Source organism: Pholcus phalangioides, unplaced genomic scaffold, assembly GCF_987345545.1.
Source record: "Pholcus phalangioides strain wild (caught in Gottingen) unplaced genomic scaffold, Ppha-v1.0 ptg000024l_1, whole genome shotgun sequence".
Taxonomy (NCBI): domain Eukaryota; kingdom Metazoa; phylum Arthropoda; class Arachnida; order Araneae; family Pholcidae; genus Pholcus; species Pholcus phalangioides.
Window position 1 is genome coordinate 24845200 of NW_028301616.1, and position 259178 is coordinate 25104377.

The 259178-nt window shown below is 36.1% G+C and overlaps 5 protein-coding genes across 7 annotated transcripts; 2 read left to right on the forward strand and 3 right to left on the reverse strand.

The window, feature by feature from the left end:
• Positions 1-1864: 1864 nt before the first annotated feature.
• Positions 1865-18625, reverse strand: LOC149069071 (uncharacterized). 2 transcript variants are annotated; one of them, XM_089250655.1, is made up of 8 exons: positions 18576-18625; positions 14319-14951; positions 9163-12322; positions 8725-8947; positions 8448-8616; positions 5339-5432; positions 4505-4598; positions 1865-2791 (listed from the first exon to the last, which is right to left on the reverse strand). In XM_089250655.1, exons 2-8 carry the CDS (start codon positions 14947-14949, stop codon positions 2690-2692), a joined length of 4473 nt encoding a protein of 1490 aa, XP_089106781.1. In that variant the 5' UTR covers positions 14950-14951; positions 18576-18625; the 3' UTR covers positions 1865-2689. The 2 variants fall into 2 exon arrangements, with proteins under 2 accessions (XP_089106781.1, XP_089106780.1); XM_089250654.1 differs by having other exon boundaries at positions 18502-18604.
• Positions 18626-18811: 186 nt separating this feature from the next.
• Positions 18812-34251, forward strand: LOC149069072 (YEATS domain-containing protein 4-like). Its single transcript, XM_089250717.1, has 8 exons — positions 18812-18910; positions 21526-21587; positions 22907-23023; positions 26326-26392; positions 27383-27477; positions 27984-28073; positions 30697-30784; positions 33012-34251. Exons 2-8 carry the CDS (start codon positions 21540-21542, stop codon positions 33167-33169), a joined length of 663 nt encoding a protein of 220 aa, XP_089106843.1. The 5' UTR covers positions 18812-18910; positions 21526-21539; the 3' UTR covers positions 33170-34251.
• Positions 34252-37399: 3148 nt separating this feature from the next.
• LOC149069073 (HORMA domain-containing protein 1-like) lies at positions 37400-102005 on the reverse strand. Of its 2 annotated transcripts, XM_089250638.1 has the most exons (19): positions 101925-102005; positions 101649-101837; positions 93821-93855; positions 87053-87185; positions 82354-82469; positions 82144-82164; positions 81971-81997; positions 73574-73623; positions 70206-70339; positions 64372-64483; positions 61989-62070; positions 58539-58610; positions 57614-57682; positions 52843-52896; positions 52076-52156; positions 47647-47697; positions 37913-37963; positions 37742-37783; positions 37400-37610 (listed from the first exon to the last, which is right to left on the reverse strand). In XM_089250638.1, the coding sequence occupies exons 3-19, from the start codon at positions 93851-93853 to the stop codon at positions 37542-37544; spliced, it is 1197 nt and encodes a 398-aa protein (XP_089106764.1). In that variant the 5' UTR covers positions 93854-93855; positions 101649-101837; positions 101925-102005; the 3' UTR covers positions 37400-37541. The 2 variants fall into 2 exon arrangements, with proteins under 2 accessions (XP_089106764.1, XP_089106765.1); XM_089250639.1 differs by lacking the exons at positions 37742-37783; positions 37913-37963; positions 47647-47697.
• Positions 102006-102272: 267 nt separating this feature from the next.
• spn-E (tudor domain containing 9 protein spindle E) lies at positions 102273-181376 on the forward strand. Its single transcript, XM_089251349.1, has 37 exons — positions 102273-102349; positions 108350-108524; positions 113857-113920; positions 115066-115278; positions 119000-119221; positions 124142-124264; positions 124820-124900; positions 125407-125562; positions 125848-125951; positions 129460-129518; positions 129969-130111; positions 130329-130386; positions 132293-132397; positions 136070-136167; positions 136278-136409; positions 136506-136668; positions 136802-136865; positions 137555-137618; positions 137725-137826; positions 146860-146973; positions 148268-148375; positions 149405-149508; positions 154840-154959; positions 156994-157116; positions 159665-159752; positions 161565-161672; positions 162156-162290; positions 162477-162578; positions 163177-163296; positions 163521-163661; positions 171114-171245; positions 171335-171405; positions 174970-175176; positions 175362-175500; positions 175623-175738; positions 177721-177945; positions 181011-181376. The coding sequence occupies exons 2-37, from the start codon at positions 108376-108378 to the stop codon at positions 181132-181134; spliced, it is 4377 nt and encodes a 1458-aa protein (XP_089107475.1). The 5' UTR covers positions 102273-102349; positions 108350-108375; the 3' UTR covers positions 181135-181376.
• A 10113-nt stretch (positions 181377-191489) lies between these two features.
• On the reverse strand, positions 191490-221263 carry LOC149069075 (adhesion G protein-coupled receptor E2-like). Its single transcript, XM_089250765.1, has 18 exons — positions 221148-221263; positions 219607-219658; positions 218761-219107; positions 217963-218069; positions 217602-217862; positions 213651-213780; positions 213324-213522; positions 212048-212218; positions 211834-211960; positions 211288-211391; positions 206471-206573; positions 205663-205813; positions 200521-200587; positions 197085-197151; positions 195211-195314; positions 194989-195112; positions 191898-191996; positions 191490-191755 (listed from the first exon to the last, which is right to left on the reverse strand). Exons 1-18 carry the CDS (start codon positions 221236-221238, stop codon positions 191492-191494), a joined length of 2568 nt encoding a protein of 855 aa, XP_089106891.1. The 5' UTR covers positions 221239-221263; the 3' UTR covers positions 191490-191491.
• Positions 221264-259178: the final 37915 nt, after the last annotated feature.

The following is a 259178-nucleotide window of genomic DNA, read 5'->3' on the forward strand; positions in this document are numbered from 1 at the left end:
ACCCGGTGAGTAACGGTAAAGCTTCCTATGAGGCTCCTAGACAGTATCTCTGGTAAGGTGTGACCACAATGGGACTTTAAAAGGACATCTTTTTGCTTTCAAGAAACAAATGAGGAACGTATGTTAAAAGTTCAATTTGATTTTTTTAAACAGCTTTGTAAACCAGATTCTACAATCATGGACCCCCCCCCCCCCACCCCCATTCTGTTTTTTAAAATAAAAAAAAGTGAGGAGCAAAATATATATTGATTTATTCCATTGGGATCGTTGTCCCTAAAATATGCTTCACGGCATTGTTTTACACCTCGGTAAGGTACTAGGTGGAAGAGAATTGCGCGTTATCGTTGAGATTAAAGCCGAAGTCCCTGAGGTTAAAAAAAAAAATCTAGAGAGAAAAATAACCCCTTCTCACACAGTGCCGTTTTAACGCACTGCGTTAAAACGTTTTTCCATGCGTTAAAGTAGAGGGGCCTCACGAAAATGAGATCTATTTAAAATTATCTAGAACTTACTAGGCAGGGCCTCAGAAAAACCACTTGGCTAGGGGGCCCATGATGCTCTTAAGATGGTAGATTTCTTAGTACTGGGTTTGAAAGGGATAATTTTAAATGAAGTTCACGTGAGTTTTATAAATATGAAAGTAATCATACGAAAATATCACTTTCATTTAACCACTTTTATTATCAGTTTAACCCTTACGCGTGAAACTATACTTATTTTACCATAAAATTCAATTAAAATAACTATGAAGAAGATAGATCCTTTATGGTGAGTACCCTGCATAAATGTGTGACGTTTTTTTAATGTTCTTAAATCAAACAAGTTGGGTTTTTATGCTTGTTTACAAGTTAAATGGTGGTAACCCCACTTTAGGAAGAAAGTTTTTCCGACTTCTTCGTCCCTTAATATCCAACCAAGAGGGGGGGGGGGGGAGGGGCGATCACCACACACCGAGTCTGATATGGTAGAATGAATCTGTCCCGTAAAATACGGGACAGTAATGACTAGCAAAAATTGCCTCCTCCGACACATCACTCTGGATCCGCACCTGGGGGGGCGGGGGCGCTGACTACTGTTTTTGCACCGGGCACAACTAGGTCTAAGACCGGCCCTGGTTATATATCACTAAAAACAATGGTTTTCCTATTTTTCCACGATGAGCCCGCAAGGGATTTTTTAAAGGCGTCTTGCACTACCGTATTATATAGGGTGAGCAAAAAGTCCGTAAAAATTTTAAAAATTCATAAAACCGGAAAAACTGAAATAAAAAAACGGTTTGCAGGGTTAGCATCGCTAGGGCACGGGAATTTTTTTAAGACAGGAAAAACAGCCGATAGGTGGCACTGACGTACATAAACCAAAGAAAGGATACGCAAATAATGAACAGAATGCTTCCAAATCGTTTATCAAAGCAGTGTGTGTTCCACATGACCACCGCCACAGGGGATAATACATTGCAGGAGAGTCACAAATCTAGCAACGGCAGAATGCAGTAGGTCCACATACACGGTTTACAACGGTGAACTGGTGGATTAGAGCTCAAGTTCTTATAACCGTCTCATTTCCATATTTCCACCGAAGTCGCTCGTACCAGTGCCACCTATCGGCTTTTTTTATTTTTTTCCTGTCAAAAAAATTAAAAGTGTCCTAGCAATGCTAACCCTGAAAACCGTTTCTTATTTCGGTTATTTTTCCAGTTTTTAAAATTTTTAAGGTTTCTACGGAATTTTGCCCACCCTGTATTAGGGAGCATCACAATATGCATCACCTATTGCGGCAGGCAACAGGTTTAGCAGAAATTTAGAACCTCTTAATGAAATCCCCCTTATTAAAAGAAAATAACTAGAATTTACACAAAATAATTGACTTATAAAAATTTTATTGTTCATATACTCTTAGGAAAAAAAACATGTAAAAAAGTTCTCATTATTATAATAACACATTTAAAATACGAAAAACATGAATATTAAAAACAAAACTACTTGTATTCTACAGCATTTATATAAAAATAAATTCAAAAATTACTCTCAACAAAAATATAAGTAAAGCATAATTAAATCTATTTCAATTTATAAGCAAATCTTCAACAAAAAAAAAAATTCTCAAAATTCTTAAACATATAAACATACTACAAAAATAACAAATATAAAGGCACTTTCTTTTCAGTTAAAAAAAATAGGCCTATATGCCATATTAACTCAAATCTAATGCAAACATTTGCCCCACCAAATTGTATCTGTTGATATAAATGCAAAGAAACAATGCAAATTTTTGCAGCTGAGGCAAAAAGGTGTGTTTTATTTCGAGTGAATACGGTGGATAATTTGATTGTATGGAAACAGTGATGGTAACTCATGGGGAAATTTTCCATATTTCTAGGGAAAATCATCAAAAATCGGTCAGTTTGTGGGAAATTCAAAAGAATGTGAAATATTTTTTTATAAATTTAGTGTAGCGCTTTTTTTTTAATTAAATAATTGATTGTGTATTTTTACTAATAGATAGCAGACAGCACATTCGTTTTGGATGTGTCTGGAGAATTTTGAGGCAAATTTTGCTGTGATTGAGGTCACCATCACTGTATGGAAATGCACATATAAATTTTACTCATCAATATCTTGTTGTTTTTTTTATGAAAATCACAGAAACATCTTCAATCACCGGGAGTGATAATTTGGTCAAACTAAATTTATGACTTTAGAGCAACGCCATATTTCATCTGTAATCTCTCTCTCACCAAGAGACCTCTTATCAATTTCTTCCAGTTATTGTATATTATCTTCTTCCTTTTCTGAAATGCATAAAAATATACATGTATTCAAAATAAATCAAGTCTATAAACAATGAAAATATATTTCAATCTCCATATAAAAACGAGGTTGTTTCATTCCTCAAAAAAAATTGATACAAGGAATTCATTTACAATACATAGGGTGGATACTATTGACCTCCCAATAATTGCACACGATTCCTTGTGAAAAGCTAATATGGGAGAGTGTTGTTGTTGTTTTTTTTACCAATAATTGTGGCATTATAAAACATTAAAAATTGATGACACCCCTTGGGAATCCTGCCAAATCCACCGAACGTGCATCAAATGTATAACTTGGCGTTTTTAAGCTGATAGCAATGTTATAACCACGAGAATAATCAAGAAAGCTAAAGCTGTGCAAGGCAGTTTTTTTCAATTGCCCTCGCCCTCAGAAAATTTAACTTAATTTAATTTAAATTTAAGTGAAGGGGAAAAAATTTCATTTTGGCAAAAAAGTGCTGATTTTGGGAAAACAATTTTTGAAAATCTGGGGATAAATTTGCTGATATTGTGAGTGCGAAAGTAACACATAATAACGAGATTAACATCCCTCTACACAGAGAAGAAAAAGCACCCAATCGTGAAAGAAAATAACTAATCTTGGCCTCTAACGGAATTGAATGTTTCAGTTCATTTTCAATTAGCAGCAACCCACTGCCTGGGGAAAAAAAATTTTTTGTTGGGTGTTAGAAGTATAACTGACCATTAAAAAACTGAAATGTCACACACACAAAATTTCAAAACATTATAACTCTCTTAATATCTGTCAGATCGTAAAATAGAAATCACTTTTCGATATTAGTTTATTTATATCAAGGACTCACATGTGTAGTTATTTGGTGGTCAATAATATCCACCCTGTATATAAAATTGATTTTCCATCTGTCTGTGTGTATTTATGATCCCAATATAAGTCTCGAATTTCCATCCTATTCCCATCAAATTTGAAAACAATGACTTTTGAAAACTTTGGAGTTGATTTCCATGGTTCCCAAAAAAATGTCTTTTACAATGTGTCTATCCCTTCATAATGGTTGTCACTTCTTTAATGCTCCAAGTGTAGATAAAACCAAGGCAATGCCAAACATTTCTGCTTGTAAAATATATTTTTGAAAAGTGAGCATTTTATTTCCATTGAATTAAATCATGAAAAGAAGCCCTACAACAAAAATTTGTTTTTCAGAAACAGCAGAAATACCTAAATTGCACCATTTGGCACCCATAGGTACCATAAAATTTGATGAAGGAAAATACTACCACTGCTGCAAAGTGGGAAGTGAAAAATGAAGGATGCTGCAAGATGGTTTGGAAGTACACCTATAATGAACTATAATGTCAGTTTCCAAAACATTTTCTTCCATCGCCCTCTTTTTCAGGAATTTTTTCCTCTCATCGCCCCCAACTCAAGCAAACCCATAGGATCCTATGTTATACCCGTAGCTTTTATCTTCTGCCCGCACCATTCCATCACCCAAGGGGGGGGGGGGTGATATTGTCTACTTTGGGAAAAGTTGTAATAAGGCTTCAGTCCTAATAAGTGCATAACAGTAGTTTGGGATGCTACTGAAGAGCCTCCAGATCAGGAAGGGTTGCAACAAGGTATTTGGAATTTCAAAAGCGCAGTGAAAGTAAAAAGTTTTCAAATTGTCCATTCTAGTGTAACTTATGTGGAAATTGGAACATTTAATTCACCTCCATTCGCCTTGCCTTGATTTTCTTTTGCTCTTCCAGCCATGCTTTTTTTAAGATGTCCACATTCTCCTTGCAGACAACATAACCATCATATCTTATAAGAAAATACAACAAAACCATTGAGGGTCAAAGCAATTTACTAAGTACAAGCAATAAAATATCTTCCTTTTTTTTGGAAAAAAAAAATGTCATTAAACAGCTAGAAAAAAAAAGAATCACATAATTTCTTTTGCAAATTGTGAATATAAGAACATTTTCAATTTATGAAATGTGAACCCACAGCACGGTTTGTGGAAAGAAAATTGGGCCTAATAATTTAATTTTTTTAAATTTTCACTACTGCTATAGTGGAACCTAGATAACTCGACATCACAAGGGGGATTGAAAAAAAAAAAGATGTAAGTTGAGACAGACTTAAAAAAGATGTCAAGTTAGCAAAGTTATATTTCATTCCACCTTTAGCAATTTTTAAAATCATTTGTGTCTGTTATGTATGCCTGTATATTTTTGAGCAAAATTCAATACTCCAAGGTACCAACTTGTAACATTGCTCCATTAACTTACTAATGTTGAGGGAACTATTTTGACAAGACACAGCTGATAAGTTGAATAAATTATTTTTCACAAGCCAAATTCAGGAGTTTTTCTGGCAAAAGTTAATAATTAATGATTAACTTATAGTTAACAATGTTGTACTTGGTATTTTGGCAATTGAAATTCTTGTCAATTCACAGTTTGCATGAATAATAACAAAGCAGAACTAATTATTTTGGATTGAGTGGTATTTAATAACATTAACAATTATGTTGAAAAGTGACCAGAGATGACACATACTTAGCATGGCATTTGGTCGTATAACCTCCGAACCCAACCACAGCATTACAACAATCAATGCCCAGCTTATTTGCAATGCGATTAAGTCCTGGCACTACAAACAAAAATGTACAGAAAATTACTCATTTTAAATATTTTGAGAACATAGATGGGTGAATGAAATCACATTCAAAAGAAATCAAAGAAATTAATGCAGCTTAATTAGATGAAGGACTTCTCTTCATTCATTGTTATTCAATTCCAACGAATAATGTAACCCATACTTGCTTACCATAATTTCTCAGTACAACCCACAGGCTATTTAAGATAATTCGTTCTGCAGGAAATACATTTATGAGGGTAACAATGAAATATATTCATTATTATAAGTTGTTTAAAATGTTTACTCATCCTTTGTAACTTTGCCCCAGGAAATAGGTTTGGAAACAATTCCAGTAAGTCAGGGGTGAGCAATCTCCAGCCCATGAAAGGTGCTCCGGTAGAAAAACAACACACAAATCATGATTAATGCTTAGGCTAACTATATTTCCTTCATAAATATGTGGGAAATCAAAATCCATACGGATAACATCAATTATAGCAAAACAATTGGGAACAGCAGGTAAAGTTGCCAATTGCAGCTAAAAAAAATTTAGAAGGCATTAACTTATTCTTGATTTCAAAAATCCAAGTAAGCCTAGTTGAAAATAAAGAAAATGGGGTAATTTATGAAAAGTTGGGACAACCAATGTTACTGAAATGTCCTGTAATATACAACTCATATGGTCACCCTATATATATATACAGGGTGATTATAAAAAAACTATCCCGACATATGGGCCCCTAACTATCATACCATTCACAGAAACTGAATGAAATTTTGGCATAAGGTATTTTGAGGTATGCGCTCAAGAATGATATGGAAAACAACAGTGTCACTCTAACAGTTACGGTTACAGTGAGAAAATTTCGAAAATATCAAATGGCAACACCAAGTTTTTTGTATTGGAATGCGATCCCCATACTGAAAAACACTAAATAGCGTTGGAATGGCACCTGTAGCACGAAAATCCCCGGAGCTAGGCAAGAAAAAAGTAAAAAGGACTTTGCCGTGCACCAGAGCATTAATGTTCGTTCCATTCGTCACACTGTTTCTTCAACTGAGATCCCAGCCTGATTAGTCCTCCACAAGGTCATGTGGAAAATTTGTGAAACACAATAAAATGCTTTATTTTATGCTGCTTCTCTGTCCTTATTGGTTGTCCTCACTTTTAGATTATCTACCGCCTGTGATTTTCATGCTACAGTTGCCGTTCGAACGCTATTTAGGGTTTTTCACAATGGAGATCACATTCCAATACAAAAAACTTTGTGTTGCCATTTGATATTTTCGAAATTTTCTCATTGTAACCGTAACTGTTAGAGTGACACTGTTGTTTTCCATATCATTCTTGAGCGCATACATCAAAATACCTTATGCCAAAATTTCATTCAGTTTCTGTGAATGGTATGATAGTTAGGGGCCCATATGTCGGGATAGTTTTTTTATAATCACCCTGTGTATATATATATATATATATATATATATATACAAGTTTCTGACTGCTAGTGAAGGAATTACCGCATATCTGACCCACTGACTGGTAAGGTTGTGCACCCTTGCCATAGGTCATACCGATACTTCATCCTATTTTCCCCTGTCCCCATCCTCAACTCCATCCAAAAGAATTGTGAAAAAAAGGGAAAAATGTGAAAAATGCAGGTTATAGATTTTTTTTATATATATTTTAACAAGTGTTTTCTTTACTAGGGCTATGAATATATACATGAAATTACAACCAATTTTTCCCATGCACTGTGCATATAAATACAAGGTATTCAGTTAAACGGGAAAAACTCAGTACTCAGAGTCATCTGTAGCTTAATCTAACACCCGTAATGACACCAAACTTGCTAGCAGGGACTAATGACCACATGAGAAAAAGGATTCCATGAAAAAATTTTGTAGCTCCAAACATTGCCAATCGGAAAATGCAGTATATTTTAGTCTACATAACTGAAAAGTTTTATAAAGACTGGGTAAAAATTCAAAATGCAAATTCACACCTACATAGGCAGCAAAATCACAGCAATTCAAGTTATAAAGACATGGGTAAAGGTCAAAAAGCCATTCCGTGGACAAGCTCAGCTCAACATGCATCTTATTGTGTACGTTATCACAGAACATTACTTTATGTAATTGTTTTGTCTTCAATGGTACAATGCAGGATCATCAAGTTTGGTGTCATTCCAGTTATTGGATCAAGCTACAGATAACTCTGAGTAGTCTCAGTTCAATTACAAATTACAAAGACCCTGTGAATTACATCCTCTAAACCAGTGGTTCTCTACCTGTGTAAGCCTGCGACCTGGCAAATCTCTTTTGTGTAAGTGAAAGCCTGGTTATGTACACAGCTCACGAGAAATTAATGGGAAAAATTAAACTGTGAATCACTCACGGCCCAGCAGTTGAGAAACACTGCTCTAAACCAGTGGCTCTTAACTGGGAGAAGTATGAGATGGGAAAAAACATATAACAGTTGACTGATTATCCAAAAAATTTGGAATGAGAAAATTTGAATTTTCAATTCCTTAAAAAGAATATTAAGGTTGCTCCTATTGTTTTTCTGCTTGAAATAAAATTCAATCAATCTTTTTTTCTCTTAAATTTTGAAAAATGTTAAATAATTTTGTGTAATCAATCACCAAAAAATAAATTCTCTAAAAAATAGAAAACACATCATCTAAGGGGTGCAGGAAGTTAAATCGTATTGCACTGGGGGAAGTGGGAATCAAAAAAAGTTAAGAGGACCACTGCTCTAAACTATTCTTATAAATAATATTTTTATGAATTCCATGAATACATAAAGTCAGTCAGGATGAAAAAAAAATTGATCGCAGAAAATATATTCAATTACGGATGTGAATATATTGCAAACTCTTGTCACTGCAGGTGGTGCTGTGGTACGAAGAAATGTAATGAATTATAATTTTAAAAACTTAAGCAGCAATGTGACACATTTAGAGAGATTAGCTGTCATAGGATGAACAAATATATTTCAAATTTATTTAATTTTTTATAAAAACTTACACTTCAAATGTACTGTGCCACGAGGCAACATACAAGACTTGTACACCTCAACATTTCCATACTCATTTCTGGGAATTTTACCATCACTCGCAGCCAATGGAACAAATGGATCTGTTTGCCATATGCCGTAAAATTCATAGGAATAGTCAGGAGCGAATGAAGATGTCCTCTGAAAAATAAAAAAATGTATGACTCAAAACATGCAATGAATTCAAAATGCATTCATATAGTTTAACAAAGATAAATATAAAAGTATATTATCAAACACATTACTGACTCTGTCCCATTTTGGTGCTTTGAGGATCTTGTAAGGTTTTTCACCAGCACGAATTACACGAGCTTGCTTAGACCAAGTGGTTCGAGCTCGTAGTTTGTATACGCATTCCCTAGGATATATTGGATCACCTTTGAGATATCCAATGGGAGGAACATCTGCAGGATAAAGTGCTTCAAAAAGTTTGATCTTTGATTTCAGGGCATACAATGGATGATCTATGAACCTACACAAATAAAAATTAGAGTATTCTGGATAAAGTCTGGAATGATCACAAAGTTTTCTTTCAGTTAAATATTTTAAAAAAACAACTATTAATTAAGTTTCATGTAAGAAGCATAAAAGCATGACGGAGGGGGTTTTAATTTTGAAAGACATTGAATACATATATTTGTGTCAAAAAAGTTGAATCTTTTTTTTTTGCCTCAGTACAAAACTTACTGGTTTATATTTGTAGGCATCGGTTTATCCCTGAGCAAAGTATAAACTTGATCATCTTCTTGTTTATCAATGATAACATCTAAGGGTTTGAATGGTTTCAGCGTTTCTTCCCACCATTCTGCATCAGTCTGTAACTTTCTACCCTTTGTAAGCCAATCGCAAGAATATTTTTTCGTCACGTCCTTAACACAGGATGAACTATCGACTGCAATGACATAGCTGATGGGATCAGTTGCAGCTTTTTCTATTCTGTATGGATCGTCAATGATTTTGTTAAAACACTGCACAGATATCCATCTTTTTTCCACTGAACTGTAAACTTCAATCCACTGATCAACTCCTTTTCTTGGAGGTTTTTTGTTGCGAGGGGAAAGACGCCCTTTATTTGTCCTGAAATTATTACTACTGGTTTGTACCTCAGAAGATTGTTCTTCCACCATTTCGATACTTTCATCAGGTAAGTGGTTCTCTTCTCTTGTATTTTCATTCATACTTTCTTCACCAGAAAACGTTTCCTTTTCATCAAAGATGGAATCCATGTCTCTTTCTTCATTGCTATCTATCTCATCCTCTTCATCACTATCCACCTCTTTCTCATTGACACGATAATCTTTGTCCATCTCATCATCATCAAAATCACTTTCGCCACTGCTCAGCTTATAACTCTTTGTTGAAGTACATTTTCTCAAGCTCTTTCTTCTGGAGGAGCTTATGTTTGGATTTGCTGAACTTTTTGTAGTTTCTTTTGATTTTTTTTGTAAGAGGACACTAGTCCGTTTTTTACTGGTTGCATTCCTTCTACCAGAGTCTGCTTGTTTGCGGCTATGATATGATGGAGCTGTAATGATGTTATCAGGATTCTCAGTTTTGTTATCACTGATCTCAGAGGTAGACAGAGGCAGATGTTTCCTGGCTGCAATCTTTTCCTTCTCCTGGTCTATTTTTTCCAGTCTAGTATCACAATCACAGCTTGCAATTGGTAGATTTTTGGAAAATATTTTGGGATCAAATATATTTTCTGCATTGCGAGAAAATATGCTGGGAAAACTATTTTCTTCTTGTTTGCATCTTCTCACAACTGCTCTTCGTTTTGCTTTCAAAATTCTCAACCTGACTCTATAATTATCAGCACTTACCCATTTTTTAGGTTTTTTTAAAAGCTCCAAGTCTTTGAATGACACAGGATGAAGAGAGAGACACATGCGTGATTTGATGCCTAAAGAACGGAAAACCGCCAAGAACATCAGGTTGAATTCTTCAATGCTTGGCGAATGTTTTTCCTCAAATGCCCTGCATAATTGCTCAGCAGATGTAGTGGATAAAATTTGCCTATGTTCAACTGATATTGTTTTGTTGAACCATATCATTATCTCCCCGATAGATTTGACACTGATATTTGCGATTTTGATTTCATGAAATTCTGTAGGTATAAGTGAAAAGGCTGATGCTATGACATCTTCTATCAACACTGTTTTATTTATATGTAAAGCATGAGAAACCAAGCACAGTAAGTGAACTTTATGGACAGTAATTTGAATTTCTTTCCTTTTTCTATTGACTTTCAAACGGGCTGTATTTAATTTGTGAGCTATGGTCTTCCTCCTCCGTCCATTCTTTTTACCCGACCAGTTGAATGTAATTATTCCTCCAGCTGGTACATGTTCTTGAGACTCATTTTGACCACCATTCCGGGGTTCTTCATAACTTGGTTTGAATCTTCTTCTATTTCTCCTAATTTTTGGTGGTCTCAGTGTTATGGTGACACCTTCTTTAGGAATATCTGGCTGGTAGTTATCCAAACTGTCATCAACATCTTCAACTTCTTCTAAATCAGATTCTCCAGATTCATTACTTGAAAATCCCTCTGTATTTTCGAATCGCTCAATCTTCTTGTGGTTATCAATTTTAGCTTGCATATTACTTTTCATTTTCCTTCTCTTAGGTTTTGGTGACAAGGCAGAGTCCTCTTTCATTGGCAGACACGGTCCTTCTCTTTTGACACTTTTTTCATTGAATTCTGTAGAATTATTCTTCTTATCAGAAGTTTTTGCTTTGATTTCTTCCAAGCGCTTGCGCAAAAGAATTTTATTCCTATCATCTTCAACAATATCTATTCCCAGATCCTTCAAAATATTACTTTGTAAGCTAAGACTATTGGATTTCATTTTTTTATCTTCAAATGATTCATCATCAAGACTCCCAAACTCATTAATTGATGTTGAAGTTATCTTAGGATGATTTTTAATACCTCGAGCACTATTTTTGTTCATTACTGCAGAACGTTGCTTACGTTTGCCTGATTGTGATCCACAAAAAGAATTTAATCCATCTTTTCCAATAAAATCATTTATGATAAGATCAGCTCTACAATTTTTTTTCCCACCAATATTTACTTTTTCTCCTCTTCTAAGCTCATTAGACGATTTTGTTCCTTGGTCATCAAAAATTATATCCGCGCATGATTTTGTAGCATCTTTCTCCTCCATTTCATTCTTCTTGGATCTAGTCTTTACTTTACTGACAGCTCTCCCAACCTTATTCTTTCTAGATCTGCCTTTTCTCCTTCTGTTCTGGGTGAATTCATATGTAATATCTTGTTCTTGCTCAAGTCCATCTTTCATTGCATGCTGAGAAGACTCTGATTCCTTAGATGCTGGTGGAAAGATTCTAGCATGGTGGCTTTTGGCATAGCACATATTATTTTTGTACATGGCTACAAAACATGGCTTGCATGGTTTTCTTAGCAGTTCCTGATTTGGATTTGATTCATCATCTTTCAAAATATACATTCCAGTGCCCTGAATCAGTTTTCTAGTTGAAATTTGTGATTGCCTTGAATGACACCCAGAAACGTTTTTAAAACATGAGTTTTCATTCTCAAAAACATCAGCATTTGTAGATTTTGAGGAATATATTTTTCTGATATCCTCATGAAGAATTTTATTATTCTCAGCAGAATTGTAATTATTGGTTTTTTTCACATCTGTTTCAGTCTTGTCAACTGATGCAGCAAGATTTTGATGTTCCACACTGTCAGTGACTTCTTCAGCTGAATTAGAAAGATGACAGAATTCACTAATTTTCTTGCAGCTAATGCCTTGTGGAATGTCACTACGGATGCAACTACGTAATTCTGGACTTGTTTGAACAGATTTCGGATCTGGAAAAAAATAAAAAGAATGTTCAAAACTCAGGTGAGACAATATCATACTGAATCAAATACAGAATAGGATATTACAGAGAATTTTCAGAAATGCTGTCTTTGAATTTTTAGCAAAAAATTTGTGTGACAAGTGGATTCGATTGTTTTTCTGTAATCTATCAAACAATCGAGTTTACACATCTGTTTCCTTTCTTTTATCTCTATGGTGAAAACAGTTAACCTTGAACACAAATTATCTCATGATGCTAATCCTAGAAAAGATTTAATTTGAGCGTTCATCACTGATTGGCAAGTATAAAATATGAGACAATCACAGAGAGCACAATCTTAGTTGCCTCCATGAGCACCATGTCGAAAATGCCAGAATTAGAAAAACACAATCAACAAACAAGTGAAGAGTTTATAGAATTTTAGGTTCATTATACCTGCATCTGAATCAAAGCCTAAAGTTATTTAAGATTTCTCCTCAATATCTCCTAGATATTTCAATGGTAAAGTATTTGTAATGACACAATACTCTGGTACTCTTCCATTATAACCATACCGCTTGGCTCCTTTTTGTCTTGGATAATTTTTTTCATAGAAGAAAATTCCTCATGTTTAGGGTTAAATATTTTCATCAGTGCAACACCCATAAATTACTTCTTTTTCTTCAACAAGGCGTGCCACTGTACTCTTACAAAGCATCTTAATGTCATAGGAGTTAGTAGTGACTAGGCCTGTAGAGGTTGTTTACATAAGGAAGAAACAGCTAATCACTTTCTTTGTGAATGTGAAATGTACTCTACACATAGGTGTGAGCACAAAGGTCGTCATTTGGTCGAACCTTGAGAACTTCACGACATTCCTATCAGATCTTTTGTGAACTTTGCTTCAGCTGCAGGTCTATACCAAGGATCTTTCTAGGAAGGGGGTGGGGTAGTACAATAGACCTCTGGTCACAGTGCTAGGTTCCATGGAACCACCCACCCATAAGTCCAAGTTTAACAAGGTCTGCGGAAAGAAACAAGCCAAAATATGCCAATTTGGTGTTAAAAATGGTGGAATGATGTACAGGTATGTTATACATCCCTCACATTAAGAATGAATTTTGAACACAATTTTGAAAAGTTAATTTTAGAAATTTCAACACTCAAAATTTTGTCTGAAGTTTTATTTTAATCCCTGAAATTCTCATAGGCTTGCAAATTGCAAGTATGACATAATTAAAATGACAAAATCTATTGGATTTGTTACGTAGATCAGAGAAAAATATGGGAGAAACACTCAAATCCATCACACCAGATATGACGAATGAGCATCTTTCAGTAACACACATAGATAATGGCATAAAAATTTTATTCGAAAAAAATTAACCTAATAAATCTAGAATTTTCATACTTGGGAGGGACATTCAGAATTCTGTAGCTTTGCTTCTTAAGTTTTTATAAAGAAATGAAGAATGCAGCTTGTTAGCTGAATTTGGACAGCTTTTGTTAGAAAAGCAATCAGCCTGTCATACTAGACTCTCCAGGAAAGAAAGCATCCACACTTGCACTAGAATCAATCAGAAGTATCGAACGCTGAAGTAAAAAGTATTATTAAAACATTATCTAAATTTACTCATATAGCTTAAATTTATGAGATTTATTTATATAATTCTTTTACAATTAATTCATTCAAATAATTTATTTTGCTGCTGGTTGTCGAGTTTACTTTTTCTTATCATTCTGAGAAGGAAACATCTGCTCTATCTTACCCATGTTAAATTCAACTCACTTTATGTAATTTTCTGTGGACCAAACTAATCACATAAAACAAGGGGACGCCCGTGTAATGGAAGAGCACCCATAAATTTAAAGCATTTATATGGTTTTAAGATCCTAAAGCCAGGCTAAAGGAGGTTATTGTGGTGATTTTATACCTACTTAAAAGATAAGTTTATGTCCCACATGTTGAAAACATATTTTAAAATGATTATTTTACGAAAAATTTTGAGAAAAACTCAATGTACCAGTGTTTCCTCTTGATTTGGGAGAGCAGTCATCCTCAGATTCACTTGATTCACTCAAAGACAAATCCCCTTGTTTAATCACATAAGCGAACAATTTTGATGGCTGTGATATAGAAGCACCTTTTCTATTATTTCTATTACTACCCTTAGACGCAGACGCCATTCTCTTCTTATTTTTTTGTTTGATGTTTTCAGCAAGTCCCTTATCTTTCAAAGCTGTAGCATTCTTGTATTTCTTGCAAGAAAAATCACTATCATCGTCATCGCTGCTGCTCGATTCTGAATACAAAGATGCTGTTTCCTCCATACTTTCGCTTTCTGAAGTTGGTACATAAATTTTTCTTTTCTTGACAGCTGCTTCTGAGAATTTTGATTTTGTATTCTTCTCATTTGAAATTTTGCTTTTGATACTTCCACAAGTACTTTCAGTTGATTTTTCCTTGGGCGTGGAGTTATTCTCAGTTTTAATAGTCTGCAATACATTGGATTTCGTTTTTTGTAAAAATGATTTCCTTCTGGTGTTGTATCTGCTCTGAACTCTTTCCGAAGTTACTTCTTTATGATCTGTGTCCATTTCACTCAATGTACCTTGATAGTTAGACTGACGGCTTCTTTTTGATTTGTGTGCCATTCCTGAAAAAGAAATAATTATAAAAAACCTTTATAGTGTCTAGATTGGGAGGGGGTGGGGATGTTCCATTCATACTACTTATTAGCATCTCTGTCTATTTTCTTAGCCACTGATTTTGATGATTGACTATGTCCAAAAAGCATGTTTATATGGTCAATTGGGATAAATGTGAACAGGGCTGATTGTGAGAACACACATTGCAGACCAAAATCAAATTTGATATTTTCATGATATGGGGTGAATCAGGTTACAAAAGCCATCTGATGAGTGCCCTCAAAGTTCATATTCCTAACTCAAAATTAACACAATCCTTTGTGTCAAAGTCCTCCATATGGTCAAAAGAAAAAGCAACCCGCATATTTGTGGCAACAGCGTCTGAAAGAGATAACGATATAAAAAGCGGAGAGGGAAATTAGTTACTATGAAATTATCAAATGAATGGTATACCTGAAATATTTATTAGAAAAAGTTTTACAGTATCAATATACAGTCGAACCCTGTTATATCGCCATCAATTTTGATGAACAGAGTCTTCGATACAGGGATTGATATAAAAGAAACTGTTCTAGTGCAAACTCTATTGAATGTCATACAAAGTTGGTGTCATTTTCCAAGAACTTCATCAAGCTTATATTACTGGATAGAGTATGACTTCAGCAGTCTAGAATAAATGAAAGTTGAATGATGAAAGTGATCATTACAAAATTAATGAAAGCAGTAATTCCAGAATTAAGGTAAAAAATAATTCCAAAATTAATGAAAGAAAAAAATTCTAGAATTAAGGTAAAAAATAATTCCAAAATTAATGAAAGAAAAAAATTCTAGAATTAATGAAATAAATAATTTCAGAATTGATGAAAGTGATAATTCCAAAATTAATGAAAGATTATCTCACCACTCCACTTGCATAAGTCATTTCTTGTGTGATGCCGGAGTGTTCAGATAGCAATAGCGTATCTGAAGAGCATCAGTTTTCTCGATAAGGGTTTCAAATTAGTGGTGAAACATCAGATATCTGAGATGATCATGAAGAGATTGCAAAAAATCCCACAGAGCTTACATACAATTCACTAACAACACTAAGATCTGTGGGATTTTTTTGTAAGCTGTGGTGTCGTTTGCAAGTACTGTGTTTCAGACTTTTAGAATAAGACTAATTTTGGTGCTTGTAAAAATAAAGTGAATATTACTTTAATTTGTAATTTTCTGAGTATAAAACGGGAAACAAACGGGGAAACAAAAAAAAAATGTTATACCTCAAAAATAAAAGGTGTCGCACGCTCCGTACTCCAGAATCAAGAATATGACAAGCAGAGCTTTTCGTCTGCCAACACCAATAATTCAGTCCATTGTTGAAACGATGAGTACGTCATACATCACTTGGATTAGATCACGCCCGGGTCACCAAATTAAGCAGTCACGAGTTGCTTAGAATTTATTTTTTATTCAGCACTACGGAATAAAATCCCAGCGATGCATTGACACTTAAATATTTATTTTTAGAAATACAACATGATTAAATTCTGAAATTTGTGACACGCAACTTGCGTGCGCGTAAACTAAAAATTAGAACAAGCAAAAGGGAAGAACGAGTGAGTATTACACAGCTATATATACACTCCTGGCGGCTGACGTCATAAGTCGCACAAGGTGTTGCCACAATGGCATGTAAAAAAACCCATTGCTTTTATGAAAATTTTGTTGATTTTTAAAATGCATTACTACTTGCTGGGGCCAAAATGGCACCACGACGCCAGTTACACACAGAATATTCACACCACCAGTTCATAATCAGAGATACAGGAAGGGGCATTGTCCCCCCCCCCCCCAGTGTCGAAGGTGGAGTCAACTGATCTAATGTATACATGAACTGACACCGTGCCCCTCCTGCAGAATTTTAAGACTATCACTGGCTATGCACCAGTTAAGGGTTAAAGAAACAGATTTATTGATAAGGGAAAATGTACGAGCGTACTGCACCAACTTGTTCTAGGTTTCTAACATAAGTTTTTCAACAGCATAGACAGGTACGGGAGAGGGAGGCATGTTCAACAGTGCATGTTTTCACTCGCTGGTCATTAAATTTCAAGTGGTGTCATTTCTCTCCATTTGCTTCATTCAAATCACGTTGAAAGAAGTTGTTTTATCAATGTCTGAAAAACATGAAATTTGTGAATATCAAATCAATATGGAATAGAAGCATTGTCACCATTATTTTCCTTTTTTCTTATAAAATGTGATGCTAAATTTATGCAGAGAATTAAGATAATTTCAAAAGTGTGCATGTGTTCCTTTGTTGAGTTTTATATCAAGAAATATTTAATTACACAGCGTTTATAACTTTATGAACTTTCTCAACTTAAAATTGTAAACGTATGAAATAAGTTATTATATTAATGGAGCAACAAACACTAAGACAATGAGATACAGTGGTTCGCAACAAACGTGTGAATTTATGCAATGGAAGCTCTCTGAAACGCTATTCTGACCATGATCTAACGGCAAACGTATTATATCGCTAAAATTCTTTTGGCTGATGGTGGTGTTAACACAGGGTTTGACTCAGTTATTACATGCTGACTTCTCAATCTTTAGTTTGAAAAACTACAAAGACATATCAATTCATTCCATTACATAATGAAAATACAATTATTACAGTTGGATAATATTTTTTCAAATTCAGTAGTAAATGCACCTAAAGCCGGGTTTTCCTAGCAGCAAGTTTTCACATATGACGTGAATTACCCAGCACGACATGCCATCCACTCACCAATATTAAAAGCGGCAAGGTTTCTAGAATATATAGAAACCTTGGAAAAACGATACAGCAGTTTGATTGGCCTACTGCTTCTGGGGAACTGTTGACTGTACTACTGTTGTCAAATGCGTAGTGCATTTTACAGATCTCTTCACTTTTGTTTTCTGTCTTCTTTTTATATTGCGCAAAATAGCAAAAACACATGGATATGTAGACAGCAGAGCAGACGATGAGATGGCAACACTAGAAAAACATAAACAAGCAGTGTGGTAAATTTACATGTTTATGCTGACACAAAATTGTCGTATTTGGTTCACGCCGCACAGAAAAGTCTGCTGCTATGAAAACCTGGCTTTAAGCACGGTTTGCCTAGGAATATGTTTTTTGCGTAGTGTGAACCGAATTAGACCATTTCACGCCGGCAGAAACGTGTTACATAATTACGCTACGCGTTTGTGTTTTAATAGCGTGGCGCATCAGATGAGGGCGGGTATATTATAGTAAACGGCCTTGGCATCAGCTACTCTGTCGTCTGCATGCTCCGGTTTGAAGGGAAGGGAAAGAAAACACACATCTGCAAAACTCGCGGAGCACGACGCATTTGACTCCTCCAGAAGCAGTCAGCCAATAACGCCCGACGTAAAGCGCTGTCGTGAGGCGTATTGCGCTCTGTAGGAAAACAGTCATGCTGCTTTTCTTATTGGAGAGTGGACGGTGTGTCGCGCTGGGCGAATTACGTTGCGCGTGGTACAGAAAACCTGCTAATAGGAAAACCCGGCTTTAAAAAGTCATACTTGAATAAACCCGAAGAGAGACAAATACGTGATTAAATCATTGGAAAAAAAACTCAACACAATTAAAAGGTTACCGGTGTCTTGCGCAACTTGTTTATACTATTTCCCCGCCTTTTCATCTGAGTAGAGTAGTTTACTTCAAACCTACCTACTGCTCATTTTTTATACAGGGCTCATAGAAACGCTATTCTTTGATTCGATTACGCTATTATGCATGAAAGAAAAACAATGAATCTTTTACACTATAATTTTTTTAATGTATTCTACCAGATATTATTAATATTATAATAGTGTAACAAAAAAATTCACTGACTGTCCACAGTTTGTGTTAATGTCAAGGCCGTCCGAATAAACTACTGATCCTTTTAAACGCAATTGCTTACGTGAAATTCGAAACTCGGGAAACGAGGTAAGAAGCCGCTATTAATTACATTTACCTTTTCAAAGCATTATCAGATATTTGCATCCAGATTTTTTCATTGTTCCTATGTAAACTTATCTGCGAATACAAAAGTGTTCATTCTTTCTCAAAAGGCGGCAAGATAAAAAAATGCGTAGCTAAGGGTTAAAAGGATGAGATTTTCGTTATAACGATATTATTAAAACGGGATTCGACTGTAATTATAATTTGTAATGTGAATTAAATTTCCCTTATAATTACAGGAGTATTTGATGATTTTTCCCCTCCATATTCTTAGGACGTATCGACATGCATAAGCTCCGAAGTTCTTTGAGCCTCTTCCCAATAAATTTTACGGGAAAGGGGGAGACTGAGCCCCAAATAGTTAAGGAACATATAATGTAAATCACTCCCCGTCCTGCATAAGGGCCTGAGTCCTGTATGTACGGGACAACTGGTAACTTTCTATATCCCCCCCCCCCCGAAATGTTTTCTCCATTTCGGTGCTTCTGTCAACACAGGGCAGACTGACAGGACGATTTTTGTAATTTTTTTGTTTTCACACTATAGATTCACTTTGGAGAAAGCCCGTCAAATATACGATTACAACGCCACAACAGGCAAATTGCCCAACGAGGTGGCTGACTTAAGAACATCATGGATTCCCAAGCCATTTTTTGGAGGCCCTACCTACTACTACTACACCACACGTGCACCCCGCGGAACCCCCCCCCCCCAACGAATCGGTACATGCGGGAATGTGCGTGTACGTGTAGCAAAACCTGACGTGAAGTTTTTTGTTTCTCTGTAATGCTTGTTATGTGTAGTGCTGCCATCTGCCACCAGTTTTTCTAACTATGAGTGAAGTGTTATGATTGAATGATTTATCGTTGTAGGACTGTTGCTGTCTGTGGCGAGACTTTTTAACGGGGAGATCGGCTCGCATTTGCACCTTGAAGTTGGGAACCACAGAAAACCAACTTCAGCCGACCACCACTGTGGGGTTCGAACCCGGATCCTCGCATCGCGAGTCCGTCACTATAACCACTCTGCCTCCCAACATAAGGGTCCGGCTACTTTTATTACTTACCACACATGCACTACGTACATATTCCCTTGTGGAATTTCTAATAAATTGGTACATGGCGGAATGTGTGGTGGCCCTTAACATATTTATGTTGCCAGTGGGCTGTCTTAAGAGCATCCTGGATAAAGATTTTTCTGAGGCCCCACCTGGCTAGAAAAATCCCTGCCTATCTTCCAATTTACATACTCAATTTTGAAAATTTTAACCAGATCTAATTTTCATGAAGCTCCTGGGCCGTGCCCGGGTTTGCCTACGTGTTAAGATGACACTGGTCAATGTTGGGCATAAGCCCAACATTGACCAACATTCTTGCTAGTGCAGCCATATTTGTTCCATATTTCTATAAGACAACCATAAGTATTCTTTATGGGCATTCTTTAATATTTTATCATGTGTATATATTGTTTAAAATTTTTGTTAATTACATTTTTAATTGGGTTGCTATATTTTTTAAATATATGACATCCATATTTTTATGGGCATCTTTTTCTCAGCCACCTCGTTGGGCATTTTGCCTGTTGTGGCATTGTATTTGTATTTGGAAGTGAAGAGAGTGAAAAATGAAATGCTTGAATTCTCCTATGTTATATAACTCTGCCCTATCTATCATGTTGAAGTTTTTCCTGCTCTTTGCAGAGACTCTTTCAAATGAAAGAGCAGTAGTCTTGTGTCTTGGCTGCAGTGCCCAAGTTAACCAATGAATTAAAGTGCACCCCCCCCCCCCCTTGCGAAAAGCCTTCCTAAAAAGTTATCAATCCATGTGATACAGTATCAGTGAGCCCATGCATAGGTTGGGTCTGTAAGACCCATTGGCATACACAAAGAGGGGGGTTGCGATTCAAACCCCCTCTCCCAAGCCGAGATTATAATGTTATTTTGCAAGAAAAAACTTAACCCCCCCCCCTCTTTCACTGAGAAAATTCTGCTCATGCACATGTATTTCTATCATTTCCCACCAGGTAACTGTAACTATTTTCTTAGCTTAAACACACACTGCTTTCTTGCCACACAAGCCCACAGTAACTACTACTACTTAACCATACATGCACCTGGTACACATTCCTCTATGGAATTTCTAACGAATCCGCACATGGTGCAGTGTGTGTTCTGAGTGTATGTGTGGCCATAACGTATTTATGTTGTTGAATTGTGCTTGTTTTGTTGTTGTATAACACAATAGCTACTAATAGCCTGAGTGACGCATTGTTAAAATACTCGTCTTCCACTATGAAGGTTAGTGTCAAGGTCCACGGGTTCAAATCTGGGCAATAACATCAGGATCAAGTTACTTACAGTGCCAGGGAGGGCACAGATAGATAGCGCCTTCATTTCACACCTAACTCCATTGGTTGGAAATGATCATATGGCAATATATGATGGAAGTTGCTATGCAGTAAACATGGAGCTACTATTACTTTGAACAAACGTTGTTGTTGTCTCGTAAAATGTTCACCAAATAAGGGGGGGGGAACAAAAAGGATTTTTATAGTTTGATTTTTTACATACAGTAACATGTGCTCTGACTTGGTTTTTTCAGGAGGCAGTTACAAGATGACTGAAGATCCTGTAAATGATGCTGGTGAACATATGCGTTTGAAGGTATATTTGTGTAGCTTTTAACGTAAACACCCTATATCTCCCGAGAAACATCTTCCATACATCTTAGCTCAACTCCATACAATTCAAATTGTCTTATGAATAAATTATTTGCTTGAATTCATATTACCAAAAATCATTGCATTGTATGATGCAATTCATTCAGAATAATAAAACTTTAAAAAGTGTATATATATACTGTATAAATATAGTATATATATATATATATAGTGAATTTCACCGGATCTTTCAAACGAAAGGGTGATAGAGCAGCCCACATGTGGATCATAAAACTCAGTCATAGCAACTCTGTGTTATCTCTAATTATTTTTGAGTTATGATGAGTAGATTATTGATAGATGTAAAGTCTGCGAAAAAAACCCAAATTTGTGAAAAACGTACTTGCGAACTCAGCACATATTTGAAAAAAGCCGAAGAATAAGAAGAAATAATATAAGGTGGCACCATTTCCATTAGAATGTTTTAATTTAATGACAAGCACAGGGAGATTGGCAAAGTGCAAAATCAAATTGTCTACAAAATCTACTGAAATGCCTACTTCAAAAAATGCGGATTTCATTGATAAAAGCAAAGGCTGAATTTCTCCTGAACTAGAACACTGACATGATTTACTGTAGTTGTAGGCTCTTTTGAAAGTTGGTGGAATGAACAAGGTTCTGGTAAACTTGATTGACTGTAGCTAGAAGGGTGTTTGCAGAATCTGAAGTTATAGATTTTTTCAATAATTTTATTTTACACTTTGCCAATCTCTCAGTGCTTGTAGATATCAGATATACTGATGGAAATGGTGTCGCCTTACAGGATTTTTTCTGCTCTTTCTAAATGTGTGCTGAGTTTGGGTGTAGGAAGTGCCATTTCTAAAATTATAGCCCATTCAAGCACACCCCAGGGGCCTCAAGTAGGGGGGGCTCATAAAAATGAGATTTTATTAACATTTTCAAAAGCAAGAACTTAACAAATTTCGATTTTCCAGACTTGTGACTCATTTTCCCTTCTATGTACCATAACTCAAAAATGGTTAGAGATAAGAGAGAGTTGCTATGCTGTTTTGTGTTTTACATTCACTTGGCTATCACTCCCTTTCGTTTGGCCGAGATTAGGTAAAACTCACCCTATATATTCAACTTTCTTCTTGCGTTCTATATGTATATTATACATTGGACAGTAGAACAAAGTTAAATGAATATATATATATATATTTTTTTTTTAACTTTTCTTATTATATAAAGGTAACTTATACTTTACACTAGGAAAATGATTTGTTGTACATAAAATAATTTCATATTGCTTTTAAATCTTAGGGCCTAACTGTTATGAAACCCATTGTGTATGGCAACTTAGCTCATTACTTAGAAGAGAAACAAGCAGATGGATGTACCCATAAGTGGATTGCATATTTGAAACCCTATCGCAATGAAGTGAGTGTGTGACCTTTTTCACTATGATGAATGCATATTCAGTTACCAGTCAACCTTCACATTAAAGCCTCTTATACAAAAAATCACTGAAATTGTTTTTCCAAGTGCACATGTAGTGACACGTGTGCTGAAAGATTGGTTGTGACCATACACAAGGTCACAAAAATCCTTCTAGTGTCATAAAAAATAGTTTTTGGAGATGTACTATGTTTCCCCCTGAAAATAAGTCCTAAAATACAAATACAACGCCACAACAGGCAAATTGCCCAACGAGGTGGCTGACTTAAGAACATCCTGGTTCCCCGAGCCCTACCTACTACTGCTACGCCACACATGCACCCCGCCCACATCCCCCCCCCCCGCGGAACCCCCAACGAATCGGTACATGCGGGAATGTGCGTATACGTGTAGCAAAACCTGACGTGATGTTTTTTGTTTCTCTGTAATGCTTGTTATGTGTAGTGCTGCCATCTGCCACCAGTTTTTCTAACTATGAGTGAAGTGTTATGATTGAATGATTTATCGTTGTAGGACTGTTGCTCTCTGTGGTGAGACTTTTTAACAGGGAGATCGGCTTGCATTTGCTCCTTGAAGTTGGGAACCACAGAAAACCAACTTCAGCCGACCACCACTGTGGGGTTCGAACCCGGATCCTCGCATCGCGAGTCCGTCACTATAACCACTCGACCACCACAGCGGCCAAAATATATAGGACCAAGCTGTAGGTGGATTTTTCAGGATGCTCATAAAACAACCCTACACCAAAAAATAAGTCCTCGTTAAAATAGTGAGCCAGATGGACACATTTTCCTTCACTATTAATGCATTGAAATATGAAGTAGTAATACTCATTTATGCATGGATTTTATTATTTGGCTCCATTTGTAATAGCCAGTTGTTATCATTTTATTACCTGTTTTTTGTCTCGTTGAAAGCAGTTGCATTGATATAATCATGTTAATGGTTTGATAGGTATCTGTACTTAAAATGAATGACAATATAAATTTTATTAATTGTTCGTAAATACCTCAGTGAGTTTGTCTCTAGATGACAGGTAAACACGTCCTGAGGGACGATTCCTGGAAGAATGACTGCCTATCTTTAGATTCTTGATATTGTACATCTAATTAACAAGATAAAGCAGGCAAGGCTGTCTAAAGCAGGGGGGGGGAGTATCCAGATACCTCAAATCTATCACTTCCCTTCCCCCAAACACACACAATGGCAGGGCTGCAACCTTTGGGCCAGGATGGTCCTCTTTTTTTTCACACTATAAATTCACTGTAGAGGGTCCTGTGAAAAGTCTGGTCAAAAGCCCACCAAGGATCCTAGGCCTAGAGGGGCCCTGCTGTAGGATGTGGGGGTCTATGCATAGAGGTATTGTAATAATGAGATTTGGTACTATAGTAAGTGTATTTGTATGAATTGGCTAGCAACAGGTATTTCTAACTACATAATGAGCTAGAACATCACTTTCCTTGGAAGCCCATGTTTATGTTGATATGATTCCAATTATTAGGCCATTTGAACATGTAGATCAATAACTTCATTGATAATTGAACGGAGTGAAATCAATGTAGATAGTTTACCAAGCTTACCCTGCAAATTAATGAACCTGTGAATAAATGAAAAAATTTTCATAAAAAAAAAAAAACCACCTGAAAATAAGTCCTAACGCATACTTAAGAGAAATAAAATGATGTACAGAATTTTATTTTCAGGAAGCACTGCATATCCTTTGAGCATTAAGTAGTTAGTATACCATGAGTGTATACTAATGTATACTACATACAGATGTGAATATCATGAAAATCCTCGACTTTTACAAGAGCCACCTCTTGGAAGGCAAAAGATTGTGTAGTTTACGTCTGTTGGATTATTGGTCTTTTCTTTTTCGGGGATGATGTCAGATATGCATCAACTGTGAATCTGTGTGATCAGGGTACATCCTAAAGAAAGTAGGGATCAATAATATAAACCACATGAAGAGCACGACATTCCAATAAGCTATTCACATAAAAATCTAAATTTTTCATATTTGCATCTGTTAATGAAATGTGGATATACCAGACACAAGGGCAGGGCTACAATCTTTGATCCAGGACGGTCCTCTTTTTTTTTCACACTATAAATTCACTGTAGAGAGTCTTGTGAAAAGTCTGGTCAAGAGCCCACCAAGGATCCTAGGCGGCCCTGCTGTAGGATGTGGGGGGGGGGGTCTATGCTCAAATGCATAGAGGTATTATAATAATGAGATTTGGTACTATAGTAAGTGTATATATATATTTGTAGGAATTGGCTAGCAAACAAGTATTTCTAACTACGTAATAAGCTAGAATATCACTTTGCTTGGAAGCCCATGTGTAAACATGAACTCTGGCATAGTTGAAATTTTGAATTTGTATGATACACTCCATCCTGTAGTTTTTCAAACTATTTGTTTAGATAGTTACATAGAGGCCTTCATTCAATTTAAAGTTTCTTATTTTATATTAAAGCAAGATACAGGATATTTATAATTAAAGTTCCCATACTCTAAGTAGTTTTTCTCAAAAACGACTCATCCGAATGCAGCAAAATTTTCAGGATATTTTAATGAGATTATGGGGAGAGATTTATGCAATAAAAACCACTGGGTGAAAAAGTGGCAGTTTTTTATTGCATTTTCTTTTATCCCATGGTTTATATACCAAGAGAGGCTTATATACCATTAATGAGACTATGGGGAGAGATTTATGCAATAAAAAACCACTGGGTGAAAAAGTGGCAGTTTTTTATTGCATTTTCTTTTTTCCCATGATCCACATGGCTTATATACCAAGTTTCAATGGAATACGTCCACTGGAATAGTCACTACATAGGGCAGAGTAGTGCCAGTATACTGATGGGTGCTACATAGGTTGTCTGAGCAGTATCAGTGTACCAAAGTATGAGAACTTTAATTATGAACACTCTGTATATTTACCCATGTCTAAAATTTTTCTACTGACCGTGACATCAAACTTCTGTCTGGAGGCGTACCCTAGCAAACCAAAATTTTATTTTTCAAAAATTAAAATATTGAATGAACATGCTTTTATGGGCTGTTTTAATCAGTTTCTGTTAATTCAAATGCTAAAAAAAAGAAGGTAACTCAAATTTTCTTCGCGAGAAATTCCTTATGCCCTTATCCTCCCCCTTTCGCCTTCAGTTTTTTTACGAAAAAACATATAGCTCAGAAGTAATGGTCATATGAATTTGTGAAAATTCTTGTGTATCGTTATGGAATATATTGATGAATGTGTGATCTTTTTCGTTTGTAGGATATGTCAGTTTTCATAAAGAAAGTCCAGTTCAAGCTACATGATAGCTATGAAAATCCTATCAGAGGTTTTTAGAGCATTTTCCTTTCAGAATTTGATATAGTTCAGCTCTTCTGAATTACCACGGAAATTCCACATCAGGACTCTGGGTTTCTGATAACAATAACTGATCAATAAGTATATCTTAAAGAATCTAGATATAAGGAGCAAATATAATGGTCATGCATCCTGTTTCATGTAAAAATTTCAGACAGCTTCAATTTTTTTAACACAGACTAATAGTGATAGATTGGTTGGAAAAGGTTTAATTGTGCCGCTGCATTCTAACTTATTATTATTACGTATCCTACTGCTTTAAAACTAGATTTTTTTTTCCTCTTCAAGCTTAAAGATGCCTTTTTTTTTTTTTTCTAATTCTACCATTGTGAGGAATAGAACTGTTTATTGTGAATTACGATACTTTTTTAATGTCTTTCAATCATGTGACTGTAAATCTGGTCAACTGAAAGAAAAGGACCCAGAACCAGTGCCGTCTTAGCGCATGTACCCACCCGGGCATGGCCCAAGGGCTTCAAGAGAAGGAGGCCTCAGAAAAATGAGTAGTTGAATTTTTTGATAATTTGTCATGTAAGGCCTCAGAAAAATCACTTGGCCCATGATGCTCTTTAGACGGCCCTGCCAAAAAAAAGAAGGGTCTTTTTTTTCGTAATTTCACATTTGATATCACTATAGAAAGGCCATTACAAAAGCAGCTCTACACATAACTTATAGGGAACAATAAGTCTGGTTTAGCATTAGCTCCAAAATATGCTGGGAAAAAATTGAATGTAAAATAAATTGATAAACTGAAATTCTAATATTTATAAGCAAAATTTTTCCCATGTTATATGGGACCATTCTATATGTTGCAAAAGTGATAATAATACCAAAATAATAACATTGTTCTTGATTTTCATAAGTAGTGTCTATTGCATATGATTCTGTCTTGTGATTAGAGAAAAATATATTGTCTTGTACAAGATTTTTCAGATATGTGAATTCTTTTTCTTTTTTTCAGTGTTGACAAAACCACCTTATTGTGTTACAGCGACTGCATGGGGACAGTTCGAAATTGAAATCAGGATTTTCTTCCAGGATAAGAAGGAAAAACCAGTTAGTTGTTTTAATGATCACACACAATGAGGTTTTGAACAATTTTAGAAATTAAATGTTTGACAAAAAAAAACATTTTTTAACTTCATTTATCTTGTTCAGCATTAAAATTTGATATACAGACTTACTATCAAATTTTGAAGGCTAAATAATAATCTCCAGAAAAAGCATTACCATATGTATGAAACAGGGCTGGACAAATTGCAAAAAAGTCTAGGTGGCAAAAAAATTTCCAAAATAATGCTTCTTTTGACTTTTTCAGAGCATAGTAACCCTCTTTCATGCTGGCAGATATGCTGCTATAAATTTCAAACATTTTGTTCTGCTCTCAGTATGAAATTTGGTAACCACACAAAAAAAAATTTAGGCGGCAATGCTGATTGTTTAGTCACCATGGTGACCTGGCCCCTGAGATTTCTGCAGCCCTAGTATAAAAGAAATACCTCTATTTATTTTTTGTTCTTTCTTGAATTTTTGATGTGAAGTTAATTTTAACTCGTTCCCAGGTATCAATTTTCCATATGGTGAAGCTCTTTCAAAGCGATGGAAATGTTAAGAACAGTAAAGTTTTGGCAGTTGAATCTTATGACGAGCTGGTAATTTTATCTGATGAATTAATCATATAAGTTACATACTCATACTTCAGTGCTCATGCATATTATAACTAGAATCTATATCTTAAGTATGTTGATGACTTGAAAAGTGAACTGTTTCATAAGATACCAATTGCCGTCCCTTCTGTTTAACTGCTTGCCATATACACCTTATCAGAAACCACCTTTTGTATTTTTATTTTCTGACCATTATCTTTTGAATTTTAGCTTTTTTTAAATCAAAGAATCAACTCATGATGAATGAATAATTTTTTAAAGCCGTTGAGAGTCTATGTAACAAAGTCCTATGAAACAGAATTTTACCAGAATGCTCAATTTTTGATGAAAATTGCTCTACATTGAGAATCATTGCTGCAACTGAGTGGTTCTAAAAGTGTGTCTGGCTCCTAGTAACATTGCCAACCTTTGTTAAGGACGCTGCAGTAACCTGGCTACAGTGATGTGTGCCTGTTCAGTGCTCTGGATTTGTTCTTTGTTAGGCTATTCTGGGGTGCTGCAGGCACGGGTGGGAGGTGACAAAGTCCATTTTGGAGCAGTAAAATATAGGATTTGGAGCAGATATTTATAAATTGCAGCAGCGAAATTAACTTACAAGAATATTTTCTTTAACCCCCCTTCCCTTTTCAAAATAGAGCAACTGCACTGTCTTTTATTATCAAACATTTTTTTCATCAGCTTGTTTTTGGTGTTTCAGGCTTTTGACACCTTGTTTGAAAGAGCGGCTGTCCTAAAATTTTTCACACCAGTCTATTTAAGATGACACACTTTTTGCTTACTGAGGGTACTATTTGCTATCTGTAACAGCAGCAGTTTAAATGGGCTAAAAATTTTCTGTAAGTTTTCAATTATTTTACACTTGGAAAGAATTTGTTGTGAGATGGGAGAGAATTTCGGAAGAATCAACACGATGTTTGGTGATTCAGCACTCGTTATTTTGCGAGATTGGCAATTTGACACTCATTTTCGGCAAAGTTTCTAAATAGCATTCGTAATTCAGTGGACTTGCTCTTTTAACTCCCGGAATGAAAATTTTTTTCACGAAACATTGGGATTTGACGCAATGACGATTGACTACAGTAATTTCTGCTACTTGCAGTGGCGACTTTTTTTTTCTTTTTTTTTTTGAAAACGGAAACTGACTCACATTATTTGCACTTTAAAGCTGAAAGATCATTGCAAACCATCTCCAGTTGCACGACCACGAATATTATAGGGGGTTTCGCGATGGAAAGCCTGATGAGGGGCCGATAGTTTAAATCAGGGGCGGCAGTTATCCCAATCCGATTTTGGGAACGAAGTCGAGCGCAGGAACTTGCCTGGAAAATTCAAAAATTGATTCGAAAAAGGAAAAAAAATCCACTACCTTCTTTCTAATTTCATGAACTCATTCAACAAAAGACCAGATATATTATCGGTTCGACATGCTTGTAGCACTTTAGAAGTAAATAAAAAATTGTCTTGGGAAAAGTTGCAAAGGATAAATAAAAATTAAATATTTTTTGATTGAAAATTTTCGTTCAAATGTAAAAAATATCTGTAGTGCATACTAAGCGTGAAAAGTACACATGGTTAGCCCGTGAGTTTTCCTCCCAACACTGTACTTTACAGTGTAGTCAAACTACTTTCCAACAGAGACCACTATTTTTCAAGGTAACGAGATAGCACGACTACAGAAGAGGGGAGGAGGTGCTGAAAAGTGGAGGAATAAAACACGCTTTTGGACGGAAAGGTCCAAAGGGAACAAAACTTTTTGGCATCCTTTTCGAAATTCCGGTCATACTGAGGCAAAATTCGCTATTTTGGCTATTTGGTACAGAAAAATACAAAAATATGCTAATAGAGTAGGATGGCACAAGCTGTTAATTTTCATGCATTGCAGCACAATTGACGCAGAGTTCCCACCCCTGTGCAGGACACAAAAGTTCGAGAACCATTGCTAACCAATAAAAAATTTTCTACATTTTTTCATGAATTGGGGCGACTTCTTTTTATGGAGACTTGATTGTGTGTTGTTGAAATTATGAATCAATTTGATTTCTCTTAGATGTTAAATTTATCTATATCCTTATTTTCTCTTAGAAATTAACATCTAAAATCAATTGGAATTGTTAAGAAATTGAGCTTCTCTAAGTTTTAACTTCTTCATTAGAGACAATGAATGACTCATGTTCATTATCAGATTTATAAAATATTCTGCCTGATGCGTAATACTTGAAAATAAAATTCCTTTGATTCCAACATATTGAAATCCTGAATATACATATATCACATAGCAAATGCAGGAAACAAATCACATGATAAAATTTAGGCTGCACTAATTTTTTTATTGTATCTCATTACTATGATTGATAAAAAACCTCTGTGGAAAGATTTTTTTCTCACTAGTAAAATCATATAAAGAAATCCACGCAAAGTAAGTATAGTTGTTTCTGTAATTATAAAAAATTATTTTTTTACTTTGATTATTTTTTGCATAAATTATGCAAGATTCAAATATTACTTGTTGCAAGAAATAAACACTGTTGAAAAAAACACTGAAATAAAAAACCTTTTTAACTTATTTGAAATTAATTTCCATTCCTAAATGTTTACCTTTTTTTCTCAGATATTCCAGAACCCATCGAAAATTATGTCAGAGTTATTAGCAGTTTGCAAACCTTTTTATGAAGAACCATATTTTCACATTATGGATTGTAAGTCTCGTTTTGATTCAATCTGTTACAATTATTTGTAGTTGTTTCTCTCATTTTATTAAATTTAAATAAATTGCCGGTATTTTCAAAATGGTCAATAACTGTAAACTTTTGAGCCTGTGACCCAAGTGGTCTTGACTTTAGGGTGCCTGATGAGCAATTGCGGAAACTTTCGGGCCATCTGGTGCTTTGTAATCGAGTTCAGAATGGCCATACTCCTGAGAAGCTATCCGTTCTGATGTGGACCAGGACTTTCTGCCTTGTGGCCTCCCTAGTTGCTTCAAGGATGGCAAGAAGCTCGGCTTGATAGGCAGAGTTCTCCGTACTTTTGCTTTCCAAGTGTTCTTGATTGTTTGATCCTGTGTACATAAGTAAGCAGCCCCCATGCCCCCCCCCAATTCGTCCGTATAAAATGTGCACAGTTGTGCGCAGTATTTTTTGTTCCGTTTAAGACAGGTTTTCATCTCGTACAGTGTAAGAGTTAAAACATTATATTTTGCCACCTGGGGCAGTTGCTTTCCCTGCCCCCCCCCCCTCTAGTTTTGGCCCTGACATAATGTAGGATAAAATAAAATGGCTGAAGCATTATCAAAAATTCTAATTTTAAAATTCAGTTGTCTTGCTATATTAGTGGATCACTGTGTTAAGAGCGCTATCTGTTGCTTTACCAAATATACACTTGTATAATTTGTGTCCAATATCTGGAACTTGCAAGCCAGTTATAAACACATTAATTAGCCCATCTTATTCCAAAAAAAGATAACTTTATCAACAGTTTTTATTTTGGGAATTCTCTCACAATCCCCCTCCCCGCATAGTTTATTAACTCTTTAAGTACCACATTATAAAAAAATTATCATATTAATTTTTTGGTAGGTAATTTTAGTTTCAAGCCCTAGAAATAAAAAAATAATTTTTCTCTAAAAATTAGAGTTAGCTACTTAATTAATTAGTTAGCTACTGGAGACACGACCCTGCCTTCCTTAGTAGCATGCTTGCCCGAGGTCCTGGGTTCCAGCCCTGGTGGAGACAAAGTGACTTTTCTTTCCGAGTTCACCTCTGCATAAAATCCAGAAAATACCTGTTTTCTTAAAATCATAATTTTTTTCATACATTTGTAAGGGGACACTTTGTCTGAGTGTATACAAAAGTGTAATGCAGTAAAAATACTTTTACAAGGGTGAACATAAAATTGAATTTTATCAATTAATCTATTAATTATAATTTTTTTTGGTCGCAAAATAAATACTATAACATAGGTACTAACAACTTGGATTTGGAAAATATATCAAGAACAGTATATATTTGGTGGTACACTATGATGATGGTCTGCTCCCCGATACAACAATAACCTCTATTACAGATTTTTTTTAGGAATTCCTTTTAGTCCACAGAATACCCTTACATCAAGACTTCATTTACTAGTTCAAAAAAAACAAAAAAACTGCACATTTGAATTATAATTGGCCTTGAGTTGTTTTACATCATCATTGTTTACATAAAATGCATGGTATTTAAAACATAAGTATTATTTTATAAAAATGTGGCATAAACTGAAATATGTATCAATAATGAATAAGGAAAAAAAATATGCATCCACCTCAACTATTTCCTTAGTACAGTCGACACTTGTTATAACGACCCCATGTTATAGCAACCATTCCATTACAATGGTCGCTAGAATAAGTCCCAAATGTTTTCATATAACGACTATCATATGTTTTCCTTTTGATATAATATCAATATAACGTCATTTTTGAGGGGACGAAGGCGGTCGTTATATAGAGCATCACCTGTATTACGCCTCTGCAAAGTTGCAACTGTAACTGCTTACAATGATGACTGCGAAAGTGAGTTTTCATTCATAAATCTTTGTCATGTTTAAAAAGCTAGTTGTCTCACACTTTTGCTGTGATCTGGTAATCATGAAGTAGTTATACAGCCTTCATACTTCAAAATCTCAACTCCAGCAATGTATATAAGGGGTATCATGGGGCTTAAAAGTTAGTGGTACTTAAAAGTACCGTCAGAACTAAAAAGGTTAACGCGACCTGCCTCGCATCCCTATTGCTCTATCTCAATTAAAGAATCAAAGTTTTAAACTGAAAATTATTATATCGTGTAATATCATTTTTTGTAAATAACTCTAAAGTTGTTCTTCTTAAAAAAAATTAAAGATGACATCATGCATATATATTTGTTATGGAAATACATTTGGTCATTTTAGTTGAAGATAAGAAGACAAATGATTTGACTCGCATCATGTCAGCCAAAGAGACAATCAAGTCAGAGATAACTGCAGCAAGCGTAAGATTGATGAATTCAAGAATGGCAGTTACAAAGTTCCATAAAGCAGTGTATAATTTTGATAATCAAGTCTGGTAAAGCATTTGAAAAAAAAAACAAAAACTCACCAAGTTAGTTTTTTTTATTTCAAGTTAAATGTATTTCATCAGCTGTTTTGCAGCAAAACTTTTATTTCCATTTCATACATCATTTTCAACATCTGAAGCAATATTATCAAAGTAAATCATTTTTGGGGGGGGGGAATTTTCTCAATTTGTGAGACCAGGCTAGCTAGCTTATTAAAAAAAAAACTGATGGAATAATGTATAATCTCTAGTAAATAATAAATTCGCAAAATTTCATCAAACTGGCCAAAATGGTTGGTGATTAGGAATCATCACTGGATTTATCACAATTACCATAACATATCTATATAGTAGTCCTTGTTAAGTTGTAGCACATTACATCATGCATCTAGATATTTCATGTCTTTTATTAAAATCATTATTGAAAAATTAACAAACAGAACTTGATAACAGATAACATTGGAAAGTGTAGTATACTGAAAGCATGATAATTTCTTCCTACATGAGCAATGTAATGACGGATTACTGAATAAATGTTTCATGAATAAAAATATAAAACTGTCCCTAAAACATTCAGTTAAAAACAAATTAATTTCAGCTGTGAAAAGTCAGTTATCTTTTTTGGTTTTTTTTACTTGCTGTCATGTATTTGTTTTTGATATCAGAATCATAGACGTATAGACATAAATCATATAGTCACAACATATATTTATTCAGATTTTAACTTGTAATGTTACTAAAAATGAACTAAAAATACAAATATTTTTGAGTTCCATTCATTATATAGTTGTATTGAGCAGTACCCTAATATATCTTCTCGGGGGGGGCACTTGAAAAAGTTGCAAAATAAGTGGTATAAGTTTTTTTGTGAGGGGGGGTTCCCCCTTCATTCAGCTCGGGCCCCCAGCCTAGTTATGGGCCTAATGTTGGTACTATGTTTTTATTTATCGATAGCCATGTTTGTTTTTTTCTTTTCACCATCAGAACTGTATAACATTGAAATCATGAAATGTAGCAAAAAAGTGATACGTTATAAATATTATATATGTATTTTTTTTTGTTTTTTACTTATAAAAATGAAAGTATTTTCAATGCATAGATTTTCTTTTATTTCAAAACGGTCGTACATTTCTGAAATTACTATTTATATCCAGTATATCTAGGGTTGAGTTTTTGACATGAAAACCCAAGTTTAGACTTTTAAGATGTTGTTCAAGCATTGTGTATGCAGAATTTTGGCCACAAAGCTTTGACCCTTTTGTGTCAGCAAAATTAATTAAAATGTGCAGAAGGTTCCTAGACTAGTACTGCCCCCCCCCCCACAAGAGTATGTGGGGACACACACATGGATCTGTGCCTTTCTGAAAGGTAAACATTTTCATACCAAATTGAAATGTTTAATTAAAACATCACTTGAAGACATTTTTCATTTCTACAAATTTAATTTTTTTCAAAGCTAGTGAACAACTTCGCCCATAAATTGGAAGCTCCCCAAGGCTGATAGTGTACTGAAAACTACTATTACTAAACCATACATGCACCTCATTCATATTCCTGTGTGGAATTCCAACAAATTGGTACGTACGTGTTGTGATCCTAACGTAAAGTTTTATTCCTATGTAATAATGCTTGTTATAGTCTTGCCATCTGCCATCTATTTTTCAAACTATGAGTGTACTGTTTGAATACTTGTGTATTGGGGTAAGCCCACTGGAAATTAAAATGAGTGATAACAGCTGGCATATATGCGACTTGTTACTGCTCATGGTAGCTTCTAGTGGATGACTAGCCTAAGGGAATATATCTGGCAAGTCTTGATGGAAGGAGTGTCAATACGGTTCTATTAAAAATCTATCTGAGCTTGAGTGAGCTCAATTAATAGAAAATTGTTGAAAATTCTGTCTTCGGTTCTATAAGTAAATGAAAATATTTTCTACTATGGCTATATCATAGCGGAGAGTGATATCATCCTAGGATAAGTTGCCATCTGGCAGTGTTAGCAATTGTGAGCTCTGACTGAGTTAGGTCCGACTGTCTATGAACGGTCCCATTCAGTGCACACGAGCTCTAAGAAAAGATTGAGATATTCGTTGAATTTGTAGTCTAGTGCGCTGACTCGGAAATTAAGAGAACATGGGTTTGATCCCGCAAGGGCAGGTGAATTTTCTCTTTCCTAAATTCATCTTTGTTTCAGCCAGTTGTTAAAAATCTTCATATGAGTAGCGAAGAGTGACATCACACATCCTAGTCTTTCTTCATAGCTCAAGTCCTGTGTGCCAACAAGAGCATGCGTAGCTCTTCTCTGCAACCCCCAACCAAGTCTATGTCCCCCAGTAGGTATGGTCTCCAAAACCTTGCAGCATACTCCAATGCGGGGCAAACTAAGCCTTGAAAAAGCAGAACAATGACTTTAGGTGAACAAGAGGCCTTTTTGAAAATGAAACTAATCATTCTATTCACTTCATAATTGATTTATAAAAAAAATTTAGCAATAATGTCATACAGAGGGTGTTTGCTCATATTGAGAAAAACTGTGATTTTAAATTTGAAAATCAACTAGAAGTGAACCAAGAAATAACCTGACATCATGTTATTACACGAGGAGTGATGAACTGTGCGCTACCGAAAGTTCTGTTCGAACAGTGAAATAGTATACAAAAGGAAGTTGTGACTTGAAAGCTATATATTTGATCTTTCTAAAAAGAAATGCCTACATTCAATAATCAAGTTGCAAGAGACATGGTTTACAAGTTTTGAAGCATTAAATAAGTGACACTTTACTGGTCATTATTCGATTCGCATATCTTATATCAAAAATGGTAGATGCAGCTCTATAACTAGCATTACACAGAAACAAGCTTCGTGTTAGGTTCGCAACTCGGACCTACACATCCTAACATGTACCAATTTGTTAGAAATTCCACAGAGAAATATGGACGAGGTACATGCGTGGTTTAGTAGTAGTAGTTCGGATGCGTGATGCTGTTCTATGGAGCTTTCTTTCAGAAAGTTCACCCGGAGATCGGACGGGTCTATCAAGAAGTGAACTGTTCGTTTTTGTGATAGTGACATCCTAAAGCATATAATCAATGGACCTATTGGGTGAGAATATTTTGATTCTGTGATATATTAATGTTAAAACTCCAAAGAAAATTTATTGAGGCATTTTGTGCAGTCTTAAATTGTTTTTGTTGTAAATTCTAAAGGTTAACGCTGTAATAAAAATCTTAAGTAAATGAAACAGTTGTCATATCATTGTTGTCATCTGTTTGGGAAAGATAAAAATGGAATCTGGGATGTAACGACAAACTTACGTTACATAATGATTGAATATTTGTACTGTTTGTAGGGCTGTTGCTCTCTGTGGCGAGACTTTTTAATGGGGAGATCAGCTTGCATTTGCACCTCAAAATTGGGAACTATAGAAAACCAACTTCAGTCAACCACCACTGTGGTAATGTTGTGGCTCGAACCCATTAAATTGGGTCAAAGCAATGCGAGTTTGTCATTATGACCACTCAACCACCACAGCAGCCAATGAGGAAGACTGCAGGAAAAAAAATTTACTTCCAAACTTATAAAAAGCCTTGCTATCTTGAGACTGAACAAGTAATATGACAGACAAAAGACACGGCTATCAAATGAAACACATAAGAAAATAATTTATTTGTTTTGCATATTTTATTTAAGTTGTCAAAACTGTTGTACAATACATATTGTTCCCAATATGCATAAACACACTCTATTTTATAAAACTTACTTTTATTAAAATTGTTTTACAGTTCAAAATATTAAGTAATCACAATTACCAAGTAGTACGAAATATTAATTGTAATATCTTAAATTTTTTTTGGTCTGACAGAATCTTGTATGTCTTCATATAATTAAAAGTTGTTAGTTTCTATCATGCAGTGTCACATAATATGTAAATAAATTCACAAATGTCTCCACACCCAAAGGATTTCTAAACTTATGTTGTACAAATCCAAAAAATACTCTTGGAATCAAGGCTGAGCTGAAAAAACCTGATGATAGAAGTAATTGCTAGCTAGGCATTTTGAATTAAGCCTCAGCCAAAAATAGCATCAAATTCAGAATTCCACTTCATAGGATAAGTTAATTTCTCAGTTACATTCAAAATAAGAAAGAAATGCTAAATCAAATTCTAATGAGTAGGGGAGACTAGAAGTGAAAAAATTTTTTAATAAACAATATATATATATATATATATTAAATTTGGAGATGTGGGCTGAGTAAAGCCTTAAAAAGTAAAAAAAAAAGGTTCATACAAACATCATAAATAACCTGAGATAGAATAAAAATTCATATACCATTTTAAGTAAAAAAGAAAATTAACTGACTTATCAATATAGTCAAATGTATTTTCATTCGTATCCAAATTCAGCAGGTATCAAACACCAACTTGCCTTTCTTTTTGTGAAAATAATATCCTCCTGTCAAAAAAAAAAATCTTTAAGTATTGGGAAGAATTTTGGAAATAATCGTACAATTTAAAATTAGTTAAAACTTCTGTAATACATATTTATATTCAGTAATTTTAGGCTAATAAAAATTATAATCATACTTTTTCATGTTCTTCAATTATAAGGATATCATCTGGAGAGTCCTGTAAATATTAGAGTCATAAAATAGAGGGCAGATATGTTTCAGTAATTTTTAGTAAGCACCTACTGTATGTCTAAAAATGCAGATTAATATCAAATCTATCTAGCTCCTGACTAAATGATGAACTCACATTTTTGTCACTTCCATATACTTCATTTAAATGAATATCATCTGGAATAGCCTATTAACGAATAAAATTCTTGAGTACAATTCTATAATACATTAATAAAAGATATAAAGCATTTTTTTTTTATTCACTTAAAAGTAATGCTTATGCTGAGACACCAAAAAATCTTTTGTAGAAACAATCCCATGCAATTTCATTAGTTGCTTTGGCAAGTTAGTGCAGTTAACAAATGATAGACATCTGTTTTTTAGATTATTTTAAGTGCCATAAAACTTGATTCTTGAAGCTTGTGAAATAGGTCACAGAATTTCCAAAGCATGGGCAATGTTTTTGTTTCTACATTAAACATTTTAAGGGTACACTGTGAGAGTAAAAATTCTGGCAAAGCATCAATTCATGGCAATAATATGACAATATGGATGAAAGAACCTCAAACGAATCTCATCATCATAGACTTGCTATAATAATTTCACTCCCTATACACATGCAACACTCTCTGAAATAACATATAACTTCAGTGCTAGAATATCAGCAGCCAATAGCTATTGATTATGACTGCCAATCATATGATGATTATGCAACATTCCTTCCATTAAATGGATTTTAACTGCCAATACCAAACCTGAATACCCCTTACAAACAAATCTTTGTGCTTTGCCTACGCTTAGGAACACAACCATTGGGCAAATTGTGTTGATTTTTGAAACTGTTAATAAAAGTCCAATGAGTTGTATTTGCGACTATTATGTTTCATAAGGCCATTAAAGTATTACATCAGCATAGGGGGAGGGAGTTCGTATTTATTGATTTTTGATGGGGGGGGGGGGTTGTGAATGATGATTGCATCATCAATTACCCTTTATGGAAATGTTAAATATTCTTAATATCTGTAGTTTGCATATTTATTTCCTATTCAACTGAAAATCTTGACCACACGTGGCGTGGGCCCACTTTGGGCTATAGGCAAGACCAGACACATCCGCAATAATTCATAGAATTGCATTTATAGCTAAATAGGAAGGAATTACACCAAATTACTTAAATGTTTGTTTTCAAGCAATCATCTTGACATGACAGTGATTAATATCTGTGAAATTTAGAGAAACCATGATGAAGAATGCTTACACTAGCAGTGACAATCTAAGCCAATCCATTAATGAATGCTCAAAGCTTAAAACACTAGCTAAAAATATATTGTGTTCACTATTCAGTTTATTGTCATGTGAAAAATTATCGCTGTGCATTCATAGCAAAGTTCACTACAGAATTTCAGACAGTGGTGGTCAGAGATTCACTATGCATATTCTCAAAGGGCAATCCCAATCGGGGGGAGTATGCAGGATCAACCTTTGGAGAAGGCACAAAAGGCTTACAGGATAGGTACAATAAATTTCTCAGAAATTTTGAGTCATTAGCCTTCAAATTAACATAAATTGAAAATAACAACATATAAAGGGTTTTTTTTTATCATTTTGAGGGAAGAACATGCAAGCCCCTTATACCCCCCTCTGCATACACGTTTGAACCCAATATTCGGTAGGAGGGGGAGGCAGAGTTTTGGTGACATAGAAAAAAGGGTTCAGAAATGGTTAAAAATCTGCCAACATAATACCTGAATGGCCCCCTTTGACATACAGGGTGTGCCGAATTGTTTATACAGTAGATATCTCTATAAAAATTGACTTTAGAGACATACTTTCAATAATACAAAGTTTTTAAGTGATGTGCACTTACTTAAAATCTTAAAATTTGTTTAAGGGGTTGTATGCATAAAAAGAAAAGAAATTAACTTATTAACAGTACCCATGTGCTCAAAAACCCAATTAGAAAGTTGTTGCCCTGTCTCTTCTGAGGCCAACTAAAAACTCCATGTTTCTAAGTGCAATATTTGCTTATATATTTGAATTCAAAATCAGAGCAAAGTTGGGAAAAAACAGCATAAATTAATGGACAAGCTCATTATGCTATTTTTCCTACCTTTTCTCTGATGTTGAATTCAAATATCTGAGCTTAATATTGCACTTAGAAACCATGTTTGAAAGTACAATTCTAAAGCCAATGCTTGCAGAGATATCTGTTGTGCAAGCAATTTGGGACAGTCTTTATATGCCACAGCACTTATATTTTTAAAAACATGATTGTGGAGTCTTAAAGAGTGCTTATTTTGATACCAACCCTACACCAATTTTTTGTGTCAAAAACGCAATCTTCAAGAAATCAACAATGACCCGACAATGCCATTAATCTATCAATGTCAATCAATTGATATGCCATATAAAATTTATAATTGAACTAATAACTAATTGCACCTGAACTATTCAGAAATGGTTCTGAGCATTAACCCTACAAGCCAATTCAGAAATTTAAATGCTAAAGCCTTATTCACGATACTTAAATTTAAAAAAGTCTTTGTGCAACGCTGCTGAAAATAATTTATATCTATTTTAATTTCAAAATTGTAAAAAAAGTTATGTTATAATAAAATGGCTACGTTATGCAATAAAAATGATCAGGCAGTAAAAAATTTCACCGCTTGTGACATACCACATACAGAGTGATCCGCACAGAGTATAATATTTTGCTACAAAAATGCCTGTTTATAGAACTTACAATAAATACAAAGTGTGATTCAAAATTAAAAGAGCCTATCACATATAACAATCGATTGACAATACTGATTGGTTTTGCACATGTGTAGTATCATTAACTGCTCTGTTGGAAATGTAACCTTCACATTGCCATCAGTTGATTGTTCCCTGCCTACAGTGTGTTAAAATGAGTGCACCAACAACAAAGCCTGCCAGTTGTGAAATTTGATCAGAGATTAGATTTCTAAATGCAAGAGGACAGACATAATGCTGCTGAAATTCACTGGAAACATGTGGGTCTACTCAATGAGTGAAGGAAAAGTGATGTAATTGTGTCATGAGTTTAAGGAAGGCTGTTCAAATGTTCTCAATGAGCAGAGAGGTGGCAAACCTAGTGTCCGGGCTAACAATCTTGTTAAGTGTGAATTGAAAAATGAAAGAAAATCTTCACTTTAAGACAATCTTTCTCTAGAATTTTCTAAGACAACATTGTTGAGAATCATGACTGAAATTCAAGCCAGTGGTTCCTAAACTAGGATGACCATGTCCTGGTTTTCTGGGACATCCCCGATTTGATTTTTTGTTAATAAATATGCTTTAATTTCTGCAATCAATTATGGATGAACTTCATATGTTTTCAATAACTTCATCAAAAGACCCTTCATCAAAAGAGCACTTCATATAGAATCATGCTCTTACTATAATCATGATTTTTTTCCCTCATACTTTGAATTAAACACTACATACGAATTAAAAAATTTTACATTAGATTAGAAAACTCGAGCTCGTAAAGGTCAAATTATACAAAATTTGAATTAATCAAGTTCCAATGCATATATATGTGGGTGTCAGAAGCATACATGTCATATGTTTGAAGTGTTGATGTCATCTATCTCCCAAATCAGAAGTGAAAAAGTGATGGGTATTTGCAAGTGCTACTAAACCACACATGAACCTCATAAATGTTCCTTTGATGAATTTATAACCAGTGAAGGCTGGCTTTCTTTTGAATTGTCTGTAACCCTTGTCTATTGTTATTAAGGCTATTTGCTTTTACTTGGTTTCTTCAGTTTCACCCCAGATGAGATATACAATGCTGTCGGTATGGACGCAATTCTATGTTGCATTTGTTACGTACGCAGTGGATGCTTCCATATCAATCTCTCAACTTGTGGTATGCTGATCTCATTATGCCAATATATTCCTTTATTTGGAAAGAAATCTCTTATGAACTTGTGGACCTTGGCACTGCCAAATATAGCTAGTACATTATGCCAAGTATAGTGCTAGTTAGTGGAAGTTACCACATATTAAAATTGAACTGTATTAATGCCAATATACACTCATTGCCATAAAAATTTGCGCACCAAGAAATAATTGTGGGATCGAAACGAAAGTTGGCCTGAAGGTACATGTCGGGCAGATATGCAAATGATTAGAAATGCAGCGTGATTGCGCATTGCGTAATGCCACTAGAGGGCGTTGAACTTTGTTCTCCTTGGAGTATAAAACAGGTAAGCAGAGCTTGCTGGAGTGTATTTAATCGCTTGCAAAGGAAATGCTGAGGTAGACATGCCGTTGAGCCATTTTTCAACAAGACAGTGCTAGGCCACACACAGCAAGGATGTCACAAGGCTGCCTCCGCCACATTACCACCCTTCCCTGGCCTGCTCTATCCCCAGATTTGTCACCAATCGAGCATATCTGGGATCATTTGGGACGGCAAGTTGGACACCCTACGAGGTTGGTCGAACTAGAGGCGCATTTACAGCAACTGTCGAACGAGATGTCTCAGGACATCATACGGAACTTATATGCCTCAATGCCCGCTCGTATCGCATTGTGCATTCGCGCTAGAGGGGGTCCAACAGAGTACTAAAACTTCTGTTCATCTGTACAGGGCTCGGCACGGGTCACTTTTTTCACTAAAAGTCACTTTTTTAGAAACTGGTCACTTTTATTACGTATTTTCAGGCCCAGGTCACTTTTTCCACTTTTTTAGCAAAAAAACCTCGGTCTCGCGCGCTTTTCTGCTGTCAGTGTTTTTCTTTTCTTCAAGGAGGAACTTTACCTGTTCAATATCGCTAATTTTCTCCCTCCCTTCATTGAACTACTATCGAAGGCATCTTATCTTCCCGGGAGTAAGACGCCTTCATATACCTATCGTGTATTAAGGAGTTCTACCCGGGAGCATACCGTGTGACGTCAGCATAACTTGATTTCAAGGCGCTTGGAAAAAGAAAGCTCCTTGGTTAAAGAATCGTCATTTTATGGAAAAGCCGGTCGGAAAAAAAAAACTAGCATAAAAGGCGTACTTACAACAAAAAATTTCCCCCCCCCCCCATACTACCATTCTTTCTTATTTCCCCACGTGCTCACTCGTTCTTTTATTTACATCTTATTTTAAAATTGATCCTTTATTTTATTTGTTTTAAAAAATTTTAGTCCTAAGGGCCGAATTCCTTTCTTGGAGCATCGAGCAAGTTACATTTGTTGTTTGTTCTATTGTTACTTTTTTTAAATGTTATTTGAAATGACGATTAGAGAGCCCGTGCAGAAGCTAACTTACGCGCAGCGGGAGAATACCAAAGCGCGTATTAAAGACGCGTATTATTAATACGTATTAAGCGTATTAATACGCTTTGGAGAATACTCTTGTAGCTGGCCAAGGTTAAAGAAGCTCGCATGTATTTTGAATTTACTTACAATAAAAAAAAAATCATCCGATTGAAAATCGCGATCTATCGACAAATAAAATTCGTACTATTTTTCTAACTGGATTTAAATCTGAGCAAGAAACCGTACCCCCAAATTTGATCGAAAGGAGAACTATTTATGAAAAGATCACAGAATCCTGCAATTCAACATTTAGTTTAACACAAGGGTTTCCAAATCAGATGAAAATTTGTCATCAGGCTGATAAAAACTCAGTTAACGTGCATGGGAGCCGTAACTAGAGGCGGATTTAACGATGGGCACACACCGAGCGCGCCTTTGGCCCCTACTTCACATTTTTTTCCTAATTTAAAGGGCCTAATATTAATTTTTTTTATTCCCGGGCCGTAACTTAATTTAGAGCATCTTCACGATACTGATTGTTACTTAATATTGTTGGATTGTTTTCCTTTTTTTTTCTCTCCATGCACGTGCGGGAACCGGTTGTTCCGACGCTGTATGCAAATCGGCGGCGGCGTACTCTCACGGGAGCACGGATATATAGACTGGTTTTTTCTTTATAGGTGAGATGTCTGTTTTTTCCGCATGGATGTATGTCGGGATTCGATTTGTTTCTCCCTTTTGATTGCCGGCCGTATTTTTGATGAACGAAAATGATCTTGTTTTTTGTTTTTGCAACTTTTACGGAAAAGGAGTTCAAAATGAACTTCTGATCATTGTTTTTCTTCAGCTCAGTCGGTGCGCTCTGCCCCCCAACAAATATCGACATCTTGCGCGCCATTCTTGATGTGTAAAAAAATCTTATTTTTAGACCTCGGAAGTTATTAAAACGTTTGTCTCGAGTCTGTTATGACCGCAATAGGAGAGGGCGGGGGTCTGGTTCCACGGGTGTTGAACGAGGAAAGGTGCCGAGTTTACTCATTTTCTGTTAAAAAGAGTGGATACCGGCCCCGAGCGATAGTAAATTTTCGTTCGTACTTGCGACCCGGATTGCTACATACCGTGATCAGATCCAAAAGCGGGGGGGGGGGGGGAGAAAACAATGCCTTGGACGGCGTTTTTGATGGAATGGTATATTTAAGAAAAGGCAATAAAAATTCCTTTGCAAAATTATCGAATTTCACAGTCAAGGGGCAGTAAAATTACGTTTCCCCTCCATAAAAAACAATTGTATTACGGCCATGGTAAATCGGGTGTCCCGGATGGGGACGAATTCACTATTTTTGTTCGTTGAAAGTTACGGGAGGAGTCAGCGCTAACGTGGCGACTTGTTTTCGCGCTAAAATAGGTAGCCCTGACAGCAGCATCCATAAACTCTGTATCAACCGCATTTATAAACCCCGTATGTTGTTGATTCAATTTTTGTGTTCATTTCATCCTAATTTTCCGTATTTCCCGATATATTTCTATCGATTTTCGCATATTAGGTTAATTCATATTATAAATTATATATTTTTTTGTAATTTTTTATGTGCCCTTCGTCAGCCATCTTGAATTGACTACCGCAAAACGGCGATTCCTTGGCTCGAAAAAAAGTCGCCACGTTGGTGCTTACAAGGTTCATGGGAAATTTACCGGGCAAGGCCGCTGAGTCTCTTTTTCTGTTAAAAATTACGGGGGGAAGGCCAAAATTATACTTTTTCCAGGGGTAGGAACACTGCGCCAAAATTAACATCTTGCGCCATCCTGCTCCAATAGTGGTTTCGTATTTTTCTGCGCCAAATAGCTAATTTTGCTTCGTATGCCCAGAATTTCTTAAAGGTCGCCAAAAATTTTTTGTTCCTGCTTACCGTGAAACGATTCTTTCTAAGAGCGTGTTTTATATATATTCCACTGTACGCCTTATTTAAACTATCGGCCTTTCCATCGTGAAACCGCGATAATATCCGTGATTGTGCAACTGAAGATAGTTTGCAATAGTCTTTCAGCTTTAAAGTGCGCCGCTGTGGTGGTCGAGTGGTCATAATGACGGACTCGTGTCGCGGGGACCCGGGTTCGAGCCCCATCGTCACCACAGTGGTGGTCGGCTGAAGTGGGTTTTCTGTGGTTCCCAACTTCAAGGCGCAAATGCAAGCCGATCTCTCCGTTAAAAAGTCTCGCCACAGAGAGCGACAGTCCTACAAACAGTATAAATATTCAGTCATTACACTACACTCACTTCACTTCTGAGATATAGATGGCAGCACTAAAAAATCATACACAACACTAAATACGCACTCAGACTGTTAGGTACACATACTTACACTTCCGGCACAACTCACTAGGTAGTAAATTGCCCATGGCGATAGACCTAAGTTGTGCTCGGCTTCAAAAAAAAAAAAAAAAGCTTTAAAGTGCAAATGCGAGTCAGTTGCCGTTTAAAAAAAAGTCGCCACTGGAAGCAGCAGAAATTACGAATGTTAATTTAGAAACTGCCGAATAACGAGTGTCAGATCACCAATCTCGCCAAATAATAAGTACTTAATCGCCAAAGGTCGTGTTGATTCTTCCGAAATTCTCCCCCCTTTTGCAACAATTTCTTTCCGAGTATAAAAAAGTTATAGAAAATTTTTTGCTCATTTGAAGTGCTGCTGTTCAAGACAGCAAATAGTGCCCTCAGTAAGCAAAAATCATCTTAAATAGACTGGTGTGAAAAATTTTATGACAGCCTCTCTTTCAAACGATGTGTCAAAAGCCTGAAACACCAAAAACAAGCTGATGAAAAGATTTTTGATAACAAAAGACAGTGCAGTTTTATTTTGAAAAGGGAGGAGGGTTAACGAAAATATTCTTGTTAATTTCCCTGCTCCAATAAATATCTGCTGAATTTGCTGCTCCAAAACTGCTCAGAATCCTGAATTTTGCTGCTCCGAAATGGACTTTGTCACTTCCCACCCCTGTGTTTCTGGGTAAAGGAGTAAATGTGTTTTTTTTTTGCAGGGGTGTATGCATGGCCCCCACATCCTGAAGCAGGGCCCCTAGGCTGGGATCTTTTACGGGCCCCCTGACCAGACTTTCACGGGGCCCCCCTTTATGATGAATTTATAGCGTGAAAAAACAAAAAAATTATTAAAATCCTCCCGGGCCCCAGGGCTGGAGCCTTGTCAGCCCACCCTTTGTGGGGGCCATGGGTGTATGTTGTGTGTAAAAAAAGGGAAAATATATATTTTTACAAATTTCAAAACTGGTTTATTTTTTCCCTCACCCAAGGACAGTATTATTTTGGTGCCCCCGCCTGTAAAATAGTACTCGCCCACTTTTCCTAGTCCAGCCATAGGTGGAGATAGACTTGAAGGTCTTAGGGGTGTGGCACGATGACAATTGATATACATCATATACATGTATACATCAGTAGGCTCTGCCATTGACGCTGGGGGGGGGGAGGGTGGATTGCCCCTCCCTCAACATATAATAATTAAAATAATTTAGTTAATTTAATAATTTGAATACTTTATTCAATTTAATAATTTAAATATTTTATTCAATTTAATAATTTAAATATTTTATTCAATTTAATAATTTAAATATTTTATTCAATTTAATAATTTAAATATTTTATTCAATTTAATAATTTAAATGATTTATAATTCAGTAATTTAAGTAATTTTTTAATTTAATAATTTAAAATGTTAAAAATTTAATTTTATGGTTTTTAATCATTAAGTAAATTTCTTAAAATTTGTTGGAACATATTATACAAACCTAGGTATGTAAATCAAATTTGTACTAGTTAAAAAAAGTTTGAGTACATTTTGTATACTGTCATTCATAGCATGACATGAATGAAAAATCCACTGGAATGTAGATGGGACAAATTCTCTCATCAAATTTTGTGTTATTTCATTTTTTTCCCTTCTTTGAATGTGAAAAATTTTTCCCACTTTGAAGTTTTTCCTGCTTAAATTGATTTTAAGATGGGTTGTGCAAAGCAACATGGGGGAAGGCATTGCTGCTGTTACTTAAAAGGGATGTAATGTAGTTATTCTCTCACTCATAGTTGTTGATAAATTTGATAAGTTATTCAAAACTTTTCTGGTTAGCAGAATGCGTTTGAGTTTGATTTAATTATTTCTATCTATTATGTAAAAAAAGCAATTTCAATGAGTTCTATTGAAATGCAAAGTTAAAACTAAATTCAATTTCAATTCATTCAATTTGGTAATAAAAATTCATTGTCCATTTGGTCTCTCTCTAAAAAATTTTGGTCACTATTTGGTCACTTTTAAACATTTCGGTCACTATTTGGTCACTTTTTCAAACATTTTGGTCACTATTTTCACTAATTTTGAGGCCATGATCCGTGCTGACCCCTGTCTGTACTTTTTTCTGCAATAAATGATCCTTTTTCTTGGATTTTCTAATCACTTACTTATATCAACGTAGTACTTACATGTATAAAATTTCGTTTCATTTTGACGACTTCTTCTGGGTGCGCAAATTTTTATGGCAATGAGTGTACATATTTCTAGCTAATGATTAGGAAACAAAACATACATCTTCTTTATTTTCATACTTTTCATTCAGGGAAGAATCATCTGCAACTGCCTGACAAATAAATCAAAAAATTAATAATTCCATTACTAAAAATTGATACTCCCTCTTCATTAAAAGATTCACTTCATATATACAGTAAAACCTGTCTTTAACGGAACCTGTATTAAGCTGAAACCTATATTCAATAGAAAAAATCTTGGTCCCATGATTTCAATGGCAAAATACACATTAGAAAACCTGTATTAAATGGAACCTGTCTAATGCGGAAGCGGAAAGGAAAATTGTACCCTTTGACAGAAAATTTCACGCAAACAATGTGAGTGTTTGGCAACCAAAGGATCATACAAAGCGTTAAAGTGCTCCACCAAAATTTTTACACTATCTTTGCTTGAAAATGTGAGATCTACATCATCCTTCCTTAGATTAGCAAAAACCATTTCTGTACTTAATGCTGTGGATTTGATAAGCCATGTGTAATAAAGCAGTTGCTAACAAAGTAACAAACTAACAACAGTAACAAAATTTTTCGGAAAAGCAGGCTTTTCTACAGGAGAAATCGGCAAAGTTGAATTTACAAATGATATGCAAGACTTACAAAATTGTATGCAAGCTGTGTGCATTCTGTGATATGCAAGGCTGAGTAAGGCCGGAATTAATTAGAGAGTGGCAAAGAGGGCGACTGCCCTTGCAGCAAAATTTATGGGGGTGGCAAATTTTAGGTGGGAACAAAAGCGCGTTATAAAATCAAATTTTACAGTATTAGTGGTGGCAAAATCATGTCGCTGTTTCCCTCACAAAATTCCTAATTACGGCCAGGACCGTCTTAAGAGCATCTCATGGGCCTCCAGGCCATGATTTTTCTGAGGCCCTACCAAGCAAATTCTCGAAAATTTCAACCACATTTCATTTTTGTGAGACCCCCTGCAGTACCCGGGTGGGCCCATGAGTTAAGACGGCACTCTGGTTATGGCCCTGATACTGAGGATTACATAAACATAGACTTTTTATGTACGAACTGAATCTGACAAGAACACTGACACCCTAATTAAAAAAAACATATTGTCATAATTGCAGAAGAAAAACAATGTAGATTGGAATTTTATAAAGATGCTGTCAAAACCCAAATACAGCATTTAGTAATTATGGACTAATTATTTTATTTATTTTTAAATTATTTACTTCATCTTCAACTAATTCATTTTTATTTTCTTTCAATCACACACGAGATCGTTACTAATTAACACATTATATCAATTAAACCTTTATTAAGCAGAAACCTGCATTCAACAAAAAAAGTCTTGGTCTTTTACGATTACGTTGAAGACAGGTTTTACTGTATATATATATTTGGTATAAAATACACAAAGACATGAAATAGATTTTTATTGATGTATTGCCTGTGGAAGGCCTGAGAAGAGATTTATTATTAGCCAAATGTTGACGATGGGAGATCTGAAAAAAGTGTTTCATTTCTCATTTAAATGCTCTCTGCACATCTCTAGAAAATTTCTTCACTTCCCTCATAAGATAGTTGAACATGATTTGCCATCAATATAAACTTACCACAATAAAACAGGGTGTATGAAAATGATTTTTATGTATTCGATAAAACAACAATTGCTATGAGGTGGAGAAAATCACATGGTACAGTGAAACCTGTGTAAAACGATAAACCTGCCTGTAACAATATTTTCTTTGATCTTGGTGGAATTCTTATAAAATAGGAAATAGCACAAATTCTCAAACTGTCTACAATGACAACCTGACTATAACAATATTTTTTCTAGGTCCCTAGAGTATGGTTATAGACAGGTTTTACTGTTCATCTGATTCTGTGGTATATTGAAGTTCTCTGCACAAAAATCATGTCTGGGAAATGAGAGGATAGTTTCATTTCCCGACATACCATCATATGTTGAGTGAAGTAAACTTCAAAAATTAAAATATTGCAGTTTCTGATTGTTTCATATAGTTTTCATCTTTTTTGCTGTCATGTTTCAAATTAACTATTTTAATTGTTAATCATGGGCTTAATCATAGGTGAATACGGTTTTGTATAGTTCAGTGTTCTTCAAACTCTAAACTTTCAACTTGAAACTTCTCAATGTTTTTCTCAATGTAGACCGCTGAAATTAAGTAACAGTTTTTGCAAACCGGTGAAAAAACAATGACTAAAATTTCCTAACCTTCTAATTTAATATCACAAATTTATTTACAGAACAGCAATATTTACATGTATTTACAAGTAGAGATAAACACTAACCAGATCAGAGTTCTCTTATTAAGCATCTCATCCAACGACTCTCTATTTTCTTATGATCAGTTCACTATTTATAAGTACGGTCGAAACTTCGAGGAAAAAGAATATTCCACAAAATTCTATTTTAGTTTCCAAGTTGTCGGCGCCACCATATGGAGACCTTCTAGATAAATCTAGAATTCTAAGCATATCTTGATATTTCCTGTTTGGCAACAGGAGATTATTGTCTCAAGGGGTTATTCAAAAATTATGTTACCAATATTTTTTGTAGCAATATTTTTATACTTTGCTATTATGAATGCGAGAAATCGCTTCAAGCTATAACCCCTGCTGCCACCTATTAAGTAAAATCAAAACTACCTGTTATAATTCACAAAATAAAATGATTGTTTTAAACTGATGAGAGGAATAAAAATGCAGTATGAAACTAAAATTTCTTAATATTTTTATTCTGCATACCAGTGTAAATTTTATGAGCCAAAATACCGGTTACTACAGGTTTTTTTCATGTTTACAAAGATTAATTTAGCAGCAAAAAAAACATATTAGCATTTTGGTGAATGAAATTTACATGAGTATGAAATGGAAGAAAAATAAATTTTATAGTTTCATACCATATGTTGTGTATTTTTATGCTATACATTGGTTTAAAACCAACAACCATTTTATTGTAAGAATTACAACAGATAGCTTAGTTTTTATTTCATAGGAGGTAACAAGGGTCCTATATATTTATGATGGATATTTTTTCCGGTATATTTGTGTAGAAGAGAAATTCTGCATAAATATTTTATATTTTTAAAATCAATCGCAGAATTTTTATTCCTTTCGGCACTTTATATACTGCATAATAAAGCCATATAATATATATTTTTAGAAAAATATATTTTTACTTTTTATGCAAACTAGGAAGTTTTTTTCCCTCTTCCATGAATACCAATAAGATATGCTATTTCGATGGAAGTGAGGTTTCTTTCCGTTTCTAGAACTGCCCAGTTCCAGTATATGAGAGTCTATGGATGCACCGGGTCCGTAAATATTAGGACCGTGAAAATACATTGACTACACATTTGCATCATGTGTGCCAAAGAAAGCATCTCTGTGAAATTTCACACTCGTGTGTTGAAACACTTGCATCATCGTCTGTGAAAAAATTTAAAAAACAAAATTTTTATTTTTTTTAATATGCCCACTTCGGGATGTGGTTTGAAAAAAAATGTCTGGTCAAAATTTTCACATGCCCTGGGCGTGTTGGGCACAGATTAGTTCAGCCCTGCTTTGTACACCTTTGATCAAGCCAGTGTCATACTATTGATAGGGCTTCCAAAAGTGCACTGCATATTTGTAAACTGACTATAAATTGAAGCTTCATCATAAAGATTTGCATGGGATGCAAAGGTGATGTTAGCAACAACATTGTTCTGCATCAGTTTTATTTTGGAACTTCTTTACTATACTAAGTCATATTTACATAAACGGTTTGTGATCGTCATCGGTTCTGAATCTTCACTAATCATTCGAGAGGCATCAAGGAAATCTACTTTTATTTGCATGCTAATAATTGTGCCTTAGCAACAATAAAATTGTTAAAAAGTCAGAAAACACAAAGAAACCAACCTCAACTGAGTTTCGTTACTACCTCTGTGGGGTAGCAAAACTCAGCTCACAAGCACAGGCTTTTGTCATACAAAGCCATCCTGATACTCGCACAACTTACACAGCAGTGCAAAAAAATAAAAAAATTCAAGTTCCATTTAACTAGTTGCTGATGTAGTCATTCCATTAGTTATAGGCTCTGTAACTTATTTTGGGATTTAAAATATGATAATCTCCTAGGTTATGATATAAATATAAATGTTAATAAAACAGTATGAAAAAGTTACATCAATTTCCTGCGTATAATCTGCAGATTATAAGTTGAAAACATCTGAATTTCTCAGTTTGGGTTATAGCCAGGTGTGTATTACCTTCAGCTTTTTTTTCTGACAGTTGCGAGCAGAAATTTTAAAACTATAATTTGGGGAAATAGTTTTTAAATACATATATATGCAAGCAAGAGAATCCAAATTTCTTCAAAAAAAACTAAAATTTGTAAAATTTGAATTTTATGCCCCTGCAGATTATACATAGGAAATTATGACAAATTCATGAATCATGATTTAAGCTTACATTCAATGGAGTTTTTTTCTTTTTCCTTTGAACAGATCTTCGATAATATAGACACGATTTGGAACCTCTTCTGTCTGAAATCTAAATGAACACAAATTTAACAATCAAAACTTTTTCTTGAAAAATAAAAATCTGTTAATAGAAATTGTGTAATACTGCACCAATGTGATCACACTATTTCCAAAAGAAATAAGGACAGCCAACACACACAGATCGACATAGATTATACCACACATTTAATATGCTATTTCTGCAAATCAATGAGAATCGATCACACTAGAAGTTTTTGTATTAAAGTCAATACCTGAACCAGTCCAAAGCCAATGCCTGGAGTGTATTATTCTGTCAAGCTAGAAGCAGTCTAAATTATTTATTGAAAACCAGCTTAGACATTGAAGTGCTGTGAAATCTTGATATATATAATGATACTCTCTGGACCATAAAAAAATATCATTGTACAGGAATTATCATTACATAGAGAGGAAGCAGTTTAACATTAAAGTGTAGACATTTCTAAACAAAACAAAAAATATTGTTGTGGAGGGATTTATCATTATATCAAGTATCATTGTAGCAAGGTTTCACCGTGCGTGCGTGCGTGCGTGCGTGTATATATATATATATATTACTAAACTACTGGTATTGAATCCTTGCAGTAAAAAATTATTACAAATCCAGTTGCTACAATTTGGAAATAACACAAAATAAAATAAAGATAATTGTAAAACATATAACTAAAAATTTTAATAAATAACAAGAATACTTACGAAGTAATGCTTCGTCTCTTTCACCTTCATTGTGCCTGTGGATGTTCTTGTTCTCTGTGATAGTAAAAAGAAATTATAGGATGAAATTTGATGGTTATTTGCAGTTTTAGAATCGATAGCTCATTAGTGTCGATCACAAAATTAAATAATAAAATAAAGCCTCAATTTAATTGCAACTACTTTCAACTTTTACCCAGCATGAGACATAAGTTCTTTCCTCTGCAGACAATTACTACTTAACTGTACATGCACCTCAAAAATATTCCTCTGGAAAATTTCTAAGGAATTGGTATGTGCCAGAAAACGTCGTGTGTGTATATATGTGTGGCCCTAACGTATTTATATAGTCAGAGTTGTGTTTGTTTCATGCTATATTGGAGCTCAAGTCCATATCTAGGATGTTTGTGAAGGGGGAAACAATTTTGCTGCCCCCACCACTGTAAAATTTGAGGATTTTATAACAGTATTTTTTCTTTCCTAAAATTTGCCCCTCTCTGGTGCTACCACCTGACTTCATATCTTGAAGTGAAAATGGCAAGCGCCCGAATTTTCATGTCATGTAATTATGATATTGAAGGTCTGCCTGCTCTCTACAGAGAGCCTTTTTTCAAATAGGAAACCAGCTCATATTCGCACCTTAAAGTTGCATCAATTGTAGAAATCCAACTTCAGTGACCACCATTGTGTCGTCAACAGGGTTCAGATCCTCATGATGAGAATCCAGCACAATGACCGCACAGCAACTTCTGCAGACTACAAGATACAGACTGTTCATAGCACAATAATTTCCCAAAATTTCTTGAGAAGTTATTAGATTTCTGTCAAGACACTTATACCAATTTTTCTTAAACAATTTCTCTTTGTTATCCTTGATTGTAAGATTAAACATAGTAGCACTGATTTGATAGAAGAAATAGAGAAAGTTTGAGTATAATCTTGATTTTTTTATTAATTTCTGAGGTCTAAAGTCATGTTTTTCAGCTGTCACAGGTTTGAGTTTTTTCTCTACAATATTTAATGATTCCTAAACCGTATGCCACAAGGAAGATGTAGTTATATTGAGAGGGAATAAAACTACAGTTGCCTCAATCAGACAATGCCTGCTTTGATGATAAAATAAACAGTTCAGGCAGAACTCCACAACTCCATGGCAGGGTTGGTAAAAAAACCAAAAACCAGGTTTGTTTGATTTAAACCAGTTTTTTTGGTTTAAATAGCATTTACATTAAAAATAATAAAATTTTAGAAAAATCATTCAAACTTCTAATAATTAATTAAAATAAAATGTTTATTAATGTAATTAACACTATATATTCCCATATTAATTTATAAGTATTTCTTACATTTCAACAAAACCAACTTTTTGAAATTGCCAGTGAGGGTTTCATCTCTCAACTGAGATCAACAATGGCTCCACTGTGTCCTGTCCTCAACCTTCCGTGCATCATGGCTAAAAATCTATTTTCGTGCCACAACAATTGGACAAGTGTTGCATGTGTTCGTACAGCAACCAAAGACTAACTCTCTCAGCCAGTCATACAAAGGACCATATCCTGTGCTGGAGAGATCGGCCAAAGTATTTTATAGCTAACTCAAGCAATTATTTTGTGTTTGAAAACTATTAATGTTATTATTAGTCATATAATAAAGATGTTTTCTCCAGTTACTTTCAATATGCTTAGTTAGGAAATCAACTTATCAAAAACTATAATAAATACAATGTGTTTTTAATGAAGCATAATTAATGCAAGTTAATTAGCAATGATTTATGATATATGAGGTGAATATAACTAAAGTTCCGATTTCAAAACACTGTAAAATAAGAGCTACTGGTCAAAATGAGTTGAAAATTTTCATGAATATTCCTAAAAGAATGTAATCTCGTGTGGCAAAAGAAAAAAAATTCTTAAAATGTAAAACAGACTGCACTGTACTCATCTAGCACATGGAATATTTGCTGGTAGAATGGGAACGTTAGCCACTCAAGGCAAAACGATAATGCAATTAACATGGCACGATTTCATAATTCATGGAAACATCACAAAAATGAGGTCATTTAAGCAAGCAACTACAACTTACACAAGAAATGTTAAATATGTTGTTCACTGTATTCTGGCTGTGAGGTGGAAGTGCAAAAATACTTGTTCAGCAATAGACCAGACTATGTCATGGTAATGATGTGGATGTGCTTTCAATTCACCAAAGTTTGCAATCTGACCACTGCACATAACATTTTGGGGTGTTCCCAAAGCCAAAAGTTGCAAGGATTATACTAGTAGCGTTCACCTATCAGGTGAACATGGCGCCCAGGTGTGGTGTCATGTTGTTACTGTCAAAAAATGGTTCTTCAGCAGATGCTTTGCTGGTGTTGCAATATGCGTCTTGATAAAAGTTGTGCTATCCACCAGGGCTGGACAAATAAAAAAATAAAAATAAAACATTACGCCCCAGCCTAATTTGTTAGGAATGAAGCATGTTTTTCCCCAAGAAAAACAGTCCTGAATAATGTTCTTTTTACTTTTCCAGGACTTTATGACCATGTTTTGATCCCATGTTGGAAGACAAATTATTATAAAATCAAAAAAATTTGTCATACTTACACTTCATTTTAGCAATGATGCATATAAAATTTTAGGCGCCAAAACTGATTTTCTAGTTGTCATGGTGACCTGGCACCTGGGATTTGTCCAGCCCTACTATCCACACAGTGATTTTTGCTGCTGAGGAAAACACTATTTCAGGAATGTTTCCAGTCAGCTGAGAGCCTGTTGCAGAACAATGCAAAACATTCTACTTTAGGTGTGTGTGTGTGTGGTTCTCAAGTGGGAAGGGGCTTGGCTCAAATAAAAAGAAACTAAAAAGTGCAGCAAATGAGCACATTAATTGGATGAAAGATTTTGAGATCTGTTAAATAAGCAAGATTTATGAAAGCGTCTAGCCACAGTAAACCATGACTTTGGTCTTTGATTGCATAATGATGTACAGGTGACCCCCAGCTTTCACACAATTCTCTATTTTGCAAATTTTAAAAATTAAATTTTTTTAAAGATTTTTGTCAATGATTCAAAAATTGTGCTCTTAAGGCAGCCCTGGTAATCGTGCATTCTTATCGAAGGAAGAATCAGTTACCCCTGGACATAAACCTTCTAAAAACCAATTGACATTGCTTCTTGGTGGAAACTTGATTTAAAATTGAAGTCAATGTTAGTTTATCAAGCAGAAAATCCCAGGGTATTGAAAGGAAAGATAAAGCATTGCTTCAAGTCATTTTGAAAAATAAAAAAACCTGAGTCACTGCATTAATATTCAAAGATTGGTTAACTTTTCATTTTGTGCCAGCAGTTAAGCAAAATTGTAAAGATAAAAATTTACAATTTAAAGCATTATTAATCTTAGACAATGCTCCAGAACACCCAAAAGCTCTGCAGAATTTATACCTGGAAATCAATGTTGTGTTTCTTCCTCCCAATACCACCTGCCTCATACAGCCTATGGACCAAACAGTGATAGCTACATTTAAACGATATTATATAAAGACAATAATGAACCAGGCCATCAAGGTAACTGACAGGGAAAGTGGGACTCCATTAAGAGATTTTTAGAAGAACTATAATATATGGAACACAATATTGGAGATTCATGGGCTGGAATAAAAGAGTCAACAATGAAAGGTTTCTAGAAATAATTATGCCCACAAATGATGAGTGATTTTATCAATCCTGAAGAAACTCTGGAAACTATCACAGATAAAATAGTTACCCCAATGAATAAACTAAACTTGGACATCAACAACAAAGATGTTAATGAGTTGATTGAGAGAGAATCTCACTCAGTACCTTTGTCAAATGAATACTTAATTGAGCAACAAGAGTTGAGTGAAATACACAATGAAAATGAGAAAGAAGAGACTGATAAAATAGTCTTTGACAATCAAAAATATAAATGAAGCCTTCATATATCTTGACAAATTTTTTACTATCATGGAAGAATGTGATCCCAATGCAGAACGTAGATCTCAAGTGCATAGGGTGATTGAGAAAGATACAGCATGTTATAGAACACTTAAACAAGAAAAGAAAAAAAAAAGGTGGTATTCAACTAACCCTTAAAAGTTTATAAAGAAAACACCTGAAAGCAATTAAACACATCTCATTAACTTAATTGCATATATTGTGTAATAAATATTTTAAAATACATGTAAATTTTTTTGTTTTTTTTATATCCCTCGCTTTCGAACATTCAACATTCGCACACATTTTCAGAAACCAATAATTTTCAAAAGTCTAGGACCGCCTGTACTTGTCAACCTGTGACATTGTTTTCCCTCGGCAGCTGCCACTACCATCACCAACCTTCCGCATACTTATATAGCTGTTTTGGAAGGCTGTCCAGGCAGGGGCAGCTCTGCTAGATACAATGAAAAAAAAAAGTTTTCTCTGCATATTATTCCATCCAACACATTCATAATTTGAATCTTACAGGCAAAACATTTTTATGAATTTTTTGTGTGAATTATTACCTCTCTCAACCCTGGATGTGGTGTCCTGTGAGGCTGCTCAGCCATAGAGCCACCCCTGTATCCAGGTAATGTGAAGGGCATGAAAAATGACTATTAGCAATATCAAATTCTTCAGCTATAATCTATCCATTTCTACATTTTTATTACTGTGTGTCTGTCTTCAAGTTTTACATACCAGTGCAAATGAAAAAGCTTTATAAAATATTTCCTTTCTAGAAAAGAATATTTTCAAAGAGTATTAATGAAACAAACCTTCAAAGGATCACTTAGAGTTTGCACTTTCAAGGATGATTTCTTTGGGGGTTTTTTTTCAGGCTTCAACTAAAATGAAAAAGTGTATTTAATTTTGAAAATAAAATACAATCAAATTTTAAATATAGTATCACAGATGTCTTTGGTTTGCTATTTAATTGAATAAAAAATTTCATTCTTTTTTATAAGTGCTCAAATTGGGAAGTTACATTATAAGTTTTCTGCAACTATACATTTTCTTTGTGTCCCGTTTCTAAAAAAATTATTATTGTGGTAGAGCTTATCCATTTGTGGAAACACTCTTTCTATTTAAAATTTATTCAAGAGCATTAATCAGAGAAACAGTATTTGTTGAATAAACCTTGCGGATCAAGTACCAATTAAGCATTATGTCTTTTATATACAGGGTGAATCTGACCTATTCTGCCAAATGGAAGGGGGTGATAGACAAGCCCAAGTAGATCATGAAACACCCACTTTCTGCTTTCGAAAGAGTCTATAATAAACCATGTCAGTGTTCTGGTTCAGGAGAAATTCCACTTTTTCTTTGTAATACATCACTGAAATCAACGTTTGTCTAAGTAATTTTAGTAGGTTTTTGGCGACAATTTGATTTTTCACTTCACCAATCTCTCAGAGATTGATAGAACAAGGTTAGTGGGGTGTTTCATGATCCACTTGGGCTGGTCTATTACCCCCTTTGTTTGGCAGAATAGATCAGATTCACCCTGTACATATAACGGCCCTCTTATTTTTTTTTCTCTCACAAAATTGAAAATTATGTATTGTGTAATACCAAATTGTGTTTAATTTATATCCTGTTTTAGCATATAATGAATATTTATGGGGGGAACATCTATATTATAAAGTACATAATAAATGAATATCACATCTTTTCCACTATTGGAACTTAATAATGACAAACCATTGCTGTCTTAGAATGAGGTACTGGCACCAATTTCCTCTCTTGCTTCAACAGAAAAGAGTCATGAGAAGCCTGGAAACAAATCGGTAAATTCAAAAGAGAGAAAAATTTAAAGTAATTTTCCATGTGTGAAAAGCATTTGAATGAAAGAATATATATATTTCTCCAATCCATTAGCGGAGCTAGAGTTCACTTGAACTAAAGTGCACTTGAGGCTTTTCTTTCTTCACTATTATTCAATTTTTTCAGAATTTTTCTCAATGTTTGACACTTGTCTCTGTGAGAAATTCTATACTTTTTAGTGTATTACCATTGAAAAGTAGTTAAAATTATTCTATTAAGCAGAGCTTGTTAATAATGCCTCTGTGAAGGAGAAGCTATATTCTTATGAGCAGGGTTCAGAAAACCCTTTTTTGTGGACACTCGTGGGACAAAAAAAGTTTGTCGGTAAAAGAGGGGGGTGATCGCATCAGGGGAGTTCCTGTTGAAACTGTAAGACACAGTATTAACATTAATGGAAATTTAACATTAACATTATGAAAATTTCTGATTCCTGAACCCTCCCTCTCTCCAATCTACCATGAAAATTGGTCATAATCATGAAAATTGCGTTCAAAAAATTTAATATATAATTAAATTTTTTTTCAGAGTCACGTATCCCTCTACTTTTTTCGAATGTATCTTAATAAAAGAAAATTTTTGGGAAAATAATTACAGAAATTTGAAAAATTATTTAGTGAACTAATTGACAGATGAATGAAGGCATGTAAAAAACCCATTGATTTTACGAAAACTTCTTTTGTTGATTTTAAAATGTATTAATACTTGCTAGGATCAAAATTATCCCAACGACACCAGTTATGCACAAAATTTTCACAACACCAGTTAAGGGCAGGGTTGGCTGGTTTTTGACGGTTTAAACCGCAGTCACGTCAAAAACCTCAAATATTGCTTTTCGATATAAAAATTCCCATTGGAAATGCACACATTAGTTGCATGTAATGTTTAAAGTGACTATGTTATACAAAGAATAAATATTTAATATGATTCTAAAACAATTTTCTACTCTCAACAGAATTATTTTGTACAATATATATATGGTTTTTTTTTCTTATAAAATTTGACTAACGCATAACATGAACATTGAAGGGAAAACTGTGGAACAATTTCACATTCTTTCATTCAAGATGATTCTTGACCTTCCAAAATTTCTTCCACTGCTTATATATATGTTTGCATTGATATAAACCGTCTGCTGTACTCTTTTTACAACAGTGTTTAAAAAAGTTTATTACATCATGTATGTAATGTTGATTTCTGTTATTATTAAATTATCTAGATAACCACTGATACTTAAAGCGATACTCTTATTGCGCATAACATTGAAATCTAGAGATCAAAATACTAAATTGTAGGACTAAAATGTCATTTAATTTGGCAATGCTAGCTTGTATATGTCAAACTTAGTTATTCTTACTTTTGCACTATGATATGGTGCATTTACTAGCATTTATAATGCAATGGTTTTCCAATTGAAGCTGTATTCAAACGTGCAAAACAAATGCTTTGGGTATCAAGTCTTGTCAGCTCTGCTTTGGTTGAAAATACTCTTTAAAACTCTGTGAATTTATACACCCTGATCTAAGAGTAGTTTAATAATAGAGTTTAATTAGTGCATTAACAGATGCTGCATGAGAATTTTTATATGGAACAAAATTTTGGTCGGATCAGAAAATTTAAAATATCTAAATAGATATTTTTCCTCAGTAATTATCATTCTGAATATAAAACCCTTTAATCTAAATGAAAGTAAGTGTTTTGTTATTTAACATATCTATCAAGTTAACAAAAACTATTTGACATCATTGACAGTAAGATTTTGATACCAAGTTAGTTTCTAGGGTCAAAAACCTAACCCTGATGCCCTATCATACATATTTTGAATAAGCAGCTCTATTCCACTTAGAAAATTGAACACAGGTAATGAGTAGCTTAGATAAATAAACCATAAAATTATATTTTATATGTTCTAGGCTCTTATGTTGAAGAATTCAAAATTGCAAATTATGATTAATATTTTGCTTTAATTATTGTAATAAATTAATGTTTAAAAATAAAATATTGTAATATGCAAAAAAGTAAGTTTTTCATCATATTGTATACCTATTGTGTTCAAAACATTATGAAAAGGTATTCATTTAGGTTTTTGACGGTTTTCGACAGTTTTTGATGGTTTAAAATTGTTTAATTCAGGGTTTCTCAAACTCCACAAGGTAGTGCCCTGGTTCGGCCTCAAACCTTTGTCAGAGGTGGCACAAAGAAGTGGCTTTGACAGAGGTTTTTCGAAGACATTTTTTGTTAAAATGCTCTGGGGAGTCATGGATAAGCGTTGATTAGGGAAAGGAGAACCCACAGCACCCCAGCTCTGATGCCACTGAGCTCAATACTTATCTTTTCTAGGAATATTCTTAGTTAATGAACTTGTGTAATTCATGTGCACTTTTACCTTATTGCAGGAGGATTCTATTTTCAGTTTCACGTTTCCCTTATCCTAGAAATGCACCCTGACATAACCTCTTTCACAAAAAGGGATATACACTACACAATAAATACAATCAATAAATTTGTAATTTATGGGAAAAACTCTAATATAATTTTTTAAAACTAGTTTGTGGTACTTAGATTTACACAGATATTTGGTGAAACTGAATATTTTGCAAAAAAGGCAGAATAGACCAAATACTGAATCAAAGCAGAATATTTGTCCCATCTCTAGTTTACACTAATGTATGCTATGCAGTCAGGTTTGTGAACCATTGTGAAAAAAATTGTGTGAGGTAGTGTACTATGTCATATAGTCAGCTCATTTCTTTCTAACTAATATGCATATGGAAATGGAAAAGATAAGTTGCTAGAATGTCCAGACTATTCAGTTTGGTATTAAGAGTCTTACCATATCCACTGGAAATTATTCAATTCTAATGCTTTTTTTAAATGCATTTTCTCTTAACTTAATCATTCATTTTACATGAAATGGCTTAAAATCCTTCTTAAAGAGAAGTGTATCTGGCAAGCGATTTTGAGGTGGAAATAAATTAATCTTGACAAGTAACATTTTACTACTTAACCAAGTGTAACCAGTTACTCTTGTGTTTATTTCGATTAGTATGAAAATTTAGTTTATGATGTGGCTATTTCATGTGAGAGCATGCAGCCATATCAACTAACATATTCATTAGCTGAGGCAGAAAAACAATTTTTTTTTTAAATATTTGTTAGCTAAAAAATTTGTAAGCTGAGGTGTTCATTAGCCGAGGTATCACTGTAATTTAATGTAATTTTAACAATGGGAAAAAGTGAATAGTTGTCAGAATTATGGCATATTACAATGTTTGGTCATAAGCCAATGCATTAGAATGATTAGAATGTAAAAATAAAAATTTCACTGACTGATTCACGATCTTCCAAAGCGTTTGATTTCATTGTTATCAAAGATCCAACGGAAACTGCACTTCGTATGGCTAGCTGTATGCTATTAAAAAAATGTGAGATGAAATGAACAAAAAATTCAAGTATCAGCAAAAAGGGATGTGTGAAGACCTAAGTATTTGGCTTAAAAAGACATAATATAGTTCTGTCCAATGAATAACTTGAGAAAATGTCAGGACTAGCCTGATGACTATCACACTGACTCTATATCACAGTATTACACACAGATTGACATTCAAAAATCTTGCAACTCCAGACCTGAAGCGAGCCAGATTTTGTAGTTATGCAAGCTATATACAGTAACACCTCAGTTTTCATTGACTTTGGTTATAGTCGATTTTTTCCGTAAAAAATTTGTCATGGTTTTCTTGCTGCTAATTTTCTTTTTCCTGTGGCATTGTTTTTCGCTGTGTGGCATCATCCGCAAGTCTGGCCGAACAATTCCATCGGACCAAAGAAAGTTTCCAGAGCCAGCAGCTCTTCGAAGAAGAAGGTCATGCCTCATTTTGGTCAAATCTTAGAGGAACTAGAAAAAAACCTCTTTGGACAGCCTTCTTATGCAACATAGGTCCACTGACTCTGAGGCTGGTTCTAGTGCCAAAAGACTATCTGAAGGGAAGTGACCCCAGAGAGTGCCTTGATATCTAAGGTCCTTATGGAGTGGGAGGATTCCTCTTTCAAACAATATAATGTCTGCACCTCTCTCTCTCTCTCTCTCCCTCTCCCCACCCCCTCCTGGCTGTCTTACACATGTCAAGAAGAGTATTCAAAAAGGTTTAAAATTGTGAATCCCATGTTAAATGTTCATTATTCTTTACATTTGTCTTTTATATTCTTTTTATTTTAATTGCTTGTGGTTTTTGTAATATACTATTTATTCTCTATAGAATGTGTTTTTGGTATTATTTTAGAGTGTCTAGAATGAATAACTTGGATTTACATAGATTCATATGGAAGTAATTGCCTTGATTTTCATCAATTTTGGACTTGGTCGATTGCTTTCAGAAGGATTATAGACGAAAACCAAGGTATTACTGTATATTTAACAGAAAATGACTACCTGCACAGTCCTTTGAAGAATGAAAATTAAATACTGAATGAAAAGCAAATAAAATGTTCACCAACTAAATAATTTAATTCCATAAAATTTTAGTTCAAATGAGTAAAATAGTTCTACAGAATTTTGATTAAATACATTCTGAAATCCATGTTGGAAATTTTAAGGAACCGGATTATCAATGGACAGATTTTTAAATGTGGTTAATTAATATTTTGTGGTTTAAAGTTATTCACTTGACCGGTTTATACTCTTATCTGGTATCCATTTATGGCACTTCAACTGTATATTTAAGCAAGGGTAAAATAAGATTTGGCTGTATTCAAACAATTTAGCATATTCTAAAAATTCAAGTTATTTTTTAATTTCTATATCAAAATTATTTTTATGATTAAAAAAAATCAAAATTTTTCATCAAGCCATCAATTTCCAAAAAACAAAACTATATACAAAGAAATCCCATATATAACCGTTATCCTCTATAAAGATAATCACCTATATGACTATATTACCTGCTGGCCCCATTAACTTCAATTAGTGTTAATATATTTCATTTAAACGATAAATCCTTTATAGCAATACATTTCTTCTGTTCCTTGAGTATAATTATATAGGAGTTTGACTGTATAGGATTGATGTGACTTACTGGCATATCAATATTTTAAAAAATTACTAGCAAGCGTACAACATGGGACCAAATAAAATATTAAACCTGTATGTGTATAATTGGAAGAGATTCAGAGAGTTTATAATTTGAAGAGAACAGAAAATATCTTTTTATTTCAGTAAGTTGGGCATGAAAAGAACCGTTTCTCATGCAGATCCAATAGAGAATTTATATGAAAGGGAATCATTCATTTCGTTCTCAACCAACTAAGACTTCACAGAATGAAAATGCTACATCAGTTGAGTTGCATCAGACTGATATCTGATATCAATAGAATGATAAATGCCAGAATGCATGACAATAGTCTATGCCAAGAGTTTTCAAATTGTGAGAGCCCCCCCCCCCCCCCCCCCCCCCCCGTGGAGCTGTCATGGTTTTCTGGGGGATTCACAAAATCTTTCAAATTTATAATAATAAGCGTTCACTCAATAATAAGCTTTTTTTTTTAGTTCAATGATAAGCTAAATAAAAAAATGGCATGGCGAGGCACATTAAGATTTTGGAAGCTCAAGAAAGCCTCAGCTAAAGCAAGAAGTTTGCAAATCCCTGGTCTATGATGATACTGGGAATAGCAAAAAAAAGACTAAATACATAAGCTACAAAATTTCAGAAACACTTACTTGTAAAGCAAAGACTCAAGCTGACCTACTTTGATTTTGGTATCCTCCATTTTTGGATACAAACCAAAATCATAGCGTCCAAAACCTGGAGGCTCATACATTTTTGGGGTGACTAGAACATGAGAAAACAATGAAATAAATGGGCAATATTTTCAAAGCATGTTGAAGATTTACATTTCATACATTCAAATTCTCAGTTAACTTAATAGATTAATTCATCGGGATACTAAGATCTTAGTCATATTTTATTGGTGGAGTGTATTTCAGCCCAGTCAGAATTCAATTAAGCAGAAAATATGAGGTTGATGCTGGTGAATCATATTTTTCAACTTGCCAACAATGTTATTGAACCCTCGTTTACTCGTCACTAATTTCGGTTAACTCGTCACTATGGAAAAGTTTGAGAGAAAGGAACAGATTATTTTTATGGCATTCCTTGAAAAAAGGTGTTTGCTAACAGCATTGTCATATGCTGAAAAATAACCAAAAGAGCCTATGTACTAAAACAGAACAGTTTAAGTAATGAAAGTTACGTTGGGGAAGTTCATTTGCTGACTAAGGTTTTTGAAATGTTAAGGACTATTCAAGCTGGACCTGATTTTTTCATAGGTCTCACTAATTTAGGGCTTCAAATTTAAACAAAATATCTTTGTTGAAAAATCATACATTTTTTTTAGAGTTGAGGTCTTCTAATGTGTGCTTTTTCAAGGGCCCTTTCAAGTGTAAAGTGGACTCTGTGTTCAAGATTATCTTGTAATTAGTATGTGAAATATTACCTTGATAAATTTTACCTAGATTACCTTGTTGTATCATGAATTACTGATGAAGAATCAAAACGCAAAAATTTTGAATTTCATGTACATGTAAAAAATAATGAGCTATTAATAATGTATAAGCTAAAAATAATGTTCTATTGTGAAGAAAAGCTAACAGTTGCTCTGATTAGTCTAAATTTAAAATTACCGTTATAAATCAGTGTACTAGTCTATTTTACTATAATAAGTTAAGTAATAAGAGATTAAAAAAAGTTCAAAAAATTCCATTATTTTTCTTTTGCAATCTATAAATTTTAATAATATTGTAATTTTGATTCATATTTTAATAAATGCTATATTACTTTAAATTTATACTACTTTCACAATATTGCACATTGAATCTGATGGCACTTCGCTTAAAACATTACTCTGCTTAAGCCATCATAATTTCTCGATAACATGAAGTGACGACTTATCAGGGTTTTATTGTATATATTGTTTATACACACAGCCAGTATTTTATTAAAGTTGGCCTGAAAATTTGTGACATTTTCTTGAATCAATAATGAGTGAATGTAATTAGTTTTTTGGTATCTAAAATGTTGTGGGATCTGAATCAAAACATTTTAAATGGGGAGAAAGCTCACATTAGCTTCTTAAGGTTTGGAAACCACACCACCACCTTAACATACATGCACTTTGTACACATTCCTCTTGCAGAATTTCTAACAAATTGGTACAAGTAGAAACATGTTGTGTATACGTGGCCCTAATATATTATGTTGGTGGTATGTGTTAAGCCAAATTCAATTTTGGCCTTTTCTAATGCATCAATCATTTTATTTCTTTTTTGTAACCCATATTGTTGGTTGTGTTAGAAACCCCAATTTTTTGGGCTTCTGGGAAACGATGATGGCACCTGTGTATCTCAATGAATGTGATTAGACATAAAGTCAGCTTTGATCAAAAGAACTTTTCTTTCTTCATTTAATTTCTCTGCACTGTACAGTTAACCTTAATGTTTTATAACTTATCCAGCGCTTTACTTTTTCTATGATTATCTAAGTGAATTTTAAAAAATACTGCAAACGCCAAGTGATGTGACACACACAAGCTGCAAAAGAAAACATGATGTTTCAAGAAGTGTATACATGAAAACGTTGAAATTTTGAAAAAGCTAGGATGCGGAACACCAATATAAATGTTGTTTGAAAAACATGGAATTGGAAAATCAACCATTTACGATCTTCAGAAAAAAATTATTTTTTTTTTGGATCTGAGCAATGACTAAAATTTTTTTTAAAGAATAAAGTTTTTTTCCTCTTCTATGGATAAGTAGTAATGTAATGTTAATTGGAAATACTAGTTTTAATTAAACTATCTGCTACTATATGCATATATATTGCTTTATTAATTTTTTTTGCAAAAGAAAATATGAATCAAGGTGCTGAAAGGGGTTTATTACTGCTTTAAATACGAAAACTTGGGAAATAAACAAAAGTGGATCTATAATCCGGAAGATTCCCTAATCCAGAATAACTTTGTTAGGCAGCCCCAACATCTTTCAACGGAAGATCACGTGACTCAGTGAAAACAAACACAATTCCCCGTTATTTTCTTATGACATCCACAGGCATTTAAAACAATAAGTGAAAGAAATAATTTCAGCATCGATGAGATAATTCCAAAATTAATGAGAGATAATTCCAGAATTAATGAGAGATAATTCCAGAATTAATGAAAGATAATTCCAGAATTAATGAAAGATGATTCCAGAATTAATGAAAGAGAATATTTTAGAATTAATGTAAGAGAATATTTTAGAATTAATGTAAGAGAATATTTTAGAATTAATGTAAGAGATAATTTCAGCATTGATAAAAGTGATCATTCCAAAATTAATGAAAGAGATAATAAAATTAATGAAAGAGATAATAAAATTAATGAAAGGTAATTCCAGAATGAAGGAAAGAGATAATTCCAAAATTAATGAAAGAGATAATAAAATTAATGAAAGAAATAATTTCAGAATCAATGAAGGAAATAATTTCAGCATTAATGAAAGTGATAATTCCAAAATTGATGAAAGAAACATTCTAGAATTAATTAAAGAAATAATTCCAAATTAATGAAAGAAAAGTTATAGAAATAATGGAAGAGATAATTCTAAAATCAAGAAAGAGGTAATTTCAGCATTAAATGAAGTGATAATTCCAAAATAATTAAAAGCAATAACTCCAGAATTAATGGGAGATCATTTGAGAATAAATGAAAGATGATTCTAGAATTAATGGGAGATCATTTGAGAATAAATGAAAGATGATTCTAGAATTAATGGGAGATCATTTGAGAATAAATGAAAGATGATTCTAGAATTAAGGAAAGCAATAATTCCAGCATTCAGGAAAGCAATAATTCCAGCATTCAGGAAAGCAATAATCCAGCATTCAGGAAAGCAATAATTCCAGCATTCAGGAAAGCAATAATTCCAGCATTCAGGAAAGCAATAATTCCAGCATTCAGGAAAGCAATAATTCCAGCATTAATGAAAGATAATTTCAGATTGATGAAAGTGATAATTCCAAAATTAATGAAAGCGGTGATTCCAGAATTAAAATAAGAGATAATTCTAAAATTGAAATAAGAGATAATTCCAAAATTAAAATAAGAGATAATTCCAAAATTAATGAAAGAAAAAATTCTAAAATTCTTTTTTCATCTTTAGATGTGTGAGCTCTCTATCCTTTTTTTTAAATCTTTAAACCCAATATTTAGACACAGAACTGTACATTTCTATGGGCAAATTGTTAGGCACAAACTTTGTTTTCACCGAGTTAATCAGTCAGGACATGTTATTTTATATGTATAAATATGTGTTCTCATAGTGATTTTTTTTTAATAATTATGTGAATAACTATTACATGAAGCTATTTTGTGTGTTCTTTTTAACAATGAGAAATTATTTTTACAATAAAATAAGTAAATCCAGTAACAATATTTAGTAATATTTTTTGGGCATGCATTATTGTAAGTCACCATGAATGAACAGCATGTAAATTTTTGGAGATATGTCCAGCTCTGTCTCATGAATAATGTCAAATTATAGTTGATGCAACTGTTTTTGTTCATGAAGAAATTAATTTGGTCTGTCTTAATGCAATCATAACGCTCTCTAATGCATGTGTTTTTGACCTGTTTGAAGAGCTTCAATATGATGTGATACAAGTACAATTTTTTATTAAGGAAAAATTACATAAATGAATATTTTTTTAACAGTTACGAACATTCCTCCCTTCTATTAACTGTGCTTTCACATATTGTTTCATAGTGTTTGAGTATGTAACATAAGTTTTCATATTATATTCTTTTATTTCTCTGTATCACCACTAGATGGCACTGCTACTACATTACTTTTAATACCTACGATTCTCCCCCCCCCCCCCCCCCCGCATTGGCACATTGGCATTTTCGTCAATCATATATATATATATATATATATAGTATAATAAAATTTGAGCAGCTCTTTCAATATTTTTCTTTTTTGACTAAAATCAACTTCAACCTATTTCATGAAGCAAAGAAATTTCATACAGTTGCATCAGAACACCTGTTGTATAATCTACTACTGCACCTTGAAATGTGGATGTTATTGCACTGAAATGTAGAATTTTTTCAATAAATTGTTTGCGGATTTCTCAACTATTTTTCATAGTTCCCCCTTTTACTTTATTTTCACTTGAAGTCTCATTCTAAAACGACCCAGGTTACAAACCACTGATCTACATTATGATGCTCTTCTGATTTCCAAAGTAATAAACAAAATAAAAAATTGTAACAAGTTCATAACTATGCAAAAAAATAAATGTGTATAGTCAAGTGCCTATACTTGGGTCTATTCTGAACTTTGCACTGAAAAATCAACCCCTCAAGGAAACATTAAAATTTAAAAAAAAAAACACATTCTGAAGGGTGTCTAGGCCCTTTGTACATTTAGTACCTAGAAAAAATAAAATGACGTTTGGCCCAAGTTAAGCGCGGGTACCCTAACTTGGAGCAGTATAGTTTTTGTATGTTTTTCCAAATTTAAGTGCCTTAGTTTTAACTTTGGACCAGTTAAAGCTTTTTAGAAAGAAGCCCTAAGACAATCCCAGATTGAAAATATTTCAGAAATCATTTTATTCATAAAAAATAATGTCACAACCTTTATGACAAAATCACAGAATAAATTCTCTGGTAAGAAAATATCACACATCACAGTACTTATTCAAAAAAGAAGCAATTTAACTTAGGAAATGGAAAAACTAGAAAAACTTGAACTAGAACACCTTTAAGTAAAAAAACTTGAACATGATCGTTAATGTGTGTAGTGACTTTGGCTGACACACATACCACCAAATAACAAAACACTGAAATGTTTCAAAAGCTAGAGAACAAAAGTGCAGTGATCTCGGAAGATGCTAAGAGGTTTCACAAAAATCTATTTATCTCATTTATTGAAACTTCATCAATATAATCATCAGGAAATGAGAGAACACATCTGTTTTACCCATAAAATGGATTGCGAACAGCTGTCCTTCTGAACTAGCATCTATGACCATTACTATGTAATTAATTTGTAATTCTATGTAATACGCATAACATATGGCAATGTCCCAAGTTTAAATGTCATTTTGACTTTTTTCTCTTCAAGCTGAGCTGTGTAGCTAGCAATAATGGTGATGAAAAAAAATTTAACCCGTGTTTTATAGGAAAGGCATTACCTAATATTGCCGAAAATCAGAGAAACCCTCATGCCTAAATGTAACTGCGATGCAAATCTTAGTGTGTACTTCATTAAAAGAAACTTCGATTTTCGGGAAAACACATGAAAAACTTCTGCTCAACCAAAACATGTTCTACACAACTTAAACTATCATGAAATGTTAACACAATAACAAATAAACATGATGGCCTGCTTTAAACATGGTTTGCAACAAGTGTCAGGGTTACTAACTTATTAAAACAAAAAGCCATAAATTTTTCCACGTTAGGCCACTGCCCCAAGTATGGGCACTTGACTGCAGCATGTTTTATACTTACTTTCATCATTGTAGAGTACAATGATGAATATTTTCCCTTTGTTAGGTAGTGGTTTAAGAAATGATTTCAGGATTTCAAGTCTTCTGAAATTTGATTTGATGGTGTCTATGCAGCCTTCATAGGACACTGATAAGCTAGAAAAGCAAATAATCTTGTGATGCAGAATCTAACTGTTCAAAGAAAAATTTGTAATAAAAAATAAACTGATTCTTTATATTTATACATATAACAAAGGGGCCGTTCAAGTATTACATAAGCAAATTTTTAGTCATTTTTGACTCCCCCCCCCCTGTCAGCAAAAGTCAGCAAAACGCTGACCCCCCTTCCCCCCAATTGTCAGCAAAATTTCGTCATCAGCTCTGCCCCTCTGAATCCTAACTCATATTTTCATAAAGAGTGGTTGATGATGTAAGCATTATCCAAACTCCCCCCCCCTCCCCCCTAGTCATCAAAAGTCTGCAAATCGAAACCCCCCCCCCCCCCATCAATGATGACATAATACTTGAATGGCCCCAAAGATAGAATTCTCTGATCTCTTCATATCAAAGCTTTTGAAATCTTTATTCCCTATATTAGTTTCTATCATGGAATCAAAGTTATTTGAGTAAAAAAAACTGTTTTTGCAAAAGTAGCTCAAACACATACGTAACATTATAAGCTGCTGAGAAATTCAAGCAGAATGTTCAGTTCCAAAGTGATTTAGCATTTGTTGAAGTGTTGAGTGGGGGTTTTTTTCACATTCAAAATTAAAAAATAAATAAAACATTAAAAAAAAAAAAAATCATTAAAAAATGCTCAACTAATTTTCACCACATGCATTCTCTAAGCATGTAAAACATAAAATAAAAATAAAAAAGGAAATAATAGACAAACATGAAATAGGTATCATTAAACTAGAACCATTTAGAGTCATTTGTGGCTAAATACGACAATTACTGTGCATAAATTTGACATTAATCTCAACTTTCCACAACAAACTTCTACATATAACAGAGCATGGCAAATGCCAACTTCCCACGGCATCTAAAAAATTGGAAATATACGATTACTAAATTAAAACCTGAGGGCAGGGCTAAGTTTTTGACATGACGAGTGTAAAGAAAAATGAATGCTTTTGGATAATATTTTCAGCACAATAGGTTGATAACATGATGAGAAACCTTCCTGTTTTGCATATTACACTATTTTATTTTTAAACATGAATTTATTACAATAATTAAAATAATATTAATTATAACTTGCAATTTTGAATTTTTATAATTTTATGGTCCATTTCATCGAAACAACTGATTACCTGTGTTCAATTTACTAAGCGAAATAGAACTCTTTATTCAAAATATGTGCGATAGGAGATCACAGGGCTAGGTTTTTGACCTCAGAAACTTACTCAGTATTAAAAGTCAAAAACTTATTTTGTCAGTGTTGTCATTCTTACTTTTGCACTTAAAATAAGTTACAGGAGGTTTTTTAAACATCATCATATGTAATCAGCAATGCCATATTAAAGGACATTTTAGTCTTACAATTTAGTATTTTTATTGCCAGATATATTCTAATGTTATGCACAATAAGGGTATCGTTCTAAGTATTAGTGATTATCTAGAAAATTTAATAACAGAAATCAATATAACATATATGGCATAAAATAACTTTCAAAAAGGGTACAGCATAAAGTTTATATCAATATGCATATTTAAGCAGTTGAAGAAATTTTGGGAGATCAAGAATCATCTTGAATTGAAGAATATCAAATAGTTCCATAGTTTTTTCCCCCTCAAGTGTTCATTCTATGCTCTATCCAAATTGTGGACGACTTTTATATAAAAGGAGAACCAAGTGCCATTTTTAACATTTTTGAGATATACCTAGAAACATCTGAACTATTGAAAGAGGTGGGATTTTTTATCTAAATAGAACCAAGTGGCATATAGGCTGTGATGCCGTCTGTGTGCACTTAAACCAACTACCAAACTGAAGAGATAATTGAATCGAAGATAACTTTAAATAGCTTTTTCTCCATTTTGATTTAATGGCAAATGGAACCAAGTGGCATATAGGCTGTGATGCCGTCTGTGTGCACTTAAACCAACTACCAAACTGAAGAGATAATTGAATCGAAGATAACTTTAAATAGCTTTTTCTCCATTTTGATTTAATGGCGCTTGGTTCCTTTTATATAAAAGCTGTCCATATATTGTCCAAAACAATTCTTTGTATGAACAGAAAATTATTTTACAATCATATTAAGTATTTATTCTTCACATAACAGTAACTTTAAACATTACATGCAATCAATGTGTGTATTTTCAATGGGAATTTTTATACTGAAAAGCAATATTTAAGGTTTTTGACAAAGGTTTATGATGGGCGGGGGGGGGGGGGGGGGGTGTTGACGTGGTAGTTTAAACCATAGTTTCCCAACTTTTTTTGTCCCATCGCCCCCTTCTTCAGAAATTTGTTTTTCCCAGCGCCCCCAACGCAATCTAACCCATAGAATCCTATGCTATATCCGTAGCTTCTACCGCCCCCCCCCCCCTGAACATTCCATCGCTCCCCAGGGGGCGTTAACGCCCACGTTGGGAATCACTGGTTTAAACCATGGTCAAAAACTACCATGCGTCAAAAACCTCCCACCCCTGCCTGAGGGGATAGCATCAAATTTTAAAAATTTATGTTAGCATGTCTAGCAGTAGGAGAAAAACGCCTCCAACATTCTTCTAAGCTGAGCATATATGGCTGGGCAAGGTGAAAGTACTCCCACACGACTTCATCAAATGAATCTTTGGTGCTGTGACATATTGCCATACCCTGAACAGAAAAATTAGGTTCACACATGAAAAATAATATTATAGGGAACGCTGGTCACCAAGTTCCAAAAAAGTAAAAAAAAATTGGACCAATCTTCTCATAATGACTGACGTCTAAATTTTTTCCAAGCTCTTGCATATAAATCTTTCAATTATTGGCATTTCAGTTATTAGGTTTCAACACACACAGTCATCATGTTTTATTATTAATCCAGACATTACTTCTGTATTCTCGTCACTGTTAATTCTTTCTTTACATGTCACATTGTATACATTATTTTGTTTAAAATGACCAGCAAATATAAATTTGCCCCCACACTCCTCCCTACATGGAGCCTAAGTTGCGCTTTATCCAGAATCTCCTGGTCAAGGAGCTATCAACATTTGGTATGTTAACCCAGCTACTTAAACTGTATTAGATAGAACTTTTGGTTGTGTAGAGAACAATGGTTTTTTAAATAATAAACAAAAATCAATGGAATCACACACAGGCAAACCTTTTACAACAGTTTGCAGTTACATAATTTACAATCGTTTTAAAAAAAATTAAAATTTCCTCACCTTGGTTTTCCATCTGTGTACTTGAACTTTATGATAAATTCTTCTATGGGCTAGTTCAAAATAAGCACTGATCACATAAAAAATCATGAAGAAATCAAAGGTACATTGGGGTTCTTTTATGTGTAAAAGTGAAACTTGCATACACGTATTAGGCACATAATACAAGGGTTGAGTTTTTGACATCAAAAACTAGTTTAATTACAGGTTTTTCTACCATCAAAAACTAAATTGAATGCTTTTGGATAATATTTTAAACACAATAGGTATATAACACAATGAAAAACTTTTTTTTTTTTTCATATTACAATGTTTTTTTCCATTTTTAAACATTAATATATTCAAATAATTGAAATAAAATATCAATTAAAATTGACAATTTCAAATTTTTTGACATAAAATAGTCAAGAATATATATAATTAAAATTAGCATTACATATATGATGAAAAAGATTTTTTTAACATCTACAGGGCTCCCACTCAAAATATGAGAAAAAGTAAGAAAACGTAGGACTAAAAAGTAGGATGGTGGAGGGTAACCCCCTTAGACAACATAATCATAGCATAATAGAAAAAATTCCTAAAAAAAATTTTTTTTGCAAAAAAAAAATTTTTAATTAACTTTTTTTTTCTAGCACTACTTCAGTCAAGCCAAAACAAACTGACAAATGGCTTGGTTACAAAACCAATTTTTGGCCAAAACAGTGCACTAGCAACCACAGATAATTCTTTGCTGTCTCCTCACATATATCACATTCTTTTTTGGAGTTTTCCAAAGTGAAGAGCTTGTCGACTCTCTTCGACAAGGCACAGCAAATTTCAAAGATGTAAGTTTTTTAAGAATGACGCACCTTCGAGACCACTTTCAAAAGCACAATGCAAAATGTGTAAATTACAAGATCCAACGTAAATAAGGCAAGGTGAACCAGATAGTTTTACTGTGTTGTTTGTCATTTTTTAAATTTTACTGTTTTGCTCATATTTTACTGTTCAATACCAGTGTAATCATTTTTGACAAATTGAGCACCTCTATTTCTAGCTCTTTGCTGAGCATTGTAAATATTGATTATGCTTCTTCATGCCTTAAAAATACAGAAGACAACTGAATGCTATTGGGTAGCATCAGAATCACCAAACCTAGAATAGGCCTATGTATCCAACTGCTTTGAAATGCAAACTGTTGTTTCACCTATTTGCACCATAATTTTGAATGATGAAAGTTACTGTCCAAGACCATGAAGTAATAAATACAAAATTATTTTTCCATCCAGACAGAAGTTTTTAATGACTACTATACTTGTTGAACCCTCAAACTAAGCAAATGAAAAATTAATCAATCAAATGGTCCACATACACCCCCCCCCCCCTCCAAATTACCTAAAAAATGATACAATTTCGGCTTTGGCAGAATCATTAATTGCATTCTCCAACATTTGTAATATTTGTCAATATATCAATAATTTTCTGCTCAATTAAAATCAATTACACAAATTTTGTCAATAGGATTTGGTAAAAAAGTAAGAAAAGTAGGAGAAAACTGAGAAAGTAGGACAAAAGTAGGAAAAGTAGGACGAGTGGGAGCCCTGCATCTATCTGTTATAAAAATAGTACAGCAATGTTTATATAAGGAATTGAAAAAAAATTGGAAATATTTATCTTGAATTGAAGAATATCAAATCATTTCATATTTTTCCTTCAGCTTTTATGCTATGCTCTATTGAGATTGTATATTTTGCAAGAAAAAATATGTATATTTTGTCCAAAATAATTCTATAGAGAGTAGAAAATGTTTTCACTATCATATTAAGTATTTATTCTTTGTATAACATAGTCATTTTAAACATTACATGCCCAATTAGCATGTGTATTTCCAATGGGAATTTTTGCATTGAAAAGCAATATTTAAGGTTTTTGACATGTTAAAAACTAACACACGTGAAAAACGTGCAACCCTGTACCGGGTATCCGGTAAGTCCTAATTTTACCTTTATCTGAAGTTTCTAAGCGCAATATTCACTGAAATATTTAAATCAAAAAATCGGAGGAAAGTTGGGGAAGAATTACATAAACTAGTAGATGCTTCTTTCTCACATTTATGCTGTTCTTCCCAAACTTTTCTTCGATTTTTGAATAAAAAAATATATCAACAAATATTGCACTTAGAAATGTGGATTTTTTTTTTGTTTTCGGGACAGTCAGGGCAACAATTTTTTAACTGGGTTCTTTAGAACAGGTTGTTGGTATAAAAATCTAGATTATTTTTTTTAATTTTATGATACACTGTATTTTCACTCTTGAAACTGGTACAGAGTGATTCTTGGACACATTTTGAGCTTTTTTTGAATTAGAACCATAACTCTGACAAAAAGTTGATGAGATGAAAAAGGCAGAATTAGGACTTTACAGGATACACTGTATATACAGAGAAAATTTTATATAACAATACCCTCTATACAACAATTATCTCCCATATAATGATATTAATCTCTGATCCTGATTCACTTTCCATGGTGTTAACATATGCCATCTAAATCGATAACTCTTTTATAATATGTTTTTCCGGCTCCTTTAATAACATTATATAGGCATTTCACTGTAGGTATAAAGACACAGAGAGGGTTTTAAATTATTTAAAAGTATACGTGTCCCTTCATGAATGATCCATTTCAATCTCATTCAGGTCATTTTCTTCAATTATTCTGATAGCGTTGTCACTGTGTTAAAAAGACATTTGTTTCATTAAAATTTGATTTGATGGCCTCAACAAAAGACTTTAAACTTCTATGATGTTATTTTCTGCTTCCAGAGATTCTCATTAACGAGTTCTGATGAATGAAACTTGAATAGCTCATCTACAACCTCAAAAATCAAACAGATTTCACCATTTCAAGCATATCTTGAATTCACATTGGGGAGGGGGGGGGGACAAGCATATAAAGTAAAGGTATATTGTTGGTTTTAATCTCAACTTTTCAAATACAAAATTTTTGAAAGTTCATTCTCAACAAATTAGAACTGGATATAAATAGATAGATTTTGTAAAGAAAATTGACAAAATTGAAAATTTATGAGTGGAAAGTGACAGCATTTCTCTGTATGTTACCATCTAATGGCTAGTGTCATCATGAGCATTCAGTGACAGTTCCGCATAGGGGAATTCAGTGACAGTTCTGCATAGGGGAATTCAGTGACAGTTTCGCATAGGGGAATTCAGTGAAAATTCCGCAAAATATGGGCCCTTCTCCCCTTTCTTTTTCTGTTTTTCTTCCTGTCTTTCCTACCATAAATGGGCTGGAAGTTATGAGAGAACTCATAGGCAGAGATAGACTTGGAAGTCTGGGGGCACGATGATGATGATGTCAATTAACATATACATACATATATTAGATCAGTGGACTCCACCTTTGACGCTGGGGGGTAATGCCCCACCCGTGAGGAGGCTGTATCCACATGAAATTGTGTCACTGGAATAGTCTTTCATGCATATTCGTGATTGAAATTATGGTAACATAATTTTCATAGTTTTAAACAAATGTTGTCATTCTGGAGTCACATATTCGTCTTTAAGGAAGAAAACATTTCTTTCATAGGTGAATGCATCATGTATGCTAAAATATTCAAATATTCACTTCATTTTTTACCCTAGTAGAAAAACCCCAGATCACAACACTTCCTTCTGAGGCTTGCACAGTAAATGCAGTAAAATTTGTTACATTCTTTTTCTACGCAGTGCACTACATGAAATTAGTTCTTCATTAAAACAATTGATCGTAATATTGGTTTTATTACATAATTATGTGTGTAAAGAAAATCTTTCAACACTTATTTTAATTTTATGTCAAAATGCATGTCTCTCATGGATGCATCACAAGCTAATAAACTGAATTGATTAAATGAAGAGAACAGAGGTGGTAATTTTATATTTATAAAATTTACCGACTTTAATTAGGAATTGTGGATAATCGCAGGTGAAAGTGATAAACAATTAAAATTCCCCATGAGCAGAAATGCACCAAGCAGATCTGTCTATACATCGTTACTATGCATGTAAAATATTATTTTCTGAAATTTTATATAGTAATCTTATTCTTAAAAAATTTTACTAATACAGTTGTATGATCTGAAATAAGCTATCAGTTATTGAATAAATACAGTAAAACCTGTCTTCAACAGAACTGCAAAAGACCAAGATTTTTTTTTTTCCGTTAAACACAGGTTTCCACTTAATAAAGGTTCAACTGAAATAATGAGTAAAAATATGTCACAATCTTGAAAAAATTGAAATAAAATAAAAATAAATTAATTGAAAATAAAGTAAATAATTGAAAAACAAATAAAGTAATTATTAATTGGTAAGTAATAGTTAATTATTAAATATTAATCACTTGATATGATACATTATTTATTAAAAATACATACACATACTGCATTTACTTCAGCATTACACTATATACAACAGTCCATTACATACATTAACTATTTGCATCGCCAAATAGTGAGTAAAAAATTAAAAACAGAGTACTATAAACAAACTATTTTTTATTTTTGCCAGTGGTCAATAACAGTTTTCTGCGTGCAGTTCACGCTCTTTTGCTGCCCGGCTTTCAGTCAACAGCTTCGTTCCAGAAATCATACAAAAAATGCCTGACTCATTATGCTATAAATCAAAATTTCTGCAGTCCTTTCAAGGTTTTGACAGCATCTGTGTAAAACTTCAGCCTATGCTGCTTTTTTCTGAAATGACACCTCATCTTCATCCTCTTCTTTTTGACTTTTTCTAAAATTTTCAATTAGAGTGTCGATATTTGTTGTGTCAGGTTCAGTTTGAACGTTGTTGTCTATGTTCATGTAATCTTCCACACTGCGATCACGGAAAGCTGCTTGCATGCAATTTTGTAAGTCCTGCATATATCAATTGTAAATTCAACCTTTGCACTGATTTCTCCCGTAGTAATGGCTGCTTTTCTGTAACAATTTCAGGAAGCAACTGCCTCACTGCTTATGACTTGTTAAAATCACAGCTTATATCAAGCCCATATAGCATTTCTTGCCATGTTATTCGTAACATGGGTGTTAGAAAGAATCAAAATTATTAAAATAGATGAAATTATTATGTTTTATAAGTTATCGATGTCAGGTTGTCACTATGGTCCTACAACGATGTGACTGTTAGGGCTCCAGCCTGGGGTGATTATTATTATTACTTTGTTCTTCTATGCCAGCGGTTCCCAACTGGGGGTACGCGAAAAGAAAATGGTAATGGTGGCCATCCATCTAAAAAAGAACAAAATAATTAAAAAACTTTTTAAAAGTAGGTAGAGGTTTTTACTAATATTGTCAGTTCTAATATATTGGCCTTCCCTATCAATAAAATCTTCTATAACAGAGGGGTTGTGTTCGCTGGAAGATTCTGCCTTCCCCCTCCCCCCTCCTCCTGCCCCCAACCTATGATCGGGATTCGTGAACTCCTTCTCGGCTCACTTTACTTCTGTGTTTTACATTTGATTGTTGGCACATACGGGCTGTGCATAAAAGCGAAGAATTAATTCGTGTTGTGTTATTAACTTTTTTTGTGGCGTTTGTATTGAGGCGTGTGCGTATTATTCCCACAATTTTCTGCGTCAACTTTTCTACCAAGATCTCAGTAACTTCAAGCAGATAGAGATGTTCTGGCTTGAACATGAGTAAGGACATTAATAGGAGAAGTTCCCCACTTTGCCACCCCGATCGTTGGACAGCACCACTGTACAGTCATACAACACAATTGGCTAACTTGGAGCCATCAAGAAAGCACAGCACACGGGCTTGTGTGAGTTATGTGCACCAAGCCGGTACCAACTTTTCTACCAAGCACCTACTACTCACGCGATTTGCGCTATGGATCAGTGGCTAAAAACTGGATCTGTGCGGAAGCAGACTGAAACACCGAAATGAAATACTGTTCACCTGTAAACATGAAAACATATTTTGAATCTTCCAAAAGTGATTCTACCAAAGCTACCGAGACCTCCTACTACATTAGCTATCGTATTGCGAGATGAGGAAAAAATCACACTATTGGTGAAAATATGCTGTCAGATGCATGTTTGCAGAGGAATAATGAGTTTAATATCTCTGTCAAATAATGCAATGTCTCGAAGAACACAGGACATGTCAGACGATGTTGAGAGCACAATCATAAGTCATGTCAAAGGTTGTGAATTTTTTTCTATCCAGGTTGACGAAAGTACCAACGTTTCGCACAATATTCTGTGCTACTTGTAATTGCTAAGCACTTGAAAAAGAACTCGAAGTAAAGCTTTTTATTTGTCACCCATTGAAGGGTCGTACGACTGCTAAAAACTTATTTGAAGCAATTGATCATTATTTCGTTGAAAAAGAATTCAATGGTCAAAATGCATTGGGCTCACGAGATGGAGGAAAATCCACGGAAGGTTGCTACTCAGACCGTCATGCATGCATGGCAGAAGTCTCTTCCAAAATGAAATGGACTCACTGCTATATTCATAGACAGATCCCTGCATCAAAACTGTTGCCTCCGAATTTGCAAAACGTTCTTGATGAAGCGATCAAACTTTTCAACTTTGTCAAGGTGAATCCTATCAACTACAGGTTGTTTAAATTGTTGTGGACAATGCCCGGGCCTCAAGAGAAGAGGGGACCTCACAAAAATGAGATCCGGTTGAAATTTTCTAGAATGTACCTGGTAGGGCCTCAGAAAAACCACTTGGTCCGGGGACCTCTTAAGACGGCCCTTGTTGTGAGAAGACATGGATATCCTTCACAATGCTTTGCTTTTGTACACCGAAGTTAGGTGGCTGTCCCAGGGTTAAGTCTTGACGTTGCTGTTCGAACTTCGGAACGAGGTAATCCTTTTTTTAGGAAGTGTTTAAAACACGTCACGATTTCTTGTCACAAGCCGAGCTAAATTTAACAGTCGGCCACTTGGAAGGATTAAAATCCTCGTTTGAAAAATATTTTTTAGAGCCGGGAATGGGTGATCATTGTACATCTAATCCTTTCAAAGAAGAGTTTTTTGAACCGGCTTCATTGTCGATTCCAGAAAAGGAGAAATTGCTAGAGCTTGCATCAGATACCACTCTGAAGAATATCTTCAATGGCGGAATGGTGAACCTAGTCAGTTTCTGGGCTTGCAGCGGTGGCGAATACGTTGAACTTTCTAGAAAAGCCATAATGTTTTTGTTGCCGTTTGTTAGCAATGAGCTCGTTGAACAGTGTTTTCTTCGCATACTTACATAAAAAATAGATATAGAAGCAAATTGAACACGCTCTAGATTTGAGTTTGTATTTATCCTCTTTTGAGCCTAATTTTTAAAAAAACTTTGTGATTCAATACAGTCCCAAACATCACATTAATTTTTTCCCCAAACTTTGTGTTAATTTGTTTGCTTACTTGGAAAATAAAAAAAGCTAAATAATGAAAAAATAGATTTTTTCATTATTTAGCTTTTAATTTAATTAAACATGTACCTTTTTTTTAAGTTTTCCGAAAACTGTAATGGGTGAAACAGATTGGAAGGGGCAGTCCGGAGGATTCGGGGTTGGGGGTATGTGGAAAGGAACCGAGCCAGCTGGGGGTACGCGGACTGAAAAAGGTTGGGAACCACTGTTCTACGCTATAAATACCATAAAGGACAAATGAAAAGTCTGGCCTGGAGGACCTGCCAAAGATCCCAGCCCAGTGGGGCAGTGGTAAGATTCTCGTCTTCTACTATGGAGGTTACCATCAAGGTCCACAGGTTTAAATCCAGGCAAAGAGCATCAGGAACAAGTTTACATACTGAGTCTGGAGACCACTGATAGAAGGCGCCTTCATTTGACACTCAACTCCACTGGTTGGAAATTGCAGTATGGCAATATGAGACAGGGTTGGTGTGCAGTACCATAACTCAGTGGCCCTGTTGCAGAAAATGGGTGGCCATGGCCACTGAAATGGCCGTTTCACAGGTTTTACTGTATATTAATTTTTTTTAATTTGGAATAGATAGATATATAAGGAACTATATGTCTAATTCCAACATCTCTCTTCAGATACATTTGAAATATGTAAACTTCTATAAAAATATTGTCTGGATATCTGGTTTCTCTATAACAAATTTTTTCAATGGAACAAAAGGACTTAAAAAAAATGAAGACTCGACTGTATATGATATATATTTTGAATAAGCTGTCACCTGTTTCTTCAATTTGGAGTGAGTGTCTTTCAATATTTCAAATAATAATAATAATTACAATTTTTGTTCGGAGAAAGATTTAAAAATTAATGAGATACAGCAAAAACTTTTAAAGAAAGTTACTTTTCTGTGAAAATAATCAAATTCCTCTTTTTCTAAATGAGTAGGCAGATAATTACTACATTTGCAGAATAGACTAACTTACCTCAGAGATACCATTTTTTCCAGTCAACTAAAGAAGTCAGGAAAAAAATCATCAGAAATCACAGAATAAAAAAAAAAGGTATTTTATGAAAAATATTGTGAACAATATTTTTTTTGATGAATTTCTGCTTTTAAAAAGTGCAATATGATGACATAAAAAAAATTAAACCATACCAATAGTCTCACTTGATCCAGCTAAAAAAAATAAGAAAAAAAAATCAAAAATTCCAATGAAAAAAACCATATGCATTTAACGCAGAAACATGTCAATCTATTTTTCTTCCAAATCTTCCCACCCCCCATAAAAAATTAATTTTCAATTTTTTTAACATTGAGACAAAGGTCATAAAAATTAGAATGACAAAAATTTTAGAAATTACGCACATATTGTGTTCTAAGTCCTGTTGTCAGAGAGCACAATAACAGTTTAATTAGATGAATAACATTCTTCATATCTGATTCTTTAGATAGTAGTTTCCACATCTTTGTTTCAGGTACACCTGAAATTTTATTTAACAAAAAAAAAATACAGTGTATCAAAAAATGAAAGATTTGATTGAATAAACTCTTTCAGATATATATATTAGCGTATATTTGAAAACAACACACTACCTCATTTACAGGTAATTGCTTCCAATGTTTTTATTGAGTTCACAGAGTTCATAGGATACGACACAATTATTTTTCATAAAAAAAAACCATTGTTATGAGTCCATTTATTATTGTTTCATTATTGAACATTATGTAATCCATTATTGTTTCATCTTTTTAATTTGTCAAACAACTTATGCGAGGTTTTAAGGTGTTCATCATTGTATGAATAGTTTAACTGAATAGTCCAAAATTGAGTCACAAGTCATTATTTACAGCTTTAAGGTATGGGTTGTTAAAATCTATCATAAACTTATCTAATGTCAAAGCTAAAAAATTTCTCTAATTTTTCATAAAACTTTTATTCTACTTCAGTCATATCAATAATTTTGATTCTTCCACTAATTGTAAGAAACACATCTTCTTTTAGGTTTAGAAGCCGTTTTGAGAGAAAAAAACATAATAAACATTTTTACACAAGGGTTGATTTTTTTAGTAGTGGCACTGCCATCAAGACATGTGCAATGTTGATACATACTAACATTGCCTCACACTAATGAAATTTCCCTCCTCACTTCATGCATTTATGCAATCACAATAAGAACAAAGACTAATTGTCAGCAAGCAGTTTCACTCCCAATGAAGAACAGATGGCAGGACTGCTTGAACACAGAACATGAATAACTCTGACATAAATATGTTAGGGCCATGCACATATAAATACAAATACAAAGGCAAATTGCCCATCAAGGTGGCTGAAAAAAAGATGCCCATAAAATGTACCAATTCATTACAAATTTCCCCAGAGCAACCTTTATGAGGTACATCTATAGTTTAGTAGTAGAAGTCTAATATAATATAGCCATGATATTTTCAAAGCAAAAGCAGCAAGACTGGAATAACGATTGGATGAGAAAGATGTTATACAGCATAATAGTATTACCAAGGATTCCAAGAAACTTTCACACAGGTATAATCATGAATTTGTAAAACAGTAGAATGATGCATAAAAGCCTCCAACTAAGGATGCTCCAACATTCAAGTACTTGTGCGTTTAACCCTTAGCCAGTGTTAAAAACCATCCAAGTATATATTTCAAGCTTCTAGTATGAAGGAGACACTTTGTGGTACAATGCACGCCGCTTAATGTAATCACATCAGGACTCTCAGTTTCTGATAACAATAACTGATAACTGTATCCGAAAAAATCCTTGTTATCAGTAGGATGACCATATGTCCCACGTGGTTGAATGAAGTGTATGGAAATGGGACAACTCTGTTTTTCTTTACCCCATAACAGATTTAAAAATGTTGATTTGTTGGTTTCCATATGCTAAATATTTTCAAATTGTGAATTTTTTTGCAATTGTTTTTTAAAAAAGGATTTTTTCCCCTTCAAGATAAAATCTTTTTATTTTTATTCAGAAATTGTAAGGAAATGCCTAATGTGTGTATTACGAATCACAATATTTTTATAACAGTATGCTCCAATAGATTCCCTCATGTAAGTCTTCCAGTCGAGGAAATATGGTCAGTTGAAAGAAACTGACCAAAAACTGAAGAAAGGGACTTTGTTTTTACCTTAACACATTACTTTACCAAAAAGTGAAACACTGTAGGAAAAAAATTCCAAAAGAAATGATACACATATATAGCAGCTATTACGGTCTGATTAGGAACTGAATACAGAAATTTTGATCAATAAGGGAGCCTTGTGACCACCTACAGTCTTGAGAATTGATAACAATAAGTTGTATGGGAAAAAAAGCCTGGTTCAACCATAGCTTCAAAATGTGCAAAAAGAAAAACTTTAGATGAAAAAAACTGAGAACATAAACAAATTTCTTCCCATATTATAATATTGGTCAATTCCATACTTTGCTAAAGTGATTACAATTTCTCAATGATAACATTATTCGTGATTGCCATCTACTGTGTTTGCTTCAGAACCATTGTAGACATTTTTCACCAACATATTTGGCAGTGCCATCCACATTCAAGAGCTTTGTCATAACTGGTACTGTTTTACGAAATACAGTAAAAGTCTATTATAATGACAGTTCACAATCAGAGGGAAGATTATTATAACAGACTTTCCCGTTATAAACAAATCTTAGTTCTTTGGACTTTAGAAACATATAAATTGGAAAGAAAACAAACTAGGAAAATTTATTTTTCCTTTTATTTTGAAGTACTTTTGCTGAGATATACAGCTAGAGTTAATTGCTTATTCATATTAGGTGGGGAGCGAAGTTCTTGCCAGAAATTTATTATTTGGAAAAAAGAACATGAAAAAAAGAACAAGAAATATATTTTCTGAAGAAAGTCATAGAAGATTATTCCACGGTTACCCCACCAGACAGACAAAATGACCTCCTTGTGTGTCAGTGTGCCCCTGACAACCTTTTTCCCTCTTAGCACCGGGCAATTTCCAGTAGGATTGTGGAGATACTGATTCTACTATGGGCATTCCCCTCCACAATCCTACAGGAGAAACCGTATCAGGAGAATCAGTATCCTACTGTTTTGGAACTTACAGTGGACACCCCTGAGATGAGATTCATTGCAGTTGCAGCCCTGAAAGTACTAAGTTTTGATTTTCAATAGAACATAATGATGTGACAAATTTTAGATTTTTCAACAGACATTTCACACCATCCTATATTACACCTATAAGTTGTGAACGACGAACAAAATTTTGCATACTACTAGAACACACTTTAGCATTTCCAAAACATATAAGATTATGCAAATTAGACTGTAAAAATGACTACTGCAGTTCGTCTGGCAATACCAATCATTAATGGCAAGAACTTTGTTCAACTAATACGCAATGTTGATTGTATAACAAAAAGAAACCGAAGTTGACGATAATGAAAAGCCAAATGTTTTTGTGATTTTACTTTTTGTTTCATTGTTTTTTTTCATCATTGGAATAAAATCTGAAGTTTTATTTCAATTAGTAAACTTTTCATTTTTCTTTCCATAGCAAAAAAAAAATCTAAAAATAATTGGAGACTATCTTACTCATGTAATTTCAGCGTAAAAAAAATCTGCAAGATCTGGCAGGGAAAAACAACTAATCGCAGAGAAAATTATTGACTTGTTTGCCCTGTGTCCAGTTTCATAAGATTCCAAGAAAGGAGGGAAGGGATTTTTCCAGTCAAAACCAAAGGTTGTACACTATCTGCCCAACCAACACACCTACAGGTGTGTGCTTTGTGTTTTCAACCTCCTATACATATAACAAGAAAATAAGATACAGTATGTGGTCCTCTTATCTGTTAGGAGGTACTGGCAAATGTGCAAATAAGATGGAGAGATTGTAAAAGAAAATGTCACTCTTTCTGATTCATATTATGTATAATTCTTAAAGAAAACAGAAATCATGCTTTTGAAGAATTTCTGTTGTTGTATAGCGATTGTGTTCTGGTTTTCATAAATAAATCACCAAAAGCGAATATTTTTCGTATCTTTAACATTAGCTGTTGACAATCACTTGCACATTTCTCATAATAGCAAGATTCCCGTTATAAACCATACTCATTACAATAGACTTTTACATGATACTAATACCAGGCCAGAAAAAAGCAAAAGCATGTGTATGTATATATATGCACATGATGTTTAAGTCCCCTTTCAACCCCTTTTTGACTGACGTTGCATTTGCGCAATGCTTTGTTAAAAAAAAATGCAATTAATTTTCTTACAAAATTTTGTTTGAAATAAGCATTTTTGGAAATTAAAAGTGTCTAACGAGTGCCACAGTATTTTTAAAACTTTGTTTATGAAGAAATTTTATTTTTTATGACTTTTCAAAAATGAAATTTTGGAAATTTTATCATAATTACAAATCTGGAAATTTTTTTACCATGAACAGAAATAAATTTTTTAAAAATAGAAAAAAAAAGTTTTTCCTTAATGTGGGCTTTTTGACAAAAAATGTGGCATGATAAAAAATTTTTTGTCATGTGGCACATGAGATTTCCAAAAATATTTTAATTGAGTTAAAATATTTTAAATGAAATTACTTTATATTACTTAAAAAGTAATTAATTGGAAATACATATTAATTACAAAGAAAAGCGTGCTAAATTAACATCCAATTTTTTTAAACTTCTCAAATATATTATTTAAGTAACTAGTTATCATATACAAAAAAATTGTGCACTTTGGTCATGAATTAGAGCAGCGGTTCTCAACCATTTTTGACTTACGGAGCCCGTTTTGGTATATAATTTCTAAGGCAGAGCCCCGTGGGCCCATTTTTTATTTATTCATCAAAGTTGCTGATTTATTTTTATTATTCAAAAATATTTATATTTATTATTTTTTTTAATTTACTGTTTTTTTTATTTTCCTTGAGTTACCGCTGAGCCCCAAGGGTGGGCTCCGTGGAGCGCCGGTTGAGAACCGCTGAATTAAAGGAATGGTCAAAAATGGGTTAAAAAGTTTTTTTTTTCTTTTTTCCAGTCTTTTTTGCAATACTTGCCTTCAACTTTTTTTGTCACAAATGCTTTCTGTGGAAATGCATTTCTGTGGTACAGCCATGTTGATATCATCATAAAAATATGCCTTTTGGTAAGTGCTTCTGGTTGTTTTAATCTAAGAACTTCTTCAAGACACTGAAAATTTTGCAAATAAAAATGACAGCATGACTTATAGAAAATGACAAAGTTTTTAAAAGTTTTATTCAATTTATTTTGCTAGAAATTAATTGATTAAGTTAATTTCTGACATGACAGGTGTGAAAACATGATCACACTGTGACCTCAACCAGGGTTGTTTGGTTTTAACCAAGTGGTTTTTTTTAAAAAAACCAAATAAAAGTGGCCTAAATATAATTTTTTTTCCTTGAAAAATATCATATTGGTTTATTATTAGTCAAAATTTTTCCTTTTTACCACATTTTATATTCTTGGGGTACATTCTGATGGTATATCTTTAAATGGCATAAGATGTTATAAGTGGTTTTTTTTTTCAGAAAGTCTCATAAAAGTTTCCTGAATATATGTATGAAGTATACTGGAATTTATATCGATGTTCTTGAAGCTTTACCATATCGATCACAGTTTTTCTATTTTTGATGTTAAGCCTTATTCTGCATCTAACCAGTCGATGATCACTTCATGTATTGAATTTGTTGAGAACACTGCAGTCTTGGATCATATGCTTCTTATTAGATAGGATGTAGTCGATCTCACTAGTTATTCCAGTTGGGCTTCTCCAGGTTCACTTCTTTGGGGTTTCTTCTTAAAAAATGAATTCATAATACATAACTGTTCGCTCTCTGCAAATTCGATGAGTCAGTTTCCTCTGTCATTTCGTACACCGTAACCATGACTTCCAACTGAGCTTTCACCATTTCTTCTTTCTCCAATTCTGGCATTGAAGTCACCCATTACTATCTTGATATGATGGTTTCTTTTATATACTATGCAGCTTGTCTAGTTCTTCATATAAAAGTCTTCTACTTCTTCCTCAGAATAGCTTGTTGTTGGTGCATAGATTTGTATAATCTGTATACGGTGTCTGCTTGATATTTGCATAACCAGCTTTGCAACTCTATCAAATGTACTATCTAACTCAACTATGCGATCTTTCCATTTTTTATGAATGAGAAATCCTACTCGACTGGTTCTGCCATTATTTGTTCCCCTGTAGTAAAATACATGTACACTGGCAAGTTTGATTTTCTCCTCTCGTTTTCTTCTTATTTCACAGATGCCTAAGATGTCCCAACTTATTATTTCCAGTTCTTCTTCCAACTCCAATGCAAACGATTTTCTAAAGAAAGAGATCGTCCATTATACGCGGCCAAGGTCATCATCTTATGGCAGCCTGGTCCAACCCAGAGATTCTTAGCACCCTCTGTCTTCATGTCTTGCTGGTTGCTGCCATAACCAGAGACACTCAGACTGCTGGGGACTGAAGGTCTTAGTTTATTGACAGAGTTCATATTTCTTTTTTAGAGGGTTTCTGGCAGTAATCCTCCATGCTGGCCAGTGCAGGTTAGAGGAAGCCCATCCTCGTTCATCCACCACATGTTAAACATGGATACTTACAAGCTGCACCACGAAAAGGTGCGGATTGGACTTTAAGCTTCTGCTCCTAGTCGATTCCTTTAAGTCCTCATAATGAGGCAATTAAAGGGTCTTCTCCTAGGTAACAAGTAAAGATTATTCAACAGCCCTTAAAGTTATATACAGAAGCATAAATTTCTCATTCTTACCACATTTTCTAACCTTTGGCTACATTCTGATGCTCTATATCTTAAGCGAATTCATGAATAAGGATTGCATCATACATCTAAATGTAGTGGTGTATTATCTCACAGGGTTTCTTTTTCCCTTCTCAAAGAAGCAGCAACAGTAGTGACACCATCATGCTAGGGGCAGGTGGTCCTATAATCCAATAAAGACACCAGCTGTCCTTAAAGGACAAAGACTAGTGTACTAGTAGTTACATTACCTCACAGACATTTTTATTTTCTTTCCCACAAGAAGTAGCACATCTCCTACTGTATATCTCCCAGTCTTAATATTCAATAGTTTTTTTGTTATGCTTTCATGGTAAGCCCACTTAATCAAGGTTCTACTGTATAATAATAGATTTATGAAAAATAATCAGCTATATACAGGGTGATTATAATTAAAGTTTTGATTCCAAAACTATTCAGTAAGAACTACTGGTCAGAATGACTTGAAAATTTGCACAGATATTCCTGAAGCAATGGAAGTTTCTTTTGCAAAAGGAAAAAAAAAGTGCAAGTAGTGCAAAATGTGCAAGTAGATGATGCTGTACTTGGCCGAGCAGTATGATCTATTTTGTGCAACCACATGATTTCGGCACTTCCACAGCATCAGTATGTGGATGGAACATCTATCAAGATGCACATTGCAATACCAGCACAGCAGCTGCTGAAGACCCATTTTGACAATAACAGGATGCAACTTCACCCTTGGAACTTCTGGCTGTGTGTGTGTGGGGGGGGGGAGGGGGGGGGGAAGTACCTCAAAATTTTATGAAGAGTGGCCAGATTTCAATTGCAAACTTTGGCGAATTGCAATCTCCAGCGCATCCCCTATATGTTAGAAGTTCCACAGGAATATTAACATGCGGGCACATTTGTTTAATAAAGGTGAATTGCAAGCAGGGGCGTCAGAAGTGTTTAGAACCTGTGGGTGCTTGTCTTGAGTTTCATGTGGGAAACTTTGATATCAAAATAAATTTTAGGGGTGCTCGGATCCACTCTATAAATTTCTGCAGTATCCCCCATCTCCGACACCACTGATTGCAAGCGCATCCACATCATGGCATACTCTGATCTGTTGTTGAACAAGAATTTTTGTGTTTTCACCTCATAGCCAAAATACATACAGTGTGGACAACATATTTAACATTTCTTAAGTAAGTTGTAATTATTTGTTCAATTACTTCGTTCTTTTTTTTTTTTGTGATGTGTCCATGAATTATGAAATCGTGCAATGCTATAATTAAGTTATCATTTTGCCATGACTGGCTATCGTTTCTATTCTGCAAGCAAATTTCCCACGTGTTGGATGATGTCATTAATTTTTCATTTTTAAGTATTTTTTTCCCCTTTACCAAATACAATTCCATTTCTTCAGGAATATTCATGTCAATTTTCAAGTCATTCTGACAATCGTTCTTTTTTGCAGTGTTTTGAAATCAGAACCTTAGTTATACACACCATGTATATCGTAAATCATTACTAATTAATCAGCATTATTTATTGCTTTATTAAATATACAGTAAAACCTCGCTAAGTCGCCACCCTGATAAGTCGTCACTCCGGTTAAGTCGTCATTTTTCTTCATGCCCTTCCACCTCTCATAGACAACAATGTTATTAAACCCTCGTTTACTCGTCGCTAATTTCGGTTAACTCGTCACTATGAAAAAATTTGAGAAAGTGGAACAGACTATTTTTATGGCTCCCATTAAAAAAAGAGCTTGTTAACAGCATTGCCATATGCTTAAAAGTCATCATAAAATCCTACATACCCAAACGGAGCAGGTTAAGTAACGAAAGTTACGCTGGGGAAGTTCATTTCCCGACTAAGGTTTTTGGAATGTTGGGGACTGTTCAAGCTAGATCTCATTTCTGCCTGGGCTCCATTGGAGAAACTGGACAAACCGCAAGACATAGAAGCTCTGTCGCAAGAAGCACTTCGCCCCACCCTCGGGGGCAGGTCATCGCCGGCAAAACCAAAATTTATTGATATGTCAAAGATTACATATAGTGCAAGGAAATCAAAAATTATGTAAATCAAATAAATCAAGTTAAAGTCAAAGTGCAATGCGGCTACGGATAATAAATAATCATAGAAAGCATGGACTCTACTAATTTAGGGCTTGAAATTTAAACAAAATATCTTTGTTGAAAAAAATCAGTGATTCTTTCCCAAGTTGAAGTCTTCTGTTTACTTTTCTCGGTCCAGGGCCCCTCCACAAAGTCAAAAGTGTTCGAGATTACTTTGTAGTTGCATCATGAACTACTGATGAAGAATTCAAACACTAAAATTAAATTTGATGTATATGTAAAATTAATGTGCAATAGAGAGTTTCTATTACGAAGAAAAGCTACCTATTCTAACAGCTGCTCTGTTGGTCTATAAATTAAAAATTACTAGTTTGAATCAAAGTGTACAGTACATTTCACCACAATAATTTAAATAATAGGAGATAAAAAAGATAAAAAATTGCTATTATTTTTTTCTTTCACAATCTATAAATTTTATTAATACTGTTATTTTGATTCATTTTACTTTAATAAATGTCATATTACTTCAAATTTATAAGATTTTCATAACATCGCACATTAAATCTGATGGCACTCCGCTTAATTCGTCACTTCGCTTAAGCCGTCATAATTTTTCGATAACTTGAGGTGACGACTTATCGAGATTTTACTGTATTATATTCCCCTAATTTTCAATATAGTTTTTTGCAAAATAGCTTCCTAATTAAGAATAATGAAAGTAACTGGAGAAAACATCTTTATAATATATATGATTAATAATATGAAAAGAATTTTCAAACACAAAGTTATCCATTGAGTTAAGCAAAAAATAATTAAATTGCAAAAGTTTATTTTGTTAAAATGTAAGAAATATTTACTAACTAATTAATTTGGTAGTAGTGTTAATTACATAAATAAACATTTTATTTTAATTAATTATTTAGAAGTTTGAATTATTTTTCAGAAATTTTATTGTTTTTAACGTTAATACTATTTAAAACAAGAAAACCTGTTTAAACCAAAAAACCCAGTTTTTGGTTTTTTTTTTAAAAAAAAAACATTTTTTTTACCAACTCTGACCTCAACCCTAATAAGGATCACGAAATGCATTCGAAAGACGATATCAATTCATATTGAGAACCGAATAAACAAGCCAATAAGAATAAAATAATGGCTTATTACTGTAGCACACACACACACAAATAAGTGTTTTGACCAATAATTTGTTAATAACGATGAAAATTGAGCACTTATTTATTGCCTTCAAAATAAAAATACTTTCTTTGCAAAAGACTCTTTTTTGAAGCTTATTATTAACATTTTACAGTGTTAAAATTAAATAGCTTCTGTTAATAACAAAAGATTATGACACAAAAAACGTACAGTCGACATGCATTATAATGACAACACCCCACGTTATAACCACCATTCCAATGACTGGTAGGATAAGTTCCAAATGCTTGCATACAAAAACTATCATATTTTTACTTTCGATATAATGACCCTCCCAATATAACATCTGTTTTCAATGGGACAAAGGGGGGGTCATTATATCGAGCATCGACTGTAAAATGAAACTTGAATTATGAGTGTTCCCAAGATGAGAAAAAATTCTGAACAAGTTTTTGATTTGATAAAAAAACAATGTCCCACAATACATATAACAAGTTTTCTTGGATGAGAACTAGTTTACAAGAGTCTTTGCATATTTGCATTATCAATCAAATGTTGTGTGATCACAGGTTCTTTTTCCTCTCACTGAATGAATGAACGAAAGAATCAGCTACAGGACTTATCCCGTTGCCGAGATTTCTTCCAGCCCAGCTTAGTTTAAGAGTCTGGAACAAAGTATGTATATCTAATAATCTGAGTGCGTATGTAGTGTTGTGTCTGATTTTTCAGTGCTGTCATCTCTCTATTTCAAATTGTGAGTGATGTGTAAAGTTTGAATATTTGTACCATTGTAGGCTTGTTGCTTTCTGTGGCGAGACTTTTCAATGGGGGATCATTTCTTTTCTTCTCACTGCATGCAAGGCTATTTTAACAAATTAAGAGAGCTCAGGCCAAACAGGCTCTTTCTATTACTTTAATAAAATATTATATGTATATATTAGGACTGGTCTGATTAATTGATTAATCAGGGTTGGTTAATCGATCAATTGTTAATTGCAGTTAAAAATTTAGTTGAGTTAATTGACTGGATCAATTTGATAAAAAAAAATTATTAAAATTTTGTGGATTAACATGATTTGTTTGAAAAAACTGATTAGATATGTTTTATAAATCATGTTCTATGCAGAACATTTTGGATAAGTGACCAAATTAAAAATGTTTGAATCAATATTTTGGGTCAAATTTGATTCAATGAAAGAACATTTCTATGATTCTTATATATATTCTGATATATTTCTACAATTCTATGCAGAACATTTTGGATAAGTGACCAAATTAAAAATGTTTGAATCAATATTTTGGGTCAAATTTGATTCAATGAAAATGGGTGACTTCAATTTCAAATTGAGTGCGATTAGAGTTTTAGAAGACAAGATCAAAATTTATTGTCTCCACTATGAACTGTAGTTTTTCGTATTCTTGGGAACATCAGCTCATTTCTTCACAAGTACCATTCGAGAGGAGTTTCTCAGAGAAAACAATCAACAGTATAATCAAAAGTAGTTTTGAAATCTGTGAATAACCAAAAATAGCAGTTTAAAAAAACGAAAGGATCCAAGTGATGATATTAAAAGTTTTGTGTGGCAATTATTATGTTCAGCATATCAAATTGCTTGAGGCAGGCGGCCTCAATTTCTTAACCTATTCCTATATATGTTTACATCTACTGCATAGGTGAGTGGGAATGAAGAAATAATATTTTAGAAGTAGCTTAACATTATCAAAGTTTGCAGCATGATTTTCTACCATGACAAATGATTTTAATCATGAGCATGCATGAATATTTGTAAACAATTAAATTATGAGTGAATAAAATGCTTACCTCTCTTTCTAGACATCTGACTTGAACAGCCATATCTGAAAAGAACCGAATTCAAATCAGAATTCAGACTTTTGCAAAATTTTGAAGTAGAGATGTGAGGTGAGAATATTCTCTGAGAACAAGAATATTCTGAGAATATTCTCCTGGATGTAAAAATTGGAGAATAATCGAGAATATTCATTTTTCTTTTAAATAATTTAAATTTTTTACTAATTTTGTTTGTATTGTGAAATATAAATCAGTTTTCATTGCCTGAAACATTTACAACAAAACAATTTTTCATATAATCACCACAATGACAACTTTTTAGTTCGAGAATACTCTCAGAATATTCAGGTCATGATGAGAGGTTTTAAAAGTTTGGTTATAAAGATTTTAGAAACCATTAAATTAAAACCTTACAAAATTATTTTAAAATTAGATAAATTTTCAGAAATAAGTTCACAACACAAAAGAAATTAAATCAAAGTTGATTGATAAAGGAAGCAATTATTATACAATCATATTCATTCTAAGAAGATACAGAACTGTTGTTTTTTCAATGCACAAATACACTTAAATTCTGTATCACTTCTTTTTTTTTAAAAGTTGTGTAATTCAGCCATGTTGATTTAATTTTCTTGCTTTCACACTTTAATATTGTGGTCTACAAACTTCAATATACCCATCTTCTTGACTGGAAGAGAGACAGGGACAGAGAATATTCTCTCAAAGGACTACTATTATAAATTACTAGAGAATATTCTTATCAAAAATAATTATTATACAAAAATAATCATTATATTATTTTCAAGTTATTTATCGAGATTATTTATTATAATACATGTTATTACATATATTCTTGATAATATTCTCTGGAAAGATTTTGGTAATTGAAGAATATTCTCTGGAAGGACTAATAACTTCAGAATAATTCTTATTTTCTATAAGAAAATTCCGCAGTAATTTATGAAAGTAGTCCTTCCAGAGAATATTCTCAAGGATATTATATGTAACTATATTATAAATAAGAGGAGAATATTCTCATCAAGAACTTATAAGAATATTCTGAAGTTATTTATAATAGCAGTCCTAGCAGAGAATATTCTCCGAAAGATTATTCTCCAGAATTTTACATCTCTATTTTGAAGTATAAAGGGTGTAGCAAAACTTCCTTGTTATACAGCTCCAGCAATTAGTATTAATCCCTTGACAGTGTTGACCAAGTCTAGTTCGGACAACTCAAACTTGCAGTATTTGTAAAAAAATTTCAGTTTCTATTCCGTGAAGCACAAACTGAGTTTTTCTTTTTCAAATAGGTATTTAATACCTAATTCACTATTTTCATTATGGATAGTGATACTGGTCCTACATTTTTCTATTTCAGTAGAGGATTCAGTAAGTGGTCAGCTTAGAGCCCTTTCAGATGGAGCGAGTACACCAGCATCTGCACATAGCTATGCCCCCCTCCGACACACCCGCTCTAACTCAAGAACTGCTGCTGGATTAAAATCCTTTCAGACGCAGCGAAAGAGGGGAATCGCTGCAAGCGAGAGTCTGCTAGTTAGCAATGGACCCACGTTTGCATAGTGGGCATGATCAAACATTGGTTTCTATGCATCTCTTTATGTCTTCTGTTATTTTAGTTGTTTCTAGTGTTCTTGTGGACATCGTAACAATTAATTTTGTGGGGTTTTTTTTTCATTTTGGTTGGGGTCATTTACATCAGCAGATTTTTAGCTAGTTTTGACCCCCGTCAGCAGGTTTGAGTATTTCATATCTTCAAAAAGGGTGGTTGATGACGTAAGCAACCTTCAATCCCCCCTTGCCATCAAAAGTTAGCAAATCTGAACCCCCCCCCCCCCAAATGCTGACATAATACTTGAATGAACCCTTACTATTAATCCATTCAGGTTAACTGCATTTTCATAAAAAAATGCAATTTTTTTCTTTTTGAAATTCTTTGAAATTTTTTCTAGTATAATTTTCAGATAAAATATTTTGCGGGCAGCAATTATTTCTGGGAACTTTTAAAATTTTATTTTTCAATTATGTACATAATAATATCATTAAAAATTAATTTAATGTAAATTTGATTTTATGAGTTTTTTTTAAATTAAATTTTAATTTTCGATTGATTTTTCTTTTAATTTTCGATTGATTTTTCTTTTTATTTTCTGTTTGTTCACCAACAGGTATGAATTTTTTGTATGAAATAAACAAAAAAATCTATTTAAATTGTTTTTGCCATATGGTATATTAGGTTGTATTGAATCATAATTTTTAGCATTACAATTAAATAAAATTAATTACAATGTTTTTCCCTGATGGTTTATTGAAAAACAAAAAAGCCTTATATCAATTGAAATTATATAAAAAAAATTAAATTAATGCCTATTTTTTTAAACTTGTGTAATGCATTGTTAAAGTATCAGTAATTAATTAGTAAAAGTAATTCATTTATACCTGATTTATTTTAACTTTTTAAAAATTGGTTGAAAAATTTTAAAATTGGGCATTATTTTGGCATTTTTGCTTCAATATTCGATATAAATTAATAATATTAATTACCATTAAATTAATAATTTTACTGATTAATTACCAATTTCAATAAAATTTTTAAAAATTAACAGAAAAATGAGAATTGGTTGATTTTTTTTTATTTTTCATCTATAAAAATAAATTAATTAGAAAGTAAAGAAACCATCAAATTATTATCAAATTTTTGAAAATGAAAAATTTCAACTCAATCATATTAGTAATCAAATACAGCATATAAAAATTGTGCAATGCACTCACCAATTCAAAGAGTTGTAAAAATTGGGTACATATCTCAGATTACTCAATAATTAATAACTAAAGAATTTTAAATCACTAATTAATTGTAGTTGTTGTAAATAGCTATTGCAATGGTTAGTGAAATAGAATATAAATGTAATCTAAATTGATTAAGCATAGCACGCATTGTTAGCAAAAATTTGCTGAAAAGGGGAGTTTCGAGCAACTTTTACCTGCTGCGTGCATGAGTAGAGGGACATGCCCATTCACAAGAACACTAGTCCTATCTGCTCCATCTGAGAGAGGCTTTAAAGGCACACATTGGGAATGTGTGTTTCGAATAGTCAGTTTTTTTAATTCCTCGTCATTTTTCGCAAATTTAATACAAAATACTTTAGTTTTTTTTCAATGTCTTATTGTTATATTGAATTTAGCATTTGTTAATATCATATTTAGCTTAATAATTTGGTTATTCACTGCAATTGAATAAAGTGTGACTGTAACCCATTAATTTTTTATGTCTATGTCAAAATAGTAAACATAATAGTTATTGCATTAAAAACTTTATTTTCTTACACAATAACCATTTTCTAACCTTTATACTGATACAAAGAACAAAATTAAGCAGGGAAAAAAAGTCCATTTTTGATACATTTTTCTGAAATATATGACACCGTCAAGGGGTTAGCGAGTGTTAAACATGAACTTCCTTTATTACTGCAAACATTTGGCAAGATTTTCTAACCTACCTTGCCGATATATCTTCTGCCAACACTTTGCAACAGCGGTTCTCAACCGGTGCTCCGTGTGCACTTTCCAGGGGCTCCGCTGCCACTCGAGGATATTAAAATAAATCGGTAAATTTGATAAACCAAAAAAAGAGGCCTAAAGAGTACAGACATATAAATAATATACTAAAAGTTGTTTTTCGGGTTAAACAGGGTCTCCGCCATAGAAATTATACACTGAAAAGGGCTCAGTGAGTCAGAAAAGGTTGAGAACCGCTGCTTTATAAGATAGCAATAATACATTTTCTTATTGTATCAATGGCTACTTTGTGGGCAAAAGGAATGGGTGTACAATATTTCATTATGCAGGCCGGGGCAAAGATTTTTTAAGGAGACGGGCTGAGTTTCCTTAAGCGAGATAGGGCAAAAGTCTCTATAAGTGAGATGGTTGCGGAAGAGGCAATTCAAAATCGAATTGTGCCAAAGTTTTTGGCCCCTTAGCGAGCAATAATTTTTTTTAATCATCAAACATCTTCAACATCAGAGAAATTAAATATCACCACTGAAAACTGCATATTATCCAAGTATCCTCCATACCATCAAAATAAACATATGACAGTGCTAATTGCTGTTGGACACTATTTTAGCGGCACATTTTGGAAAAAAAACTAGGCTTTTTTTGTTGGTATAAAGCTAGCTTCTGTTAAAAACTAACTTGCTAAGCGGGAAATAACCTCATATGGCAAATTTGAGAAATTAGTGGTCAAGAAAATTTCTGTAGAATGGGAGAAAAGGTGGCAAAACCATAAACCCACTTCTAAGATCAAGAACTAGGTCAGTGAGCAACAAAAAGAATGTTCAAGCATGGGAATGACTTAAAGAGTGATATATAGAGTATAGAGATCAGGTCAGAGAACAACTAAAAGAGTGCGCAAGCATGCAAATGACCAAACGAATGAGGTAGAGAATGTATGAGAATAGGAGCATCAGAAAGAGTGACCAAAAGACAAGGCTGCAACTGGGGGGGGGGGTCTATGCCCCAAGCGCTGCACCAAAGGGGACCGTCAATTTTAACCTTATCATCTCTCCTTCAACTTTACATGGGAGCGTCAAAATTTATGCTTTCCCTGCTTTAGCAAGCAACTAGTTGTGACCATCCCCAGAAGAAAGTGTACAAGCATGGGAATGACGAAAAGAGTAAGATACAGCGGGATCAGGTCAGTGAGCAACCAAAAGAATGTGTAAGAACGTGACTAAACAATGTGCATGTAAGTGGCAAAAAAAATGATGCAGTGCACTGGAAGTGATCAAAAGAATGACCTAGAGCGCAAGGAATCAGGAGGTCAGTGAGCAATAAAAAGAGTTACCTTGAGAATGTGCAAGCATGAGAGCAATCTGGAAAACGAGGAAACATAACATTGAGTGAATAAAAGAGTGACCTAGAGAGTAAGCATGGGAGTGACCTACATATAGAGTGTGTGAAAGCATGTGAGTAGAGTATTCAAAAGAATGACTTAGAGACAAAGGTATATTGAGAGGGGAGGGGGGAGTTCTAAGCAGGCTGTAACAGCAAATTTGAGGAATAAGTGGTCAGTAAAATTAGAGTAAAATGGGATAAGGGTGACAAAACCATAAATACGCCTCGGGCCTTAACTAACCACTGTGTAGCAGTTACCATCAGTTTCCCAATTTTGTAGGAAGTCCCTGAGCATTGCTTGACTCAAGAGATCCCCAAATGCCAGGATCGCAACTCCATACATTTTTCAACAGGGTCAAGCATGTATTTTGACACCACAACATAATATAGAAGGAGCAGTTGAAGGATGAATTTGACACCCCATCTAGTCCAGTGCCCGGGGTACCAGGCCCACCTGCTCCCATTGAAGGTCCATTTACATACGTTAAGTGATTAAGTACTTAACTAAATTTTAAGTTGTCAAGTACTTTAAAATGTATGCAGAAAATAAGTGCCATTTACACTGGCTTAGTTGGTAAGTGCTTAAATAATTTAATAAAATAAAGACGGTTCTATTTCCCCCCCCCCCCCCCGTTAAGTAGACCTATGCGCATGTGCCAGTAGGCATGGCCTGCCACTCTTAGAGGGGTCTTTTCGCTCTCTCTTGGGGGGGGGGGTTTATTTTGATCTTAAGCGTGAACCTTTTCATGCTCTATTGTCTCTTCCCGTATAGCTATAATTCCTCAGAAATATGGGATGGCGAAATGGCCAGAGGACACAACCTTCAAGTCTATTGAAGAATATCTATGCCATGAATATTTTTGACCAATAGAAATTAAACTACCTTAAAAAACGAGTTGAAAATCAATCGATGTTAGAAATAGTGGAAGCTATGAAGTATTCGATCAACATGCTCCCAGGAGTTTAAAAAAATTGAAGATTCAAAAATATCAGGTGCTGGTGGGAGAGGATTTATTATATATTAAAAACTGCATTGGGGACGAGTTTAGAATATTTCCCTCATCCAAAACGAAATTGATGCTATTTATTGGTAAAAATATATAATCAAGTATTTAACATCAAGAAAAGCATCTGCATTAATTTAAAAAATAAAATTTCAAATTATTTTTATGTTTAATCAATCCAGAGAATTTCCTATAAACGCCAAGAAATTTCCCCCAGACTGATTTTTCCTGCAAATGTGTGAAATTTCTCTGCTTGATAACCATGTCCTCTCCGATAACCTTACATAATTCCTAATTTAACTTCGATTAATATCATATAATGTCTGATCACAATTTTCTTAAGTTCTACTGGACTATCCACATGCATTGTTGCGGAAGCTATGAGCTGTCATAAAAAAAACCTCTCTGAATGCCAGGTATTAAAAATTATTACTATTATTTTCCCGCGCGATGCATCTCTCTCCCTCCATTGATTTGAGTAGAATGTAACGCGCATAAGCGCCAGTTGTGCTTCCCTCCGTAAAAATAATTCAATGAGCATCTACTTAATCACTTATCGCGTGGACACTTTTCTGAACAATCAGTAACTAATTTAGTTAACTACAACGCGTGTAAACAAGCCTTGAGCTGGGACTCTGCATAATGCCACAAAAGTGGTTCTAATTTTATGAGTTTGCTGACCAGAATCAGTGCGCTTATGCCAACAATCTTTATAAAACTCTGGTCTAATTTTTTTTCTTTTCAAAACTTGACCTGCATCATAGGCGGAGATTGAGGAACAGCTTTGGTATAAGGGACACGCCAAATTGGCGACTTTTTACCGGCGATAAGTTTCCATCGTTGACGTGCTCTGGTTTGTTGTTGTTCTTCTGGGTTGTCGTTGTTCCAGAATGTTCGTAGAATTCTGCCAGTCGGTGGCGCTGGCTGTTGTTTTTCCGTGTTCTTAGCGTCCTAGCGCGTCTTTCAAACGGGTTTTAATGCCATTTTCAAACTGGTTTTCTCTTTTTCTCATTCTATCCTCTCTATTTTTTTCTTCCAAATGACGTCACTTAATAGCCGCGGCATTTTGAAAAACCGTTGGGATAGTTCTTCATATTTTCTCTTCCTTCCGTATATATGATGTAGTGTGTGTGTCGGATTAATTGGAATCATTTTGGATATCTTTTCCCTCAGGTTGTACCCTTAATATTTTCCAATATTTATTCTTTTCTACATGCAGGATGCCCCTGCATCCTTTTTATTTTATTTATTTATTTTATACCGTTGATTATTTATAAGAACCTGGATTCCCGGAAAGAGAGTCCGGGTTTTAATTTATAATAAATAGAAAATTTTTATTTATACAACAGGACCGTTGTTTATTCACAACGGTCCGGGTTTCATTTAAACCCTGATTCATTTTTTTTTTATCCAGTTTTATTTTTTAAACACTCCACAGCTTATTTTTGTTTATGCCATTTGTTTTTACTGTTTTCTATGCTGGCGACTTTTTTTTTCTGGCGCACGTAGTGTCTGGCGGCTTTTTCTCGGGCCGTCTGACATATTTGGCGCCGGAAAAAAAAGCCGCCGAAGATCGCCAACCTGTCCCTTATACCAAAGCTGTTCCGAGATTGACTTGGAAGTCTGTGGGGGGGGGGGGGTGGGGGGGGGCAAGGTCATTATTGCTGGGGGGCACGATGATGATGATGTCAATTCATCTATACATATATACATTAGATCAGTCGACTCCACGTTTGACTCTGGTATCTCTGCCCATGACCTGCATATAGGCCGAATCCTCTCTTCCAATATAGGGATGAAATAACGAATTTTGGAGAACTAAATACTCAGTTTATATATGAGTGCATATTACAGTTAATTTTAATTAAGATTTCTATATCCCATAATAAAAAAGGATTTAATAATTAAAGTAGACATTTTACCTAAGAATTGAGTTAGCAGCTGGATGTTAACTTGATCTGCATCACAGCTTGATAATAACAATGAAGCACCACAGAGGGATGATTTTCTCTAAAAGTGATCTGGAGCTTATACAAGTGAGCAGCAACCACAAGATTTCTCTTCTGTACACACATATTTACTCAGGGTCGGAGAGAGACTATCGTCTGCGTCTATAAATAAATAAATACATGAATGGAAATTATAAAAATTTAATTAATTAAAATATAATCGAAAAGTTTTCTTTGTTCAAAGCCTACCGAAATTGTTACAATATATTGCTTTTGCTTTGTTTTGTTCTTAACAGGAAATTCGTATAATTGTGTATGCTTAGTTGGGACGTCTCGGACTACGAAATTGACAGTGAAGTTGAAATGTGACCGCAGAAATAAGTCATATCATTTTTGACCATATTTATACTCTAAAGGACATTTGGTTTTTTTTTTTAAGAAAATGTTATTTATATTCGTAATGCAACTAAAACACATGCTGAAGATTATTTTATAATTTACAAATAACGTTGTGATGATAATAAATGTTTGACTTGATAAAGTATGAATGAAAAAAAACCTTCTCATAGTTTATGAGGTGTTTTTTTTGGCAACAACCAAGAGGTAAGTTGCTAATTCTTAAAAAGTCAAGTCAAAAAAAATTGGCACATTAAAGTTTACATACAAATAACTAGGTTTGTATTATTTAAATTTTATTTATTTTTGCACTTAAAATTAAAAAAATATACATGAAGCTTCGAAACATAAAAATTCCATTGAAATGCTTGTTTTTCTTAATATTTTTTCTCAATGGTATTTCTTATATATATTTCATTCAATACTGATCCATGGGGAAGATTGAAAAGTCAGACTTTATACAATAGTCATGGATTAGCATCTGTCGCAACTGCGAAGGTTGTTAATATGTCTAAATAAATGTGTAGGCGTTTGAATTAAAACTGTAAAGATACCCAATTTTGGCTACATTTTATCCACAATGCAACGTGTATAGTAGTGGTTGTGTTCAGGGCCGCAACTAGGGGGGAAGCAGGCGGTTTTCGTGCCCCGGGCGCTGGACCAGAGGAGGCGCAAATTTTATTCTTAAACCTCTCCTTCAGCATTACAAGAGGGCGCCAAGATGCGCAGTTACCCCGGGTGACCAAGCATCTAGTTGCGGCACTGGTTGTGTTAACACTTTTCATAGTTGAATAACGATTTGGGTAAGGAATACAAATTTACAGGGTATCGCGATCAAATGTCCCTATTTCCAATCAGTTTCTACACTTTAAAAGAAGTTGAAAAAATTATAAAGCATAAATCAAAAGCAGCATGAAAACTTTTTGTAAATAAAAATTGGTACATGATTTTGAGATTGTTTCTTCTATACTTCAAGAATTGTGTGGGGATTTTCCTTGAGTCCCAAATACGGTGATTGTGCATGTAAACCGTATTTGATACATGGAATGTTTCTTTATTTGAAAAAACTATCCTTGAGTGCAAATAGGATTCACCCTCAATGAGAGTCAATATTTCCGGCACAAAAATTTGCGCCTTCCCTTTTGGTGACCATATGGTGTTATAGAAGAGTTGATCAACTTTGCCCAAGTATATTAAGAAGACACCAACGAATAAGGCAAATACATAAAAATAAATAAATTTATTTTCGTGTATTTGCCTTATTCGTTGGTGTCTTCTTAACATATGGTGATAATTTTTCAATTTTTCTTTGCTCCTAACAATGGTGGCATATGTAAATGACACTTTCAGAAAATTTGTCATAAAACTCACAGCAGCCAAATTTTTCTAATTTTAATTATGATAAATGATATAATCAATATTTTTGTTTTTTTCTCACTTTTTATTATCACTAAGAGTTCATTCAATTATTTTAAAATGTCTATTTAAAAGTGAAAACTACCATTTGATGAAATAACTTCTATATAATCAGATAAACTTTGTTATATAAATATATTATTAATTATATTAAACATAATAAAATTTTGAAATTCAAAACAGTATATTTACAGGGTTGTATGATTGATGTCTCTCTCTCAGGTTATCAAGCTATGGGATCGCACTTGAAAACTGAACTGTCTTGAGATTAATTAGATTTATCGAAACATATGAAAGATACAAGAATGTAATAGAAATGCTTCATGAAAATTAGAAAAGTGCAATAGATATGACTACAGAATGGAATTACACTTATGTACTAATTGAACACATAATCAAGCTTAGCTGCGCTTCTTAACATTCGATAGCACATAACTTATTTAGCTGCCCTATCTGTGCTAGGATGATTAAGATTACAAAATTTGAAAATATTCTTTCAATTGATGCATAACTTGCGGGACACGAAAATAAAAGCAATGTGTTAAGGACAGTCTTTTGATAAGCCTTATTCTTCCAGTGTTTTTTTCTGATTGCTGTCCACCATGTGATAGCATTGTATATATATTCAGTTAAATATTAGTATCTAGCTGCATAAGAGCAATAATTGAAATTTAACAAAAAATGTGTCATCATATTGCCATCATAATTGTCATCATATAGGCATAATCTGTGTTTGTCAAATTGTGTTCAGTTAGTCATGTGTAGATGCCATATAGTGGCCTCATTTTGTTCAGATATTTTCCTTCATTTAAAATCAATTTTTTTAATTTAAAATTGAGAATGTATAATAGAAAGTTCACTCTTGAAAATAAAAAAAAACGTTTGAAAGGTCAAAATAGAACAATTTGTGTTAAATAAACATAATGATGTAAATAAATATTGATAGTGTAATATTATCTAATGAAAAATATTTATGTTGAGCAATGACAATTAATGACAACTTTAGTTTGAGAATATTCTCCAGGTCATAATGAGAAGTTTTAAAAGTTTGGTTATAAAGATTTTAGAAACCATTAGATTAAAACATAAAAAAATTATTTTAAAATTAGATAAATTTTCAGAAATAAGCTCACAACAAAAGAAATTAAATCGAAGTTGATTAAGGAAGCAATTATCATACAATCACCTTCATTCTAAGAAGATACAGAACTGTTGTTTTTTCAATGCACATGCTGTTAAATATTCTGTATCACTCACATTTCTTTAAAAGTTGTGTAATTCAGCCATGTTGGTTTAATTTTCTTGCTTTCAAACTTTAATATTGTGGGTCTACAAACCACAATATACCCATCTTCTTGACAGGAAGAGAGACAGGGACAGACTATTCTCTCACTATTATAAATTACTAGAGAATTTTCTTATCAAAAATAATTATTATACAAAATAATTATTCTCAAGTTATTTGAGATTATTATAATACATATTATTACTTATATTCTTGATAATACTCTCTGGAAAGATTTCGTTAACTGAAGAATATTCTCATCGAGGACAATATTTGAAAATATTCTCTGGAAGGACTATTATTAATAACTTCAGAATAATTCTTATTATTTTCTATAAGAATATTCCCCAGTAATTTATGAAAGTAGTTCTTCCAGAGAATATTCTCAAGGATATTATATGTAACTATATTATAAATAAGAGGAGAATATTCTCATCAAGAACTTATAAGAATATTCTGAAGTTATTTATAATAGTAGTCCTAGCAGAGAATATTCTCGAGGATTATCTCGAAAGATTATTTTCGAGAATTTTACATATCTACAAATGCATATGGGTATATGATCAAGCTCGCCGTTATTCTCAAATCTATGAATCCGTAAACATTGAAGGGAAAGGATAAGACAAAGCTCCCACACAGTATTTTGGATGAACAATAAAAAGCTTGGACTAGAAAAACATTTTCCCTGGATTGGTTCAAATGGTGTTTCATTCTGAAAGTCATGAGGTATCTTGACAGTGAAGACATGCCGTTCAAAGTTCTTTTAATACTGGATAAAGCCCCTGGACACCCAGATGTCAATGAGTTAAAGCTGATGGTTTGGAAGTCCTTTATATGCCTCCTAATACAACATCTATCATTCAGCCCCTTGATCGGGGGTAATTTGATCATTCAAGACTCACTATAACATGTCACTTAATGAAGATGATGTATGCAATAAACGAAGATGCAAATGCAGAAAATTTCTTGAAGGTATGAAGGAATTACACTATTGCTAATGTCATTATTTTCATCACTAGAATTGTGGCAGCTCTTGAGAGAGAAATAGTCAACTCTGATTGGATTAACCTTTGGCTACAATGTGCGCTCCAGGACACAACAGAGGACCACAAAGCCAACTGAAGAGATTATAAAAGACATTGTCACGTTAGTGAAACAGGTGGGTGAAGAAGGGTTCAATGATATGGATATAGAAGTCTAACAACGAAGTAGAATAGCAATTCAGAGGCATTGACTGAGGAGGAATTAATGCAGCTGACTGCTCATGAAACAAGCCGTGCCATATGAAGATCAAGATAAAGAAGTGGAAGACACAAGTTCAAATCAGCAATAGATTATTTTCATGATATAGATCCCTCTATGGTATGTCCTTCACTTGTAGAAAAATTGATAGTAGTTGAAGTCTTGTCAACATACTCCAGCATACCTGATAGGAAGAAGAAACGGCAAACAGAAATCGCAATATTCTTTCAGAAAGCATCGCCAACAATCACTGCACCTTTTACATTCCCTTATACCTCTGCTACACCCTGCTCTTCTCATGATGTTCAATAAACAAGATAAACAAAAAAAAGCAGATTTCCTGCATTTGCAACGGACCACGTAATGATTCAGATTCTGCTCTGTAGAATTCAACGCAATTAGTACATAATGGGAAAGAGACAAATTGAGAGAAATCTTATGTTTAACCAATGAAATCTTATGTTTAACAATTAAACAGTCAACCATAAAAGAATTTCAAGATCTCGTACCAGTCCGCATACAAGTCGAATATGTTATCACAGCCCTAGGAGGCGGTCAAAACCTGTTGACTGTTCCAACCATACGTCACTTTGAAAGGCATGAGCGAGGTAGCAATCTGACAACAAAAATCCACATAACAGGATGGCGTGGTGAGACAGGAAGTTAGTGAGCCTGACGGGAGGAGCGTGGGTGGAGTGTGGTGATCTGTGTCAGGTGAGAGAGCGGACGAGTGATAGTGGCAACAAGCAAAGGGACAGCCGAGTAAAACCAAGACTGAGTATGACATCGGGCAGGAAAGCGGGTGACCATTAGCAACTGCATGATGATCTTGATGACACTCCAGAACAAGCCGGGGATGAACACTCACTATTGGACTTGTTTTGTTACTATGAAGTCAGCATACTGCTGGAAGAAAGTATGAACGACTCATCAAGAGCTGACCATTTAAGACTTTAGCTTAGATGGGAGATGAAAGAGTGTGACGATCATCAGGACGCCGGGTATTTATACCTATAAGGGAAGTGTGGTACGGCCTAACTCCAGGGACCGACCATCTCAGAGAAAGTTTATATCAGAACATGACCAATAGAAAAATAGTATAACAAATTTGCATAAACAATGACATTGAATTTTTAAAAAAAGCTTTACATTACCAAAGTGGCAACAGTAACAAACAAAATGGCGACGTGATCAAGATCGCTCATTTTGAAGTCTATAAACAATGAAAATATCAGATTTTTATCTAACCATGCACGGTTATGAGAGGCAAGAAGACAATTTAACAATTTCTATTATAAAATTACAGTTATATAATGTTTCAGAATTGAAGGATAGAGGTGGATCTGGCAAATTACCCCAGGGGTTTCCGGACTATTGCTACATATTTGCAGCCGCCCCCGGAATGTAACCCCTGTGAATATGGGGGGGCCTACTGTACTAGTGAATTAAACTTTTTTTTGTCAGTGCATCTTTGTATTGAATATGTCAGAAATCAATTATTTGTTTGATTCACTGTGGTTGCCTGTAAATGATATGGGGTGGGGGGGAGCAGAAAGAAATCCAAATTTATTTTGTTTTTATTTTTTGAGAGGGTTCACTCAAAAAAACCCAGATTAGTTAGCGTGGAGTGGCATCTCTGCTACATACTCTCTGTAATGGTAATCTGGCTGAATAAAGATGCCCATAAAAAAATATGGATGTCAAATATGCACCTAAATTAAAAATATAGCAGTCCAAATGAGAGCATTAAGAAAACCAATAATTGTGATAAAATGTAAATATACTTCTGCCCATAAAAAATTATGGTTATGTCTAAATATATATTTTATTTTTACATTTGAGTTGATTCCCAATTCACTATATACCTTTCTGTCCTGAGTTATAAACTATCCCGAAACAGTGATATGTCACCAATATCATCCTCTTTGAAACTATACGTGCACCTAGCAAATTATTCTTGTTATTTTGTCCATTCTATACAATATTGAAAATAAAAATGTGTTCGATTTTTTTTATGTTTTTTATGCCTGACATTCTTTGATAGTTGGTGAACATGTATTCTTTTTTTCAGCATCCAAAAGATTTGTTTTCTTACTACTTTTTATGTGTTAAATGTTTTTGTCGGTTCTTATCATCCCAGTCGTTACCCTGGCAAATGGCACCAAATTGAGTCGGGCAATGAATAGTTGTCAAACAGTTTTGTACTGGTGGTATATTGGGATTTTATCAAAATGAATCATTTTTTCAAATGAATTTATTTGAAAAATAAAAATCTTTGTAATTTTTCATCATTTGTGACTCATTTATTTTTTTAATTCATTTTTCAAATTTGTAGGTGCTGTTCACATTAAGTTCAGCAAAATGTGTTCAAGAGATATTGTGACCCTTGATCACATAAACGATTTTTTTGACTTCGAAAGAAAAGTTGAACCACTGAATATTGTTCCTACTATGACGGGTGGACTGGGTGTGATTAATGTTGACTGTAATCAGACACCTTCTTATGTCAGGTATGTAATATATTAATTTTTGATACCAGTGTCATAAATTTCGGAGAAAAATCATTAATTATATTAAGCCCATTATCAAAACATTTGAAATTAACAGTTTTTTTATACAGGTTTTACATAAATGAATATCCCAACTTTGCAGGGCTATTAAAAGAAAACTAAACAAAGTACAAACTTGTTATTTTTGATTTCCGATGAACAACATTTGAAAGTTCATGAAGATTGGGATAGATGGCGGCACAAGGCCATCAGACTGAACGCTGTGAGTTTAACGTATGTGTTTCATTTCTCGCCACAGAAGAATCAGGTGATTTCATTCTACAGCAGGATGGTGCACCACCCCATTGGCACTTAGCTATTCGTGTGTTTTTAAATGACAAATTGCCGCACCGGTGGATTTGTCACTGAGCACCTCAGAACCTTGATGTCTACACGATATATGTGTGCATTTTCCAATGGGAAGTATGCTTCTAGGATCAACAGTTTGCAAGTTCTTCCAGGATAAAGGGGACTTTTTATGCAGCCTATATATATATATATTTATTTATTTATTTATTTATTTATTGAATTTCATGTGCAAAAATCACCTGGTGAAAAGTTCCTAGTTGTCAATCCGAGAAATATTTGATGTCATCAATATTGTTCCCATTCTCGCTGTAACTGTTTTTATGTTCAAAGAAGCCTAAATGTTTGTGCAGTCAAATCTTGTCTCTTCGAGAAATCTGAACCATATTAATAACATCATGGTGCCGCTAGACAGAATAGTGTCTGAGAGCCTCTTACAAGTAATTGACATGATTGATGTTAATTGCTATGCAAGGTCATGAGGGGCTTCTCCTTCACCAAGAAGCTCCAGTTGTTTAAGAGGCTAACTGTTGAAGTTTTATATTCTACTGATTTAGAGAATGGAAGCACCATTTTATTCTTTATTTTCTATTTACTTTTCATATGCAGAACTGTTGTTCGTCGTAAAAAATTATTGACAAACTAAACTTGATTTATCAGCAAAAGTCTGCCTTCCACGAAGTGTTATTGCTGGACAAATTTCATCAGTTGAAAAGAGAAAGTAATGAATTGAGTGTAAAGCATATATATGGTGAAAGTTGAGAACCTCACTCGTCAAATCATTGATGCAGTGAAGAGGTGAGTGATGTTATGATCATAATGAAAATTCTAAATACTTTTGCAGGCAAAATACAGGAACTTTCATCAAGCATGGTTGTTCATGTATTCAAGAAGCAAACTGTCACCAATCTAATGTCATCTGTGAAGATTTTGTATAATGATTAGAATAAAACTGCATGTCTCAGTTTTTAAGCTTTAGAAGTTTAACTCGTTCAAAAACAAGAACTTTCAGAATCATGAAAAATGCGAAAAGCATCTCAACAAGTCAAAAGTGATCTGTTCTTTTAGAGAGAAGGGCACTATGCCTCTGAATGTAAACATTGAAAGCCTGACTTTAATCATCGTTTGTCTGAAAATGGTGTATCTAATTTTACCAATGTTAATAATGATTTTTTCAGTGCTGAAAGTGTCTCCAGTGCTCCTCAATCAGGTGAAAATGATTGAATTCTTGACAGTGGCGCATCTGCTCACATGATGTGTAATAAAAAGTGTCACACTGAATATCAGTAAGCAGATGGTCAAATTAAGCTCGGCTTCAATGTCGAATTAACCGTTCTTTGTAAAGGTAGCGTTTCGATTGAAAAATTACATGAATGGTATATGGAATAATGGGGAAATCCATTAAGTATTATGTCTCTGATCTAAAAAGAAATTTACTGTTAGAAGATGTATTAGCTTCCAGGAACATAAAGATAATTTTAAAAAAATATGTGAAAATTTATAATAATTGATTAGTTGCTGAATGTATCTATACTCCAAATAATTTGCACAAAATGTTCTTCAAAATTATATTTAGTGATGAGGTAAATATATGTAACAACTTGCAATTGTGGCATGAAAGAACTGCATATAAATGTAAAGACTCTTAAAGAGTTATGTGAAAGAAATGTTTTGAAAGAATATAAATTTTTCTGATGCTGATAAATTCTTTTGTGAAGCATGTCAGTATGGAAAGCATACTGCCATTTCATATGAAGAGGTGATATGTTTCCCTCAGTCACAGGAGTGGAAGAAAGCGATTAAGGAAGAAATTGGTGCTCTCAAGAAGAATGAAGTTTTTGACTTTGTCAATCTACCAGATGGAAAAAGGACTGTGGGTTCAAAATGTGTATTCATTATATAACTAAATATTTTCCAGGTGCAAAAATTAAGTTCAAAGCCAGGCTGTGTGCAAAAGGTCTTTCACAGATTAAAGGAATTGATCACTCAGAAACCTACTCGCCAACTTTAAGATATGACACCATAAAAGTCCTGTTTGCTTTTGCTGTTCAATGCAATCTTAAGGTAATGCGATTTGACATACAGATCACTTTTCTCCATGGTGAAATAGAGGAAGAAATGTATCTTGAGTCACCTCTGGGATTAACAAGTGATGACAACAAGGTGTGCTGACTAAAGAAAGCTCTGTACGGTCTGCAATATGTTTCAGGATGTTGGAATGAGAAATTCTCAAACTTTCTAAAAGCTTTTGATTTTGTACAATCAGTTGTAGATTCTTCAGTTTATTTTGGGACATTCAAAAAAAAGACTATTACTAGCCCTCTACGTTGATGATGGTTTGCTATTTTGGGAAAATAAAGACATGCTTGTCAACAATCTCAAGAACAGTTTCCAAGCTGTGATGTGCAAAAAGGGATTTTTCGTTGGTATAGAGTTCATTCAAAAGAAAACTCTGTATTCATTCATTCAAAAAGTTATATTCAAAGAATGTTGAAACAGTTCTCTTTTGATAATGCAAATCCTGTCAGTATTCCTGCAGATCCCAATGTTAAAACTTTTTCAGATTCAACACTTAAAAAGGGTTCAGTACCTTACTGAGAATTAGTCGGAACATTAATGTTTCTAGCCACCACTACTCATTTTGACATATTTGCTGTTGATGTCGTGAGCAGATATCAAGAAAATCCAGAATTGTGTCATTGGAATGCATTAAGAGAATTGAGTATATTCAACAAAACTGTGATGAATCCACCATGATTGGTTATTCTGACATTGACTTTGCAAATGATGTGGACAATTGAAAATTGACATCAGCTTACATGTTCAAGAGTACAGGCATATTATTATTTTTTTAGTTAATTTTTTTTTCCCACCTGTAAACCATAGTATTGGTGAGTATTGAAGTTTTATATTCCACTGGTTTACAGAATGGTAATGTTCCTTTATTTATTGCCTGTTACTTACTTTTCATTTGAGTAGCAATGCTGAGTCATGTCTCTGCAGTCATGCTATACGGTTGCATCTATCTATCTCTCTATATATAATCAAACTTATATTACAGGATTCTCTGTGCCTAGTCAATGTGTTTGTCTCTGAATTACTTCAATAATACTCATATTAATGTTTCTCTGATTGACACCTGTTTTGTATTTGTTACATGTGCATACTTGCCAACTACTATGGAATTTCCATAGTTTCTACGGATTTCTACCATAAAATACGGAACTTCTCCAAATCGTGAAAAACTTTGGAATTCTGTTTTTATTTTTAAAAAACTTTTGTTCAAGGATTTCTTTGAATTCCACTATCAAATAGAGTATAAAATGATGTCACGCAAAGACTACATCTCCATAGAATTAATATCCGCCAAGAGGAAATATCAAATTAATAGCAAATCAATTGACATAAAAGGATACGTTTTGCACTAAGATAACTTATGACCTAGAGAGTTTTTTTTATAAATAAAAGAGAATTCTCTAATTTCACTCTCACATGGTACTGTAAAACGAAAAACTTGACATCTATGTATGTAAAACTGATTTTCTGTGTGTGTATTCTCTACACATATATAAAATTTCAAACCAATCTGCCAAGTTTTGTATGTGTACCAAACAGGCCCTAAATTGAACGATTGGCTATTTGAAAAGTTTGTCGGAGTTCTGTCTAGCAGCAATGACTTTTGGAAGGTCTAATTTAGTTACCTTGGTTCCCAGACAATAGTTTGTCACTTTTTCAATGCTCCCAATATATGAAGAAAATCATGGCAGTGCCAGGTATTACTGTTAGTTTGATTTTGAATGTCAAATTCACAATTTTTTCCTAAAGTTGAAGGAAATTTATTTGAATTGAAAAAAAGTCAAGAGAACAAAAAATTTCTGGTTCTCCTTTTTTTTCTTTACTTTTTTTGTGTATTCTACAGAAAAAAATCACAACAGAAGAGGGGGAGGTATATCCCGTCGATGAACATTGCTATTATGGAGAGGCTTGGTTCCAAGGTTGGCATGCGAATCAATAAGTTACTAATGATAGGATTTTTTAAATTGCTTCAGTTCATATTCAAGTAAATAAAATAATGTTTACGTAGTAGCCCTAGCCACAGTGAATAATATTTTGAGAACTTTTAAACATGCTGAAAAACTTAGAGACAGACTTTTTATTGGGCTCTGTTTTTGTAAAATGTTCGTTATTATGTGAAAATGACAATTTTGTGAAAATAAGTGGTTTTATGGGAAGCAAAACAACTAAGCCAACTTTGTACAAAAGAAATGAAATTTTGAATTTCTGGTTTTGGTAATTGGCATCATTTTTTGAAGTCTGTATTTTAGATTTAAAATTTTGTATCCAGAAAACGGACCCAATTTTCAGCTACACGAACCCCTGATCATGTGTATGTGGGGGGTTCAAATGTCTTGGGGGAATTTATATAGATTTGATGTGGGGCTATTTGTAATTTATCACAGTAGTTAATGTAGTAAAATAACTGCAGTGTAGCAACATTAAACAATTTGTTTTTGAGAAAAATGTTTTTATTACTTAATTATTGGTACCGGTCAGTTATTAGAGCAACCACTATTTGGGGAAAGAAACCAGCCAACATTCTGTGAAAGTGTTTTGCTAGTTTATATAAATATAAGTTGCTGCTTGAATCACAAGCACAAATAAGAACTCTGGGTCACCATGAAAATAGGCAAATTGCCCAACGAGGTGACTGAAAAAAAATTTTCCATAAAAAATACGAATGTCAAATATAACCAAAATATAGTAACCCAATATAAAACAATTATATCACCAAAAAATATATATATCATATTAATAATTAATAATATATATTATTTGAAATAAATAATATATATGACCAACAGATATACCAAATTTTTTTCAAATAAGTAGTTTACTATTTTTGATTTTTTTTCAAATGTTCAACGATAATGGTTTTCAATCATGATTTCATTAATGTTTACATTTATATTTAACTGTCAAAATTTAGGGGCAAGAAAGGAACAGAGTATGCACAAAAATATATTGAAGAAGAAGAACGATTGATTTTGGAGGTAAAATAATCTTTTTAATAATGTATATGTGCATGTACTTCACTTGTACATATATATAGAGTGGTTATAAAATAACTTTGTCTATATATAAAGCCCTAGCGGCTGCAGAAATCAGTGAATGCAAATAAAATTTGAGATATAGGCCTACTAGGTCTTTCGGAGTATGCGTTCGAGAATGAAAAGAGAAGTCAAAATTTCTTGCAGTTAGGACTACAGGAACAAAATTAATTTCACAAATTAAAATATCTAAACTTTTATGTATTGCGAAGTGATCAATACAAGGAAAAAACCGTGATTGGTGGTGGAATGGTACATGTAGCATGCTGTGCAGAAAAAAAAACATGGGAACAACCAATGCAGATCACATTTTTGCTGCAGGAGGTCCACCCACTAAGGGGTTAGCGCATGTACACACCCATTAGTACAATCTTTCTTTGTCTGCTTCCTGACATACTATTTATGTAGCTACAGATACCATTCCAACACCGTTGATGGTTTTTCACTGTGCCAACCACTTAGCAATGCATAAGAGTGAGCGCATTTGAATTTTTTAAAATTTTGTACATGTGACTACCACTAAACCACACACGTACCTCGTCCATATTCCTCTAACGAATTGGTACATGCGGGAATGTGCGTGTACGTGTAGTGAAACCTGATGTGAAGTTTGTTTCTGTGTAACGCTTGTTATGTGCATTGCTGCCATCTGCCACCAGTTTTTCTAACTATGAGTGAAGTGTAATGATTGAATAATTTATCGTTGTAGGCCTCTTGCTCTGTGTGGCGAGACTTTTTAATGCGGAGATCGGCTTGCATTTGTGCCTCGAAGGTTGGGAACCACAGGAAACCAACTTCAGTCGACCACCACTATGGCGACTTGTTGCTGTGACTGTAAGAGCAAGAACTGGTGTTTTGTTTTTCTCTTCATTCTCGAGTGCATGTTTTGGAATACCCATAGCTCAAATTTCATTTGCATTCTCTGATTTTTTGCAGTCGCTAGTAAATGGCTTGCGTATAGTTAGTTATTTTTTGACCACCCTGTATAGGTTAGTTACCTGAAATTTCAATTTGATGTAATGTAATCTCAATAACTCTGTTGATATTCTCAGTTGTTGCTCATTGAAATTTCTATTTATTTTGGATAGGGTAATGCCAATGGCAATGAAGAAATAAGACTTGATCCATTAACTCTTCAACCAACCAGGCTTAATTGTATCGAAGACGTTAGTTCAGCAATGGGAGAAATGTGTGACATAAGTACACTCGATGAAGAACGTGCCCAAGAAATATATTCACGTTACTGCAACAAACCAGCTAGGTATTCTCCGGAACTACCAATTAATAGTTATAGAGAAGAAGTAAGTAATTTTTTTTATCAAGAAGTGGCATAACTATTTTGTAACTGCTATAGATATGGGAAATCAATTCATTTAGAAAACAGTAAAAATGTTTGTGAAAAGAATTTAAATTTTGGAACAGTAATGTCTTGTACAGTTTTCTAACAGACCTTTTGCATACATGCCAATTCACAGACTTGAAAAATCTGTAGTTTATTCGTTGGAATGTGTCATTACGTGATAAAAGGGAAAACCCGGGACATTTTTCGGAATTTCAATGGGTGACCATATGTATGTCCCGTTTTCTTGGGACGCTTTTTTGTTGTCCTGATTTTTTGGCAATAATTAGCCACTTTGCTTACTTTTGACATCATATTTGGTGACAAAAACTGATTTTTCGTACTTGAAATCCCGATTCCCCATATTTTTCTTGAGAAAACGTGGTCAGCCTGAAATTGTAAGAACTTTCTTTAGGGATTTTCCATTCAAACAAAGCACAATTTGAGGACTCTTTGGAATTTTTGTATGAAGATACAAAAATTCAGAAGAATCAGATTCCAGACTGGAAGATCTTAATGATGTTGAAAAATCAGAAGCGTTGGCACCTACGCTTTTGTCATCCCTAATGTTTTCCTTGTTGCTCACATATTTTTAGGTTAAATTCAATTATTTTAGGATCTATTTATCAGGATTGAGTTCTCCCAGTAGAAACCAGAGGAAAACCTAATAACCTGTCAAATATTTCTCCCCACAAAATGAATATTAATTGAAAATTACACTAGTCAACAAAATACTTTTTTTTCTTTATCTGCTTAGCAAATAGGTGTATTTACTTAATTTGGTGGTGTTGAAGATGTTATTAATTTATGATCATTATTGTTATAACGAGTCTCGGAATGGCAACAGTATGGCATTCGCATATCATCTCGGTTATGGTAACGGATGTCTCTGCTGGATGTTCTCGTTCGTAATCGATGTAGCATCACATCACTAAACGTGGGGGGGGGGGGATGCTGAATTAAGTAAAAACATCAGTTTTTCCTCTATCACGTCACAGTTCAGAGGTAACAATACAAAAGCACGCTATTGACTAATACAAACACAATGCCATAACAGGCAAAATGCCCAACGAGGTGACTGAGAAAAAGTTGTTCATAACAAATATGGATATCATATATTTTAAAAATACAGCAACCCAATTAAAAATGAAATTACAAACAATATATATGCATGATAAAATATTATACAATGCCCATAAAGAATACTTATGGTTGTCTTATTCTAAGTATGGATAGCTTCTCGATTTACCCCAACATGTTTATCATATTTCTTTTTAAATGTGTCAATTGTGTTAGAATTTACTACCTCCATGGATAAGCTATTCTATTTATTTACGATCTTATTAAACAAGTGACAGTTATGTGTGTCATCGTTATGGTGTCGACTCCCTGCATACCATAACGTCGCGTTGCCCCTTACCAAGCGATATTTGTGTCCCCTTGTAAAAGCAGGCGATTGACAGTGTACTAATAATTCATGGTCCATCCTATCCATCCCGTTGAAAATTTTGAACACTTCGATTATACCTCTCCAATTATATTCATCCAATGTAAATATAAAAATTAAAAATGAAGTCTCTCTTCATAACTCAAGCCCCGTGTGCTTATAATAAGGACAGACACGCATAGCTCTACTCTGCACCCGTTCAACCAAGTCTATGTCCCTCTGTGTAGGTATGGTCTCCAAAACCTTACAGCATACTCCAGTCCAGGATGAACTAAGCCTCAAATTATACTCACTGTGTAGCATGTGTGATTGCAAATAGTTTAGTATAGTTGCAGATTTAATTTTATAAATGTATTTCGTCACGAAATTTCTACACAAACAATCCAAAAACCTTAAATAATCATAATTAGCACATTTTTAATAGCAGATTCAGATTCTACACACTCAAAACTCCATAAGAATGAGTACATCACATGCCAGATACAAAATGGCTATTGACTGGTGTTATTAGTTATATTTAATCAAATATATTATAGTCCATGTCTTAAATGTAGTGTCTTTGCAAAGTGATTAACAACTGCACGCATTGCCCAGATTTCATATACTAACCACTTCACAAAGTGTTTCGCATGACAACTACTTTATCACACACCAACTTCGGCATAGGCGTCTGAATTGTTTTGGACCTTTGGGTATTGAATTTGGACAATGTATTATGATTCTGAATTCCGTGAGATGCTTAATCCGTTGATGCAGAATACAATTTATTACCAATTGAGTCAGTTTATTGGGTCAGAAATGAAGGCGCCATCTATTGGTGATCACCTCATTGTTATTTGTGTTCTTCCCCCATGATCGAACCCACAGACGTGATGGCAACCTTCATAGTGATAGAAGAGTATCTCATCACTGCACCACTTTGACGCTTGTAATACAACTGAAATGTGTTTGATGTTTGCACAATAATGATGTACAAAGTATAAATATTTTGAAAGGGAAAATGAAGAATTGATGGTATGAATTTCCCATTTCTATCATTTTCATTTTTTTTCAAAAGGTGAAAAAAAATGTTTTCTCTCAAGGCACTGAAAAACCTCACACAGTAAATACTGCCTCAACTAGAGGTGAAAATCAAGAAATCTCTATACTGGTCAGTAGAAACTAGACCTGTTAAACCCAGTGGCCTCACAAACTCAAAAAAAAATCGCTGAACCCCACAAATATTATGTACTTTCATATTAACCCTTCAAGTGGTTTTCAAAATTTTTCCGATCCACATAACTGCCACATTTGAAATCACTAAATGTTCTAAAACTTACAACCTATTTTCAAGAATTTGTTTTCTTTCGATTTTGAGCTGATAAATGCTTTCCCCTCCAACACAAAATAGTTAAAACAAGGAAAAGAGAGAAGAAAACTATCATTTTCTGTTATTTAGGCTATGCTATCCAATAATACTATACTACCTTGATGAGAAGAGAAAAACAGTCTCTCCCCTTTTATTATCAGACTTAAATCAAAGACTCCATCTAGTTGATTGATAGGATGGGGGAGGGGCAAACGTGTTATCAGGGAAAGACTGTTAAACAAATCTAGCTCGGCTTGTCAATGCCGAAATAAGAGTTTTAAGAACCTGAGGTATTTTGGGATTGCCACTGCAAAAGTTGAACAAAGTACAAACGAAAAATATTTCCACAAAAATCAAATTAAATTAAAATAAGTTACGAGTAAAACAAACGTATAAGATGTTATTAGCATTATAATGTTAGCTTTCTTCATGGTTGCCAACATTTTTAAACATAAAGTTTAAGTTATTAACTGGCAATTTATCATATTTACCAATATGAGCTACGAGTTATACATAATCACCGGTAAATTTGATAAGTTTGTGAAACTTATAAAACTTACCAAAATGGTAGGTAATTGTGCATAATAACCAGATTTATCACATTTACTGTAACACACATTAACTGTAATATACCACAGTCATTAATCTTTAATGTACGGATGCCTGATTCAAATGAAATTGTGCTATGACAACCGAGCACTTTCTTCTGAAAAATTAGATATTTTTATCAATTTTAATCTTTATCAGCAAAAAAATGTCTAACTATGTAAGATTTATTTGCTATCAGCAGTCTAGATTCAAGTTGTTACATGTCTTCTGAGATGAAACATGTGAATGTGTTTGTGCTGTCTATAGTGTTAAGTTAAAATATATTGTTTGTCATCGTAGATTGTCAAGCTGATGAATGTAAATCAAGTGGTAGTCATCCAAGGAGCCACAGGATGTGGAAAGACAACTCAAGTGCCACAGTATGTCTTTGATTATTATGCAAGCGTAGGAAAACCATGCAATATTGTTGTTACACAACCAAGAAAAATTGCTGCTGTCAGTGTTGCGAGGAGAGTTTGCCAAGAACGAAATTGGACTCTGGGGTCCATAGTTGGCTATCAAGTAAGAATCTTATGAATTATTTTTTAACAATTTTGAACAATATTATTTTTTATTTCTTTTATGTTTCTGAACTTATTATGCTGTGTAACTCAGGGCTCGGCACGGGTCACTTTTTCCCCTAAAAGTCACTTTTATTACGTATTTTCGGGCCCAGGTCACTTTTTCCACTTTTTAGCATAAAAACCTCGGTCTCGCGTGCTTTTCTGCTGTCAGTGTTTTTCTTTTCTTCAGGGAGGAACTTTACCGGTTCAAGGTCGCTAATTTTCTCCCTCCCTTCATTGAACTACGATCATACAAGGAACCCCTATATATATGAAGGCGTCTTTATCTTCCCGGGAGCATAGTGTGTGACGTCAGTATAACTTGATTTCAAGGCGCTTGGAAACAAAGCTCCTTGGTTAAAGAGTCGTCATTTTATGGGAAAGTCGGTCGGAAAAAAATAGCGTAAAAGGTGTACTTACAACCAAGAATTTTTTCCCCTCCTCTACTACCATTCTTTATTTCCCCACGCATGCTCATTCATTCTTTCATTTTCATCTTATTTTAAAATTGATCCTTTATTTTATTTGTTTTAAAAAGTTTGTCCTAAGGGCTGAATTCCTTTCTTGGAGCATCGAGCAAGTTACATTTGTTGTTTGTTCTATCGTTACTTTTATTAATTTTTTTTAATATTTGAAATGACGATTTAAGAGAGGCCGTGCAGAAACTAACTTACGCGCAGCGGGAGAATACCAAAGCGCGCGTATTAATGATGCGTACTATTAATACGTATTAAGCATTTTAGTACGTTATTGGTACGCTTTGGAGAATACTCTTGTAGCTGGCCAACGTTAAAGAAGCTCGCAAGTATTTTTAATTTACTTACAATAAAAAAAAAATCATCCGACTGAAAATCGCGATCTATCTAGAAATAAAATTTGTACTATTTTTCTAACAGGATTTAAATCTCAGCAAGAAACTGTAGTCCCAGATATGATCGAAAGGAGAACTATTTATGAAAAGATCACAGAATCCTGCAGTTCAACGTTTATGGAAGGATGACGTCACTCTCTGCTACCATACGAAGGTTTTTAACAACTGGCTGTTGCGAAAATATATTTTGGAAAGACTGAAAATTCAACTGCCCCTACTGGGAATCGAACCCACGTCCTTTCACTTTCCGGTTGAATTTTCTGTTTCCAAAATATATCTTCGCAACAGCCAGTTGTTAAAAACCTTTGTGTGGTAGCGGAGAGTGACATCATCCTTCCATAAGTCACCATCAGGTGGCAGCACCAGCAGTTGTGAGCTTGGCCTGAGTCTGGTCCGGCCGTCCGTGTACAGTCCCTTTCAGTGTACACGAGCTCCAAGGAAAGATTGAGAGATTTGTGGCCTCCGTAGTCTAGTGGTCTAGAACGTTCACCCGGAAAGTGGAAAAATGGATACCGGACCCGGGCGATAGTAAATTTTCGTTCGTACTTGCGGCCCGGGTTGCTACATACCGTAATCAAATCCAAAACTAGTGGTGGGGGGCAATGCCTCGAACGGAATTTTTGATGGAATGGTATATGTAAGAAAAGGCAATAAATTCCTTTGCAAAATTATCGAATTTCACAGTCAAGGGGCAATAAAATTACGTTTCCCCTCCAGAAAAAATATCGTATTATAGCCATGGTAAATCGCGTGCCCCAGGTGATGGGGGGGCCGAATTCACTGTTTTTGTTCGTTGAAAATTACGGGAGGAGTCAGAGCTAACGTGGCGAGCAACCGCATTTATAAACCCTGTATGTCGTTGATTCGATTTTTGTGTTCATTTTATCCTAATTTTCCGTATTTCCCGATATATTTCTATCGATTTTTGCATATTGCAGCATATTTGGTTGATTGATGTTATAAATTATATATTTTTTTGTAATTTTACGTGCCCTTTGTCAGCCATCTCGAATTGACCTCCGCAAAACGGCGCTTGATTGGCGTGGAAAAAAGTTACCACGTTGGTGCTTACAAGGTTCATGGGAAATTTACCGAAGAAGGCTGTGGAGTCTTTTTCTGTTAAAAATTACAGGGGGGGGGGCAAAATTATATTGTTTCTGGGTAAAGTAGTAAATGTTTTTTTTTTTGCAGGGGTGTATGTTGTGTGTAAAAAAAAAAAGAAAAATATATATTTACAAATTTTTCTCTCAAAAACCAAACAATTTCAAAACTGGTTTATTTTCTCCCTCACCCAAGGGCAGTATTATTTTGGTGCCCCCCCGCCTGTAAAAGAGTAGACTCACCCACCCTTTTTAGTCCAGCCATAAGTGGAGATAGACTTGAAGGTCTTAGGGGTGCGGCAGATGACAATCGATATACATCAGTAGGCTCTGCCATTGACGCTGGGGGGAGGGTGGATTGCCCTCCCTCAACGTATAACAATTAAAATAATTTAGTTAATTTAATAATTTAAATAATCTATTTAATTCAGTAATTTAAGTATTTTAATTTAATTTAAAATAATATTGTTAAAAATGTAATTTTAGTTTTTTTAAAAAATCATTATAGTAAATTTCTTAAAATTTGTTGGAACGTATTATACAAACCTAGGTATGTAAATCAATTTGTACTAGTTAAAATAAAAGTTTGAGTACATTTTGTATACCGTCATTCATAGCATAACATGAATGAAAATTCCACTAGGATGTAGATGGGGACAAATTCTCTCATCAAATTTTGTGTTATTTCATTTTTTTTTCCTTAACTTAGACCTTAACTTGGGAAAGAATGTCTAATTTTTTCAACAAATATATTTTGTTTAAATATCAAGTCCATGCTTTCTATGAATATTTATTATCCGTACCTGTTGAACTTTGACTTGATTAATTTGATTCTTCGATTTACATAATTTTTTATTTCCTTGCACTATGTGCAATCTTTGACGTATCGATAAATTTTGGTTTCCCCGAGATGCCCTGGTCCTCCCCCTGGGGAGCCGAAGTGCTTACATTGCTTCTTGCGACAGAGCCTGGGTGTCTCACGGTTTCTCCAGTAGAGCCCATGCAGAAATGAGATCTAGCTTGAACAGTCCCCAACGTTCCAAAAACCTTAGTCTGCAAATGAACTTCCCCAGCGTAACTTTCGTTACTTAAACTGTTCTGTTTGGATATATAGGATTTTATGGTGACTTTTAAGCATATGGCAATGCTGTTAACAAGCTCTTTTTTTTAATGGAATCCATAAAAATAGTCTGTTCCACTTTCTCAAATTTTTTTATAGTGATGAGTCAACCGAAATTAGCGACAAGTAAACAAGAGTTTAATGATGTTGTCTATGCGAGGTGGAAATGCCTGAAGAAAAATGACGACTTAACTGGAGTGACGACTTAATGAGGTTTTACTGTAATTAAAGTAGACTGACAAAAAAAAACCAATTAGTTAAATTGTCTGTCGAAAATTCCAGAAGTGTGCACAAGAGAATCAAATTTCAAATATTTAGAGGATTTGAAACATTTCTGAATTTGAAAATTTTCAAAACCTTACATTGAAATCAATTTTTTTTCACGAACAGTAGTAGTGTTTCATGGTGTGTTTTTTTTGTTTTTGTTTTGTTTAGCACCAGGGACATTGGATTGGTACTTTTATGTTCGTGAGCTCAAAAACTCACCATTCAGATTTGCCTCCATTTTTTAGAGAATGCACAGGGTTGCCCCTCAGTGATACTTCATTGGTCTTTCTAATGACAGTCATTCATGAGTGTTCAATCCTCTTCAATTCAATCTATCCTTCCACCCTCCATATTTTTCAGTTCAATTTATTTGAATAAACTGAGCAGCTTAAGCACTTGTTTCTTAAAAGTCAATTTTTTTTAATGATGTCATCCTAAAATATATATCAAGGCATGACAAATCCCAGGCTCCAGGTCACCATAGGGATTAAAAACTTGGGATTTTCTTTATAGCATTTTTAAATTGGAGCCAGGAAAACAGATTTTTGAATTTTTTTTATGATTTTTTAAGCCCTGTTATATATAACGTATATGTATGTATATATTACTGTTGTATACAGAGTGATTCAGAAAAGATTCTTAAAACTTTGAGAAGTGATAGTACATACCAATACAAATAATTGTCATCAAAGAATGCATGATCTAACATGAAATGCAAACGTGCTAGCGCGTTTCGAAACAGCCGCTCTGCAAACGTTAAAATGACATTCCTGTTGAAACTTATCCAGAAAAAAAGAACACCATCCATGCAAATGTAACCTGGGGAAGAAGAAACCGTATGCAAAAATCTGCATCACTGTTCATTAGACCGGGAAAAAAGGAATTATCCCGTTTCGCACGGCTGCCGATGCAAGTGCTCAAATGCTTTCGGATTGGGTAACTGCCTGTGGGTAAAACGCTCACCTACATTCGTGCTACTTCTGTGGTACATCATAACTCCATAAATGAAATGCATGTGTGCTTTTTCAGTATTACTAAAGTACGTTATTATACCGCACGTTACAACTGTTAGAACGGTTGCACGCTGGAATAACTTCACAGGGCTGGCATCCGTGCCTTTTATTCACTGTGATGCAGATTTGCATACGGTTTCTTCTTTGCCAGGTTACATTTGCATGCATGGTGTTCTTTTTCTCCTGATAAATTTCAACAGGAATGCTGTTTTAATGTTTGCAGAGCAGCCATTGCATTAGATCATGCATTCTTTGATAACAATGGTTTGTGTTGGTGTGTACTATCACCTCTTAAAGTTTTTCCCATCTTTTCTGAATCACCCTGTATATATTTACATGTCGTAGATTAGTAATTTACTTTCTAGTAAATACAAATGTATATTTGGAGTGGATCCTGCATTTTAATTGTGTTATGCCTGACTTTTATTAATTGCAGCAACTCTATGCTCATTATTGTTTTTCAGGTCCCTTTAAAAGAAATGAAAATTTTTTATTTTTATTTTACAAGGTGGCTATGGATAGAAAAGCATCACCTGACACATGCATAACATATATGACAACAGGAGTGCTCCTTCAGAAGTTAGTTAACACACGAAGAATGGATATGTTCACCCATGTGATAATTGATGAGGTATTTATACATTATGTTTGAGTAAACAAAGTTTTAAATTTTTCTTTATCACTCAAACAATGTAATGAATATCAAAAGTTTGCTATAGGCCAAATTTAATAACATTGATTTTTTTTCTTTCTTTCGGTCTGTCATCAGATTTTTTAACAACTTCAAGATTTTTCACTTGTTTGGAGTTATTTATTTTAAAATTCTAATGTATCAGTGACTTGATTTTGTAGCTGAGAACTGGTTCCACTTAAAACCAATAAGACAAAGTGCTCTGAAGAAAACAAAGTAGTTGAAATTTTAAAAAATATATGTAGAAAGATTTATCATAGTAAAGGATGTATTTGTGTGGAGAGGAGTTTAACATTGGATTTAATTCTTACAAGATACATTATTACTCATCAAAAGTGTTATTAGATTCAATTACGCATATTACTTTCCATGTATAATATTCTGTGGCTAACCTTGATGAGATGACCATTTAATGTCATCTCATCAAGGTTGAATGAAGTATCCTTTATAAAATTTTTATAAAGGATACTTCATTACTCTGTATGTCTTTTACAGATCCATGAAAGAGATCAAGATACAGATTTTGCTTTGTTACTGGTGAAAAAGTTGCTCCGAACTAATTCCAAGGGTGTGAAGGTAATATTATTTGAATTCTTTATTACACTTTATCAAATTTACACTTGAAATTTTTTTGAATTAACATTGAGTAAAACTCCAGGTCGACAAGACACAGTATCAAAAAATGTTCTGAGGTGTTACAAGTTTTATAACTGCTCAGCTGTTAAAATCCTTTCACACACAAATCTGTGAGTATTACTACTTCTTAACTATATATGCACCTCGTACACATTTTTCTGTATAATTTGATGCAGATGACACCACAGGGTGTCTGTAGCAATGTGCTATGTGGTTGTCAAGATGATGACTGCATAGCACATTAGTACCACTGGGTAGTGTACATTAGTGCCACCCCCAAAGAATTCTTAATATATTAACCTCTCTTCAACAGACATGAAAGAAAAACATATTAAATAATTTTGTAATCAACTAGAAAACTGCTGGTCCCAGTCTAATTACCCGTTGTGAAGAAAATAACTGGTGTGATAAAAATGATGAAGCATCTTTTTTTTTTCTCCTTGAAGGTAATCTTAATGTCTGCTACTATGGATACTTCTATGTTTGCAAGATATTTCGCCTTTCCCACCAAAGCTGATCCAGCACCAGTTGTTGATGTACTTGGCAAAACAAAAGAAGTAACAGTTCATTACATTCAAGAATTGTCGTCTTTGGGCGTAACGGTATGTCTACATTTCATGTGATTATTGATTATTTTGGATTTTAAATCACAGCAATTTGAAAATAACAAATTCCTCATTTATCATAATTAGTTTTTCTATTTTAATTTCCCTTAAGAGCGTAAGCATAATTTGTGTTAAAATAGTGACTCTAATAAATCTCTAATAGATTTTTTAAATTATGTTCTGTGCAATCTCCGTATAAACCATATAATTTTATCTCACAAGATAATTTAAAAATTACTTTTTTTTTGCTTGAAACATTTCATTTTTTTTTTCTTCTTTTAGATCCCCTTCTTTGATATGTGTATTCCCAAAGTATATGATGAGGTCTATGATATTGTTGTAAGGCTCATGTTTGTGTTTGACAGAATAGAGAAATCTGAACAGAAGTAAGTTTCTTATATGTGTACACTTAGTATAACCCATTTAACTGACACCCCTCAGATTCGGCTATCCCTCTTTTATGGCCAAATAATAATTTCTCCTTATATCATAAATTCATGCATTTCAAACCCTTGATTAATGGTCACTCCCTCTTTTACAAACAAATTTTTTTGTCCCACTGGTGTCCACATGAGAGGTTTTATTTCATATGTACAGGGTGATCAGAGAATAAGCCCTTATTTCAAAATTAAATATATCTACAACAAAAATCAATAGAATTATGCGATAAACGGTATGTTTATTAGCAAAACTGTAAGAATGTTGTACAGAAATTTCGAAAATTTAGTTTTTTTTTTATTTTTTAAAATTAAAAAAAAAAAAACTGGAGATTTTGGGGTTTCGAAAATCCTCTTTGTGTGAAGAGAAACCACTGCATTCGCCTAAAGTTACAGCATGGACTGCGGTATGCACCAGAGGCATTATCTGCCCCTTCTTCGTGCGAGAAACGATTACTAATGAATGTTACGTTACAATTTTGGAACAATTTGTCAGCACACATGGCGCATACCAAAAAATTCATAGAGGTGTCTCGAGCTCGATATCCGGTTTGTCTTTGTCAGAAAATTTCCTAGCATTGGACACAACAGAATCTAACATGACCACAGAAAAAAAATTGCTACTGCAGGGAGCCGCACACCGAGGAGTTAGTGCAACAACAACCCTTTCGTTTGTATTAAAAAAAGGCTGCCATTTTGAATTGGCATTAAACTAGGTAATCTAATTAGCCCTCGTGTGCAGATAATGAGTGTGGTTCAACATAAATGATCAATTGAAGTATGCTTCTAGATTCAACGGTTCACCAGTAAAATGTCATATGCCCTTTACCTATGCACTTGTATATATAACCCATATCTGTTACTTTGAAACCCAAGAATCAATGAATTCTATGTTTCCCACAGCAAGATAGTAAACGTTTCAAAAATACCGAGGTACTTGATATAGGAAATAGTGTCTAGCTTGATTGATATAAAGAGACGGAAGAAAAAATATTATGAACTATATAATTCTATTTATTTAATCTAATGCTACATTATTCTAACTGTTCTAGATTTCTGCATCAATGTGCAATTTCTTGACTATGTTCAAAGCCCTCTGTAAAACCATTTGTGATTGTCAGTTTGGAAATTTCTTCCCAAGCTCTGTTAATGTATATTGTTTTGTACTTAATGTTGATGTTTTAGCTTTGCTGAAAAACATTTACAAAAACGTGATAATAAATCTTATTTTTGAAATTTGGTGGTTGACAACTGATAATATTCCTTCCTGGGTTTATTTTTACTAAACCACACATGCATCTCGTCTATATGGAATTTCTAATGAATAGGTAAATATCGGAATGTGTGTGTATGTGTTGTGAACCCAACGTGAAATTTGTTTCTGAGGAATGCTTGATATGTGTTGCTTATCAAATGTTGCCATCTGTTGGTGAGTAACACATATCAAACATTCCTCAGAATTAAACTTCACGTTAGGTTTACAACTCACACTCCCATTCTGACTTCTCTCGAGTGTCAATATATGGGCATTTCATTGTATTAACTTCTGCACACTGACATGAGCAACATGTTTACTGCTTCTACGCTCAAATTGGACCAGCCTAAAAATATCAGATTACAGAACGATCCAGACTAGCTCATGGTGTGATTACACATTTAGTGGCCGGAAAATTGGGAACATTTCCTCTCTAAAACTTCGACTCGTCCATGCAGCAGATGTGCTGATGTAAGGGGCCGTTCAAGTATTATGTAAGCAAATTTTTAGCCATTTGGGGGCATGTCTCATGTGCCTCCCCCCCCCCCCAGACAATTTTTTTTTTTAATGTAAAAAACATTTTTAAAAATAAAATTTCAAAAGAAAATACCTTTATATGTAATTATAGTCGATTTCTGTTAATTTCAATGATATTTGAAAGGTAAGAACTCAAAATTTCTCTAAGAAATTCATTGCCACCCACCCTTTAAGCCATGTATGGTAAACCCTTGACCCGCGAACCAAATGTGGCCCTGAAGGTTGTGATGTGGTTTGCCCCCTCAAACCCCTCAAGAATATTTAATATTTTCATAAAGGGTCGTTGATGACGTAAGCATCATCTAAACCCTCCTTGTCATCAAAAGTCAGCAAATCGGAAACCCCCCATCAATGCTTAAGTAATACTTGAATGACCCCTAATATACCAGATTTGCTAATAAAAAGCTTTCTCCTGTTCAGAAGCACCAGTTAAAATTGAAATTTTGGGAAAACAAACAATTTGAGTAACTTTGACCAAGGCATGATTGCAGTGCCAGAAGGAACAGTTCCAGTATCTCTGAAGCCACTCACCTTCTTGGGTTTTCTCATGCAACATTATCTTTAATCTTCATAGAATGGTAGCTAAGCCAAAAGCTTTGAGCGGAAAAAGGAATAATGGGCAGAAATCACTTTTGAATGAAAGATGTGCAAGGCAACTGATGCATTGTGTGCAGCAAACAGAAGATCTGTAATGTAATACAACTTGGGATCATTGCAAAGCATTTCTGTATACTCTATAAGAGGGATCTTAAAACAAATTTGATTCAATAGCCAACGACCAAGAGTCCCTTTGATTTTGCTGCAAAACCAAAGAATGTGGCTTTTCTCGGCTCGAGAATGCCAAAATTGGACGCAATGAATAGAAGGGGGTTATCTGGTCTGATGAGTCAAGATTTCTTCCCCATTCTGGTCTGACGAGTCAAGATTTCTTCCCCATGACATTGATCGCAGGATACATGTATAGTGCAAGTAGCACGAAGCCATGGATCCGTTATGCCACATGACAACTGCTTAATCGAGTGGTGCATAATTGGGTTACGGTCTGAGCAGCATTTTTCATTGGAAACATCCGTCAATTCCAGTGCCTACCCCCACACTGTTGCTGACCACGTGTACCTGTTTATGGCCGTAATGTTTCCTGATGATTCCTTCCAGTAGGACAATGCACCCTCCCACGGGGCTGGAATTATCTCAGATTGCTTTGAGGATGCTTTGATTACATGATTCAGAGTTTCAATTGCTTCAATGGCCTCCTCAACCCAGTTGAGCATTTGTGAGATGAGGTTGAAAGGTCTGTTAAGAGTTCGGAAACACCACCTTCTAAGGGAAATAAGAGCTAGCATTTTGTTAGCATGGGCTAATATTCCTCTTCAATGGTTTCAACTTGTAGAACCCATGCCTAGAAGAATATCTGCTGTCATCAAAGCCAGAGGTGGTCCCATAAGATATTAATGCTAAGTAGCAGAATGTGTGTGTGTGTGTTTTTTTTTTATACTGGGTATAGCAGATCTGCTGTAGCTTTAAAAATCAAGATTTAAACTATACAAATGCTGAGACATCTAAGACTAGTTCTTGAAAATTTCTTTGTATCATAAAATGAATATGCTGACCAAATTTCAAAGAGTTTTTTGGAAATTTTTATTAATTATAATCTTTTGTTTGCAGTATTTCCACAGATAAAGAGTTTGCACCAGTTAGGGGTGCAGTTCTTGTATTTTTACCTGGTAAGGCTTTTCATCATTAGTTTGTTTCATTTGATAAGTGCTTTCTGTGTGATTTCCCCCCCCCCTCATTTGCAGTATCTAAGTATATTGTGGATTCATTAATTACACAGTTAGACACTTGGTTTAAATAACCAATGATGTAATACCCACTCGACTACCACCTGGCAGTCAAGTGGTGAGTGAATACGAGTCCGGAATGAATTAACTTCATTAGCTTAGATTCACTATATAATGTATACCTTCAAATAATTTGCCCGATAAGTTGTAACAATTAGGTGATGTAAGAAAGAATGTTATGTAAATTTTGTGCAAATAAATATTTTGTTACATAAATATTGAATAAATATTATGATAGTATCGTATCCTATAAAATTTTATCACCTTTTCCAGTGTTTTTTCAAGTTAATTCTTTCATTTTATGAAATTCTATTTCAAAACTGTTATATATAGGTTATGATGAGATAACAAAGATGAAGGATCTACTTAAAGTTGCTGCTGTTAGCCGGAAATACACTATCTTACCTTTGCATTCCTCTATCACTGTTGAAGAGCAAACAACTGTATTTAGACCTACAGTGTCTGGGTACAGAAAAGTAAGATTTTGATTATTTTTTATTTAAAAAAAATACAGTATAGTATTCTATTCATCATGGATGCATTTATCAATGCATTTTAAACATGGTCTATTTTTATCTGCATTACTCAAAATTAACTTTTGGTTAAAAAATGAATGATTCTGACGAGAGATGAAAATTGTTTTTAAAAATTTCACCATGGTATTTTATTTGTATTTTTGTGTATATACTTTAGGTGATATTGTCAACCAATATAGCAGAAAGCTCCATCACTGTACCTGATATAAAATATGGTGAGCATTCGGATTAAATTAATATTTTGTACAGTTACTGTATTTACATTTTTTCACTAATATTTTTTGAAAACGTAATGTGTGTAAGGAAAAACAATTTTTACATTTCATAATGCATTTCTATACAACTTGTCCAGTTGCAAAACTTATTAAGCACTAGCCAGATTTTTTTACAGAAAGTGAAAAAAACTTTTGTAGAGTATTTGTGAAGCTGGTGCTTGTTAAAATGTTAATGTTATGCCATTAAACTTTAAATTTTAAGCAGTCAGCTTGAAAAATTCTTTTTCACTTTCTGTAAAAAATCTGGCTCTTTACGAGTTTTGTAACTGGACGACTCATGTAGTGACGATTTGGGATGCACCTAAAAAAATTGAAAACTTAATGTTGAAAAGGCACATATTAAAATTTCATTTTAGTTTTTTTATCAGCACAGACAAATTTGTTTCTTTATATTTCTTCAATAAAAAAGAAAGTCCAAAAATTGAATACCAGAAAATATTTTGATATTGTACATAATAATTTATAACAGGCCTTAACAAATCCACCAGGGTGACTAAAAAATTAATTTTGCTGCCTAAGCTTTCCAACGTGTGATAATTGAATTTGAGAGTGAGAAAACTACTAGTTAAAATTCTGTCAGTGAACATGAAATGGAGGGTCATCAAGTCCCGGAAACGTTTTTTTATAAAAGGTAATGAAACAAACTTCGCTGATTTGCACATCATGCCTATTAATAAGTTGATGGCAAGATCATAATTACACTCTGAAGCCAGTATAAATATTTGTAAGAAAACTTGCAATTTTTGGCATACACACACGAAAATACAAAAAAATGTATTACAAATTTGTTTTTTATTTCAGAAAATATTTATACATAACATACACAAAAAGAACCCCTTCAAGGAAGGCAATTTCTTTGTTGTTTTCCTTGAAAATGTGCTTGGCTCCTACAACTTGTACCTTAATTTTGCTTTTTTTTTTCAATTTGTCAAGCCCTGCATATTAGGGCTTAACCACTTTATAATAAAGAACATAATATTGTGTCCAAATGCCTGTGGAATAAATTCAAACGAATTCTATGTTTTCCTTCCACTTTCCTCATCATGAGGCTTTGTTGTAACCCTATGATGTTCTTTTTATCTTCCTTTCATTTTTGTACAATGATTAACAATTTTTCCCCACATATGATGTACCCTAGTGTATATATGAGTGGATAAACATAGGTAGATTGAGGGTGAAAAGAGAAATCTACTTTGTATACCTACTCTCTTATCTCTATCCTCTTTTATCTGTACTTATCTATTATACCATTTTCCTTTCATTTTTTTTCCACTTTGTTTTCCTTCACCTTTTCCTTTTTCTAACATGCAGTGAGGTTAGGATAAGGTTGCTATATTTATTGTCCATTCATGAAATAGAGATCATCCAAATTTCTTGCCAGTACCTTGTAAGCAAAGGGGTTAAAGTAGGGCATGCAAGTTAATTGCACATATAATTCATACAATTAGTTTTATGTACATTATATAAAGCAAACAAATCATTTCACAGATACGAAGAGGGAGCTTAAAAAACCATGGTTTTAGTGGGTAGCCTTCCAACGTTGAGCATCAATATTAAAAGTAAAGGAAAAGCAGCATATTTTATATATATATAAATCTTGAGTGGATTATGCGGTGGCTGGTGAGAAACTTCAAATTATAATCAGATCAACTCATCAGAAATTCTGATTTCGGGGGGAGGGGGAAGGGATTTGTTAAAATAAACATTACTATTTATGTATATCTTATTAGTAAACTATGTCAAACTGTTGAAGATAAAGAAATTTTCAAGGATGAATTGTTATAATGCAATTATTTTCAGTTATTGAATAAATAGTAAGAAAAAACAATTCTTTTTTTCTTTTCAGTCATTGATTTCTGCCTTACAAAGAGTTTGGTGTGTGACCCTGAAACAAATTACACTTGCCTTCAGCTGGAATGGGCATCAAAAGCGAACTGTATTCAAAGAAAAGGTAAATCTTTTAATTCTTAAAATAGTTCTTGTTTGTGAAAGAAATTTATATAGTCTAAGTGTATTTTATGCATTCACAGTAACAGGTAACCAGTGATACTCATTCAAAACTACATTCATACTACATATAATGAATTCACTTAGTTCCATTAAAATAACTAAATTGCAAAAGCTGGTTTTTATTAAAATGTAAGAAATATTTATGGATTAATTTAATATGGGAAACATTTTTTATTTTAATTATTAGAAGTTTGAATGATTTTTCAAAAATTTTATTGTTTTTAATGTAAATGCTATTAAAACCAAAAAACCAGGTTTTTTTACCAACCCTGGAATGTGATTCTGGAACTAATTATTTTCATGACTTGCAAACGGTTTCCGGGTTATTAGGCCATGGTCTAGGAGATTTTCTCCCTGACGTTTCGCCCACATCTGTGGCAGGCATCATCTGAGGTTATTTGGACGTAAGTCTCCGCGGCAAGCGAGACAGGCTTCGTACATCTACTGTCATCGACTTGTTCTCTATATGCATTTCTGAGACTTGATCAGCCACAGAAGAACCGCATTGGTTGGCTTGTGTTGATGTGCTGTGCGCCGATTGGCTGCAAGAGTGGTGTCTGGCGATGATTGGCTGTCGTGGTCATTTTCTCTCTGGCATTCATCGGGGGCACATCTCGACTCTCTGTGCCGCTGAAGTACCAGGACCCAAGTGGGATGCACCTTCATCGTCTCCTCCTTTCGATTCATGTTGTGGTGCTTGAATATCTCAATGGCTTCTCTATGAAGACGAGCATGGTAGTGCACCTCAGACGATATTACCTCGGTCTTTTCAAATTTAATTTTGCGGCCTGTTTCCCACATATGTTATGCAACGGCTGAACTTTCCGTTTTACCCAGGCGGCAGCTCCTCTGGTGTTCCTTTATTCTTGTAGCAGTACTTCTTTTTGTTGTTCCTATGTATACTTTTTCACACGAGCATGGAATCCTGTAGACACCTGCCACTCACAGCGGGTCTCTCGGATCTTTTGCCGAGAGTAGCAATTGTGCTAAGTTTCTGGTGGGTTTGAAAATGGGCTTGATGTTGAACTTTTCCAAAACTTTACCGATTCGATCGGTGACCTTCCGAATGTAAAGTAAATAGGCTTTGGCTCGGGGTTCCCGATTTCCTTCATTACTATTGTTGTTATTTTCCAGGCGCAGTCGTATGGCTCTCTGAAACTCTTTTTCCGAATAACCGTTAGCTTTGAAGGCCTTCCGTAGATAGATCAGTTCTGTGTCGAGATGTTGCAGCTCACAGATACGGTTAGCACGGTTTAACAGTGTCTTTATCACGCCTCTCTTCCGTCTCGGATGGTGGTTGGAGTTTTTGTGGAGGTACCGGTCGGTATGCGTCGGTTTCCTAAAAACGCTATGCCCTAAGCGGTTGTCATCAGTTCTGTTCACTAGAACATCCAGAAATGTTAGTTGTGAATTTTAGTTCGTGAATTCTGGTAGTATGATAATTGAAGCATCTGCATTAAGTTTCCTGATTGTGCGTCGTTCTTTTGCACTGATGTTGCTGGGAAGCTTGGGTATCTTTTTGAGAATTCTAGATGTTTCGATTCTGATGTCTTCAGCTTCTTCTTTAAGCAGCGTTCTTATTGCAGCCTCCACATTCGCAATGATGTTCTCCACTGGGACGGCCAGTGGTGTGATGGCAAAATTTCCCCCCTTTGCTCAGGATAGACGTTTTCTCTGTTGAGAGTTCTCTGTCGGACATGTTTATAACAATGCGATCCGTAGCGATTGATGGCTTCGTTACGTAGACGATACATTTGTGTTATGGCAGCACGGGGACCTCGAACTACAAAGATTCATGGAACATCTCAACAGCATTCACCCAGCTATAAAGTTCACAATGGAAACGGAGAAAAATTCACAACTAGCGTTTCTGGATGTTCTAGTGAACAGAACTGACGACAACCGCTTAGGGCATAGCGTTTTTAGGAAACTGACGCATACCGACCAGTACCTCCACAAAAACTCCAACCACCATCCGAGACAGAAGAGAGGCGTGATAAAGACACTGTTAAACCGTGCTAACCGTATCTGTGAGCCGCAACATCTCGACACAGAACTGATCTATCTACGGAAGGCCTTCAAAGCTAACGGTTATTTGGAAAGAGTTTCAGAGAGCCATACGACCGCGCCTGGAAAATAACAACAATAGTAATGAAGGAAATCGGGAACCCCGAGCCAAAGCCTATTTACCTTACATCTGGAAGGTCACCGATCGAATCGGTAAAGCTTTGGAAAAGTTCAACATCAAGCCCATTTTCAAACCCACCAGAAACTTAGCACAATCGCTACTCTCGGCAAAAGATCCGAGAGACCCGCTGTGCGTGGTAGGTGTCTACAGGATTCCATGCTCGTGTGAAAAAGTATACATAGGAACAACAAAAAGAAGTACTGTTACAAGAATAAAGGAACACCAGAGGAGCTGCTGCCGGGGTAAAACGGAAAGTTCAGCTGTTGCATAACATATGTGGGAAACCGGCCGCAAAATTAAATTTGAAAAGACCGAGGTAATGTCGTCTGAGGTGCACTACCATGCTCGTCTTCATAGAGAAGCCATTGAGATATTCAAGCACCACAACATGAATCGAAAGGAGGAGACGATGAAGGTGCATCCCACTTGGGTCCTGGTACTTCAGCGGCGCAGAGAGTCGAGATGTGCCCCCGATGAATGCCAGAGAGGAAATGACCTCGACAGCCAATCGTCGCCAGACACCACTCTTGCAGCCAATCGTGCACAGCACATAAACACAAGCCAACCAATGCGGTTCTTCTGCAGCTGATCAAGTCTCAGAAATGCATATAGAGAACAAGTCGATGACAGTAGATGTACGAAGCCTGTCTCGCTTGCCGCGGAGACTTATGTCCAAATAACCTCAGATGATGCCTGCCACAGATGTGGGCGAAACGTCAGGAAGAAAATCTCCTAGACCATGGCCTAATAACCCGGAAACCGTTTGCAAGTCATTTAACGCCGGCCACGAAAGCCTCAGACAATAATTATTTTCATTCGCAGAAGTATTACTGTAATTTTTATTATTCTCGGAGGCAACAGTATACCAAGGTCTGTATTAGAAAGGATGAACATATGTACGAATGGAAAAACTTGTAACTTTTTTGCTTTGTTTAGAAAGAGACATAAAGTAGATTTATATTCGTTACTTTGGTTAATAAAAAGTTTCATTCAAAAAACTAAAAAAAAAAAAAAGAAGCAGTTGGCAATTTATTAGTTTTGTGATATTTTTCTTTGCATTTTAAAATCACTATCACTGCATTCTGGTTTCCTAAGTTTTAATCTTTTCGAAAACATTAAAATTTCTTTCTTCATTATAAAACTGCTTATCATTAAACTGCTTGCTGCAGTGACAAAACAGTTTTCATGTCTTTATTTTGATTAAAATTTCAATTTTATTGTATAACCTCAGACAATTTGTTGGGAGATTTTTTTCAATAGCTCTGAAAAAATTAGAGAATAGCTGTCTTGACATTCCATAATTCAATCAATTAAAAAATTTTGTAGTAGATATGGGGTGTTTTAATTCAAATTTTGAATTTTAAATCTCTCATTTTTATAATTAAAACTTTGGTCAAAACTGTTTTAATCTTTTTTGTGATGTAGGACGAGCTGGTAGAGTTGATATTGGCAGAGTATATCGAATGGTTCCTAGTGAATTTTATGAAAAATGTCTCCCTGATTACAGTATTCCAGAAATGAAAGTAAGATGAGCACATAAAATCAAAACCATTGAATTAAGCATAGAACCTATATAATCATTAAAAAGATGATATAATCAGTAATTTGTTAAGTGTTTCTCTGTCAAATTTAGCGTTGTCCATTGACTCAAACTGTCCTTCAAACGAAGAAGTTGAGCTTTGGCCCTCCACAACGTGTTCTGGCTCTAGCACTAGATCCTCCTACTGAGTCAGATATCGAAAATGCTATTTTGAATTTGAAAGAAGTGAGTTCTTCTGTTTATGTTTATAACTTGTTTATTTTAAAATCAAAGTTGCTTTTTTTGTTCCAATATTTTTTTATTTTACATTTTTATGCTTAGGTTGGTGCCTTAACAGTCACACTGAATGGTGTTATTTGTCAGCATGATGGGGATCTCACATTTATTGGTCACGTGATGTCTTTATTGCCCCTTGATGTAAATATCAGCAAACTTATCATATACGGTTACATATTTGACTGCCTTGAGGAATGCATAATAATTGGTATGTGTGACATTCGGCACTTTGAAAAATTCTAAATTAGTAGCATCGATGTTGGAATTTTCACAATTATTTTCCTCATAACTATGACTTGTTTTAATATATATAAATGTAAGTGAAATTTTTGTATTTTCAGCTGCCAGCTTATCATTGAAAAGTTTCTTCTCCAAGCCTTTTCAGAAACATCTAGATTCATACAAGTAGGAGTTCAAATTATAAAAAATAATAATGGTGGAAAAAATTGTACGTACAGTAAAACCTCTTTTAACAGTCACCTCTCAGATGCAGTCACCCTCTTTTATGGCCAAATAATATTAAAAGTGTGCATTTCACCTTGATTAACTGTCACCTCTCTTTAACAGACAGATATTGTTTGTCCCACTGGTGTCTGCGAAAGAAAGGTTTTACTATATTGTAATAGTGGAGTAGGATTGGGGATCTTGATAATCAAGAAGTGAAAAACTAAAGCCATCTCAGATTGCTGAAAACTCATACCGTTGAGAAAAACAAGAACTGTATTAGATAGGGGTTCTTCATTACATGGCCACAAAGTTTTGTGAACAAATCTGCCATATGGGGGATTACAATGTAAACAACCCCTTTATAACCCCAACTTGTTGCAACACCAACTGATGTTGGATACTTTTTAAGAATTTCCCCAAATTTTTATCTTTTCTTAGCAAGAAACTGATCAAGAGGTTCATAAAAATACAAGTTTAATTGCTAAATATTGTGATAGTAAACTGTTTATAGCACCAAAAGAATTCCAAACAGATCATGCCAGTTTGTGTTTGACTATACTTAAAAAAAACTACTGCTCAAAGTTTTGTCTTTGGTATAAATGTTAGTCCCAGCTAAAAAATATGTAATACCTTTTTTGTATTTTTAGGTCAAAATTATCATGGGCTAATGGGACATTCAGTGACTGCCTGGCTTATTACCATGCATATAAGGTTTTATATAAATTTTGGTTTCCCTATTCAAAGTGTGTCACCATGCTGTGCTCTCAGATTCATTATAACCTATATCTGCTTTTGCCTAACTATGTGTCTCTTACAGATATGGAAAAATCTAGCGAATAGTGGCCAATTTCAAAGGCCTGGTAGCTCTGAAAGAATATGGGCAGATCAGCACTTTATACAGCTCATAAGAATCAGAGAAGTAACTCACTGATATATTCTTACTTCATTTTTTTTTAAATGTGTTTTAATATGGTGTTGGCCCTTCAAAATAGTTACACAAATATATGTATGCAGGGGTCATTATCTCTTTTAAAAAAGTTTTCATAAGCCCCATTTATATGTGCAATATTTTTGTAGCATTGGGAGTTCCAGCACCCACTTGACGGCTTTTTTCCTTCATAAAGAAAGAAATAGGGAGCGATAATTGGTGAAAAGTCTTGAAGCAAGTTTAAACCCACTTTTTTCATTTCCCATCTAAACAGGGCTATAGATTTGCCAGTCCAAAAGAGTCACGTGCTTTAACTCTTGTGTAATGAATATCTCATTATACTCGCAGACCTCCTATTTTTTAGAAATGTCCTCCTGTTTTCCTACTTTCGTCGCAGTTGCCCTATTTTATTCCAATTCTTTCCTACTATTCCTATTTTATCCCTTCCTTCCTTTTATTTACGGCCAATATCTCACTACGAAAATTCTGATAAACCGCAAAATGTCACTGCTTTCCGTCCCTTTTTGACATGCTTTATTCACAACTCGCTACTGAAAAAGAGAGGGAAAAAAGATTTTTTTTTCAGTTCCACGGGAGCAGGGAATGACGATAACTATATCTTTTCGCCCCCGTGCCGCACAGTGGTCCAAATCGGGAAATTACCTGGAAAAAAATAAAAAATGAAGTTTTTGCTTCGGAGTAAACAACCATATGGGTGGGTAGAGAAATGTCTGGTGCATCTTGAGGTGATATTTGTGTACATCGGGGGGGGGGGTCAAAGGAGGGTAATGACTGACTCAGATGGGGCTCTCGCCAAAATGTGATGAAAAGCTTAACTTCCCTAGGTTGTCATTCGGTTGCATTTGAGTGGAACTATACAAATGCAAATATACAAATACAACGCCACAACAGGCAAATTGCCCAACGAGGTGGCTGACTTAAGAACATCATGGATCCCCGAACCATTTTTTTGTAGGCCCTACCTACTACTACTACACCACACATTAACCCCCCTCCCCCCAGCGGAACCCCCCAACGAATCGGTACGTGCAAGAATGTGCGTGTATGTGTAGTGAAACCTGACAAAGTTTTTTTGTTGTTTCTCTGTAATGCTTGTTATGTGTAGTGCTGCCATCTGCCACTAGTTTTCAAACTATGAGTGAAGTGTTATGATTGAATGATTTATCGTTGTAGGACTGTTGCTCTCTGTGGCGAGACTTTTTAACGGGGAGATCGGCTCGCATTTGCGCCTTGAAGTTGGGAACCACAGAAAACCAACTTCAGCCGACCACAAAAATAAATGAGAGAAAGTTTATATGAAATTCTTTTTGCTATTCATTTTTAGTTCTCTGTCCTTTTCGGTTCGTTATTTTCCAAGCTCCGGGAAGAGGAAATAATTTTCGTAATTCGTCCTTGAAGTTTGGCTCATTTTTGAGTAGTTTTGAGCACAAAAAGTGAGTTATAAAGAAAGTTTAACTCTGTTCAATCGTGAAATGTTTTTTCGGATGTTCTGCATGTTGTTCGTGAACGTTTTGCATTATGCATAGCCGCCCCAACCGCCCCTTTTTTACGTAAGAAATTTTTGAAATGGCCTTGTGTGACTCGTCTAGAGTTGTTTGACGTTATTTGTGCTAGTGGTGCGTTTAGGTTGCCTTTTAAAAAGTCTGCAGACCTGTTAATCCAATATATTGATGAAAAGTCAAAATTTGAACATACCCTGGAAGTCAAGAGTAGTAAGTTTCATTTGAAAATCAAATGTTTCATCCGTTTCTTATCAAAAAAGTGGAGATCTAGTAACAAGACCTTGACACGTTTCCTCGACAAAAATTCAGCATGGTTACAAGGGAAAATAGCTATTCCAACCAAAATAGTCTAGAAAGATCGGAGAGCAGACCTCAAAAAATTTTGAAGATCAAAAAATCTCTTGGAGAAACATAGAACCAGCGAGTTGTGCTGTGCAGCATAAGCCATCCGGCCAACGTACGGCCTCTAACATGAAATAGATGTCGAAAAATTTAGAGAATTTGCAAACACTACTACAAAGCTTCATGTGCAACTTTACAGTTGGTTTTACATGCCAGTTACTGTTCACAAAGTTTTGGTTCATGGTGCAGATGTTATACAACATTTGCTATTTCCCGTTGGTGAGTTGACGGAGGAAGCACAAGAAACCAGACATAAAGACTATAAACAAGCCAGAGAATATAGATCAAGAAAAATTTCACGACAAACAACTAATGAAGATTTGATGAACTATCTTCTTTATATCATCAGATCATCTAATATCTTCTATAAGAGAACTACCCACAAAAAGCTGCCTTAAAAAAGGGGAGCATTGCAAAAAGAGGTTTTGACTTAGCTAAAATTTAGCGGGAGAAAAAAGCACATCCTCAGAGTCTTAGTGATTGACACTACACATAAGGTGGGTGCGGTTTATCTAAATTTTTAATTTATATACAAAATTACTGTACATAAACGTAAATTTATTCTGAGAATGAAATAATATATATTTTTAAGTATTTGTAGTATTGCGAGTATAAATTTGTAAGTATTTAATAATCAGTGGAGTTTGGTTGTTTGTTATGAAAAATTTCATTCCGACTTAAAATGTTCAATCGGTGATCAAGCCCACAAATCATAGATTTTGTTTATTTGCACTGTTTATTTTTATTGTTTTGTGTTATAAGAGAATAATTTATTATTTTTTGAGTGAAAATCTTGATTTTTTCCATATTAAACTTCAATTAAGTGTCCCCCTCCCCCAAGTTTTCACGGCACTATTTTGTTTACAATGTGCTTAGGTATTACTATTATTTTTTAAATATTATTCGTAATAAATATGAAGCAAAAAGAATTTTTCAAAAATATTCATTAGTTTTCGAGAAAACATTTTTTTCCTCCTAAATTCGCTATATTGACCACTGTGCGCCGTATAGTCAAAGTGCTAAAAACTGAAGTCCAGTAGGGAAAGCGAATCTGTTTGGGAGATTGGTTACCGTAAATATCGGTTGGCCAATCACAGCCAACGTAAAGTGTTGTAGTGAGCTGTATTGCGCTCTGTAAGAAACAGTGCTTTTCTTATTGGTGAGTGAATGGCGTGTCGCGCTGGGTGATTCACATTGCGCGAAGCATAGAAAACCTGCTCCTAAGAAAACCCGGCTTTACGGGACAGAGCCCGAGCCCCGTCTGGCTTTACGGGGCGGGGGGACGAGCCGATTAGCCGCACGCTAAACCCCGTTTTTTTTTTTACCTTCAGAAGTAACTTTCGAGTTTCTTTATCTTCGGAGTAAGTATTACGTCTGCATTGATGGTGGGGGAGGGGGGAAGGTGTTCCGATTTGATGACGGACAGGGGTGTTAGGGTGATGTTTACTTCAGCACCCACCCTTTCTACAAATATGAAATATTCTTAATGGCATCTTACTCGGTGCGCCAAAAACTTTTTGCTAGTTTGTGGGCACCTGAACTAACATTCTCCCTATTGAGTCTTCTACAGAGCCACTTTAGTGATCTCTAAATACTTAGCAATACTTAGCGGATCCAAGTGTCACGCATCATACAAGTGATCAGTGATTATGCCGCAGATCACTTAAGTAATTTGGGAATGGGCCGCGAATAACTTGAGTGTTATAGAACAGCACTTGTGACCACGCCAGTGCTCTAAAACTGTGCCACACATCACTCAAGGGATCTATAAATGTGCCACGGATCGCTTAAATGGTCTGGAATTATGTCACGGGTCACTTAAGCAATCTGTAAATGTGCCACTTGGTTCATTTTTACAAAATTAGTTTTGAAAGGGACAGGCCACATTTGGGCCGTTCAGGCAAAGCCTCCTAGAAGAACAAGCCGTAATGTATCACTCTGCCGAGGTTATGACGTCACAATCCGGGTCCTTAGCATAGCTATTTTGGATGTTTTTAACGAAGCACGCCACGTGCATTTATCGTCATATTTGATTTAAATTCTTTAAGTTTTTAATATTTATTTTACTATTTACTTATTGTTATTGCTTTTTTATTTGTTGTAACACATTAGCGGGAGATATTTTGTTTAAATAATTGTAAAAAGGAGCCGAGAACTTTGATAATCATCAGACGACAGGTAAACAAAAGGTATGTAGCTATTTGTACACAATTCAGTCAATACATCTGAAATATTTATTTTTTCTGACTTTATTTTGCGTTATTAATTTGAAAGTAGATATGTTCGCTGCTGTTTAGTGTCGAAATTTTATTTCCTCCTGCATTGAGAGCAGTTTTTATCCACTTGTTTAATCATGGGGGCACATTTTTCAGATCTAATATATAAACATTTTTTTTAATATTGAGTAAATCACATTTCTCAGGTCTGTAATTAAAAATACAAATATTAATGTGCTCAGTGACGTGCAATTTAATGAAGGGATAGGCTACTTTTTAAATAAATAATATAGTTTGCAAATTCAACTTGCATTTTAAACCATTAAATTTAAGTGTGAGTCATCTCCCTGTGTAAGCATTCTTGCACTATTCAGAATATTTTATAATTCAATAATTTTGTTGCCTATATGCTGAATATTATAAATACTACACCTATAACATTTTAAATTTTCTTTTAGGTGTCTCGGTGCTGCTGTGTTTGCAGCGGTAGGTCAAACTGCAAGGGGAAGCGAAAGACCGAATGGAACCCTCGTTGTACTGAGAAAGGAACGACAAAGTTGCCAATTAAAAGAAAGTCACCAGAGGAAAAATAATGAAATCAATGAAAAGCAATTCAGAGTGTCACTGGCTCGCTCGATAATCATCTTGTAGCTGAGTCTTCTTATGAGTGGTTCCTAGGAAAACACTCAGAGTACTTCATGGTAAAATAAGTGAATTTATCCTTTCTGCGTGAATAGTTGGAACTGAGTTTTATGAAAGCTGCTCGCTATTACTCAGAAATGATATTATGGACATCAATATTTTATTTCACCAATCCAGCTTCATATCGCTTTGTGAGGAATTCAAATAAACTGATACTACCTCAAGCATATTACTTCAAGTATTGCTACAAAAAGTAGGTGTCCTAGCATATGGTACAGAATTCAAACGTGAAACATCTAACACGAAAAGTGCTAAGTTGTGAACTTCTTGAAATTGAGAAGTTAGTTGGTTTGATAATGGCCAAAATTTGTGTAATTATTATTTTAAGCTTGGAACATTTTATAAGAAAGCTCCAATTAAAAGTTTGACATCAGTATAATATTCAAAGGTAAAATATTCAAGGTAAGTCTCTCATTATTGTATCAGAATAATATCTAAAGTATTCCTGAATAATTACACAAAAACTAAAAATTGTAACTTTAACACCAAATCTTCAATTATGGGGTCTCGTACCTTTTAACATTGTGGAAAACTATACTCTAATAGAAATATCATTAAAAATACTATTTAACCATCGAGTTATTCCAAATTTTTTACACATGTTCTTGATTGTATGTGCTATCCTATGCTGGTATAAAATTTTACATATCTTAGATACTTAATTTTTTGTGAATTTTCAAAAAAAAGCATTAAAACAGCTTGCATGCATGATAAAATACCATGACATCAATGCAATTGATTAAAAATAAAGGAAACTGTTCAATTCATGAAATAAAGCAAAATGTTGAGATTTTATTGACTCAATCTTATTTAAAATTAAATTTTAACTAAAAATTTTTTGGAATTTGAAATTTAAGTTTTAAAATTTAATTTTAAATAAGATTGAGTCAATGAAATCTCAACCTTTTGCTTCATTTCATGAATTGAAAAGTTTCCTTTATTTTTAATCAATTTTTATTCAATTACATTGATGTATTTTATCATGCGCGCAAGCTGTTTTTAATGATTTTTTTTTTTTTTGAAAATTTACAAAAAATTAAGTATTTAAGATACGTAAAACTTTATACCAGTATAAGATAGCACATATAATCAAGAACATGTGTAAAAAATTTAGAATAAATCAATTGTTAAATAGTAATTTTTTTTTTTTTTGAAAATTTACAAAAAATTAAGTATTTAAGATACGTAAAACTTTATACCAGCATAAGATAGCACATATAATCAAGAACATGTGTAAAAAATTTAGAATAAATCAATTGTTAAATAGTATTTTTAATATTTCTACTAGTGTATAGTTTTTGCCATGCTTAAAGTAATGACACCTCATAAAAGAACTCTTCGATTAAAAGAAACTTGCTTCTATAAAACAATTGTAATATTGCATTGAATAGTTTATTTTTTAAATTTGGAGTATTTTAAAAAAAATGTGTGTGCGCATTTTGAGTAGACATGAAAAAAATGTTTTGCATTTTTCATGAGATATATTTTTAATTTTGAAACCTAATATTTAAAAAAAACATTGATCCCATGTTAACATTTTAGTTGAATATTTATTTCTAAGTGTTCACAATTCACCATTTAAAATTAGAAACTAAAATTTATTTTATGGAAATTTTATAAATGAGTGCAACAAGAGACTTTTCATAATGTGAAATCCCATCAGGATTTTGAAATGTGTTTTCAGAGTTCCCCTCATAGATTAATAAATTTGAACATTTACAAAAATTTTATGTTTAGAGCAGCAACTAATTTCCCTTTGAATTAGAATTGATAATATGAATGTAGCTCAGTGAATAAAAAATATTTTAATGACATTGTGTTGTTTTTATTTTTGTACATTGCCAGTGTATCCTTTTATTTTAAATACAAATTGTAATGCCATATAAATAAAAAAATTAAAAGTCAAATATATATTGCCTGATTTTTCAAAAATATTTGCTTTGGAGCAAAAAAAAAAACACCTAGAAATACGTGTTGGCAGAGAATTTGTGAAACCTCTATTTTTTTTAATAATTGTTAAATTACCTCTTTTTATAATTTCATTATTCATTAATTTAACATTCAGTGTTTTCTGTATACCATACTAGATAATAATTGCAATAAAAAAATCAATTTTTCTTTCTAATTGTCAAAAAATACATGTTGGTAGCGGGTTTTAAATGCGAAGCGTGTACGCGGTAGGACCCGGGTTGTGATGTCACGAAAACATGTTTCAGGCTTGTATCTAGGAGGCTTTGGTTCAGGCCAAGTGTTTACCGCGGGTCAAGGGCTACCTATGGGCTTATAGGTAGGGTCGCAATGAATTTCTTAAAAAATTTGAGTGCTTGGCCTTCAAATAACATTGAAATTAACTGAAATTCATTGTAATAAGATATTTTCTTTCAAAATTTTAATTATTTAGGAGGTGTTACATCAGCGGTGTTCAACATTCAGTAGAGTGTTGGCGATTTCATTGATTTCGAAATGTGTCGCAGGTGACTTAAGCTGACCTGTAAATATGTCTGAGTCAATTGAGTACTCTGGAACTGTGCCGCGGTGATCTGTGAATTATCTGCGGGTCACCTAAATGATCTGGGAATGTGCCGCAGTATACTTAAAGAAGAGCTGGTGGCAGATGACAGCACTACACATATAGCAAGCATTACACAGAAACGAAACTTCGCGCCAGGTTTCACTACACGTACACTCCAACATGTACCAATTCGTTAGAGGTTCCGCAGAGGAATATAAACGATTTACATGTCTGGTTTAGTTATAGTACTATACTTAGGGCCGTATTCACTGACATGGTTTAAACTGTAGTCACAATTTTTTGATAAGAGATCAATATAGATTGGTTTAAAACCTGAATTTAACCAATTCCTGTCGATCTCTTATCAAAAAATTGTGACTACAGTTTAAACCATGTCTGTGAATACGGCCCTTAGAGAATGTGAAACCGTGATGCAGGTTACTTGAGTGATCTTTTACAAGTTCCATGCGTCAATTGAGTGCTCTGGAACTGTGCTGCGGCAATCTGTAAATATCCTGCGACATATTTACTGATGAAGGAATGTGCCGCGGGTCACTTGAATGACGTGTAAATGTGCCGCGGGTACTTGAGTTGTCTGGAACTCTGCTGTGAGTCACTTAAGTGATCTAGGAATGTGCCACAGGTTATTTAAGTGAAGTGGAACAGCAGCTGGGGTAACTTGGGTAATCTGGAACTGTGCCGCGGTGATCTGTGAATGTGACGCGAGCCACTTGAATGACATGAATCTGTGCCGCAGGGTTTCTTGAACGATATGGAAGTGTCACTTGGTTCATTTTTACAAAATAAGATTTGAAGCTTTGAGCCACAACAGATGACTCGGCCCGTGGACAATGGGTTATTTATACATGGGTTACATTTTTATGGCACCTAGACAGGTTTTTTTCTTTCTTTGAAAAGAACGGAGGGGGGGGGGGGAAAGGAATGGATCACGATCAATAGTTGGTCTTTTCAAGTAACAGTAGCATTTTTCAACTAAATTTCTTTTTAGTTTTGCTATTTATATTGTTTTCGATACCAAATTCTGTGGAAATGATTTTTAAATTCATTAGAACTTCAGTTTCCTAAAATATCTATAGATAATACTACAATTAAAGTATATAAGGTGTGAATCTTAATGGCACAACATTTTTAAATGCCACGATAATTCGGGAATTCCATTTTTTCCCTCCTATTTTTCCTACTTTTTTTTTTTAAATTTTCACTTCGAGGCCTGTACTCGTATTCATTAACTATCTTAAAATAAATGCAAAACTTTTTTAAAGGTTTTAATTCTATTCTAGGGTTGTTGTCCAAACTGAGGTTTCAAAATATTTTGGATTGACATTAATCAGACAGTCTCTCATTTAATTCATCGATCAATTTTTATGTAAATTATTTTATTTTGCTGCCTTCGTCTGAGGTGGTCATGTTACGTTGTTTTTAATAAAACTTTCCGGATACACCCATCCTTCGGGAACGCTTCGATATCTCTCTGAGATGGGAAGCGGGGTGTATCCGGTCTTCAAAGGTCAAAGTCTCTCATTTATATACTAAGATGTAATGCTTTTCATGTGCTCAGTGTGTCATAAATATCAAAGTATCTATATTTCTTGCATGATTGTTTTAATTATTTATTACTGCATTTGCAATTATTTTTTGTTTTTCCTAGGTTGACCAGTTAGTTCAAGAACTTAAGAAACGATTAGAAAGAGTTAACATTTATGTAAACCCCCACCCTCACAATCGAGGGTCAACTCCAGGAGAAGAGACATTGATTTTGAAAGTAGGTATCCAACAATAGAATTTAACATCGTCTTTGAGAATAACATTTATTGCTTAAATGCTTACAATGCTATTGTATATCATCTGGTTGTGGAAATCCTAAAAGCTTCAAGTTAAGGTCTTTAAGCACTAATTAGAATATTTTTGGTTTAAAATTCCCATTTCAAATATATATTGAACCCATTATGAAAGATGAACATGGAATGCATAAAACTCTCTTTGATTGCTTGTTCAGCAGGTTTACGAACACAAATAAGTTGTGTTGCTCATTCCGTAGATTTGGAAAGATGAGATTGTCTAAACATGATAAGAGAAACTCACTTGATACAAAACAAATATTTTTGTTCTATCGGACGACATTGAAAAATAATAGTAATATTTTCATTTATTATAAGCATGTCATTACAAACACTGTCAAACCAGTCATCTAGCCGATTAATTTCTGTGTGTCACCTGTGGTGCCTTTTTTATGTAGATGCTCTTACTTTTTCTCTTTTCTTTGAAAGTTTGAAGAATTTGAAAAATATATTTTTTTTCAATATAAATGTTATGCACAAAAGCAAACTGAACTGATGCAAAAATTATAAATTAGAAAAGTGCACTTTTTTATGTGGTAGGTAGTGTCAAAAGCCCATGTGAGAAACTGCTAGGAAGAAGGTCCTTTACAAAAAATATAAACATCCACAGGAATGTTTGGAGACTTAACGTGATACACAAAAAGTGAGGGTTATTTAATTAAGGTTCATAATACATCTTCTGAATGTAGAAATTCATTGAAATAAAGTAAGTTTTTCTGGAAGTCTGTAAATGATGTAATACACATTTCCATTGTGAGAGTGTTTATTGATTTGAAAGCAGCTCAACATTCATACCCTATTAACATCTAACACAGTACAGTATTCTGTTTGTCAGTTGATATGAATATATTTGTTGATACTGAATATTTTCTGTGAACACTTTTCATCTGCCAAATGGAATCTCTTCGCCAGTGGCTGTGCACCCTGGCTATAAGGGAATAGTCAACTTATGTTCAGTCATATTTGTCTGACAAAGAAAATTCCCTAATTTGCCTTCCAATATGTGGAAGGTAAATAAATAATTTATCTATATTAGTTTGTTGTATATATCTGTGTTAGCCAGGTTTGTGAATTTTTTCTCTTTATTTCTTGCCTAGTAAAAAAAATTGAGCACTGTACCAAAAAGAAAATTTAACTGGCATAGCTTTTTCTTTCATTAATGGTCCTTTGTTGTATTTATAAAACTGAATTCAGAATTTTTTTTTCTCAATTCCGTAGGTGGTGATTGCAGGTGCATTCTTTCCCAATTATTTTACAATCAATAGTATTGATGAGAGAGATGTTTCAAAGGAGCTGAACAATTCAGACCCCTTGACCACAGTCATTGTAAGTTTTTCTCATCTGTACTCTCCACTAATTAATATTAATATACAGGTTTGATGCTTTAAATATGAAATTTTGAATTCAATCTCTTGCTTTAATGAATCAGAACTGGAGGAATGCAACTCAAATTTTAGAATTTTTTTGTATTTTACATTAAATTGTTTAGTTTTCATGTTTAACCAATGACGTAAAGCAAATCTAAATTATGGTTTATTATTACTGTCGACACAATTCTATAACCCTCCAATTTGCAAACTGAAAGATTTTATGAACCATTCTTCTGATCACAAACCATATGGGTTTGTAAAAATGAGCATCAGCTGTAGTATGTTTCGCTACAGAAAATAGTAACTGCTATTGTGTTGTGCCTTTCCATAATAAAATATTTTAGGGTGTTTGTGTGAGAATCATTTTCAAGTTCACTTTCAATAAAACCGGAATGAAATTAGATAACTTTGCTATTTTATGTTGATTTAAGGTATAAAAGCAACACATGAAACTTTAGTTGAATGCAATTTGATTTTTTTTACAACTTTGCAGTGACACTTCAGTTAATGAATGAAATTCGGTGAGATAATTTCTAATAATATATATTTTTATACAGTCGAATCCCGTTTTAACGAATACCGTTATAGCAAAAATCTTGTTTTAACAAGCACAAACACTTTTCCAATCTCCCAGATAAGTTTACATAGGAGTAATGCAAATACCTGGGATTCGTTTACAACCAAATTTCATTCTAAGAAAGTGATTTTACTTCGATTTCGTTATAATGGGATTCAACTGTATCTTATAGCTTAACTAAAGATAAAGAGTGTGAGGAATGACTACAATTGAGTGAAGGAGAATTTAGTGCATTCTTGCAAGCACACACAAATGTCTTCCCTCTAAATATTAAATATGAAATTAAAGCTATTGTCATTGCATATTATTGTTCTTTTGTCTATTGTAATTGTTTATAAATTTTTGGATCTTAATTCGTAGTTCCATTATTATTCAGAACATATATCAAATCAGGTTTTTTTTCTACAGCTGAGCGGTCTTCCTACAGATCAAGGAATCTTGTATTACAACACAATACGAGAGATGTTGTCATGTTGTAGTCCACAGATGGCTATCGAATTTGAAGGCAGAAAGTAAGTAAATGGTCTGATTATACATTTCAAGCCTTTTAATAATCCCTTTCACACTCATGACGTAAGTGTAAAAAGAACAGTCAACTTATGTCATTAGACATCGTCACATAATTAGTTTAGAACTGAAGTAGTTTTGAGAAAGTCAAAATATTAATATGTATCTGACCCTACATGTTTTTTTCCCAAACACCAAACAACGCAAATCATATTTTCTATCAAAGTGGAAAGATCTGGAAGTTCCAGGAAAGTCACAGAAGTCTCACAAAGATTTTGTAGTTCTGTAAAGTCACAGAAACAATGAAAAAAATAAAAACACTGCAATTCAAATAGTTTGCAATCTGAGTGAAGTATGAAAAAATATAAAAAATCAGATTTTCTTCATTTAAATCATTTTTTTAATTAAAATTTTAACTGCTTATTAATTAAAAGAAATCTTGTTAATTATTAAGAATGCCTATTTTTTTCACCAAATCTTTCAAGTTTAATTCAGCATTATTGAATAAACTACAAACAAATAATAAATGAACTACACAAGCAAGAAATATGAATACCCAGAGATGCAGCTGTACTCTAATTTACGTCCCGGTCCCAGGTTATTCAAAAAATCTGGGTCGTTTTTGAGTGAAAGTGGGTCCCTCTCAAAAAAATTTATCTTGAAAAAATCTATGCCCCCCCATAATTCACTGGTATCTCTATGAATTTTCTTTCAGCATGCCCCAAGTATTTGATCACCACCTTATATTTCTTCGTGAAGACTGAGCGGTGAGCATGTTCTGGGTAGGAGAAGAAGGTATCTGTGAATCAAGTAATTCATTTCTCAAAAAACATATTCTGTCTAAAGGTTCATTTACTTTCATTGTCTATTAGTAGGAAAAGCTTGCAAAGAAGCTCATGGGTGCACTGAGAATTTAACGTATGGAATTCTGCGCATGTAATAAATCTAAAACATAAATATACAGTTGATCCCGCTTATAACTTTCCTCCCATTTAGAATGTTTTTTCACTTAGTACAACTTATTTTCATGGTCCTAACAAGTAATTCTCATTAAGATTCCCTGTTCAAAGTGTTTTCCTGTTTACAACATTTTTTATGACGGTTTTTTGAAAAACATTGTAAGCAGGATCCACTTAAATTAACAGTTGGAGGCACACATTTATTTATACATTTACTAATAAATCAATCTATAAATTCCCTTCTGATTTTATTTTAAATTTAATTTAAAAAAATCTTAGTAAAGCACTTTCAATATATTCTGATCAAATTTAAAAATTAGATTCTCTCTCCCCTCTCTTAGACACTAATCTTCTGATTCCCTATTCATACTTTGGTTTTCCTGGTAAAATTTTACAACATTCTGATCTGTCCACCATTCTGATCTGTCGCCATTTAACTGCCACATATTTTCACACCTGAATATGGGGGCTATGTCAGATTTGTGTTGGAGAAACTTAGTATGCTTATGTGAATATGTGTGCTCAGCATTTAGTGTGTTTTATGTTCAGTAGGTAGTGCCATTTATCATGCACCGTAACTAGATACTTTCTCAAACAGGGCAAGCACACATTTTGACACACCCATGTAATGTAGAAAACAAGCAGTTATGAAGGGTGAATTTGGTTTCCCCCCCCCCACCCCTAGTCCAGAGCCCAGGACACTAGACCAGCCTGCCCCCCCCCCAAGTTGCAGCCCTGCATCTATGTTCCTGGTAATGTGTGCATTTGAAGTTTAATGTATACATATTTGTGTTATAGGTCTGTGTGATCGCCGTGGCAACCAGTTTTTTCAAAGGAATAACCACCTCAAAATTTGAACCATAAAAAATCACATTTTTAGCCAATTATCATTGCGCAATCACAGGTTCCAAACCCGGATTTTCACCAAAAGCAAAATTTGGGGGGGGGGGGTTTATGAGGAGCCTCATAAAATAATTTCTTTTATACTATTTTAATTTTTTAAATTGTTTTGAGTGTTAGTGACCCAAACTTTCTGTGAAGAATTAGATCCTTGTGCCTCTCCAAAAGCTGATTCTGCATACACACCCGTGATTTTCACAATGCGAAACGATGACTACCACATAGCAGCTAGATGACAAAACTGTTTATATTAAAGGTAGAGTTTTTACAGATTCAGTTTTTTCCCATGATCTCTGGGAAAGTTTTACAATTTGAGCGGCCATTTCAATCTTTTACAATTTTTTATAAAAAGTGCATTCGCAATATTGTAGGAACAAGGCGAATTTACGCCGCATAGACGCTGTCTTTGAATGCCAGCAGATAGCAGTAAAAGTACCATACTTTCCGGTACGTAACCAGAGGGGAGAAAATCCGTAGGGGAGTAAAAACTCTGAAATTCTTTTAAAATTCTGTACACGACCCCTCATTAAGGGAAACTAAATATCTTCAACAACCCGCATGTATAACAATACAATACAGTATGGTATACGATGTAGTAAAACCACTTTCTCAAGGTCGCATGCATTCGTGATAAGACTGAAAAGAAGAAAAAGGGAAAAAAGTTGGAGGTTTTTCCTCTATTTTTTCATCTTGGAAGTAGGAAAGAATGCATCCTGGAGGACGTGTGAACCAAATTTTTATGCGTTCTTTCCCGAAATTCCGGGTATTCGATGAGTTATAGCATGTCAATGGCATCTCTGACACCAAAATTCTGTGTTTATGTACCATGAAAGTGTTATATCGGACCACTGGAGGAAGTTTATATACATATATAGTTTATCTAGAATTAACCCAGGTTCCTAGTGGTTCAATATACATTTAGAAAAGAAATTATGCCTCACGAAAGAAAGAATCATGTTACTGTTGAATTTCAATAATATTTAATCAAACAAAAAAAATCATGAAAACAGTTTGTTTTAAACACACAAATATCAAATTATTTAAATAATTATCGATGAAATTTTCAAATAGTAGACGAGTGGAAGAAATTATATCTTGTATAAATTTAAATCTCAGGTGTAATAAATCCAAAATTTGATGTTGGAATTTATTGACGTTAAAGAAAGGAAAAATCTCATTAGTTGCTAAATTATCTTATCGCCCTAAATAGTTTCCTAATTTTATCTGTTTCCCATATCCCAATATTACAATTTAAAATGTGGTAAGAACTTCTTTCCTATCTTTTTTTCCATGCTCATTGTGTCTGATATCCCAATGTCTGAGGTAATTACATTCGATGTCTGCAAAACCGCTCCTGGAACTAATTAATTTTTCTACTTTATTCTTAATATGCACTTCTCAATCTGCCTTGAATTTTTCAAAAATTTCCAAAAGTAAAGTTTTGAGGGGCACCAATTCTCTTTTTCACATTGGTAGTCCGGCTTCAAAGAAAGATCCTTCTATTGGGTGATGAGGATTACGTAGGTACGAATTAGTATTAAAATTAGCATCATTGGTCAGGTGCACCCCTATGATCTTTCGAAGCATATGGGAGGAAGACGTTTTTTTCTGTGGGGGGGGGGGGGGTTGTACAAAAAAAAAGGAAAGGAAGAGAGGGAGTGAAGAAAGGGTCAAAAAAGACACATATTCCCATGGAAGGGATGCGTAAATAGATGAAATAAAACCATAAAGTCAATTTCCTGCAGGTGGCAATACAAGAGATAAGTTTCAGTATTATAGGGGGAGAGAGAAAAGAATAGGGAGTGGCGTGTTATTGCGCAATCTTTGAAGGGACCCTTTAAGTAAGTGGCCATAAAATTAAGGAGTGTTGATGATGGAGGCAAAAGAGCATGTTTTGTACATTTAAATGGCTAAAGGCTCCTTTCCTTTTTCTCTTATTATATTGGACAGGAAATTGGAACTCTCCAGCATTTTATGATAGGGATGGCTATTGACGCCATAGCAAAAGGTTGTTGAGCCTAAATTAACCTCATGGATTAACATTTCTTTTGTAGAGGAAAGTGCTTTTATTCATGAGGACTCTTTCCCCCCCCCCCCCCCACGTCTTTAAATTGAATCCTGGTGGTGATTCAGTATCACATATTGTGCAAGGTTTCTCGATTCACTTGATGCACAACCAAATGGCCATTCAGCATCAACTAAATGAGAAACATATTCTATTGACAAGATTGTTTCTTGCGCAATTGACACATGTATTTATTATGTGTTTCTGAATTGTATGATGTTGCTTAATAATTGACAAATTTTTATTCTTTCACAGATTTAATGAGTTTTGGTAAAAAGTGATCAAACTTGAGACTTTTTCACTCTTATTAAAATTTCAAGTCCAATGGTATTTATGTTTTTGGGTACACCATCCCTTTTTTTTTTAAAAGCTGCAATTGAGGGCATAGAAGTCAAGGCTTTATACCATAGTTTCCCAACCTTTTTTGTCCCAACGCCCCCTTCTTCAGAAATTTTTTTCTCCTAGCGCCCCCAACGCAATCTAACCCATGGAATCCTATGCTATATCCGTAGCTTCTACCGCCCCCCAGAAACAATCCATCGCCCCCAGGGGGCGTTAACGCCCACGTTGGGAATCTGCTTTATCCTAAAACTAAATTTTTTTTTTTTTTTAATCGGGGAATCCTAGTGCCCCGTTGTAGTGCATTCAAAATGCTTAGTGCAGTTTTATCTAAGTTTAGCTCCCTATCTGTATCTAAGGATTAGGTTGAAATCTATATTTACCAGATTTTATATATTTCTTTTAATTAACTTTATCACATTTTAGTATTATGCATACAAACTTCGATATAATTGAAGTTAAATAAACGAAAAATAAAATTTAAATTTTGTGTTTAATCGAGTGATTTAAATCGGCATACCCTGAATCAAAGTATTTTTTAGTTCAATTTTAATGTTGCTTTTCTTCTTGAGGGAGTGGGACTGACCAATCTTTGAGCATTGAAGTTGGGAAATTAAAGAAAAAAGACTTCAGCCAATCGCCACTGTCTCATCTCAGTGATAGAACCTTGAGTTTCATGATGGAAAGTCATCACAACTACCCAGGTGCAATATAAATGCATATAGAGAATGACAATATTCATCATGATTTATTCATAAAGGCCAAAATCCTTAAATATCTTTATTGCTTCAATTACAAAAGGGGCGTTATGAAACTGAGTGATATATTTATCAGTTCTTCAAAACGTGTGAGAATATCCATTTGTCAGTGGCAGAATGACCATCTTATTTAGACCAGTTTATTTTTTTAGAGTTTGTTTTTTAGAAAGCTTTTCTTGTCTATTCACTATATGACAAGCTGTAAAATATGAGTCATTTTTTTTTCAATTGGTATTCATTTTAACATTTTTCAAGTATGCATGATTTTTCTTACATTCCTGTATTTCATTAATTACTCTCATTTCCCACTTATAGAGCTTATATACAATTTAAGCGTCAAATGTTACCAGATAATGAGAAGGAATCAAATAATATCGCTGGCGCTAGTGTCTGTACTTCAGTACATCCAGCTGTGTACTGTGCTGTGAAAATGAGGTAATTATTTGAATGAAATTTTGGATTTTATAAGAAAAGGAAAATATTTATTTATCAACTTTGTGTTTGAAGAGATACACATAATCCACAATACATTTGTGTAAGTATTTGTGGGTTATTTGGTCTTTAGCTTGTGATAAGTGCGAAAACCAATAAATACTAAACAAAATTTCAATGAAAAAAAATACAAACACAAGGGTCACAACAGACAAATTGCCCAATCAGGTGGCTAAAAGAAGCTGCCCATAAAAAATATGGATGTCAAATATAACTAAAAAAGGATGATGAGCATAAAGTTCTTTGAAATTTTTGCATTTTACATAGCTGTTCATATAATACGTTTGTTTCTAAAATGGAGAAAATTAAAAATACATGTGTAAAAGAGATCATACTTGTATTCTTTTGGAGATCATACTTACAGAGGAACATTGACTTGGTCAAAGGAGTGCAGAGAAGAGTTGCATGTGCTCTTGATAGTACTCAGGGCTTAAGCTACAAAGTTAGATTTGATTTTTTTTCAAAATGTTTACATTGGAAGAGTGCAGATGTCTGGGGGGATATGATTGAAGTGTTTAAAATTTTTGATGGGATGGATGGATGGAATGGATCATGAGTTATCGTCAATCAACTGCTTTGACTAGGGAACACCAGTATTGATTGGTAAGGGACAATTCTAGGTTATGGTGTTGCAGGGAGTTTTTCTCTAGTACAGGGTTGTGAATAAATAGAATAGTTTACCTGTGGAGGTGATGAATTCTAACACAATTGACAAGTTTAAAAAGAAATACAATAAGCACATTGGGATAAATCGAGAAGCTATCCATACTTAGATGAGACAACCATAATTTTTTATGGGTAGTACATATGCATATTTTTTCATAATTATTGGTTTTTTTACTGCTCTTTTGGTTGCTGTATTTTTGATAGCTATATCAGTTACTTATAGTTTATTACTCTATAGTTTAAATATATATTCAATATCCATGTTTTTTATGGGAATCTTTTTTCAACCACGTCATTGGCCATTTTGTCTGTTGTGGCCTTTGTATAAAAACCCAATGATTAAAGGTATGGAATAAAATTTAGTTTCACTTTAGCAGAACCAAGACAAGGGTATTAATGACATAGGTAGATAATACAGTTGAATCCCGTTTTAAGGAACTCCAAGAGACCGAAGAAATCATTTCGTTACAAAGGAATTCCAGGTTTTTGCATTGTTCCTATGTAAACGTATCTGAGGGATTAGGGAAGTGTTAGTTAAAATGAGATTTTCGCTATAACTGTATTTGTTAAAACGGGATTCGACTGTACTCAAAATCCCTTGGCAGCTTCTCTTCACTTTTTTTATTTTTTCCAAATTCATATTGTTTTAAGAGACTAGCTATGAAAGTAAAAGAATGGTATTAATCCCAATTAGTTTTTTTTTTTTCTTCAAAAACTTAAGGCTGTGTAATTTAATTTCCCAACAGGTTTTACAAATTTGTAACCTTTGCTTAACTTTTTTTTTTCTTTTTTTTCTACATGTAAATAGTTGATTGTTCTTTCATTACTGACATTTATTCCCAAGCATCTGCTATCTTTCCTGTTGATCTCTTTTGTGATATTTAATATTGAAATGCGGTTCTGCCTTAATACATGGGCTCCCCTAGGCATAACCGGTGTGGGGGGGGGGGGACCTCATGACCTTACATAACAATATTCATCATAAATTTTGTTCAGACTCTTAGAGCCTGACTGGCCCAGCCAAGCACTGGGGAACCATAACTCTTTCGGGATGGTCTTAGTTAAGATGATTGGAGATGGTCTTTTGACATGTTACATCTAAACCACATTCATGAGAGTGTCAACAAACGCATGCACTTAATATGCATACATATATGGCATATTCATACTCAATCCCATGTTCTGAATTTTATGTATAAATGATGATTATTTCTGCATGCAAAATTTCTCTAGAGGTTTTAAGTAAGTTTTTATATTTTATCAATACTTCACCAAAAAGGTATAGCTACAGAAATTGTTTTCTTCAAACAGGCAGATGAGACAAACATTGGAATTACTGGTATTTAGCCACCAGGATGCACAAAAGAAAATTGAGCAGTACAGGATGATGAATGAACCAAAAAATTCAACTAATAGGCTACTAATGACAAAAAGGTACATTTCTTTTTTTTAATTTCCTTTTTTTTCTGAAATGATAACACTGCTGAACAAAAAAAAAATTGTGTTCTTAGGGAAGTTTTAATGGTTTTAGAGGGTATTGTTCCAGATAATTTTTCACAAGACTTCGAGATTACAAAACAAGAAGTGGTTGGACGGACAAACACAGATTTATTTACAGAACAGCAATTTATAAATGCTAATTAGAAAGCTAACAACTTTCTCGCAAAGTTCAATCACAACTGACTTTTTCATCCAGATCCTTTAATCTGGAATCTCCCTACTATTTATAGGTCTAGTCAAAGCTTTGAGAAAAAAAATATTCCACAAATTTCTATTTCATAGTACCAGGTTTGTGGCTCCACTGTCTGGATGGGCGTAACCTTTTTGAAGCTTCTGTCCAACCCTGCACCAGTTCTTCGCCAATCGCATGCCTTTGCGCAATACCGAAACCGGTATCAACTGCTGTTGTCGACAGATTTCGATATTTTGAGAGTCATTGAATGAATCGCGCCATCTATTGTCTATAGATCATAACAGTACATTGGGGCTGCTGATTCTGAATCTCATTGGTTTTGTTAGATTGCTTGTATTACCATTGTTTTTGACAATATAGTAAAAATTAAATTTCATTGGTAACATACAAATCACATTGAAACTGTGAGCTATAAATAATTACAGTAAATCATTATCAAGGCATTTCATCAATTTTAGTCATTTTCGGGCGCTGATTCCGAATCTGGCATTAGTTTTGCCAGATTGGCTCTAGTTTTTGAGATAAAGTTAAAATTAAATTTCAATGGTAATACATATGCAGCTCACAAATCACATGCATTTTCTCAAAACTAGAGTCAATTAGGCAAAACTAATGCTAGATTTATAATCATGCACCTTCCCCCCCCCCCTTCTCAAAATGACTCTAAAATCACTGAAATATCTTTGGCAATGAATTACTGTATTTATAACAGTTTCAATGTGATTTTTACGCTGCTTATGGTATTACCATTGAAATTTGATTTTCACTTTATCTCACAAACTAGAGCCAATCTGACAAAACCAATGACAGATTCAGAATCAGTGCCCCAAAATCATCCTAATATGACTGAAATATCTTTGAGAACAAAATCAGTGTTGAGCAGTGTAATCTTATTTTCTGTTGAAAAATATGTGAATGACCTTTACAAATACAACGCCACAACAGGCAAAATGCCCAACTAAGTGGCTGAGATAAAGATGCCCATAAAAATATGTATGTCATATATTTCAAAAATATAGCAAACAAAATATACACAATTTGTAACACAATTGTATACAAATTGTATACAAATATACACAATTGTAAACAATATATACACATGATAAAATATTAAACAATGCCCATAAAGAATACTTATGGTTGTCTTATTCTAAGTATGGATAGCTTCTCGATTTACCCCAACATGTTTATCGTATTTCTATTTTATTGTATACGTGAAGCAAGGCCTTCATTTTATTTATCATCAGTACACAGTAAATTGGTTTTGGATTTGAATTACTTGCATAGACAAATTAAAATGTCAAAATGCCAGTTTGTGAAATTCTTATTATAAGTTGTATTTATGCTTTATTCTCATATTTCTTGGCCTAACCACCACTGTGCCTATAGTTTTAAAGACAATTATAGAAGCTTGCAGCGCATGCAGTTTCCTTGTTTATCATGAGCATCAACTTTGTAAAACATTGTATAATATTCAAATGAAAGTTATCGAATTTCATTTTGGCTATTCAGAATTTGTTCTGAGTGTTTCTTATCAAATATTTGTATTCATGTTATACTGCCAAAGCCAGAAATGGGGATAATTCGCGATGGGGCCGACCACTTCATGAAATGGCCAATTGTTTTGACCAGTCTGAATTGTAGAAATGATTCTGACTTTGGCCAGACATCCCTGTCCAAAGCTAGATGTGCTGATATAAGACTGCCTGGTAGGAACCAAATCTACTTTTTTAATGTGATTCATGTCTATATATAGCAGCTGTGTTGGATTAGCTCCATGTGATGAGAGAAAAAACTAAAAAAACAATTGTATAAACAAGTTTTTTATTCCAAATTTTAGAGGGGAAAAAAACGATTACAGCATCATGACTGTGGTTTGATGAGTCGCCAACTTAGGTAGACATAATTATCACAAAAGAATACGCCAACTTAATGATGATCCCGAATCATGTCTTTTGTTATCAGACTTTGGCCAGGTATCACCAGCCACTTCGCGAATTGTCAATTTCAAGCTTTGGCAGTAACTTATATACTGTAATTACATGAATATTTAATTTTGTCCCGGAAAGTGGGGCAGGATATGAAAATATGGCATTTAAGATAAGCTCACTAATTAGCTTTTACTTTTCATAATGCAATGCAGTGCTTATTTTTTTCTTTTTCTAATAGGTTTTTCTGTTCATTTCATAATTTTATCTTAAATGCCTTCAGTTTTATTTCTTACGAAAATACTTGCGGTATATCAGGTTTTAAGAGCAAATGTTTTATACAGTTTAATTTCTATTATAGGATGACTGTTCTACCAATTGCGAGTAAAGCAAAAAAAGCTGAATTGCCAGGCATCCACCAATTAACTGTTACTATATTTATTTCCCATGTGAGTAATGCTTGAATATTTTATGTGATTTGCAGTGCTTACATTTAATTTTTTCTATCAGGTTAATGATCTGCATTCTTCATATAGTCTTTATATTTTAGAATAGTGGTCAAAAACCACATACAATCTTGTTTTTCTGTTCACTGAAGATTGACTGTAATGCAAAATGTTCGTAGGGCTAATTCTCTCCTAAATATATCTACCCAATATTGATCTTAACATTTTTTTTTTGGAGTTTTATTAATTCTTGTTGTTTGGCACAGGAAAATAGTTAAAACTACTTCATATAGCAAGTTAGAGGACTGGGAAGAAACCATATAGAAAAATTACATTTTGTATATCAATACATATATACTCCCTATACAAATAAATGACTTATCGAAAATGTGCAAGTAATATTGAATCATTTTCCCAATTGAAATTGTTTCTATAACCAATGGCTCATAAGCTATTTGAGCTAAAACTGACTTGAGTTTTCGCCTGGTATGAAGGTCTGGACACACATATCCAACGCCGGGCTAGGACCATAGCTCGGTCATCAGTTGGCCGTGACTTAGCTCACCCCCTCCCCCTGGAAACCACACTTGTATCTTGTGTAGTTGTCATATGCTGGCTGCTAGCCTAACAGAGTTGTTGCCTCTTTCAAGATTTTAATGCAGCCGATTAATCAAAATGTGCAGTAAATTAACATTAGCAGTTTTACTATTATAACTCTAGAGTAAATTAATAATCATTATTCCAAATATTTCTGTAAATAATCTATATGCATATGTTTGTGTGCTCAATGGAAATTTTTATTTTGGATTGATCTCCACCAGATTTTTTTTCATATGCGATAAACCTGCCAAAATGATGGGATCTTTAAATGCAGCTGAAAAACCATCATTTGCTCAGTTTGACTACATACGTGTATATATATATATATATATATGTTGTATTTCTACGTAGAAAGAAACGTTCCCTCATGTACTAGGTGCTGGTGTACCCCCCATGTTTTCGGATTCTTGGAATGTGCTTGAGAACGGCAATGTAAATATAGGTCATGCTGTCTGGGGGTCACGCTGTCTGCGTGGGAGTGTATAGAAGAAACCCATATACTCGCATCAGTTGAGGTTTGTCTTTTGCAAAGGGTGGCAGCAGCTCTCATCTGCTCTCACCAGTTTAAATAAATTCTCATTTTTTCCTGATGTTTTGGAATTACTACTGAATCTACATCTCATTTTATTTTAATTTAATGAGAACGCAATTTTTTTTTTAAACACCACAAATATATATATATACACACACATGTATACAGAGTTGTCAACTGCTACAGATTGTCCATAGTTTCTACGGATGGCCTCAATGAACTACTGAGCTATGGGAGACACTCCCAGTACTACGGGAATCTGTTTAATAAAAATCAGGTCTTTGAGTTTCTTGTAATATTTTGATTATTTTATAAAATTGCATCTATCTTTACTATAATGATGAATTTGTATACGCATGTGAGGGAGTTCGAGAGAAGACAAACTCTGAGCTGATCTGTTTTGAATTGTGTTCGGTACATTCTGCTGTAGGGCCATTAAACAACTTTCAGAAAGGATATTGGTTTTTGTTTTAAAAATTTCATTATGGTATTTAAAATTGCAAAATTGGGAATAATTTCATTGTGGTTCCATTATGAACTTTAAAGGGGCTCGCTACAGGTTATCAAATGATAATGGTGCTATACAGTGTTCAAAACATTGAGAATCCCTGTTATAAAATATGATTGAGTTGTTTTGTATTTATAAATAACAAATATATGTGTGTTTAATTTTATTTATAAAGATTATCTCTCCTGGACATTTCTGGGCAAGGAATACTGACCAGAGAAGTAAAGATGATCTGCGGTTTCTTGAAAGCACCATCAATGCTCAAGAAGGAAGTCATTTGAAAGTGAGTTCAAGAATTAAAAAAATGATAGTGCAATTTATATGTTTTTTGTCTTAAATGTATATTTTTTTTACAAAGTGAGATCTTAAATTTGATGTTCGTAATGCTGCATTTCAAAATGATATTATTTGCATAAGATAATTTTTATGTAGTAGATTGGTTCTCTCAATTTTTTTTCATCAGAAAAATTTATTAACCAAAATTTGAAAAAAAAAAATAGCTAGGCCATTCAAGAATAAGTTGCAATTTTATGTTCTGTGCGCTTATCACCAGCCATACAATAATAAATTTTTTGCAGTTACTGTATATTATTTTAGACCTTGTTTTCTCAGCTGAGTATTCCAGAGTTTGCTGCTTCAAGGATAAAACCATAATGAATTGCCTCGCTAGCAATAGAGCAGAGTTGTGGAGTATCAGAATGACTACAATGACGTGAGAATAAAAAAAAAATTCTATTCATAAGACTTATTTTATTTCTTTTTTCAGCCTATCAACAGACGTGATGTGAAATGTGGCATTCTAGTTTTAGCACCATATTATGTTAAACCCACTGGGAGGAAATACTATCGAGCAACAATTCAGGACATAAATGACAATCGAGTTACTGGCACTGAAGCATTGGTAAGATATGCAACAGAGATTTGAAAATAATAGATTTTTGTAACATACATTGTCAAGCTGTAATGGATGCAATAATAATTTTTAGTATTAATAAAAATAATATTAATATTCAATAATTTAATATTATTAAACCCTGTAAAAATTATTTGTTCAGAGTTTAATAAAATGATTTATTTAATATTCCAGGTGTTCTATATAGACTATGGCAACACAAGTCTAGTCAAACTTCATGAGCTTCGTCAAATTGACTCTGCAATTTTTCCAGACTGGCTTGAAATGCCAGCTTTTGTAAGCTATTTTCATTATTGCTGTGCATTCTTCCCATAAATTGGGAAAAGGATTCATTGGCTCAAATTAAATTATTTTTACATATTCCGTTTCTCACCATTAGTTTCATATTTTTATTGTACTTGTACTTATTTTTGCTTATTATTGTTTAATATACTGCCTGATTAAACTACAGTTCCATCAAGTTTTAGTCTCAGGATAACTTGTATCGTATTTAGAATGATGAAAACATGTTATAAAACAGGACTTGGTTTATTTATTAAACAGCTTTTGGTTTAACTTTTCTAGAGCAAACAAAAAACAATTTTTTGGGGGAATTTTTTGACAAAAATTAGATATAGTGGAAATTAATATAGAGATAGCTTCATTATTGTTAACTTACTATATTCAAATAGTTTTTGTATCTTTAACATTAGCTGTCTGAAAAATCACTCGTTATAGTGAATGCTTCTTATAAGCTGCTCTCGTACTGTATATGCATGCTTCCCAAAAAATTTGGTTGGTGCCTGAATTTTTTTGTTTTATTTGTTGTGCCCGGTTCATTTATGTATGAGTAATGTTATTGATTTTATTATTTGTAATTTGTTTCTTCCCTCAGGCGTATGAATGCCAGCTGAAAGGTATCAGACCATCAACTGTGCAATGTGGTGGAAATTGGACATTTGAAGCAGAAAATTGGTTTCATCGAATGGTGGATGGGAGAGAGCTGAATGGTGTTGTAAGTTTTTAATTTTAGAGGTTGACAATAAATATATAGTACCTGGTCATTTCCATACATGAAACACTGCTAAAGCTACAAAGCTCAGTGCTTGAGGTTAATTTACTAAGAAAGGGTTTTATTATGTGCATCTAAATATATTTGAAGTTGTTTATAAATAAGTTTATTATCTGTCAATTAAGTTTGAAATCTGTTTTTCATGAACACACTTTTTTAACTTGTAGGTATATTCAGTGATTAACAACGTTGTTCGTTTGGAACTCCATTCTGCCATTGATGATCCAACTAACTTCAGGGGAACAATTAATGAGCAGTTAGTTGCGAAAGGTTATGCTGAAGTTGTCGAAGAAAGTTATTTATCTAGAGTAAGTGATAGCTGACCCAAAAGTTCTTTGCTTATTTGATATGACATGAAAAAAATCAGATTGAATAGTTCATTCAATTTTCATTATTAAGTTACAAAGCATTTGAAAGTAATGGAAAAAAAATTGCTTAAAAATAAGCAAAGTTAATGGTTTTATTATTATATCTTTTTACTTGTTTGCATACTTTCTGTTAGTGTTTAGATCAGGAGTGGCCAACTTCTCTTTGTTCGAGGGCCAAAATAATGGTCAGATGCAGTGTCACAGACTCCACCAGGGAAAAAACTCTGGTATATAAGCTGCATGCACATGGAGAGAGAACTCTGGCATGTAGGCCACATTCATTTGATTACTTGCTATGGCATCAGAGCCTACAAATATTTCGACAGGATTTATTAACTAATTAACTAAATGCTTCATTTAGTTAAATTTATTAAACTAACTATAAATAATTATTAATGAATTATATATATTAACGGAGCTCTTCATTTTTTAGAAACAAGTATTTATATGTTCTCTCATAGACAGTGAAATCAGCGCAGAAGAGAAAATTCTGTAAATAGGAACTGCAGTGTGGACAATTTTTAGTTTTTTACTAAATTTCTTACCAGACCAGATTAAAATTTTTTGCCCTCGTGCTCAGCCCTCAGGGCTGATGGTGGTATTACAAGCGAACTATAGTCCGTTTCAGGTTAACTTTGCAGTGAAGGGGAAGCTACGAGGGAACCGCATCACTCGTTGCTATGGGAACGAAAGCCTCTTAACCGATGTATCGATGCGCGGCCTCGGTAAGGTATGGCCGATTCTCGCCAATCTCACTCAGAAAAATATTTTTTACGTGTAACGTAATTGCACAGTTAAATTAGTAATAATTATAGAATTAAAAGAAAACCACTGCAGATACTTTCAGAAATTAAAGTGAGGTTTTTGAAATCATTTGTTTTGTTTTTTGATTAGAAAATGTTTTAAAATTTAGAAAAAAATAATTATCTTCTATCAGCGTGTCACTTACTCTTCATTGATGTGCCGTAAGTAACATTAAAAATTTCAAAAAAGTCATATATTTTTTTGCAATATTTCCCTTCCCTCAGCTGAAATTTATTTACAAAAAAAAATCTAAACAATATTATGAAAGCAACGTGTAATTTTAAAATACTGTATATTAACCATGGCTCTCAAAAACTTGGGGATTTTTAATTTTTTCTTCAATTTATATGGAAAAAATTAATGTTAAATAAATTAAGAAGAAGCAGGTTAACTCTGTTTTCACATGTAAATGCAGGAATAGCACCAGATAATAATAATGATACGGAAAAGTTTAGAATTTTTTTACTCACTTTTCTTGCCGAAATTTCCGTCACTCGACCTCCCCCCCTTCCCCGAACGGTATACGTCGATGCCACTTGTTTTCCCGACAGCTTTAGTCTTTTGTTACGGCTGATGTGCTGCTCATGGTTATTACGGATTATTCTTATGGAGTTTTGTTTACAACGAATATTCAAAAACCAAAAATATAGTATTCAGGAATGGAAGAGCAGAGAACTTTAGCGTGGCTATCTCTGGTGAAAATTAAGACACAACCGTCACATAACAGATGAAAGCCCAAACCACTGTGGACACCCCCCCCCCACACTCATTTATTGTATCTGAAGAGACGCTATAGGCAAGGGGCATGAGGAGAAATAGGTGGGTGGAAGATGGCGTCCGTCCGTGTGAGTGGAAGTCGCGACTCTGTCAACACTCTCCGTGATCGGAAACTAAAACTATATCCCATAAACATGGCAAAAAATAAATAATTAAAAAAAGGAGGATCTATAACCAAAACTTCTGCACCCATAGAGGGCCTCTCACAAGTCACAATAGTATCGGCACTCTCGTGGAAGAGAAACACTTCTTGTAATCTATGAGTGAATATCTGAACTCACTGAAGCCTATTTTTAGGAGAAAATAAAACTGATTGAATATTCGTTTTTATGTAAGCCTACAACTGCATGTAAAACTGAATGAAAAATTGTATCGTTATGGAAAATTCAACCAAATAACGAAAAAAAAAATGTATATATACAGTATATAATTGTGTAACGAAAAAAAACACGACAGTGATATTGGCGGGGAAAATTTCTAGGATATCGCGCCAGAGTGTCGTTGCCGTTGCTATGGATTTTTAATAATGGTAACCAATATTTTTTATAATTTAAACATTTTAAACAAGTAAACATCGGTTCAAAACGATTTTTTTTCAGTATTTTTTTCAAAATCATAGAAAAAATTGAAATATTATGTATAAAGGTTCATCTTAAACCTCCGATATATGAGAACTATATTTTGCGGCGAAGGAATACACTCTCTACCTTTCTCTTCACTGCAAAGTTAACCTGAAACAGACTATAGTTAACAGCCTAGGAAGATGTATTTAATGTACGTCATTAAGTATGTATTTGTGCTTCAGAAATATTGTCAGAATCAGAAAATTACAAATTATTAGAGTTCCAAAAAATACTAAGAAGCAGCATTTCTAGGATAAATAGTTTTTAGAGTTCAAAGGCAACTTTTGGTTGAAAGTTATTAATTGACAAGAATATTCCCGGCTTCAGTGAGGAATTTGTCCAGGATATATATTTATCTTTCTTTGAGTAGCATTTCATAATATCCTTCAGGCCCCAAAGCAGAATGTTTTGCATTGTTCCGCAATGAACGCTCGGCTGACTGACTGGAAATGTTCTGCAGTAAATGTTCCCACAATAGTGTTTTCTACACTTAAAGTTCTTTCAAATTATTCTGCAGTAGCATTGATTGTTCTGTGACGTATGTCACAGATTTCATCATATTTTGCTTTGTGGCCTTCAGGTAGGACTTTACAAACTCGAACATATGGTATGCTGAGTTGGCCTGGAACTGGCCCCGGAATCATCATCCAGCTCCAGGAAAAAGGACGAACCCTCGTCATCATGATTGCACGTGTATTAGTACTTCATTGGTGAACTTGGTCTGCTTGTTGATGACCGTGCTGCTTCTGGCTGTCATCATTGGCTAATATTTTTCCAAAGTCTCCACTCTGCAAGTCTGCAGAACTGGACTGGTAAAAATTTTTGGAGTTGACACATGATTCTTTCCAAGTTTCTCAGCAACTCATTAGATTCAATAAAGTCAGTAGATCCTTTATGTGCGGTTGTAGAAAAATTTCCACTGATGACTGGATTTTAGGCTTTGCTTCCTGTATGGTTGCAAAACTTTTCCTAACTACTTTGTGATAGAAATGTGGTGTTAGTGATCTTTTTCCCGATTTTTCGAACATGGTGATTTTAATATTTTCTTGAGATTTTCCTGGTTGGGACTTTTTTAATCTTCGAGCTGATGTTAGCAGTTGCTCGCCGCTCTGCCAATTCTTTTTTACGTGCCTCAAATATTTTTTTAGTTTTGTTAACTGCAATTTCTTAGTTTGCTAAGAAAACTTTCTTTCTTATAATTTGATATTTCTAAATGTCTTTCTGAATTTCGTGCAATGATTTTCTAGTTTGCATTTTTTCCCAGCTGAATACTTGATTGAATATTTTTACCAATAGACAATAGAACATAAGTTTTGAATTTTTATGGAAAAACTTAGTTTTAGAAAAAAATTTTGAGTGATATTTTGCTCGTTGAGACATTACATCAAGGTTATCGATGTAATATCTATATTACAACAATAATACAACTACATGATACAATCCATCTGTATGTAAAATTTCTTTGTTACGTAAATTAAAAAAAAAAAATGCTTTATATTGAACAATTATAAACCAACCTAAACCATAATAGGCTGTTGCTAAGAAAAATAATCTACAGAGAAACCCTTGTAGACCTACTGAAAGGATAGGTATGTCCCTTGAGGTCAAAAGTATATGTTGAATGTGTTTACCTTTATGCTTGTATATATGTTTGTATGTTATAATAAAAAAAAAAAATGTGAATATGATACAAATTAATGCATGTGGGTATGATACAAATACAAAGGCCACAACAGGCAATTGCCTAACAAGGTGGCTGATTTCTTTTTCTATTTTTCAAATACCATTTGGAATTGCCTTCAGTCGAATGCTAAACTTATATCAATTCAACTATGTATTTTACTATAACAAATTCTTTTGTAACAATATTTTTTAAAGGCTATAAAACCTCAACAATATTTTTTTAGATCTTGCTCTCAATCACTTTGAATACATTTAGAAACATTTTGCTAGTTTGTGTTCCTCTGAGAGCACATGTTGGCATCTGCATTTCACACTGCTGGTTCTGAAAACGTTAATGGAAGTTGTTGCCACTACTACTTTCTGTGCAAGACAAAGTATAGTTTATTAACAAGTCACCAACGAATAAGGCATATGAAAAATACAAAAACTCCCCTAATGCATTTAACACACAATGGGTGTCGTCTTTAAAGGAAAAATTATTCAACCACTAATCATGCTGACCGATGATCCTACTTGGGTTGAATACGAATTCTAAACTCATGGTTGCTCAATGGAAAAAGAGCACAAGAGTATTTTTTCCACTGAGCAACTGAGAGCTAAGATTTGGTATTCAACCCAAGTGGGATCCTCTGTCAGCGTAATTAGTGGTTAAGTAGTTTTTCTTCTGAAGACGATACCCATTGTGTGTTGAAATGCATTAGGACTTTTTTTTGTATTTTTCGTGCATTTGCTTTATTCGTTGGTGACTTCTTAATATTTTTGGGCAAAGTTAAAGTTGATCTACTCTTCCAAAGTGTAGTTTAACATCTTTACAAGATAAAACACCCAACTGAATTTTATTAATTAACTAATGAGTTAAAATAAAATTTTGTGTAGCCAATAAATGATCACATATGCATCTTTTGATGGTGCTAACAATGGCAATTTAATATAAATGTAAACTAAGTACAAATTATATGGTGTGAGACAGAGTTGGGTTTTTGACGTCAAAAACTGGTTTAATCCATCAAAAACCTAAATGAATGCCTTTTGATAATGTTTTGAACACAATAAGTGTACAACATGATGAAAAACTTACTTTTTGGCATATTACAATGTTTTATTTTTAAACAATTTATTACAATGATTAAAACAAAATATTGATTATAATTTGCAATTTTGAATTTTGCAACAGAGTCTAGAACATATAAAATATAGTTTTATGGTTTATTTATCTAAGCTACTCATTACCTGAGTTCAATTTGCTAAGTGGAATAGAGCTGCTTATTCAAAATATGTATGATAAGGCATCAGTTAGGTTTTTGACCCCAGAAACTAACTCGGTATTAAAACTATCAAAATCTTACTGTCAATGATGTCAAATAGTTTTTGTTAACTTGATAGATATGTTACCAGGTGTTCAAGTATGAAAAACGGATTTTTTTTCAAAAAAAACACGTTAAATTCGGAAGAATGATAAAAAGTGCTTTATTCAAAGTATGCTCTATTGCTTGTTATACATTTCTCCCATCTTTCCTGAAATTTGTGAATACCACGCCAGTAAAAATCTTCCCCTTTTGCTGCGAACCATTCATTGAGCTATTTTTTCACATCTTCGTACAAACCAAAGCGTTGCTCAGAAAGTGCGTGACCCATCAATGCAAACAAGTGGTAATCGGAAGGAGCCAAGTCTGGTGAGCAAGTGGCATAGGGTAGAACTTCCAGCTGAGTGCTTCCAAAGTGCCGCGAACCGCTTTTGCTGTATGTGATGGAGCATTGCACATCACATTGAACATTGTCAAGGAGCATTTCACGTTGTCATGGGGCATTGCGATTGGAAACAGCTTGTTGACTAACGCCCAATTGCTCTGTGAGTTGTTTTTGTGTCTGTGTAGTATCTTCTTCCAAAAATGCTTCCAATTCCACATCTTTTTTGGCGGTTTTCCATGTTCCTTGTCTGCAACATCGAAGTCATCACTTTTGAAAAACTGAAACCATCATTCACACGTATCTTGCGATGGAGCATGTTCACCATAAGCTTCTCGAAGTAATCGGTATGATTCAGCAGCAGTTTTCTTCAAATGAAAACAAAAAAATTAATGCTGTCCACGAATGCCCTTTGTTCAGTATAACTTTCGACATATTGAACACAACAATACAACACTATGCACACACTTTTCCAATTTATCACTTGTGCGCATCTGACACTTGTTGATGACACAACAAAATGGCGCAGTGTCAACCCTTTATAGCACAAACTGCATTGGTGCACCATCTGTTTTCTGAAATCCGCATTTCATACTTGTACACCTGGTAAATAACAAAACACTTACTTTTATTTAGATTAAAGGGTTTTATATTCAGAATTATAATTACTGAGGAAAAATACCAATTTTGATATTTTAAATTTTGTGATCTGCCCAAAATTTTATTCCATATAAAAATTCTCATGCAGCATCTGTTAATGCACTAATTAAACTCATTTATTTTCACCTAAAAATTTCTTAGATCAGGGTGTATAAATTCACAGAGCTTTAAAGAGTATTTTCAACCAAAGCAGAGCTGACAAGACTTGATACCCAAAGCATTTGTTTTGCACGTTTGAATACATCTTCAGTTGGAAAACCATTGCATTATAAATGCTAGTAAATGTACCATATCATAGTGCAAAAGTAAGAATAAACCAAGTTATAAACCACATATACAAGCTAGCATTGCCAAATTAAATGACATTTCAGTCCTACAATTTAGTATTTTGATTGCTAGATATATTTCAATGTTATGCACAACAAGAGTATTGTTTTAAGTATCAGTGGTTATCTAGATAATTTAATAAGATAATTTAAGAAATCACCATACATATATGATGTAATAAACCTTTTTTTAAACTCTTATCTGCTGTAAAACGAGTACAGCAGATGGTTTATATCAATGCACACATATATAAGCAGTTGAAGAAATTTTGGAAGGTCAAGAATCATTTTGAATCGGAGAATGTCAAATCATTCCACAGTTTTCCCTTTCATGTTTATGCTATGCTTTATTCAAATTGTATATTTTATAAGAAAAATATATATATATATTGTGCAAAAATAATTTTGTAGAGAGTAGACAATTATTTAAGAATCATTAAATATTTATTCTTTGTATAACATAGTCACTTTAAACATTACATGCAATTAACGTGTGCATTTCCAATAGAAATTTTTATATCGAAAAGCAATATTTGAGGTTTTTGACGTGACAGTTTAAACCGCGGTTTAAACCGTCAAAAACTGCCATGTGTCAAAAACCTGCCAACCCTGGTCTGAGAGGATGAAGCTGCCCCACACACACACAATTTAAGTCCCATCTTCCTTTTAAATTGTTCAAAACAAAGTGATATATTCATGTTTTTGGGAAAATTTTCAATTTTTCAATATATATATATATATACATTCAAGAGATTCAATATATATATATTGAATCTCTTGAATATGTATATATATAGAGATATATAGAGATAATTCTGCATAATTATATATAGATAGATAATGAAGCTCGAAACAGATATGAAGAGCAAAGATCGTCTATGGTTCGAAGTGATCCATACTCGTTAACACTGCAGTTTACTGCTGATTCACTTGATTGTAGAGGCATAAGGAAAACTTCACAGAAGGTGAGCTGCTGAGAAAGTACTTAATTTGATTTATTTTTGCAATTGCTTGCAAAGCATATGCTGTTGTATAATTTGCTTTTCCTCCTTAGATTCGTCTCCATGGCCCTTCCACTCCACTAGAGGTTACATTTCATGGGGATACTCGAATAGATTACTCAAAGTGAGTTTGTGTTTTTATTCTGGAAAGAAATTTTCCTGACTGTTATATATCATAATGCCCTGTTTGTAATCCATGGTTGTGTGCAATCTGCACATGGAATTTCCTCTACTTTGGGGAGAAAATGTCACTGTGTAATCAGAATGTACAAGTTTCTGCCACCAATTATGAAATCTTCAGGGATGAAAGGGGGTTGTCAGTCTGGTTTTTTTTTTTTTTTAGTGTAATCTTTTCTTCTCATGCATCTATATACAGTGCCCATGCAATGTATTAGTTGCAGTGTTTGGTTCAATTAAATGTTATGCTAGCAGACAACTATGACACTGTCCAGTTTCCATCATATAATATTCTAATATAATTATAAAATTAAATGTGAAGTTGAAACAGTTGGAGTCTATTTTTCTGAATATGGTTGGCTGCCAGTTCATGGATGTGGGTTTAGAGTCGGTCAGCATTGCGATCAATGAATTTTCAGGGTTTGCAAAGTAAGTGTTTCTTTTAATTACGGAATATATTTTGCCTTTCAGTTCTGTGGACAAATACCTAGTTGCAGCGTTTAGCTTGAACAGGTTCTGTGTTCTATCTTTACAAGAAGATTGAGTTTTGATAGCAAACCAAGTTGGAGTGTAAAACTTGATGACATACGTTGCTAGAATTATTAAATTTTCAGAAGAAGATTCCATCGAAACGTACAAACATAGAATTTGATTAGCACGAGTTAGCCATTGGGCCTGAAACATTTTGCCTGGTGATTTGTTTGCCAAATCCTTAGGAAATATCCCTGTTGAAACTGCCGAGACTATTCTCTACAAATGTTTGGTCTGTGCTAACACATTGAATGGAAAACTTGGGTAACTCTATTAAGGTAATTTAAAACAAAACACCTTTTTTTTTCACATATTTCTATATCTTTGTCGGTTCTCCCTGAAAATGTTTTGGGTACCAATGTGCTGCCATTAATATGTAGAAACAAGTGGAGAGGGGATGAATATTCTGCCACTATTTGGTATTCTGCCTATTTGGCCCTTTTGATGAATATTCGGTTCTGCCGGATAATGCTTAATTATTCAGCGGAATATCTGTATATCCAAGTATGCAAACTAATTTAAAAATATATATATATTGAAATTTTTCGCATAAATTAAAATTTGCTGATTATATTTTACTGTGTGGTGTATATCCCTTTCTGTAAGAGGCTATGTCAGGGTGAATTTCTAGGATAAAGAAAACATGAAACTGAAAATATAATCCTACTGCAATAAGGTAGAAGTGGGCATGAATTACACAAGTTCATTAACTGAAGGATGTACCTAGACAAACATATTGAGCTACTGAAAGAGGCAAAATAAGAAAATAAGTAGGAAATTTTATGACGCATTACTAGTTAAGAGTGAATAATGGTTGACATTCTTTTAATTAGATGTAAAATTATGACAATTTTTGAAAAAATTGATTCTTTAATTATCATTTAAATACATTTTATAGTAGAACTTGGTTAATTCAAACTTTTGTGAACTACCCTTTAATTTTCTGCCTAATGTTAAAATTTCTTGTTTAATTTGAATGTTTTGGATTATTTGAAGTTGGCTGAGAAAAAATTTATTTTTATATCTGTAAATTTTTAGTTTGAAAATATTCTGAAAGAAGTCACACAGACTTTGTTTTATTTTACCAAGTTGTTAAACAACAAATTTTCAAAGCAAAAGTTTTTTAATATCCAGTTTTTCTCTATTTTTCTATTATAATTTAATGCCTGTTTTGATATTGTTTAGCTGAGTGCATCGAGAATGCATACTACTTGATACCAATTATGTTGTTCAACCTATGGATCAAGGTGTACCATTCGAAATCTGAATCTTTTAATAGTCAAAATAAAAATTATAATATGTAATGAAATGTATACTTCCTTGATAGCATAAGAATGGCAAGCAAAATTTGGAAAACAGTTTCGTAACTGATGATCATAAATGGTTTTCATAAATAAGGCTAAGTATGGTCAAGAAATTCTGCAATGATGTTCATTCCAGAGCAGTAGCCAAGATCAAATTACAAATAATTGAAATTTAAACAGTTTGATAACTGATGATAAAAATTTAATAATTGATAACTATTATTCCACCCATATGAATGTTGATCATTAAGTTGCAAATTGTAGCCTTTTTACTGGTACAGGATAGTTTTATTGGATAATTCAAATTTTGGATAATTCAAACTTCTTTCCAGTGACTTTGGATTTTGAACTAACTTTAACTTTTGAAGAAATTTGCCATTCAAAATTTTAACTTTTTTTTCTTCGCCAATAAATGGTGGGAGTGGTTCCACTCAGTGTTTTTCTTCTTTCTAAAAATCAAAGTCATCTTTAATGGGTTAACCAAGTTTGACTTAATATCATCGTTAAATTTGATTGTAAGCATCATGAGAATGAAAATCTTTCAATTGGTACAGTTTTTTATATTTATTTAGATAATAAATTGCATAATTGAAATGCAATATTTAAAATTACCAATAATTTTCATTTTTAATTAAAAACACCAATTTTATTTATAATTTTGATGAATTTTATGAAAAATCACTATTCGGCCAAAACAGCCAGATATTCTGTATTTGGCTATTTTGCCATTATTCGCCCCATCCCTAGTATAAAGCAGGTATTTGTAGGACTTTGGTCGCTTGTTCGTCGATTAGGAAGCTTTTTCTCTCTGCCAGGTATTTTTTTTTTGTATTTGGAGCAAAAATGCACTCTTCGATGTTCTTACACTTGCAGGATGAAATGTCAAACAATAATTAATGGCAAAACTCTTTTAATTGCTGCTTCAGTATTTTAGGGTGTGATTTAAAAATCTTTTGTATTTCCAACATGATACGCCTTCAACATCTTTCACTTGTTTATGTTGGACAGAAGGAATGGAAGCTCTTGACCATTTTATTTTTGGCTTTTTTTTAATTCAAATGTTTCTAAAGGCATGGGCAAGTTCAGAAAACATACAGGGAAATTTTTTTTCATGAATTTTTTTTTATTGATATGTCTGAACGGAAAGATCAGAAGGGGAAACGAAAGGGAAAAAATGATTAATTCTAATTTATCTAAAATATCTAATTCTAAATAAATCTATGTCTGATCAGCAAAAGGTTTACCAGATAGATCATTTGTGAAGTCCAGATGGAAAAAAAATGAAAGAGTAATTCACAAGGTTAAATCCTTTTTTATATTTTCATAGTTTCTTAGTAGATAAAATAAAATTAATTTTTTTATTATTTTTAAAAGCAGTAATACTGATTATATCAAACAGAAATTTTGTGATTAGTTTTTGAATTTTTCTCAGCAATTGGATTTTATAAAATGATTTTATTAGCTGGTAGTTTTATTAGTGGGGGTGGGGGGTACGACACTATCTGAAGTACCCGTAAGTACCATTTATGAATAGTTTTTATTCAGTCCAAGAAAAAAAGTATAATATACATCAGATTATGTGTACTAAGAAGTAAAAATGGTTTTTTGTAATGTCAATTTATTAGAGACAGGGAATATAGTGGTTGTGTGTAATTATTATTTATATTTTATTACAGATCAATAAGAGTGGATGAAGATAGCATCAATTCTGTAACTTTAAATCCAGATCCCCAGGACAAGAGTTATCAATTTCTCGTTGCAGCAAGTGTGGCACTCAACCAACGAAGTGATACGTTGAAGGCCAGAAGCACCACATTGATGCCAAAGATTCCTGGGTTGCAGGGACTAGTTTGTCTTCTTTTCGCACCTACGGTTGAGCTAAGGCATGTCTTATTTTCACTGTTTTTTTAATATTTATATAGCTGGTGGGACTGTTAATTGATGTAAATGGGCCAACTTTATAATTTGTTTCCTTGCAGCGTTAACCAAAGAAATTTTCTTGTATGAACAAGTGCTTATGACTGTTTTTTTTTATTCAATAGTCTCAAAATTTTTATTTTATATTTAGATCTAACCCAGGAAGAACAGTATACACTGGAGCAATTTGTGGACTGGGTTATGACCCTTGTAATGGTGAGGCAATCTTTCCAGATCATGATATGGAAATATCTTTCGAAACCATTATAGACTATGATGATATCTGCAATGTGAGTATTAGTTACTTATTTTTTAATGAAATTCACGCTTTCATATAAAGAGAAAAGTGTTGACTGTTTCTTTCTTTGATAATCACACTTAATATATTTTGTTTACTGTTTTTACTGCTTAGATTAATTCCATCAGAATGGCTATAAATTATGCTCTTGGAAATAAAGAGGAGAATTCAAATTTTAATGATATTGGTATCCGTGGCATACAAAAGAACTTGCGACAAAGGCTGCTTAGGTGAGTGTTTTTGTACAAGTATCCCTTGCTTTAGCTTAATTTTAAAACTTTATATAAAAATTCTGATTTTGTGGGCTTTAGTCCCCAAGTAAAATTTTTTGAATTTCATCATGAATTTGAATCTTAGAGATATGTAAGAGAAACAAAGCAAGTTTCATTGCTGTGTGACAAATATTGGCTGAAATATTAAATTTCAAAGTTTGTGTGAGAGGGGAATGTTCAGGGAGAGGGTTGTTCATTAATTGAACAAAACAAATTTGTGCTTAACCAAATAAAGAGATATTGGTTTCTCAAAAGATCTGATGTTTATACATTAGGTGATTTTTAGTTGCTATTCCACTATTATAAAAATAAAATTGTGAATAAAATTTGATAAATTTCGTTTTGTATTGAAAATTTAGTTTGTATATAAACATTTAACGTATTAATTTTGGCATATGAAGTACAGGGTGTTCTGTTAATGGACTGACAAGCTCAGGGGGTTGTTAGTAAACATCAAGAGGAACAAAAATTGCAGTGGAACATAGTGTTGCAAACCACATTGAGAGGGTGAAAATCTTGAAGAACACATGTAGATTTTGGCATCACGTTTGAACGACAGAAAGGTACAATAATAACTGCAAAAAAAATTTACTTGATAAATTATTACAAGAGTTGGAAGTGGCGGCTGCTGACATCATTGCACAGTCTACACTGACGTCAAAACGATTCCTGGACGGGCTCGAAGATACCAGGTATGCTTTTGATGTCTACTCCAGTGAAGACAATCCGTGCTATGAGATTCTCCAGTGTGTTCACGGGCATTGCATAAATGGTGGTAACATCAGATATGGTGAGTGAACCCACAAACTCATTCAGCAATCAACTGAAATCCACTTTTCATCTCCTCTGGACTCAGGGCCTGCATGCGTTTTTCGTGTTTTTCACCCTCTCAATTTAGTTTGCAATACCATGTTCCGTTGTAATTTTTGTTCCTCTTGATGCCTACTAACATCCCTCTGAGTTTGTTGGCCCATTAACAGAACACCCTGTATGTTGTATTCATATCATAGGCGTACGCAGAATTTTCTCAAAAGGGGGGGGGGGTTCAATTTTTTTCCTGCAAAATAACACTATAATCTCGGCTTGGGGGTTGGAACTCCAACCCCCCCCCCACTTTGCATATGCCAATGATTCATATGTATGTGTGTATAACAGCTTAAAAGGTGACTTTAAGGCACCAAAAAAATTGCATACTTTGAAATTGAATATCTCTCTCAAATTCCTGTCATACAGTAATGGAACCAGTTTTGAGAGATAGATGGCTTTTTCTCAGCCCAAGATATCAAGGAAACATTTTATTTTCTGGATATTATGCTAAGGTGAACTCAGAAAGAGAAGTCTCGGCGGAAACAATGACTTCTCTTTCCAAGTTCGCCTCAGCATAATATCCAGAAAATGAAATGTTTCCTTGGAACCTGTTTTGTTTGTCATGTTACTATGATAAAAACTTATAAAGGTGACCATGAGAAAAAAAATGAAAAGTTGATTTTTTTTAAACCTTCAACAATAGTTTGATGCAAATTGTTGGCTAACAAATCACTGTATCTACTCAAACACACTTCTATGTGGACGAATGCTGTTTCTTTTGTAAGCCTTCTATGTATTTCACCTTCTGATGCATGCTCTGGCCATATAAGATAATTAAATCAGAGATATAGAATCGTGGTTCACTGCTTCACCTTGTTAGCAGAGCTACCATGTTTTCACTGGAGTAGAAACAAGAAAAATGATGCGCTCAAGATCAAACTATGATAGTATGATCACAGGTAGTATAAATTTCAAGCACGTGCACACATAAGGCAGTTTGATCTAACCGAAAGATGTGTTATGGTGAAAGTTCAAATAATTTTTGACCGCCCTACATGTAATTATATAACATATATATAATGCATAAAATTCATATAATTTATAGTAATTGTGTTATTGTTTTGTTTTAAAAGCATTGTAAAAAAGCAGAGGCCCCTGAAAGAGCCAGAGGCATTCCATAAGGCTTTCCATTGGTTGCAAATTTCCAGTGAACACTTGCTAATCCCTGAGATAATTGATACCTTCAAAAACCATCATTTGATTTTGCCTCCTCATAATGGCATAAGTCTATGTGAAGCACGTTCACTGCAGAATGAAATGAAAGAACATCTCGAAGAATTGAGGGAGAGAGCTTCAAGGTATGACTTATTGAATTCTGATCTCTTTCTTATTCAAATTAGAATTCGGGTCAAAATATCAAGCGACAAATTGTTCATAGCCAGAACTTTAAAATGTTTTTTCAGTTCTTAGGCTAGTATTACACTATAAAATTTTGGTAAAAGTTCTTTTATAAGACATGAAAAATGCAGCCAATAAGGTCACGGTTGCATTTTCTAGAATGTAACCAATAACCTTATTGGTTAGATTTTTCAAGTTTTATAGAAGGGATTTTATCAAACTTTTATAGTGTAATACGGGCCTTAATACTAATTATTTTAAGATTCTAAGTTCATATAGCATTTGTGTGTGGTGGTTCACCCCTCCCTATACTTTTAATATATGCCACAGCACAAATATTATTCACAAGCGTCAGCTTAGTGAGCATAATTAAGTTAATGAAGTAGGGAAAAAATGCTTGCTGATCTTGAGTGTTAGGAGAGATGAGACAAAGGTTTTAAATAATTATGGTTGAATATCTACAATACAAAATCTTTTGTCCCATGAAAAAATTAATAATCCAAGAGAGAAGAGATCCCCACAAATATCTTATGCTGTTATTATATATATCTGCCCCTCCCCTCCATGTAAACACATTCATGCAGTATCTAGAAAGTGAATGTGGAATGGGGCCTTCCATGAGAAAATCTCTGCTGAAAGCAGGGAGACCTTCAACATATTTACATAACACAAATATTCAGGCATCAGCCATTTCCATTTTGAAATATGGGAGACGTGTAGAATCACCAGTAGAGCACAAAACAAGCATAACTTTGACAACATAAATGTTAGGGACACATTCCGGTATGTACCAATTTGCTAGAAATTCCCTAGAGGAATGTTTAAAAGTTGCATGTGCGGTCAAGTAGTAGTAGTATCTGGAAAGCTGCAAGTTTCAGAATTTCTTATTCAAGAAAAAAGGAAATATTAGTGGTGTCGCATGCTGAAGACACTCAAGTATAATTTTTTCACTCGTCTTGAACATAGACTTGGGAAGGGTATTGATATCGGACCAGTTTTTTTCTAATTGTGCGCAGAAAAAATTACCAAATCTCAAGTATCCAAGTTCCATTAACCAAGCTTTGGTTATCCAAGGTACTTTTCATAAAGTGGTATTTATTAACTATATACATATGAAACAATGTGTACAAAATGCATTTATGGTGCGACAAAGTTGTTTGACTATTGCTTCTTGATCGTACATAAATCTCGAACAAATTTCTCTGCAGATTTTTTTTTCCCTCCGAGTTGTTTTTTTTCATGATCTTATGGTGCTGCTATTCCATATTTTAAATCGAACATGGTAAATGTTTGAATTTTCATGTTATGTTAGTATCACGATGGTCTTCCTACTCTCTGCTGGAAGTCTTTTTTTCATATGGGAGATTGGGACTTATTCATGTCTAAAAGTTAGAAACCGCAAAAAACCAGCTTCAGTTGACCACCACTTGTCCACCAACAGGGTTCAAACCTGGATCCTCACAATTAGAGCCACATAGTTTGACTGCATACCCAACATGAGAGAAGATGCACTTAGAAAATTAGTCTTTTAATGTCTCCTCAATCACCTTGTACCTTCACATAACACGTAAAGCTCCTGTTACAAGTATTTCGACTGCAACCCCCAACATGTAATGAGAGCTTCACATTATATGTGAAGGTAGAGGGTGATTGTGTGAAAAGATATTAAGAGACTAGTTTTCTGAGTGCATCTTGGGAATGTTATAAATTGCAGTTTTCTGTGCTGTACTTAATCTCTCATCATACTATAAATAATTTGATATTGCTATTGCATTGTACAGTAATTTGAATTATATTTGTGCAAACATAATTTCCTTAATTCACTTTTCAACCCTTCAAGATGGTTCAGAAATTTAAATGCCAAGGCCTTATTCCTGGTATTTAAATTTTTTTTAAACCGAACTTTAGAGCTTTGCTTAAAATAATTTATATTTTTTTCAATTTTTATTCTAAAATTGTGAAAAATTGTTATGCTATAGTAAAATGTTTACACTATGAAATCAAAACTTTAGTGTGGTTATTTAAAAAAATAATCATCTGGCAGTCAAAAATCCCACTGTCTGTGACATTCTCAGCCACCTCGTTGGGCATTTTGCCTGTTGTGGCGTTGTATTTATACTGCATACTGAAATTTGCGCAGAGAGGTAAATATATGATTTGGCATTCAAGTATAATAGGGTCGAATATTATCCAAGGTTTTGGCTATCCCAATGAAGTCTGGTTCGCATTAGCTTGGATGATTGTAGAAATTGTTTCCCTCAAAAAATGTTTTGATTGTTATAAACTTATCTGCTTTATTGAGTAGTGTTTATTTTTATCAAATCATGGTACTTTCGAATAACGTATTTTGTTTCAATGAACAAGGTGTAACATTTAAAAATCTCAGGTATTTAAAAAATTTAACCTCTAATTAACTGTGATAACTTGACAATTGTAGTTCTCAGCTTTCATAAAATTGGACACCATGTACCCTATACCCTATCTATACCCTAAAGCAGAATGTGCTGAAATTTGCAACGTACATTGCAGAACAATCTTTAAGCATTTTAAGAAAAAGTGTTCGAAATACACAATTATGTGGATTTTTACCGCAAAACATCTCCATTCAGCCAAGGGCTCGTTGTAGAGCAATGCAAAACATTCTGCTTTTGGGAGTCTATAACGGGGATTTTTATAGTCTTTATTGGTCATTTCATTATCTTATCTTTAATATCTTCCAAATTTTTGCTCCATCTCCCCCCCCCCCCCTCTGAAACCCCCCAGACTTCTGAAAATTTCTTATATCCGCCATGCGTTGAAGCCCCCCCCCCCTCTCTATGGAGATCATTATTCTTTGTCAATTATTGATGTTATAGCTGAAGCATCATATCAACCAAGGTCGTTATAACAGTTTGACTGTATTTCTGAGATGTTGAAAGTTTCAAGCAATTGCAAAAAATGTATCATTTATATTTTAAACTTTTTAGACAAAATAGGAAAAAATTGCTGTTGTATCATTTTTGTGGTATCCTTTCTCATTTCCTAGGTCCAACAAACGCGAAGAAATCAGGTGCAATCTATGCAGTGTCTTAGTGTACACTCCGCGAAATCTACTCCTCCATTTAGATTCACCCGACCATAAGCGAAGACTTCAAGAATTCTTTGATTGAGGAATCTCAGAGACATATTTGTTATCACAAACAAATTCCCAAATGTGATCATGTGTACATTCATTCTCATTGGGTGGAAATCTGCCTTTTTTTCTCCCTTTTGTACATAATTTTTTCACTGACTTTTTTTAACTGTACCAGGTTATGGTATTGCTAGTGAGATGTTTTACATATACATATTTAATATATGTATCCATTTAATCTGTTGTCTGTCGAATAAAATTTTCCTCCTTTAATGTAAATTATTTTTTGCTCATTTGAGTCTTTCTCGTTTTAATTTTATTTGGTTTACAACGTGTGTGTGTTAATAAAAAATTATTGTATTCTTTTATTTTTTCAGGTTTAATTTTGCTTCAATGCATGAAAACTTTGAGCTTAAAACTGAAATTTTTAGTGAATGTTTTTTGGTAGTTTCAAGGCCAGAAATGAAATTCAATTTTTTTTCCATTTTGTAGTAATGCTTTTTGTCTTTGTCATAATTGCTTATGAAGCTTTTAAGTGTATATTATGATAAATGTGATAAAAACCTGGTGATTATGCATAATTATGAACCATTTCGGTGAATTTGGTAAATTTTGTTAATATGTTGTAAATTTACCACAAAGGCACGCATTCACTGGCCCAAGCCAGTAAATGCATGTAATCCCAGGTTATAACAGTATAACGTGTCTAACTAAATTGTCATTGAAATTACAGTAATATGCCAAAATTACACAATAAGAAGGACAGACAATAAGCATGTACGCCAGGGTGCAGTTTTGAATAAAAATGCATTAAATATTCATTAATTTAAACCAGGGGATTTTGTGCCTTTCTAGAGTCTCGAGCACTGCCTATGCGCATCATCAAATGAAGAGCACCCCTTACAGCAACTTTGACATACTTATGGATTAAATCTGCATTTTAGCTGTAATTCTTGACTTCTATTTCTACAGGATGTTTAATTAAAGCATTGATCAAGTGCTCGCGATCACGAAATCACACATGACCATTGAGCACTCTTGATGCTTCGGAAAGCAACAGGTTCAAGATGGCTGATATAAAACCAACATTTCCAAAAAAACACGTCTTTTCAAAAAAAAAAAACTCCAGTGGAAAATGCTAGTTTTCTGGCAAGTTATTTAAAAATTATCAAAATTTTTAGAATGCACAAAGATACCATAGTAGGTACCTTTTGTGAGCAGCTCTAATACGAAGAAAACATTGACAGAGGTTCTAGGGTTGCCATACAACCTGTGAGGGTGTATGCAGGAAAGGGTTGCACTGTGAATATTCGTGGATTTCTGAGTAACTCAAGGGATCTTGTGAAATTGCTTGGGAAGGGGGGCGGGGGGAAGCTTAAGTGACCACCAACTATTTATTGCATCACACATCTAAATGTAGTGGTGTATTATCTCAAAGGGTTTCTTTTTCCCTTCACAAAGAAGCAGCAACAGTAGTGACACCATCATGCTAATGGCACACACACAGGTGATCTTATAATCCAATAAAGACACCAGCTGTCCCTAAAGGACAAAAACTAGTGTACTAGTGGTTCACAGTTATATAACCTCAGATATTTTCCTTTTCTTTCCCATAAGAAGTAGCACATCTCCTACTGTATATCTCTGTCTTAATGTTCAATAGTTTTTTTTATATACTTTTACTGTTAGGCCCAGTTAATCAGGGTTCTACTATATAGTAGTAACAGATTTATGAAAAATAATCAGCTATATACAGGGTGATTGTAATTAAAGTTTTATTCCAAAACTATACAATAAGTACTGGTCAGAATGACTTGAAAATTCGCATGGATACTCCTGAAGCAATGGAAATTTCTTTGGCAAAAGAAAAAAGTGCAAAATGTGCAAGTAGATGATGCTGTACTTGGCCAGCAGTATAATCTATTTTGTGCAACCACATCATTTCGGCACTTCCACAGCTTCAGTGTGTGGATAGAACAACTATCAAAATACACATTGCAATACCAGCAAAAAGCAGCTTCTGAATACTCATTTTGACGATAACAGGATGGCCGGCCGTCAGTTCACTTGACCTTAACCCTTGCAACTTCTGGCTGTGGGGGGTACCTCAATGTTACGAACAGTCGTCGGATTGTAAACTTTGGTGAATTGCAAGCTTTAGCGCATTCCCTATATGTTAGAAGTTCCACAGGAATATTAATTTGGGGGTGTGTTTGATTTAATAAAGGTGAATTGCAAGCACATCGACATCATGACCATGGTCGGATGACTCTGATCTATTGTTGAACAAGAATTTTTGTGCTTTTACCTCATAACCAGAACACGGTGAACAACATATTTAACATTTCTTGAGTATGTTGTAGTTATTTGTTCAATTACTTAATTTTTTTGTGATGTTTCCATGCATTATGAAAGCGTGCAACGTTATAATTAAGTTATCTTTTTGCCATGACTGGCTATCATTGCCATTATGCAAGCAAATTTCCCACATTTTGGATGATGTCAATTTTACATTTTAAAGTATTTTTTTCCCCTTTACTTCATAAAATTCCATTTCTTCAGGAATATTCATGTCAATTTTCAAGTCTTTCTGACAATCATTCTTTTTTTTTTACTGTCACGTCAAGGGATTAATACATATGCATTTTTTCTTATTGTCCCTCACATAAGCTTATTAAATCTTGTTTATGCTCAATTTTAGCACAGTTTTCATTTTTAACCCCATACTAAATTTTTTACGACTACTTCATACAAACCCTCCTAATGTTTTTATCCTTACATTGACAAGATATCTAGCCTAACTTGATGCCTTGTGTTTCGGTGATTGCGAAATAGTTTAAATCACTAAATGTGATCATATTGGGGGACTCTTGTTTCTGATATCAATACCAATAAACTGTTTGTGTGTACAGTGATGATACATTCCGTTTGGTTGAATAGGACTGGTAAAGGAGTATGTTGGTAACATTAGACAACTGTTTTTCTTTCCCGCATAATTAGTTGCGACATGTTCAATCGTTTCCTTTTTTTTTTTTGTCATTTTACTTTACAACAGGATCTCTTTTCTTCCCATTTAAGCTAAATTCTGTATTTTGGTTATTACAACGATTACTGCGGTCTGATTGCATCAAGTACGGAAATGTTAACAAAAGTGGGGGAAAAAAAGAACACCTAGCCTCTTACATAGTTTTGCAGCCTTATAACTTGCAGGGAGAAAAATTAAGTTTGGTCATACTTCTCAGCTTCATAATGCACAAAAAATACCTTGCAGCGGAAAAATATAACATTATCTGATGTCCCGATAACTATTATCTATAATTAACCATGCACGAATTTTTCTTATGTTATGCTATTGGTCTGTTCCTTGCAAAAGTGCTAACAATATCCATGATTCTGTAGCGATACTATTGTATAGCAACCAATAATCTAGCAGATGGCGTTAGTCATCCATGATTGTCACTGTGAATGCCGCGAGTGTATACTTATATATGTATATGTGTACTACGAACAGAGAGAGTCGAGACTTCGGAATGTCTGGATGTGTTTGTACTCAAGTGCGATGTAAATAGTAAAGTTTAACCCATAGTAATTTTAATAGTAATAAATTTATATAATAAAGCATCTTAAATCGACATGTATACTTGTACAATATAGTGAATTCTTACACTATAATTCTAATAAGTGGCGTCGACTATCTCGCCACCTTAAAATTCTCTTATTTTTGCAGTGCCAAGCCCAAACACATTTCTGAATTCATCAAGCATGTTTTCCATTTCCAACCTGTCAGATAACTGCCAGTAAGCAGAGTTCAGTTGTTTTTCAAAGTAGGGCACAGTAACCCCATGTCGATACAGATGTTTAGAGGTGCGAGTTCAATGCCCAGTTCGTCCTTGTCAGAAACTTTCCTGATATGACCACAGAAAAAGATTGTTTCTGCAGGGAGTCCAACACCGAGGGGTTAGCGCACCAACCTCTCAGTGACTGAAAAAATCGGCCGTTCAGAATCTGTAATAAATTGTAGGTCTTGGTCTAAGGGGTCATTCAAGTATTACGTCAGCATCTGTGGGGGGTTCCAATATGCTGATTTTTGATGACGGGGGGTGGGTTGGATAATGCTTATGTCATCAACCACCCTTCATGAAAATATGAAATATGACATCTTACTCGATGCGCCAAAAACGAGAAAAACCTTTCGATAGTATGTGGGCACTTGAAGTAACATTCCCCCTGTTGATAAGTGCCCTACAGAGCCACTTTAGTGATCTCTAAATGTTTCGCTGATCCAAGTGATCTGGAAATGTGTCCGGGCCGCTTAAGTGCTCTGGAACTGTGCCACGCATCACTCAAGGAATCCGTAATTATGCCGCGGATCACATAAGTAATCTGGAACTGTCTCACTTAAGTGGCCCCCAGTGCGGTTCTACATCACTTAAGTGTTCCAAAACTATGCCACATGTCACTCAAGGGATCTCTATAAATGTGTCACGGATCACTTAAGCCATCTGTAAATGTGCCGCTTATTTCATTTTTACAAAATTAGGTTTGAGGAGGGCAGGGGCCTCATCAGAGAGAGGTAACCCAAAGGGGCTTTATGCGATTTACCATATATGACTTAGAAGGTGGGTCGCAATGAATTTATTAAAGATAAATTTTGTGTTCATAGCTTTCAGATAGAGTTAAAGTCAACAGAAATTGATTATAATAACACATAAAGGTATTTTCTTCCAAATTTCAATTTAAAAAAAAATATTTTTTCACATTAAAAACAAATTTTTGACCGTCGGGGGGGCACTAGCCCTCCCGTCCACGTCTCTGATCCCAACTATATGCGTTAGGATTCAGAGGGCAGAGCTGATGACGAAATTTTGCAGACGGCGAGTCAGTTTTGCTGACAAGTGTTAGACCTCGCGTGCAGAAAATGACCAAATTTTGTTCAAAGTTTGATAACAGAAGGAGAGAGATTAGTTTTTTTTACTTCGCTTCGGGTTAGTATAGGAATAATAGATAAAGTATGTGTCTCTTACCTTATTTTTTTCAAATCATTATTCTCGTTGTTTGGCGGAAGGGGAGCTTTTATCCCCTGCACAAAATCGGAAAAAAAAATGCTTGGACATGTGTGGAATTTTGCAGTGTGTTTAGCGATTACCACGGTGCTAGTTATAATGCGGATAGGGGAAATTTTAAAATCACCGAGATGGTTAAAATAATTTTTTTCCCCGGATATATGATATTTTTAGATATCATACGTTTGTGTGAATGCAATGAACAAAAATACAGGTTTGCATCATCTTTAAAATTAGAGCTATCAAAAAATGAATAAAAATGGTATTTCATTATTCCCGCACAACTTCCTATATTTTCGTATTCCGGTAATTTGCAGTATTTACATCAAAGGTGCTCGACCTTTAGGAGAGAGTGAGTCACTTCATGAGTTTGAACACAAGTCGCGGGTCACTCAAGTGATCTGGAAATGAGTCACAGGCAGCTTAAGTGCTCTGGAACTGTGCTACGTGTCACTTAAGTGATCTGCAAATATATCGCAGGTTACTATAGGCATCTGTTAATGTGAGCTTTGGCCTGAGTTAGGTCCGACAGTTCATTTACGGTCCCGTTCAGTGCATACGAGCTCCAAGTAAAGATTGAGATGTTCGTTGCCTCTGTAGTGTAGGCTATTCACCCGAAAAATGAAAGGGAGTGGGTTTGATTCCCCGCAGGGGCAGTTGAATTTTCTCTTTCCGAAATATATCTTCGCATCAGCCAGCTGTTAAAAACCTTTGTATCTGTTAAATGTGCCGCGACCCGCTTGAGTGATGTGGGACTGTCGCCAGCGCCGCAACGGGGGGGGGGGGGGCTGTAGCAGAGGGAGCGCAAATTTTATTTTCAAACCTCTCCAACATTACAAGGGGGCGCCAAAATGCGCACTTGCGTCGGATGACCAAGCATCTAGTTGTAGCCCCGATTGTCGCACGAGTCACTTAAGTACTCCGGAACTGTGTCACGGGCCACGTAAGATATCTAAGTGTACGACGGGCTTTTTAAGCGTTTGGAACCGTGTCCCAGGTCACTGAAGTGATCTGCTAATTTGCCGCGGCTCGGGTCACTGAGGTATCTGTGAATGGGCCACGGGGCCTGAGTACTCCAGAACTATTTTTCGTGGTTCACTTAAGTGATCTGTAAATGTGCCCCGGTCGCGTATAAACAAAGTTTACGTTCCTAAATATAATACGAGCGGTTTAGCGCCTAGTGATTGATTGCAATGGACCAATACAGTAGTTGGTGAAATTTACATTTTGCGGGATTTAATGGTGTTTTATTTTGACAATTGATGTATTTAATTAGAACAGAAACCCGGTATTAGCTGTGATGCAGTCGGTAGGGCACAGGGCATCGCGAAAATTGTGGGTTTTGAATCCCGCTGTTAGAATTTGTGTTATTTTTTCCCACCCTCATTTCTGACGATCATCGATTAATTTTTCTTCGTCGTAATTTTTCTCTTTTTTTGACAAAAAAGTACTTTCGTAAGGCCGGGATTACACTTTAAAAGTTTTGTTAAAGCTCTTTGATAAAACGTGAAAAATTCAACCAATAAGATCACCGGTTGCATTTGCTTGAATGCAACCGATGCGCCTATTAGTTGAATTTTTCAATTTTTATAACCTATCTTTTATAAAACTTTATAGTGTAATCTCGGCCTAACTAACACAAGGTGAACGATACTTTTTCGAGAGTTTATCCGGCAACCCTTGAGAGTATTTTGATGTAAAAAGAATCATTTTTTTCTGAGAGAGAGAGAGAAAAACGAATTTTTACCTAATTTTTTAATTTCGAACTGTTTTTTTTCCCCCCCGGCTACTATGCACGTAGCAAACGCTGTCAGTTTGATACATAACTTCAAATTTTAATAGAAACCTTACTTACTGGGAGTAATCCACGGCTGCATAAAGTTCGGTGATACGAATTCCTCCCCAATTTGAAAAAAACTTGTTCATCATAAAATATTCATATTTATGTAAATATCATTCACCTCAGCAATGAAGTTTTTGGTCATGTTTTTATAGAGAAAATTTTTTCCACTGGAATTTGATTTTTTTTTTTTTTCAGAAATCATTGATAATTACTGTTAATAAACTTTTTTTTAAGACAATATTTCTCTTTCAACCTCTCGGCGAAAAAAAGCGCAGAAAACAGGCAGTAGTATTTGATCTGCATCAAGAAATTCTGATATTTTCTAACATAAAAATTTGTTAAATTGAAGAATTGTTACCGTATTATTTTAAAAAATTGTTCTATACGCGCAAGATTTTTGTTTCACAGTATCAAAGTTAGCGAGTTATTTGGCGGAACTAGTTTCGCTAAAAGCTCCGCACCTCTTGAGGTTTTACTATCTCCTTTATATCAATCACTGCATGCCAATTCCTCCAGTAGAGCATAGAATGTAAGCTTTGTAATTACTCCGCCCAGGCATGTCGGGCGATAGATCTGGCCAGCTATGGCGGCAGACTTTAATTTTATTGGTACACGGTCTTCTTTTTATTGATACAAAGGGCCGTGGTCCTCCTTGTATTGGTACAGGGGGGTCCGCAACATCTTCGTTTTATTGATAAAAATTTGGGTAGGTCCGATTAATCGAGTTAGATAATATAAAAATTCGTATAAAACATTAAAAAACAATACATTTATTCATGTCATGTCGCATATCACTTCAACTGCAGTAGCAAGAGGCTGTATGTCAGCATGGCACCGAAAGAAGACAGTACGAAAGACCTCGTCATCTTAAACATCTTCCAACTCGTCAGGCAATAATCCTTGGACATCACACATTCCCTCAGTCTCTCCACCAGACGGCGGTTCTTCTCTCCCCGGTCATTAACACCCATCGTCAAAAGCGCGTTCTTCAATATGGCGTGTTCCTCCCGAACTTGTGCCGCCGAGAAGATGGCGATGGCGTAAGTGAATGAGTGCCACACGAAGATGGCCGTCACGAAAGCGCAGTCCGCACCAGGTAAGCAAGGCATAGATCTCAACGCGATAGCCAGGCTACTGAACATGTAAGTGACATTTTTCAAGATGAACAGGAACATCGGAAAGCTCAGGACACTCTCGATGCGATCGAACAGCTTGGTTATGGATTCATAAGCGGCTATCACGTCACGGGACGGATTTTTCGAGATGGCGGACCTGTAGCCTTTCAATATGAAGCACATGTCACGGCACAGAGAGTCGTATATCACGGTGAAAGAGTTGTTCAGTATGGTGTAGTTATAGGATCTCTCGAAGATCATCAAGCTCGCCATCGCGTTCCATCCAGCGTCGTTCCGTAAGTGAAACGGTACCGTATTCATGAAGAACATCCAATCCAACATCTTCGCGCTGGAACCTTCTAGAAAGCAGGCTGTGGTGAAAGCGATCGACGTCACAAAGGAACCGGCCATCGTCACCGAGACCACGACAGACGCGACGCAGGAACTCCATCTAGTGTCGCGATGGTTCCGAGAAATGATCGGCTTCCGTAGCATCCGTTCCAAGTCTCTGGACACGGATTGGATTTCGATCCTTCGTAAAAACAACGTCATCCACAGAACGAAGCCCATAAGAAAGACGGTAGCGAACGCGAAGCCTGTAAACTTGACTCTACCTTTGTGGGTCCAACGCGTGACTGCCATCGGGAATCCAACCAAGTGATCGGCGACGATCACGACCGTCATGCAATACGTCAACGATTTCCACAAGATATTGTCCCGACTCATTGCTATGCCGGCGAATCTCAGGGCAAATGTCACGGAGCTGCTCGAATCTTCCGGGATGGCTTCGGTTACTAATTTCTTCTGGAACAGCATTGCCGAACATGTTACTTTTGGTGGAATCGGGGTGCTCGAGCACCCACAGTGTTTTGTAGAACAAATTTGATCATCTCCAGAATTAATTAACAAATGAGAATTTCCTACGTATAGCTCAAGTTGAGCACTCAGTCTAAACCATTTCCAGCATTTATAGTTACTGTATCTGGTTACAGAACAGTGTTAGGTAGGCTCATGGGGTTAGAGCTTTGGAAATATTACATTGGAAAGCCATCCATAATTCCAATACTTTGTTGACAATGCCGATATTCGATCAAGAGGTTTAAACGTTTGTTTGATGACACTCGTTTTTCGTAAAATCCGATTTATTTACTCGTGTCAACAAGTAGGGTCTATTGCGTGATAGCAATCTTATACTCAAACTCACGGAAAGAACTTTCCCCGCTTCAAGCGACATCTATCAATTCTTGACAAACAATGTCTGTATATATCCAAAACAAAACCGTTTAATGTATCCCATATGCCTCACGAATGCCTTTTTTTTTGTCACCTGGCATTTTTGACAACCATCCGTCCTTTTTCCACTCCAGTTAATTTTTGCGACACTTCCGCAGTTAAATTTGAATAATTAATTCACAATTTTTTAGAAGTTGGACATCCGCAGCTTCATTGTTTGCAAAATTTTATGCACGTGACTCTAGCGTAATTTTTGTGATGTAGGGACTGCTACACCAACTCCCATCGGATTCCTCTGTTCGGTTTTCATTACTGAACAATTTTTTTCCTCGTAAATTAAGTTTCAAAAGCGTTTTTTTTTTTATCCAGCAATAACGCATTTCCCTCCCTCCCTCTTCCCTAATCATGTAGTGGCTTCAAGAGTTTGGCATTGATCATCTATTATTGGCGAAATGTTTGTCGGACTACAGTGATTGAATAACGCTGAGTTTAAAACTTAAATCGAGGGGGGTCTTCGACCTTTCAGACATTGTGGGCCGAAATAGGGTTACCAGATTGGGAAACTTAGAAAAGAGGACACCTGTGCACGCACCCCTTAATAACGTCGCTTTTTCCAATTTCCAAGATGGCCAGCCGCTATACTGATCAATAAAACCGTCGTACAACAATAATTTTTCCTAACTAAAGTTGCCAGATTCGAAAACTAAGAAAGGAGGACGCGTGCGCATCTCTACTTACGTCACTTTTCCCAATTCGGGCTAACGAGAAAGATCGGTCTTTCTCGTTAGCGCCGTCCCAATTTTCGCAACTGTTGGCAGCACTATTCTGACCAATAAAACCGGCCACACCATTAATTCTTCCCAAGTAAAATAAAACCACCAAAGAATAGAGCAAAAAACAGAAAAATTCTGCGAATTTAGACTACTATTGGTCAATGGAAAATACTCATGCAAATCAAGAGATGTATGTTTTTCAAAGAAAAAAAAAAACAAACAATTCCGGAAACCTGGAAAATAGGACGCCTGGTAACCCTAGGCCAAAAGAAAAAATTTCCATGAGGCCCGAGGGCCAACAAACCTGTGTACAGAAAAGAAATGCTCAAAAATGAGGAATTTAATCTGCATTTGTGATCATCTATTATTACAATTCGACAGGGGGGATGACGTCAGAACTATAGTAGTACATGGAATGGGTAGGGACTTCGTTTCCGCTGTGATTGTCCCTAGAGACGACACTGTCTCCGTCACTCGTGAAGTAACTGCTGGACTCTATGAATGAGACGTTGATGCCGTGGACGTTGGCCACCTGGTCCGAGCCGTTGGCCGTCACCAGATAAGAACTACTAGTGGCAAATTTTTCAGGGTGTATCTTCTTGGTCTTCAACTCTTCACTCCAAGATGTCGCCTGCGATTCAAAAAGAAAAAAATTGCTGAAATTTTTTAATTGGAATGTCAGTTGGAGTTTCGCAAATTTTGTATTGAAATCAGGCATGTGTACGTATAGATAAATAACAAATATGGGGGAAATGAGAAATAAAAATGCTTACTGCAACTTTGATTTTCTCCAAATTATTCAGATAGAATGCAAATGCCACGGGACGAATATGATGGCAAAACAGGATTTGCGTAGCGAACAAGAATACGCCCTGAGACAAAAAGATACGTTGTACTATATGTTGGTAAGTACCAAGAAAACACGCGTTAAAACGGGGTGTTTCAGAAAAGAATCCCTCCAACATGATACTTACATAACATGAAAATCCATCACTTACCATCTTTATCTCGAAATATGGAGATAAATGACAGCACCAGAACACAACACAAGCACAACTGTGACATAAATATGTTAGGGCCATACACACACACACAACACGTTCGGACGTGTACCGATTCGTTAGAAATTCCACAAAAGGAATGTGTACGAGGTGCATGTGCGGTAAAGTACAGAGGACTCCTAATTTTGAAATGACATAATTTGGAAAGTGATAAATAGAAAGATTAGACAAGCAGTTTGTGTAATGGGCAAGCCTTGAATTTAAAACAAGCCGGTTTGGGGAGTTGGTTACAAATCTGGCTAATAGATGGTGCCACGATCCCGGTGAGATTTTCTTCAAATAGTGTTACCAAATACGAAAACTAAGAAAGGAAGACGCCTGCGTGCACCCCTCATGTCATTTTCATTAATTTTCGCAAGAGATGGCGCCACTTTTCTTCCAATAAAGGAAACCACCTTACCTCAATAATTTTTCGCAACTAAAACAGAACTGCTATGTATGTTACGGAAATTTGATAAATCAGTTTATTACTCATAATCACCGGCTATTATATGCATAGCTACCAACCAAGTTTAATAAATTTTGTTTTTCCCATTCACATCATGTAATCCCCAGTTTGCATTGGTAAATATGATAAAACGTCAGTAAATTAGTCGGAAATTTTGCTCACATTTCAGCCTAGTATGAGGGATTCGATCAGTGTGCTTATATTTAAAAATTTTGATAAATGCAAAGAAAATATGCAATTTTATGCATTTATGTGCATTAATACTGAAAAACGTCAAAATGTTCAAATGCATATGCACGTATGCACTTGCGTATAATCCGGGTTCTACTTATGAAAAAGATTATTCAAACTCACCCGAGATAAGATATCAACAAAGACGAGAAATATATTATGTTTGTGAAGAAGAACTGTCATAATCTGCAAAAAAGTAATACGTCACTCCTACAATTGTCAAGCTTATTTGATGTGCAAGTCCAATAGTTAATTTTTTCCCTTTCAGAATTTCGGACCAGACGTAAAGGGGAATGCCGGCTGCATGGCCCCCACATCCTGAAGCAGGGGCCCCCTGACCAGACTTTCACGGGGCCCCTTTATGATGAATTTATAGGGTGAAAAAAAACAAAAAACACCGGTCCCCAGGGCTGGAGCCTTGTCAGCCCACCCCTTGTGGGGGCCATGGCCGGCTGGTAACCCTATCTTTAAACAGTGTAAAATTGACGCTCATAAACGCAGGTAAAATCCCGTTATGATGAATTCCAAATGGTCGCCTTACCTTACTTTCAAACCGAGCACAACTCAGGTCTATCCCCATCTATGGGCGATTTACTACCTAGTGAGTTGTGTCGGAAGGGTAACTGTGTGTATACCTAACAGTCTGAGTGCGTATGTACTGTTGTGTTTTTTTCACTGCTGCCATCTATATTTCAGAAGTGAAGTGAGTGATGTGTTATGATTGAATTTCATTTGCACTGCTTGCAGGTCTAGTGCTCTCTATGGGCGAGACTTTTTAAAGGGGAGATAGGCTCGCATTCCCACCTTCCACAAAAAACCAACTTCAGCCGATCACCACTGTGGCGACGGTGCGGTCCGAACCCGAGACCTCGTAACGCGAGTCCGTCGCTATGATCACTCGACCACCATAGAGGTGGTCGCCTTACCTAGCAATGAAATGATAAAAGTGAAGAGTGGAGTTTAACCGCTTCGCTCACAAGCGATTGGCAAGAAATTCGGATGATCTATGTTTGACGAATCAACGATAACTTGTAACATAATGGCATGTTAGAAAAAGGAAGGGGGAAAAGGTAGAAAAGTAAGAAGAAAAAAAAACCAGATGAAAAAAAGGGAAAAAAAACAGTTATGTTACCACTATACTCCCTCTTCTTACCTGTAATACTTACGTAGGTATGAAGTATATTTCTCTTTTCACCCTCACCCTCTCATGTACATGTATATATAGTACAGCCTATTTCACCTTAGAATAGAATATTTTCCTCCTCATCACGGAGATGAAAAGAATTACTTTTTTTCATAGGGTTGCATCAAACTTTTGTGGTAATGAGGAGAGGGGAAAGAAAACAGGATTTGTTTGAATTTTTATTCCACTGGCGTTTGGACGCAATTCTGCGTCCTTGATCGTAAAGTGGTTAAACCCACTTTACTGTAATGGATCCTCGGAGATGTCCAAGCTGATACAACGCTTGAGCATTCCTAATGTTAACAATGACCCCCCAGATAAAGATGTTGTGAAATAAAAGACTGTGGTGCTGAATGAATGAATGAATGTGGAGACTGTGGTGCCATCTATCAACTGAAAATGTAACCATTTGCCTAGAATTCCAATCCTGCCACCTTGCCTAGCAATGACATGACAAAATTGAAGAGTTGAATACAAAGTCACTTTCCTGCAATGGATTCTCATAAATATCCAAGCTGATACAACGTTTGAGGACTCACGATATTAATAATGGCTTTTAAAGGGCCCCCACGGAAAGAAGTTGAAAGAAAAATACTATGATGTCATCTATTAGTTAAAATTGTAACTAGACAGACCGGTTCTCTCGAAGTTACTCACAATTTTAACTAATAGATGGCGCCAAGGTCGTTTTATTCAACAACGTCTTTATCTGGGCCCATTTGAAAATCAATTGCAATAAAGTAGCTTTAAACTCCCCTATTCACTTTTATCATGTCATTGCTGACACAAGTGGTGCGTTCGATGGGCCAGGCCTGGAATTTCAGACATCTACTTAGGACTGTTTACCAGTTACACCATTTTCAAAATTAGGGAGTCCTTTCTGGAACACTCCGCGTGTGTGGGAGCAACACATTATAAGTAACGTAAACCACCATCCATACCTGAAGTCCATTCAACGTGACGAAAAAGTATGCGATCCATTTAGAATCTGGTTGAATACCCAGTCCCACGAACCATGTCAGACCTAATATGCAGGTAAGAGAGGCTGCACCCTTCACACGCATCCTATGGGAGGGGGGAAAATCAATATCTCAAGTAATTAATGCTGAACACATTGGTGCAATGACTTTATAAGAAATCATATAGCATTTTTACGTGCATACCTGAGGTTTTCTTTCTTCAGCTTGATGCTTCGTCTCTCGTAGATATTTGTCCTACTCAGCCTGCTGGCTGCTCTCAATGTCACCAGGAACACTACGAAGTTGATCTGGAAAAGACCATGGATATTCACTATCGTTTATTTGAGATATGCGTTGGAGACGTGGGTGCTGGAGCAATCGCAGTATTTTGTAGCACGGAAGGGGGGGGGGGGCACATGCCCAGGACCTAACAATATCCATCCATGTCCATCTCCTTCACTGCCCAAAAATTCTTCAACATATTTGAAACAGCCTGTGTACCATTACGTGACCAGATAATCCTGCCGCTACGACCCTTAGTCGGGTCTTCAATTAAATTATTGCCCCATATATATATATATATATATATATGAGTGGGAAAAGGGGCTCTGCATCCCGTCAAAATGAATGGGTCTTTTACTCAATCATACTCAAATCTGCATTAAGCGGCTTTGATCTTACTCCAAATTCCACTCAGGATAAAGCTATGGCGCTTAGACCACATAGAAAGAAATGGGTCATCTACTATACCCATGTCTAATTTCGGTAAAGCTGTGGGTCGTCGTATACAGCTTGATACACTATAAGAATATGCCATCTACTCACCTCATGTCAAATCTGGATGAAGCTAAGGGGTCGTACACCCTGTATAAAGAAATGGAACTTTTACTCAGTCGTACCCTATTCTACAATATGAGTGAAATCTGAGGATTGAACATCCCGTAAAAATAAATAAGTCATCGAATCAGCCGATGTGCTGTATATCTGTATAAAACTATGTATTAGTCTGTATAAATAACTGTATCAATCTGTATAAAACTATGGATCGCAAACCATATACAATCTGAATGAAATCTGAGGGTTGCTATCCATAAAAAATAAATCGATCATCTACTCACCTCCCTGCAATCGGAATGATGATATGGGTTTTAAACTCTACAAAAAGAAATGGATCAGCCCATGTCTAATCTCGATAAAACTATAAGGTTGCAAGCCCTTGAGAAAGAAATTATCAATTACCCCATGTCCAATTTGGATAAAGTTATGGGTCGTAGGGGATGTGGTCGGACGATTTCCACGCACTTTGAGAGAAGAATTTTGTCGTGCAGAGTTTATATGCGGTCCTTAAAGTGACACTCTGTGTACATTTAACAAATGTAACACATTTTTGATCGATCGCTGTTCCAATTTCGTAACCAAATTCCACATAATTTTTACATATGATTACTGATTACCTAAATAGCATTTGAGAAGTTTGGGAATTCACCCTCCACTTCCCCTCTCCATCACCTACAATGACCAAAATCAGACTGGGGCAATCGACCTGGTGGCAGGGCCGCAACTACGGGAGAGGGGGGGGGGGAAGCAGGCGGTTCTCGTGCCTCGGGCGCTGGACCCGAGGGGGCGAAAATTTCATTCTGAAACCTCTCCTTCAACACTACAAGGGGACGTCAAAAAGCGTGCTTGCCCCGGGTGACCAAGCATTTAGTTGCGGCCCTGCCTGTTGGATATTTTCATTTTGATGGCAATCGGCGGAGCCCCGCTAATTCGTACTAAGGGTGTTGGAGAGATTTTAAACACAAAAATTCTTTTGAATTTCCCAATGCTAAAAATACCTAAGTTCTGCAGAACAAGGCCTTTAAAATTCACGAATAAACATAAAACAATATCGAAATAGGCATTTACGGCAGGAAAAATTCGTAAAACGTATTTCTACAACAATAAAGAAAAGTTTGAAATTAGGCAAAAAAAGGCATTTTGCCTGAACGTCCGATCTCTATTCGCCAGCATGAAAGTGTATAATGCACATTGAGAATGAGTAGGAAAAAAAGTAATAATAATGAGCATGTGAGAGATACCGTCGCAATCAGGACGATTGGTCCACCGACGGCCCACACTTGTCCTTCTTCGGTCGAGGGCCAACAGCTGTGGGAAAAATGTATTTAAAATGTTAATTATTGTAATGGACAGTACGAGATACAGTACATACAGAGTTGTCCTGTAAGCAGGGCCATAACTAGGAAGGGTGGGAGGCAACTCCCCCGGGCGGAAAAATTTAGGGGGAGCGGCAGTTTTATAGGTGGGAACAAGGAACACCATTACAAAATTATCGAATTTTAAAGTTGTGATGGCGGTAAAATAATGTTTGCCCCGGGCGGCAGAAATCCTAGTTACGCCCCTGCCTGTAAATGCTAAGCGGCCTTTATCTCATCAACCGTCCATCGTAGAAGTATGATTCCAATTTTAAAAAATGCTCAAGACGTCCAGGGCCGTCATTTCAACTTTTTCCGGGGGGGGGGGGCAAAGAACATGTACTCAATGTATTTATAATTATATATATGTATATATATGTGTGTGTGTATATATATATATACTAGGGGGGCTCTGCCCCCCTGCCGCCTTTGGCGGCCAACCCCCCCCCCCCCCCACTTCTCTCCCGGACATATCTTGTTTATTTCGTCCCACTTCATCAGCGTGCTATGGAAAAGGAGAAAGGGACGTGTGAAAGCACCAGCCTACTGAAGAAGCGAATTTTAATGAAAATAATAATAAAGCAACAAAAAACAAATGAGATTCATCAAGTATCCCCAGAAAACTTCCCCATGGGGGTCCCCAGATTCAATTCGCTGAATTTCAGTGGGGCCCCACACTGGATATATCTTGGGCTACCGATGTGTTGCAAATTTTACAATGTCAAACCGCAAAAATCAATGAGATACATTCAGGGGCACCGAATTACAACCTGCGAACATTTCCATGAAGCCGTGACCTGCAAGCTTGTCGGACACCCCCCTGTGAGAATTTTTCATTTTTATCAATTTTACAACGAATAAAATCCAGGGCCCCACATCCAGTAGCGGGGACACAATACGCAGATTTTTAGTGGGGCCCCAGACTGGCTATATCTCGGGTTTCGGCTGTGGCAAATTCTACAACAGAAAAGAATGAGATTCATCCAGGGCCCCCAAAATCAAACCTGTAAACATGGGGCCCCCCGACTTGGAAGCTTGTCGGTCATCCCCCGGTGCGAGTGCCATGAAAAATTTTCATTTGTATTCGTTTTACCAACGAATAAAATCCAGAGCCCCCAAAATGAAACCTGTAAACATAGGGCCCCCGACTTGGAAGCTTGTCGGTCATCCCCCGGAGCGAGTGCCATGAAAAATTTTCATTTGTATTCGTTTTACCAACGAATAAAATCCAGGGCCCCCAAAATGAAACCTGTAAACATGGGGGCCCCGACTTGGAAGCTTGTCGGTCATCCCCCGGTGCGAGTGCCATGAAAAATTTTCATTTGTATTCGTTTTACCAACGAATAAAATCCAGGGCCCCCAACCAATTACCCGGGACACCAATTCGCATACTTTTGGTGGGGCCCCAGACTGGCTTTATCTCGGGCTTCGGCTGTTGCAAATTCTACAACAGAAAAGAATGAGATTCATCCAGGGCCCCCAAAATGAAACCTGTAAACATAGGGCCCCCGACTTGGAAGCTTGTCGGTCATCTCCCGGAGCGAGTGCCATGAAAAATTTTCATTTGTATTCGTTTTACCAACGAATAAAATCCAGGGCCCCAAAATGAAACCTGTAAACATGGGGCCCCCGACTTGGAAGCTTGTCGGTCATCCCCCGGTGCGAGCGCCATGAAAAATTTTCATTTGTATTCGTTTTACGAACGAATAAAATCCAGGGCCCCCAAACAATTACCCGGGACACCAATTCGCGTGGGGCCCCAGACTGACTTTATCTCGGGCTTCGGCTGTTGCAAATTCTACAACAGAAAAGAATGAGATTCATCCAGGGCCCCCAAAATGAAACCTTTAAACATAGGGCCCCCGACTTGGAAGCTTGTCGGCCATCCCACGGAGCGAGTACCATGAAAAATTTTCATTTGTATTCGTTTTACCAACGAAGAAAATCCAGGACCCCCCAACCAATTACCCGGGACACCAATTCGCATACTTTTGGTGGGGCCCCAGACTGGATATATCTTTTGCTTCCGCTATCGAAATTTTTCAACGTTAAAGTAGCAAGTAAACAATGAGATCCATCAAGGGCCCCTGGAAATGAAAACTTTTTACTTATACGTGAAATCTTCCCCGGGTACCCCGACCCTGTGTTGGGAGCACTGCTGTTGTGTGTGTATATATTATACATATATATACCTCTCGGCATGGACCTCCCCCCCCCCACAAAGGAAGGGCTGACAGGGGCCACAACGATTCTTATCACTTTTTGATTTTTCACACTATAAATTAATCACAGAGGGGCCCCTGAAAAGCTGGTTTGGGGGCTCGAAATCTAAATTCCAGCCTAAGGGCTCTGCTGTAGGATGTAGGAGCCTCTTGGTACATGCACATAACATGGTCCCGATGGGTCAAATGGGTCCCGATATGTGAATATCGACCCAATATCGATATATGAATATATGAATATGAATGCACGATATATGAATGTGAATATCGATATATGAATCGAACCCACTTCCGTAACAGATTTCCGTCACTCAAAAATTTCACCCACTTCCGTCACTCGGTTGCTTAGCAACAGGCCCTTTTCGAGTTTGTTTGTGATTTTATATTATAGAATAGATATATATATATATATATATGCCATTTTTAGTGTATTTTCAAAAGCCAGGGTGCCCCCCCCCCCGACCCCCCCAAATGACAGGCCTGAAGACGTCCAGAAATTACCCTGTACCAGTATTGAGAGTGAAAATACAGTGTGTCACAAAATAAAAAACAAAATCTAAATTTTTATACGGTTTCCTCGTCCTCTAACTTCCGATTACAAAGTTGTTGCCCTGTATCTCTTGAGGCCAACAGAAAACAATTTCATGTTTCCAAGTGCAACATTCGTTAGGATATTTGAATTCAAAAATCTGAGAAAAGTTATGAAAGGACAGCAAAAACTAACAGGCAACGCTATTTTTCCCCATTTACGCTGTCCTTTTCTTAGATTTTTGAATTGGAATATCTCGTCGAATGGAAACTTGGAATATTTCTGTTGGCCTCAGGAAAAAAAGAGCTTGAACTTTCTAATTGGAAGTTAGAGAACAGGGAGACCTTATAAAAATTTAGATTTTGCATTTTGTTGCACACTGTATTTTCACTATCGAAACAAAGTACAGAGTAATTTAGGAACGATTTTTTTTCGAGCATTTTTAAACTGAAACTATATCTCTACAACGGCCGGTTGATAGATAAAGTCCGCATTATCACTTACGGGACACACTGTATATTGATTCAATTTGATTACACGCGTACAGTGCACATGCTTGTATTTTACTCACTATTTTTCTCTGATGAGGAAGTAACTCCTCTTTATACTCGTTCCTACTACAATGACGAAAGGAAGACCTGCAAAGTACAAAGAGGCGTATTTTCACCGTATAAAACAATACTTTTTATATGTAAATCCCATAAGTACGCAACAGTATGCATAATACATATGAGGCCAAATGAAAAATGATGATTTAAAAAAGTAACCGTGTGTCGTATTTTTTCAATTTTTTTTTCAGAGATGTGGGGAAATACTATCTTAGAAAACTTATTCAAAAAATTGGCAATACTTTGGGTATTGCCTTGAAGTGGCGACAAACGCAGAGGGGTGATGTTAGGCATCGAGATGTAACGCTTTTTATGTGTAGTGCTGCCATCTGCAATCAATTTTTTAAACTATGAGTTTTTTTCTCAACTCATAGAGAGCGAAGTGTAATGAATGAATAATTATAACGTTATAGAGAACTGAACTGAAGGGAAATTTATGGCAGTACCTATCCGTTTGCGGACACTTGCTGCCCTCAATGTGAAGGAAAAAAAGACGTGTGTATGTGTATAGTGAAAATGTATGTATGTCGGTCAGAATCAAGAATTTGTCTAAATCGGGATCCCATAATTAATTAATAAATAATTAATTACTATAGGTTTTACAAACTCAACATGTCCTTCCGAGCCGGTTAGTATTATTAAATATTAAATAATTTGGGCAGGAAAAGGGAACTGCTTGGCGACGTCATCATCAGATCCGCCTGGTCTCACCTCATTGGTCGGTATCGTTGCAGAGAGCGACAGGCCTACAACGTCATAATTATTCATTCATTACACTTCACGCTCTGAGTTGAGGAAAAACTCATAGTTTAAGAAATTGATTGCAGATGGCAGCACTACACATAACAAGCATTACACAGAAACAAACTTCACAGAAGGTTCACTATACATACACCTACATTCCAACATGTACCAATGCGTTAGAGGCTCCGCAGAGGAATATGGATGAGGTGCACGTCTGGTTTAGTAGTGGTAGGCATCAAGAGGAATCAAAATTGCCGTAGAACATGGTATCGCAAACCACGTCTAGTCGGCGAAAATCGCAAAAATACTTATGAAGGAAGGGTGTGGCGTCGAGTGGGACAAAAAAGCTAATAATTAGTAGAAAAAACATTTATTTAAGAGCATGATTACAACATAGCCCGTGGTGTACAAAATGAAGTACAATAATGAGTGCAAAATCTCTTGTAATCATTTCTCTTCGTCTACTTTCTGGCATTGAACTGTACTGCACAGGCTATATTGTAATCATGCTGTCGAAAATAAATGGTTTTTGTACTTATTCATTTTACTTTTTTGCACTTATTTTGTACTTACATTATTACTTACTTATTTTGGCGATTTTCACTGATTTAACGTGGCTTGCGATGTCATGTTCTATGGCAATTTTTGTTCCTTTTGATGCCTAATAATGCCCTTCTGAGTTTGTCGTCACTTCAAGGCAACACCCTGTGCAATTTTTCGGTTATCGTTACAGTGCAAATTGAAAAACAAAAAAAAGAACTGAGGCCACTCCACTATTCTCAAACTTACCTTATTTGCATATCCTTATGGATAGACATAATTTCTTTTGGCTCTTCGAATAATTCGACGTGGTTGTTTCCCGCGGAGCTTGATTCGTAAAGATTGGACTAAGGCAAAAAGACCATCTCTTGCAGAAAAAGTTAAGATCTTCGTTTTAAAAAGTATAGATTGATTTCTCTAGAAAATTGATAGAATAAGCCGAACACACCGGTTCACAATTTCTTGAAGAACGCAGAATGTTATTCTGAGTATAAAGGTACGCTCAGGTCGTCTTTAACAGATTTTCAGAGGAGAATAACAATGATTCGAGATGGGAACAAAGAAATTTCTTTAAACAAAATTACGAACGATTTAGGTCTCTTGGACCCAAAGCGGCTCTAGATTTTTCTTGAGCCGCTTTTTTCATCTTTAATACAGCTTTGCTTGGAACAATACAAATGGAAAATTAGGAAGTCCGTTTACGGTTTGTTCGAAAGCAAAAGGCTCCCTTGACCCTTTACGAGCACACGCAGTGATATGACTAAAAATTATTTGACGTCAGGGGAATGAACGGTAAAATGTGGGTACATTACGTTTGGACGCCAGACACTTGAACTCGTGCCGTTTCGACGCGAGCAATTCATTTCTAAATGCAGAATTGCATAGATGTTTATTCCATTTAGTAAAAAGTATAAAAAGCAGTCTCATATTCCGAACACTTTACTAATCGATACAACGCCGATTCGTATTTTGCCCTACAGGCTGGTATGATTCCTGCTTTGGCTTTTGTACCCATGGCCAACATCCAGGATGTAATTTACGTTTCACGAGGAGTGAATGATGACAATGCGGCAACTATTGATGAAAGTTTGATACCAGTATTAGATTACTTGAAAGAGAATTATATCGGACTAGCTGATACCCGGCGACGTTGCCCGCCCCGTAAAAAATGCATATATGTATAGCTTATTAATTATTTCTTAATCAAAATATTTCTGCATTAAGTAAGAAAAAATTACTTTCATTTTTAAACATTTTAATTAAAAACTTCAGGCAATTGCTTGTGGATACACAATATTTTTTGTTTTCCCATCTGGTGTGTAGATGCACAAACTTTTAGGATTACCAACACGCGAACATGCGACGTAAAGCTGTCCGTGTGAAAAACAGGGCTCAAGTAGGTTGATAACAACTGGCCTTGCGCTTTGTTGATTGTCATGGTAAAAGCTAAATGAATCGGGAACTAATCGCTTGAAAGTGAATGGCATTTCTTCAGTGATAATTGGGGTATGTGGAATGAAGACGTCTTCTCCTCCAGCGCATCCAGTTAGAATCGTTGCTTCAATGATGTAAGTGTGCAATTTCTTCACGCAGAGTCTGTTGCCATTGCAGAGTATCGGTATCTCCAAATTTCTTAAAAGCATTATAGGTGCTCCGACTTTGAGGGTCAAGTTGTGTGGTGGCACACCCGGAATATCCACAGATACATCACAGTCTGCGCTGTGTCTGTGACAGGGTCAACCGATTTGTAAGATGTGGAGTCTCCCGGAATAATTTTTGGGATTTTTTCGTTGATCTTGTTCACACTGTCATTTTTCGGTGCCAGAATCGCTCTCACAAAGCCACTCATGGTTTCGGTGATTTTGTTGAATGTTTGGGAAGACCTCGTCTGCAAGTTCTTGAACTGAATTTAACAACTGGCAAAATCCATTTGGGAACATAATCAGTCCAGTGCTTGGGTCTAAGGGAATTCTTCCATCGCCAAATTTGATCAACTGATGTGAAAATGATAGCAGTGCTGAGTCATTTTGCAGTTGAACTCGCATGTTGGTGGATAATGATAATTTTTTAACTTCGTGCCAGAGTGTTGAAGATTCGAGGCAAGCATTGAGTTCATCAGTTGGCGTTGAACATTTTTATTCCCAGTTTTGTCAGCGTAGTTGTTGTTCTCTGTTGTTAGCGACGTCATACGTCCAGCTTGTGCAGCGAATATTATTCAAACGCCTTTTACGCATTTTTTAAATTGAAACTATACCTATACGATGGGCGGTTGATGAGATAAAGGCCGCATTATCACTTACAGGACACCCTGTATATAGGCTAGCAGAAATACCCGGCGCTTCCCGGGTTTTCTGCAATTAATGGGAAGATTGGAAAAGTGACAAACCGTTATAAAGGAATAAACTGTTATAATAACAGAATTAAAGGTGTGACAAACCATTGTAAAGGCATATATACACGTCTGAAACGCATTGTTGGAAACCACGGTAACCAAAGTAAACGTTCCGAAAGTGATTGTTGAGGCCCCCAAAACCATTGTTGCCCGACAGTTTTTTGCCCATTTCGGGCATTTGCCCAGCTCTGACGAACTTTTAAAGTAGCCTACGGTTCAATCCCGGACCTGTTTGGTATATATGCAAAATCTGGCGACGATCGGTCTAAAACTGTAGATTTGTATAAAGAGCATACATACATACATACTTTCACATTTATATATAAGAGGAATGTGTGTCGAAACAACCACAGAAGTCGGCCACTGTTTGAGCCAGCAGTTTGGTCCTGATGTAAATCGCATTGACGAACACCTCACATATAACTACGCAGAAGCAGCAGCTCATCGACGCTTGAAAGCCGATTTCGCTGCCGATCACCCAACTGTGTATAAGTTTATAGATGATTTTTTTTTTAAATTTTTTCAATTTTCAAGTTTTAATTTTTTTTAAACAATTTAATAAATTGTAAATGATCGATTGCAAATTAATATATTGTAAAGATCCTTCCAATCACCCGACGTCCAAACGGCACGAGTCCAAGCGTATCGCGTCCAATGAACTAACTGCCTCGAAACGTCCTGCTGCTGTAAAATGCTGTCATTTCAGATTCTAACTCGCATAACAATTTATTCCCTTTGAAATTACGCGCTTTTTAACGAACACGTGTGTGGGCTGGTAAGTGGGTGGTCAGGGCAGCCTGTACTTTCGAACACACTGTAAGTCGACTTCTTAATTTTGTATTGTAGACATTTATACTGGTCCAATCGTTCACGACTTTCTCTGAAGAGATTTATTTTTTTTCACATCTCGGATCGTTGCTATTTTCTTCGGCCGATCAGTTAAAGATCTTTTATCAATCTTTTATAGTGTAATCTCGGCCTTAGGTAATTGATATTCCATCTAATTTCTCAAGAAATTAATCCACTTTTTTTGTTTCAAAACGAGGATCTTACCTTTTCCTATAAGAGATGACGTCCCATATTTACGAATCGAGCTCTACAGTAAAACAACCACGGTCGAATTATTCGAGAAGTCCTCAGAAATGATGCCTAGCCATGAGGATAATGCAAATAGGATAAGTGAAAATGGGAGTAAACACACTCATAGGTTTTTTTTTACATTTGCATCGTAATGATAAACAAAAAATAATATCTACTGATAAAATATTGCGAATTTTTTGAATAAGTTTCCCCAAGATACTATTTCCCATCGTAGTCATCATCTGAGAAAAAAAATTGAAAAGTTCTGACGGTTGATTTTCTTTGTTAATTACTATTTTTCACCCGGCCTTATAGTTTTTCTACTAGTGTAGGTTATCAGACCACTCACCATACACTATCGGGCAGATCCACTTCATTTCCATCTCTCTGATTTCGAACACGATAATCACCCGCCTGTACAGCAGCACCGCCTCCATCAGCATCCACATGAAAGCGCACAGTACGAAGTACTGCAGCACGCCCGATATCGCTGTGCACATCTGGAAACGTAAAATATTGACTGGGAGATCGATATGTTACTGCCAAAGCCGAAAGTGTGGCCAATTCCCGACGGGGCCGGCCACTTCGCGCATTAGCCAAGAGTTTATTGGCCAATGTCCGAATTTCAGAGATTATTTGGACTTTGGCCGGCCATTTCGCGAAGTGGCCAGAGATCGCTGTCCAAATCTGGATGTGCCGTTAGGGCTAAGACGGCTCGGTAGGAGCCAAATCCATTTTTTTAATCGCCAATGTGTGATACATGTCTATATATAGCAGCTGTATTGTGAATTAGCTCCATGTGACGAGAGAGAAAAAAAAGTGAAATTTGAGATTGAAAATCATAAAAATAATTATATAAACAGTTTTTTCTGTGAAATTTTGGAGAGAGAAAATGATTACCCCATCGTGACTGCGGTTTGATGGGTTGCCGTAACTAACGTGGACATAATTATCACGAAAAAATACGCCACAACTTGACGATGATCCCGAATCATGCCTTTTGTTATCGGACTTTGGACAGGGATCACCGGCCACTGCACGAACTGGCTGGCCTCGTCGCGAATCGGCTAATTTCGGGCTATGGCAGTAACAGATGCGGGAGAGGGGAAAATGGTGATTCCGGTGTAAATTATTCACGAACAAAAGTCGATTCGTACCGGTCTATCGTGCCTTTCTAGGGCTGTCTGCACCAGTACGTTCACTATAAGAAGACAACCAGCCAGGTGGCACGTGAAGACATTTCTTTTCGTCCGGAGACACCTAGGAACGGAAAGAATATGGCAGATGAAAAGGAGTTTTCCAGTGAGATGTATTTCTAAAGGTGCCCTCGTAGACCAGATAAACACTGCAGAACAATATTCCTCTATCCGAGAAGACAGGAAAAAAAAGAACCCTGCCTATATGACCAATATTACACTGGTGAAATAAATTAAGAGAATTTGCATATTTTATCGAATTTCATGAAAAGAACTGAACTGAATGTAAAACCACTGCTTCTAGACAAAAATGCAAATCTTGTACGTCAAATACGTAAGCGTGCACGTGTGTGTAGGCGGAGCCAGTAGAGAAGCAGGCTTTATAAGCGCGCGTAAGTTAAGACGCATTTCGTTCGCTAGTACACCTCGGCGAATTTCTTGGTGTTATTTTGCAGCAATCAGTTAATTTCAAATTGTAACAGTAAAAATGAGTAACCACCAATGTTTAAATGATGGAATGAGGTGGCGAATTGTGGGGAGGCTAGAAGCAGCCCAATCTCAAGTCACGATTTGTAGAGAGTTCAATTTAACGCCCAGCGTCGTGTGTAACTTATGGAAACAGATCCAGGATATCGGATCCATCGAGAGAAAGCCTGGGCAAGGTCGTCCAAGATCCACGACGGCCAGAGAAGATCGCCATTTGTCGATTATAGCTAGCCGTAACAGGAGTGCTATAGCTTCTCAGCTCTCTCGTGACTTGTATGCAGCCACAGGAACCCGTGTATCAAGGGTGACCGTTTCCAAAAGACTTCATGAGAGAGGGTTGTTTGCAAGAAGACCTGCTGTTTGCGTCCCGCTCACTTCTACGGACAGGAGAATCCGTTTATCATGGTGCAGAGAGCATAGAGATTGGAGTATGGATCAATGGGCGACCGTTCTCTTCACTGATGGGTTGAGCCTAAGCACCGATTCTCGCCGTACGTTCATATGGAGAGAACCAGGGACCCACTACCTACCCTCCATTGTCCGCGAAATTGACTATTATGGCGGAGGAGGTTTAATGGTCTGGGCAGGCATCATGTTGGATGGCCTCCATGTCTTTGAAAGAAGCCTCCATGTCTGTGACTGGTGTGAGGTATAGGGATGAGGTCTTGGAGCCATATGTTCGCCTTTTCAGGGGTGCAGTTGGCCCTGAGTTCATTATTTAATGGACGATAACGCGAGGCCATATAGAGCTCTTCTGCTCGACGATTTTCTAGAGTGAGGATATTCGCCGGATGGATTGGCCAGCCAGATCTCCAGACCTTAACCCTATAGAGCATGTCTGGGACGCTATGGGGAGGGCAATTGCAACTCGCAACCCTCCTCCGGGAACCATCCAGGGAATGAAAACAGCGTTGCTGAACGAGTTGGACCAATTGCCACAGGAAATGATAAACTGCCTTATTTCAAGTATGAAATCACCCTGCGAGACCTGTATATCTGTAAGAGGGGACCATACCCCCCTATTAACCCATCTATTAACCCATTTTTTTGTTTATTCTGCAACCGCTGTTTCATACCTTCCGACTCCAACCAGTGTTAGGGTACGTCCATAGTGAATCGCTACTCGCTTTATCGCGGCTGAAAGTAGATCGTGAAAACTCATTGGGGCGGCCATAGTGCGCCCGCCTACCTGCTTTTACCCGCTTTAACCGGAATGAATTGTTATTTCTTTTTCTCGCTTGACCGGCTCACCGCTTGCACTTAAAAACGGATACTTTCCTCTAAGTGTTCGTTTTATAGTGGAATAGTAAATCGACGGAGTTTTTGTAACGATTAATTATCGTTATTACTAATCGTTGATTAATTATGACATAATAAAAGCAAAATCGTTAATCATTAAGTAATTAGGGAAAATTAACAATTATAGTGAATCCAATTGGAGTTTTTGGGAGAATTAATTATTGTCAATACTAATCGTTAACTAGTTATGGCATAATATAAGCGAAATCGGTTATTAATTAAGGATCATCAATGATCATCATAATTGTTAATACTGAATCCAACGGAGTTTTTATGACGAATAATTATTGTTAATACTAATCGTTAACTAGATATGACATAATAAAAGTGATATCGTTGATTAATCATTAATTAAGGTTAATTAACGATTATACTGAATCCAACGGAGTTTTTGTGACGGATAATTGTTGCTAATACTGATCGTTAATTAGTTATGACATAATAAGCGAAATCGTTAATTAATTAAGAATCATTAATGATCATACTACATCCAACGGAGTTTTTATGACGCCTAATTATTGTTAATACTAATCGTTAATTAGTTGACGTAATAAAAACGATATCGTTAATTAATCAAAATACCGTTGGATTTCGTTTTAGCGTTAATTAACTAATTAAGTTGGGGAACTAATTAATGATGAAACGAAACCCAACGGATTTTGCCGTTAATTAGTTAATTAACTAATTAGTTAATTAACTAATTATCGGCCAGTTTAGTTTTATCGTTATTAGTTGATTAGTTAATTATCGATCATGATTTAGTTTTATCATTAATATAAACTAATTAACGATAAAACTAAATCAAACGGAATTTTGTAACGATTAATTCTCGTTTTTCTAATCGAAAATTTGTTGTGGCACTAAAAGCGAAATCGCTGATTTATCATCAATTAATTATAATTAACTATAATTAGCGATTACACTAAACCCATTGCAACTTCAAGGCGAGTCCTATTCATTTCATGTACATTCGTCATTCTTTCATGTTTAATTTTATGATAAATATTTTTTGTTGTCAACAAAAACACAATAGATCCCCACGTGATAGCTCCACGATGCCAACTGCTCATGCAAGCAGACGCTCCCGCGAGCGGTGCACTATAATCACCACCGGCTAGAATCGCGCGAGATCATCTCGCCTTCTACAACTGCCGCGGTTTAAACAATAAAGCGAGAAGCGGGAAGCGGTGCACTATGGACGTACCCTTACGCACGATCATGCGTGTGTATTACAATTATTGAATGGTTATTTGTTTTGTATTGTATCAATGTATGTACATATCAAATTTCATTAAAATCGGTACAGTCAGTAGTTCTAGAGATAATCGACCAAGTCTGCAAATTCTCTTAATTTCTTACACCAGTGTAGATAGAGATTTCTTTCTTTACCATTTGATTCGTATTTTACGGAATATAGTCATACCTGTGATCAATCAGAGGCAGGGCCCCTAGGCTGGGATCTTTTGTGCCCCCCCCCGACCACACTTTCACGGGCCCCTGGCCTTTATGATGAATTTATAGCGTGAAAAAGCAAAGAAATGGTGAAAATCGTCCCGGGCCCAGGGCTGGAGCCTTGTCAGCCCACCCCTTGGGGGGGGGGCATGATCAGAGGACTACAGTTACGATTTTTTTGGACACTCGGAGCGAGTAATTCTTGTTCTGCAGAGTTAACACTAGAACGACTGGAATTTCGAACTGTACCTGGAAGGACGGATAGCTGCCATTTTGACTGCAAAACCAACATAAATTATTATTCTTTCTACCTAAACTTCTTGAAACAGTATCTATTCAGTCTTTTTTACTTATTTTTGCAATAAATCCACGTTCATGCACCAATTTTTCTGGAATTTTGTACACGGCTTGTTATGACAAACACTAACCCCGTGTTTTGTTACTTTTAAAAGAGGTTTGACTTTATGATTTTTTGACCTCTTGTAATTCGTGGCTTCATTTTCACTCGACAGTCCACTGACAAGGTTTGAAGTATAATACACTTGAAATTTGCGATCAGCTTGCATGTGTAGGATGGTAAAAATCGTCAATAGCCGCCAAATCCCGAGGAATATAAAATTCGTACTTAAGGCAGCTTTTCGATGCCGATCGCATTGTGCATTGAATGAATTCATTTTGTCCAAAATATCAACGACACTAATTAGTGTGGCAATAAAACTTCATAATTTCAGGCAGAAATTTCCTTTGTCCACGATTTCAATTTTACATGGTACTGGAGACCTAAACTTTCTCTTCTTACCAACTGTGGAATTATTTTTTTGCTCAGTCGAAAGCATGTTATGTGATAAAATAATGCTCCCCTCATCATCCAGCAGGGCTCCTTGGGCTGGGATCTTTGAGAGATCTTTGGAGCACTCGGAGTTTCTGTAGAGTGAATTTATAGTATGAAGAACCAAAAAAAAACCAAAAAACAAGAATCATCTCGGCCCCCGGGCTGGAGCCCTGTCCATGGGAAAAAAATCGTGAATAAATGAAGATTCCTTTCGTCGTGCGACATTGTACATTGCAGTAAAAGCGCAAAGTTCCATAGAAACGGTAAATGAATAACGTACGACGACAAGCATTTTCAAAAGTGTAACCTTTGACTGGCACGAAATGGGTACTGGAGAAAAAGCAAACACCATGATAGATTCCCTCAGTACTGACGTTCACGTAAGAAGACTGTCCATTTCAACGTGTTTTGCAATCTTATACTAGTTAAAATATCTATGGCGGTCAAAATGACCATTACCGTCATTCTAGGTAGAACCTCCTTTTTTCACTAAACTTTAAAACTTGGAACATTTATATTTAAGCGCCTTAACAAGATGAGACAAATTGTCGTGAAATTTTCCAACAACCTGAGATTAACCGTTTGGTTGTAATCGCTTGTCAAAGTAGCCTTGCGGTCGAACCGACTGCTTTTGTCGTTCCAGTGTTGACGCGGTCTTTACGGGACCCCCAGCGTTAAATACTGGCGTTTAGTATCTAGAAAAACTCACTTGATGGAAGTAAAAGTGATGATGATCAGCGTCAGGGCTACCGATGATAGTCCGCAGCAAACCATAGACAAGATATTCAGGGCACGAGTCTCCTCTGGAGTGAACTATGATTCAAAAATGAAACACGTATCAGTCCTTCATCTGCAGGGCAACAGACCCCACTGCCCTGTACGTACTTAAAGCAGGTCTGGAGAAATCTCAGGTTCCAGGTCACCGTAGCGACTGAAAAAATTGGCATTGGCGCCTAAAATTTTCTTTATGTAGTTACTACTTCCAACATAACAGTAGGTCACTATACCCCGAAAAAGTCAGAAGTAGTATTATTTTGGTCTTTTTCCTTCGGGTAAAAAATTTTTTGGCGCCTGGATTTTTTGCGATTTGTCCAACCCTGATTTAAAGCGTTGAAAGTTTGGTACCACATGCGTCTGACGTCTAGTGTGGCTTTGGTCTGTGTGATATACAAATATGAAGACTTATTGCCGTCAAAAGGGATTTGAAAATTAATCAATAAAAATGCATTAAAGTCTAACTTAGTTCTTAACTTACGTCACTGCCGCCGGTGTCCATAATGACTGCAAAGTTGGTTAAATGGTTGCATTCGCACTCGGTGTAGGACTCGGTATGTACCGAGACGTTGCATCCTTCCGTGTGCCAATTCCCGTATTCGCCTGTCCTAAATAATGGATACAAATCGTTAACGATGACAAATAGCGATTGTTTTGAATCACATCGACCCACAAAGTCATTCAATCGTACTCACGAGTCATTGACTAAAAGAAACACGCATCTCGGCCGTCCTTTATCGGTGATGCCTTTATCTTTGTGCACGAGCCTCACAATGACTTTGTTGCCCCGAGGCATACTGTAGGAACTCTTGCATTCGGTCAGGCTGATGCCCACGACTTCGGAATTGACGAGGTAGTCGGGTGATCTGAAACGACAAAATAATCAACATATCGTACGTGGTATCACATGGCACAGGGTGTTTCAGAAAGGACTCTCTTACGTTGAAATGATATGACTTGGAGAACAGTGACAGATAGAAAGAAAAAACAAGCAGTTCGTCTGATGTGCAGGCCTAGAATTTCAGGTACCCCGGTTTGTGAAATCAGTTATTGCTTTAGCTAATTGATGGCGCCGCAGTTCTTTAAACAGTGGGTGAAGTGTTATTCGCAAACATGGGTCAAAGCAATGTAATGGTTGGCTAGCAATGTAATGGTTGGCTAGCAATGACATGCAGGGTGGAATTTAAAGTCACCTTGTGCAATATCTCTACTGCGATGGATGCGTATGCCTCACAGATATAGACGACGAAACCTGTGGGGTCAACCTATTTGAGTCTCACCCCTAATAATTAGTGAATATGTGATGAAACGAACCCCACCCCTCTAGCGTATGCACCTGAGTCCCTTGAATCGGGGTGCTTAGAAGCTTTCAGCACCCCTGAATTTTTTTTATGTCGGTGGCTCTGCTCAAAGAGGGATTGTGTTGAGTCTGTTACAGCGTTAGAGCACTCTTAGCACTACCACTTAATCGCACATGCACCTCATGAACATTCCTCTGAGGAATTTCATACGAATTTCTGTTTCGCGTTTCGACGGTGTTGCCATCAGTCTGCCATATTTTGAAGTGAAAATGACAGTTAAAGAGGACCCTTACTGCAATGACGTTCAAACGTTCACCCTGCACAGGAAAAAGTGGACTGTGGCACTATCTATTAGTAAAAATTGTAACTGATTTCTGAACCGGCGGATTCAAAAAATTCCAGATCTGCCCATTGAAGGTACGACTTGTTTCAACTTTTCGTCGCACAGGAAGAAGTTGTCTGTGTCGCCACCTATTAGTTGAAATTTTAACTAATTTTTAAAACAGTTGAATTAAAAATTCTAAGCCTGCTGAATGCCAAAAAAAACGACTTGCTTTCTCTTCCTATCTATCTCACAGTTGCCAAATTATGTCATTTCAAAGTTGGGGGAATCCTTTTTGAAACATCCCGTATATATATGACGCAAAAAAGGTGATTCCGTGATACTTACGCGTTATTATCCGGGCCATCCATCATCTCGTCTATGCCCTTGAAGGCCATACCGACCCCGAAATCCATTGGGTCCTCACAGGGACATTCGGACTGATTCAAGACTGCCTTGCCTGGAAGTTTGACCAGACCGACGAGTTCGCCGTTGATTTTGAAATTCAAGAAATTGGATGTGTCGTTGAGGACGAAGCTCTTCAAAACTGCTCCCCCGGGTGGGAAAAACATGACATAAATGGAATGTTATAGTTATATTGAACGAGATATTAATTTCGAAGTGATAATTTTTAAAATTTTTTTCATAGTAAATGATAATAATAAAAAACCGAACCGATGTGTTCAGCTTCGACTTCGGCGATTTTTCGTTCTTTTAATCCCTCGCGACTGATCGTGGCCAACCATCCTATGTCTTCGACGCAACTGATCAAATCAACGGCCATCTTCTTGACTGGCTTTCCTGACTGGGTGAAGGATTAATTAATATAGAGAGTATCATCTAAGTGCAGAAAATTACTTACACGGGGGGTGTAATGCACACATGCTCAACCAACGGCCCCCGCCAAGAGAATCCATCCGGTGTTCCGGTGGTGTCACAACGCACGATAAATGCCTAGGCTGACCATATTTCCGTCATAAAAATACGGGAAACCTGGGTTCAGCCATTTATCGTAAAAAAAAATGTCAAAAGCAAGTAAAGTTGCCAATTACTGTCGATCCCGCTTATAACCTTTAAATTACCATGTAAAAAAGTTTCTGGTCCGCGAGCGAAAGAATTGCCGCCTATTTGGCCCGCGGACTAAAAAGGTTGTGCAGTGTGCACCCCCCCCTTGTGTAAACCATTACATAGTAGAATATACAGCGTGATTCAGAAGTCGCGGGCAAAACTTTGTCGTAACATGCAAGTCCGTACCTGTGGACGGCGCTGCCGTTGAACGCAGAGGCGTCGGAAGGGTTTTAGACCTGCGGGTGCTCGACTTGAGTTTTTACGTAGGATACTTTGATTTTTCTTGAATTAATTTCGTTGGTGCTCTACCACGTAATACAAAATTTTGTGGGTGCAACCACAGGTGGGACGCCACTGATTAAACGCATAAAGAGCTGGTTTTGTCACTTATCGTCGTTTCTATCGTCATCTGCAGAAGGGATAGTTGGTTTCACGAATCAGGAAGGAGCGGACACGCATTTCATGTATGTTGCTGCAGGCGGGAATGCTCTGGAAACTCCCCCCCCCCCCGCCCCCGTTGTCGCAAAAAACTCCCGGTGCCGTAAACGTGGACTGCTTTGGCTCTGGTACCCTTCTTTGGTGCAAAACGATATAATATTAAAACGTACTCCAATTACTGTAGAGAAAAAAATTTTCGAAACCAGTTTTTGTGTAGTTTTTGCTAAGTAGTAGTACTAAGCAAGGCAATAGAGTGCATCGGGTAGTTCACGAATGGCCGACTAGACAGCATCAGTGGTGGTTTGTATGTTGCGATTCAACTGTGGAGGATTGTAAACCAGCTCTGCCAAGTTTAATAGGTGCCTAATTAGAAAAAACAATTTAAATGAGGTACGAGATTAAAATTTCATTTAATCTCTCATTTTTCCGGAAACATCAATTGAAAATTCAATCTCAGGTAACTTCAAAAATACAACACCGAACTTTAGCACATCAAAATGTTGGGCTAAAGTAAGAATCGTATGTTTGCAACCCTTGGCGATTTGTTTGTGAGTACACCTGAAAGCAAAATTTTGCATTGAATTAATTATGCTTATTTTTTAAATATCTATCCTATTCCAAGTTTTTTTTTTCCAGACTGGAAAGATGGCGTATAAATACGAGCATTAGCCTGAAGTCGAAGTTATGCAGAATAAATACAACAATGGCCACCTTCAAAACTGTTTCCATGTAATTAATAAGGTGTGTTGGAATAAACCAAAGACGAGTTGCAGTTAACTTTAAATTACCTCGAAGCACCATTAAAAACAAACAAAACGGCATTCTCTAGCCGACCAGGTCATTCCAAGGGTTTTTAGTGCCGAGGAAAAACTGGCATTTGCTAGTCACGTTGCAAAATACGTGATTATGGGCTGAGGTGTATTTATGGTTTTGCCGCCTGTGGGCTACACGAATCTTGCCGCCCTTCTCTAATTCTAGTTGAATTTTCTTGACTATTATTTCCTCAAATCCGTCACCCCGTGTTATAACCCGCTTGTTTCACCCATCTACATCTGTGACTTTGAAGCCACTCTTTTAGTCATTCACTGTTTTGGTCACTCACGTGCTTGTACGTTGTTTTGGTCACTCACACGCTTGCACACACTTTAGGTCACTCACTAACCTGGTGCCTTGCTCTGTAGGTCACTCGTTTGGTCGTTCTCATGCTTGATCACGCTCTAATAAACTATTTTGCTCACTCACGAGCTTGCAAACTCTGTGTCACTCTTTTGCTCCCTCATGTGCTTAAAACTCTCTATGTGTTAAATTTCTTTTTTCGTCCTTTTTTGCAATCTCTCCACAATCTCACTCTTTTGGTCACTCACTGACCTAGTAGTCCCCTGCTGTCTGGGCAGAGGCGGATTTATTGAGGGTTTTACAAATTTCTACCAATTCCCTTATCCAGTCATTCCCCAAATTTGCCACCTGTCTGAACTTGCCACACTACACTATATATAGTCCGCTAAGCCCCCCCCCCCCGTAAACACACCCCTGATCATGGGCTCCTAATAATTAAGCCTCTAAAGCCAGTTGGAAGAGGTCTTTCTTATTCCTTTTGGTCAATTTGTATCGAGTTGCAGTAAGTATCGAGTTGCTTAATAATAGTAAGATTATTAATTAAAAATTTGATTAATTAAAATTTAATTAAAACAATTTCAAAAAAAATTAAGTTTTATTACGAGCCCAGGTTCTAGAAATACCCCAGTTTTTTCATTTAATGCTTTAGGAAACAGTGAAGTAGGCCAAGATTATATACGAGGTCACATACGATAGCTAAAAATGTATTTTTTTAATTAGCTTAGGTTAAAAATATCTTTTTCTTATTTACATATACCTAATATAATGTAGCCTATCGATACATAAAAAGGTTAACTAGAACTTAAAAGTAGTAAAAATACTAGTGTTTATATGAAATGGATTTGTAAATTTGTTTGAAAATGGGCTGTAAAGTAGCCTCTTGACGGTTTGTCTTTGGGCTTCCAGAGCATCATACATGTAACGCATTTCCATCTTCCTTTCTGCAATCCACGATAAATGACAAAACACAAGAGCTCCATAGACCCATGAGTTCTGAATCAACTTGTATACAGGGTGTCCTGTAAGTGCTAATGCGGTATTTGTCTCATCAACTGTCCGTCGTAGAGGTATGATTCCAGTTAAAAAATGCTCAAAAGACGTTCAAAAATTACTCTCTCTACCAGTTTTGAGAGTGGAAATACAGTGGCTCACAAAATAAAAAAAATCTAAATACTTATACGGTCCCCAGAGGCGGATTTAACGGTGCGCGCCTGGGCCACGACTTCTAAAGGGCCCGATGAATCCAAACCTCACACTTTTTTCACATTTAAGGGCCCATTGTTTAATGGGCCTCGACCGACTTTAATCCGCCACTGACGGCCCCTTGTCCCCTAATTTCCAGTTGGAAAGTTCTTGCAATGTATCTCCTGAAGCCAAAAAAAAAAAAATCCATGTTTGTAAGTGCGACATTCGCTCGACAGTAAAAGTTAATGGACACACACACACACACACACACACAACGTGCCTTTCCCTTATTTATGTGCTGTCCTTTCCCAAATTTTTTTCCGATTTTGAATTCAAATATCTTAGTGAATATTGCACTTGGAAACATGGAATTTTTTTCTGTTGGTTTCAGGAGATACGGGGCAACAACTTTCCAATTGGAGGTTAGAGCACAGGGGGACCGTATAAAAATTTAGATTTTTTTTCATTTTGTTACACTGTATTTTCATTCTCAAAACTGGTACCGGGCAATTTTTGGAACGTCTTTTGAGCATTTTTTAAATTTGAATCATACCACTACGACGAACTGTTTATGAGATAAGGGCCGCTTTAGCACTTACAGGACAACCTGTATAAAACCTCTCTTTTGCGGACACCGACAGGATAAAACAAAATTAATCAATTAGTCACGTAAACCAGGGGTGATCGTTAATCAGGGGTTGGAAATGCATACTTATATTAACCAAGGGGGGAAATTATTATTTGAATATAAAAGAGGGGTGACCGCATCTAAGGAGGGGGGTGTCCGTTAAGAGGGGTTTTACTGTATTAGGTTCTTACCGATGACGAGTTTCCTCCTTCTCTCTCCAGTGATCTGGACCCGATGAAATTGCTGAACGTTCCGACGGCGTTTTCTAAGAAATCCTTGATGTGTCTCTGGTTCTTCGCGTTCTGCTTCACTTTGTGGTTCCGACGTCCTTGGAACTCTTCTTTCATTCGGTCGACGTTATTGAAGAGGTTCCTGACGTCTTCGAATTTGATGCTTCTGCAGTCGGCAGGTCCCTCTCTAATTGGTCTCCTTCTCTTACTGTAGTTCCGATTCTATGAACGAAATGATGAAAAGGCATTTGTGTGATCGGTTTTTCTCCCCCCGAACATCAATTTACCGTCAAAGATTGAAGTCATATGTTAAGAGACTCACTTTTGATATACCAATCGTCTCATTGAGACACGGAGGTGAACAGAACATTTTCGGTCCATCTGGGTCGAATTGCAAAGTCGTTTCATTGCAATACCATCGAGCCATCCCTGGAAAACATCAAATGAGGAGCTTATTTTCAAAAGGGAACAAACATTTCCACTTTTTTTTCGAAATGCACTTTTGACAGTTTCTGAATCTTTGGCCGCTATGGTGGTCGAGTGGTCAGAGTGACGGACTCGCATCGTGAGGACTCGAAACCGACTATGACCTCCCGCTCTCTCCACCATAGGGGATATAAGCTGGTTACCCAGAGGGTCTGGGCCATGGTGGAAGAGCGATGCGACGCCCGGAGCACTAAGCAACAAAAGACCACCAGCGGGAAAGAAGATTCAGCTCATCCCGTTAGCGGCCTGCGGTGCTGTTTCAGATCACTTAAGTGGCCTGCGACACGTTTTCGAACCAATGGAGTGGCCCGCACTCTCTTAAAGATTGAGCATCTTTGCTGTAAAGCTCTGGGCAAATAGAATGATATACAATCAAACCTCGTTAGTGCGCCACCCGGTTAACACGTCACTCCGCTTACCGGGTCACTTTTTGGAAGTCCCAATTATCCTCAGGCAGGAATTAGCGCAGCTATGACTTACTCCGTCTAACGAGTCACTCCGATTATCAAGTCATATTTTTGCTCTCCCAAGAGTGACTCATTAACGAGGTTTGACTGTATCTAAGTGAAGCTGGTATATTTCCCAAAATGTAAAGAGTCACTGAAAATGAAACGACATTGAATTGATTCCTCACCTTTGTTATCATCGGGACAGTCAACGACGGCCATTTCTCCAGCTTTCGTTTCCGGCCATTGCAGGTCTTTCTCCAGGCAAGGTTTGCACTTTCCAGGAGGCACTACATCATGAGTGGACGACGTCGTCGTCTTCGCAGAATTCGCAATGGGGTTCGTGCTGTTCCTAATGTCGCTCTTGGACGTTATCGTAGCTGATGTCGATACCGTATGTTGCAGGCATCGTTTCACCCTCTTGCGAATGAATCCCGGCAACGAACTCAATTTCGTCTCCAAACAAAAATCTACGGCGAGCGTTGATTTGCATTTGTATAAATATTCCAGGTTTATCCTCAGTTTTGCAATACGTCTGTCAAACGACATTGAAACAAAATTAATGAGAAAAAAAGCTGTCGAAAAAAACCCGGTTTTTATTTTATAACCAACGTTATTCAAGTGCATCATGATTGGACACACACCCAGTGTTTTATAAATACAGGGTGTTCCACAAATTCATAAAATTAAAGGTATATCTATATATATATAAATGAGGTTTGGGCAGAAAAAGTTATTCTCACGAAGGAGTTTTTTACTGTCACAGAAAATATATTTAAATTATTAAATTTTTTATATTTGAAACACAACTATCTCGTTTCGTTGTTGTAAAAAAAACTTTCTTTTTTTTTTTCGTTTATGTTGCCACACATACGAGACTCCTTTAAGCGCGGGGCCCGTTGTTTGCAGTTGTCAAGTACGTATTTATATGTATAACTTATTTACGTATTTTTGCTAAGTACGTATCACGTGTATCGTGCGGCTTCTCACTATTAAAGAATAATGTCTATATCAGAACTCGGAATGGAACTTACTTGAAAACGCCTTCACACACGGTCTTGAAGATGTCTCCATTGTCGATTCGGTCTGGTTCCGTTGGTGGAAGGAAAAAAAAACGAAATCACAAAAATGAGGTGGAACACGTTATAATGCGGGAGTTTTTAACCAGGTGCTCTTTTGAAAGGTTTTTAGAAGGACCCCCCCCCCCGTGAGAACCTGCTCGGGGGGAAAAAATTAACCAATTACTGTATTTTATATTAATACGCTAAATATTATTCTGTAAAGATGTCCGTGGCCATAAATTTTATTCTCGTCCGGAAAATTCACCGACTGCAAAATTCATCCTTAAGAAAATTCACCGACTTCAGTTCGACGACATGAGTGAATGAATGGTCGAGTGAGCATGTGAACGACTGAGTGAATGAACGACTGAGTGAGTGAACGAACGAGTTAATAAATGATCATTTGAGCAATTGAACGAGCGACTGAATGAATGAGTGAAACCGGCCTGTGTCACTTGAGCGTAACTCACTCTCGCTCACTCATTCACAAGGTCCCTCGGTAGGTACCTCATTCTATCACTCACTCACTCACTCACTAGATTTCTCATTGTGTCACTCACTCACTAGGTTTCTCATTGTGTAACTCACTTACTTCATAGGCCACTCTCAAAATGTCGCTCACTATGTCACTCAATGACTCAGTAAACTGGTTACTCACTTGATCTCTAGGTCGCTCAATAACTCACTAGGTCGCTCACTTTGTCATTCACTCACTAGGTCACTCATTCTATCATCAACGCATTAGATTGCTCACTCTGTTATACACTCAATCACCTGGTCACTCACTCTGTCACTCGCTCACTTACTAGAGGTGGGTCACTCACTCGCTTACTCACTAACTAGGTCATTCACTCTGTTGCTCCCTGGCTAGATCGCTCATTCTATCACTAACTCACCAAGTCGCTCACTCTATCACTCGCTTGCTCACTAACCAGATCGCTCGCTCTGTTACCCGCTGACTAGGTCGTTCACTCTGTCACACACGCTCAATCACTAGGTCCCGCACTTACTCAGTAGGTCACTCATTCTGTCACTCGCTCACTCAGTAGATACCTCAGTCGACCACTGGGTCACTCATCGTGACACTCATTCCCTAGATAGCCCACTCAATCACTAGGTCACTTACTCTAGGTCGCTCTTTCTCACTCTGTCACTCGCTCACTCAGCAACACTATATAACCACTCTGTCACTCACTCGCTAACTAATGTATCATTTATATACTGATTCACTCACTCGGTCATTTCTCGCTCACTTGCTGGCTCACTGACTCGAGTCGAACTGTTGTCGGTGAATTAGTCGGTTGTCGGATTAGGGGTTGTCGGTTGTAATTAGTCGGTGAATTTTTTTTGCGATGAATTTTTCGTAAACCAATTTTATTGGCACAGGGAGGGGGTAGGGATTTCCGTTTAGGTTAAGAACCCCCTGCTATGATGGATTCCAGAAAATATGCATTTCTGACTTCGAATAAACGAAATCAAGATTTTACTGAAGAGCATCCACACACAACACTTACTCAGATCAGGATGTTCAACTTGAATCAGGCCGAGGCAATTCCTGCAGAAAAATGCCGCGAATATGACGAATATTTTCCATACAGTCATCATATCATAACACGGTGACAAAGAAATCTCTCGTTGTGCATCCGATCCGGCCGATATGGTAAAAGAAATTCTATTCAGATCGACAAATATGGCCATATGGTAGTTAGTATCTCTAAAGGGAATTTCCGGATTGGCGTAGAGAGTATTTGACAACTACGAGTGCGTTTCCTTGTCGATTAAAAAGGCTTTTTCATTTCTCATACGAGATCAGGCTATTAAAATATGTTTATAAGGCTCTGTTTGCTGGCTGTCGATTCTTACGAGTATGTATTCGCGACATGGTCGATTTCGAGCGGAATTGTGTGTAACAACGATAAGGTAATCCAATAGTAGCATATGTGCTTATTGCGCTCTTCCGTATCATGTACAGGGTGGCCCTTAAATTCGTAACTAGTTTAAAAATTCATGGGAATTGAAGGGATTTGTATATATTTGAATTTGAATTGCTAAAAAGTTATCCTCACAAAGAGGTGTGTTGTTGTTGTGGTGTGTTTTTTAGAGAAAAAAATAGTTCATATATATGTCGATAGAGGGCACAGCGCGGGAGTCCGGCAGGAGCGATTCGAGGCACTTGACCCTTTCTTCAATTTCTGCTGTGGGTTCTCGAGCAACCACGGTAATTTGTGATTCGGGTTCGAGCTGATCAGAAATCAAAGTTTCTTACATAATGCTCAAGATAAGGCACCCACAGACACGAAACACTTCCGACGCCCCCTGTCCGAAAAGTTCGTGAAGCTTCAGCCAGCGATTCGTGGCTGACGTGAAACAATTTCACCAATGTCAACATCACAATGAAAAACTTCATGTAATCCCCAGTAACACAGGGAAATTCAGAAAAAGAGCGGTTAATCGTACACCCTGCATTTTATAGGACTCCGATTTGCGTTCCCAGAGTGATTTGATTCCGTGAAACACCCTCTATCCACAAAAATTTGAACTACAGTCGTGCCGCCCCCCCCCCGTATTCGCTGGGGTTACATTTCGGGGGGGTGGCCGCGAATAACCGAAACCATAGGGTTTTTTTGTATATCTTGTTTATTGAACATCATGAGAAGAACAGGGTGACGCAGAGGGTAGAAGGGAATGTGAAAGAGGGTGCAGCGATTGTTGGCGATGTTTTCTGAAAGAACATTGCGATTTCTGTTTGCCGTTTCTTCTTCTTCATTGTTGTGGTGAACAAATTTTGTAATTTCAGTTTCGATATTTACGCGTGCAAAATAGACAAAATAGTTTTGTTTTTCAGCGTCATCTATCCTTGACTTTAGATGATGATACTTCTTGATTTTACGTGATGAATTTTCCGGTGATATCTTTATATTTTCTTCCTGAATACTTCATAGAATGCTTGATTGATGATGTGACTGGTTGCACCCGCTTATAAAAAAAATCGGATACAGTGAAATATTGGTGAATACCCTGTTTCCGAAAGTGGGGCCCGCGCCCCACAGGGAGGGGAGGGCAATATGAGGTTTAAGAGGAGCATGAGATTTGTAGTGGGGAGGTGGCAATCAGAATTTATGAGAATTCGCAGTGGTGATAAAATAATATCATAATCAATGAAATTCATATTCAGTGAAAAAAATAATTCAGAAACAAATAAAAATTCATATTTGTTGAAAAAGTATTTCCTCAGAATAAATGAAATTCTCTAAATAATGTAGGGCTTTTCCCCTATTGTTTCTGGGCTCCGTTTTGTCCAACCGTTAAGACGCCACGATGTGAATCGAGATACCGCAGTGTGACTTGTTGGCCATTGGGCTTCATGGGGGGTGGGGGGGGGTTTGGCCCACAATATCTGAAAGAGTTTAAAACCCCCGCCTCAGACCGGGTCAATAGTCTTTGGGGCTTCCTCCACTAAAAGCCCCAATCAATAAACCTGTTGGTTATTTTCGCACGAATGTAACCAATACGCTCATTGGTTGCATTTTTCAAGTTTTATGAAAGAAGTTTCATCAAAATTTTATAGCGTAATGACGGCCTGAGGGTCGAGGCAAACGACCTGTCTTTCTGAAATTGAGATGATGAAAGTCGACTTACACCCATTAAACCACGGGATGATCTAAGGGGCCGTTCAAGTATTACGTAAGCAAATTTTTTGCCATTTTTGACCCCCCCTCCCCTCCCCATGTTAGCAAAATTTCGTCATCGCCGCCCCCCCCCCTACCTCCTAACGCATATTGCTGGGATCAGTAACGTACGCGGGAGAGGGGCGTAGCGGGCTCGTGCGCCTTCCCCCCCCCCAGAAGACAAAAATATTAAAAAAAAAAAAAAATTTCGAAAGAGAAAATACCTTTATATGTTATTATAATCGATTTCTGTTAATTTCAATGCTATTTGAAGAACTCGAAATTTCTCTTTAAAAAATTTATTGCGACCCACACTTTAAGCCATATAGGGTAAACCCTTGACCCGCAGACCAAATGGGGCCCTGAAGGTTATCTGACGTGGCTTGCCCCCCTCAAACCTAATTTTGTAAAAATGAACTAAGCGGCACATTTACAAATCGCCTAAATCACCCGTGGCACAATTCCAGAGCATTTAAGTGGCCCGTGGCACATTTTCAGATCACTGAAATAGGCCTCAAAGATCACTTTACATTCAAAGATCACCTAAGTAACCCGCGACAGTTACAGAACACTTAAACGATCCGTGGCATATTTAGAGATCTCTTGAGTGACATGTGGCAAAATTTTAGAGCACTTAAGCGCCCCCCCCCCCCCGTTTGCGGTTCTACATCATTAAAGTTACATTCGAGTTACATTCAAGTTACATTCCCAGATTATTTAAGTGATCCCCGGCATAATTACGAGTCACTTGAGTGATGCGTTGCACAGTTCCAGAGCACTTAAGCGGCTCGGAAACATTTCCAAAGCACTTGAAGGAACCGTGAAACATTTGGAGATCACTAAATTGGCTCTGTAGGGGACTTATCAATAAGTAGAATGTTAATTCAGGTGCTCAATAACTATAGAAAAAAAAATTTCCGTTTTTGGCACACTGAATAAGATGCCATTAAGAATATTTCAAAACTTCATAAAGGGTGGTTGATTACGTAAGCATCATCCAAACCCCCCCCCCATCGATGCTGACGTAATATTTGAATGACCCCTTAGATCTTATGAAGTTAGTTCTACCAGAGAAGAAAAAAGGAAAGAGAAATGCGGTACAACGAATTTTGTATTCATTTGTAATACATTTGGGTTTCGATCGCAATTCATTAGCCGTGTCGGCATCACTTCAACTGCAGTAGCAATAGGCTGTACGTCAGGATGGCACCGAAAGAGGAGAATACGAAATACCTCGTCATCTTGAACATCTTCCAACTCGTCAGGCAATAATCCTTGGACGCGACGCATTCTCTCAGGCCGTCCAATCGACGGCGGTTCTTCTCTCCCCGGTCATTAACGCCCGGCGTCAAAAGCGCGTTCTTCAATTTGTTGTGTTCCTCTCGAACTTGTGCCGCCGAGAAGATGGCGATGGCGTAAGTGAATGACTGCCAGACGAAGATGGTAGCCACGAAGACGCAGTCCGCACCAGGTAAGCAAGGCACTGACCTCAACGCGGTAGCCAGGCTGCTGAACATGTAAGTGACATTTTTAATGATGAACAGGAACATCGGAAAGCTCAGGACGCTCTCGATGCGATCGAATAGCTTGGTTACGGATCCATAAGCGGCTATCACGTCACGGGACGGATTTTTCCAGATGGCGGACCTGTAACTTTTCAATATGAAGCACATGTGGCGGCACAGAGAGGCGTATATCACGGTGAAACAGTTGTTCAGTATGGTGTAGTTATAGGATCTCTCGAAGATCATCAAGCTCGCCATCGTGTTCCATCCAGCGTCGTTCCGTAAGTGAAGCGGTACCGTATTCATGAAGAACATCCAATCCAACATCTTCGCGCTGGAACCTTCTAGAAAGCAGGCTGTGGTGAAAGCGATCGACGTCACGAAGGAACCGGCCATCGTCACCGAGACCACGACAGACGCGACGCAGGAACTCCATCTAGTGTCGCGATGGTTCCGAGAAATGATCGGCTTCCGTAGCATCCGTTCCAGGTCTCTGGACACGGATTGGATTTCGATCCTTCGTAAAAACAACGTCATCCACATAACGAAGCCCATAAGAAAGACGGCAGCTAATGCGAAGCTCGTAAGCTTGACTCTACCTTTGTGGGCCCAACGCGCAACTGCCATCGGGAATGCAACCAAGTGGTCGGCGACGATCACGACCGCCATGCAATACGTCAACGATTTCCACAAGACATTGTCCCGACTCACTGCTATGCCTGCGAATCTCAGGGCAAATGTCAAGGGGCTACCCGAATCCTCCGGGATGGCTTCGGTTGCTATTTTCTTCTGGAACAGCATTGCGAATATGTTGTTACTGTATCTGGTTACGGAACAGTGACGGGTAGGCACGTGGGGCTTCTGAAATACCACTTTGGAAAATCGATCTATGTTTTCAATACCTCGTTCATGATAACGATATTCGATCAGGTGATATCTCTCTCAATCCTTTCACAAAATTCCAATTTATTAACTCGTGTCAACATTGCGTGATGTGTTTATCCGCGATAAGCGATCTTATTCAAGCTGACCTAAGAAGCTTCTTCGGATCACGTGACCTTCATCAATCTTAACAAACAATGTCTGTCTGTATCTTGTGCTTCTCGAGAATGTCTCTTTTATTCGTTTCTAGGGTGTTTTTGACAACTGAGGGAGAATAAAATTACATTATTTGACATGCATAATGAATGTTTTGAATCTTAATTTTGTCTTTGACCAATCTGAAATTTTCTCGGAGCATCTTCAACTTGTTGCTAGTGAGTCTCGTTGTGATCCAATATATTCAAATTGATCCTCTAGGATCAACGGTTCGCCAGTAAAATGTCATAACGCCCTGTTGCCAGTGCCGTCTTCACGCATGGGTCCGGGGGGGCCTCAGAAAAACAAGTAGTTGAATTTTTGAGAATTTTTAGGGTAGGGCCTCAGAAAAATCACTTGGCCCGGGGGGGGGGGGGGCATGATACAATTAAGACGGCCCTGCCTGTTGCCTGTGCACCCTGTATATGCTAATTTGCGTTTGAGCATTGGTGTTTTTTTTCTCTTTTTGGTTCTGTATTATCGATTGTTCGTTATTGGAATTTTTTCGCCTTGTCAATTACAGGTGATTTTACAACATTTTAAAGGTTAGGGCGAAATTCGCTCTAACCTTTTTCGAATTTCTATCCCCCCCCCCCCCCCTGCTCTTTTCTTTTTCCTAATTTCTTCCTCCTCTGCCATAGTCTTAATTTGCGTCCCCAGTTTGTCATTTCCTAAATTTCTGCCTCCTGCTAGAGTTTTCGCTTATTCCTCTCTTTCCCCCCCCCCCGCCATTTTTCTAATTATTGCGTTTAGTGGAAAATGGGAGAGCAAAACTAATACACAGTACAGTGAAACCACGCTACAGCGATACTTGATATAACGATAAATCCCTTTACAACGATACTTTTCTAAGTCTTGTTTGGAAATAGAATTTAGTCTAATGTTGAACTACTGCCTCTCAATATATAACGATAACTCCTCTACAACGATATTTTTCTTCGTCCTCGGAATATCGTTATATCGAATTTTTTTGTATTTGTATGAAGTTCCGCAGAGGAATGTGGACGAGGTACACGTGTGGTTTAGTAGTATAGGTACTATGAAGATGGTGGCAAATATTTGGAGGGGGGGGGGGCCTATGGACCAGATACAATTTTACTCCTATACCCCCCGGAACACTTTTTTTTGGATTCGGGTCCCCTTAATATTTGCATTACCACTGGAAGAAGAAAAGGTTCATCACTGATTCTTGTGTTTTTATTCCAAAGCGCCGAGTAGTAAGATGCTCGTCTTCCACCGCGAAGGGAAGGTTACCGTGAAAGTCGGCGTGTTCGAATCCGGAAGGGGGGGGGGGTTAATCGAATACGAGTTCTTTACCCACTCATAATAGATGGCGCCTTCATTTCCCACCCAACTCCGCTGGTTGGAAATTTCCGTATGGCGATTATGGCGGTATATAAGTAGTATTTATTACGAAATAAGCGCGGAAACACATATAGAAATGCGACAAGGGCCAAACATATCGATGATGGAAATGATGACTCAAACACGCAAAGTAAAGTATTGTTACCAGTTAAGTGTCATATTTATACTTGATTGCGGATGAACACGAATGCCATTAGGTGTCTAATAGCTCCTTTTTCTCAACGCCTTCTTTCTTTCTGCGGCATCGATTTCCGATTCGATGTTTGCGAAAAATGTTCCGAAAACACGAAGAGTATTCGATAATTGTGCGTGAGCCGATCACAATGAATACAGTGTTAAGTGCAGAATCCTTTGGTGTTATCAGGTGCGATGGTTCCATTAATACTGAAAATATGTTTTCCTGTTTCGCTATTGCGTGCCTACGTTCGAAACGACGTCGAAGTACTTTTCGGAACCCGTTTGTAAATCGGTTTCCGGACTAAACTGGCTGCATTTTCGAGAATTTGGCTGCAAAGTTTTGCTTTTTTTGTTCTTATTTTTAAAAAGTGGCATTTATATTTCTACAGATGAATGCCTTTGAGACGTTATGCAGCATTAATGCGAATGTCTTCATATTATAGTACAATCCTCCAACAACCGAAGGAATTTCAAGAATTTCCTAGCACGTTTTCTCGGTGCAAATCAGTTTTTGTCGCCAAGACATTTGAAGTTTTACCTGGTGCTACTAGCCAAATCTGAAGAGCATGCAGGAATAGCGCTGAAGACGCCAAACACGGAAAGATTTCAAAAGGAACCGGCCAGACTGTTTCTTTAAACGGGGGAGGGAAAGAATCGTGTCTGATGATGTCACGTGACGTAACTCAGTCGATTCTCATTGCCGCTGCGCGGTCGTGTCGTCATAGTGACGGAACGGCATCGCGAGAACCCGGGTTCGAACACAGTGGTGGTAGGCTGAAGTTGGTTTTCTGTGGTTACGAAATTTGACACACGAATGCTAGCTGATCTCACTGCACTTCATTCACAATTTGAAATATAGATGGCAGCACTAATCCTCGCACACCACCATATGCAAACCGTTAGGTTCACGTGCTCACTTCCGGCACTACTCATTCGGTGGTAATAGCGATAGATTGGACTTACGCTCGTTTTGAAAGAAAGTCCACTCCCCCATTGTAACAGGCAGATCCATGACCCCCACATCCTGCAGCAGGGCCCTTAATCTAAGAACTTTGGCAGGCCAGAGGAAATATTTTTCACAGGTTCCTTTATAGTGAATTTATAGTGTGAAAAAACCAAAAGAAAAGAAATAAGAAGCGTCTCGTTCTCGATCCCTGCAGCCCCACCCAGAGACGTTTCAAGTGTTTCGAACCAGTGTGTACTCGTCTTGAGTATTATACAAGAAATTTCGATTTCTGAATCCATTCTGGTGGTGCTCAGACCCGTGTCACAAATTACCATATCTGTTCGAGCCAGGGGGAGCAGGCGGGTCTGGTGCCCTTGGCGCTGGACCAGATGTTCGTGAAATTCCCCTTTTAACTGCTTCTTCTACATGGCAAGGGGCGCCAAAATGCCGGTTTGCCCAGGTGACAAAGTATCTAGTTACGGCCCACAGCAACCTCGGCTCCGACGCCACTGGCCCCACCCTTGTGGAAGCAAAAGACAGACCGTGACAAAGTGATTAATTAACACAAAAATCCAGTCATTTCTGCAACTCATGTTATTATTACGTAATATTTCCGTTTCCCCGAAAGAATGGTGTCGTCTGTCGAGGGAATTTGTTAGCGTTAGTAGACATTCATGTCATGCCCGAAACGGCATCATTTCATTTTCTGGAAGGTAGATGGCAGAGCATTTCCCGAACACGAAACATGTATAACTCTGACGTCATAAATACGTTAGGCGGCGCACATAAAAGGCACCTTGATTTCCGTAAAACTCACCCACCAACAATTCACCGAATATAAAATTCATCGCTGGGAAAATTCACCGACATCAGTTCAGCATGAGTAATGAACGATCGAATGAGCAAGTGAAAACGAGTGGGTGAATGAGCGATTGAGTCAGTGAATGAACAAGTGATCGCATGAGTGAGTGAAACCGGACTATCACTAGAGCTAGCTCGCTCTCACTCATTCACTATATATAGGTAGCTCATTCTATCACTCACTGTGTCACGCACTAGATCACTGACACACTAGACCCTAGGTCACACTTCCTCATCAGTTCACACACTTCATAGGTTCCTCAATTACTCAGCAGGTAACTCATAATGTCACTCGATCACTCTCTCAGTAGGCCGGTCACTCACTTGATCTCTAGGTCGATAATTTGCGTCTAGGTCACTCACTAGATCACTTACTTTGTTATTCTCTCACTATGTCACTCATTCCATCATCAACTCACTAGGTTGCTCAATCTGTTATACACTCAACCACTGATCGCTCATTCTATCACTCACTCATTAACTAACCAAGTCGCTCACTCTGTCACAAATACTCAATCACCAGGTCACGCACTAGGACACTTAATCTATCTCTGGGTCAATCACTCACCAAAACGCTAACCATCTTTTTTTTTGAAGCCGAGCACAACTCAGGTCTATCGCCATGGGCAATTTACTACCTAGTGAGTTGTGCCGGAAGTGTAAGTATGTGTACCTAACAGTCTGAGTGCGTATTTAGTGTTGTGTATGATTTTTTTTAGTGCTGCCATCTATATCTCAGAAGTGAAGTGAGTGTAATGACTGAATATTTGTACTGTTTGTGGGACTGTTGCTCTCTGTGGCGAGACTTTTTAACGGGGAAATCGGCTCGCATTTGCGCCTTGAAGTTGGGAACCACAGGAAACGCTAACTATCTGTCACTCACTATCCAACTACTGTATCATTTACTCTGATTCACCAACTGTCATTCCTCGCTCACTACTTCACCAAGCACCAACTCTGGCCATATCGCTATATTGCAATTTACTGCCATTAATGAGAGGGGTTGGAAATGAAGGCGCTGTCTACTGATGGTAGCCTCAAGTTCGTTATGGAAAATTTCTATATCCTCTCTTGGGTTCGAACCTAGGACCGTGACAGCAACGTTCACGGTGGTAGACGAGCATCTTACCACCACGCCACTCTCGAGCGTCATTCCTCGCTCACTGACTCGTGTCAAACTGTTGTCTGTGAATTTTCCGTAAACCCCTCCCACCTTCAAGGTAACGAGCTGCTGAACCCGTTTGGCTGCCACAAGCCTAAGACGGTGAGTTCACCCGGTTTACACAACACGGAAATTCACCGACAACAATTCACGTGCAACAGTTCGACACGAGACAGTTCAGCGAGGAATGACCGAGTGAGTGAATCAGAGTAAATGATACAGTAACTGGTGAGTGAGTGACAGATTGGTTAGTGTTGGTGAGTGAGCAAACAATCAGGCTTGGGGGGCATCCAAACGGGTTCGGCAGCTCGTTAGCTCTTTACCTTGAAAGTGTGAGACGTTCTGGGCTTGTCCCTAGAAGATGGCAGAACAATTTTTGTGCATTATTTCCTTCTGGGGTAAAGGCTTCTGCATACCGGAAGCTCCGGAAAACTTTCCGGATTTTTTTTCCCGAGTTAATTAAGTAATTCAACTAACTTTTTAAGAGAAGCGATCGGCAGCTCGTCGATCGCGATGCAGCGATCTAAATCACTTGTCGATCGCGATGCAGCAATCTAAATCACTTGTCGATTTCGTTTTATGAAGAGGGGTCTTCCACCTTACAGATACGGCGAGCCAAATTGAAACTTCGCACGAATCCCCAGGGCCACCAACTCATGTAATTTTTAGTGACATATTAATAGATGGGGCCAATGGAGCCGCTAGTAAAACAGGGACAAAAATAATTGAAGAGAGGGTGATTATAATTGAAGTTCCCGCGCTCTGAGTAGTTTTTCTCAAAAATTGATTATCCGAATACAAACAAACTTATCTTAATAAGAGAGATTTATGAAATTTAAAAAAAAAAAGTTCAATTTACGACCACCAGGTGAAAAATTGGTGCATTTTTAGTGAATTTTCCTTTTCCTCATGTAGCATATATTATAGCATATACAGTCGAATCCCGTTATATCAAACTCCAAGAGAACGGAGAAATCATTTCGTAATAACGAAATTTCGTTATAAAAGAATTCTAGATTTTTACAGTGTTCCTATGTAGACTTATCTAGGGATTAGAAAACTTTTCGTTAAAACGAGATTTTTCGTAATAACGATATTCGTTAAAACGGGAATCGACTGTATGCCAAGCTACAATGCAATACGTCTTCCAGAACAAGCGCTACATATACTGTAGTTTCGATATTTTGACACTGCTGGGACCAATGTAGCGTCCGTTCTGGTAGACGTATATATTCCATTGAAACTTAGTATATACATCCTACATGGACCGTGGGGGTAAAAAGGAAAATTCAATAAAAAAGCGCCACTTTTTCACCTGGTGTTGGAAAATCAAACTATTTTTTTATTTCATAAATTTCTCTCCCATGGTCTCATTAAGATATCCTAATTGGTTGCATTCGGATAAGCAGTTTTAGGATATCTTAATGAAGCCGTGGGAGAGAGATTTATGAAATAAAATAAAGAAAAGTTCAATTTACGACCACCAGGTGAAAAAGTGGTGCTTTTTTACTATTTTTTTCGTGGTCCATATAGCGTATATATATATATACCAAGTTTCGATGGAATACGTCCTCTAGAACGGGCGCTACGTAGGTCGGAGTAGTGCCACACACTATATACTGTAACTACACAGATCTATATAGCGCTCGTTCTGGCAGAAGTATTTCATTGAAACTTAGTATATACGCTATATGCTCCATAGGAAAATGTAAAATGCAATGAAAAAGCGCCACTTTCTCACCTGATGGTCGAAAATTGAACTATTTTTTTATTTCATAAATCTCTCCCCCATGGGCTCATTAAGATATCCTAAAAATTTGGCTGTGTTCGGATAAGTAGTTTTTGAGAAAAACTACTCGGAGTAAAAAAAAAGGGAACTTTAATTGTAATCACTCTGTGTATCCGGCCAGGTGCGGTTAGAAAAGGGAGGTTAAGATGCTGTTAAGACGGTCTTGATCATAGCACATGCTATATTTTGGTGTGAAGTATACAGTAGAACCTCTCAATAACGGACACCCATGGGAACCAAAAATGTTCTCCGCTAACGGGGAGTGCCCGCTAATGGGGAGTTACGATATACAGTGGAACTTCGTTTACACGACTTTCACATTTATATGACGTTTTGCTTCGTTCTGAATTGGTTCCCGTACACGTTAATGTTAAAATGTATGTGTTACTGTGTGAAAGTTGTTCACCGAAGGTTGTGCATGATCACCAATTGTCTCGTTAAAGCAAGTTTGTGAAAATTTCACTGAATTCATCACTTTTACCGATGATTATGCATAACCATAAATAAAGTTAGAAAGTCTGTTGATATTATGGAAAAATTTGCAACCTTTCTTCTCTTCATTAAACCAATTAATTACTTTCATCCGTACATGTGATACGTGTATCATACATACTTTGCAATAGAAATTAAAGTGTGAAGAAAAAGTAAACGTTCATAACAACAAATGCAAATACAAATACAAGGCCACAACGGGCAAAATGCCCAACGAGGTGGCTGAGAGAAAGATGCCCAAAACAAATATGGATGTCATATACTTCAAAAATACAGCAACCCTATCAAAAATGCAATTACAAACAACATATATACATGATAAAATGTTATACAATGTGCCCATAAAGAATTCCTAAGGTTGTCTTATTCTAAGTATGGACAGCTTCTCGATTTACCCCACACACAACATGTTTATCGTGTTTCTTTTTTAAACGTGTCAGTTGTGTTTCAATTTACTACCTCCGGGGGGTAGCTGTTCCCTTTATTAACAACTTCATTAACTTACTATTATTATTATTAACTTTATTAACAACATTATCGGTCTTGTAATGTTGGCTTTCTTCATACGTATCAACAAACAAAACCATAATTACTACGGCTCGGATTTCTATGTATTTGCTTTTTTTTTGCATATTTCGCTATTTTTACGTGATAGAGCATATTTTCTCAATTTTAAGGCATATTTTGCATATTTCATGATTTTCGATAAAAAGTAAATTTTTTCCTCTTTATTCCAATCCCACTTCAGACTGGTTTTTTGTAGAACTCCTTAATACACGTTATATGAAGGCATCTTAGTTTTTTGCGGTTCCCGCCTCTGACGTGAGCTCTTAGAGCTAAGATTTTTATGCACTAAAAATGGAACGTCGTTACTGATTGACAAAAAACCTGAAATTCAAGTTTTTCAACCGATCAGCAATGACATTGAATTCTTAGAGCATAACAATACTAGCCCTTCAACGACACTGGTGTGTGGCTGTAAATGGATGAATCATCTGAATCGGTGTCGGTGATGGTAACTCTTGGAGAAACTTGGCTAAAATTTGTAAATCAGGGGGATTTTTTAGCGTTTGTGGGAAATTTTGAGTTTTTATCAAATTAAAAGAATTATTTATTTATTTTTGTGTTTTCCTGAAGCTAAATACACTACTTGGCTAGGTATTTTCACCTATAGATGGCAGCACATTAATTTTTAATTTGTAGGGAAAAAATTTGTTCAAAAAGGAAATTTTTGAGGGAAATTGGCTGGATGAGATTAGTTAGTAAAACGAAGAATTTTTGTTCATACAAAAATAAGTAATGGTTCAAAATAGTTTAGACAGCATCAACACTTGTCATTATCATATTATTTTGCTAAAACTTGTAATTTGAGATATAGGAATGAAAAATTTTTTAGGACATATTTTTCGTTTTATAGGGCTTTACAGTGTTTTACATAAAATTACATAAAATGTATATTTTGTAGAACATTTTTTAGAAGTTTTTAGAGCATAAAAATCTTAGTCCTAATAATTACCATTGGAATCCGGAACCATAATTATGTTCAGTTAATTAAGTAACTATTTGACAATTTATCATATTTACCAAATACGAGCTTGGGATTAAACATAATCGTAGTTGAACATGATAAATTCCCGATTTATGACCAAAAATTAATAACTTAGAGTTTGAAAAAAAAATTAGAGTTTGCCTACTTTTACTGTCCGCTGTCGAAAGTGTCCCATGGGCGGAGATACGGGGAGTCATAGAGGGCATTGCCGCCCCCTCCCCCCAGCTTCAAAGCTGGAGCTGACTGATCTAATGTATGTGGGCATATATAACATGACACCATCATCATCATGCTCCCCCCCCCCAGACTTTAAAGTTTATCACCGCCTATGGAGTGTCTGTTAGTGGGAGGTTCCACTGTATTTAGCTATTTCGATTACTCATGAAATTTTATTTGATCTCACGTAGTTTATCAATACTCCACACACATAAATATGCTACGATTAATAAAGATCAACGTCAACCGCCGTCAGCCTTTTTGCAAGAATGTATCTGAAGAAATAGCAGAGTGTACGTCAGCATGGTACCGATAGACGCCAGTATGAAACTCCTAGTCAGGTTGAAGACCTGGAAACCCGTGAAGGTGAACCTGTTGATATCACTCGCTTCTTTGAGGAGTTGGGCTTCCTTGGACGTGTGCCACGACGTCGAACTGAGGTATCGGAGTTTGATGGACCAGTTGAGTTTCCTGCCTTTCTCGTCGACCTCCGTTGCTGCTACCATCGCCGCCACGTAAGCCAACATTACCGTAACGAAAGACAGGCTCATGGGGGCGCATTCCGATTCTCCGTCGCAGATCCTGATGAAACCCAAGGTGATGGCCGTGAAAATGAACAGCTCGAAGAAGGAGAGAAAGATGTAGAGCATCAGTGGGAAATTCAACAGGTTCTCCGCCCTGTCGTAGATGCCAAGCAACAACCTGTATTGCTGCAGCAGTACGGAGTCGTCTTCCGTACCCAGGCTCACTTTGGCTTCCAACTTCGATATGAGTCGGCTAAGATAGAAGCAAAGACTCAAGTAAAACACGCAGAAGGCGTTCGACAGCAGCAGACGCGAGATAGTGCTCATAGTGTTCTTTAGGATCAATAAGACGAATGAGAACACCTTATTACCGTTCGAGACGTTGTCGAGGGGAATGAAGGATTGATTCAATGCCAAAACATAAGAATCATCAATGACGCTCTCCACCGTAAATATCCACGGATAAAGGAACGGGACCGTCAGCAATAGGATTTGCGAAATGCCTAGTGGAATCGACGGGACTGGTTTGTCCGTGCACGTTCCGCTGGTCAGTTCCCATACTCGATTGACGTCTCCAAGTAAGTGGTACAGGCACCTGCAGCGGGAATGCATGCTGTACCAGAAGCAACAACGGATGAGCCCGCTTATCATCCCTGCCGGGAGCAAGGAGTCGCCAAGTCGGCCGTGAGTCATGTACCTGAACAGAGCGTCGAAGAAGAAAGTGAGGTGTTCGGCGTTGTACAGGAGGAACGTCATCAGGGATGTCACGAACGAGCAAAGTTTTGAGCGGTTCGAAGACATCAGCATGTCCCACTGGAAAATCACAAGTGCCACGTTTTGCAAATGCGTGAAACCGCTCAAAACGCGTCTCGCTACCGACTGTCGGTTGAAGCATCTTTCATCGCCAACATCTTGTTTTTTCTCAGGAGGTGAAACATTTCGTTGGAAAATTGGCTCGGTTTTCTTGGTTTGAACAGCGAGATTCATTGTCGAAGTGAGTCTTCAATCTATCAGAAAAGTCTTCTTAAACGGTGAGTATGCTGGCAGAGATACGGAATGTCTCATCAAAACATCCTGTAATCGAAGTCCACGATAGACCTTTCATAGCAATTGGCCTGCGTTTTCGGCTCGAGATCCCCTAAGTACCTTTGAATTTAAAAAAAACAAAAAGAAAAAAAATCACATTTTAGTTCGTAACGTCAGTTGGTAAATAACGTATAGCATAACCAAGAATACAGAATTGATATCTTTTAGTCGAAAAGAAAAACGAAGATGGCTATGAAAATTGGCAAAATCAAGAATTTCTATGATCGACATCTCGGCGAATATTTATTCGATAATTAATCCCTTCGCTTATAAGCGATTGGCAAGAAATTCGGATGCTCTTGATTTGACGACGAATTGGCGATAAATATGGTAACCTTGTCCTAACCTAACCACACGATTAGAAAAAGGAAAGGGGGAAAAAAGTATAGAAGAAAAAAAATGAAAGGGTAACAGTGTATAACAGATAAAGTGATAAGAATGTAGGCATAAAAAGTGGTTTCCATTTTCTACCCTCAACCTACCTGTTATTTTTCACTCCTATAAGAAAGATACATGATATGTTAAAAAATAATAATCACGGTATAGAAAAAACTAAGAGGAAAAAAATTATAGGTTTACAAAACAAAGAGCTTCGCGATGATGAAGAGGCGGTTGGACGCCTTGATTACGCCTTTTTAAAAAGTAAATTTCTCTTCCGTAGAGAACAGGCATAAATCTATGTATATAAAATTGATTTTCTGTCTGTCTGTGTGTATGTATGTTCTCTATACAAATCTACAATTTTAGATGGATCGTCGCCAAATTTTGCATATATACCAAATGGGACCCGACTTAAACGATAGGTTACTTCAAATTTTTGTCAGAGCAGGGTAAGTGCCCCAAATGGGCAAAAAACTGTAGGGCAAAAATGGATTTCGGGCCTCCACAATCACTTTCCGAACGTTTACTTTGGTTACCGTGGTTCCCTAGCAATGCGTTTCAGACGTGTATATGCCTTTACAATGGTTTGTCACTTCTTTAATCCTGTTAGTATATGTATATGTATAATAGTTTATGCCTTTATAATGGTTTGCCAATACTTTCAATACTACACAATAGTACTATTCAATACAATTACATTTCAATACTCTCAGTAATGTTGCTTTTTGAATAGACGTCATAATCATCATCAGCATCGCTTTGAGGGTCAAGAAAAGGGTGATCCTCATAGAAATCAGTGTTAAAATTGCCGATTTTACTGTAGAATTGCTGAAATTTGGTGGGGTTTTCCGCCACATCAATAATTTTAAAAATTGTATAGAATTCCCGATTTCTGAAATATTGTGTTTGCTTAGAGATATTCGAAGCCCAGGAGATTGAATATGAAGTAATTAGTCGGACCTACTTTTCAGTTGAATATCCAATGCAATAACATTGATTTCAACTTTTTATTTATCTCTTCTCAAGCATGAAAAATTAATGTCTCCGTATTATCTTTTGATATTCAACTGCATCAATTCATATAGTTTAGGTTATTTTAAAATTAATTATGGGCCAATAAAATGTACATTGAAAAAATTCCACAGCTTTAATTAAGCATTTTTGAAAGCTGAAACAGGCAGATAACTAACTTGAAGTTTGGGGGGGGGGATAGAAATACATAGCAAAAAGGAATACATTAAAAAATTAAAGAAAAGTATATATTCATTTCTATGTTTCTTTAAATCTAGATTTGTTTATTTCATGAGTCGCACAGGAAGTCGCCATATTGGTTAACTTGGACACGGTTTGCATGTCCCTCAAAGAAAGAGGGAGATATCACGTGTTTCTAACAGCCTCATTGAAGAAAACCCGGGCAGCGCCGGGTATTATAGCTAGTTTTAACTCAAATGACAACCGTTTTTCGATGGAAGTTACAAAATCATTCCAATTTTTATATTTTCCTCAATTATTTTAAGGAATCTTACTTTCGAAATACATTTCGTGACACTAGGGGACTGTGGGTTTCGGTTAGCCAAGGTCACTAAACGTCTCGTATACAATTAATGGCCCCCAGTGACACCCCTACTTAAATTTTGAGAGAAGGAATTAACGAAATGATAATTTGAATAAAATTGAAAATATCTTATAGCAGAGTTCGAAACCTATCATATCGCTACTCGATGGCTGGCTCAAAAGTTAAAATTCAAACAATAATTAATAGTTAACGGGCCGCGGAGCCCCGTTCCTCAGAAGTTTCGGATCTAGGCAAACACATTGGATGCAACTTGTCGCTCTTTGAGAAATTGTTACGGAGCATTATACTATGTTACAAATATGAATAAATACAGTACTAATTTCGAATATATTCTGAATTAGGATCTGTGTGATCTGTTAATTTTATAATTCATAGCAGTGTTCAACTGTGCAAGTGCCCGAGTGGCATGGTGGTGAGATGCTCGTCAACCATCGTGATGGTTTTTGTCAGGGTCCCGGGTTCGAACCCAAGGGAGGATATCGAAAAGATATTTTCCCTAACGAACTCGAGGCGACCACCGATAGGCAGCACCTTCGCTTCCAGCCCATCTCACTAATGGCAGTAAATTGCAATATAGCGATATGGCCAGAGTTGGTGTTTGGTAAAGTAGTGTTCAACTGAGCGAATACAATTCAAGAAGAATCAAAAAGATATAACATTCGGGCCCTAAAGATTCCCGAGCCCCTCCATCAAGGACCAATCCCATGAACATTTCTGCATAACGTGCAAAAATGCTATGTCGAGAATTGGATTATAAAAAGACACTATTTTTTTTAAATAAATAACTCCGATCCTCTCAAAATTACAAAAGCAATAACAACGTAAAATAAACCCCGCTTTCTCCGTAATCAGTGGCATCTTGACGGGGGGGGGGGAAGCCCGGAATGAAACAGAGGCTAGAAATCAGTGTTTATCAACCTTTTTCAGCCCATGGCCCAATTTGGATCGTATTTTCTTCTCCTGGCTCCCCTGTCTTATCCAACATTCCCCTCCCCCATCCTTATTCAAGATCCAGACCCTTTACACTTATCAAATTGGATTTGAAAAGTTCAAATTTATAATGAAAAATGTTTTATAAATAAGATTTATTTCTGGAACCCTGGGGTACAGATCCAGAAAGTGGGTGATTCCTCCTCTTCCAAAAGTCGAATTATATGCTAAAGGTAGGCTATAATTCGCACCTAATATGCTATAGGTGCGCTGAAAATATGGGACGATACAAATGAACCTACATTAACAAATCTAACCTCCCGACACACCCTGGGTTCAGGCTACGATGGACTAGAGTACAGTACGCTTCGTTCTTGTGGAAGTTTTTTGCATGACCGTCTAAACATCGGGGGACCCCGTTCAAATTGATGTCCCGGGATCTCGTACTTAGTGAGTGACCGAATGAGTGGCTTAGAGAAGTTGCAAGCACGTGAGTGATTAAAAGAGTGACTTAGAGCGTGAGCAAGGTTGTTGTGAATGACCAAAAGAGTGATATATCTGGACCAGGACCTAGAGAGCATCGAAGCATGTAAGTGACCACAAGAATGAGAGAGAGAGAGAGAGAGAGAGAGAGGGAGAGAGAGAGAGAGAGAGAGAGAGAGAGAGAGAGAGAGAGGGAGGGAGGGAGAGAGAGAGAGAGAGAGAGAGAGAGAGAGAGAGAGAGAGGGAGGGAGGGAGAGAGAGAGAGAGAGAGAGAGAGAGAGAGAGAGAGAGATAGAGAGAGAGCTAGAGCAGTGGTCTTAAACCTTTTTCTAGTCGCGAGCACTGCCTGTACCCATCATCAAAAAAAGAGCACCCTTGTGATAAGTATAACATACGAATTCATGAAATCAGGATAATTTCAATCCGTGAATGCAATTTATACAAGGTGTTTAATTGAAACGTTTATCAAGTGCTCGCGAGCACGAAATTGGACACGAGCATCGAGCACTCTGGGTGCCTTAGGGCTCGCGAGTAACGGGTTGAAGATGCCTGAGCTACAGCATATGTAAACGTGTAAATGATTAAAAGAGTGACCTATAGCGCGTGCAAGCATCTAAATGACCGAAAGAATGACCTAGAGCATGCTTAAACATGCAAATGATCGAAAGAGTGACCCATAAAGCAAGGAACCATTTCGATGATTAACCAAAAGAATGACTTTTAAAGCAGGGAACCATGTCAGTGACCAAAAGGGTGACCTAAATTGTGTGCAAGTGACCAAAACAGTGTTCAAGCATGTGAGTGACCTAAACAGTGTGCAAGCATGTGAGTGACCTAAACAGTGTGCAAGCATGTGAGTGACCTAAGCAGTGTGCAAGCGCGTGAGTGACCAAAACATTGTGCTAGCACTTGAAGAGTGATCATGGGATGATCAAAGGAGTGACTCATACAGGTGCACTTTCAGAAGTGGGGGGGAGGGAGGCCAAGCAGGTAATATAGCACTGGGTGGTGAATTCTAGAACAGAGCAGTGAAGAAAATCCTACTAGACTCGGAGAAGGGCGGCAAAATTTGTGTAACCCATAGGCGGCAAAACCAAAAATGCGCCTCGGATGACGTAGAAATTTTCAATTTTTCAGACTTAACCAGCTCAGATTTTGATCAAAAGGGATTCCACTATAACTTTCCTTCAAAACGGAACTTTTCTAAAGTTTGAATATTGTTATACCAATCCCTCCCACCCCGTATGCTGCTACTTGTCGGGCAATTTTCCACTTATGTAAAGCAGCCCATTCCGGAGAAAAATGGGGGTTTTTTTCTGCTGTAGATTTAGTAGAGTCCGCATCGCTTAATGTGATCACACCGGTCCTTAGGATTTGTGATAACAATATATCCGATCTAACTATATCCGAAAATTCCCATTTGCTAGTACGGTAACCGTCCGTCTGGTCGTAGTAGTAGTAGTAACGTGTAGTCGTAGATATTTGCAGCTCCCCGCGTACGTAGATCACGTAGAACAACTACGTACCGATTACGACATTAGCCCCGTTTACATGAGAAATGGAAAAAGCGTGTTTGAAACCTGCTTCAAGGATTTTCACCAAAACTCATTTACATGGACCGGCACCTCACTTTTCAGATGTCGTCAGAGGTCATGTGGGTCGACCTGTTCAATTTACCGCGCAAAGGATTATAGGAAAAGAGGTTACGCTCTCCAAGTATCCCCAGCGAAGGAGGGTCAATTCTTGCTCCCCTATTTCTTTCCCACGTTATGATATTGGTCCGTTTCAGTCTTTGCAAGCGTGATAACAATACCCGAATGATACCATCATCCGTGATTTTAATAAGCGGAATAATCCACGGTAAATAACTCGACTAAAGTACCAAAGGCTGTTTAGAGGGTGTCGCACGTTCGATATCCGGGATTCGTCCTTGTCAGAAACTTTCCTGAGACAGGGATACAACACACACGGCGACGTGACTACGTAAAAAGTATCGCTACCTCAGGGACTCCCACACCGAATGGTTAGCGCACCTCTCGGTGAGTATGAAAAAGGCTGCCGTTTAAAATCGACAATAAATTGTAGGTCCCAGCAGAAGCGGCTTAAGTGAAGGAGTGAAGGTGCAAGGGATGCGGTGCACCCGGGCAGCAGGTTGAAAGTGGGAGGGGGGGCAGCTTCGGCTATCAATCTACGCAAAATATTTAAAAAATTTCCAACATTAAAAATTCACATGACCTCACGCTTCATACACTGACAATGGGGGTGTTGAGCAAACTTGAGGGAAAAGACAGGCCCCGCGATAATACCAGAAATAAAAATGCCCTCTATCTGCAAGAGGTGGGCATTTTGATGTTCTCAAACAGTAATTTTTTCGGAAACAGTCAAATTAATGCAAAGGAAATAATTCCTCTTCTCACTTGCCCGGTCCCTGAAGCATCAGAAACGCCTTTGAAGTAAATTTCTTAATGAAAATCGTCTCGTTATACATCATCTTTTCAGGATAAGTGCAAGTATAATGATGGCTCATCATGCCAAGCTGATGGGGGAGCCCGGATGAAAGGGATGAAAGGGTCGGACATGCCAGTGCCCATCCCCTTCCGGAGATCAGCTAGGGCCCCAACAAGGCAAGTGTACTCAGAGATCCAGTCGGATGCAGAAGGATAGGATCTGGAACTTGCGCAGAGCCACTAACGACATGAATTAGTTCCCCTTGTTTGGGTCCCGTGATAGGGCCTCCGATTTTTTTTTTGTAATTTTGCATTTACACATTGTGAATTGTGTTTTTGAATCTCGAATGAAAGTGGGGTAACCCGGTCGATAAGATGTTCTACCAAAGGATGTTTAGACGTGTCGCGAGTTCGATACCCGGTTCGTCCTTGTCAGAAAACTTTCCTGACACAGGGGTACAACAAAAAACGGCGACTTGACCGCAGCAAAAAATTGCTACCGCACGGAGTCCCCAGAGGGGTTAGCGCACAACCTCTCGATGAGTATAAAAAACAAGCCTGCCGTTCGGAATCGGCAATAAATTGTAGGCCCCGGTCTAATTATCCCTCGTGTGCAGAAAATGACCGTGGTGCGACAAAAATGATCAGTGATCGAATGAAAGTATAGTGTCACGACGATTGTATGTCTGTTGTCACAGTGATTATTTGTATGTTGTCACAGTGATTATTTGTATGTTGTCACAGTGATTATTTGTATGTTGTCACAGTGATTATTTGTATGTTGTCACAGTGATTATTTGTATGTTGTCACAGTGATTATTTGTATGTTGTCACAGTGATTATTTGTAAGTTGTCACAGTGATTATTTGTATGTTGTCACAACGATTATTTGTCTATTGTCACAGCGATTATTTGTATGTTTCACAACGATTGTATGTATAACATTTAATGAATGTATATTGTACTCTACAAAAGCCCCCCCCCCCCAGATCTCCCTCCTTGCCTTTCAGAATTTTCTCCGGCACGACCGTGCCCTCCAGGGCAATGAGCCAAAATCGCGTAAGCGGTAGTGCTTGTCGTGCTTGGTCTTTTCTATTCTGTCTGCATCCCGTCAGGGTCGTCTTTAGGGGCGGCATATAAGGCTTTGCAGCTCCGGGCGGCGGGTAAGCTCGAGCCGCCCCTGGGGTCTCGGTCTAATTATCCCTCGTGTGCAGAAAATGAGCGTGGTACGACAAAAATGATCAAATTCTAATAATCGGCATCGACTGTAATTGTGGAAATGCTGCTCCCTCTCGAAAATAAACTCCTCAAAAATTATACTACCATAATCACAATATCGGTCTTACCTGTATTGTGTCATCAGCTGTGAACGTCACGGTCCCGTTTTCCTCTCACGACTGAACATTTCTTTATTTTTTTGCCCAAGATCCAGCCTCAAGAAACTTCACGTTCGCGAATATTATTTTCTCGCAGGCAATTAACGAGATCGGTTTCCACAGAGATGGAAAATGTTTCGTTGGATTTTAGGACCATTTTTATGATGAACGACGAACTTTTGTTTCATCAATCAAACTTTTGTTTGTGGAGCTCCCTTTCGAAAGACAAAATTGATCCACGGTCGTTTTCTTTTTCTTTTATAATAAACGCATTCTTTTTATTACGTAATAAAAATAACTTGTCATGTCCAGGAAAAATAAAATTATCATGATCGAGAGCCGAACAATGTGTTATATACAGTGTATGTAGAATACAAAAGGCGAGACATCGATTTCTCCACCATTGTTTCCGTGACCGAAACCTTTCGATAACACATAACATTTCCATGTGCTGTATAGAAATAAAAATGTATTCAACCCACTAAATAACTCGCTTATGTAAAAAGGGTAGATATTGCATCCGGGGTTCAGCCTGACTTTGAGTGAAGAGTGTGGCTGGTGAGAAGATTTATCGATGCAATCTGTTGCTATTGATTTAGATGCATTTAAAGGATATTGGTCTCGTCGTGTGAATATCATTATGGCGGTGGAAGATATGAGCAAATTTATGGGAAACGGGCAAAGACCTCTCTTTAGTCGAATATACAACCGATAAATTATGTTTCACGTCGATAGGAAGGACCTTCAACAACATCCGCTATTCATCAGTTTAATTACCCATGAAACTGATGTAAAAACATATATACGCAACCCACGGTCAGAAGCGTATTTACAGGAAGGGATTAGAGTGGGCCAAGGCGGCAAGTTCGGGAGGCGGAAAATTTGAGGGACGAATGGGCAAGAAAATTAGTTTAACGAGAGAAGGGTAGCAAAAACATTCTTCAGGTTGCAGGTGGCAAAAACCATGAGTCCGCCTCTGCTTGGGGAGCGAGGGACTAGATTAGTGAGTGACCAAGAAAGTGTTCAAGCATGTGAGTGAGCTTGTCAGCTTGAGAATGAAGGAACAGATCGGGGAGTGACAAAAAGAGTGAATTTGAGAGTGAATGTAACATAGGAGTCACCAAAAGAGTAAAAAGCATAGAAGTGATAAAAAAAAGAGTGTGATTTATAGACTAAAATTAATGACGACCACAAAAGAGTGATTAAGAGTGTGCAAGCATGTGAATGACGAAAAGAGTGGCCTAGAGCGTGCGCAAGCATGTGAGTGACCGAAACAGTGTGCGAGCACACTGTGCATGGGAGTGACCTACCTATAGAGTGTGGACGCATTGGAATGACCTAGAGAGCGATTAAAGAGCTCAGTGTGTTACCAAAGAGTGATCAAAAAATGACATCAAGAGTTCAAGCATGGGGTGTGACCAAAAGAGTGACGGGGAGACAGAGATGTATTTACAGGCGGTGGGGCTAAACTGGCCATAGTCTAGGGCAGTGGTTCTCAACCTTTCGAAGCCCGCGGCCCGGTTGATTTCTTTTATGTGAGTGGAAGGCCCGGTCAAACGCACGCCTAATGGGGGGTATAAATGGGTAAAAATGAATCAGTGAGCTATTCACGGCCCAGTTGGACTGGTGTCAGAGCCCAATACCGGGCCGCTGCCCCGCGGTTGAGAAACGCTGGCCTAGAGCGTCAAATTTGGAAAATGAGTGGTCAAAAAATTAGAATAGAATAGGAGAAAGGCGGCAAAACCTAAATCCGCCTCTGCCCGTGGGCCAAATGTGGCCCTCGGAGTCATCTGAAGTGATCCGCGCCCTCATGTTCATTTTCAATCTGCACATCGGTTTGAAACCAACAACCATTTTATTTTGAGAATTATAACAGATAGTTGTGATTTTATTCAAAAGGTGGCAGCAGGAGTTCTAGCTCGCAGCGGTTTCCTCTTATTTTCAATAGTAAAGTATAAAAATATGAAATATAATACTCAGAGAAGGTAAGAAATTTTCCTACATTTTTCTTTTTTTCACCAGTTCGTGCAAATTATTTCTCCCATTTGTCCCGGTTCACGATTATTTTCACTTAGTTTCGGCGGTCTGCATTGAGAAAAAGGTTGAAAAACACTGATCTAAAGCATACAAGGCAAAGGGTTTTTGGGTTATGAGGTTGCGTGATTTGGATAAAATGATGGATTCAGGATAATTGATTAATTTCTTAAAATAATTATTTATTTACAACACGAAACATAAGACGAAATAAAAAAATCTACGGAGCGACATGTTAAGCTCTTGATGGTTTGATCGCTTCTCTTGCGATTTCCCGCGCGACAATCCAATGGCGTCGGCTTTACAAGTGCCGCCATCTGTGAGATAAAATACAAATCGAATCTCACCACATGAGTTTCCCCCCAGTGAAGGAACATGGTGAGAGAACGATAAATGAGATACAAAATGAAAATGTGATACAAAAAATTATTCATAAGATGCAGAATAATAGATGTGCAAGACATAATACAATGATGCAGGAAATCATGTGCAATAAGTATACACTTAAAAAAAATATGATGCAAAATGTACAATTAAATGCAGAAAATTCAATAAGCTGTACAAAATATATATCGGATGCATAATATAAATGAGATGCATGAAATACAAGATGCAAAAAAATATTATGATGCACAATTCGAAACAAAATTAATTTCGGTTATCAGCCTAGGACTGAATTTGACTTTTCTGCCAGACCTAGTGACATATGGTTGTACTGGCACAGTGTCATTTTTCTTTTCTTCGAGCTTGTTTTTGTCAAGTTCCACACAGACATCGTTAAAGATAAATGCGGGTTTCACTCTGTCAAGTGAAACACAGGTCTTTCTCCCATTTACATTTAAAGTGATATTTTTTTCATTACGAGAAATCACTTCATGGGGTCCAGTATATGGTTGTGTCAAAGGTGGTGTGATCTTGTCAATTCGAAGAAACACATGTGAGCAAGTTTGCAGTTGAGGATGCACATAAATTTTGGATTGACCATGAGCTGATGTTTTGCATGATTTGATGCTATTCATACGCTCTCTGAGCTGTTGTACATATGTGTATGTTGATGAGAGCTGACCGGGTGTATCCGTGCAGAGATCTGCAGGTAATCTCAAAGATGTACCAAACACTAACTCTGCACTAGAGGCTTTGATATCCGGCTTGACGGCTGCCCTGAGACCAAGTAAGATGGCTGGCAATGTGACGGTCCACTTTGGATTCTCATGTGCCTTCAATGAGCTTTTTAAGACACGGTGGAACCGTTCGACCATGCCATTGGCCTGTGGATGGTAAGCAGTGGTACGAATCCTGCTAGTGCCAAGCAGGTTGATCAGTTCTCTGAAGAGTGATGATTCGAACTGCCGTCCTTGATCGGTTGTTATGGTTGATGGACATCCATAACGGCAAATCCAACCATCGAACAAGGCACGACAAACTGTGTCTGCTGTGATGTCTGCTACAGGTATGACTTCCGGCCATCTGGTGTAGCGATCAATTACTGTTAAGCAGTATGTCTTTCCTTCTGAAGGAGGCAGAGGTCCAACCAGATCGATATGAATATGAGAAAATCTTGCATCGGGTGTTGCAAAGGTGCCTAAAGGTGTTTTGGTATGCTTATGAACCTTTGAGCGTTGGCACTCATTGCAACACTTTACCCAATCTTTGATGTTCCTTCTCATGTTAGGCCAAACGTATCTTGCAGATATTAGCTGAGTAGATGATGTTACACCTGCATGAGCAAGATTGTGGAAATGATGAAAAATAGTCTTGCGGAAGCTCGCTGGAACAAATGGTCTTGGTGAGCCTGTAGACACATCACATACCAGTTCTGTTGCGGTAAATGGACTTGGTATTGACTTGAAAGTCAGTGAACTAGAGTTGTCTTGCTGTAACTGTTTTAATTCAGGATCCTCTCGTTGAGCAGTTGCAAAAAGGTCAAAATCCAGGAATGGTGATTTGGAAATCGAGTTGATTTCTATTCTTGAAAGAGCGTCAGCTACCACATTATCTGCACCTTTAGTATGACGAACATCAGTGCTGAATTGCGAGATGAAGTCGAGGTGTCGCCATTGACGTGGGCTGCATTTATCAGGATTTTGCTTGAAGGCGAAGACAAGAGGTTTCTGATCTGTGAAAATTATGAACTCACGGCCGTCTAGCATGTGCCGGAATCTTTTGACAGCAGTGTACATTGCTAACAGTTCTCGGTCGTAAGTGGAGAACTTCTGTTGACTCTTTGTCAGTTTCATGGACAGGAATGCAATGGGTTCCCATCCTTTTCCATTTGATTGCATTAGCGAACCACCGACTGCTAAATCACTGGCGTCAACCCATAGACTTAGCTTGGCACCAGGAATTGGATGGTGAAGTAATGTTGCACCCGCTAAAGCTTGCTTCGCATCGATGAATGCTTGCTCGGCTGGATCAGTCCACTGAAGGATATCAGCTGGCTTGGTTTGAGTGGCTCTTTTGGATTTCTTTTTGTTTTTTATTCCCTCCAAAAACTTGTGTAGAGGTGTTAAGATGTGTGCAGCTCTGGGCACAAAACGACGATAAAAGTTGAAGAGACCAAGAAAACGTCGTAATTGAGTGATGGTGTTTGGCTTAGGAAAGTTCAGGATGCAATCAACACGATCTGTTAAAGGCTCGATGCCGGATCCAGAAACTTGGTAACCCAAAAATTCAATTGATGAAACACCAAATACACATTTAGAGGGCTTGATGCTGAGGCCATATATTTGCAGACGTTCGAATAACAACCTTAGATGTTCGATGTGCTCTTCTGGTGATTTCGAGGCTACCAGTATGTCATCAACAAAGGCATATACAAATGGAAGTCCACGAGTGACCTCGTCAATAAACCTTTGGAATGTGGCTGCAGCGTTGCAAAGGCCAAATTGCATTCGAGTGCTCTCGAACAACCCAAATGGTGTGATAATAGCACTTTTATGGACATCTTCAGGAAGTATAGGAATCTGATGATAGGCCCTGATGAGATCTATGTGGGAAAAGATTTTACTACCATGCAATTCAGATGTAAAGTCCAGAACATTTGGAACACTGTACCGATCTTTCACAGTCTGTGCATTTAAAGCTCGGTAATCACCAACTGGACGCCATTCATCACTGTCCTTTTTTGGGACCAAGTGCAGAGGTGATGCGTAGCAGCTGTTCGATGGTCGTAAATGGCCAAGGTCAAGCATCTGCTGAAATTCTTGCTTCACGATTTTCAATCGATCAGGAGCTAGACGTCTTGGTTTGGCATGCACAGGTGGACCAACAGTCTCAATATGATGCACGACAGAGTGTTTCACAGGTTGTCCTGGTTGTGGTGGTTTGATGATGTCGGGAAACTTGCTGAGAAGGCTGTGGTAGATGGTGTCACCTTCGATGAGTTTGATTGAGTGAACTTCTGCAATGTGAAGATCACAGTCAGTATTGAGTTTTGTTGTCCTATCCAGCAAACATCGTCGTCGGAGATCCGGAACAAGATCAAAGTTGAACAGAAAGTCTGCCCCAATGATGGGTGTGGAAACATTAGCCAGTAGGAAAGTCCAAGTGAAATTACGACGGAGATTGAAATCTAATGTCACCCTCTTTTGACCATAAACACTAATGGATGAAGCATTAGCAGCAGAGAGCTTCATAGTGGCGTCGCGGCGTCGTTGTGATGGTGATGCTGGAAGGATAGAAACATCGGATCCAGTGTCAATCAGGAATCGAATTTTGGAATTTCTGTCCATGGTAAAAAGGCGACGAGATGCCTGTGGCAAGGAGCATGTCGCGATTACTCCTCGCCCGCCCCGTTTTTTTGAAACTTGCACGGCGACACGCACTTTTTGGCGTTGTTGCCGAATTTGTTGTGATACCAGCAGTTTTCCGATCGTGGATGCGGACTGCGCGCACGTGAGGTACGTTGGCGAGAGTTGCTACGCGAACGCAGGACGTTTTTCAACTCGCGGCGTAACTGAGCCACTTCGTCCCGAAGTTGCGCGACGGAATCCGGCTGTTGCGGTTTCTCAACTGCGTCAACATGCTGAGGGTTCACTTCATGAATTTTGTCGGCGAGTTGAGCAGCTTTCTCGAGAACGAGTGGAGTGACAGCAGCGAGAATGGACTGAGTTGATGCCGGTAGGTGTTGGAGAAAAAGCTCCATCAGCAATTCGTCGGAGACAGAATGCGATTCCGCTCGTCGTCGCAATTCGCGGAGAATGTCGGATGGTTTCCGATCTCCCAATGACCCGCATGTTAAGAGCTTTCGAAGTTGAGTGGACGACGACTCGCTCGACCGTTTAATCAGTTCCGATTTCAGCCTTTCATACGGATCCGTGGCCGGCGGATTAACGAGAATGTCCCGGACAAGAGCCGCACTTTCCGGAGGCAGATTCGCGACAACATAGTTGTACTTTGTGACAGATTCGGTTATCGGTTTCGGAACAGCGAGAGCGAAAGTGCTTTCACACATGATAAACCACAGCGCTGGATCATGGTGGTTAAAAAGTGGTACCTGAACGGCACTTACTTCCATGATGAAAATCCAGGAAAAGTGATGTCAAGTTCCGGAAAGCGAAAGTTCACTCACGGGAAACACCAGTAGATTGCCTCGTGCTGCAGTGAAGAAACTGGAACTTGTTTGAAGTCCGCGGTCACCATACTTTGGGTTATGAGGTTGCGTGATTTGGATAAAATGATGGATTCAGGATAATTGATTAATTTCTTAAAATAATTATTTATTTACAACACGAAACATAAGACGAAATAAAAAAATCTACGGAGCGACATGTTAAGCTCTTGATGGTTTGATCGCTTCTCTTGCGATTTCCCGCGCGACAATCCAATGGCGTCGGCTTTACAAGTGCCGCCATCTGTGAGATAAAATACAAATCGAATCTCACCACAGGTTTTTAGTGCCAATATGTAATTTTATCTATTCCCTTGCAATTCGACAACGTAGGCGTCCGCAGAATTTTCTCGGGGGTAGGGGGGGGGTCAATTTTTTTTTCTTTTAGGGGGGGGGGGTTACATTTTTTCCTGCTACATAACAATAGAATCTCGACTTTATGGGAAGGGGGTTAATACATCCCCCCCCCCTTGCTTACGCCAATGTTCGACATTATAATGCTCCTGATGTCCCGCTTTTTATCAGTGAATTTGCGTTATGTCCCGGTTTTTATCAGGATTTTTCCCCGTTTTGGATTTTTCAGTCGTATGATCTGGCAACCCTATCCCAAGCGTGCGCCTGCCCATGTCCGGTCGCATTTTTGATGCGAATACATCATTTAAAACAATTTGGAAGAAAGTAAATCCAGTGATTTGGGTATCTATAATTTCAAGTTACATGACCGATGGGGCGTATAGGTTTTCGGAGATTTGTCCAATATACCACATTAAAGATATTTCTAGTGTGGTATTGGTCAGCTACGGACACCCTTGTACCAATAGCATAAAGGCCGCGGACCCTTTGTATCAAATAAAATGAAGATCGTGAACCCTTTGTACAAATAAAGTGAAAGGTGGAAAAAATGAAAATGACCATTCTTTTCAGAATAATATTCATTATATGCTAGAAAAATGATAAGTTAATTGTTTTTTATTCAAGTCCCACAGACCTCCTGGACGCTTCCCAAGCACCCGCGGTTAAAAACCCCTGCCCTATCGCTATTTTGAATGATGATGTCATTCCTTTGATCACTTACTGACCCAGCTTCTCACTCTCTGCATCACTGTTTTAATCACCCTCTGACCTGGAACTTCGCTCTCTTTTCGTCACTCACTGACTTGACCTCTCGCTGTCTAGGCCAGTGGCATGGGAACTGGGGCTGTTGTGGGAGCTGAAGCACCCACGGAACTTCGTGAATGGATCCGAGCACCCCCCCCCCCTCCCCCAGAATTCATTCAGAAATCAAAAATTGAAACTCAAATCTAGAATTGTCTGAATTGAACTCAAGACGAGTTTGAAGTGAAACTCAGACGTCTTGAAACTAAAGACGAATACCCACGGGATCGTAGCACTTCCGACGCTCCTGCCTGTGGATAAAGTTAATTAGTTTTTGTACAGAATTAATTAAAAAGTTAAGATAAGTTAAATTAATCAAAAAGAAACACATACTAAATTAGCGTCTAATTTTTTTAAAACCGCTCAGATATGTGAAGTAACCAGTTGCATGTATAAACATTGCGTACAATTTGATTAAGAATCTTCAGAGCAGTTAAAAAAGGTTAAGAACACACATCTGAACTACTGTAGTTGGCGGAAAATTTGGTCGCCAAGAGAAACATGAATATATTTGCGAAACAGAGACAAACAGATTAAAATTTTACTAAATTTTTATTCAAAAGTGCAACAATATTTGTAACCACTTTGTTGTTGAACTAAATTTCAATATTTATTTAAAATAATAGCAAAGGTTATGCACCTTATTGAGCGAAAAAACTCAAGTTTTAACGAATGCACCTTTGTGCATGCCGAACTTTAACTCCATTCGCGTACAAGCTGTTGGCGGTAAATTTAAATCATCTGTATCAGTATAGGCGATAAATATGGTAGCCTTGTTCGCACGTTGAAAAAAAGGAAGAAAGGAAAAGAAAGAAAACGAAAGCAACAAGGATGGGGATGAGGAACAATACAGGCAATAGATAATTAGATATGAGAGTCATACAGCGAGATAAGTGTACAGTACCTTGTGTGCTTTTTCGCCCTCCCCTACGTCGCATTCTCTTTGTCACTTCCATGTACAGGGCTTGGAACTAATCCTTCTATTACTAGAAGGATTAGTTCCAGGCCCGTCATTTAAGGGGGTCGGGGGGGCGTTGCCCCCCTGGATTTTGAAAATACTGTATGTTATTGAAAATTGTATGTTAGTGTATGTTATACACCAACATACATACATACATTGAGTACAGGCTCTTTGTCCACCCCTCCTGGAAAAAGTTGAAATGACGGCCCTGATTAGTTCTGAGAAAGATACATTACACGCCAGGATATTTTATAAGAAATTGAAACTGGTGGGGCACTAGAAAAAAAGGGCACTCGAAACGGAGTAAGCTTCAGTGTTCGTACAAATGACATAGCAGGGGGAAATTTGTCTCTCGAAAGTCGTATAAACGGGGGTTCTCTCTTTCCACTGTATTCTTTTTTTTCTTCATTGCCCTGTCTTCGGATCTAGAGACCACCTGATGTTCGAATTTAAATGATTTTGTGCTACTACCCTGATGTTTATCTATCTATATTGCTCTAAAATAGAATGTTTTAACCCCGGCATCTGATGTCAACCCGGTAACTTTAGATCCTTTCTACTCCCAGTTATATAATTAAATCGTTTTCACTTTAATGAGCATCAAAAAATAAAATAAAATCAATCAATGGTCATATCCTTTGCCTCGGCCATATTCCATCTGTTCTTTGTCTGACTTTTTATGAGAGTCCTGGAAAACTTATCTTTTAAGTTGAACTTTTTTTCCTTTTCCTTCTTGGAAAAAAATATTAATCATAAAAAATCGGCCTCGCAAATGACGAAATCTTTTTGTGTGTTTTTTCTTTGACTCCTTTCATATTATTTTGGTAGGGTTTGAAGTTGAAACTGCTTCAGGAAAACAAGAAAAGGGCTTTGCCTCACCAGTGGTCATTCTTTATCTTCACTGGTGGCATGGGCGGAGATACTGCCCCCCACCCCCAGCGTCAAAGGTGGAGTCGACTAATCTAATGCACATATAAATTGACACCATCATCATCGTGCCCCCCCCCCCAGACTTCCAAGTCTATCACCGCCTATGACTGGTGGGGCAAATAGAAAGGGTAGCGGGGCGAAATCCCCATTTGCGATCATTTCATAACGATCTTCTTTGGGTCCACCTAAAATCCCCCCTCCCTCTCACTAGTTCCGACCATGGAGGAATGAATAACAGGAGGTGACGCGACCAGCGCCTCCGTTGAGAAAGCACGGGGAATCTGGGTTGCCAGATGAAGCCAGTGATCGATCTATTAAAGGGACCAAGTAAGCCCAAACAAACAGTGGCTTCCCATGCTTTCCTATGAGAAACATCCCCGTTTTTAAAAATCATTTAAAAATTTACTATTCACTTTAGGAACTCGATTTTTTTTCCCTCAAATTCTGTGGATATATTTACACAATTGAACGAGAGCTTGTACAATTTTAGTTGTAATTTGTTTTCGAATATTAACTTCAACAACATGGAACCTTTTGCAAAAATAACCAAAATTTACCCATATCTTGTGCCCTAAAATTCCTTCTCGGCATTTTAATTTTAAAAAAATTATGCCAAAGCAAGTAATACCTCAGTGCTGAGAGTGACACGATGTTTAAAGACACTTGAACAAGTGGTGTTTGAAAAAATCTGACTTTTTTTTTGCGAAAAAAATTATATATGCAAAACATTAGCATATATATAATGCCTTTCAGCTGTTCATATTAAAATATTGTAGAAATACTTCCAGTCTAGGTAGAACAACAACAACAATTTTAGATTTCAAATTCAATTCGAAACTGTTTTTTTTTTTTTCAAGTTTTCGTACACATGCCACTTTAAAAGCAAAGTAATAGGTACAAAATGAAGGGGGGGGGGGGGGAAACAGCCCAAGTGATTATTTTCCTAAATACTATAGGCCAGAAAGATGACTTATCGCGGCTCGTAAAAAAAGTTTTTTTTATTTTTAATATTTTTTTTCTCAATACTACATCTACTGTACATAGCGGAAGGTTCGGATGGGCGGCATATATTTCAATCATACGTATTCAAGAATATGAGAGTGGGACGGAAGAAGGGTGGCGAAATTTGTACAGCCTACAGGCAGCAAAACCATAAATACACAGTGGCGGAGGACGCTCGAGCACTTCCAGTACTTTGAGGCACGGGGGCGGCAAAATGCTCTTTGCCCCGTGTGGCAAAAATCCTAGCTACGTCCCCCGTCAGAAGGTGCTCGAGCACCTCAGGATTTATTCAGAAATCAAAATTCCTCATGTAAAGCTTAAGACGAGCGCCCACGGGCCTCAAACACTTTCGAAATGTCCCGGATCTATGATAATGATGAACGAAACAAAAAGGCAAAATAAACAGTTAAAAGAAAAAATTATGAAAATTGTATTTTATTGGAGCTTCATATTATTTTAATTAATCATATTCCTATAGACATTAATATGATACATCCAATTTTTAAAATATATTGAAGGCACTGAACTAAAAACTGACGACGAGTAGAGAGTGAAAAATGATCTTCCCCTTTCAAAAATAAATTAAAAATATAAACACCCCTTATACAAGGATAAAATTTTATCTTTCCCCATTATTGGATCATGTAGATTACCTGAAGAGGCATTAAACAGTCATGGTGCTTAAATTTATTTAGATATTAATATTTTAAGAAAATTCGATCCGGCAAAACACATGTTAAGTATAGGGAAAAGAGCGGTTTGTTTGGGATTACTTGTCAGTCCATAGGGTTGCCACAACGGCTTCAATTTTCCTGCCTGATGTCACCTCCTGTTATTCTTTCCTCCATGAGTTCCGACCATGGGTCCCAGATTCGAACTGGGGAAAGATACAGATAAAAAGAAACTGGACATATTTTCCCTAACGAACTTAGGCAACCGCCGATAGATGGCGCCTTCATTTCCAACCCAACTAGTCAATGGCAGTTAATTGCAATATGGCTGGAGTTGGTGTTGTGGTAACCCTGATCTCCCCGTTAAAAAGTCTCGCCGCAGAAAGCAACAGGCCTACAACGGTATACTATTCAATCAGTACACTTCGTGAATGGTTAGAAAAGTTGATGGCAGCACCACACATAACAAACATTACACAGAAACAAACTTCATGGAAGGTTCACTACACACACATTCCAACATGTACCGATTCGTTAGAAGTTCCGAGAATATGGGCGAGATGCATGTCTGGTTTAATAGTAGAAGTGGTAACAACTTGACAACTTTTGTTTTTTCAATTTTTTCGACACTGCTCAGATCTATGCAGCGCCCTCAGTATACTGAAACTATTCAGACCCATACAGTGCCTGTTCTAGTAGATACATTCAATTGAAACTTGGTGTACATGATATGTGGTCCATTAGAAAAAGGAAAAATTCAATTAAAAGCGCCACTTATGCACCTGGTGGCCAAAAATTGAACTAATTTTCATTTCATAAATTTTTCTCCCATGGTCTCATTGAGATCCTGAAAAATTTGCTGTTCGGATGAGTAGTTTTGTGAGGAAAAACTACTCAGATTATGAAAACTTACTTAATTATAATCACCCTGCATATGTATATCCTTCCCCCCCCCCATGCTAGAAGCATGTATGTGCAAATTTTCACTTTTTTTTATCAACTGGTTTGATACCTTATTTTGCTATTTAAGTTTTGCCCGGAACGTGAATGTGCATCCCTATTAAAACATGTTACAAAATACTTTAGGAAAATAAGTTCCATAAAGTAACATGGGTAGAGAAAACATTAAAACATCATTAGGGGAGGGGATTCTATATATGAAAAATTCATCGCTGGTAAATTTACAGAAAACAATTCACGCCATGCAATTCACGAAAAGAAAATTCAACGACTCTCAGTTCACCGAAAAAAAATTCATCTACATAGCGAGTGAGTAGATGAGCAGGTAAGTGAATAAGTAAGCAAATGAATAAAGAAGTGAGCAGGTGAATGATTGATCAAGTGATTCTGGAACTTGGTGAGTAAGTGAACAAATTAGCAAGTGAGTGAGCAAGGGAAGTTTTTAGCCAGGGGAGGGGGGGGGGGGGAGAACCGAAAAAAATTTGTTCTACCCGGGGGGATCTAATGCTGTTGAGACGGCTCTGGGCTTACTTTATGGAAATAGAGCAAAATTGCAATCTGATTTATGAATATGCATAGGCTGGGGGGGGGGCAGTCTATAGGGACTTATCTGTAGGAATGTTAGCAATGTGATCCATAGTAAATATTGTTTGTCTTTATAGGTACTAAAGGCGACGGCAATGAGAAGATGTAAATTTCATTTTTAAAGACATGAACATTTTATTTACACACACACGGACAAGTTATACGCGACATCCATTCTGTACGACGAAATACAATCAACTCATTAAAACGTTCGAAAACTCTCTGGCGATCCGTTGCTAGGTTACCATCCATCGCAAGGCGAAAAACGCTACAACGAGAAAAACGTGACATCGTGACGTCACAGAGTATCGTTTATGATCGGTCACTACACACTCCCCCCCTAGTGTCAACGAAATTTGTGGTCGAATATCTGTCGGGGAAGTGGACGTGACGACCGGAGCGAGTCACAGTTGCTGGTACTGCTTGTGCTGGCAACGCTGTACTGGATGGCTGAATGGGCACTTCTGAAGGTACCTTAAAGCTATCTCCAAGGAAAGCTGGAATCAAACGATCAATGGAGATCCTCTTGCTTGTCCCATTGATGCCAATGTCGAAAAATTTTTTTCTGCGATCTTTGACAGGAAACGGGCCTTGATATGTTGGTTGTAAGGCAGGATGTGGTGCGTCGTTGCGTACGAAGACATGCGACGCGGATTGCAGATCACTAGGAATATACGTCGGCGTGTATCCGTGAGTTGTTGTAGGCACCGGCTTCATTGAACGCATTAGCTTTTGGATTTGATGGACGAAATCGGATTGTATAATGTCTGGTGTTTTCGAAAAATACTCGCCGGGCAACTGCAATGGTGTTCCGTAGAGGATTTCTGCGGAAGAGCATCCCAGGTCTTCTTTCACTGCTGCTCTTAGACCCAGTAGGGCGAATGGAAGAGCATCAACCCAAGCAGGATTCGATTGAATACGGCATCTCAGGGCAGTTTTCAGCGATCGGTGTTGTCTCTCGATCAGCCCATTTGCTTGTGGATGATAAGCAGTCGTTTTATGATGTTGGAATCCTAGATATCTGCTCAAGCTTTGGAAAAGCTGGCTCTCGAACTGTCTGCCCTGGTCGGTGGTGATCCTGTGCGGTATGCCGAATCTTGAAAACCAAGTGGCAATTAATGTTTTGGCGACTGTTTCGGCAGTTTGGTCTGGCATTGGAGAGGCTTCGATCCACCTGGAGAATCTGTCTATCATCGTTAAGAGGTACCGAGAACCTTGGCATAATGGTAATGGACCAACTATGTCAAGATTGATATGCTGAAATCGGTTGTTAGGTACCTTGAATTCAGCCAGCGCGGATCGAGTGTGTCGGTGAACTTTAGAGCGTTGGCATGGAATACATGCTCTAGTCCACTCACGACAGTCAGATCTAATTGAAGGCCAAACAAATCTGTCGCTCAGCAGTTTTGATGTTGCTCGGATGCCAGGATGTGATAAGCAATGCAATGATTCAAACGCTCGTCGTCGTTGAGAAATTGGTACAAAAGGCCTTATTTTGCCGTTTGACACATCACACCAAATTTCGGCTGTTGCGTCAGGAAGGCTGAGTTTTTTCAGTTGCAAAGATGATACACTAGAATTTAAGATGGTTTTGAGATCGTTGCCATTCTCTTGGTCAGCTGCGAGTTGCACATAATCTAAAGGTGTGGGTACAGAAATGGTCGATATTCTAGAAAGAGTATCAGCTGGAATATTTTCGACACCTTTTATATGAAGAATTTCTGTTGTGAATTGGCTGATAAAGTTCAACTGTCGTAGCTGGCGAGGTGAACACTTTTCTGGTTTCTGCCTGAACGCATACACCAACGGCTTATGGTCACTACAAATGCAGAACTGTCTTGCTTCTAGCATATACCTGAAGTGCTTGACAGCAGAATAAGCTGCAAGTAATTATCGTAAGCAGAATAACTTCTTTGTGCGCTTGAAAGCTTCTTCGAGAAGAATGCAAGTGGTTGTAGCTGATTATCGTTAGATACTTGATGCAAGGCGGCACCTATAGCAAAATCACTGGCGTCCACATGTAAAACTAATGGTGATGATGCTGAAGGATGGTGCAAAAGAGTGGCATTAGCGAGCTGTGTTTTGCATTTTTCGAATGCTTGTCTGGTCTCAAGAGTCCAAGGAACTGATGTCTTGTCATTCTTCTTGGTGCTGGACAAGAAGGAATGAAGTGGTGCTTGCACAGCTGCTGTAGATGGTAGAAATCGCCTGTAAAAGTTCAAAGTTCCTAGAAATCTTCGAAGCTGCTTGATGTTTTCTGGAAGAGGAAATTCTTGGATTGCACGAACTCTGTCCGGGAGAGGCTTCGAGCCGTGTTCATTGACCAAATAGCCCAGGAAGGAAATTTCCGGTACATTGAACACGCATTAAGATGTGTTGATTGTCAGTCCGTACTTATCGAGTCTTTCAAACACTTCTCTAAGGTGCTTGTGATGTTGTTCTGCGTCATGGCTGGCGACGAGCACGTCATCAAGATACGAGAAACAGAAGTCGAGATTACGTAGCACCTCGTGGATGAAGCGTTGGAACGTTTGTGCAGCGTTTGAGAGTCCGAACGGCATGACTACGAATTCAAACAAACCAAAGGGAGTTATGATTGCTGTCTTGGGAATGTCGTCGGGATTTACAGGAATATGATGAAATGCTTTGACCAGATCTATTTTAGAGAAAATTTTACATCCATGCAGATTCTGCGCAAAGTCCTGTATATGTGGCACTGGGTAGTTATCCGGCACAGTAATTCGATTCAGACTTCGATAATCACCAGTTGGTCTCCACTCATTCGGTCCTTTTGAAACCATGTGCAACGGGGAAGCCCAGTTTGATTTCGATGGACGACATATACCTTGGTCCAACATCATCTGGAATTCGGTCTTGGCAATCTTGAGTTGAGCTGGGTGCAATCTGCGTGGCTTTGCGAAAACAGGAGGACCTTTAGTTTCTATGTAGTGCAAGGTATTATGGGAGGCTTTCTTCGAAAACGGACGAGGTCTCGTTAATTCAGGAAATTCCTTCAAAATTTCAGTTA

Bases quoted from the DNA above. Each gene is read 5' to 3' on its own strand.
- LOC149069073 (XM_089250638.1), bottom strand. From the start codon at position 93,853: ATGGCTGTTCAAGTCAGATGTCTAGAAAGAGAG. The intron at 52,897-57,613 runs GTTTGTTTCATT...TTACTATCACAG, and splicing joins CTCTAAGTGATCCTTTGAAG to AGAACAAGAACATCCACAGG. The intron at 37,964-47,646 runs GTATGTTTTGTT...ATTCGTTAATAG, and splicing joins AGTATGAAAATAAAGAAGAT to GCTATTCCAGATGATATTCA.
- LOC149069071 (XM_089250655.1), bottom strand. From the start codon at position 14,949: ATGGCACACAAATCAAAAAGAAGCCGTCAGTCTAACTATCAAGGTACA. The intron at 12,323-14,318 runs GTACATTGAGTT...ATTTTTTTCCAG, and splicing joins CAAATCAAGAGGAAACACTG to ATCCGAAATCTGTTCAAACA. The intron at 8,617-8,724 runs GTCAGTAATGTG...TTTATTTTTCAG, and splicing joins AAGCACCAAAATGGGACAGA to AGGACATCTTCATTCGCTCC.
- LOC149069075 (XM_089250765.1), bottom strand. From the start codon at position 221,238: ATGATGACTGTATGGAAAATATTCGTCATATTCGCGGCATTTTTCTGC. The intron at 217,863-217,962 runs GTGAGTCTCTTA...TTTCGTTCATAG, and splicing joins AGACGATTGGTATATCAAAA to AATCGGAACTACAGTAAGAG. The intron at 212,219-213,323 runs GTAAGTATCACG...TTGTCGTTTCAG, and splicing joins GATGGCCCGGATAATAACGC to ATCACCCGACTACCTCGTCA.
- LOC149069072 (XM_089250717.1), top strand. From the start codon at position 21,540: ATGACTGAAGATCCTGTAAATGATGCTGGTGAACATATGCGTTTGAAG. The intron at 23,024-26,325 runs GTGAGTGTGTGA...TTTCGTTTGTAG, and splicing joins TGAAACCCTATCGCAATGAA to GATATGTCAGTTTTCATAAA. The intron at 28,074-30,696 runs GTAATTTTATCT...TTTTTTTCTCAG, and splicing joins TTGAATCTTATGACGAGCTG to ATATTCCAGAACCCATCGAA.
- spn-E (XM_089251349.1), top strand. From the start codon at position 108,376: ATGTGTTCAAGAGATATTGTGACCCTTGATCACATAAACGATTTTTTT. The intron at 130,112-130,328 runs GTAAGATTTTGA...TATATACTTTAG, and splicing joins CAGTGTCTGGGTACAGAAAA to GTGATATTGTCAACCAATAT. The intron at 175,501-175,622 runs GTGAGTATTAGT...TTTACTGCTTAG, and splicing joins ACTATGATGATATCTGCAAT to ATTAATTCCATCAGAATGGC.